The sequence below is a fragment of the Tetrao urogallus genome, assembly GCF_951394365.1.
Source record: "Tetrao urogallus genome assembly, chromosome: 8".
Lineage (NCBI taxonomy): Eukaryota > Metazoa > Chordata > Aves > Galliformes > Phasianidae > Tetrao > Tetrao urogallus.
This window is the reverse complement of record NC_136821.1, coordinates 14,866,153-15,138,109: the sequence shown is the minus strand read 5'-3', so window position 1 is coordinate 15,138,109 and position 271,957 is coordinate 14,866,153. Positions and strand designations below refer to the sequence as shown.

The 271,957-nt window shown below is 58.7% G+C and overlaps 24 protein-coding genes across 29 annotated transcripts; 13 read left to right on the top strand and 11 right to left on the bottom strand.

Moving 5' to 3' along the window:
• Positions 1-3,199: 3,199 nt before the first annotated feature.
• STK11IP (serine/threonine kinase 11 interacting protein) lies at positions 3,200-20,581 on the top strand (the record flags this gene model as incomplete). Its single annotated transcript, XM_079539168.1, has 24 exons — positions 3,200-3,263; positions 3,346-3,548; positions 4,935-5,009; positions 5,326-5,421; positions 6,324-6,431; positions 6,635-6,706; positions 7,578-7,707; positions 7,889-7,992; positions 8,612-8,701; positions 10,372-10,413; positions 10,913-11,080; positions 11,379-11,460; positions 11,570-11,932; positions 12,117-12,307; positions 12,693-12,803; positions 13,569-13,764; positions 15,033-15,524; positions 17,046-17,161; positions 17,363-17,460; positions 17,639-17,817; positions 18,059-18,143; positions 18,390-18,472; positions 19,895-20,121; positions 20,441-20,581. The coding sequence occupies 24 exons, from the start codon at positions 3,200-3,202 to the stop codon at positions 20,579-20,581; spliced, it is 3,516 nt and encodes a 1,171-aa protein (XP_079395294.1).
• Positions 20,582-24,867: 4,286 nt separating this feature from the next.
• Positions 24,868-26,130, top strand: LOC306949368 (gap junction gamma-1 protein-like; the record flags this gene model as incomplete). Its single annotated transcript, XM_079539232.1, has 2 exons — positions 24,868-26,035; positions 26,123-26,130. The coding sequence occupies 2 exons, from the start codon at positions 24,868-24,870 to the stop codon at positions 26,128-26,130; spliced, it is 1,176 nt and encodes a 391-aa protein (XP_079395358.1).
• A 1,910-nt stretch (positions 26,131-28,040) lies between these two features.
• INHA (inhibin subunit alpha) lies at positions 28,041-29,763 on the bottom strand (the record flags this gene model as incomplete). The annotated part of the gene is made up of 2 exons (XM_079539415.1): positions 28,041-28,774; positions 29,508-29,763. The coding sequence occupies 2 exons, from the start codon at positions 29,761-29,763 to the stop codon at positions 28,041-28,043; spliced, it is 990 nt and encodes a 329-aa protein (XP_079395541.1).
• A 1,836-nt stretch (positions 29,764-31,599) lies between these two features.
• Positions 31,600-42,920, top strand: OBSL1 (obscurin like cytoskeletal adaptor 1; the record flags this gene model as incomplete). The annotated part of the gene is made up of 26 exons (XM_079539231.1): positions 31,600-32,584; positions 32,841-33,110; positions 33,187-33,447; positions 33,570-33,875; positions 33,973-34,245; positions 34,323-34,598; positions 34,678-34,950; positions 36,026-36,298; positions 36,478-36,753; positions 36,833-37,105; positions 37,376-37,651; positions 37,736-38,011; positions 38,157-38,432; positions 38,508-38,789; positions 39,308-39,583; positions 39,660-39,935; positions 40,008-40,274; positions 40,348-40,617; positions 40,686-40,976; positions 41,102-41,368; positions 41,600-41,712; positions 41,841-41,994; positions 42,077-42,238; positions 42,338-42,442; positions 42,514-42,780; positions 42,913-42,920. The coding sequence occupies 26 exons, from the start codon at positions 31,600-31,602 to the stop codon at positions 42,918-42,920; spliced, it is 7,032 nt and encodes a 2,343-aa protein (XP_079395357.1).
• Positions 42,921-44,134: 1,214 nt separating this feature from the next.
• TMEM198 (transmembrane protein 198) lies at positions 44,135-45,715 on the bottom strand (the record flags this gene model as incomplete). The annotated part of the gene is made up of 4 exons (XM_079539452.1): positions 44,135-44,281; positions 44,537-44,727; positions 44,848-45,423; positions 45,526-45,715. 4 exons carry the CDS (start codon positions 45,713-45,715, stop codon positions 44,135-44,137), a joined length of 1,104 nt encoding a protein of 367 aa, XP_079395578.1.
• Positions 45,716-49,501: 3,786 nt separating this feature from the next.
• CHPF (chondroitin polymerizing factor) lies at positions 49,502-52,740 on the top strand (the record flags this gene model as incomplete). Its single annotated transcript, XM_079539103.1, has 4 exons — positions 49,502-49,815; positions 50,362-50,926; positions 51,104-51,286; positions 51,478-52,740. 4 exons carry the CDS (start codon positions 49,502-49,504, stop codon positions 52,738-52,740), a joined length of 2,325 nt encoding a protein of 774 aa, XP_079395229.1.
• Positions 52,741-59,118: 6,378 nt separating this feature from the next.
• On the bottom strand, positions 59,119-77,347 carry ASIC4 (acid sensing ion channel subunit family member 4; the record flags this gene model as incomplete). Its single annotated transcript, XM_079539436.1, has 10 exons — positions 59,119-59,238; positions 59,385-59,489; positions 59,797-59,876; positions 60,125-60,216; positions 60,613-60,766; positions 60,850-60,906; positions 61,156-61,315; positions 61,516-61,643; positions 61,800-61,944; positions 76,772-77,347. The coding sequence occupies 10 exons, from the start codon at positions 77,345-77,347 to the stop codon at positions 59,119-59,121; spliced, it is 1,617 nt and encodes a 538-aa protein (XP_079395562.1).
• A 23,813-nt stretch (positions 77,348-101,160) lies between these two features.
• On the top strand, positions 101,161-104,739 carry LOC306949241 (rac GTPase-activating protein 1-like; the record flags this gene model as incomplete). The annotated part of the gene is made up of 16 exons (XM_079539036.1): positions 101,161-101,254; positions 101,346-101,548; positions 101,625-101,749; positions 101,824-101,902; positions 102,012-102,065; positions 102,442-102,519; positions 102,609-102,729; positions 102,976-103,136; positions 103,237-103,398; positions 103,487-103,582; positions 103,649-103,841; positions 103,913-104,018; positions 104,105-104,237; positions 104,317-104,419; positions 104,498-104,615; positions 104,688-104,739. 16 exons carry the CDS (start codon positions 101,161-101,163, stop codon positions 104,737-104,739), a joined length of 1,878 nt encoding a protein of 625 aa, XP_079395162.1.
• Positions 104,740-106,761: 2,022 nt separating this feature from the next.
• Positions 106,762-109,688, bottom strand: GMPPA (GDP-mannose pyrophosphorylase A; the record flags this gene model as incomplete). Its single annotated transcript, XM_079539445.1, is given in 14 exon segments — positions 106,762-106,862; positions 106,950-107,118; positions 107,203-107,295; positions 107,368-107,414; positions 107,554-107,651; positions 107,827-107,961; positions 108,455-108,469; positions 108,605-108,722; positions 108,725-108,734; positions 108,812-108,871; positions 109,004-109,196; positions 109,303-109,406; positions 109,481-109,578; positions 109,646-109,688. Coding segments are annotated over 14 exon segments (1,284 nt in total).
• Positions 109,689-111,093: 1,405 nt separating this feature from the next.
• SPEG (striated muscle enriched protein kinase) lies at positions 111,094-140,788 on the bottom strand (the record flags this gene model as incomplete). Its single annotated transcript, XM_079539332.1, has 43 exons — positions 111,094-111,301; positions 111,445-111,594; positions 111,783-111,858; positions 112,182-112,405; positions 112,477-112,716; positions 112,828-113,440; positions 113,618-113,782; positions 113,934-114,056; positions 114,392-114,559; positions 114,647-114,763; positions 114,839-115,012; positions 115,108-117,286; positions 117,400-117,468; positions 117,563-117,605; positions 117,722-117,874; positions 118,042-118,068; positions 118,151-118,323; positions 118,433-118,510; positions 118,652-118,712; positions 118,834-119,034; positions 119,184-119,277; positions 119,366-119,534; positions 119,741-119,853; positions 120,484-120,656; positions 120,733-120,856; positions 120,959-121,165; positions 121,250-121,354; positions 121,526-121,645; positions 121,759-121,988; positions 122,102-122,291; positions 122,452-122,610; positions 123,511-123,771; positions 125,676-125,857; positions 126,053-126,141; positions 126,301-126,512; positions 127,968-128,150; positions 128,607-128,750; positions 128,861-130,275; positions 131,260-131,638; positions 131,744-131,833; positions 132,236-132,270; positions 133,477-133,516; positions 140,368-140,788. The coding sequence occupies 43 exons, from the start codon at positions 140,786-140,788 to the stop codon at positions 111,094-111,096; spliced, it is 10,377 nt and encodes a 3,458-aa protein (XP_079395458.1).
• A 1,936-nt stretch (positions 140,789-142,724) lies between these two features.
• DES (desmin) lies at positions 142,725-147,074 on the bottom strand (the record flags this gene model as incomplete). Of its 6 annotated transcripts, none has more annotated exons than XM_079538975.1 (9): positions 142,725-143,467; positions 143,541-143,623; positions 143,814-143,863; positions 143,948-144,168; positions 144,283-144,408; positions 144,486-144,647; positions 144,734-144,829; positions 145,018-145,078; positions 146,521-147,074. In XM_079538975.1, the coding sequence occupies 9 exons, from the start codon at positions 147,072-147,074 to the stop codon at positions 143,426-143,428; spliced, it is 1,395 nt and encodes a 464-aa protein (XP_079395101.1). In that variant the 3' UTR covers positions 142,725-143,425. The 6 variants fall into 6 exon arrangements, with proteins under 6 accessions (XP_079395101.1, XP_079395103.1, XP_079395104.1 ...); XM_079538977.1 differs by having other exon boundaries at positions 143,948-144,147; XM_079538978.1 differs by having other exon boundaries at positions 143,948-144,099.
• A 3,245-nt stretch (positions 147,075-150,319) lies between these two features.
• DNPEP (aspartyl aminopeptidase) lies at positions 150,320-156,234 on the top strand (the record flags this gene model as incomplete). Its single annotated transcript, XM_079539276.1, is given in 18 exon segments — positions 150,320-150,445; positions 150,447-150,464; positions 150,468-150,644; positions 150,647-150,781; positions 151,617-151,698; positions 151,763-151,851; positions 151,930-152,043; positions 152,257-152,382; positions 152,509-152,639; positions 152,886-152,970; positions 153,418-153,525; positions 153,752-153,829; positions 154,152-154,232; positions 154,514-154,674; positions 154,806-154,845; positions 155,207-155,308; positions 155,666-155,833; positions 156,184-156,234. Coding segments are annotated over 18 exon segments (1,872 nt in total).
• An 838-nt stretch (positions 156,235-157,072) lies between these two features.
• On the top strand, positions 157,073-165,574 carry PTPRN (protein tyrosine phosphatase receptor type N; the record flags this gene model as incomplete). The annotated part of the gene is made up of 23 exons (XM_079538823.1): positions 157,073-157,163; positions 158,719-158,769; positions 158,909-159,022; positions 159,224-159,329; positions 159,408-159,606; positions 159,699-160,011; positions 160,128-160,244; positions 160,325-160,392; positions 160,480-160,754; positions 160,839-160,925; positions 161,003-161,082; positions 161,299-161,363; positions 162,908-163,120; positions 163,209-163,418; positions 163,493-163,640; positions 163,744-163,817; positions 163,966-164,043; positions 164,213-164,332; positions 164,478-164,644; positions 165,067-165,120; positions 165,203-165,267; positions 165,342-165,415; positions 165,503-165,574. 23 exons carry the CDS (start codon positions 157,073-157,075, stop codon positions 165,572-165,574), a joined length of 2,841 nt encoding a protein of 946 aa, XP_079394949.1.
• Positions 165,575-166,556: 982 nt separating this feature from the next.
• On the bottom strand, positions 166,557-169,841 carry DNAJB2 (DnaJ heat shock protein family (Hsp40) member B2; the record flags this gene model as incomplete). Its single annotated transcript, XM_079538910.1, has 9 exons — positions 166,557-166,693; positions 167,611-167,832; positions 168,073-168,143; positions 168,244-168,349; positions 168,467-168,556; positions 168,650-168,766; positions 168,904-168,957; positions 169,038-169,147; positions 169,777-169,841. 9 exons carry the CDS (start codon positions 169,839-169,841, stop codon positions 166,683-166,685), a joined length of 846 nt encoding a protein of 281 aa, XP_079395036.1. The 3' UTR covers positions 166,557-166,682.
• A 4,823-nt stretch (positions 169,842-174,664) lies between these two features.
• Positions 174,665-176,390, top strand: LOC306949458 (tubulin alpha-4A chain-like; the record flags this gene model as incomplete). Its single annotated transcript, XM_079539354.1, has 3 exons — positions 174,665-174,845; positions 175,004-175,152; positions 175,347-176,390. The coding sequence occupies 3 exons, from the start codon at positions 174,665-174,667 to the stop codon at positions 176,316-176,318; spliced, it is 1,302 nt and encodes a 433-aa protein (XP_079395480.1). The 3' UTR covers positions 176,319-176,390.
• A 2,497-nt stretch (positions 176,391-178,887) lies between these two features.
• LOC306949295 (tubulin alpha-5 chain) lies at positions 178,888-180,901 on the top strand (the record flags this gene model as incomplete). The annotated part of the gene is made up of 3 exons (XM_079539150.1): positions 178,888-179,068; positions 179,511-179,659; positions 179,858-180,901. 3 exons carry the CDS (start codon positions 178,888-178,890, stop codon positions 180,827-180,829), a joined length of 1,302 nt encoding a protein of 433 aa, XP_079395276.1. The 3' UTR covers positions 180,830-180,901.
• Positions 180,902-182,319: 1,418 nt separating this feature from the next.
• Positions 182,320-183,789, bottom strand: STK16 (serine/threonine kinase 16; the record flags this gene model as incomplete). Its single annotated transcript, XM_079539179.1, has 7 exons — positions 182,320-182,458; positions 182,528-182,649; positions 182,718-182,813; positions 182,899-183,019; positions 183,093-183,226; positions 183,296-183,515; positions 183,704-183,789. 7 exons carry the CDS (start codon positions 183,787-183,789, stop codon positions 182,320-182,322), a joined length of 918 nt encoding a protein of 305 aa, XP_079395305.1.
• A 252-nt stretch (positions 183,790-184,041) lies between these two features.
• GLB1L (galactosidase beta 1 like) lies at positions 184,042-188,023 on the top strand (the record flags this gene model as incomplete). Its single annotated transcript, XM_079539240.1, has 16 exons — positions 184,042-184,095; positions 184,216-184,388; positions 184,472-184,622; positions 184,705-184,765; positions 184,962-185,056; positions 185,130-185,310; positions 185,398-185,456; positions 185,533-185,658; positions 185,786-185,822; positions 186,064-186,182; positions 186,331-186,405; positions 186,483-186,572; positions 186,666-186,779; positions 187,021-187,152; positions 187,519-187,734; positions 187,805-188,023. 16 exons carry the CDS (start codon positions 184,042-184,044, stop codon positions 188,021-188,023), a joined length of 1,902 nt encoding a protein of 633 aa, XP_079395366.1.
• Positions 188,024-188,731: 708 nt separating this feature from the next.
• On the bottom strand, positions 188,732-195,381 carry ANKZF1 (ankyrin repeat and zinc finger peptidyl tRNA hydrolase 1; the record flags this gene model as incomplete). Its single annotated transcript, XM_079539290.1, has 15 exons — positions 188,732-188,852; positions 189,510-189,580; positions 189,688-189,855; positions 190,003-190,114; positions 190,467-190,740; positions 191,672-191,788; positions 191,869-192,051; positions 192,243-192,341; positions 192,486-192,708; positions 192,942-193,095; positions 193,184-193,299; positions 193,542-193,726; positions 193,948-194,050; positions 194,912-195,021; positions 195,255-195,381. The coding sequence occupies 15 exons, from the start codon at positions 195,379-195,381 to the stop codon at positions 188,732-188,734; spliced, it is 2,163 nt and encodes a 720-aa protein (XP_079395416.1).
• A 337-nt stretch (positions 195,382-195,718) lies between these two features.
• Positions 195,719-201,958, top strand: ATG9A (autophagy related 9A; the record flags this gene model as incomplete). The annotated part of the gene is made up of 14 exons (XM_079539230.1): positions 195,719-195,821; positions 195,985-196,045; positions 196,178-196,249; positions 196,556-196,717; positions 196,815-196,956; positions 197,933-198,681; positions 199,072-199,225; positions 199,412-199,591; positions 200,209-200,454; positions 200,749-200,969; positions 201,061-201,178; positions 201,342-201,561; positions 201,703-201,845; positions 201,953-201,958. The coding sequence occupies 14 exons, from the start codon at positions 195,719-195,721 to the stop codon at positions 201,956-201,958; spliced, it is 2,577 nt and encodes an 858-aa protein (XP_079395356.1).
• A 3,397-nt stretch (positions 201,959-205,355) lies between these two features.
• Positions 205,356-209,855, top strand: ABCB6 (ATP binding cassette subfamily B member 6 (LAN blood group); the record flags this gene model as incomplete). Its single annotated transcript, XM_079539435.1, has 19 exons — positions 205,356-205,871; positions 206,009-206,146; positions 206,250-206,439; positions 206,645-206,737; positions 206,837-207,029; positions 207,109-207,230; positions 207,295-207,404; positions 207,477-207,542; positions 207,640-207,765; positions 207,851-207,927; positions 208,012-208,075; positions 208,145-208,230; positions 208,346-208,403; positions 208,547-208,651; positions 208,732-208,906; positions 209,121-209,233; positions 209,306-209,400; positions 209,586-209,654; positions 209,729-209,855. The coding sequence occupies 19 exons, from the start codon at positions 205,356-205,358 to the stop codon at positions 209,853-209,855; spliced, it is 2,523 nt and encodes an 840-aa protein (XP_079395561.1).
• Positions 209,856-210,537: 682 nt separating this feature from the next.
• ZFAND2B (zinc finger AN1-type containing 2B) lies at positions 210,538-212,482 on the bottom strand (the record flags this gene model as incomplete). Its single annotated transcript, XM_079539453.1, has 9 exons — positions 210,538-210,576; positions 210,698-210,776; positions 211,163-211,239; positions 211,388-211,457; positions 211,536-211,640; positions 211,728-211,879; positions 211,988-212,119; positions 212,202-212,296; positions 212,428-212,482. The coding sequence occupies 9 exons, from the start codon at positions 212,480-212,482 to the stop codon at positions 210,538-210,540; spliced, it is 804 nt and encodes a 267-aa protein (XP_079395579.1).
• A 1,382-nt stretch (positions 212,483-213,864) lies between these two features.
• RETREG2 (reticulophagy regulator family member 2) lies at positions 213,865-226,738 on the bottom strand (the record flags this gene model as incomplete). The annotated part of the gene is made up of 9 exons (XM_079539024.1): positions 226,499-226,738; positions 225,899-226,005; positions 220,429-220,459; positions 219,553-219,688; positions 218,121-218,205; positions 217,186-217,323; positions 216,731-216,825; positions 215,687-215,822; positions 213,865-214,601 (listed from the first exon to the last, which is right to left on the bottom strand). The coding sequence occupies exons 1-9, from the start codon at positions 226,708-226,710 to the stop codon at positions 213,865-213,867; spliced, it is 1,677 nt and encodes a 558-aa protein (XP_079395150.1). The 5' UTR covers positions 226,711-226,738.
• A 336-nt stretch (positions 226,739-227,074) lies between these two features.
• On the top strand, positions 227,075-231,852 carry CNPPD1 (cyclin Pas1/PHO80 domain containing 1; the record flags this gene model as incomplete). Its single annotated transcript, XM_079539117.1, has 8 exons — positions 227,075-227,143; positions 227,337-227,439; positions 229,216-229,297; positions 229,854-229,974; positions 230,057-230,185; positions 230,314-230,375; positions 230,590-230,707; positions 231,220-231,852. The coding sequence occupies 8 exons, from the start codon at positions 227,075-227,077 to the stop codon at positions 231,850-231,852; spliced, it is 1,317 nt and encodes a 438-aa protein (XP_079395243.1).
• Between the last annotated feature and the right edge of the window lie 40,105 nt (positions 231,853-271,957).

The following is a 271,957-nucleotide window of genomic DNA, read 5'->3' as shown; positions in this document are numbered from 1 at the left end:
ATGCTGCAATGTGATATGGCTGCAAGCAGCAGAGCACAATAGTGAGACTGCACGCCCAGGCCTTGCAGGCATGGATGCTGTTCCTTCTGCAGTTCCAGGAGCACTCCACATGCAGTATTTGCTCAGTGCTGGGCAGAGCAGTAGTGGAAAGACTCAAATGATGAGTATATGTTAATGACAGGGAGTAAATGTGAAAGGATAGAGCACTACGGACATGGTTTAGAAGGCATGGTGGTGATGGGCTGACAACTGAACTAGATGATCTTAAGAGGTCTTTTCCAACCTTAATGATTCTATGAGGAAAACCAGGGGAACTAACACAGCTACGTGGACAGAAAGAGAATCAAAATGTAAGGTAAAGCCTGCTAGCTAAACAACCTGAAATTTTCACTGTTCATTTCCTCCCTTTGAATTTCACCCTCCTCATTATCATGAGCAAGGCAAAACTTAATGGAAGAAATTCCTCAAGCACACCTCATGGGACTCCACAGTGACCAAACCCCACTATGAGACCTGAACAGCTAGAGAGAAATATTGTGCCAAGACAGAAGTCTGAAAAGCAAATGCAGAATCCAAACCAAAAGGAACAGGATGAAAATACCCAGCTCATTCTGCAGGTCTGCAAGAGCTCCTCCTTAAGCTGTAATATTCAGGTTTGCACCCTGTTTTCCAAGAGAGATGGAAGAAAAAGGAGAGAAAGCATAAAAAAGAAAGGTCTGGAAATGAGCTGTAAGAGGAGACTATTTTTTTTTTGACAGGAGACCTGATGGAGAAAAGAGTAATACGTGTCTTTTATTTCCTTTTGCTTTTAACTCAAGAAGAGGATATCATTGCATGAAATTTAACAGCAGCAAATTTGAAACTGTAGGCTGGAAGAGCTCCAGGCACATCACTCCCATTGGATGCATTCATTGCTGGCCGCTAGAGGCCACCTGCCCCTTGTTCTGCAGCCTGCTGCAACCTGTCAGTGATGCTCCTCGTATCCTGCCTGGCATTTCTATCACCTGCAACCAAAGGAGTTCAGAGAAGAGCAACAAAATCTGCCAGCAGGCCAGAGGGATTGGTTATAGGAAAGGTTAGGAGCTAAATTTGTCTGGCTCAGTATGGGATGACTAAGATGGGGAGGGGACGTGCCAGCACTCTGGAAACATCTCAAGGGTGTGAAACATGAATAAAGGTTTTTGGTGTTTGGTTTTTGTTTTTTTTTTCATATGATCCCACACAAAGAGACTCTGAAATGAATTAATGTAAAAGAGAAGTTTGAAATGAATATCAAGGAGGGTTCTGCTAATGAGCATCATGCTGACGCCCAACCTGCTGCGAGCCTAGCCCAGGCTGCTGTCAGAGGAATATAAGACAAAGGGGCACTAACAGCAAAAAAAGCTGAAAGGAGGATATCTCCATCCTGCTCCGTCTCCTGCTTGTGGGGAGGACGTGATTCAGCATTCCTGCTACAAGTGATTTTCAGTAATAGAAGCGTGATGCCAGCAGGCCAGATTGGAAGGGAAGAAAGCAAAATGCACCGGCTGCTGGCTGGCACGCTCTCACACCTTCTCTCTCCACCAGGGCATTAACCCTGCTTACGGCAGTTCCTGCAGGGACTCTCCCCTCAGAACGCAGCCGTCAGCATCAGCAACAGCACAGGCTCACCCACACTGCTGTGCTGTGCACCGATGGTCTCAGCTGGAGGCAAACAGGCAGGAACATCCCCATAGCACTGACAGCTCCCAGGGGCCACATGCTGCTGACAGCTTCCAGAGTGGCTCCCTGGTCCCCAAAGGCCAATTCACTGTGCCAGGGCAGGGACTGCCCTGCTTTGCCAAGGAAGCACACGGGGGCTTGCTGCCTTAGCTGCCCCTCAACAGAAGGTTTGGCTGCTGCCGGATCCCAGCCACACAGGCAAGAGGAGAAGCAGCCCCCAGGTCCCCTCAGCTCTTCCCTAATCCGCTGGCAATCTGGCTGGGAGCCATGGGGTGTCTAGACAAAGGGGTTGCTGTGGGGAGAGGAATAAAGCCCCACAGGCACAGCAAGCATTGGGATGCGGGAGGCAGGAGATGCTAAGAAGGGGCAGGATGGGGGGGCTGGAAAGGCTTCCCCGTGCAGGCTGAGATCTGCCAGGGCTGAGCAGGAGGTGCAGCCACAGCCTGAGAGCCGAATCAGATGCAACCACTGAGGCCAGCTCTCCTGCACCCCGGGGGAGGGACGGGGCCAGGCACAACACAAGGAAAAGCTGCAGCACTTAAAGCAGTGAGCACAGGAAGTTTTTAAGCATCAGTGGTTTAATCAGAGGCTTTCTCTTCTATACGGATACACTGTAACTAAAATAAAGTATTTTATAAGGTTCAAGTATTTCAGTGACTTCAATATTCTGCCAAACAGACAAACGGACACAGGACTATAATGCGTGGGGTACAGCACGTTCCCCTGGCTCTCTGCACACAGAGGCAGTGGGCAGGACGGGGCTGGCACGGACACGGACACGGACACGGACACAGGCAGAGCCCCTCCGAAAGGACGCAGCCGCACCGGATAAGCAGCCAACCCTGCGCCTGAACAGCTCCGACGGACACACGGACAGCCGGCAGGACGGGACGGGGGCGGCAGGTGCCGCCCCGCACGGCGCTCTGTGCCCCTGCTCACGCCCTCCGCGAGGCACCGGCGCCCCCACGCGTGTCCGCGGCCCCCCCGGCCCGGCCCGGCCCCAGCCCGGCCCCTACCTCGCACCGCCGGGTTAGGAGAGCCGCTCGCCGCCGCGCTCCGCCCGACCCGTGCCGCGCCGCACCGCTCCGTGCCGTGCCGGTGGCGGGCGGGCGGCGCTGCGGCCCCGGCCTCCCGCGGGCCCTGCGCACGGCGCGCCGCGGCCCGCCGCCCCTTTGTGCCGCCCCCGCTTGCAAGTAGGGCCGCGGGGAGGCGTCGCGGCCCCCCCCTCCCAGCGGCGGTGCGGCCGGGCCCCCCCGGGCGGCGGGGACGGCGGCGGGGCGGGGGGCGCGGGCCCCGCCGGGCGGGAGGGGGACGCTGGGGCGGGCTCCATGGCAACCGGATGTAAGCGGCGGCGCTCTAGCCGCGGTGGCGCGGCGCGTCTCTGTGGTAACGCGGAAGTGCGCCGGGCCGTGGAGCGACGGCGAGCGCGGGGCGAGGCGAGCCGGGCAGGGCTGCGCTCCCCTCCGCTCGGCCTCCCGCGTTGGCCTCCCCTGCGCGGATGGCGGCGGCGGCGGCGGCGGAGCCGCTGGTGAGCGGCCTGGCGCGGCTGCTGCAGGACACAGGTGAGCGGCGGCCGCTCGGAGAGTGGGGAGGCCCGGCCGGCGACGGCGCTCACGGGCCCGCCCTGCTCTCCGTTCCCCGTAGGAGACCTGGTCCTGGACGGCTCCAGCACGCTGACGCTGCTCACCCCCACGCTGCAGCACCTGACGCGGGTCTTCGAGCAGCACTTGGGCTCCCGCAACCAGCACCGCGGCTTCGTGGCGCTTCCCTCCCACCCGGCCGAGACCGCCGCCATCCTCCAGGCGCAGTTCCTTTTCGACGTGCTGCAGAAAACGCACTCTCTCAAGGTCCGTCCTGCCCGGGCTGGGAGCAGCAGTAGGGGTGAAATGGGTTCGGAAGGAGAAGGGGATTGCATGTATAGGCTGCTCCTAGGTTCCACGGCTGCGCTAAGAGGTGCTGTGGCTGAGCCTGTGGGTCTGTGTGTTTCCCTGTGAGGGAGATGGGAGACAACGGTTTGAAGGTTGCTGGGAGTTTTACAGCGACAGTGCTGAGCTGGAGATAAGAGTGGGGACCCAGAGCCCGTGCAGAAATACAGCTCCTCCAACATGGCGAGGAAGGGAAGGACGCTCAGTCAGGAGGGTGTTGTGGTCAGTACTTGTATTAACCAAATAACAGGCCCGGTCAGAGGGCAAGCTGCACACTGTAGCACTGCTCACAGCTCGTTCAGATTCCTAAGTCTGTGGAAAGACAGAGAAGGATATGGTTAAGTTCTCTGGACACAAAACAGAGATGGTATCTGACGTGAACTTTGTTGAAATTGACTGTGGTTGCTTCCCAGAATGAGCATCCCCTGCAAACGATCCTGCTCAGCATGCTGCATGAGTGCTGGCAGAAGCGGGTGGTGATTCATTGCTGCCGTGGTGGCTGTAGCTGTGAAAGCCGTAGTGCTGAGGAGGCCCTGAGAGTCTGTTCTTCTGCACCTGATGAGTCACTTCTGCGTGCATGTAGCTGGCAGAGATGGTCTCTCCATTTGTACCCTGGTGTCTGCAGTGGGAGCATTAACTGCCTCATTGCTTCCTTTGTCTGAAAGATTGTGCTGTCCACTGAAAGAAAAGGAAAGGAGCTCAGTTTAATAAGCTCCTTTGTGGTATGTGAGCATGGTCTTAACTGTCTTGTCACGAAAGAGCCTATGGCTGCACTACAGAATGCAAAGGAGATGTTTGCAGTCACCTCAAACTGATGTTAACAATGTTTTGAAGAACATTATTTTCCACATACCTGCTTGTGATTTGCCTTAATTGGCCTGGTCTTGTGAAATGTAGGTGCACACCTCCCACCAGTGCTCTAGTTCCACTCAGCTGATTGATAACCATAGCTCCAGCAGCTAGATTTGTTTTTATTCAGTTAATGCTGTTTGATGAGGATCCTATCTGTCAGACCTTCCTGCACCTCTGAAAGAGGTGAAGCCATGTGAGCAAGGGAGAAACAGAGCTATATGGTCAGGCAGCCTTGTGCTGCCCACATTTCTGTTGGGTCTTTATTGATCTGTGGAACCATGAGATAGTGTAGATACCACCATGAAGGGCACTAAATAATGCTAAATAACAGAGCATGTTATTTAACATCTGAGCTGGAGAAGACGCCCATTCATGGTACATCAATAGTATTGCTTCACGAGTATTACTTAATAAACTGAGGTTTATGTGAGGCTTCTTTCCTGATTTTTTTTCTAGCTCATTCATGTTCCAAACTGTGCTTTACAATCTACTGTGAAGATATTCCCTTTCAAGTCCCTCCGGCATTTGGAAGTAAGTACAGGAGGCAGAACTGGCTTTCAGTTCTGCGGTGTGGCTGCTCTTTACTCAGTTTTGTGGTTGGAGAATGCCTCTACTCCTAAAAACTGGGTTGGCTTTTGTGGCCTGCCTACAAGGCTACATCTGAACTGCAACGCTTGCTTAGGGTGCAGCCTGGGTGTGAACGATGGTTAGAGAATTAGAGTACTGGGAAGGGAGGCTCCAGCAGGAAAATGGGAGACTCCTTGTGCAGATAGGCCTGGAACAGCAGCTGCTCTTGCACTGTAATATTTTGATGTATGTTGTCCTTACTTTCTCATCACTGCTGCAGTTGAGATCTGTCCCTCCACATTGCCTCCGGGGTCTGCGATTTCTCTATTCTCAGCTGGAATCTTTAACCTGCTCCAAATGTATCAGTACACTGGAGGTGAGTGTCTCTGTGCAGCTCACGGGGAGCTACGCAGGAGATCAAATAGGGAAATGTGGGGGTAATCTTATCAATCCATATCAATCCATCTCATGTACAGCTTTTTCTCCCTTACCCATTCTGATGTCTTACCTCACAAATAACGATGAAGTATTCCTTGGTTGATTATGTCTGTGCTTTGCAGTCTCCTTTATAGTTGCTTGAGAATTTTGGTTCCAGCCAATATTTGTACTGGCTAAGTCTGTCTCTGCCCAATTCTCTATTCAAAGTTCTGTAGCTGGTCAGGGATTATTTGGTTGTACCTCAGCAATCTTAAGTTAGAGCTGATTGTCAGAAGGAAGCACTGTGCCTTTATCTGCACTCTTGTGCTGCAGATTTCTGAGACATGAAGGCAAGCTCCAACCATGGAGAATTGAGTAGTGTGGGTCATATTAACAGTGGGGCTGTGAGGTTCTACGTGGCTTGGAAGCAGCTGCCTGCTGGGGAGCAGTGGTTGTTGGCAGAGAGCACTTTGAGGGACTCTTTTGCCTGTCAGAGCATGAGTTATTCAACCAGAGCATGTGTGTCTTATTGCTGGGTCCGTTCTTGATGGAGGTTTGAAAAAGTGTTTTTGTTAGGATGAGTCTGTGGTTAAGTTTTCAGAGTCTCTGAATTGTAACAGGTTAACTATTGCTCCCTGTGTGTAAAAGCAAAGGCATCTCCCCTTCTTTCTGAATATCTAACTATGCAATTACCACCAAATACTTGGCAATGACTTATAAGTCACTAATCCATTCTGGGCAGGCACAATCTGTAAGGCACAATTTGTCACCCTTGTTCTAGACTTGCTGTTCTTGTATGTTCATCTGCTGTTACAGTAACAGCTAGTGCTGACCAAGGAATGGCTCCTCTCTTCCTCCTAGGAAATAATTTCAGCATGTGGTGGAGATCTGAGCTGTGCTCTCCCCTGGTTGGAGTTGCAGATGGTCAACTTCAGCTATAACTCCATCACTGCCTTGGATGACTCACTGGTGAGTTGGGCATCTTTCCTGCATGCGTGACTGTAAGTGTGCAGGTGATCATGGCCAGAAATTGACTACTCATTTCTGTTGCTTTCTCTGGGTGGGAGGGAGTGAGTGGTGTTAATTTTGCTGGCCTCTCCCAGCAGGACAGCCTTCTCATGCTGCACTGGAGACATTTATAAGATCTGATCTAGTATCTTTTCATCCTTCAGCAATTACTGAATGCACTTAGAGTCTTGGATTTGAGTCACAACAAGGTCCAAGATTGTGAGCACTATTTAACGGTGAGTATCTTGGGCTGAGCAGCAGAGTTCTCTTGTACAAAGAGGACACTGCTGCTTACTAAGTGAGGTGTAAGACAGGAGGTGGAGACATGGTCCAACAGGCATGTGATGTAGAGGCAAGTGCTTGCAGCCTTTAAACTGTTCCCCTGTATGTACAGCCCTTGCTGAGGGCCGCTGAGGCAGAGCTGGCAGCGTTCCTCATGTGCTCTGATAGAAGCCTTTGCTGTATGCGTTGCCACGTTTATCACTTGGCCACAAGTCAGTGTGGCTGAAGCTTTGCTGTTATCTGTGCGGTGAGGCATGGGGCTATTGAGATTTGCTGTTTGGTTTGTCCAGGCAGCCAGAAGCATTTCTTTCTTGCCGTACAAAATCTTCTGTCAGTTACTTTAGAAGGATGGAAGTTTGTCACAACAGCATTTGTGTCCCTGGAAGAAGGCATTGGAATCCAGGCTCTGCTGAGCTGGGTGTGCTGCTTTTCATAGAAACTGTGAAACCTCTTTTCATTGAGTTTGTAAGGCTCACAGTATGTCATTTACCACCGTCTTTCCAAAGGTGGGAAGGGGCTTCTTTTGGTAGCAAGTTCAGCCCTTTGGCTGGGGCAGGATGTCCAGATCTCCTTCCTGTGCTCCACTGAAGTTGGTGAACAAGAGGAAAAATCCTCCTAGCAAATTTTGTAAACCAGTTAGATTGTGCTCAGCACCCCTAGACAAACTACTCCGAATATGAACTCTGAAGTCTTGCTGTAGTTTGAGAAACTCGCTTTTTGAGTGGTTTTGGTGGGATGGAGAGAGTGACAGAGACTAGTACCCTGTCTTGCATTCAGGACTGGACTTTGAGCTAAGATGTCAGTGCTGCTTTTCTCTCTTAATAGACCCTTTCAGAACTTGAGTACCTCAACCTGGCTTATAACTTCCTGTCCAAAGTGCCAAACTTTGGCATCTTCAGCCGATCCAAGCTGGTGACTCTGATCTTGCGCAACAATGAACTTGACAGCATTAATGGTGAGCCTGCAGCTGAGAGGATTGTTTGGGTCTGAGATTTTCTCTTTTTCGCAAGGAGGAACAGAATTTCAAATCTTGGGCACAGCTATTATTGCATGTGTTCAATTTTGGGGAAGGGGGCAGGGAAAAGCTTTTAAAGTTGTATGTTCTAGTATGCCGATGGCTCCTCACTTTGTTGTAGGGGTTGAACAGCTGGTGAATCTTCAGCACCTGGATGTAGCCTATAACCTGCTGCTGCAACATGCCCAGTTGGCACCACTGTCCACTCTACACTATTTAAAAAAAGTAAGTGTGAAGCCTGGTGGGTTGATAGATTGAGGATGTAGTGGTCAAGAGGGTGCAAGGTTAAAAAGAAAGTTGAGGAAAGTAAATTCAGCTCCTGAGCATTTGATTTTAATGAGGGAAGCTGATGAGGGAGCCTTAGAGAGACAACTGTGTTTGTTTTCTGTGACCCTGTTCAAGCTAGCCTTTTCCTGTATATTCATCCCCATTTCTTTTTTCTCTCTTTCCATTTTTAATGCCATCAAGTTCAGTAGGAGTTCTCTTATAGTGCTTTTGCAGATTTGTAGTGTTTGAAGAAGTCTGAAGGTAGATAACTGCACACACTATAGCATCTGTGTAGGAAAATTTACCTGCAAAGGACTTCTCTCAGCATTTCTCAGAGTCAGTATAGAAGAGGCCTCTGACGATTTAGGGGCTCAATAGGAAATACTGGAACTTAATTTTCTATTTTTTGAACAGCTTTCAGGAAGCATTGTAAAAGCTTAGATGTCTCCTGAATTGATCCCTACTCCTCTACAAAGATGCTTCCTGAGGCAGAAAGAAATCTTGGAGTCTCTAGGTACATTAAATTGAGGCACAGAATGTTGTTTCTAGTAACTTTTTCTCTAATTCCTTCTCCTAGCTGCATCTAGAGGGAAACCCATTATGGTTCCATCAAAACCACCGATCTGCAACCCTGGTACATGTATCTCCCAGGGCAGCCTTCTCCAATGTGAGTATTGCTGTGTGACTCCTGCCCCAGTGCTGAAGGTATCCTGGGTATTCTGGTGCTCAGGGGCAAATGAGAAGAAATCTTGTAAACCTGGAAATTGAATCCAGCACTTCTCGGGTGGGGAGGTTCAGGCAGAGTAACTTATCTGTAATTTTTCATGAAGTTTGCTGGCTGATCTCAGGTTTGTAAGACCTCAAATCTTAACACTTCTTCCCCTTCTGCCTCTTCAGTTTTGAGACAAGTTGAGTGTGCTTAAAGGAATCTCCTCATCTGTAACTTCCCTGTGTTCTGTTGTACCATATCACGAATTGAAGGGAGCTTAAAGAAAAATCACAAATCGCAGAATTGTAGGGGCTGGAAGGGACCTCTAGAGGTCACTAAGTCCACCTCCCTGCAAAGCAGGCTCCCTGCAGCAGGCAAAAAAAAGATGTAGACATTTTTTACACAGTCTCCATAGTGATAGGACAAGGATAAATGGTTTTAAACTAAAGGAGGGGAAACTTAGGTTAGATGTTACTCAGAGGATAGTAAGGCACTGAACAGGCTGCATAAGGAAGCTGTGGGTGCCCCATCTCTGGAGGTGCTCAAGGCCAGGTTGGATGGAGCCCTAGGCAGCCTGAGCTGGTGAGAGGCAGCTCTGCCCAAGGCAGAGAAGTTAGAATTGGATGATCTTTAAGGTCCCTTTCAACCCAGTGTATCCTATGATATCACTCTATATAATATCACACTATAAATTCCGGAATTCTTTTATCTGCTGTCTTCCAAAAGTCCAGTCATTTGTTTGAGCCCTCTTCTCAAACTAGTGAGTAACAGCAAGCACTGATGATGCTCAATGGCTTCTAGAACAAAAAAACGGTGTCCTAACCAAGAATCTCCCAAATGCAACTTATTCATGTGAAACTCAGTTGTATAACAGGCATTCAATGTCAGTTTCTACCTCAGTGAAAATACTGCAGTGCACTTGCATCAGTCTAATACATTTTCCAGTAACAGCGTAAACTGAAATCTTATCGTGCTGGATGTGCAGTAGGCTCTTGACTACTACTGCAGAAAGTAGAAATTGAGGCTAAGGACTCAGTGTGCTGCCACTCCTGGCAGGATCCTGCTTCACGCGGCCATGGTCCCTGCTGCCACATCAGAAAACTCGTGTGCTGCCTCTGTACCCATGTTCTTGTCCATAAGGGCAGTTTTCTTACTCTAATCCTTAATCTGAAGCACTGCCAGCCAATTAAGGGAAGGGGTTGTTCAGCTCTGCCCTGTGCTGGTGCGGCCTCACCACAATCTAAGACATAAAACTATCAGCATTCAGAGGAGGGTGGTGAAGGATCTAGGGGGGAAGATGTATGAGGAGTGGTTGAGGTCACTTGGTCTGTTCAGCCCAGAGAAAATGAGACTGCTCTCTTGTGGCAGCAACAGAACCCAAAGGAACAGCATGGAACTGCATCAGGGGAGGGTCAGGTCCCTTCTGGCCATACATACTGTTGAGTCAAGTAGCTGCAACTAAAGGCATAATGGATAGGCAGGAACGGGGCTGTTTCTGGTAGTCTTTGCAGTGTTGTGCCAAGGATCCCAACTCTGGATGGCCTGAAGGGAAATAGGAGTCAGTAAATGTTGTCCTGAGTATATACCAGCCAAGTGGAACCTGACTGCACATGGGTCTCTAATTACAGTTCCTCTTGGATGGAGAGCCACTCTCTTCCTCGGACCTAATGGTAAGAACAATTGCCGTAAACTAATCTTGCTGGCTTTGGGAATGGGAGGTATGACAGACTTTTGCATTCTCATTGCATCCTGTAAAATTTGTGTTAATTGTCCTGATTGTTTTAAGCATGTTCATTTTGGCTCAGTCCATGATGATTTTAAGTAATTGTTGGGACTGGCCAGCATAGCTTATTCTGTCCTACGTGCCCTTGCAGACCTTGGAGCCTTGCCTGTTTCCCTTTCAGGCACTGTCTGGCACTTGACACTTGAATTACATTTCAGCAAAACAAATGTTTCCCAGCATCTCATCTGCTGTGTTTAAGAGACACAGAGATTGAGTAAAATTGATAAACAATCCAGTCAGTCGAGCAGGAGCTGTTGCCACCGTTTCTACTGAGATGGTAGAGATCCAGGCTGAGGGGCAGGGAAGTTGCTAACTTAAGTTGTGGCCTGGTTCCCTTGTCCTCCCCTTCACACTCAGCAGATAGCTTTCTCTTCTTCTGCGTGCAGCACCTTCCAAAATTAGTGCCGAGTGTGTCACAGTCCATCCACACTTCTACCTCAGAGAAGACCATGTTGGACCGCAATGCGTTGGACAGTTCCTGTGCTGCAGACTTCAGTGACAGCCAGTCCCCAGCTGAGAATGTGGCTGTCAGGCTTCCTCGAAAGAAAGGCAAGGTCTGGAACAGAGACAGCTTCTTAACTATGCAGCTGGTGTGTTGGGTGAGGGGGCTGTTGCTCCATGAAAGCCTAATGCTATGGGATGTGGTCTTGTATTGGCTGAGTGCGACTGGGCCTCTGCATTGTTCTACATTAGGAAGGGACTTGTCTTAAATTCAATCTTGATGTACTGTAACAAATGCTTCACAGTGTGCTGTTACTGTGCTGTAACAGCAGTGAGCCTTTTGGCTTGGCAGAGCCTGTGATCAGACACTGTTCTGGTGCCTCCCAACTATTCTTATCCTGTTTGTTCCAGGGAAAAGTCAAAGTGCGCAGAGCAAGCATTTCAGAGCCCAGTGACACAGAACATGAGTCCCAAGCTTTACCTTTGTCTGCTGGTAAGGCTTGTTCTTCTTCCTTAGTAATACAGAAGCTGAGCTGCCTGCAGTCAGATGAGTGTTTTGGCATGGTGACTACTGTCATACTTCCTAAATTTTCTCTCTACAGGTCTGGTTCTACAGCATCAGAAGGAGATGGAGCGCATGGACAGCTTCAGAGATCGCTTTGGTGTAGACTGGCTGCAGTACAAGAGACTGGAGGAGCATGACCAAATACCTGTCATCTGCCGTAGCCGTTCTGCTGATGAGATCACAGCCAGGCCTGCAGCATTGGATTTGCAGAGTGAGAGTGAGAGGTCTGACCCAAAACAAGTAAAACCTCATGTATCTCCAAAAGAATCCTCTCCTGTTTTCCACAATGCTGGGGAAGAGGAACCTGAAGTACAGCCAGGTGAGCCTCTGGGAGGAGAACAGAGAGAAGAGGAGGCAGATGAGCTAATGCTGGGAGAGGAAGACGATGAGAAGCCAGAAGGTAAATGTGTTTTTTTTCACTGCTGTATTTGAGGGCTTGGATGATGGTAGAATAGTTGGATCAAATGTGATATTTGTAATCCTTCATCATACTACTCAGCATTGTAGGACTTCTAGGGACTTTGGACAATCAGGCCTAAAGGCCTGCTATGTGCACTGACTTGTGCTGTTGTCTTATTTGGCAGTGGACCTTTGCCAGCCAGTGCTCGTGAGCCAAATAGAAGGTGAAGGGGACCCAGAGTCAGACTGGATCTTCCTGCGGGTCACAGCTAGGCATGTGATTGAGGTGGAACTGAAAGCTGCCAGAGTCCTCCACAAGCTGGAGCTGAAATGCCTGCAGAAGATAGAGACCTCTAAGATGACCTGGAAGAGGATGGTGAGCTTTTCCTCTGTCTGAGCCTTTGGCATCTTACTCCCTGTATGGGTCAGCATTCTGTATGGGTCAGGATTTTGACTTCTGTCAGAGCGCCCTACAGGTGTTTTCCTAATGCCTGCAAAGCCTGACTCCGAGTCTCTTCTACTCTATGCTTATGTATCTAACAGCACTGAAATTGCTTGAGTACCTACGATAAAGCAGCAGAAGCCAGCACCAGCTCTATTCAGAAGCTGGACTTGGTCCAGCTCTCACATGCTATCAGGATCTTTCTGGGAGAATCAAGTCCGTGTATGGCATTGTTTGTGACATTTGTTACAAACAAATGTAGTCTGAATGCTGGATGCTGTGTCATTTTCTTGGAATTTGGGTTTTCTGTCTTCTGCAGGATCTGGAGCGAGTTTTCCCTGTCCTTACATTGCACTTTACCTACATTCGCAAGGACCGGCAGAAGCGCAAATACGTGGTGCTGGATGACTGTCCGGAGCAGTGTCTGCAGGTGGGGGAAGTTGGGGGGAAGAATGGGGAAGGGGGCAGTTTTTCTGGAAGATGCTGGATTCTGCAAGATCAGAGACTGTGTTCTCTGAGCACACACACACCTGCAGTCCTGTGACTATCCAGGTAGACAGTGTCTCATTTGTAAGCTCAGGATTGATGCTGTTGCATAGATGACCTGTGGAGGGCCCTTTAAGCATGGCCATGAACAGCAGAGCTTCAGGAGCATAAATGTGTTCTCAAGGAAAAAGTCTTGTAGTTTTTTCACATTGGTGTGCTGGTTTCTAGTAGTCAAGTTAGTGACCCCTGCTTGTTGTGAACATGCAGCATTGTGTTTTCTGGGTGCTGCCTGTGCTCAGCTGTCTGTATGGTGAGAGTATTGGTGTTACAGCAGCTCTGGTCTATACCATAGCTATAGTGACCCTGAACTCAAATCCAAGTATTTTTCTCCAAGCACTGTTGTTTAAGTACAGTTATGCAAGCTGCCACAGAGAAGACACAAATAGGTAGGACCTTTAAGAATAGAGCTCCAAGAGGAGCCTGTAAATATGTAGATATGAGGCAAAGACATGCAAACAGGTTCTCTTGGTATTCAGCAGTGGAGCTCCATGCCCTTAGCAAAGCTTACACAGATTGGCTGTTGTGCCTTATGTAGCTGGGATGTGGTCCTGCTCTCTTTGCTCTCTGAAGTGATGTGATGAGGCCTGCTTTTATTAGGACAATTATAGCTGCCTGCTAACACTTTCTTTCCCTTTGCTGCTACTTGTAGTGCGTGCTTGAAGTGTTGTCCCCAGCTGTGGAAGAGAATCAGCGAAATCAGGACCAGGAGAAGGAATCCCTGAGGCTCCAGTGTCTGAAATGCAAACATGAGTTTTTGCAGTCCCTGGCTTCCGGGCAGCAAAGTCCTTATCCTGCAGAGACTGGAAACACCAAAAATTTGGAGACACTAGTTGCCTTAAATCAAGGTAGGATGTAATCTCCAGGAAAAAAAAAAAGGATGCTTTCTATTACATAGGCAGACTATCAAAATGGCAGCCGTGATGCAGGGCATAGAATGTGTAGGAGGAGGTGATGCCTTGGCTGTTCTAAAAGGCCTTTGATAACAGAGGCTTTCAGGGAGTCTGCTTCAGTATTTTTGATAAAGCTTTGGCTGTTGAACGTCAGAAAAACAACTACAACCCTAACCTAAGTCTTCCAGGCTGTGATCTTAAGCCCACTCTTGCTTCCTCTATGGAGAGTGATTTATTTCTTTCTTTGTGCTGGAGAGCTGTTACCCAGCTAGAGAGCTAGTCCTGTTTTCTGTCCACTAGACTAAATAAGCTCAAATCCCTAGATAATTTACTTGTCAGTCATATCTTGTACAATCCAGTTATTCTTGCTGATCTCCTCTGTGCTCTTCTTGACTTGTCCACATTTTTCTCTGGGTGTCTGAAGCTAAATGTGGTATTTTAGCTGAGGCGTTACTAGTGCTGAATAAGCGTCTTCTAATTGCTGAGTTTTCAAAGCTCAGCTTGTACTTGAAATGTCAGAGTTGTGTCTAGCCTTAGCTCAGAAGATGCTGCTGGTATGAGGAAGTATCCTGGGATCAGAGAACTCTACACTGGAGGCAGAAGTGCCGTCATGGCTGCAGTGCTTTCTTCCAACCCAGGAAGCTTTCCTCTTCACCCTAGGCTAGTCTTTCCCCATAAGGAATTCCAGGATATAGCTGGGGGTGTGGTGTGGGTGAAGGTTAGCATCAGGAAGTAAGGTCAGAAGGGATGACAGCTGGAGAATGGACACAGCAGGCTTGTAGGTTGGCTGGCTGAAGATAAGGAAGTGACTAAGGAAAGTTGGATTGACTAATGGTAAGCTTGGGCTTCAAAGGCACTGTAAGCACTTGTGGATGTTAAGTGGAGGAAAGGCAAAATCAGCCAAAATCCTGATATGGTTTCAGTTGCAGCTACAGGGCACACTGGTCACCCTGGTTCTGAGCATGGCTATTTCAGGTGGCAGTTGGCAATCATCCGGAATTTCTCGTTGATTTGCAGTGGGGAATTGTGTAGGATCTGATTCAGAACAGAACTGCTCAACAAACTGCTCAAGTCGGAGTTTATCTATCATCTGCTTTGAAAGGGATGGTTTGAGGTTTGCAGGGGGAGGGGAAAAAAGTGAAACCTTGTTGTAGCAGAGCTGTTCCATTTTTTTTTTTTTTTCTTTATCCCTACTGAAATCTCCCTACTGAAATCTTCCATAGATGCTTCAGCAGCTGGTGAACCCGTAGCCTGTCCCAGTTGTTCCAGTGACCATGTGGTAATCCTGCCTTCAGAAGTAAGCTCCAGCACGCCTGTGCCACCCAGCCATGATGGCACAAGTGAGGACCTGTCAGACTCTGTCCTGGAGGGAGGCAGCCAGCAGGAGGGCCCAGAGGAAGTGCCTGCTCTGGCCAGGGAGAGTGGGAAGTTCTACATCGGGGAGGACAGCTCAGAGATGGATACCAGTAACAGCACCAGGACCCCAGAGCTGAGTGGCGAGCATGAGAGCACTGTCCATTCCAGCCCCTGCAGTACAGATGGAGGCTATGGGAAGAAGGAGCTGGGCATGAAGAGCCAGTACTTGTCCCTCAGCCACACAGACATCAATGCGGGCAGCTTGATGGGGAGTTACCGTTACAGTGCTTCTCGTGGACCCACTTCTTCACAACTCTCTATGAACTTTGACTCAGAGGAAACATGGAACCTCCGTTCCTGTGAGTATGTCAGAGCTGCAGAGGGTTTAGGGGTGTTGTGAACTGTTTCTAGTGCTTGCAGGCTGTGCTGCTTCCAGTTTAATGTGGAAAGAGATTATCAACCACAAGCTTCAGTGACTGGTTCTTGTGGGCAGAGTGTTTCACATCCCTCTCTGTTCAGTCCTCATGCCTGAAGGAAGGGAAAACTGAGTCAGCACCTAATTGGTCCCTGATATTGCTCAGACTTTGAGTAATGGGATCTTTTTCTGGGAGCTGCACTGCTCAGTTACCAATACCAAGGGTTCTTTTGGCACTAGTGAGCTGCCTGCTGGAATGTTGTTTTTGGAGAAGTATACACACAAAATTCCTCTGCTTCTAGTTTCTGGCCCAAGCATAGGGTAAGGCTAGTGTGTTTACAGCAGGCTCTGTTTAGAGCTTTTACAGCCACTTGTGTTTTCCTCAGTGGTTTTGGTGAGCTCAGATGACAAAGCCTGTCCAAAAAAAAAAAAAAAAAAAAAAAAAAAAAAAAAAAAAAAAAAAAAAAAAAAAAAAAAAAAAAAAAAAAAAGAGGAGACTGTGTGAGGGATACCATACAGAGCAGCAGCTACTGGGATGTCCACATGTGCTTTATTTGAAAGGCCTTGGATTTCTGTTGTGACAGACTGATTCTGCTTGGGCATCAATATGTAGCTTACAGAATGACTGAAGTTGGAGAGGACCTGTGGACAGTCAACTGGTCCAGTCCACCAATTAACTCTACTGAAAGTGCACTCTAGTCAAGACCTAGAAACCCATCAGCTTCTCCATCTAGAGATCTTTACTGACCTTTCAGGTCTGCTTTGCTTCAGAAGAGGACTCGGTACAGAACTAGTCTTTAGGACCACTATGTTCAGTCTTGTGCACTCAAAATAAGCATGAGAGGTAAAGCAGTCTCGTAGGTCAAATCACAAGATTCTTATTCAAAACTGAGGCCATGAAAACGTATACTTCGAAAAGTTGATTAGTGTAGTATTTCTGGTGGAGAACAGGCCCTAGTGGGATGTTTGTTCTCTTGGACAGTATCACAGCTACTTGTATGTATAACTTGGTCATACAATTGCATGGCAGACCCAAGTAAGGTTTTTGAGCAACTTTATTCATGTCTTCTGCAGTCCCTTTCAGCCTTACTGTAGTCTGAGTCAGAATTAAAGAAGCTGACCATCTGAAATGAGAAATGTCTTCTTGGCTTTGTGGGCAAGCTGTGGAATTGTGCCAAATCTGTCAGCAAAGCAGTGTTCCCCTCTGATTAAACAATTGAGTGTAGGTTGAAGATGAACTAGGCCAAAGAACATCTGAAGGGGTGACTGTCAGAGTGATGGAATCCTCTCATATTTGATGTTCCAGGCCACAGTGCGGAAAGCCTTAGCTCTGACCTTGTTTAGAGAAGAGATACCTAAGGGAATATCTTGAGAGGAGAATGCTGCTCTGCTAGTGCCAGGTCTGCATGCTTTTCAGCTTCTGGTCAGTGGGAAGAGTTTTGATCTCACCCTTTGCTCTCCTCAGCTGCAAACAGCATGCTGAACACAAGGGACTTCCGTTCTGTGGATCATCGCCTGAAGCTGTACCTGGATATGGAGGTTTTTGAGGAGAATGATGAGGAGTTCCAGTGCTTCCTCAAGGTGAGCTCTGGTAGCTCCTCTCCTGCAGCCTCTGGGCAGCCCTGCTGCTAGGCTATGCTAGGTGCGCTGCAAGTTCTGCTCAGAGGTGGTCTGGAGACTGAGGGGTGCAAAGGAATCTGAAGCATGTCTGGGTCAGCTCTTTCCATGGATGGACTGGCAAGAGGCAGGCCAGTACTATCACTTGTCCTCCCTGTGCTCTAGGTGACCATTGTGAAATTTGGTCGACAAGGAGAGTTCCTCTCAATTCTGGTTGCCTCTAACCTCAGGATCTATGTGCTGGAAGTTACGGGGGTTATCAGGTAAGGAGAATGGTGGTGAGCAAAGCTGTGAGTGCTGGGTAGTGCCTCCTCTGCCAGCCTTACCTGAGAAGTGTGGTGACATGCAGAGGCTCTTCTGGTAAAGCCCCCTGCTGCAATCTGTTGTGGGAAAGGAGGTGGGGGCACCCTGCTGCTGCTGAGGGCTGTGCTCTGTGATTAGGGGACAACCTGCAGACTGGCTGAAGAAGGATGACTCTCACTACCTGTCTGATATTTCCCATCTGGAAGTGGGACTTTGCCACCAGAGCTTGCGAATGGAGTTTGAGAACCCAAAAGCCTCCTACAATCTGCTGATCCGGAGCCAAAGTTGCTGTGACCAGTTCCTGCAGACCCTGACATGTAAGAGTGGATTCGTAGCAGGGGGGTGGGAGAGGATTTTCTCCAGGAGAGCTATAAGGAGATTTGAAGTTGGATGTATGTTGGAAATTCACATCTTGGTAGCTCAGAAAAAAGTCTGGGGGAGAACCCCACTGGTGTCATGAATTCCAGTGTCTCTCTATGGACTGGAGAACTCTCCTGAGTTGTTACATACTGCCCGTGGGCTTGCAATGAAAGATGTCTACCTTCTACCCATCTTTAGATCTTATGCAAGAGCTGCCTGCAAAGAAAAGGAGTAAGGTGAAGGAAATCCCCACTGTGGAAATGAATTCTCAACATTGGCTGTGGTAAGAGCAGTCTCTGAGAGATTGGGGGTTTGGGTAGAAAAGGACATCTGCTTGTCCAGCAGTGCCTGGGAAGCTCAAAGCAGGGCAGCAGGGGCACAGCAGGAGTGGCTGCCAGATATGTGCAATAGGCTTATGGCAACTGGCTCAGGTCTCTGCTGCACAGGGGTGAGTAGGCAAAGGGGTTTCACTGGAGTTGCTGAGCAAGGCAGTGCCTCTTTGAGAGTTCTACTGTTGTATCTCCTCCAGGCCTCTGCTGGACTCCAGGAACACAGATTCTGCAGCTGCAGGTGGCACTTGTTTCTTCTACCTGCTGGCCTACCTGATTCAAGGTACAGAAGATCTCAGTGGCTAGATCTACCACGCCTCGTGTTTTCTTCTTAGGTGCTTGTCTTTTTGGTTTTCAGCATGTGGAAATGCAGCTGGGCCGTGGCTTCACCAGCAAGATGTGGCAGGGGCATGGCTGAAAGCCTTTTAGTGCTGAGATATAGGACAGTAGTATGCTTCTTCCTATACATCCACTGAATCTCCTAGTCCTTTTCTACTCAAAGTCCAGACTCTAGGGAGCATTTTGTCCTGTACACCAGATTTGGTGAAAACTTAGAATGGCTTCTTAGAAGCTGGTGGTGATCCAAAGGTTGTATTACTGCCATGAGCTCAGGGGTCACACACAGCTGGTAGGGTGTCAGGAGCTTGAAAGGCTCTTCAATTTGTGAGGAAAAAGCAGATGTCTAATCTCTTTCACAACAGAATAAGAGGAGCCTGCTGGAGTCCAACGGTTCTATGCCAGATCTTGCTGATGTCCACATGAGCTATACTTGGCATTTGAGTATTCCTTGAACAATTCCAGTGTTCTTTTATCTTGGGACCCTGTTTTTGTCACTGCCCTTGCAGCTTCTTTTGCCATTGGCCACCAGGAAAGTATAAGAGAATTAGAAGGAGTCAGTGGAAAGTATGCTTCTTAGTCTCAATCTAAGCTGAATAAATAGCCTGTGGGAAGAAGAATTTAAAACTATGCTTTTGTTACTCAGCAGGTTTTTTTTCCTTTTTTAGAGTACAGTGCTCCAAACTGGAGACAGTTCAAGCTGAGGCCTTGTGCCAAGTAGACAGGACTAATTGAACATCCCATCTCTGATATTCCTACTAATTCCCAAGAGTGAAATGTGACAAGAAAAGCAACATGTTGCCGTAGCAGTTTGTGATTCCCTGTTACCTCGGACAGTTCTGTGCATCTGACTTACTCCCAAATTCTAGTGATTTTCATTTGCATCCACTAGAAGCAAATGCGTGATACTTATACTCCCTCCAAAACTGTCCTGCTTTCTGCTATATTTATGACATGTCCCATCTTGGTATTTAATTTTATTTACGCCGTGTTCCACCCATCAGATCTACTGGCAGGCAAATTGAGTCCAAAAAAGGTGGCCTTTTAGCTAGAGCTCCTGACTTTTAAATAAGGAATAGCAGGTTATTGAAGAGGTCAAAGTACTGAAGTTCCTTTTCCTGCCTCACATGAGGATATTGGCTGGACAAGGCTAGCTGGGTGGCAGTCTTTTGTGTGTGTGCTCTAACAATGAGCTTGGTTGAGCCCAGGTATATTTATATACCCTTCTTTAGTCTGGAAGCTGGATACTGCTGTTCACCCAGTTACTGTTGCTGGAAAGGATTTCCCCAGGGAAAGAGTGGAAAGCAAAGCTGGTTCTGTGGTGACTCAGGCTCTCAGCAAAGCCTCTCATTCCCTCATATCCTTTTAGGGGCATCTGCTTCCCCTGTGACCCTGCTGAGCACACGAAGCATGCTGTTTCTGCTGGAAGAAAATCACCAGTGGCAGGTGCAACCCCCCTTGGATGCAGATCATGAGGCAGAAATGCCTTCTAGGAGCAACATCCAGTTGAAGGAGAAGCAGCCAATCAGCAGTATTAGCAATGTCATAACCTATCGCCTCTGTCCTTGTGACATCAAGCTGATGCTTTATGATGAGGTAACCAAGGGAAGGTCATGGGGCACACAAGATGCTAGGGGCTGGATTGTGCTCAAATCCTGTTCCTGCCAAGAGCGTTTTTGTCATCTCCCATCCTAACCCAGGGCTCTGCACCACAGAGCAGAGGGGGTGCAGCAATATGCTGCTATACAAAAGTCATGCAGGGACACTTTCATGGCTGGTAGCAGAGCAGGAGAAGGATATCGCTTAGAAAGTGGGAGGAGCTGGCAGCTGTGCTGCAGAGTAGCAGCTCAGGGCTGATAAGTGCCTTTGAGGTGGGGCCCTGCTCACCCACCTCTCTCTCTTTCCTCCCTTACAGGTGCTGAAGGTGGAGAGCGCTTGGCACATCCGCACAGAGTGCCCTGAGCTCCTGGTAGAGCTGGTGGAGTGGATCCGCAGGCCCTGGGAAGAGATGTTCTCTATTGAGCTACGGAGAGCTGTGTACGAGGGACTGGAGTGAGCTTGCCAGCTGTAGGCAGGAAAGACCTGGAGTCACGAGTGCTGCTGTGCTGGCAGCAGTGCACAGATATGTCCCCTCCCATCTGATCTTGCTGTCCCATGGCCTTTGCTTTCTACTCTAGTCTTGCCCCTGACCCTTTCTGGTGAGGAGGAGGGGAGCACACAGTGGTCTAGACTTTGCACAGTCACTCACCTGCACTGGGCTGACCACGAAAGGAGGTGGTTGGAGATGTCCCTTGTGATACTGTGTAAGCTACAGAGTTTTAACTTGGTGGTATTTGCTAGTCTCCTTCAGGATAATACGAAGTATTATTGAAGAGAGAAGCTGAACCAGAGAGTGTTCAACGGGCTGTGGTGTGACTCAGGCAAATCAGCAGGCCAGAGGCAGTTGGATGCTGTGGTTTTCCTAGCAGATGTATTTGCTGCCTTCCTAGCTGTCTCAGAACAGCTGCCAGTGTCTGCTGATGATTCTTTTCTTTTTCTTTCTCCCTCTTCTTTTATCCACAGCTTCCCAAAAGCTCCTACTTCAAACAGGAGCCTGACTGCACAAAGGGATAAGGCATATGTTGTACTTCTAACCCCACAGAGAGCCCTTACCTGCCTGCCTGGCAGGCCATGGCTCAGTCTGCTGCTGTAGTCCTTCACTGTCACTGGGGAGGGAAGGGAGCTGGGAGGCTCTGACCACAGAAGTGTGTTGCTCATTGCTTAGGAGGTCAGGACCCTCATGGACACTGGCAGGTAAAAGTGAGGCTTAGGCTTTTCTGAGCGGTCCAAAAGCAAGAATCTATTTTAACATGAGTTTTACTATTTTCTATTGCAATAAAAAGGTTATATTTATTGAATTGCCAGTTTCCTCGCCTCATCCTCTTGCATTGCTATGATGTCCTAGTAAGGTCTTGCATACTAGCTTCATCAGTTTCCAGGAGCCAGTTCTGGGGCTGGCAAGGGAACAAGGCCACAACCAACCCAGCTATACCATCCTCAGAGCCTTAGGAGAGTAGGAAGTTCAACTTCGTAGTAGTGTAAAGGCCACCCCACAGCACGCCGCTGGGTGCTTTCTTGGAATGTTTATTTTTAGACTTTCTCTTGTCACTTTGAGTAGCAGTTTCAGTTGCTGAAGGCCCACAGTGGCCAATATTTTTATCTAGCCTTCTATAGACTGGATTGACAAGATCTATAGTGTCTTGAGGCAGATGTCACAATGCATTCCACTTTGTCCCCTCTTCCTAAATGGGCATATGGCTGCTGCTCTCCGTTCCTTTGCAGTGATCTCAGACTGCGAATGGCAATGAGCTCAGTGGAAGCACTGCCAGCACACAGCACTTTGTCTGGGGGAAGGAGTCTCAGAGAGCAGCACCAAGTAATGACCAGTAAGGTTTTTCTGTCTTCGTCTTGCCGTTTAAGGTGCCTGTGCTAAGTATTATCTTCCCCTTCCATAACTGTGTTTTACATAAAGTACAAGAGTCAAAACTGGAGTTACCAGACCAGTCTTAGTCTCCTCTGTACACACCGATCCCTTGACACAGCTCCATCCCAGCTGGTGTTTTCCACCCTAATCAAGCTGCACCCCTGCTCTGCTGCACCTGGGTATGCGGTGAGGTACCTGACAAAGTCTGGATTGCCAGAACTAAAGGTTTCAGCTGTTTGCCTGCCCATGCCTGTTCTCAGGCTATTTTACTTACACTCTCCTGCTCCTAGCCCTTTCTCTGCAGGTCCATCTCCTTGGCTCAGCACCAGCACGTTGCTTTTCACCCACTCCCTGGCTACTGCCAAAGAAAGCTCACAGGTACTGCTGTAACCCCTCTGCTGCCTCTTCATCAAGCACTTGCTTTGTTTTCCCTTAATCTGATAACAAGCAGGGCATACCCCCACTCCCTCTGTAGTTGGTCTCTGACCTTGAACGTTCCTGTGGAGCTGGAACTAGTGATGGGGTAACTGGTCTCATTGTGCCAATGCAGTGTGTGCAGAAGCACACCTCAGTCATCAGTCTGGCTCTTTCACCACTTTCCTCTGTTTCTCCTTTCCAGCACCTGGGCTGTGAGAAGACAGAGCCTAGGGGCTGGTTGTCAGCTCTCTTAACTGGGAGAGCCCTATTTCTAGTGGATGTTTACCTCCAGCAGAACTTTCCTGCAGCAGCCACTTGCTGCCCTTTGCAGTCCTCTGCTGGAGCGTGCCTCTGGCTGTTATCAGGTCATTAAAGTGGCCGTGGAGCTGTCCTGTATCAGGACAAACAGTCCCTAATGGAGCCGTCTGCTCCCTGTCCCAGTGCCAGAAGTGCTGATTAGTAGGGGAAGAGAGGCAACAGGCTACACGTGGCACAGCTCTGAGCCAGGTGAGACGATGGCTCAGGCTGTGCCCAGGCTAGGCAATCAGGCTCTTCTCCCAGCTGAGCAAACAGCTCGGTGGCTGCCCTGGGAGCAGCGGTTGTCCCACCAGAGCCTACCAGCTCAGGAAGGAGCCCACCACCACCACTGGATGCCCTGAGACCTGCTGGGGGCAGAAGGTGGGCTTCCCCCTGGCCTGGCAGCTCTGCTTATCCCCACTCTCACCACGTTCCCCCTTTCTTCTGTCTCCCCCAACTGCGTGTTGTGTGCCTGTTCCAATGCCAGGCTTTGTCCCGTGGCCTGCTCCCGGTCCTGCGGTGGTGACGGCACTCCCGCTTCCCCTCGGCCGGTCCTTACGCAGCAGCAGCTTCCCAGGGTTGCACAAGGCGGCTCTCCCGTCAGAGCCGGGGGCGGGAGGACGCGGTGCTCTGCCCGGGGTGCTACGGGGATCCCCAGGGAGGACGGACCCTCAGTCCCCGGGGATCCCCTGACCGGCCAGTCCTCCGGAGCCAATTTTAACAGCGCGGAAAGCCAGCGGCCGGCTCGGCGCCCCAAAGCTACAGCCACGCCGGCGGGGCCGGAGCGCACGGACACCGCGCCCGCTTCCCCAACCCGGCGGCACCGCGCCCCGCCCGCCACTCCGGCCGTTGCTCGCACCGAGCAGAGAGGCCCCGCTCGGTGAGTCACCGGGGGCGAGCGAGAGCAACGTGAACTCGGCGGGAAGCGGCGCGGCTCGCGGCGGGCCCGTAGGTGCGTACCGGCGGGCGGCGCGGGGCGGGGCGGCCCCGGGCCCCTTTGTTCGGCGGGAGGCGACGGCGTAACGCCCCGCCGCTTTGTCCGCCGCGCCGCCGGCGGGAGCCGCTCGTCCCGGCGTGGGGTGAGTGGGGCGGGGGGAGCGCTGGGGCTGAGAGCCGCCGGGTGCGGTGGGGTGCGGGGCCCCGGGGTTGGGCTTGGGGGCGGGGAGGGCTCGGGGCGCGGTTGGGTCAGGCTGGGGCGCGCGGTGCCGCTCGGCGCGTGGCGGCTCGGCCACCTGCCCCGAGCGGGAGCCTGTGTCATCTGCGTGCCCCGCGTCCCTCCCTGGGCAGCCTGGGTATCCCGGCCCGGCCCCGGGGCGCTGCGCCGCCGAGCGAGGAGCCGCTGCTGATACAAAGCGTCGTCCCTGCGGCGGGGCCCGGCGGCGGAGCAGGTGGCAGCGGCACCCCGCAGGGTGCTCGGCCGGGGGAGCGGGTTGGCCGAGGAGCGGGTTCGGGCGCCCGTTGCTCGGGGCTGGCGGAGTCCCGGTGCCGGCGCGTGCCCATCGCTGGTGCGAGGCTCGGAGCAGAACAATAGCGGCAGGAGAGATCTCTCGGGGCGGCCTGCGAAGCCGCCACCTGCCGCCCTCGCGTCGGCCCCATGCGCCGTCTCCCCGCGGATCTGGCCAGAAGCTGCTGTGCTTTCCCCGCAATTTCCTCCCCGACATCTGGCGTCAGCTGTAACTTTGTGCAATTCCCTGCCTGCCTCGTGCTGCCCCTTGCCGTCACCCTGGTCCCTCGTGCTCCACGTCCCTCGCCGTGCCCGAGCCACGGGGTGCGGCATGGCCCTGGGACCAGGTGGCAGACGAGTGCCTGGCTCCACCGGGCTGTCCCCTCGCCCGCCGGAGCCGGCACTGCCCTGCTCCTGTGTTTACCCTTGCCGTGGTGACTCTTCCCCCAGATACATCCTGTCCGGGACGGGTGAGTGTCCCGGCTTTTCCCCTACTCCCCGCATCCTGGCTGGTGGCAGTAGGGGAGGAGGTGCTGAGGGCTGCTGGTGCCCTCGTCTTTATGCTATACAGAGCCTGGGAGTCACCGGTGGGTAAGGGATGGGATGGAGGCACTGCATGGGGGCTTCTGCTGCCTTTGGGGGGCCGGGTGAGATGCACTGCTGCTCGCCCCGTGGCTCATCGCCTGCCTTCCCACAGAGCTGAGCCGACTGCCTGGCCAGGATGAGCTGGAGCTTCCTGACGCGGCTCCTGGAGGAGATCAACAACCACTCGACCTTCGTGGGCAAGATCTGGCTCAGCGTCCTCATCATCTTCAGGATTGTGCTGACGGCTGTGGGGGGTGAGTCTATCTACTACGATGAGCAGAGCAAGTTCGTCTGCAACACGCAGCAGCCAGGCTGCGAGAACGTCTGCTACAACGCCTTCGCCCCACTCTCCCATGTCCGCTTCTGGATCTTCCACATCATTATGGTGGCAACCCCCTCGGTGCTCTACCTGGGATTTGCCATGCACCGCATTGCCCGCATGCCTGAGTCCTCACGGCGCCGGGTGCCGGCAACTCAGCGTGGCCGCATGCCAGTGGTGCGGCGTGGAGCCGGGCGGGACTACGAGGAGGCAGAGGATGATAATGAAGAGGATCCCATGATCTTCGAGGAGATTGAGGTGGAGAAGGAGAAGGGCACCGAGGGTGGCGAGAAGCACGATGGCCGGCGCCGCATCAAGCAGGATGGGCTGATGCGTGCCTATGTGCTACAGCTGCTGTGCCGCATGCTGCTGGAGTCGGCCTTCCTTTTCGGGCAGTACCTGCTGTTCCGCTTTAAGGTCAGCCCCTCCTACGTGTGCAGCCACAGCCCCTGCCCGCACATGGTCGACTGCTTCGTCTCACGCCCTACCGAGAAGACCATCTTCCTGCTCATCATGTATGCCGTCAGTGGGCTCTGCCTCTTCCTCAACATCTGCGAGCTCTTGCACCTGGGTGTGGGGCGCATCCGTGATGCACTGAGCCAGCCCAACAGCCCACCCTCCAGCAGCCCCGCACCACACTACGCCAAGAAGCCCCCCAGTGCACCGCCTACCTACCACTCCCTGAAGAAGGAGCCACTGAAAGCCCCTCTGCCTGATGGCAAGCTGGACTACCGGGAGAACCTGGCCAACTCGGCCGCCGAGCGCTTCGCCCTGGCTGGCGCTCCCCGCGAGCACGAGCTGGAGCGGCTGCGTGAGCACCTGCGCTTGGCCCAGGAGCATCTGGAGATGGCCTTCCACCTGCAGCCGCCCCCCCGGGCTCCCAGCCCCACACGCAGCAGCAGCCCTGAGGGCAATGGCATGGCTGCCGAGCAGAACCGCCTCAACCTGGCACACGAGAAGGGTGGTGGCTGCGAGCGCAGCACAGGTGAGCCTGGGGGACCAAGTTCTGGTGGGTGGGGCAGGGTAGTGGGGCACCCCAGGATGGCCGCTGATCTGCATCTTGTTCCCACAGGGCTGTGAGTGACGAGGACGGACGGTGCGGGACAGTGGTGTGACACAGCATGAGACGACGACATGTATCTGCCCGGTGGGGCTGCCCGGGGCGTCTCCATCCCGGTGGGCAGCGATGGGGACAGGGGCTTGGGGAACCTTCCTTCACTGTTCTTAATTTTTTTTTTTTAAAAAAAGGAATATCTTATTTTTGTACATTTTTATAAACTTAGCAGCGTGCACCCTGGCATTTTTATACCGCTCCTGATTCCCACTCTGAGCCCACACCTCCCCTCCCTGTCTCCTGTTGTATCCCCACGTCCCTCCCCACACCCTGTGCCCGCAGCACCTCCAATTCATGCCTCCCCTGCACTCTCTGTGCACGTGCAGGTCACGACAGCAGTAAGGATGCTCACACCAGGTCTGGCTGGTGAGGCTGCACCATGGGCTGGCACTGAGCCTGAAGTAGAGGTGACAGCAGGGACCTGTGAGAGACGTATCCCAGTGGCACCACTGCTGGGGGGTGCCCATACAGTGAGCACATGTGGGCTGCACAGGGCCCCTCTTGGCTCCTCTTTGGCTTCCCCCTCTCCAGGCTGCTCTTTTTAGGGAGCGCAGGGGTTTGTGTTTACCCTTCTGATCTCCTCCATTTCCCTGCCAGCAGCTCTATTTGGGCTTTGGACCAAAGCCGATCCTCTTCAGCCTGGTGTGGGGCTGGGAGCCCTGTGTGCAGTGCCCAGAGTGGGTTGGTGGGAGACACTCGGGCATTCTGATCATCTCATGGGTCACGCGATGAATTTTGTAGCATTGTTTTGTACTTGGGTAATTGTGACTTTTTTTTTCCCTTTTTTTTTAATTTTTTTTTTTTTAATTATCTATATTCAGTAAAGCCTGGAGACGTTTTGTACTGAACTTCTGCATCCGGTTCTCTGGGAGGAAGGGGTGGGGAAGGGGATCCTGCGCAGATGGGCTGGGGCGGGCCAGCTGCTTGCGTGGGGCTGGCGGTGGTGGGATGGGGACGCCCTGCTTGGCCCGGGGTGACTCAGTCATTCCAACTGTGCGGAGGCGGCTTCGGCCAAAGGCAGCCTCTGCTGGCGTGGCGGGAGTAGGATTGCTCCGATTGCCACATTCCTGCGCAGCTGTGGATTCAGCAGGGCTTCCCTGTGCTCCCCATCCCGATGCAGCTGGAGGGACAGATGCTGCCCTCTGTCTCTCCCCTTGCTCAGGGATGGATCAGCCTTGGCGCTTCCACAAGTCCCCTCCCTGGGATGCTGGAGCAGAGCTGGGCCCCTTGCAGAGCACCGTGCTATGCTGCTGAATGCCCGCAGCTCGCCCTTCCCCTCCCTCCTCCAGCCCAAAGCCTCTGGGTTTGCACCCCGCTCTGTAACCACACTGCCTCTGAGGCTGTTCCTGATGGAAACTGGTGTTCTAAGATTGCTTTTGTAAAGAAAGAAGGTTTATTTATCTTGCCTTACTGATCTTGCAAACAGGTTCTGCTGTCGTTTGCGTGCCACCAGCCTCACCACCTGTGTGAGCCTGAGTGGACGTGCCCTGGCACATCCATCTGTCCCTGTCCTGTCCCTAGGAGCAGGGGGAGGTGGCCGTGCGCTGCAGCTTGTCTTTCTTGTGGGAGGAGATATGTAGGTGAGCTGGCTCCAGGCACTGGGCTGCCATTGCAGGGCACAGCTAGTGTGCTGTGGGCTGGGCACAGCCCTGGGGCAGGGCTGCAGCGCCCACAAAGCCTGGAACCATGAAACCCTGGCTGTCAGAGGGAGGGTGGCACCACCAAAACTTCCACCTGGGTCCCTCTCCCTGCCCTGGGCTGCGCAGTGCCCATGTGAGTGACTCCTCCATCTGTGGGATGGGCTCATCATCTGGCACTGGGGCAGTCCAGAGGCAGCAGGGAGACCCAGGCGGGTTCAGCCATGCTGTGCCAGCTGCTAGACACAGGTGCAGTCCTGTGCCAGGATGTTGGGCACCGTCTCGTACTTGAAGGAGTAGCCACCATCAGAGGTGGTGCGGACGCGCAGCGAGCGCATGGTGCCAGGCAGAGCGGCGCAGCACAGCTGCACACCCAGACGGTGGCTCAGCCCATGGCCTTCTGCACAGCTCCCGTGGCAGTAGTGGAAAACGAAGCTGCTGGGGTGCACAATCCAATTGTCCCAGCCCAGCTCCTCGAAGGAGATGTTGAGGGATGCCCGGCGGCAGTTGGTGTGGGCGGCCACATCCTCTGATGGGCGCTGCAGCAGGCTGAGTGCAGCCGGTGACCAGGGCACAGCGGAGCGGCGAGCCCGTCCAGCTGCCTTGGCACGGGTGGTGGCCACCAGGAAAGGCATCTTGTCCCCGTCAGCCAGGCAGGGGCAGCTGGGGCAGCGCACCAGGAGCACGAAGAGCGGCTGTGCCAGCTGGGGCAGTGCGTCAGGGCCAAAGTCAAACACCGTCCAGTGCTCTGGTGTCTGCGATGCTGTGGCCACCACCGGCACCCTGCCCTGCAGTGAGAGGGTCAGCACAGCGGGAGCCGAGTGGTTGGAAGCAGCTGAGGGGCCGCTGTAGAACCAGAGCTGGGCGGATGTCAGCGTGCGGCTCAGGACGTGCTCTGAGGGCTGGAAGAGGTAAGTGAAGATGCCTTCTTCCTCCAGCAGCTTATCTGGCTGTGTGGGCTCACACGGCACATCTGTGGGGAAAAGAGTGGCTCAGGGTGCCGTGCCCCAGCGTGGGGATAGGGTATGGGGGTGCACCCGCGGGTGCCGTGGAGGACATCTGTGGGCACAGGCAGGTTGTTCTGCTGCAGACACAGGGGAGTTGATGACATCCAGAGCCACATGGCATGTGCTGCTCTGTGTCCTGCAGCCGAACCCTGCAGCAGATCCAGCCCTGTGCAAGGCTCTGCCTGGCTCATGCTGCCAGCCAGGCACAGCTGCGGCACCTGGCACCCCATGGCCTTGGGAAGAGGGGATTCAGCCACCTGCTTCGTATGGCCAGGGTGGGCTGAGCTGCCTAGTGAGGTCACCAAGCCCCTCCATGCCCTGGGATGGTCTGGTGATGGTGTACCCATTCCACTGTGCCCTGCTCTGTCCTCCTGCACTCTGCTGCAACCCTGAGTATCCTGTTGCAACCTTAAGCATCCTACTGCGGCCCCATCCCTAGGCATCCCACTCCATCCTTCATCATCATACTCCTTCACTTAGCATCCCACTCCCAGCACCCTGCCCCATTCTCTACCATCCCACTCCAGTGTCCAGCTCTGCCCGCTCCTAAGCCCTCCCCATCTCCCTGTGTCCCCCTGTTCCACCTCTGGGCACTCTTCTATGTCACCTCCCTGCCACCTGGCCCTGCCACATCCCCATTGCCCTAAAGCAGCACCCAACTCACCCCCTGCATGCTCTCCATCCCATCAGGGCTCTCACCTGTGGAAGGGAAGAGAATCACCTGGGATGTGTCTTCCTGCTCTTCGGGTAGCACCTCCACCTCTTCAAGGACATCTCTGCGATGCACCCTCCTCATGTCCTTTTGGGGCTCCTGCACGGCTGGGGGGCTCAGATGCTCCAGCACCCGTGCCCGCACCTTGGCCAGGACAAGCTGCCGGTCGGCACCAGCCCCGGTGCAGCTGCCCAGGGCACTGGCAGGCAGCACGGCAGGCAGCAGGTGCAGGAGGAGCAGCATGGCCGTGGGGCAGCTTGAGAGGCTCTGCCGTGGGCTCCTACTTGCCAGCCCAGCCTGTCTGCCCACTGCACTGCCCCTGGGGCAGGGTGGCATTGAGACGTATCTGACACTGACGCAAATGTCTGCTCGCCGTGAATATTATCTCTGGGCAGTGAAAGCACTGAGACGTCTGGAATGTGAGGACTGCAAGGACAGTGTGGTCTGGGGGGGGACGGCACCCGGGCAGGGGGGTGGGTGGGGTGCGTGCTGCTGGAGTAGTGAGTGCATGGGGCTGGGGGCAGGCAGGGATGGAAGGGGCGTGGGGGCCTCCGGCTGGGTGCCTCCGTGCTGGAGTCTGGGGGCCAGCAGGAGGCTGAGGGTGCACTTTGGGCAGAGCAATAGTGTGGGAGGCACATGGCGGTGGCAGGCTGGGTGCCCTCATAGTGGGTAGGGATGGGACGCCCCAAGGATGCAAGGTTCAGAGCAGTGGCATTGCCACAGCAACTGGGCTGCTGGGAACACGAGGAAGGGTGGGAATAGGGAGCCTCTGCCTGGGGACAGGCCATGGCTAGGGATAGCATCAGACAGAGGTTGGGACTCTGTGGCAGTTATGGGAGAAGGGTGTCACGCTGTCGCTTGGGCTGGCTGGCTGCAGCGTATCCCATCTCTATGCTGCGTGCCGTGCACAGCACGTTGCCATGGGCTGAACCCACACCCATCAGGAACAGGTCTGCTGCACCCCACTGCTGCTGTGCTGCCTGCCTGCTGGTGCTATACATAGGGCAGCCCTGCCCCGTCGAGGCACTGCATGGAGCAGGCTCAGTCTTATCACCCTGACGTGTCATCGAAGGGTATTTTTGGGGACAGCAGCTGCAGGCATTCCTACCGGTCAGTCCCTGCATGCTGACGCTGGAGAGCAGAGCTGGGCGAGCAGCTGGAGAGCAGAGCTGGGCGAGCAGCAGAGTGGGGTGCTGGCACCAGGATCTGCAGGACAGAGGTATTGGTGTGAGGTGGGTGCCTGAGGCAGGAGATGGTGCTGGGCAGGGTGATCGGCGGAGGGGGAGGCCAAGGAGGGGGCTGAGCCGTAGAGCTGTGTGTGCTGGTGAGGCTTGGGGGAGAACCTGACCCTGGCCCCCGGGGATGAGTTCTGTCCCACATTCCCCTTCAGCCCAGCCAGGGAATGTCTAGGTTTCTCTTTGTCCCTGCTCTCCCCGAGGGAGGCAGAGAAGTCTCTGTGCAACCCTGGCCACAGCACAGGCAGGGGCTGAGGCTTGCCCAAGAAAGGCTCTAAGCACAGAGCCCTACTGCTGCCCATAGTGCATGGGCATGGTGCATGGGTACCTGCAGCACTGGGCATGGAGGTGGGACCCTCTGAAAGCAGGACTTGTTCTCCATTTGTCCCTCTGCACCCTGTGGTGATGTCCTGGCCTTGGACATGCAGGGGCTGGAGTTGGGACCTCACTCGGGCAGGACCCTTCTTCCCATGTACCCTGCTGAGCTGGGCAGGAAGCACCCGGATGCGTCCAGATGCCTTCAGCCCCATGACAGCCCCTTATCAGCACCTGTGCACTGAGCCAGCCCAGATGCAGCAGGAATGCGGCTCTGCCACCACCTGATACTGCAGGAATGCCCCAGCGGGTGGGGAAGGGCCATGCTGGAACCCGTTCTTCCTCAGCCAACCCCATCCCCAGCACTGCAGGGACGCAGCGAGCCCCGTGCCCCATGGGAAGGTCCCACCTCCCAGCCCAGGCTTAATGCAGCATTGCTCTGGGTGGGATGCCTTGCACCACAGCCTTATCCCGCTCTCTGTCCTTAGGCCGAAGCTCCTGACTCTCCTCCTGCCCCAATCCCAGGGTGATGGAGAGCCATGGGGCAGCTCCCCGGTTCCTGGCCTACCCACGTGCCTTCACGGCACAAAGCGGCTCCGACGCCATGCTGAGGTGCCAGATTGCAGGTGACCCCCGGCCCAGCGTGCTCTGGGAGAAGGACACAGCCCCGATCCAGCCTTCAGGCCGCTTCTGCATGGAGGCCAAGGGGGATGTGTACAGCCTACGGGTGTCCTGCGTCACCCCACAGGATGGCGGCCTCTATGTTTGCAAGGCCAAGAACTGCATTGGTGAGACTTATGCTGCTGCCACGTTGCGAGTGGAGGCTGGTGAGCATCAGCAGGAAGAGGAGGAGGAAGGCCATGCTGGCAGCCGAGCTCCCACCTTCCTGGTGGGGCCCTCATCGGTGCGGGTGCGCCGTGGGGAGGACGTGACCTTCTCATGCCGAGTCTTGGGGCAACCCTGCCCGCTGCTGGAGTGGGAGAAGGACGGCTGCAAGCTGTGTGACCTCTTCGAGAGCAGCCACTTTGCAGTGGGCCGGCAGCCTGAGGACTGGCACTACCTCAAGCTGTTTGGAGTCCGACCCCCGGACGCGGGGGTCTACGTGTGCCGGGCACGCAGCGGCTCCAAGGAGGCCCTGGCTGCAGCTGTGCTCCTGGTGGAGCCCTGGTACTCCCCTTCTGACAGCACCCAACCATGGCAACAGCGACACGGGAGCACTGACACCTGGGCACCAGCACCCAATGGCACACCAAGAGCCAAGGCATTCGCTGTCAGCGCGGGGAAGCATGCCAAGTTCCGCTGCTATGTCACCGGCAAGCCCAAGCCGGAGATCATCTGGCAAAAGGACGGCAAAGTCGTGGCCCCCGGCCGCCGGCACCTGGTCTACGAGGACCGCGAGGGCTACTTCATCCTGAAGGTGCTGTACTGCCGACCCCGTGACCAGGGGCTGTATGTTTGCACTGCCTCCAACACGGCTGGGCAGACATTGAGTGCCGTGCAGCTGCAGGTGAAGGGTAGGTGTGCACCCTGGGGCCGTGCTGGATACCCTGCATGGGGGCTGTACCCCCTGAGGCCCCATACCGAATGCCTCCCGCCCAGCTGCCACATCCCAAAATAGCTGTGGGAACAGGGGGCTGCCATCTCCCTTCCTCACGGCTGTGCTGCCGACATGGGAGGAATGCGGGGGTACCGCATGCATTGGTGTTCAGGGGGCTGGGAGGGTGCTGAGCAGGAGGATGCATTCTCAGCACCCATTTCTCCCGGCAACAGAGCACCGGCTGCGGTTCCAGGTGCCATTGGAGGACGTGGAGGTGGCAGAGCGGGAGGATGCAGTCCTGGAGTGCCAGGTGCCACTGGGGAGCATCCCCACCTCCTGGTTCCTGGAGGACCGGGAGCTGCAGCCCAGCCACAAGTACGTGATGGAGGAGTGCGGCGTGGTGCGGCGTCTGACCATCCGCGATGCCCGCACCGACGACGACGGCATCTACCTCTGCCAGATGAAAGACCGGGGCCGCAGCGTTGCTGAGGTCTCCGTCCGAGGTGGGAGCGGGCCCAGCTCTGCCTTCCAATAACGCAGCCCCAGCATCCCCCTGCCCTCACATGTCTCCTCTCCTAGGGCTGATCGTGAAGAGGCTGCCACGGAAGCTGGATGTGATGGAAGGAGAGAATGCGGCTTTCTGTGTGGAGACGCGGGAGGCCATGGAGGGGATCTGCTGGAGCCGCAATGGGCTGCAGCTGCACGAGTCACCACGCGCTGTGCTGAAGAGCTTCGGCAGGACACACCTCCTGGTGCTGGTGCACGTCACCCGTGAGGATGCGGGCATCATCTGCTTCTCTGTCGGGGAGTCACTGACATCCTCCCAGCTCCGTGTCAAGTGTAAGCCTGGGCTGGGTTTCATGGGGCCTCCCCGCACCCTCCATTCTCCCCATTCACCAAGGTCTGAAATGACAGAGGGATGGGATGGCACCTTCCAATCTCCACTGCGCCGTGTGTTCCAGGTGTGAAGCATGACCCTCCCAGTGCACCTATGGCAGCCCAGATGAGCACGGAGCAGAGCAACGCAGCCCTCCTGACGTGGTGCCCTGCACCTGATGTGCTCCATCGCCCTCCCAGCACCTACATTCTGGAGCGGCGTGAGGCGGCAGGCAGCAGCTGGGTGCAGTGCCTGAGCACTGAGCTGCCCGGCCGTGTGCAGGTGCTGGGTGACAGCGTGCCCCGCGAGGCTGACTACTGCTTCCGAGTCTGTGCTGTCAACAAGCACGGCCGCAGTGACCCTGTGGAATTCCCTGGCTGCGTGCATCTCGGTGAGGGGACACGGGATCTTCAAGCGGGTGGGAGCGTGGGAGCTGCGTGGTGTCAGGTGCTCACACACTGTGGGGCTGAGCTCATGCTGTGCTGCAGTGCCAGCTGTGCGCCTGGAGAGGGGCCTGCAGGATGCACGGGTGCGGGATGGTGAGGATGCACGCTTCTCTGTGGAGCTGTCGGCCTCGGTGCAGGGTGAGTGGTTCCTGAATTGCACAAGGCTGCAAAGCGAGGAGAGCGGGCACTTCAGTGTGCAGCACTGTGGGACAGAACACTCGCTGATCATCCGTTCAGCAAGGCTGAGAGAGAGTGGTGCACATGTCACCTTTGTGGCCAGCGGTGTGCGGGACTCGGCCAGGCTGCATGTGCAAGGTGAGCATCCCAGAAGTCAAAGAACAGCAGGTGGGAAACACATCCCACATTTCTTACCCCTCTACGTGGGTTCCCAGCCCCACAGGCCCACATCGCCCCAGTGCCTGAGGCACGGCGGCTCCGGGAGCTGCTGGCAGGGCAGCCGCTGCTGCTGGAGTGTGAGGTGAGCCCGGCGGGTGCCCCTGTGCACTGGCTGAAGGATGGCGAGGCTGTGGTGCCCAGCGAGACTCTGGGCATCCAGTCAGAGGGATGCTGGCGGAGGCTGCACATCCCCACGGCTGTGCCATCGGACTCGGGGACGTACACATGCGATGCTGGGGACGACACCGTGAGCTTTGTGGTGACCGTGAGCGGTGAGCTGCTGGGGTTGCCCATCCTTGCATGAGGCTCACCCACTCCACGTCACCACACTGAGCCTTTTATCCTGTGCAGAGGCACCAGTAAGGATTGTCGGCTCCAACGAGGAGACCCCGCACACCTATGTGGCCGGGCAGCGTGTGGAGCTGTGGTGCCAGCTGTCCCGTGCCGAGGCCCCAGTGCACTGGTACAAGGATGGGGAGGAGGTGGAGGAGGGTGAGAGCCTGGTGCTGGAGCGCGAGGGGCCGCGGTGCTGCCTGGTGCTGCCCTGCGCCCACCCGCAGGACACAGGGGAATTTGTCTGCGATGTGGGTGGTGACTCTGTCTTCTACACCATTACGGTGGCAGGTGAGTGCATGCTGAGGGGGGTGCATAGCACCAGGCACTTTGAATCCCTGCAAAAATGGTATTTGCTGCCTGGTAAACATGACCCCAGTGCCTAAAAATAGAGGTGGGGCACCCAGCACCTGGCACAGGGCAACTCACAACCGGACGCCACTCTGATGGACAGTGGTAATTGCTGCCCTGAAAGTTAGCAGTTGCCTGGCTACCAGTGACCAGCTCTTGGCAGCGGCACCACAAAGCAGCTGCCCTGGCTGTTGGTGGCTCAGGTGGGAAAAGATAATGAGACCTGAAAAAGAGTGAAAGACTTCCTGCTGCTGGCCCCAAATCCACAGCCCCACAAACAAGAAGGCCATGGGGGCTGAGCTTAGTGAAAGGCAGCGGGGCTGCAGGCATACAGCCTCCACCAAACAACTGATGGTGCCCAGCACAGAAGTTAAGGGCAGGGATGGACATGCTGAAACTCCCAGCCCATCTCACTCTAGCTGACCATACCGCAGGCTCACTGCCCACTTCCTGATGGATTAAAGCCTCTTGCTGCTCTGAGGGGCTTCCAGGGCATGGGGAAATTGTAGACCCCAACAGGAGGTAGTGGGTTTCAGGTTCAGCGTCCAGAGCGATGTGATTGCTTCTAGCAGCCCCCACGGGCACAGCGTTTGATCAGGGAGCGGGGTGGATGCAGGCTCGGCGTGGGGCAGGTCAGGCCCTGCAGGCTGGCTGTATGCCACAATGCACTGCTATGTGCTGGCACCGAGCACTGGAGGTGACCAAAACATCTCAGCATGGTCACAGCGTGGATACCCGGCACAGGGCAGGGACAAGGGCAGGTCAGTGCATCAGGCTGAGCACCCATGGCACAGTGCTGGAAGCAGAGATGGGGACACTATGGTGTCCCTTGCCAGGCAGCACCGCATGAGCCAGCAGGGCAGCCCCAGCACCTGTGCCATGCAGAATGTGGGAAAGGTGGTGGCTTGCAGCCTGAAAAGAAGGAGCAAGTGAAGGCATTGTGCAATGCAAGGCTTTGCATGCTCATGGTCAGTACTCCTCCATGCAACACGCTGAGCCCCACATCCCTGCCCAGAGCCACCGGTGAGGATCGTCAGCTCCAATGAAGCAGCCCCACACACCTACGTAGCCGGGCAGCGTGTGGAGCTGTGGTGCCAGCTGTCCTGTGCCGAGGCCTCAGTGCGCTGGTACAAGGATGGGGAGGAGGTGGAGGAAGGCGAGAGCCTGGTGCTGGAGCGCGAGGGGCCACGGTGCTGCCTGGTGCTGCCCTGCGCCCGCCCGCAGGATGCAGGGGAGTTTGTCTGCGACGTGGGTGGTGACTCTGTCTTCTACACCATCGTGGTGGCTGGTGGGTGCCCATTTCTTCCCCTTTTCCCTTTGCCCTGACTGCATGCCTGCATCATCACAGGATGCAGCTTCTCAGCTGGGTGGTCCGCTCCATGCTTCCTGGGACAGAGCCATGCCTCTGCAGCCTCCCTGTGTGTGGGTCTGGCAGTCAGTTGTATCCTGTTCCCTTGGTTCTCCTAGCTCCACAGGCCCACATCACCCCAGTACCTGAAGCTCAGCAGCTCCGGGAGCTGCTGGCAGGGCAGCCGCTGCTGCTGGAGTGTGAGGTGAGCCCGGCGGGTGCCCCTGTGCACTGGCTGAAGGATGGCAAGGCTGTGGTGCCCAGCGAGACCCTGAGCATCCAGTCAGAGGGATGCTGGCGGAGGCTGCACATCCCCACGGCTGTGCCATCGGACTCGGGGACGTACACATGCGATGCTGGGGACGACACCGTGAGCTTTGTGGTGACCGTGAGCGGTGAGCTGCTGGGGTTGCCCATCCTTGCATGAGGCTCACCCACTCCACGTCACCACACTGAGCCTTTTGTCCTGTGCAGAGGCACCAGTAAGGATTGTCAGCTCCAACGAAGAGACCCCGCACACCTATGTGGCCGGGCAGCGTGTGGAGCTGTGGTGCCAGCTGTCCCGTGCCGAGGCCCCAGTGCACTGGTACAAGGATGGGGAGGAGGTGGAGGAGGGTGAGAGCCTGGTGCTGGAGCGCGAGGGGCCGCGGTGCTGCCTGGTGCTGCCCTGCGCCCGCCTGCAGGATGCAGGGGAGTTTGTCTGTGACACTGGAGACACTGCTGCCTCCTATCACGTCATGGTGGCAGGTGGGTGACACAGCTGGGACAGCATTTGGGAAGTGTGCTGTTGCTGATCTATGGGCTCCTGGAAGGGGCTCTTGGCTGTGGCACTTGTGCACAATAAGCACATGTGCACCTCTGCTGACATGGGGCATTTTCCCTCTGCTCCTGCCCTCCAGCTGTTGCGTCACTGCGCTGGGGCAGTGCCCCGGCACCTGCACAGCCCTGTGGTTAGTGTTGCAGTGGGGGTAAGCAGGGATATGTGCATCCTTACCTCCTTCCTTTGTGCACTGGCAGAGCCACGAGTGAGGATTTTGCACCCTGTGCAGCGCTCGCTGGAGCTGCCAGTGCTGGCGCCGGGGCACGTGGAGCTGCGCTGTGAGCTGTCTGTGCCTGATGCTGCCGTGCGCTGGTTCAAGGATGGGTTGGAGGTGGATGAGACCAACAACCTGCGACTGCTGGCTGATGGTGCCTGGCGCTGCCTGCTCATCCCCAGGAGCAGTGCTGAGGACACAGGGGAGTACATCTGTGAGAGCAAGGATGAAGCTGTCTCATTCGATGTCAAGGTGACAGGTTAGTGAGGAAGCACCGGTGCACCCCCTCTCCCCCCACTCATCTCCTGTGCCGTGTTGCACCAGTGCCATGCTGTTCTTGTAGAGCCCCCAGTGAAGATCCTGCAGCCACAGAGACCTCCACCTCTTGTAAAGGTGTCCCCAGGGGAGACGGTGATGCTGTCCTGTGAGTTGTCCCGTGCTGATGCACCCGTGTGCTGGGCCAGGGAGGGTGTCCGGCTGGAGGCGGGGGGCAGCTGGGTGCTGGAGGAGGATGGTGCCCACCGTCGCTTGCTCATCCCTGCTGCTCAAGCTGAGCATGCTGGAAAATACTTCTGCGATGCGGCTGATGATGCAGTGACATTCACTGTCCAGGTGTCAGGTGAGCGAGAACCTGGGGCACGGGGTGCATAGATAGGGCAGGGTGGCAGCAGCCCCCTCCCCTTAGGATCCCACTCTGGGTCTGCTCTCACGTGGGGGCTCCTGGCCAATGCTAACGGTGGCTCTGTTGGCGAGCGGTGCCACAGACCCTCCAATCAGGATCCTGGAGAAAGATGCACTGCCAACCTGCCGACGCTGCCGGGCCATGGAGGATCTGGTGCTGGAGGTGCAGCTGTCACACGCCCATGGGGAGGTGAAGTGGTACAAGGATGGGGAGAAGCTGCAGGACACGGAGCATGTGCAGCTGGAGGAGGATGGGCAGCGCCGGGCACTTGTCATCCTGGGTGCCACAGATGGGGATGCGGGGGAGTACCTCTGTGACACCCAAGATGACAGTGTCATCTTCTGCGTCACCGTGGAAGGTAACAGGGAGCATATAGAGTGGAGATGGGCTGAATGGGCAGGCAAGCACCCAGTGTCACGGTGTGTCTCTCCAGCCCCAGAGCCACCAGTGAGCATCGTGGGGAACCTGGGCACCACAGAGCATCACTGCCTGGTGGCTGGGCAGGACCTGGTGCTGGCCTGTGAGCTGTCCCAGCCCGATGCTGCCGTGCGCTGGCTGCGGGATGGCCAGGAGCTGCAGGCAGGGGAGCGGGTGTGCATTGTGGCCCGTGGGGCACTGCGGGAGCTCACTGTGCGTGGAGCACAGCCCGGGGACTCAGGGTGCTACGTCTGTGATGCTGCCAGCGACCGCATGGTGACGAGTGTGGAGGTGACAGGTGAGCGAGGGTGGCAGGACCATGGTTGGCAGCACCAGGTGAGGGCGAGAGCCCTGTCTCCAAAAAGCTGTCAGCCTGGAAGGGGCAGGTCAGGGCCATCAGACCCATGCCTCCCAACTCCCCCAGGCGGAGACTGGTTAAATTTATCCTTGGCAGGCTCCCAGGCGCCTCTCCTCCTGCTTTGGCTGCCAAGGGCTGAGCTCAGCAAGGCCTTTATCAGCGCAGCAGGCTGTGCGGGTATCCCAGCTCCCAAAAAGGTCTGGGGCTGGTGAGGGGCAAAAATCCATGACCTTAATTCAGCAGCTGTGAAGGATGGAGGAGTGGGCTCTGCCAGCATCCCTGCTGGGATCCCTTCCTCAGAGGGACCTTAGCTGCCAGCCTCAGTCAGCCAGTCCCACAGACACCCAGCCAGCTAGTGCCACCATGATCACCACAGCAACTCAAGCCCCTAAGTCACACCAATGGGCACTGCAGCCATCCCTGCCATCAGCAGTGCCACCCCTGCCCATGTCTCCCAGCCCAGGCTGTGCGAATTGTGAACAAGGAGGAAGCACAGAACCCACTGGAGGTGCAGGAGGGAGACAGTGTGACGCTGGTGGCCCAGCTGTCCCCAGAGACAGCGGTAACACAGTGGCAGAAGGATGGGCAGATGCTGCTCTCAGGTGGGCGGCTGCTTGTGTGCAGTGAGGGTCCTGCACGCAGCCTTACCATCAAGCAGGTGGAACTGGGGGATGCTGGCACCTTTCTTTGCGATGCTGGGGACGACGAGGTGTACTTCACACTGCATGTGAAAGGTGAGCCTATGGAGATGCCCCCTGCAGAGCAGGACCTATGTCCCCAACCCTGGGCTGAGCTCTGCTCCTGGTGCAGAGGCACCGGTGCTGTTTGTGAACAAGCAGGAGGAGCGGGAGAAGCTGCTGGTGCTGGAGGGTGGTAGTGCCGTGCTCTCAGCTGTCGTGTCCAAGGAGCGAGCTGACATCACCTGGCTGTGCCCCCAGCAGCTCATGGTACCCAGTGAGCGCTGCCAGTTGCGGTGTGATGGCCGTGTGCACAGCCTGGTCCTCAGCAATGTGGCCAAGGAGGATGCTGGAGTCTACACCTGCCTGTCTCCTGATGACCAGATGCAGTTCGACATCAGCGTGCGGGGTGAGCGCTGGTGGCAGGGAGATGCACAGCACTGTGCTGGGGGTATGTGCACACTGATGGCTGTCTGTGCAGAGCTGCAGGTGAAGTTCCTGCGTGGGCTCTCGGATGTGCGGGCACAGCAGGGTGAGACAGTGGTGTTGTGGTGCGAGTTGTGCAAGGCCCGTGGTGATGTGGTGTGGCTGAAGGATGGGCGGGTGCTGGAGCCTGATGCACGCCGCGAGGTCCGGGTGCAGGGCCGGGAGCGCTCGCTGGTGCTGAGCTGTGTGAGGCCTGAGGACGCTGGGGAGTACTGCTGTGAGTCCAACAATGACCGCACGCTGGCCACGCTGACGGTGCAGGGTAAGCATTACCCCGTGGGCTGGGTACCCCAAAACCCTGTGCTGTGGGCATGTGCCCTGATGGCCACACTCAGTGCGCAGAGTGGTGGAGATCATTGTGGAGCTGCAGAGCCTGATGGTGCTGGAGGGGGATGATGCCACTTTCAAGTGCATGGTGTCCCCCGAGGATGTGGCGGTGACATGGCAGCTGGATGGGCAGCCAGTTGTGCCCAGTGAGCGGCTGCAGGTGGCCAGGAGTGGGCTGTGCCATAGCCTCACCATGCGGGGCTGCCAGCCAGGCGACGCAGCCACTGTGACAGCCAATGCCGAGGGGCTGCTGAGCACAGCCCGGCTCAGTGTGCAAGGTGAGCAGGATAGGAACAGGGCAATGGGGCATCTGGAGGGCTGTCCACTGATCCCCTCATCCATGCAGAGGCACAGGTGCTGTTTGTGCAGAAGCTGCGGGACTTGGTGGCCGAGGAGCAGCAGGATGTGTGCCTGGAGGTGGAGGTGAGCCATGAAGCAGCTGAGGTGCAGTGGCTGAAGCAAGGTGTGCTCCTGCAGCCCAGTGACAAGTACCTGATGTGTGAGTCGGGGTGCCGGCGCACCCTCACCATCTGCTGTGTCAGCCCCTCTGACCGTGGCACCTACCGCTGCGAGAGCCTGCACGACCGCACACAGGCCAAGCTCAGCGTGGAACGTGAGTACCCTGCAGGATCATCCTGCTGACAGGATGCTACGGGGCGCCCAGGAACAAGGACTGTATTTGGGGATTGCTCCAGCAAAGACTGGGGATTAGGGGCTCTGTGCTAGGGCACCACTCGTCAGCACTGTCCCCATCCCTTGCAGCCCAGAAAGTGTCAATCCGGAGGCCACTGGCTGACGTGGAGACCTTCGAGAAGCAGACAGCCACCTTCCTGCTGGAGCTGTCTCACGCCGGTGTGCCTGGGGTCTGGACACGTGGTGGTGTGCGGGTGAAGCCCAGTGCCACGTGTCGGGTCAGTGCCACGGGCTGTACACACAGCCTGACACTGGAGGGGCTGGCACTGGAGGACTCAGGCACCATCACCTTCACTGCTGACACTCTGCGCTGCAGCGCCCGCCTGCTCGTGCGGGGTATGGCACTGGGGTAATGGGGTATGGCACTAGGGGTGTGATGCCAAGGCTGAACAGGGCACACAACCTTCCCATTGAGGAGATGGGTGCTTAGCAGTGGGGAGCTCGCCTATAGAAGTGCCCAGGGAAGCGTCACCCCTACCCAGTACTGATACCCCAGGCACTGCCCCTGTGCCCTGGTACCAATGCCTTTCCCTCACTGACCCTTCCCACCACACTCTCTCCCCTCAGAGCCTCCCATCAGCATGGTGAAGCTCCTGCAGGACCTGGAGGTTCCAGAGGCAGGGACTGCCACCTTCGAATGTGAGCTGTCCCGTTCCAGCACTGAGGTGAAGTGGCTCAAGGTGAGAGCTCATGTCCTCCCCATCCAGGTGCCACCTTCCCTTATCCCCCAGGTGCCACCTTCTCTGCAAGGCTGTGCGCAGGGTGGGGGGAACCAACCAAGCCAACCTTGACCACACTGCCTACACAGGATGGAATGGAGCTGCGGCCAGGCCCCCACTGCCGCATATACTCTGCGGGTCGGCGCCGCCTCCTGCAGCTCAACCGGTGTGCACTGCCTGATGCCGGCATCTACACCTGTGAGGCAGGTGACTGCCAGGCCTCCGCCACGCTGCGTGTCCATGGTATGGTTGCTGGCTGCCCAGCTTCATGCCACAGAAGGGACTGGCACCCAGCTGGCCCCAGCACTGTGTCCCTGTCCTGCAGAGCACCAGGTCCACATAATGCAGGAGCTGCAAGATGCTTGTGTGCAGGAAGGTGACAATGCCGTGTTCATGTGTGAGGTGTCCCATGGTGATGTTCTGGGTGAGTGGTTCCGTGATGGGGAGAAGATCAAGGTGTCCAGCACGGTGAAGATACGGCAAGAAGGTACTGTGCCTCCCACACTGGGCAGCATGCCCATACCCCATTTTGGGGCTGGGAATGTGGGAATTCAGTGTGCCCAACCATCTCCACCCCCCTCTCCAGGCACACGGCACTTCCTGCTGCTCTGCACCGTGCGCCCTGAAGATGCGGGTGCTATCCGTTTTGCGGCCAGGATGGCTAGTTCAGAGGCCAGCCTGAAGGTGGAAGGTAGCAGGCGTGCATGGTGGCATCATGGGGCCATGGGGGGCAGATGCTGATTTCCCCTCCCTGTGCCCCAGTGCTGCCCATCCGCATTGTGAAGCCGCTGCGGGACAAGACGGTGCTGGCGCGGCACAAGGCGACGCTGGAGTGCATGGTGTCACACGCCCGGGGCCGCGTGCGCTGGCTGCGTGGAGACACCGAGATCTTTGCCAGTGATAAGTATGAGATCTGCAATCTGGACTGCTATCGCACACTCATCATCCACTGTGTGGGACGTGAGGACGAGGACTCGTACACCTGCGATGCCTTCGATGACCGCTCCACTGCACGGCTCCTGGTGGAAGGTGAGCACATAGAGGGATGCAGTGGAACTGGCACCCATGTCCATCTGTCCCACCCACTCCTTCTTTGGGGATCTGATCCCTGGATGGGGGTCTGTGCTCCCCCTGCTCCCCAACACACTTTTGTTCCTGCAGGGAGTTAGAAGCTGGGGTGCACACGGAGTGCACGGACCTCAGGTCCCCCAGCCCCCCGGTGCAGCCCTCACCTCGGCACAGCATTCTGAAAGGCTCTTTACTGTGTGGCCGTGGCCTCAGCAGCGTTTGGCACATTTACAAAAGAGGCTGAAAAGGGGGACAGCGGCGGCGCGGCGCTGCAGAGACGGCGTGGCAGAAACATGCAGTTCCTGGGGTGGCAGCCAGGGACGGGACAGCACCCAGGGGCACCCCACTCTGGTCCCCCCACATCCCGCCTGCGGGGAGGTCCTGGCTCACTCCGTAATAAATTAATACAAATCACAGCAAGAGAAGTATATACAAGGTGGGAGCCTCTGTCTGCAGCGATGCTCTGAGCAGGGGCTCCTGCCCTGCCCCGCAGAGGTGCTGCCCCCAGGGCCCCCCAGCCGCTATAAAATCCAGTCGCCAGCAAAACAGCGATGGCCTCTGATGCCGGGGGGACCCTGGAGCAGCCCAGCCTCTGCCTGAAGGCTGCGTCCTTGCTCCCGTCAAAACATTCAGGGGAGTGCGCACAGTGCCCAGGTGGGGCAGAGCCCCAGTGCTGTTACCCCACAGCAGCAGCCCCATGCCCTGGCAGCCTCTGCCCAAGTCTGCCCCACTTCAGCCCAGGAAAATAGGGACGCAGGCAAGCTGCTCCAGAGGCAAGGAAGGTGTGTAGGGCAGGAACCTCTAACGGCAGAGTTTTGGGAGTGCTGCCTGGGGTGGGATGGGGCACACATGCTCAGGGTAGTCACGGTGGGAGCAGGGGTTTGGGGAGCTGCTCTCTGAAGAAGGGACATGGGGACAGGCACTTGGGGAGTCGCTGTGGGGTGTGATGGGGAGGGAGCAGGCACAGGGAGCTGCTCTGGGAGGGCTTGAACATGGAAAGGAGGGTGTCAGGGTACAGAAGGAGTGTGCCCAGGTCATGGGGAAACGTGCAGCAGAGCTGCTCACACCACATTCTGTGAGTCCACGGGAGCTTGAAGCCCCAGTCCGTGGGCTGAGTTTCTGCCTGGGGGTGTCCCCAGCATGGCTGAGTCCTGCGGGCATCCTGGGCTCACCAAGATGAGTCCCGTGCTGCCCCAGGAAGGTTCTCCATCCATAGCCTCCACAGTCCTGAGGCTGAAGAAACAGCCCCATGTGTCCAAAGAGGTCTGTGGGAGCAGGCTGGGGTGCTGGTGTCACTCGAGGTCACTGGGTTGGCTTATACCCGCATGGCAGGGCCGGAGCCTGTGGTGAGGGGCACAGTGGAGCTGCAGTCATAGTCCAGGTCCACCACGGCATGGGAGCTGGCAATGAGGCTGTTGAGGGATGGCCCCGTCTGCCGCTCTCGGAAACTCTGGATATAGCTCTGCATGAGAAAGGGGCAAAGGGTGAGCAGGCTCTGCTCCCAGCCCGCTCAGTCCCATCCCCATCCCCATCCCCATCCCCATCCCCATCCCCATCCCCATCCCCATCCCCATCCCCATCCCCATCCCCATCCCCATCCCCATCCCCATCCCATCCCATCCCCTCCCCTCCCCTCCCATCCCATCCCATCCCATCCCTGCAGAAGGAAGAGCCAGCCAAGGCCTGGGGAGATCTCTACCCTGGGCGTGGGACTCACTGGGGAGAGCACGTCCCCATCGAAGCGGCGCACAGGGTTGGGCTTGCGGCGGTAAGCAGGCTCAGGCGGGTGGGCCTTGTGCTGGTGGGGCGGTGGGTGGTGGGGCCTCCGCTTCTTCTTCTTCTCTTTGCGGTCCTCCCGCTGCTTGATGCGCATCAGCTGCACACGGCGCTGCTGCCGGCTGATGATCACTGTGGGGTGGGGGGGTGGTCAGCACCTCAAAACATTGTCGCACCCGAACCGCCCGCTGGTGGCACCCCAATATCGTGTCCAACCTCACCCTCTCCCTTTTTCCCCCAACCTCTGCTCACCTTCAGTGTGAGAGTAGCCCTCGGCCGTGACCTTCCACTGGACCAGGACACCCAGCACAGTGAGCAGAGGCCAGATGCCCAGGATGACCCAGCTGTACCAGCACACAGGGCGAGCGGGGGCCACCTTGATGCGCTCGTAGATGTACTGCACCAGCAGGAAGAGCTCAATGAAGTAATCGACGGTGACGGTCATAATGGCGCTGCCGAAGACGGCGGTGGAGAGGGTGGTGAAGAAACGCTGCCACTGCAGGGTGAGCACGGCAAAGAGCATCCCCACACCCAGCAGCAGCGCAATGGGGATCCACACCGTAGGTGGGTGGTAGAACTGCTCCATCACCACCAGCGTGGCCACCGCCAGCAACAGCCCCAGCAGCAGCCCTACCATGAAGAGGCCGACGCTGCGCACCAGCATGGTGACCAGCCCACACAGCACTCCAATGCCCAGCCCGATGCCCACTGATGCCTCCACGCTCAGCTGCGTGTCCAGCACCCGCTCCTTGTAGCACAGCATGAAGATGATGATGGAGCCAAACATCAGTCCCGTCAGGAACATGACAGCCTTGAAGCAGCGGTAACCTGCAGAGAGACCACCACTGTCAGCGGCAGACATGGCCATCAGGCGTCCCTATTTCCCCCTCCCTGCTCACTCTCCAGCTACTATGCCCCAGCCTGGCTCACCAAAGAAGCAGTAGATAATCCCAAAGAGGCAGCACATGGCACACACCACAGAGGGCACCACCTGGTAGCGGCGCTCAATCTCCTGCTGGCAGCTGTGCACCCACTCCTGGCCTGTGTCGTGCGGCAGCAGCTTGAAGCGCAGCGTCTGCACAGTTGCAGTCATGGCTCTGGGGAGTCCTGGGAGACGCATCAAAAGCTTCGCTCCTGTCCCATCGCTTGTGGGCAAATCTGTGCCCTGGCACCGGATCCGGCTGCAGAGAGAGGGGAGAAGAGAGGGAATGCAGGTGGTGCCCACCTGGCTGGTGCCCACTCCATCCTCCATCCCCCTGCAAAGCAGGCTGCAGACCCACATCCCATCCCTGGGATGCTCCTGGCCCAGACGCCAGCCAGGCTCCATGCCAAGCTCAGACAATCGCCCCAAATCCCAGTACCCATCCGTGGGAAAATGGCTCCATCACGGCTGGGCTGGAGACAAAAGGTGCAGGGGGACAGCATCCATCTCCTGCTGCTGACCCTCCTGCTGCCTTTCCCTTCTGGATGGGAGAGCCTGCCACTACCTGGCATTTTCTGCCTGGGAAGTAATTATGCTCAGTAATTAAGTCACCCCTCAATCTTCTATTTTTATAGGCTAAACAGATTGAGCTCTTAACGCTTGTACTCTAAGGCATTTTCACCAATCCTCTAATCATATTTCTGGCTATTTTTCATCCCTGTTCCAGCGTGCAGTGTCCTTATGGAAAGCAGGTCCGTGTGCCTGACCCGGCCCCACACCAACCCACAAGGCTGACGGGAGCTGCTGCCCCTACCCTGTGCTCTGCTCACACTGACCCAGGGGTCAGGACGGGGCTGGGGGCTGCCCTGCTCCTGCGGTGCCTGCACAGACGGAGGGATAATAATCCCTTGCAAAGACGGATCCAGCTCCGGCTTAAGCCCAATTAAGCCCTCTGTCTGCTCGCTCCCACCTGCGGACTGGTCCCACACCTCTTTGTTCCTGGGACACGCTTCTAGGCTCAGTTTGTTTGGGACCTGTATAATGTCACCGATTATCCTTCTGAGTGCCACGTTACAGCAGCCTCAAAGCAACCACCCCCCGAGCGTTACCGGTCTGTAATTATGCCACCGCAGCATGCCCCATCCCGGGGCATGCAAATGCACCCCGGGGACGGCCTCAGCGCTCCCCACCGCCCCGCCGGCTGCAAACCGCCCGCCGCCGGCTGCGGGGCGGGCTGAGCGCAGCCCCTAATCTCGGGGGGCGCGTGCCTGCCTAAACCCCTACGCCCTCGCGAGGAGGCTAAACGGGATTGGACTTTACCCGCCGGGAGGCGATGCCGCGCGGGGTGCGGGCGGGCACGGCGCGGGGAAGGCACGGAGCGGCGCTGTCCCCAGCCCTTCCCCGGACCGGGGAAGGGCTGCGGGGCGCGGGCAGCGCTGCGGGCGGCCGCGGGCGCCCATTGGCGCGGCCCTGTTGCTAGGGGAGCGCCGCGCCGCTCATTGGCGCTCCGCCATCCGCCGCCACCGCGCCGCCGGGCCCGGTCGCGGGACTCCGGCACCGCTCCTACAGCCGAACCCCGCCGCCGTATTCCCGCAATCGGGCGGCCCCGCGGCCCCGCCGCCGCGTTCCGCCCCGGATTACCCCACGCTCCGCACAAAGCCGCTCACGCGCCGATCCTATTAGCGGTAGCAGGGGTCACCCTGCCCGGCGCCGCCCGCGCCCCGCACCCACCGGCCCGGCTCCGCCGGCTCCCTCCCCCCCACCTCCCGCCCCGTCCCGCTCCCCGGCCCCCGGCGGGGCGGGCTCGGCGCGGCGTTGCTACGCGACGGCCGCAAGGGCTGCCGGGCCGCTCCGCCTCGCTCTTTGTTCGAGGCGGGGGCGGCGGGGCTCCCCCGGCCCGCAGCGAGAGCGGGGCCCTCGCTCGCCCGAACCCCGTCCGCGCCCGCAGCCCCGCCCGCCCGCCGCCGGCGGTACTCCCAGGCCCCGCCCGCCGCCGGAGCTCCGTGCGTTCCGCACTGCTTCGCCCCGGTCCCCCCCGCGCGGCACCCGCCCCACACCTGCGCTCCCGGCCACGCAGCGGCGGCGGCCCCGCGGCGCCCGGCGCTCCCGGCCCCGGCCCCGGCCCCCGCGCATGGTGGCGGCGCGGTGCTGAGCGGACAGCTCCGCTTGACGTCACCGCGCCGCCGGGGCGGGGCCTCGCCGGAAGGGGGCGGGGCCTCTGGGAGGGGGCGGGGCTTCAGCGACGGGGCTGGGGTGGCGTGGGGCAGTGCGCTGGGGCGCGCTGAGGACGTGCAGTGGGGCTGAATTTTGGGGCATTAGGGCTTGCATTGCAGACTGTATAGGGAGCCAGAGTGTGCCAGAGCGTGCATTCAGACTTCAGGCTGTGCATTGGGGTTGTGAATTGCAGCATGTGTTGGGCTGTGCACCAAGGTGTTGGACTGTGTGCTACAGAGAGCCCTGGGGCATGCATCAGGCTCCGTTCTGTGGTGTTCTGTGCCTTGCTTTGAATCATGCACGTGGGGAAATTAGCAAAAAGGAAAGGTGCTTGTGTCTGTGGAACCTACAGCTGCTGCTCACCCAGGCAGGAGGTTGGGTAAATGGAACGACCAGCTGCTCTGCAGAGGCAGAATTCCCCTGGCTTCCATCTCCCAGCTGCAGCTCTCAGAGCCCCCAGGCACGGCCCCTCCTGGCAGGCAGCAGGCTCTTGGCAGAGGCACCGTTCCTCTGGCAGCCCCCAACAGCCCCACGCCAGCCTGAGACAAAGCCCAGAGCTGCAGCTGCCAGGGCTGCCCAGGCAGCAGTGCCGTGACTGGGGGACTGCTTTGCCTCAGAGCTTGTGGGGACCATGCTCAGGGCCCTGGGCTTGGCTGCTGCCTCAATGGGCTGCAAGGGGGGGGGAGGCTGCTGCAGGGCTTTGCTGTCTTGGTTCGGCTTTCAGAGCTCTGTGTCGTGGCTCTGAAGTATTGGTGCTGTTTCCGGTCCCTTCCTGTGTTTGAATTCAAGCCCAGGCCAATGAGAGCACTTTCAGAGCCAAGTGTCTCTTTCTATCACAAGCGTAGAATTATTTGGGTTCGTGTTAGGTGATCAACATTAAATATTTGCATTTGGGAAGGAAATCAAACGTATCTATTTCTGTCATGTTTTTGTGCATACAGAAAACAAAGACAACTTTGGCTGTTTATGATCCCATTTGCTTTCTGGCCATTTTCCATGGAAAATCTCCGCTCATTTCTTTCTTTTGCATGTTTCCCCTTCTGGCACCTCTATAAAACTGCTCTCCATGTGACCGCCTCTGCCTATTCCACTTCCTCGCCTATTCAGAAGAAAGCCTCTGAATGGGCTGCATTTGGACAACTGTCCCACATTCTGCATGACGCTGCCAGCTGCTCCCTCACACAGCAGGGCCTGAGAAGGACCCTGCAGCCTCAGCTCCTTGCTGTGCCTCAGCGTGCAGAGGGGATGCGACAGGCTCTGCTGGCTGAGCGGCCCTTCCCTTGTTCCTAAGCAGCTCCCCGTTGCTCATGTGGGGCCTCGGGCACTGGGGCTGATGGCTGCAGAGCGCTTGGCCAGGCCTTGAGTGAAGCTCAGCCTCGCGGGGCTCCTAAAGGCTCGAGGCCTTAATTGCTCCTTAATTGGGAACGCTTTTCCGGCCCAGGCGTGCTGGGCGCACAGTCCCGCGGCGCCCCGAGCTGCTGGCTGCCCGCCCGCCTCCCGCAGGGCCTCCCCGCAGCGCGGCGGGGCCGGGCCTGGCGCTAGGCCGCGCGGTCTCCTAGCAACCAGGCCCCGCCCCCACGCCGCCCCTTTCCCTCTCTCTGCCGCTCCGCGCCGTGACGTCACCGACGCGGGGGCCTCCCATTGGCTCCCCTCCGTGACGTAGGGGGCGGAGCCCGGGGGTGACACGTCGGACGGCGGCGCCGCGAGCGGGTAGCGGGAGCCGCCCCCGCCGCTCCCGTCCGTCCCGTCCACTCCCGGAGCCGCGCGGCCATGCGGCTGTCGTTGGTGCTGTCGGTGCTGCGGCCCGCCGGCCCGGTGGCCATCGGCGTGTCCCTGGGCTTTACGCTCAGCCTGCTCAGCGTTACCTGGGTGGAGGAGCCCTGCGGGCCGCCGCCGCGCCCCGCCGCCCGCCCGCCGCCCTCCGACGGCTCTCCGGGAGGCCCCCCGGCTGGAGAGCTGCACAACGGCAACGCGGCGCGCAGGCCCAACGCCGTGCCCGGCGGGCTGGGGGCCGACAGCTGGGAGCCGCGCGTCGTGCCCTACCGGCCGCCTAGCCCCGGCAGGGCCGCCAAGAAGGCCGTCAGGTGCGGGGCGGGGGCGGCGGGTGTGGGGCGAGGCTCGACGGGTGCGAGCGGAGGAGCTGGGTGGGGCGGCCGGCTCCCGCCTGCCTTCCCCGGGCTATGCTGCCCTTTGCCCACTGCTCCGTGGGCTGCTGCAGGGCGTCTTCCTGCTCTTTCTCCTCCTCCTGACCTCCTGTCCCTGTTGCTCCGTCCCAGCCCTGCCTGCCCTGCCGCGCCCCCCCTCCCTCCCGTCACCCTGTGTCCCCAGCCCTCGCCCCACCGATGGCACAGAGCGAGTTCTAAAAGGCCCTCCTTGTCCCTGACCGGAGGTGGGCGGGGGGAGCCGTGGGGCTGAATGGGGCCACTGTGTGAGCGTGGGAGCCACGGGGGGGTCGCTTCCTGCCTGGGGGCCGGCTGGAAGTATTCAACCTGGAAAGCATTGTGTGAGTGGCAGCTGGGGGCGGCTGTGGGATGGGGATTTTTCCCCCTGGTTCCAGCAGCTGGGTTCTGGCTGCACTCACTTGCGGCCCAGCGCTGGCACTGTGGGCTCAGGTTCTGTCCCTTCTGCAGGACTCGCTACATCAGCACGGAGCTGGGGATGCGGCAGCGGCTCTTCGTGGGTGTGCTGACTTCCAAGAGCACGCTGGGCACGTTGGCGGTGGCGGTGAACCGCACGTTGGCTCACCGTCTGGAGCGCCTGGTGTACTTCACGGGCACACGGGGCCGCAAGGTGCCCCACGGCATGATGGTGGTGACCCATGGCGATGAGCGGCCCATCTGGAACATGTACCAGACCATCCGCTACCTGCTGGAGCACTGCGTCAATGACTTCGACTGGTTCTTCCTGGTGCAGGATAACACCTATACTGAGGCGCACCGCATCAACCGCCTGGTGGCCCACCTCAGCATCGATACCCATCTCTACTTGGGCCGCGCCGAGGAGTTCATTGGTGGAGACACCGAGGGACGCTACTGCTCTGGAGGCTTTGGGTACCTGCTGTCCCGCAGCCTCCTCCTGCGCCTGCAGCAGCACCTGGAGTCCTGCCGCAATGACATCCTCAGCTCCCGGCCTGATGAGTGGCTGGGACGCTGCATCATTGATCACACGGCAGTAAGCTGCACTGAGGAGCATGAGGTAGGTCCTGCAGCAGAGCTGGCCCAGAGCAGAGCCCCTGGCAGTGTTTCCCCATGGACTGCCAGAGCTACAGGGCTGGCTCTTGTGCACTGTTTTCCTTGAAGCCTCCTGTGCTTTTATGCAGTGGGGTGGAGTTGTGGGTCTGGGCCACCTCTAACCCATCTCTTACTCATTCAGGGCCTACATTACCAGTATTTTGAGCTGGGGAAGAATGTAGATCCTGAGCAGGAGACTGACCTCCATTTCCAGAGTGCATTCACTGTCCACCCTGTGCTGGATCCTGTTCAGATGTACCGGTTGCATAAGTACTTTGCACAGGTGGAGCTGGAGCGGACATACCAGGAGATTCAGCAGCTTCAGGTGAGAGCTGACTTGGCTGGGTGGGATCTGGGCAATTCTGCTGTCACTTTCCAGTCAGGGTCACCTTTCTGCCCTCATGTGGGGGCCTTCAGACCTGCAGTTGTTCTGGGGTGGGATCAGATGTTTGTAGTGCGACCTAGCAGGTGTACCTGCACCCACCTGGTCTGACTCCTCTGCTTCTCCCCTTGCAGCTCGAGATTCAGAATGCCAGCAGCCTGTCTGCAGACGGGGACCACAGTGCCATGTGGCCTGTAGGCATCCCTCCTCCATTCCAGCCCAAAACGCGCTTCGAGGTGCTGCGCTGGGACTACTTCACAGAGGATCAGGTCTATGCCTGTGTGGATGGCTCCCCCAAGTGTGAACTGCAGGGTGCGGACCTAGCTGATGTGGCTGATGTGGTGGCCACAGCCATGGAGGAGCTGAATCGCAAGTACCAGCCGGTGCTGCACGTCCGCAAGCAGCAGCTGGTGAATGGCTACCGGCGCTTTGACCCCACGCGTGGCATGGAGTACACGCTGGACCTGCAGGTGGAGGTGGTCACACAGAAGGGTCACAGCCGCTCTGTCACCAAGCGCGTGCACCTGGTGCGACCCCTCAGTGAGGTGGAGATCATCCCCATGCCCTATGTGACGGAGGCCAGCCGCATCAATGTCATCTTGCCGCTCACTGCCCATGAGCGGGACCATGCGGCACACTTCCTGGAGACCTACGCAGCAGCTGCCTTTGAGAGCAGTGAGAACGCAGTGCTCACCTTCCTATTCATCTATGATCCATTCGAGGCCCAGCAGGTGACCCAGAACGACATCTTTGCCCCTGTGAAGGCCCAGATCACAGAGTATGAACGCAAGTATGCTGAGGTGAAGATCCCGTGGATCAGCGTGAAGACAGATGCCCCCTCCCAAATCAAGGTCATGGACATCATCTCCAAGAAGCATCCCGTGGACACGTTGTTCTTTGTGGCCGGTGTGGGCACAGAGGTCACCATTGACTTCCTGAACCGCTGCCGGATGAATACCATCAACAACTGGCAGGTCTTCTTCCCCATCCACTTTCAGGGCTACAACCCTGCTGTCGCCTACCACAACCAGGCACCGCCTGCCATGCTGGACCTCCTGCGGGATGCAGGACGCTTTGACCGTGATGTCTTCCACGAGGCCTGCTTCTACAATGCTGACTACATGGCAGCACGCACCCGCATGGCAGGTGACGTGCAGGAGAATGAGGACATCCTGGAGACCCTGGACATCTACGATATGTTCATCAGGTACTCCAACCTTCATGTCTTCCGGGCTGTGGAGCCCGCCCTGCTGCAGCACTACCGGCACCAGGCCTGCAACCCACGGCTTAGTGAGGAGATCTACCACCGCTGCGTGCAGAGCAGTCTGGAGGGTGTTGGGTCCCGCTCCCAGCTGGCCATGGTACTCTTTGAGCAGGAGCAGGGGAACAGCACCTGAACCTGGGGCGCAGAGGTGCTGGCCCTGCCTGACTCACCATCCACCCTACCTGATCTGCTGCCCCAAATCTGTCTTCCTCCTTCCAGTGTGGCGGTCACTGTTGCTGCCAATGCTGCCTAAGCAGAGCTGCCTGCCAGCCTGGGCTGGTCCCAGGGCGGCTGCAGTGCTGCAGAGTGTGGGGTGAAGCTGGGCTGTAGCTGCCAAGCTGCATGCTGGGACCTCCAGCTCCTCACCCCAGCACTGCCTGCTGCCACCTTGCTCGCTGCTGGCCCAGTGGAGAGGAGGCCCTCGCTTTGTCCCGTGAACCGCTCCACACTGAGTCCCTGTGGCAGAGTTGTGACTGCCATGAGGGACCAGCTGGGACTGGGGCAGATCCCACTCTTCCTTCTTTCCCCCCCCATGATGCAGGGCTGTGCCTGGTGCTCATTCAACTCCCTTGGCCAGGCCCTCAAGGCACGCTGTGGCAAAAGGGAGCATCAGCCCTGTGCCGTGGGCAGGGCTATGTCCTTGTGCCGCTGCAGCCTGGAGCAGCGGGGTGGGCCCCTAACAAAGCAATAATGAGGTTGGATTTAGCATATGTCACGTGGCAAGGAGATAGAAGCTTGAGCCTTCCGGGCTGCCAGCAGGTGAGCTGCAGCTCTGGGGCTTAGGGAAGTGCTGGAGGGCTCCTGCCATGTTTCCATACTGTGAGCTGCTCCCCATGGGAACCCTGACCCAGGCCGCCTTGGCCTTCGCAGTATCGATAGGACGCCGGAGGTCTCAGCCCTCCGACAAGAGCCGTCCCTGCCTCAGGGATGTGGCCTATAGGCCATGCTGACCCCCTGAGTTCCTCCTGGCTCTGCTTGCCTGGGTTGGGGGGAAATGTGGTATCCAACATTCCCATCCCTCCCTAGACTGCTGGGCTCCAGGGGAGGTTCGGCTACGCGTCTCCTAAGGAGAAAGCGACTGAGGGAGCTGCTCCGTGCTCCTGGTTTGTATTTAATAGTGGGGAGAGGAGGGGGGGATGTTTACACTAATAAAAGAGAGATGAATGAGTGCCTCTGCCTGGTTCTTGCCTGGGCGTATTGCTTGTGTGAGGAGTGTGAGTACTGTGTCCCCTCCACTGTAGGATGAGGGCTGACTTACTTCAGCACTGGGTGTCCTGCTGCTCCCTGTATCTGGGCTGGGAGCTGCAAGGTGACAGCCATGACTTTGCTTTCCGCCCAGGGCAGTGCCATGGTGTCCCTGGTGCTTGAAATTCCTGCTCCTCCTGCCTGCATCAGCTCTGCTGGTGCTGCAGCAGGGTGCTGATGAAGTTGTGATGTCAGCATCAGGCCTGCTGTCTCTGAGCTGCTTCTACCCTTTACTGCTACCTGAAGTGCTTCAATAGCTTGTGGAGCAGGGTGCAGTACTGCCTGAGGCCCCTGGCCACACTTAGTGCAGCAATAGCACTTTCTGGGGCTGCTTCTTTCAGCAATTGGTCACGAAATTCCTGCATCAAAGAAGAAATCCCCAAGGAAATCAGCTAAACCTACTTGCTTTTAGTGAATGAGTGCTCTGCACACCCCTGGAGCCACCAGGGCTTTATGGCAATTCTTTCCCAAAGAAACCTATCTCAGCCATACAGGTGTTCCTGCTCTGCTCCTTGGATTCACACTGCAGGGACACGTATGTGTAAATGCAGGGCTGTTACAGTTTGGATGCTAGCAACCAGCAGGCTCTGAATATTGCTATTTTTGATCTTCCCTGAGCACAGCCTTAATTCCCCTTAAATTTGAATCTGGGACAGAAGGGAGCGAGGCCAGCGCAAGTGCGTTACAGATACATTCATTCTGAGAGGAGCCCAGTTTGATCAGCCAACAGAACATCCCATGTTAATGCGGCAAGCCGGCATCAGGTGAAGCTGGCTGCAAAAACAAACCCTGAGCTGTCACCGAGCTGTGACGATCGAGCAAACAGAGACTTTTGCAATTGCCCATTCATGTGTGAGTGGCACATTTGTGTACTGTATTTTTGCATGCAATTGCAGAGAGAGCAACACTTAGGGCAGGACAACACACTTCTCTGTTGCTCACAGCTTTCCTCCAGGGGATTTTCTGAAGGCGTTGCTGCCTCACCGCAGCCTTCCAAAAAGGCACTACGTGCTCTTGGCAGGTGGCTGCTGGGCACTATATTAGTACAGGGTGTGGAGAGCTGGGAGCATGTGGCAGAGTGCAGACAAGGAGCAGCTGCAGGGGTCAGCAATGCCTGTGGGAGAGGCAGTGCGGGGTGTCTAGCTGGTGAGTTCTGGGCCTGCCCTGTGCCCTTTAGGGTGCAACAGAATTAAAAGAGCAGAGCGCTAATGGCAGCAAGCACAATAGCTTTACTGGAAATCTGTGCACACTCAAAGCTGCTGGAGGGCTCCCATCGTCTCCAGCAGCTGGGTAGGAGCACCAGGTGTGCGATTCAGCCCTGTGCCAGCCTTCACTCCTACTCCTCCAGGATCAGCCTGATTTTCTCGCAGAACTCATCAATGGCACCAAACTCCCTTTCCAGCATGGCTGTGGCTGCATGGATTCTCCCCTCCAGCTCCAAGCATGTGCCACGGTGCAGGTGTGCTGAGTCCTTGGTGATGAAGAATATGTCCAGGGCCAGGCAGAGGCTGAGCAGAACATAGGAGGCTGTCCCGGCAAGGATGGTGGCATTGCCAGTCCCTGCCAGCACTGTGCTGACTCTGAGAGCTCTACTGCCATTGAAGATGCTGCGCCCAAGCCCCACTACCACCCGGAACACCCCCAGGATGACATCCAGGTTCTCCTCCTGCCCCAGAGCCTCCAGCAGCGTCCGTGCCCTCTCCACAGCCTCCTGGCAGCCCGTGAACACCTGTGCCTGCGCCGCAAACTTCTCCAGCAGCATCTCAGCCTTGCCCTTCCTCACCAGGCAGCCCACGCTGCTGCTAATGGTGGCGGCAGTGCTGGCGATGCTCCCAGCCATGGTGACGCCAAAACCCACAGCCGCCAACAGCAGCGCATTACCCAACGCAGCAGGGGCCAGCAGCAGCCCGGCCATGGCTGCCACCCCCCCTGCCACACTCACCACCCCGCCGGTGATGTTGGCCACCAGCACAGCCCGCTGGCACTGCCTCAGGGCTTCTGCCACTCTTCGCATGTCCCACAGGCATCTCCGCATGGCATCCCGGGTGGGCAGCACAGCCAGCTGCACCATGTCCCCAATAGTGCTGGCAGCCATGCTGAACAGGACAGGGGGCTGTCAGCTCTGGGGATGTGGCCGTGAAGCCTTCCCACCCACAGCCTCAATCCTGGGCCACACTCACCTCTGGGGCCCACAGGCCGGCCCACCCCAGGGCAGTGCATTCTCGCAGACAGAGTTACGTGCCGTCTCCCCGCAGCAGGCGTAGCGGCCACCCTGATAGGGCTGCCGGTGCCTCAGCACGATTTCGAACTCATACTCGATGCTGTTGGCATTGAGCAGCGCCTTCCGCAGGGTCTCGGAGAGGGGCATGTGCCCGTCTGTGCAGATGGCTGTGCCACCGCCGCCCGCCCTGAAGCTGGCTGTGGCATAAGTGATGTCATGCAGGCCCAGGAAGTGCGAAGCCTCATGGATCAGTGTGCCGGGCTGCGAGTCCTTCTGCAGCTCACTGGGTGCCTGCCAGAAGAGCGGGCACAGGTAGATGGTGCGGTCCCATGCATTCTTCTTGACGTAGGCATAGGAGCCGGCCTTGCACGGGTTCTTGAGGAAGGCTGCCTGCTGGAGCTGTGCAACGAGGCTCCGCAGCAGCCGCTCAGTCAGCATGGCGTAACGCTCCACCCAGCCTTCTCCTCCCTCCCCAGTCAGCACTACCACATCCTTCAGGTTCCTCATCAGCACACGGTCCTTGCGTAGTGCATCCTCCAGCACCTCCAGTGCCACGCGCTGTGCCCTCCGGGCAATGCTGCACTCCTCCTCGCTCAGCTCCTCCGACACATCCTCACAGCGGGGCAGCACACAGCACCAGCTGCCCGTCACCACCTTGGTGTGGATCAGGGTGGCTTTGTGCTGAGACATCCTGTGGGGCAGCGGGTCAGGGCACCTCCCTGTGCTGCAGATGGCCTGGAGCACCTGGCCTCCCCCTTTACCTTCACCCTCCAGCCCAGCTCTCACCTTCCACCTCCCATCCTCCTCCTCCCACCTCCAGGTTCCATCAGTGCCCAGGGGTCCCACCAACCTGACCCGTGCAGTGCCCCAGCTGGGGGATGGCTGGTGGAGAAGCAGCGGCCAGCAGCACAGTGTGAGGGCAATGGCACAGCAGGCAGCAGTGACACGCTGATAGGAACCGTGTCTGGTGCTGATAAGACGCCTAGGATCCAGTGGTCATCAGCACTGCTGCAGGGGCACCCCAACGCCGAGTGATTATTGGGGAGCCCTGGCCATGCGTTGGGGTAGAGGGTGCAGTGATAGCATGGGGAGCACTTGCTGCAGTCCCCAACCCTCAGATCTGCCCTTTCTGGTTCCCCTATGAGTTCTTCGCAGCTCCTGGGGTAGGGAGAGCACAGCCCTCCCCCCAGCATCGCCTGCATGAGGCTGATAGAGCCCAACTGAGTGCTGCCCTGCCCACTGTGCTCCAGCCCAGCCCAGACAATTTGGGTGCTGGCATACACAACTCCTCATTTTGGGGATGCACAGGGCAGCAACATTGACGTCCCCCCACCTCTGTGCCCCCCAGTCATGCAGACAGCTCTAGACCTACTTGTGCCTCTTTATTAGGGAGCTTTTGTACATTTATAAAACAATGACGCACACCTCCAATGGTCCCCTCCCACCGTAGTGCCCATGCCCGCCCCTTCCAGGTCTTGCTCCTATTGGAAGGGAAGGGGCCACAGCCTGCACACAGCACTGGGCACCCTCTTGCCCATGTAGCACCGTGGAGATGCTGCTGCTTGTGCCCAGATGATGGTGCAGGAGGAGGTGGTAGGCATGGGAGATGGGGGCATTCCCTGGGGCTGGGGACCCACAGCATACATGCCACAGCTCCACACGCACCAGGACCCCCCAGGTGCACACTGCGCATGCCCTACTTAGGGGTTGTTTTTGTGTGCCCCTGTGCAGGAATGTTGGGTACCCACAATGTTTGCACCATTGGAGAAAACAATTCCAAGTGTGGGTGTATCTGCAGGGACACTGGGCCATGCAGATGCCCTGGTTCCTGTACCCTATGTCCCATGCCCCACACATACGACTCCTCTGCAACTATGGCTTTGGCCAGGGCACGGCTGTGCCCACTCAGGTCTCTGGGTACTGGGGACAAGGACCGGTCCCAGCCAGCCTCCCCCTGAGGTCACCAATTTCTGCCATGGGGATTCCTCTCTGCCACATGTGCGTCTTGAGGGGGGCTTTGTTAGCCCGCCCCCCCCCTCCTGAGATATTTTGGGGCTGTTTGCCCTGCGCTGGTGTCTGCTACAGTGGAGGGGGAGGCAATGTCCTACGGGAATTGGGGTGCCTGGAGTCCTGCTGAGGCCCTGCCACCCCCCAGCAGCAGGAGGACTGGGTGCAGGGCACCCTCCTATCTGAATACAGTCTCGGGGAGGCACAGTGGGTGCTCAGCACCTGGGGGGAGGAAGGTGGCAGGGGTACGTGCATGGTGCAGAAGAGCTGTAACAGTTGGGTAGCAAGGACAGGTGCCTCAACACTGCCCGGGCATGCCGGGGAACTGCACCTGGGGCAATCCGCTTTGGGCAATGCATGGGATGTGGGACACTGAGAGGAGAGGATTTGGGGCAGACAGTCATTTTGCAGGGCTAACACAGGAGTGTGGGAAATCACAGTGCAGGGGTCTAGCTGGGAGTAGCAGTGGGGAGGGAACCTCAGCCCTGGCAGGCTATGTGGGACTGGGGCAAGATGGGGAGATGTCTGGGGGGTGTCACAGTGGTGGTGGTGCCAGGGGCCAGATGGGTGGCAGGGTGGTGCCATGCAGGTGAAGCTGCAGGTGGGTGTCCTCTGGCCCTGCCTGACCTGCAGCAGGATGGCGACATTCTCTGGGAGGGGAAGAGTGGTCCTGGGGGGACAGTGCAGGGCAGAGACTGCCCTCAGGAGAGGTCAGTGGGGAGGGGTTTGGAGGGATTTGCTCACCCCTTGCACGCGCTGCCTTGCGGGGGGGCCCTGCTCCCCCAGTCCCCCCCTAGTGTGCCTGTCCTTGCCCCTTGCTGGTCTGCTCCCTCAGGCAGGCAAGGGTGTGAGGCCACTTCTGCTGCTGGCTGGCAGGGCAGCCCCGACTCTGTGTGCTTGAGACAGGGCAAGCAGAGGGGCTGGACGAAGGGGCTGGGGGCAGCGACAGTGCCGGTCCCAGGGCCACAATCCCGCTCCATGAGGATGGGGCTGCAAGGAGTGGGGAACCCCAGCTGAAACCCCCTGACCCCAGCTGGCTTAGCAGGCGAAGTCCTCGAAGACGCCCTGATGAGGGTAGTGGTGACGGTGGTGGTGGTTGGGCAGGATGCCTGCATTGTAGGTGCCCTCCACATGCCGGCCCAGTGTCTCACAGGGGCTCTGCAGGGATGGCAGCGTCAGTGGTGATCCTGCCTGTCCCCATTAATTCCCCCATTCCAGCCTGGCTCAGCAACCTGAGGCCATCAAGCTCCCTGGCTCCTGGGAGTGATGTCCCTTTCCCATGAAGCTGCTCATGTCCCCAGTACCTGGTCCTTGAGCTCCTCCAGCCCCAGCGTAGCAATGCTCCCCGAGGGCTTCTTCAAGGGTGGCTTGGAGCGCCGCAGGACACGACTCACCCTGTCACGGATCACCTGGGGGCAGAAGGGGATCAGCCTTGTGGCACCCACAGACAGATAGGACCCTGTGGGAGCAACCCAGTCTGCATGGGCCTGCCTCATGGTCACTGCTGGCCCAGGGACATGGGGTGATGCTGGGTACAGCATTTCTGCCTGCATCCCTTTGAGGGATGCTGGGAGACCCATCCTCCTCCCACCGCCTCCTGCTGGGAGTTCCCCAGTTTGGGAGCTGTAGGTAGATGGCCCTCTTGGATAGCATGGCACTTCTCCCCAGAGAGTCTTGCCCCTGTTGGCACCACGCTCCTTAGAGGACTCAGAGCACCTCATAAATGTAGTCCAGGATCTCCAGGATGGTAAGGATGCTAGCGCCGATGAACAGGCCCATCTGCCCCCCGATGTCCCCTGGGGAGGAAGAGAGAGAACTGGTCACTAGCAGGTGGTGCACAGCCTGAGCAAAGCCATTGGGTCTGAGGCCAGACAGCAGTGCCAGGGCAGCAGGATGGAGGGGGACAGTGTGGTGACTGGGCTGCATGATGGCACGGGACAGCATGGTGATGGGATCAGGGGCTGCAGGATGGAGGGAGCAGGTGTTTGCAGGATGAGGGATGGCCAGCCATGAAGAGGGTCCTGAGGAAAGGCTGGGGAGTCACCGAGAAGCCCAGCAAGGTCGTAGGCTTTCTTCTGCTCAATGGCCTCATAGTTGAGTGCCTCGAAGAAGATGTCCAGCACCAGGAAGTTCTCCCTGTGGGGACACCATGGCTGTCACCAGCCCACCTTCCACCACTGAGCCCAGACTCCTGTAAGCCCCTCTCCCCTCTCCCCTAGTCCCCTAGGCCCCTTAGAGCTCCCTGGTGTGTTATTTAGGCTGAATTTACAGGACGCTGGTTATGGTAGGACAGGGAAGGGACATGTCCTGGACTTGGTGGGATTGTGGGGTGGGGACATGCAAGCAGGGAGGATACCAGGGAGGACACCACAACCACCCTGGGGAGAGGATGCTGGAGGGACTGTGTGTACCAAGACCTGGTATACACAAACTGCCAGGAGCAGGGTGGGGGCATCCCAGATTCCTAGAATCCCTTGTCCCTACATGCCTCTGAGAGCCATCCCAGCCCCCTTCCTGCCCCCAGCAGCTCACCGAATGTAGGTCTCATTCTTGTTGTACTTTCGGGCTAGGTAGCGTGCTGAGCCCTTGTTGGGGATGCGCACCATGGAGATCTCCTTGCCGTAGCGGGTAAGGTTGCATGGTGTGGGGCAGCTGCAGCGCTCCTGGCTGTCCTCCACTGCTGCATCTGGAGGCATGCAATGCTGGGCACAGCTGCACCCCCTGATCTCCCCCGGCTCACCCAATCTCCTGCCCATCCCCCAAACCTACCCAGCGTGTGGTCAGCGCACTCGATGTACACATTGGGAGAGCAGATGGACTCATTGCCTGTGGAGAAGCACCGGGTCAGGGGTTGGGAATCTGATCCCCCTCTCCTATGCTCACTCCCCAAAAGCTGTGGGGGAGACTGGGAAGGGGCTAAGGGTTGCAGAGTGATGGGGGTGAGCGTTGGGTGCAGAAGGATGGGAAAGCAGTGACCCTTGGCTGCAGTGGCCATTGGGTGCAGGCTGGAAGAGGCAGCCCTGGGAAGGAGGAGGGGAGTGTTGGGGAGGCCCCCACAGCAGGCACACCCCTCACCTGGCATGTGGACCATGCGGCAGTGGCAGCTCCGCACCACGGCCTCCTTCTCGCACTGCAGGCGGCAGGCAGCAATGCTGTAGGTATCGTAGCCAGGCAGGGTCTGCTCTCCCTGCACACTGGCCCGGCAGTTCCCCCATGGCTGCGGCAGGTAGGTGAGCTGCCAGGGTGAAAGGGTACCATTGCAGCGACACATGGTGCTGGGGGTGCTTCCCTGGGGCTGCACCACCCAGCACCACCCAGCAGAAGTTGGAGTTTCATGGGGAAAAGTGGTATCTCCATGAATGGCACTGCCCAGCTGCCCTCCCACTTGGCTCCACACCACCTCAGCCTCATACCAGCCCTCTGAGCCATACTTACCCGCTGTTCCTGGCAGGACACGAATGTCTGGAAGCCGGGCGAGACACCGAAGCCCAGCTGATGGATGTAGGGCGGCTCATCCTGGCTGTGGATCTGGACACGGATGCCAGCTTCGAAAGATGTCTCATCTGTGGGAGATGGAAAGGGAGAGTGGGCAGCCAGCACTGTCCCAGGGCTGCATGCCTGCCCACGGCACAATCCCTCAGCCACACCCCTGTACACCCCAGCACCCACATCTCAGCCCCAGCACCCCCAGTGTCCGGCTCACCCGCAGCCCCACTCACTGGTCTCCCTCCAGATAGGCAGGTATTCCTCTTGCTGGATGTCCAGCATGATCTCCAGCCCGTTGCCCATGCCACCCTGGCGGGTCACTCGAGGGTTCCTCCGGTCCCCATTGAAGGTGTAGCACTTGCCATAACGTGTATAGACCTGAAGATGGAGATGGAGAGGGATGGTGAAGAGCCCTCTGCAAGCAGGTAACATCCATTGCCCTCTTTACAGGATGCATCAGTCCCTGGGATGCAGGCTAGTGTGAGGCAGGGACTCACAGGGGTGAAGTGCTGCGGGCCACAGCGCTCGCCCTGGAAGCGACACTCCACCAGCATGTCCTCTATCTGATGGCTCAGGCGGTGGAAAAAGCTCTGCATGGTGCGCTCGGAACGACGGGGTGGCAGGAAGCGTGAGTAGTTGGCAAGGCGCGTGAGCCAGCGGCGCTTCTCCTCCCCCAGCATGGCCAGCAGCTCAGGCACCAACGAGCGGTCCTCTCGAGACAGCCCCAACCACTGCCCCACTGAGTACAGGTCAGGCTTGGTGAGCTGCAGGAAGCGTGCCCGGTTCGGGTTGCAGAGAGTGACAGCCGGGAAGCGGAGCTGGGGCACTCTGGCCAGGCGTGCCCGTGTGTGCACGGGGCGTGAGAGCAAGTGGTGCAGGCGGTCGGTGGCCCCAGTGGCCAGCAGCCCTGCAGAGGCCAAGAAGGCCAGGCCCCAGAGCAGGCGGCGCAGGCGGGACTGTGGCCGTGTGCCCATGTAGTGCAGCCCTGGAATGCGGGTAGCACGCAGAAAGCCACCCTGTGCTGGTGCCAAGGCTTCTTCATCCGGGCAGCAGGATTGGGGCAGCGGCATGGCTGTGATCAGGACAGATTCTGTGTGCTCACGCTACAGCCCTGCTCACCGTCTCTCTCCTGGGAGCCTTTTGCTCGGCACCTTCCCAGAGCCGAATGTGGCAGGCGCTTTCCTGAGCTGTGACGGGCGAGGGGAGGGAGAGGAGGGGGCTGGTGCCGACGCACGCCTTCCCCAACCTCGATTTGGGAATGGAAAATTCCTCCCCAAGCCGGGCTGGGGGTTGGGGTAATGTGGTGCTACCCCAGGCTTGGTGTCCCGGCTGCCCCCCACGCCCCAGGGCAGGGGCACGGGGATGCCACGTCCAGCTCCTCACCCAGAGAAGCTGCACCCCAGCGCACCCCTCCCTGCTCTCTGGCCCAGGGTCCTGCACGCAGCCCCAAGGGCGCCCAGCGATGTGGGGCAAAGCGGCTGTGGAGCTGGGAGCCCTTTCCCTGAGCTGGCAGCACGGTGCCAGGCCTGAGGGGACCATCACCGTGTGTGGCCCCACTCGCCACCGCGGTCCCCGGCTCCCCCGGCGCCCCATCGCCCTCCATCCCCGCGGGGCTGCGTCGTGGGCCCGGTGCTGCGTGGGAGCCCGAGCCCGGCGAGCGCTTTGAAGTGACGGCTGCGGCTGTGATCAGAGCGCGGTGGCGGCGGGGGGAGGCACGCCGGCTGTCGGCAGGGCCCCGACAGCTCGTCAGGCCGCTTCAAAGCGCTCCCCGCAGCCTCCACTCTCCCGGCAGCCCGCACCGGGGCCCGCGGGGCCGGGATCCGCCAGGGGGCAGCAGGGCGCCGCGCTAGGCCAGGCCCCGCCGGCTCAAGGCTGGGCGCTGCCCGGCCTCGCGGCCCGGCCCGGAGTAGGGTGGGGGTAGGCCAGCAGTAGGGCAGGAGTAGGCCCGGGACAAGCCTCGGGCAGGCCTTGGGTAAGCTCCGGCTGGGCCTCGGGCCGCGCCGGGCTGGAGTAAGGGCCTTGTCCCAGCCCCTCAGACTGCAATGGAGAGCAGTCTGCCCCGTGGCACGTGAGGCCTCTCCCACAGCACAGTGCTGCCTTGGGTCCTCTGTGCTATAGGCTCCCTGCCCTCGGCACCTCCGGGACAGCCTGGAGCCTCACCCCGGCACAGGGAGCAGCCCACTTGTGCCCCCACTCCTGGGACTCGTGCCAGTGCCTCTGTGTGGGGCTGCCAGAGCTTGACTCCTCGCTGAGATTGATTGCGGCTCTGAGAGCTGGAGGCTGCAGGCCTGATAGCATCAGCCCTGCACACACCAGGGCAGCTTTTATATTAGTTTTCGTTAAACGGAGGATGAGCTTCCCCAGCTAGAGGAAATGTCATTTCTCTGAGTGCTTCCATCTCGTGTCAGCTCAGACATCTGCGAGCAGCATCACTATTACCCTGCAGCAGGGTGAGGGATGCGGCAGGACGCAGAGGCAGGGCACGTGGGGACAGGTGACCCCAGGGACATGGATGGGGCTGGGCAGAGCAGAAAAGATCTGGAGGTTTCAGTGGCTTCATCCCCCATCCACTGCAGCCACAGGCAGACAGGCACAGCCACTGGTGCAGAGGGCGGGCAGGGGTGCCCACAGCTCACAGCTGAGTTACTCACTTGTCGGCTGCTAGGGTGCTGAGGACAGCTGTGAAATCTCGCTGGCGAGAGCACAGCACAGTCCTGAAGGGCTTTGGCTTTCCAGCATGACAAACCCAATTAGATAACAGGGAGTGCGAGAGGAGGAGAAGGAGGAGGAGAAGAAGAAGGACAGAGGAGAAGGGAAGATGATTTTCTCCCCACAGCTGACCCAGAAAAATGCCTTGCGGGGTGGAACGCATGTGTTCTGCTGGGACGTGGGCCCCTGGCCTCTCTGTTCCTCTCAGAGGACACCCATGGGTGCTGCAGGCCTCAGGGTTGGGAGCAGGGCTCCCGCATCACCTCATGGTCTGCCTGCTCAGCTGCCACACACCGGCATCCCCACGTAGGGGAGACCCCATTAGGGAGGTAATTTCTCAACACGATTCCTCATTTCCCTGCTCTCTGCTGTGGAGACACTTTGACCTTGACAGAAATAGCTGCTGGCGCCGCAGCAGGCAGATCCCAGCCAGAGATCGCTGCCACTCAGGGGCTGAAGTTTCCTTCTCCCACCCCAAGTATGCTGGGACCCCTGCATCCTCATCCCACCCCGCAGAGTTCCCTGTCCTGCTCTCCTGGTGCTGGGCATCCTGTGGATGCTGGCCCTCAACATCCTCACCCCAGCCCACTTGCTAGCACTGAAGTTTCCTCTGACAGGGGAGCACAAGGGTTGGCCCCACACATCCCCAAACCCCCCTATCCCCACCATGACAAGACCATTGTGTCTGCCTCTGGCTGATCCCAGCTCACACAGGTATTTCTGCGGCTTACACGGCTCCCCACGGTATTTAGCCTCTGGAAGACGACATTAAACATTGCAAGCAGCAACAAATCCTGATTGCTCTGCAGAGACAAGAGGCCGCACTAAGCTTCCAGCCAAATGTTTGCATGTGAGGGAAACGAGCTGCAGCATGTGTGGTGCAGGCAGGTCCTGCTCCTGCATCCCAGGACACACAGCCCTGTCTTGTGTCCCTGCAGGAACATGCAGCTGTAGGACACGGGCACCCGCTGGACCCAGACATCACCAGCAGGTTGGGGATGGAAGACCAGAGTGCTGCTGCCCTAGGAATGGAGGGGTTGGTGATCAGGGTTGGCCATCCAGGGGTGTCCTCTAGATGATGTGCGCAGAGCTGGGGTGATGCCATCTCCTTAGATGCTGCCTCCCACTCTGCTATTGTCCCCTTGAAACACTGCAGCACTGGCTCTGCTGGAGATCCCCCCCCCCCCCACTGCCCAGAGCCCTCAGTTGTGTCCCCAGCATCCCACCCCTTGCACAGAGCTGACAGTTCCCGCCTGGGTGCCCAGAGAGGGAAGCCGTAGCGCTGACGCCAGCATTGCAACTGCCCAGGATATGAGATCCGCTTGGATTCAGCAATTTCAACTCATTTCAAGCCCGATTCTGCAGCAATTTTCTGAGCCAGTGGGATGTTTTTGCCTTTGCAAGCGTCCCCTCTCATGCATGGTCACACCATTTCCCTTCCCCGCTCTCTGGAGGGATGGGGACCAGTGCCAGCTTGGCTTTATTCCAGCTTCAGCACAGTGCAATTGTCCCCTACGCTTGCAGCCCTCTGCAATGTGCCTGTTCCCCATGCAGGGCTGATGCTGGCAGCAGGGATGGCTCCTGCTGGATTCAGCCCTACTTGGGCACAGGACTGACACCTCCATTGGGCTCTGCAGCCACAGTGCTGGGACAGCAGAGTAGCACTGGCCCCAAGCAGGGTACACCAGCACCAAGCTGGGCTCTGCAAACGGGTGCTCTGGAGCATCCTCCACAGCATTCCAAATTGCATCAGATGTCCCTGAAACAAGGGCACATCCTGGAGGGTCCGGGACCCCTCCTGCTACCTCCTCACACAGATGTGCTGCTCTGCGCAGGGCCAGCTGAGCCAAAGCAAAGACGTGGGAGTTGGGGCTGGTGCAGCCCCACTGGTGCCAAGTGGGCTCGTGGCCGGAATACCAAGTGCTCAGCTGTGCTGTCAGCTGGCAGAGCTGCTGGGGCACCCGCACTTGTGTGGAGCCCTTCCCACAAACCACCACCCCAAGGGCCACACCACCAGTGCCAGGGTGGATGCAACACCAAGGCTAGGGGCTGGGACCCGTGGTCCTCAGTGCCAGCACACAGCCTCCTTCATCAGTGCAACGAGTGCCATCTCAGTGTTGTTCTTTCCCTCTTTCCCCTCCTAGAGGGGCGGGGGCAGTCCCAGCTCCTTACTGATCTCCTCATTTCCAACCTAAATTTATTCATGGCCAGTTTGTACCATTTGTTCTCACGCCAGCATTGTCCCTCAGCTCAAATAGCTCTCTTCCCTCCCTTGTGTTTACTCCCTTGATGTATTTATAAACAGCAATCCCATCCCCTCACAGCCTTTCTCCTGCCAGCCCACACGTGCCAATTGCTCCCATTTCCTCTCCTAATTCAGGTTGTGCTTGCCTGCACAGCCCGCTGCCCCGCGCAGCATCTGCTCCAGCTCCCACAGCTCTCTGCCCAGCAGCCACGCTTCTGCAAGGCTATGCAGAACCGTGAACATGCCCTCTGCATCCCACAGCAGCTGTGGGGCAGCATCCCACCGGGGCTGGACCACTGCCCTGACCACAGGGCAGGCAATAGCTGGTGGGGCTAAGCTGCTCCCTGCAGTTCTCCCAGCTGCTCTGCAGCTGCTTGTGCATTCGTGCCATTTGCTTGCACTGAGCACTTTAAAGCCGACACGGAGAGGGTCACCTGGGTGGTTTGAAGGATCCAATGCAAAGGGAATTGCTGAAAATGAAGAGCTGGGGCTGCTGACAGATGATGGGGGATGGTGTCCAGTGCAGAACAGGGATGCAGAGGGGCAAGGACATGAGCTGGGGGGCTCAGCTCATCCTGGTGGCAGCCAGTAAACCTCTCTAAGATGCTGAGCACATGGTTGGGTGCTGAGCTGAGGGTTCTGCCCCATGGCACTGCCCCATGGCTCTGTAAGAAGGTTGGTGTGGACTGAGCCAGAGGCACCAGGGAGCCAGAGGGACTGGGAAAGGTGAACAGCAGGAGGGAGTGCTTCCTGGCAAGGGTTTGGCCCATACCAAGCAGTACTTCTGCCATCTCTGTACACTCCCCCTGCACTCCCCTGCCAACTCTGCATCCTCAGACCCCCCCGCACACTGGGCATGTAGCCCCCAGGCACGCAATGCACATCATGCTCCAGAAAATCGCTGTGATGGGCTGCAGCCCAGCCTCGCTCTGCTGCAGACTGAACAAAACACACGCACAGAGCAATAATTGTGGTTTTGGGTACTGGGCTCCAAATGGCGGAGATGCGGTGCCATGTGCTGTGCCGTGCAGGCGCGGCACGGCTGTGCCACTTGGCTGCAGGACCGGAGGATGGTCCCCACCTTGTGGTCTCGTGTCCAGATGCAAGGCTGAGCCCATCCATCCCGCACACTGTAGGAAGCAGGGACATCAGGAATGCCCCAAGGTGGGGCACGCAGGGTCCCCGGGGCCAGACAGAGATCGAGCTCTGCTCTCTGCGTGCTGTCACTCCGCAGTACATCAGTGTCCAGCATGGTGCTGGCAGCAGCAGCCCCAGGGACTGCATCCCTTTAGAGGCAGATGTGCAGCAGCACTGTGCCCATCCCCAAAGGGTTAACAAGCAATTTCCTTTGCTGACAGCTCGGAGACTGTTCACTATCGACTGCGGGAGAATAAGAGGGGAGAAGCAGCGAGATAAAAAGGCAGCAGAGCTGGCACCGCCTGCTTAATCCCAGCGTTTAATCTGCTGGGGCAGCGCAGGCAGCCTTATCTCGCCGTCCTTCTGCTGCTCCATCTCATTACCGTTCCCACGGCTGCGCGGCCGCACCGCCAGTAAATGCGGGCGCTGAGCCGGCTTGCACAGCCCGGGGCAGCAGCTTCTGCCAGCGAGCCTCGCCGTCCCCGCACTGCCTGGCACCGCGGATGGCACCGCAGCTGTAATTGTCCCCTGCCCGGCCGGAGCAGGGCACGGGCAGGGGGTGCTCTGCCTCTGCCACACATTCCTTGCTCTTTGTCACTGTGCGTGGCACAGCCTCAGCTATGTGCGTGCTGCCCTGATTCCATGCTACCTGCCCAATCCACTGGGCACACCGTGGCTGGCATCATGGGGCCGCCCCACTGCTGCTCCACTGCATCCCTGCAGGTGTTTGCAAAAGCACGGTCCCTCCAGCCGTGGCAGCTATCTGTGAATCTGCAGCACTGCCGCCGCGCAGATGAAGCCTCCGTGCTCGCCCGGTTGTCACAGGGGTTATCCTGTTGCCTGCGGATGGGCTTACACTGATAAGATTTATTGTCAACCCAGCTGGGATGCTGCCAGAGCCTCACTGCCTGCTCCTCTTGCTGAGTGATGGCATGGCTATACCACCAGCCTGAGGACAACAAGCCCAGCCCAAAGCGAGCACCCCAGAGGGTGAGGCAGGATGCTGCTCCCCAAACTGGGCCAAGCGCATCGGGCTGTCAGCCCACCAGGCTGGAAGTGCTGTGCTGGCTTCTGGGCAGTGGCGCGTGCTGCTCCAGCAGGGTCCCAGTGAGCCGTGCCCCAACACTGGCAGCCCATCTGTGCTGCTGGAGATATGCTGATGGGGCTGGCAGCTCAGCTCCTGTCACAGCCTGGTGGCTTCAAAGCTCTCTGGTGTGCTAGGACTATATGCAGGAGGAAAGTGGGGCAAAGCCCCCATCCTGCAGCTGGCCCTCAGCACTGTGTCAGAGCTGATGCCTCATGCACGGGCAGAATATCCAAAAAAAGGGAACGCAGCCCCAGAGTGCCTCCCTCGAGTCCCATCACCAGCCCCCACACCATACTCCCCAGCGCTGATTTCCCTGGGGCTGGCAGGGATTGACCTGAGCCACCTGGTGAGGCTGTACTGAGGCTGAACTGAAATAAATCCATGAACAGAAGGAGGGAAGCAAACTGCAACCATCTCCCTGTCCCCAGAGTCACCGCATGAGTCCTGCATAGCTCTGATTACACCACTCCACGCCAGCCCCTGTCACCCCACTGACTCCCTGCTCCTGGGGCTTTGCTCACTGCACCAACACAGTCAGACAGGGCTGGAAGAAGCAAGGCATAAACAAACAGTCCAAGCCTCTGCTGCACCCTCATCCCCAGAGCCAGCACGTGGGTCAGAGGGGTGGCAGGGGCCAGTGCCAACTGCCAGCACATCGGGACGGGAGTGAAGTGGGGTGATCACAGCCCAGCGGTAAAGGGCTCGTTAATAGCTGAGCCCTTTTAGTAGAGATTAGGGAGCTGCACGGCTTTGATCTTTGATTGCCAATTTGCATCTTGAAGGCGCTGGGACCTCATCCAGTCTCAGCGCAACCCTTTGTGGTTATCTCGTGGCTAATGGATTTGTTCTTAATGCTGGAGCGTGCAGGCTAAAGGCTGATTAAACCCTCTCCGCGGCGCTAAATCAATGGAACAAACATGATAGGGGATGGCTCTCCCCAGCCTGTGTGCTCCTGGGGGTGGGGACGGTTGGTTGGGGCACCCCTCCTTGGGGCCAGGAGCTCAGGTGACAACAAAGCTCCCCCCGAGAAGCTGCATGGGGAGGGAACCTGGCTTCAGGCTCCAGCATTGCAAGAGATGTTCCAAGCGATGCCCACACCTGGGGAAGCTCAGCTGCTGGAAGCCCTGGGATGGAAGCTGAGTACCTGGGACGGGCAGGACCAGGATTTTGGGAATTGGGGAGGGGGCTGCAAGTGGGGTCCGACCCCTCAGAGTGCAGGCTTCTGCTGGACTGTGGCACACTGTGATTCCCATCTACAAACTTTGCTATTGAATAATCTGCCCCCTGCTAATATTTGCTAGTGCAGGAGATAACATGGTCACAGAAGTTAGTAGTGCAGGCATTTCCATCCATGCAGGCTGGTGGCAGCAGGGCAGCTGGGCAGGATGCAGTGCCATGCAGCACCAGTGTGCCCTACCCATGCTGCCCTGTCCCATTCGTGTCAACTCGGTGTCCCTTCCCTGCCTGCCCCAGTGTGTGCACAGCCATGCCCTGATGGGTGAGGCACAGAGCTATGCTTAGATCCAGCTCCAGGAGAAGCCCAGAGTGTTATCAGCCTGGGGAGTTAATTAAGGTCATGTCAGGCGATAAGGAAACAAGATGTCAGAGCGGCAGCAGTGCAGGGGGTCAGAGCCTGAAAAAACTCCTGAAAAGCAACTGCACTGAGATCTGCCAGGCACCATGGATGGAGCAGCCATCACTGCCATGAGCAGTGGGGCTCCAAGGATGCCATCATTCACTGCCAGCTTGGACAAGCTCACCTGGCATGGGGCAGAATGAGGTGGGGCTGAATGGAATGGCATGGGATGGGGTGGCATGGGATGGGATCGCAAGACATGGCATGGGGTGGGGCTGCAAGGAGCTTGCTGGGCTGGTGTAGAAGGGAGAGATGCTGAGCAGCCCTGGTTTTCCTGTCATATCCTTGCACAGCAGCATGGTGCTGGCAGGGCAGGAACTGCCTGCGAACCTCTGCCCGTAATTAGCACATGTAATTGCAGAGCTCTGTGATGAGCAGGACCTCAGCACTGGGCACGCTGGTTGTACCACTCCTGCCTCCTCTATCCACCTCCTGTGGGCTAGGCAAAGAGAGCTGGGCAGCACGGGGCAGTGGGGGCATAGCAGGGCCACAGCTGCCCGGGGACATGGGGACAGGCACAGAGGACACACTGCTGGCTCAGCCCCCTTCCTCTGTAGCCTCAGTGGTGGCTGAGCAGCCAGGACATAATTACTACTTGCATCAATCTCAGCTTTGCATAGTCCTCGCTCCCTGTGCTGACCTGGAGACGGCTGCTCCCTGCCCTGCCAGGGGCTGCAGCAGATGCCTCCTGCACAGAGATGGCCTGGGGACAGCCTCATGCCTGGGGTCACCCCTGGCACTGAGGCATAGCAGGCAGATGGAGATGCTTCCCCACTCCTCTGGGGCTGTGGCTCTGTGTGCTCCCCTCCCTCCTCAGGCTGTGATGAAATAGCACAGATTGCAGCCCTGGAGTGCCCAACTCTGTGCACCCAGGACAGCTTTTTGCATGTCCCCCCACTCGGTGCCCATTACCCAGCTCAGGAAGGGTCCCAGAGGACCCTGCAGGTGGAAGGGATGGGATGGTAACATGCAGGAGGCGAGGGGCACTGCATGGGGATTTGTGGGGTGCAAAGCTACCACCCTGTGGGAGTGTCAGGAGGAATAAGTGCAGCAGAGCACAGCACCTGACAGCATGACAGCTGCTCCTGGCCCAGCGTCACCATGGGGCTGGCTTGGCCATGGGGTCTGGCTGGACATGGGAGGGGACACGGGTACATCCTGGCCCTGGGGACAGCTGCCAGCCCTCTGCAGTGGCTGTCACCAATGTACAGCACCCATGTCTGACCACAGCACACATAGCACCCACACTGTCCTATCCCAGGGGGCATGGCAGACCTCAGCACCACACGTGCCTGCAAGTGGAGCAGAGGGACACAGTCTGATTGCAGCAGGCAGCAATCAGAGCCATGCAGCCCTCCAGTGCAATGGGCACCGGGAATTAAACTGCTAATGAGCTGCAGGCTGGAGGGCCAGCAGCGTGTGATTAATCAGGGGCTCTGGCTGATGAGTTTGGTGCTGACTCTCCCCTCCCACCCCATGGCCCTGGTCCCATATATCCCCTGTGCTCACATCCTCTCGCTTTGCTGCCCTCCCCTTTCCAACTGTGCTTGTGTTCCTGGCTTTGCAATCAAGAAGGCAACCTTTTGTTCTGCTGGAGTAAAACCTGTTGATTCTATCCAAGCTGAACCAGCACTTAATGGCCCTTCAGCACCCAGCACGCATCTGCTCCCAGACAGGGCAGCAGCAAGCTAAAGGTACCCGTGCGAGAACCTTCCCCACCCATGCCCAGAGCCCGAGGACTGGCCGCATGGGCAGCAACGTCTCTCAGGGCGCAGACCCCAGATGCATCTGATCAGCCTCTTGCTCCTTTCCTTGCTGCCGCTGACACGAGGCAGCAGCACGTGGAGGGCTGGCAGTGCTCTGCCTGCAGCCACTGCTGGTGCAGCACACCGGGGGCATGGATCAGCGCGCACAGGGAAGGTTTTGCAGTGTAAGCAGGGGATGGCCTCGGACATCAGCCCTCAGCAATGCGCAGGGAGCTGCGTGAAAGCAGCTTGAACCCTGGTCGGTTTTCTTCCCGTTCGCAGCCCTTGTGGGATTTCACACCCTCTTGCCCTGGCTGAGAATGGCTGGGTGGTGCCAGGGGGGAGAGCCGCCCCTTCTCCCTGGCTGCACTTCCACCGAGGGAAAAAAGGGCAGTGATCAACACGGAGCAGGTTCGAGAGCTGCATGTTCTCCCCTATTGCACAATTAATCATGAGAAGTTTTCCCTCCTTTCGTGCATGAAACGAAATTTGGCAGGGCGCTCTGACCACAGGGACGTGCTGCTCGCTCGCCGGTGAAAAACCCGGCCACATCTGGCACAGAGATAACCCCACACCATCCTCTTGTGTGCAGCTGCCATGCACGGAGCATCCTCAGCCCCACAGTGCGCACAGGGAGGAAATGCAGTGCCTTGGGGAGCCCCGTGCTCCTTCTGTGCGGCCCCTTTTCGTGCAGCAGTGACAATGCTGTCGCCTCCACCTCCTCCTGCTACCAGGTCCCTCGCGGTGCCCATCTCCTGTTCCCACCCAGCTGTGTCGCAGCCTCAGCACACTCTTTGCAGGCTCCGAGTGAGCCCAAGCCTCCTCAGCAGCGCTCCAGCTATTTGTTATTGGAAAAAGGGGGAAATACGGTTTTCGACAATTATTGTTTTTTCCACCTGACTGGCTGCAAACTTGTTAATTTTTTTTCTTTAATGTGTGAACAGTGTCGACGGCAGCTGCATGTGAAATGACTCGACGCCCTATCTGCGGGTCCCTGGCTGGCTTTCAGCACTCACACCGCAAACATTGCCTTCTATAAATAAAGGCCTATATCTCATCAATGGCAGAACAGCGGCGCTTTATATAGTCGTCTTACATAAAACCGTCTCTCTTTATGGGCTCCAAACCATTGGCATCACTTAGCGCATCTCTGTAAACCTTCTGTTCCCTCCTCCGAGGGAGCCCCAGCACAGCCACACGGGACGCCATGCGTGCCCCAGCCCCAGGGGACAGCAGTGTTCCCAACCCTGCACACGGGACAGGACACGTGGCACATCCCTGGGGAGCCACACTAGGCGCGGGCGTCGTGGCCGCTGGCTCCCCCCGTATCGGAGACAGGCTTATTAAGTGTGCGATATTAAATTAGCCAGATAAGAGTGTAAGAGCTTTTAAAGTCAATTCATTAAATATAATTATGAAGAGAGCTTTTTTATGCTCCCGGTGATCCGATCTCAATCAGGGAGACGGTGGGAAAGCCGCCGGCTCCTCCAGCATCTCCGCTCCCCCGCTGTGTTGCCCCCACGCCCCACTCCCCCCCATCCCATGGGCACCCACAGTCCTCGCTGCCATCCCACCGCCCCAGCACCCCATCCCCACGCTGCCACCAGGCCTGGAGCCACCCTGCTCATGTCCCTTGCAGGGACACCCAACATCCCACGGTGCCCCAAGAGCTGCTGTGATGAGGGCTGCAGTGACGCCCCCATGTTCTGTGAGCTCCCAGCTGTCATGCCACAGTACCCCACATCCCCACTACCCCACATCTGCCAGCCTCATTGCTGCACTCCGAGACCTGGGCACATGGACACATGGGTATCTGGGCACATGGCTGCCTTGTGCCTGGGTACATGGGGGCCAGGAGTTTTCCCTAGGCTGGGGTCTCTCACACAATGCCATGGCAGGGGTTTGGGGAGCAGCTACCCACTGCTGGGAGCTGCTGGACTGACATTTATTTTTAGACGTGAATTGTATAAATTAGCATTTCTCAGTGGATTAAGCAGCAGGAATTGTGTAAAATTAAATGGCAACGAATTGCATTCAAGTCCCCTGGTTTCTGGCACAAGCGGCGCCTCGAGCTGTGCCTGGGTGGCTCATGTGTAACAGCAGCAGGGCTGCTCTGGACAGCAGCACGGGGAGCCACAGAGATGTGGGAATGGGGATGCACCAGCACAGCACGGCACAGCCTGCTGGGGCAAAATGGGATGGGCAAGTGCCCCGGTGGATGAGCAGCACATCAGGCAGAGGACTGAGACCATTGCAAAAACTGTCGGAAGATGTGACATTTAAGGAGTGTGGTTCTGGCTTTGCCCGCTGTGCAGCACGGGGAACGGGGCACATCCAAGCGAGGGATGCGCAGGAAAAGGCTTCTCCCAGGGCTGCCGACAGCCTGTGCATGGGGCCCAGCTGGCAGCAGGCTGCAGGGGAGCTCGCTGCGGCTCAGTGCTGTCCCCGCCGCCCGAGGAGATTTACAGCCCAGCCCGGCTTTATTGCATGGAAGATGCTTACGCTGGGGATTTTTCTCCCCATAGTTTCTTAATTTGCTATCCCATAAAGAACGAGGATTTGTGACGTTAAATAGGGGAAGATCATTTACCACTCACGGCTCTTACTTAAAGGATCCGCACGAGTTATTTATCGTGCAAGCGGCAGCGCCGGGGGGCACCTCCAGCCGCAGCGGGTGGGCTGCCCAGTGCCACCACGGCTGTCATGCGTGTGGCCATTGTGTGCAGAAGGGAGGATGGCCACCAGCACCCTGTGAATGCAGCTCTGGGGGCTGCAAGGAGAACTTCCCTTCCTTGCGTTCCCTGGGGCCACAGCTGCTGTTTTGGGCACTGGATGCCCTGCAGTGGGGACATGGAGATCGGTGACCTCTGAAAGGGATGTGGTGACCCAGGGCTGGGCTGAGAGTGCTCTATTCCAGGGCACAGTTGGTGGGCATAGCAGCTCCTAACCCACACGCAGCAGCCTGGACCCACCGGTGCCTGGTATGCTGCTGGTGCTGTGCTTCGGTCACCCCCAGGATGAAGCACAAGGGATGGGTTTGGCTCAGGGAGCTGGAGCAACAGCTCCCACTGCAAATGGTGTGCTGCCAGGTCCCCCCGGCAAGGCTTTGGGATGTGGCATGTAGCAGAGGGACCACCCAAGCCCATGCCCTGCACCTTCTGCCCCAAGATTTCCCCTTTGCTCCAGATGCATCAGGAAAGCAGCCAGTGAGAGGTGATGGGGATGCCCCCTTTCTGCTGGCAGCCCCCAGTGCCTTGAGCTCAGGGTTCCTGTGCTGGCGCTCACCAGCACCCACCACCCTCCTGCCTGAAGCCTACTCTGGTGCACAGAGATGGCACACGGGGCAGTCCAGGTGATTGTCCTAATGGTCACTCTGCACACTGCCAAGCTTATACTCAGCCCAAACCCCCGTGCCACACCATGCTGCCACCCAACACAATGTAGCCTTACTGCCTTCCCACAGGTCAAACCCCAAATGCCACATGTCCCACACCAGGGCTCCCTGTGCTCACCCCACTGAACCCCACTCCTCTCCAGCAGCCAAACCCAGGCTGCTCAGCTACAGCAGGCAGGGAGCTCTGCAGAGCCCCAGCACCTGTGGGGTGCCCCTGCTGCCCCCGCTCCCCCTCCCCCCCCCCTTTCCCCAGTATTCCACCCCGCACTGCCCCCCCCCCCCAAAGCACCTCTGAGATGCTGCTTTGCTTAAGACAGCATCACAGAGCGGGCTTTGTGGTGAAGCAGGACGTGCTGCATCAGCCATTTCCAGCCCCACAGAGCCTCCTCTCCCCCCACAGCCCCCGGCATCTCATCCCGCTTCCCGGTACTGAGAGGCTCCGGCTGGCAGCACTGCTCCGGGAGCGCAACGAGCCGAGCAGCCCCTGGCAGCCGTGGGAGAGAGCCGGCTCATTTCCAGAGTCATTATGGTCTGAAAAGGGTCCCATCAGGTATTCAGCCCGTTCAGCACATTTATTTTCCCAAACCACAGCAGGGATTTGCAATTCCAGGCTCAATATTAGCAGAGTTTGCAGTGTCTGGTGATGTGTTCGCAGGTGGCAGCAGGGTGCTGGGCTGGCTGGGGACCCGTGGATACAAAGGGCAATCCAGGGGTTCATGGACGTGGCCGTGCCCGGAGCAGAACCCGCTCAGGGCACTGGGCACGTGTGTTTGCACACACACACGTGCATGTGCCTGCCCAGTCTGCACATATTGCTGTGCATGCCCCACAGGCAGGGGGGATCTGCTAGGTGCCACGGGGTCTCTACCTCTCCATTCCCCTCTCACTCTGCAGAACACCCTGCAATGGAGCAGCTCGACTTGTGGCGAGTTGAGGATGGAGAGGGGCTCCACATCGTTGTGTTCCCCCTTCCCACTGCTCACCCACTTGGGGACCACTCCCCAGCCACCCCCGATCCCCCTCTGCAGCCCTGGGACTGGCGGCAGTGCCGTGCTGCAGCAGAGTGCTTCCACAGAAAGAGCAAGCATCCTCTCTCTCTCTCCGTATGAAACTTGGAGGGAAACTCAAACACGGAGAGATGCAAACTTCAGCAGCCGGAGCGAGCCAGGGAGCCCTGCTCCGACATGGCACAACAGGGTCAGACCCCTTGCACCGATAGGGTCCCCAGGGGGGCACCCAGCTGCGCACTCACCACCGTGAAATCCTGGGAAGAGCAGTTCTCGCCACTGAAGTTGCAGCTCTTGAGCATGTCGTCGAGCTGGTGGCCGGTGCGGTTGACGATGTCGGCCATGTCGGGGTCGGGGTAGAGCAGGTCGGTGGCCTTGTGGCCGTCACGGTCCTTGGGGGGCAGTCCGGTCATGTTGGCCAAGTGGAAGATGTCGGCATCGGTGAGTGCGGAGTGGCGGTAGCGGTTGATGTTGCAGATGGTGATGGCGGGGAAGACCATCTCACGGATGGCTTCTTCGTCCAGGGCCATGACGTGGGGGTGCTCCAGGTAGAGCAGTGCCGACTTGGCCGCCTGGTAGAGGAAGAAGGCGAGAGAGGCCAGAAAGGCGAACGCCCAAAGGGTCTGCCGCACGCCCGGCCGCCCCGTGCCGCAGATGTGCCCCAGGCCGTGCAGCGTGCTGGCGCTGGCGAACGCGGCCAGGTCCCGGGAGCGCGGCCGAGCCGGCTCCTCGATCAGGCTCTCCTTGTCCCCTTCTTCTTTCTCCTTCTGCTTCTCATCCTCTTCGGCAAATTTGATTTTACACACGATCTCAATCGGCATCTGCCCCGCCAGCGAGCTGCCCCCCGGCACGGGCAGCGGCCGAGAGCCCGGCCAGGCGCTGGGAGGGGGCTCGGGTCCCCCCCACGGCCCAGCACGGCGCCGGGAGGGCCGAGCCGTGTCGGGAGGGAGCGCGGCCCCGCTCCGCCGCTCCGAGCCGCCGCTCCCCTCTTGTCTCACTCGTCGATCGTCTCCTTGTGCCTTCGCTTATCAGCACGAATACAGCTGTCAAAAACCCCTCTCTCTCCTCTCCCTCGCTCGGTGTCTCTGCCTCTCTCCTTCGCTCCTCTCTGGTTAAGACCCCGGCAGATACACGCAGCATTTAGGCATCATGTGCTAATAAAATCCAGGGAATACTTAATAATTCAAGACATGTCAACATTATTTCATCGTCAAATAAAGAGCGAGCGCCGGAGAAAGAGGCAGTGTGAAGGGCCCTGCGCCTCCGGGGCAGGGAACGCGCTGCTCCCGCTCTCCAGCCCCGGCTCCAAAGTGCCGCCGGAGCCACTTGTTTGAATGGCCAGGACCCGCCGGAGCCGCGCCGAGCCGAGCCGAGCGGAACCGTGCGGTGCCGAGCCGAGCCGCACCACGCCGTGCCGCGCCGCGCCGAGCCGTGCCGAGCAGTGCCGAGCCGTGCCGTGCCGAGGCGGGCGGGGCACGCAGCCTGCCCCCCGCCGCCGCCGCCGCTCTCCCCGCCTCGCCCCGCCGTGGCCCGGCCCGTGCGCCCCGGGGCAGCGCGGCACGGCGCGGCTCGGCTCAGCGCGGCGCGTGGGGGCGGGCAGCCTGCGGGCAGCTCGCCCGGCGGCTCCCTCCTGCTCGCCCGCCCGCGGACTCCTCCTGCCTCGGCGGCTCCCTGTCCGTTAACCGCCTCCCTGCCGCGGCCCGACGCGCCCCGGCTCGGGTGGCACAGAGACCGTCCGGGAAACCCCGGCCGGTGCGGTCCCGGGAGCTCGTCACCGCGGGCGGGCAGCGCTGCGGGCAGTGCCTCCCCCGAGCCCCCGGCTCTGCTCGCTCCGCGCCTTCCCTGCGCGGGACGTAGCTCCCGTGGCAGCTCGGAAGCCCCGGCCCCCAGCCCCATCCCGCGCCCTGCTCCTGGCTCTGCCCTCGGCCCCCGCTGCTGCCCGGATCCTGCCGCTCCCCGTGTGCGGCTCCGCCGCGATGCGCCCCGACTCCCCGCCTCAGTTTCCCCAGCTGGAAGCGGAGGGTTCGCTCCATTCAGACCCGAGCCGCGCAACCCTCGGGCGGAACCGCAGGGGGAACACCGGCACAAGCTCGGCACCGGGCAGCCCCCGGGAGACGCGGGAGGCAAGTGCCTGACAGGGTACAGGCGGCGAGACCTCGCATCCCCCTGGGGCGCCCGCCGCAGGTCAACGTGACCTTCACTGTGCTGCCGATGCCAACAGCAAAGCTTTCCCCGGCCGTCCAGCGAGCACACACGTATCTTCAATCTTTCCATCGATCCGTGCATGGCACACATGTTCCTGCCTCCGTGCAGGTCAATACGGCATGATGGGCTGCCTCCGGCAGGCAGCACGCACAGCCCAGCCGCCCGCATCACCCTGCTTGGGGTGTGCAGGGCACACGTGCCTGCCCTGGCCCGCAGCAGGGATCGCAGACACCTGAATGCCCGCGGGGTGGGGGTTGTGCCCCATATCCTTCGGGCAAACCCTGCTGTGCGGCTGGCAGACTTCCCCATGGCGTTCTGTGGCCAAAGAGGTGCACCTTCTCCTCCCTCCACTCCTTCTCTGCTGTGACCACTGGCTGTGAGGGTTGGCTGGGATCGGGGTCAAGCTGTGCCCAAATAGGTGGCACTGGGACACAAGCCCCATGCTAGCTGTGGCAGGGTTAGGTCAGGGCATGGCAACGAGCAGGGCCATGGGCGATGTGATGTGGATGGATCTGGCAGGGGGGTGCAGAGGCTGGCAGAGATGCCCACTGCCCAAATGCGATGGGTCCAGCTGGGAACTCAGCTCCTGGGGAAGCACAGGCAGCTATTGCTCCGAGGACTGGCAGCTGGGAGGGCTCAGGGAGATCAGTGCTTGGAAGCTGCTTTCTTCTGGGACACAGTAAGGCACCAGTTGGGATCAGCCCCAGCTGGGGCTTGGCAGCGTGTCCGGTTTCTCGCTGTTCTGCACTGGAGCCTCCCACCTGCAACTGGCTGAGTGTGGCACATGCACACAGAGCTGGCGGGAGGAGGTGAGGAGCAGGCAGGACAGGGGAGCCAGACGGGGACTCACTGGTGGGTCAGGAAATTGGAGTCCTCCTGGCTCACCCTGCACTCTCATGCTGCGCTGGGCTGGGTGATCAGCAGGGTCCTGGCACAGAGCCCACACACTGCGCTCTGATGGCAGGGGGAGGTTGCGAGGGCTGGAGAAGCCAGGACTGGAATTCGAAATGATGTTGACAAATCGGAGAAATGGCCTGAAAACAATCCGATCCGATTCAAAAGGACAAGCAAGAAGAGCTGGGCTGGCTCGGGGAGCAGAAGCGCCCAGTGAGCAGCCAGAGGGCAGGGCTAGTGGATGGGCAGTGGGCAGTGTGACCACGCTCATTGCCCAGGGCAGCCCTGGCTGGGCACACAGCGTGATAGCTGGGTCTACACAGGACACGCAGGGGGCTGTGCACATAGAAGCCAGGATTCCAAATGCCCAGCAGGCAAGCAGCTGTTGGGAAAAGCATCCAGGAGGTAGGGAAGGGGAGGAGAAGCCTCATTGGTTCGGATGTGGAAAGTAGGAGTAGCGCTGCTTGCAGGGCAGCTGAAGCTCTCACTGCTGGCCACAGCTGCCCCATGCCCGGTCCGGGATCAGCCGTCAGGAAAAATCCCCGCTAATTGGAAAGAGCACAGAGGATGGCAATAGTAGAGCAGTGACAGAGGCTGTAGGCAGCGGGGTCTGGGCGAGAGTGGAGGCAGGGACACTGCAGCCTCAGACCATACGAATGCTGTGAGCGCAGCAGGAGGAGCTTTGCAGGGTATTGGGCAGTTGGAGCTGAGCAGGGTGCCCCTCGGCTGGCCCCGACCCACAGCAGTGTGTGCGTGGGACCGATCCTGCCTGCTGCCCTCCAGCACCGTGGTGATGATTCATCCCCTCTGAGACACAGCCGCTGTCCTTTTCTATTCTCAGGCCAATCTGGGAGAGATTTGTTTGTGATTTTCCTGCCTTGCTGCCCAGCCGACAGATTGATTATTGGCTGTGCCCCGTCCATCCGGACAGACTGTGATGCAAAGGCACCAGTGAGGGTCCCCCTGCCCTCTCCCCAGCTGCCAGCACCAGTCCTGGCCATAAGAGGCAGTGGGACTGGAGCCGGAGCTGGATGCGGCCCTGCGCTCACAGGGAGCGACTGTAGGATAATCATTAATTTTGATCTAATTGAAAGAAACGTGGCTGCAAAGCTGCAGTGCCAGTTGGATCCTTCCTGTGCTCCCGTGCCCGCCTGATGGGTCGGAGTGAGCAGCGAGTGCCTCAGCTGTGGGGAGATGTGGGATGACAGGGTGTCTGGTCCCATTATAGGAGTGGGACTGGGCATGGTCAACGCCCCCCACATGTTGGGTGTCAGTCCCCTGTTCCCAGCCATGGGTGGCATCTGCCAGGGACAGCACTTGCATCCATAATGCAACACCCCATCACTGCACTGACCCCGTCTGCATAAAAAACCCTATTAAACACAATACCTTATTAAACGCTTTACCCCAACAAAGTGCAATACCTTAATTAATGCAACACCCCAATTAAGGACAGCACTCCCATTCAATTTATTCCTTCATTAAGCGCAAAACCTCAATTACAACATCTCTTTTGTAAGCTGAGTGCACGAATTCTTGCAAGGTGCCCTGGACACCTTTTGCTGCCTCCTGCAAAACAGCACCGGGATGCCACAGCTTTTGGGTCCTGGCTGTGGGGACGCACCGAAGGGCTTCTGTAGGAACTGAGGGCCTGATTTGGGTGGACAGGGAGGAAAATGTCTGCCCGTGGCTCTGCAGCCATGCATGTGCCCGGTGCAGGGTGCCACAGGCTTGCTGGAGAAAGCTCCGTCGCGGTGAGAATGCTGGGGCCAGCACTGAGCCGGGACTGCCCCATTGCCGTCCCCACACAGCCCCTCTGTCCCCTCCAGCCACTTGTCACCTGCCTTGTGGTTTATAAAACTTTAAAGCTAATGGTGTAATAAACGCCAATAATGATATTGCAGCTGCACCGGGGCACCCTGGGATGAATACATTACGGGAGCTGCGGCAGTTGCGCACGGAGGGCAGCAGCGGGGCTGGGAGGTGGTCCAGCAGTGCCGCTCAGCGCCGGGATGCTGTCCTGGGACGAGCCGCTGGGCAGCCTCCGGTGCCGGGCGTACGTCCTCGTCCTCCAGCCGCGGGACACGGCTGCCGCTCCGTCAGAGCTGCGTGGGCACAGCTGGCACAGCTGGCACAGCTGTGAGGCACCTTGTAGCCACGGGCCGTCCCCGGAGCCGTATGACGGCAAAGGGGCACAGCACAGCTGTGCGCAGGGAGGGCGAGAGCCCTGTGCCACCCTGAGCGTCCCTGTTCAGCACGACCGTCCCTACAGGGGGAGCAGGAGGATGGTGGGCACGGCGGGGCTGGAGCCGCACGGAGCCCATTGCTCTGGTCCCTGGGCATGTCTGCGAAGCGGTGCATCCCAGCACGGCTGGTACCCGCAGGACACACTCCTCCTGCTCACCCCCACCTCGGGGCCGTGGGGAGCTGGGGGAGCATGCCCAGCCAGCAGAGCGTGAGGAGTGGCTCTTCATGCTCTGTGAGACATTGCTCAGCTGCTCCTTCGCGCATGGCTGCGCCGGCAGGCCCTGCCCTGTGTGCCCTACAGCCACCAGGACCGTGACATTGTCATCGGGATAGTGGGCAGCGCCCCTGGACAGTGGGCAGGAGGAGCACTGGAGTGCTGCCCACTGCCATAACAGCAGCTCCTGCCTCCTGCTCATCTGTCCTAAAACAACAGAGCTATAAACTGCCTTGACGCGGCATTACGGCTGAGATTTTAAATGCACCCAAGTCAGGAATTCAAAGTTATGGGTCCCCGAGCAGCCATAGCTCAGCCACATGGTGCCCATTATGGCCCTGCGCGTGCACAGCCACCGCGCCACGGGCAAGGGGCAGAGTTACCATGGGAACCATTGCTTCTGATTCCCTGACATCTGTGTGATTAAAGCCTCAACCTCCGTGCCATGGCCCAACCAATGCAGTGAGGGCACCCCCATGTCCTACGGGCCATCAGGAGCCGTGTGTCCTTATCTCTTCTTGCCCAGAGGGATGGCTGTGAGCTCAGCACCCCACAGCACACAGCCCTCTCCAGCTCTCTTTGTGGTTATGGGCACCCACATCCTCCTCTGCGCTATAACCTGGGCACCAAACATGGGGTGCACTGCAGGCACCAAGTGCCATGCTGCACTGTGTCCTCAGCATGGGGTGCAAACAGAAGCATCAGCATACTGCAGACAGCAGCAGCACGAGCATCGGTCATGCTGAAATGCCAAATGGAACAGGCACTGGGCACACCTGGAACACAGCGCTGCCTGCGGAGATGGCTGAGTGCTCGGCAAACAGGAAAACCACAGCTGGCAATGCTGCTGAAGGCATTTCAGCAGCTGCCACCCAGCACTTTAGACACAGGGTTAACGCTGTGCAAATAACAAACATGCCACAGGTAGTAAGTGCTGAGCACTCTGCAATTACCAGCCATCCCTGGGTATCGTGCGCCGCACACACCGTGACCACAAACGCGCTGAAGGCACCAATTTGATGCAGAGGAGCCTGATAACCTACATGCAGCCAAGGCAGGGCACTGAGTGCTGCAAACAGCCATACGGTGTGCCGGCTTGGGGTGCTGGCCCCATAGGTGTGTGTCCCTGCCTGTCCCCATGGGAGTGACAGCCATGCAGCAGGGCTGCCGGTGCGACGCGTGCTGGTGCGCTCAGGGCCTGTTATTTCATTTTCACTTGTCCCATCCCATTAGCACAGCTGTCTGCCACCAGAGAAGGGAAAATTGATGCTAAACGGGATATCAATTTATCATGGAGTGTGTCACCCTCCGCACGGCTCTGCCAGCCGAGCTGCGGAGACGCGCTGCAGCAGCCAAGCAGCACCTGTAATTAACAGCTCGTCAGTCTCACCGGCACAACGCAGCACAGCCCGGGCACACTCCGGTGGGTGCAATACAGGGAATCCCATCAGGTGCCCCTCCCAGATGGGCACCAGGCGGCAGCGTCATCCCCATGCCCACCCCAGTGCCAGGAGGTTGGTACATGGGCACAGCAGGGTCACAGGATGGGAATGTCCCCATCTCCATACCATCTCCCCTGGCACCTTGCTGCTGCCCCTGTGAGGCAGAGCTGTAACTCACGGCATGTCGGTGCCCAGTGAGTAACGAGCCGGGAGCCCAGCTCCTGGACGTGAGTTACGGCCGCTGCCTGCGCACAGTGAGACATCAATCCCAGCAGGCGGCTCGGGTGGGAACAGAGCATCCATCGTGCCGGGGAGTTGGGATGGCCCATCAGTCCTGGGCAGCAGGGAGCGGGCACAGCTGGTGGGCAGCAGCTGAGGACAGCCCCATCCACATGCCATGGCCCCAGTGCACCCCAAAACAGCAGAATCGGCACCAGCCATCCTGCAGAGCACTGGCTGTGCACTGCTTTGATGTTAAACACTCGGAGATGAAATGTGTGCCCTGGGGCTGGGCACCTCACAGCGGCCGGCCAGCCAGCCTCTGGCTGCGGAGCCGTGCCAGCACCAGGGCCGATAATTGGATGCATGTTTCTTCCAATGAGTTTGTATCATTTTTATGTAAATTTGACATTTTCCTGATGTTCTGTAATGTGCACAAAGCAAGTGCCGCTCCTGCCGTCGGCAAAGCCTATTTCCTTCCTGTCTGAAGTGCTGTGTTGATTTAAGGGCCTGCTAATACACGCAGCCACTCCCCCCCCCCCCGCACACATGCACGTGGGTGCACGTGTCCTTTCTGCACTGATCCGTCTCCATCAGCATGATGGGCAGCACCCAGCACTCAGCCCCGTGCCCACCAACCTGACCGATAGCCCCTTCTGCAGGGGCAGTGCCCTGCACCACAGGACACCAGGTTGGCAGTGGAATGGCCCCGTGGGCTCTGTGCATCCCATCTACTGCCTGCATGCCCCATGTCACCACGGTCCCATCCTTGGGGACACTTTCTGGGGTGCACCATTCCCAGCCTTCTTGCACCATGGAATTTTCCCCAGCTCCATCTCTGGAGCAGGCGAGCGGGTTTCAAAGGCAGCGCTGCTATTTAAAGCCCTTATTGTTCACGTCCTTGACACCGGCAGCTACATCCTGCTGTCGCTCGATGCGAGCGCATCCCGGCCCGGCCAGCCAGAGGAAGGCAGCTAATGAAGAGCCAGCGCAAAGCCGCCTCTCTTTGTCCTGATCACAAAGCAGCTCTCCCAAACAGTCCCCGCCAGTTATTTATAGCTCCCTTCCCCGGGGCACGCCGGGAGTTTCCTGCAGACAGACACAATCCTGGCATTGCTGTGCTGTCCCGGGTGCCCGGGAAGTGCTTGCAGCTGCCCCATGCCCATGTGATCCCATTCAGGGCTGCTCTCTGGGCTGCAGCCAGATGGGTGCTTTGCTCCGGCTGAGGCATGGAGAGGGGCATCCCCAGCCCCGGGAGCACATCTGGAGCACATCTGGTGCATCATCTCCTGTACCCCTTGAGGCATGGTGATATGCAGTGGAGGTCTGGGTCTCTCCATGCAGCACCAAATCACAGCCACGCAATGAAAGATGGGTGCTCTACTGTGCCATGGCATCATTTACAGCCCTGTGGTACCTGATGTGCCTGGCATGGTGATTTATCTGGAAGCCATTGCGGAGCACGTGGTACAGGGAGGAGGATGTGATGGGGATGCGCCTGGGGGCAGCGCCCCTGTGCCATTCATCCCCAAATCCACCAAGAAGTGGTGCTCATTCCTCTGCTGTTCTGGCCACCAGTCTCTCCTCGGCTCCTCGGGATCACCCCTCGGTGAGCAGGGCTGTGGTTTTGTGAAATATGGCCCCTATAAATCCCACTGGGTGCGAGCCATAACTCTCAATATATTTTCAAATATAGTTCAATTATTTTTCCCATATATCATGGGGAAATTGCATCGGCGAGTGGCGGCGCTAAGCAGGGAGCGCGTGGCGGGGCGGTGTTAATAGGATTGTGCATGGTATTATGCATGAGGTCGTTCAGGACACAGTGGGGAACCTCGCGTGCTCCAGAGAGACGGGAAGGAATAAATCAGGCTATTAGCCCAGCACCTTGGTCAGGTCTGCGGGGGATTAATCTCTGCAGCGTGCAGGGATCCAAATGGAAACACTGATGGGCATACTGAGGACTCGATGCACACCTCCACTGAAGCACCAGGAGCAGCATCATGGACCCCAAAGTGGGTCCCCAGAGGACACCCCAGGTTGGCACTGAGTGTCTTGGGGCCTCTCCTGGAGAAGCCTCAACCTTGTGCTTGTGGAAGGGCCTCCTTATTCCCCCTGTGCTGCACTGGGATGGGTGCTGTGGCTGTTCCTGCCGTGCTTTGCCCTACAGCAAGTGCTTGGCCAGCAGGACCCAGGGAGCAGCCACAGCCTTCAGGATGGGCGCATGTAATCAGCCAGGACAGGCACATTTCTGTGTGTTTGCCATGAATATTTATGCAATTTGTGCAGAGCCATTGTGCCTGGTGCAGTGATGTAGCCCAGCCTGCAAGGAGCAGGAGGACCTGGTGGCATCTGTCCATGGCACTGGTATTTTGGGATGCATGGAATCACCCCAGGAGCCACCAGCACCTATTTGGAGCAATAAACTGGTTTTCTGGTGCTTGGCAGGGTGGGATAAAGCCATGATTTGGTGACAAACCGCTGTGTGCCCAGTGAGCAGCAAGCATCCACGATTCACATCTCCCTGCCCATCCTTCTTCTCCTCATTCCTAGTCATACATTCACCCCCCATGTATGATGGCGGGGGTTCCCAAGCTGGAGGCTGCTGTTCTGGACCCCTGCCAGGGGGTGTCCAGGCTGGGATGGAGCTGCTGGCCCTGCTGTGAGGACATGGGTGCCCCCATGGTGCTGGCAGACCTGGATCAAGCAGTGAGTGCAGGTGAGGTTTACAGTAACGGGAAAAACAAATTATTAATCATGAGAGCAGCCCCAGCCGGGCTGTCAGGGCCGCATGGGCTCATGAATATTCAGCATCGGGCTGAGCACTAAATCTCATTTAAATGTCAGGGACCATTAGGCAGACAGGGAGGGGGCTGGGATGGCAGCTCCCCACTCAGTGCCCAGCCCCGCACAGCTGGCAGGACAGTTCCAATGGGACACAGCCACCAGGACTGGGGACCTGGCACTTCATGGCTTCATGGCTGGCAGATAGGTGCCCTGAGCCCAGTGCCCAGGCTCACCTTGGGGTGCCTGAGACCCCTGGGCACACTGAGCACCCAAAGCATCTTCTGGGTGCTGATGGCTGCTGGAAACTTGCACCGAGGACCCAGCAAGCCCGGTGCCTATGGTGGCAGTAGGGGGAGCATGCCTGGGCGCTGCCTCCCTCTGCGCTGGCACTCACGCGCTCTCCAGCTCAGCAGGGGCCTGGCAATTACATGGATACGTTTAAGCTCTTAATCCTACTGAAGATTATTCCAAGGTCGGGGCGCCAGGCAGGTCCCCACGCTGTCAGGCTGTGGTGCATCCCTGCTGCCATCTGCCGGGGTGGGACACCGGCACCATGGTGCCTAGCAGCTCCCCCTACACCCGGGCCATGAGCCCATGGGCATCCCCAAAGGACCTTCTGGCATGGGAACCCAGTATGGGTAAGACCTGGCTCTGCCGCAATGGGGCATCCCGTGGCCTGTGCTGAGGGTGTGGGCAGCAAGGGGCTGTTCCATGCATGCCAAATAGAGAATACACATCCAAGAGGCGGAGGAGGCACCCAGGTTGTCTGGGATTCCCCTCCCTGAAATGGATCTGCTGTTTTCCCCACACAACACGTGTCCCCTTGTTTCCATGCTGCCCAGCCACCCTTCAGCAGGGCCATCATGCACAAAGGCACAATGCCAATGCAGCCCCGTTCCTGCTCTGCACACACCCTGCGGCACTGCCTGCTCCCCAAACCGCCGCATCTCCTCCTGCTGCCAGTTGGGGAGGGTAAAAAAAAATATATATTAATGATTATTACAAAGAGCTAAAGCGGAATTGCAAATGTTATTTCTCCGGTAGATGGATGATAGCGGGGTGGATGATAGATAGCTGGATGGATGGATCGCTCTCCCTCCAAGCTGTAACCCCCTTCCAATCGCTCCCTCCGGAGTGCTGCTGTCACCTTGTCTCTGCTCAGAAGGGCTTTTACTGGCTCACTGGGGGATGCACGAGAACAGGTTATTAATACACGGAGAGGGGGATGGAATCCATTTGACTTGAAAATAGCTGAGAAACTGAGCTGCACTTTTAAAATCTGCTTTTAATCAGAAGGAAAAGAAGAGAAGTTTGAACAATTAGGGAGTAATGAAGAGCTTTGGAAAAAAAAAAAGAAAACGCTCTCTGAAGATGAGCTAAGATTTTTACAGCACTTTGAGAATTTAAAGAGCTATGCTGGTATTGAGCAAAATGATACAAACACTCCATGTGATAATTGCACATGATGGTACCAGCAGTGAGAGTTGCAGCCTGGGTGTCCAGGTGACGAGCAGGGCAGGAACCCCAGTGTGTGTCTGGGGGGGAAGTGGAGTGGTGAGGAGCCGTGCTGCCGGCTCACGCCAGGCACGGGGAGAGCTGAGAGCCGCTGGCACATTCAGGAGGCCATGCTGGCAAATTTGGAGCTGGGAAGCCAGGGATGCTGGGGGTGGAGCAGGGACTGCTGATGGCACATCCCTGGAAAATCATCAATGTCACTCAGCCCACACTCAGCCCAATGCCAGGTCCTGGGGAAGCCCTGGGCTGCCCCATGCGCCCGCGGCTGTGCCCTGCCGGTGGATGCCAAGGGCCCGTGACGGGAGCCGAGCGCGGGGGCTGCACAGCCGCTCGCAGCAGCAGCTGGGTAATTTTCATGCTAAGTGAAAAGTAAAGTGCACAGACTCTTTATTAGAGCGAGCACGGTGCGGGGAACAATGAAGGCAGTGATGATCGTTAACTTTCTAATCGGAGGAGAAAAGTCCTCAATGCAATTTTTATGGTAATAACATCGACACTAAAGATAATTGCTCCCCGCGTCGCGCTTAGCGCTGGGAAACTGTTTGGGAAAAAAACATTAATTTGCAGGAACTGAGCCAAAGTTTCCTTAAGGCAGCTGTTCCTGGTGCCACCCTACCCCCAGCCTTGCCCAATGGCCAACCTTGTGTCCCACAGTGCCGCAGGGCTGTACTGGAGCCCAAGCATCCCGCCGCACCGCAGTGGTGATGGAAGATGGTGATGGAGAATCGTTGGGGTGACAATGCACTGGCGCTGCGGTATGGGGGTGTGGGGCTGCCCCATAGGTGGAGAGGGATGGGAGCCAGCTCTCCCTGGGGAATAATAAGCGCAGGAGGAATTACAGCCAGGTGACATTTTAACGAGCCGGCGTCCTGCGCAGCATTAATATTCCATGGGCTGCAATTCCCCAGCGGGCGTTTGAGAGATGAAAAAAAAAATATTAAAAAAAAAAAAAAAGTCCCTGAGCCCGGTGAAATCAAATAAATAAATCTCTGCCGGAGTGCGGCGTCTCCCCCGCCCCTGCGCTGTGATTTCCCCTGTGATCCCATAACGCACAGCAAGCAATCGGCATGGCTCCCAGCGCGGCAGCGCGGTGATTTATCCCGGGCGAGAGCGGGGGCCCGGGGATGATGCATGGGGCAGGGGCAGAGGTGGCAGCAGGGGGAGGCGGGAGAGCATGGAACGCACACGGGGCTACCACTCAATCCTAAATTAATTGTAATATTTGACAAATCAGATGTACTTAGGTGATCCGTGGGCCATGCGAAGGAGATTGATGAGGGGTTTGGGCTGTCAGATGCCGCTGGTGTTCACCGCTGACCAACAACTGTGGCTCCAGCACCGATCGCCCTCCACGAGGTGGAAGCAGCCCCTGTGTCCAAGTGCTGGTTGGGGTGATCGCAGCAAGAAAAGCAGCCCATCCTCTGTATCTTGGCTCCTTGGGATGATTTTGTGATAGACGCTTGGTCTGCCCTTGCTCTGCACCAGGGTTCTCCCTCCCCATGTTCATGCAATGCCACCCCGAGGTGGCACACAGCTCTCTGGAGTGTCCTCCCCACATAGTGCTGGAGCTGCTCGCCACGGTTTCAAGGTGGTGAGAAATCCATAGACTGACAGCCTGTGAGATGGAGGTGCTCCCTGGTCGGGGTGTGCACAGCCATTCCCCGTAGGGTCATTTCGGTAACAGCTCCGCCAGCCAGCACTGAGATTCACGGGCCCCGCGAGGTGACAGCAAACCTGATAGGTTTTAAGACAGCAACATGCCCTGAATCTGCAAAGTGGCAGAGCAGGGAATCCGCCATGTGCACAGCCTTCAGGGACGTGGTGACCACAGTGCTAGGCCACCGGGGGTGGATGGGAAGGCACTGGCATCCCAGCATGCCTTTGGGGCCACAGTGTGCCATGTGCCCCCACCCGGAGTGGTGCCAGCCCCGGAGACAAATGGCACGTGGGAAGGCGGGGGAACCGGATGGTGGGTGCCGTGCCACTGCTCTAGCTTTCATCAGAAGCGTATGCTGTAGTAAAATATCTACATTTGGAAGCAGAGATTTCCAGGGATCTGAGAACACTGGGCTGATAATTAAACATCTGTTCTGCATTTGTCTGCCCGCCTCGCTCCATCCTGGCTACGGGTGTGTGGCATCGCACCCTTCCCTGTCCCCTGCTCACCACTCGCAGGGCCACGGGTGCTGCAGGCCATCCTGCACCTTGCTCCCTGGGCTCAGCAGCTTTGCCCCCACCTTGCAGTGCTGCAGAGCCTGTGGCTCGCCCTGGGGCTCACACCTCAGGCAGTTCCTCCAGTCCTCTCCGTGCATCACCAGCCACTGTTTGTCCATGTGCAGCCCCCTGGGCTGAGCGAGCAGCTGCCATCACCAACCTGCATCCAGGAGAGCATCAAAACAACCTCCGAATTGATCCCTGAGACTCTTCCGCAAGCCCCAGTCACGTCCTATGAGGAGCAAGCGTCCGCTCTAGTTACTGTCTCCTAGGAGAGCTCTGGGGACTTCAGGCTGTCACAGGAGGAGCAGCCCCAAACATGACATCTCCATGGAGCCCAGGGTACGGCAGGCAGGGACACGGTGCCACTGAGCAGATGGCACCCAGCCAGATCGATGGGAGCCGTGCTGGGCTCCAAAGCACTGCAGGTGCTGGGGTGGGAGCAGCTACGTGCCCACAGCCCGAGGTGCTCTGTTGTCCCCCATCTGCCCCCTGCCCTGGTGTCCCGGTGTTTGTCACACCTGTCACCGTGACAAGGGAGAGATTAGAGCCGCCCTGAGCCGCTGCTTCATATTCATGAGACTTCAAAGCATCTGCACCAAACCTAATCCTCCACACAGCACCCTGCCAGCAGCCCTTGCTGGGCTGGGAGGGCTGCCGGCGGCCACACAGCTCTGCTCTGGACACGAGATGACACCCGGGTGCTGTGCCGTGCCCCATGCTTGGCCACAGCACGGGGTGATGGGCTGTGTGCCCGGTGCCAGGCTGCCAGGCAGGGAGTGCAGGGCCTGGCGGAGGGCGGGAAGCGCGGCCCCCACGGAGCCGTCTCCTCCAGATGGCGAAGGCCATTAGAGCCGCTCTCGTGCGCACGAAGCCATAAAGTTTATGGGCCTCATCATTTAGCTGTAATGGAAATAGTTAAATCTGTCTCTGTTTAAGCAAACTGTGCCCTCGCGGGAGCGCTTGATGCCATATGCCGGTGGCTGGGGGGCTCCGGGCTCTCCTTCCTGCTGCCCACATCTTCCTCCTACCCTGACGTGTAGCTGCTGACCCCAATGCATAGGGTACCCCACAGGCAGGGGCTCAGCTCCACACTGGATTCAGCCCCCCCCCCCCCCAGCCCCACATCCCACCTGCATTATGGAGAGCCCCCCCATCCCAGCAGTCCCCCAACCCATTGTACTCAGCTGTGATATCGGTGGGAGCTACCCCCTCCCCAGCAAGCAAAGCGTGATTAATTACAGAGTAAGTCATTAATATTCACAGCTAATTAAAGATCCTTATCGTGAATAATGGAGCTCTGACTCCAAATTATGGGACACGGATGGAGGAAATTGGGAGGGGAGAATGAACTGGGGCTGCAGAGGGATACAGCTGTGGTGTAGGGGCACATGGGGAGCTGAGGTACCATCATGGGGGCCTGGGCAGTGGTGGTGGCCAGGGGTACCTGGGCATGTAGAGCTCTGGTAGGGGATGCAGGGCTTGGATGCAGGGCAGTGTGAATGAGGCAGGCACAGAGTCCAAGTTGGGGCCGCGTGGTCCCTGCAGAGCATCCAGAGGGGAGGGCAGCAGCACTTTGCCTCAGCTCCTGTTATACAAATGAAAGGTTTTTAGTGGGAAAGACTCTGGGAGAGTAATACATCTCCCATATTGATCGCAGGCCAGGGACCAAGGCACGGCTTAAACAGTAATTGATTTCTAGCCGCCGAGATGTGTTGGGGAGCATTGATTTAACAGCACTGCAGACACACTGCTACTAATCTGATTAAAGTATTTAGCAGAAATGTTATTCTTTAAAAAAAAACAGAGGGAGGTGATAGTGCTGCCTGGGGCCAGGGGGCCAAGCTGGGGTGGCAAAGCCAGGGTGCAGGGTCCTGCTGCAGCCCAGCACTGTTACAGGGTGGATGGTGTCCCTTCCATTCCCATGGCAGTGGCACACATCTGCAGCCAGCTGTGTCAAGGGCACATGCAGAAGGAGTGGGCAGCACATGCGTGAGCAATGAGCTCCAGAGAGAGCGTGGGCCCACAACCAGGGCCACAGTGTGGCTGGTGCTCCCAGCATCCATTCCAGTTCCATGAGGGGCATCAGCTGTAAGGGGGGTAGGCAGCACCCCTCAGTGCCATTCCTGTCACACCCATCAGCCCAGTTAATTAACACGCGGTATCAAACAAATAAATTATTCCTGCTTCCTATTGATTCTAATTTACTGGCCCCTGGAGAGCCCAGGCTCGTTTATCCCACCTGTCACCCCTGCTTAGCAGCTGTGCTAACACCTGCCTGGCTCCCAGCACCTCTCCCACTCCCCTGCCTAGGGCTGTGCCTCCTGGACACCCAGCCTGGAGCTTAGTCTCTGTCCCTGGGCATCCCCTGCCTCCCAGCAGCACAGCAGTCGGGTTCCCCTGCATCCCAGGGAGTCCCAGCACTGCCCGTGCACCGCCTCTGCTGTCTGCCCGTCGATGCCAGCCTGATCAAAGCAGCGCTCCTCCCTGCTCCCGCCCTGTATTGATGCTGGATTGATCCATCGACCTGCCCAGCTGCTGACTGCACAGCTCCGTGATCCTGGACTGCTTGTTTGGGAGATCTGAGGGAGGAATAGCACCCAGCTCCTGCATATGCTCAATGCTGGACTGCTTTAGTGCTGTCCCACAGCAGCCCAGGGTGCTCTGGACAGCAGCTTGCAAGCAGGGCTTGGGTGCTTGCAGCACAGCACTGGCCTCACCTCAACTCAGCAGAACAACAAGGCATGCTTTACCAGGGAGAGCTGGAGGCTGGCCAGGGACACGGCACAGGGTCGCTGACCCAGCATGCGTGCCTGCTGCTGCTCCACGCACCAGTGCTCTCCAGCACTGGAGAGCTGACACCCACCCAGGCCAGCAGCCAGCAGCGGGCTGTCTGAATCTGCCTTCATCCTTCATCCCAGGCAGCCAACAGCGCAGCAGAGAGCCAGGCATCTTGCTTGGAGATACCCACTTACCCAGCCAAGCCACATGTGCTGAGTCCTACTCTCCAAAACCTGCTCCTTACACCGGGCAGCACCCAGATTCCAGGAGCTTTCCACCTTGCTCTGCAGTTGGACACCATCGTGGGATGCTCATCATGGGGTACCCTTAATGGAGTGCCCATTGCAGAGTGCCCATCATGGGGTGTTCATCATGAAGTGCTCATCATGGGGTATCCATAATGGAGTGCTCACTGCAGGGTGTCCAACGTGGGGTGCCCATTGTGGGGTGCTCACCATGGGGTGCCCATCGCAGGGTGCAGCTTGGCACGGCCCCACTGGCAGCACAGCAGGCACGCGTAGGAGGAGCGCTGGCAGAGCGGCAGTCAGGAGATAAGCTCCCCTCTCATCCTCATTGTGTGTGACGGGAGGGAGATTTATGGCTCCAAGCTGCGATTTGTGCGCGGCTCAAGCACACGGTATTGATCACTCCTGGTTGCTCCCGCTGCTCCCTCACCTCGCAGCCCCTCCTACCTCAGCCCTGCCATTAACTCTTCCTATCCTGGGGGCGGGGGCCACCCTGGGCTCCGGACAGGGGCAAGTTGTGGGGCTGGGGGTGAAGACATCGCTTGGCAAGGAGCGAGGCACAGGGGCAGGGCTGTGGGCATGGAGTGGCCTGTGGTGCCAAGGAGATGGGGATGGCGGGCAGTAATAAGGGGACAGATCAGAGGGGATGGGGCACAGTGCCTTGTTGTAGCACCCTGAGCAGTGCTGAGCACACAGAGATGGCAGGTGGTGAAAAAGGGATGAAATCAGGGGAAGGAGTGTGATGGTCTTGGGCACCCAAGGGCACAGGGATAGCAGGGAGGAGTCCCTGGGCCAGTGGATAGGCTGGTGCTATGGGGCTGGGGATGGGGGCAGCTCTGTGGGCTGGGGAGGGGATGGGGACTGCGGGTGCCTCTGCAGCAGCGGCAGGAAATGATGTGTGAAATGAAGAGTTCCTGCCCAGTGCCCAGAGGGAGCGAGCAGCATACTGAGCAGGAGCTGGGGCTGGGGAGGGGGGAGGCACAGCGGGGTGCACGGTGAGAGGGTCCCCTCTGCACTGCACAGGAACCCTAAAGGGGGAAGGACAGCTCTGCAGCATGGGGCTGAGCCCCTCCTGGGGGGGAGGTGGGAGAGGGACTCTTAGCATTGGTGTCTGCTGTGAGAACCCCCAGGGTGGAGGTTTGGGGGGCACACCCCTGCTACATAAAGCCCTTGCCCCCCTTTCCCTTCACCACCTCCCCGCATGCTGGTTTCCTGCTGCTCCACGGAGATAATTAAATCTGCTATTTCGGCAGGTTCCGCATCCCCTGCCAGGCGGATCCGTAATCAGTGCCAGAGTGCCCGGAGCTCCCCCACCTGCACCCCCTCTCTGCCTCCCCACCGCCCACATCAGCCCTGCTCCGGGCACCTTGTCCAGCCTCCTCCAGCCCGCTCCTTCCCTGGCAGCACCCTTGGGGATGGACACCCACGAGTGCCCATGAGAGGACAACACGCTTCTCTCTGGTGCTTGTCTCATTCCCTCATCTCCAAGTGTCCCACACTGTCTCCTGTGCAGGTCTTGGCACCAGGGCAGGGGGGGATCAGCCCCAGCTCCCCATCCATCCCTGTGTCTGGCTTTATCACGGCACCCGGGGACGTTTTAAATAATTCACCAGCATGAGCTCCGGCGCAGCTGCTGCCGCAGGCACCGGGTGTGTGGATCCAGGCAGCGCCTGGGTGGCAGAGATAGCGGTGCGTCCCTGCCAGCACCCTCCGTCATGCCTGGGCTGCCCACTGCCTGACGGCACCTATGGCTGCAGGAGAGGCACTGGCAGAGGTGGGACTTGGTGCAGGGATGCCCACGCCCAGCCCTGTGCCATGTTCCCAGCCCAGCTGGCTCTCACCATCACCTGCGTTCTTTCCCCAGCCTCCTGTGTAGGACCTAGGATTGATTGCTGAGGGATCCTGTTATTAAGCAGGCAGCACCGGCTGTAAATTTGAATCAATAATTTAAGAGGGTAAAACTATTAATAGGACATTAAAATATCTGCCATTGGCTGAGGCAGGAAGGTGGGAGTGAAGGTCAGGTGACCAGGTGACATAGGACATGGCCTGCAGAGGGACAGTGTGTGGCATGCAGTAGTGTGTGTGGCGAGGTGATGCCCTGTGCTGGCATCCCACATGGCAAAGCATCCCCCACGCATGCTCGAAGCTCAGTGCCACACTCAGTGTCGCACTGCCAAGCAGCCTGGCCTCACCACCAAAATGCCAGGTCATGACCACAAGCGGGAAGGGTTAATGGCTCTGAAAGCAGAGCCTCCCCCTGCTCCCTGACCGCTGTGTTTTACAGGCCAGAGCTATTAATGGGAAATGTTCCCATCAGCACCATTGATCCCCTTGTTTACAGCCCCGTAATCCTTACTCTGTTGACTCAGGAGCAAGGAGGAGAAAGGGAGGAGATGGCATCACCACTGCCCTGCCTGCACCCCACCTCACCCCAGGCTTTGCAGCACCCCCTGGACCCACTGGGGCACTGGAGATGGAGCAGGGTGAATGGACGGGGGCACTGCAGCACAAGTGCATGTGGACATACAGTCTTCCTGGTGCCCGCCAGCTGCCTGGCACCTGGTGGTGGGCCCTGCACGGCAGCACCACTTTGTTCTCATTAGCGCGACGAGCAGAGCCGTCACGGCGAATTAGGGACCCACCCGCCACACAGTGATGCATCTGCTGTGCAGCAGAGAGTGTGGAGTAGTGGCTGTGGTAGGCACTGTGGCCAAGGGACAGCTGCAAGTCTCATCCCATCCCTGCCGGGCTTTGATCCACACAGGGTGACCCCAAGCCATGCTCCCCGGTCCGTCCGTCCCTCCACCCTGACTCTGGCTCACCAAGGGTCCTTCATCACCCAGAGGTGCCCCATGCCTGTGCCAATCTGCCCCCCACAGTGGCACTCACGGTCTGGAAATCACTGCTGGAGCAGTCCCTGCCTCCAAATGTGCAGCGCACCAGCATCTCGCCCAGCTCCAGCCGGTGGCTCACGCGCTCCACGAATTCCACAAAGTCGAAGGGGTGGCTCTTCTCCTCCTCGCTCAGGTCCAGCTTGCCCCGCAGGGCTGCCAGCACATCCCGCTCCATGCCCTCATGCATCAGGGGCCGGCCCGCCCCATCCAGCAGCCCCAACATCTCCCCTGCCCAGTACAGGTCGTGGCTGGAGAGCTGCGAGAAGCGCGCAGGGTTGAGGTTGCAGAGCGTGACGGCAGGGAAGGTCTTGTTGCGTGCCGTCTCCTCCTCCAGCTGGGTGCTGTGAGGGTACTGGAAGTACAAGCCCACGCACTTAGTGTAGACGTGAATGAGGAGGGCGAGTGAGCCGAGGAAGGCCAGCAGCCACAGCAGGTTGCGGGTGGTGTAGCGGCGATGCTGGAAGATATGCTGGATGCCGTGAAGTGTGGAGCGCCGAGAAAACTCCTCCAGGCTCCACGGGCGCTGCTGTGGGACCACAGCATCATCCTTCGGCTGGGCACAATGCACCGGGAGCCCGGTGGGGCAGCCCTCCAGGTGAAGGGGTGCTGAGGACCAGGGATGTGCCCAGGGGTGCAGAGGAGGCCCCTGAGTCTCTTCCAGCCACATGCTGAGCTGTGAGTGCAATGGAGGAGTTGGAGCGCTGGGCAGCGTAATGCGCTCTGACAAAGTGGGGAGAGCAGGAAGCTTTCTAAGTGCTGAGACCACAGACGTACTTAATGATGGAGCCAGAGACTAAAGCAGCCCTGGAAACCATGGGCACTCTCATCCGTCCCCTGAGAGCCCAGCAATTAGCCCTGCTTCCTTCCTCCATCTCCGGGTACTTAGCACAGGCTCTGCAGGGATGCACAGAGGTACCTGGGCATCAGCTCTGGCGTGGGGTGAGATGCATGGGAGTGCAGTGTCCCCTACGGAGGTGGCCCTCAGGAGCCTCAGCTCTGCCCCAGCCTCACAGAGCAGAGATCCAAGACATCAGGCTTCATCACTCAGTGCCACCCTTGTCATATCTTCTGCACCTTCAGGCTCGGCCACAGTCTGGCAGAGGCCATGGGGGTGAGGATGCCCAGGCACGAGGCTGGGCTCTCTCCTGCAGCAGCTCAGCCCTGGCCTGGCACCCAGCAGCAGAACAGCCCTGTGAGTGTTGGGTTTGGTGGTGGCTCAGCCACGGCTCTGTGGTGCCGGCCCTGCCCGGCTGCGCTCCCATGGCCCGTGCTCCCCTGCATAGCTCTAAATCCATTAGCTTTGCATAATTAGATTTTTCTCAATTACCAGATTATGATAATTAACAGCTCATTTGGAGGAGGCAGTGCCTAATCCCGGCATCACGCCTGGCTCAAATCCAGCCCAGCTCATGAGGGCGCAGGGATAGCAGTGACACAGGCATGCGGCAGCCTGGGAGCTGTGCCGGGGCGGGCAGCCTGAGGGATGCTCCGGCATCCTGTGTGCCAAAACCCAAAGTCTGCCCATCTACATGGACCAGCCGGCCTGGCCAGAGAGGTCAATGTTGGAGGCAAAACTGTGAGCCCACATGGAGACAGCAGATATCAATGATGGTTCTAGAAGAGGCTGTGCACCTAGGTAGCTTCAGAGATGCAGAAAGCATCTTGCACCACATCCTGCAGCCAGCTGCCAAGGGAAACCACAGGAGAGGTTTGCCTCATGGGCTGGGCTGCAGTCATTAAGGGGGGTTGTTAATGAACTATCCAAGTCAATAACGTTGTCGAGGAAGGATGGGAGAGCAGGTTAGGGGGAGGTGGTAGCCAGGGAGGTACCAATCTTTATCATGGGAAGGCAGGGCAGTCAAGGCAATTACTGCCCATCAACAGAGCTTCATCCCTACTAAAAGAGTAGAACAAATATTGAGAGAAAAATGCTTCTGAGGTCCTCGAGGGCAGGGGAATGGGGAGCAATAAAGATGTTCTCAGAGCTCACATAGAATAAATCTGCCCGGTCTGACTTGATTGCCTTTTTTGGGTAAAATTGCTAAGTGAATCGATGGAGAGGAGACAAGAGGTGTGATATATCTGGTTTTTATTAATGCTTTTGATGTAGCATCTCAGGGAATCAGTTCCAGTTGGCGGGGACGGCCAACCCTCGTTCACAGGAGCAGGGGGACGGGGCAACCCCATGATGTGGGTGCATAGAGATCGTGATGGCACTGACTTCTGAATGTGCCACAGCCTCTGCTGTCACCTGGGATGCTTGGGGCAGGTTTCTCTCCTGGTGCTGGAGCAGCCCTCAGTTTTGGGGGAGCAGAAGAAGCTGTTCAATGAGGCACATCCACAGCAGTGCCAGGAGCAGCATCTGCCCCTCCTGCTATCTCCTCTCTCCTCGCAGTCTGGTTTCTCCCAGCGCCAGGCTCTTCCCCCTCCTCCCACTGGTGCTAATCCCCTAATCTGTGCAAAGCAACAATTTCCTGCATGGCACGGTGTCTGCCTTTCGCAGGCCCAGACAGCTGAGATCTGCATTCCTCCCTTTCTGAACGCCAGCTCCCTTATCAGCATCAGGTATCGGGTGAGCCAGGCACCACCTACCTCCGATAAACCCATGTTTTATTGTGTCCCATTTCCATTTTATCTCCAAGCCAGCAATTATCGCCCATCTCACAACACGCTGTGCTGTGCGCAGGGCGCAGTGGGGCGAGCTCCTGTTTTGCAGGCAGCTCTGGACCACAGTGTCACATTGGAGGGGTCAGGGGCAGCGGTGGCGCCATGGAGTGAAGCTCACTGCTCACTGCCACCCCATCCATCTAACTTTGTGCCACAGGGGCGGTGATGGGTTTTCTCCCCATGAGCCAGATGTGTTGCATATAGCATAAACACCCGCACCAGTTGTTGTGCTCCTCGGTGTGAAGGCATCAGATGTCTGCGTTAAAACAAAGCTCTCCACTTAATTACTCAGGCTGATAATTCAGCACGTGGAGGCGGCTCTGGCTGAGAGCAGAGGGCTGGATCACAGCTGGGACTGGAGAGGCTTGGAGTGCGCATTAATCCTGGCTCTCACAGCCCTGATTAACGGTGCTGGAAACCTGCCCACCCCGCTCAGCCATGGGGGAAGACTCCATCCACCGCACCCCACTGCTGCCCCAGCAGGGGGGCTCTTTCACCCCTTGTGTCGGTGGCTGCCAAGCCAAAGGACCTCAGTATCTTCAGAGGGACCACAGTGGTGCTGCACTGCCCAGGTGCACCCGCACCAGCAGACACCTCCTGCAAACTCACCGTGTGCCAGGCTGGTGGCTGGGCTGGAGGCTGCAGGCAGGCTGTGCTATCCCTGTGGGGCCCCAAGGGTTAAGCTGTCATGTATTCAGGGCCACACGCTGGCCAGGAATTACACTTTTATCGGCACGCGGTGCTGCCGCTGCTTGAATTGGGACTGGGAACTCTATTTCCGAGCTCACCCAAATTATTCTCCAAGAGATAAAGCGCGGTGCAGAGCAGCGCCGGCACTTCATTAACATTCCCCAGCCCATTCAGCTTTAAACGAAGATTGCCTGCCTCGGAAAATGATAAAATTGAACATGTGAAGCAGGGCATTATGTTCCATCAGCCGATATTATTTTCCACGCAGGGGCCGAGCGGAGGCACAAACAGCTATTTATGCAGCGCCTGGCCAAACCGCAGAGCCGGTAGGGGTGGGTGGTGGGTGCACCCTGCCCAGCCATGAGCATCAGAAGGTCTCACTGCTGTGTCCCTTGTAATTGGGCTTGGGTGTCCTCGGGGCTGTTCCTGCTGTTCCATGCATTAGGCCGTGGCACGTGGGTGAGGAACAGGCTTAGCAGTGGAGGTCCCAGCTCCCCAGTGTGTTAAACTGGAGGCTTCCCAGCCTGCCGCCTAGCCCCAGGGGATGTGTTGGCTGAGACAAAGCTACCCCAAGGGGACAAACACCCCTCTGTCCCCTGCTAGGGCTGAGCAGAGAGGCTCCTGGGGCCGCAATTGGATTTTGCTCGGCCACGCTGAGCCTATCGATCTGGCAGTAATTAAAGTCGCTCCAAACCCTGACTCATATTCAACCTTGGGAGGAAGGAGATCCTTGGAGAAGCACTCTCTGCTCCCCACCTGCCAGCTCAGCACCCACTGTGGCCGTGCTGGTGCTGCCCTGGCACAGCTCTGTGCCCATGGGGGGACCCCACCCCACGCCACCTGCTCCCGAGGCTCTGCTCTAAGCCCTGCACATTTGGACCCTACATAATGAGCCCATGCTGGTGCCTCTTTGTGTTTCTAAGTCATCCTGCGATGTGGGGTGCTACCTGCTCAGTCCCCCCCCCCCTCCCTTTTCAGTGCCTGGAGGCATTGGGGTGCTAGGGTTGCAAAGAGGTAGCCGGGGAGGTGTGAGGGCAGGCGAGACCCAGCCAGTGTGTATGTGTGTGTGCGTTTGCACGGGGCCCCCTGCACGCCCAGCCCTGCCGCCAACCCCACTGCTATTCCCGGCATCTGCAGCAGGTCGGGACAGGCATCAAGGAGGGGTGGCTGCCATTCAGCAAAGGCCCCATCAACCCGCTCAGAGCCCCTGCGGGAGCTCAGAGACAGAGGGACTGGGAACTTTGACAGAGAGGGTGTGCAGGGCGGGGGTCTTGTGGGGTACAGCATCCCTGCGGGCCCGGGCAGCAGCCGAGCTTTGCGGCAGGGAGGTGGCTCCATCTGCAGGACACAGCCCCGCCGGGAGCCCCGCCGGGAGCCCCGAAGCCGTGGGAGCCGCGGGCCCCGCGCCGGGAGCCGTCGGGGCTGCGGGAGGCGGGGCCGGGCCGGGCTCCACCCCGGCCCCCGGCCCACATAGGCCGGCAGAGAGGGCCCCTTGCCCCTCGGAGCCTGCGCTGTCCCGGGGCCGTGGGGCGGAGCACGATTGCTGCGGCGGAGGAGGGTAGGGGGTGTGCGGTGCGTCCCGTCTATCCGAACCGTCCATCCGCCCATCGGGGCAGGATGCTGCGGCGGCGCTGCGGTCGCCTGCTGGCCCAGCTGGCCCAGCTGGAGCGGGCACGGCAGCTGCTGGAGCTGGACGGCCGCCTGGAGGAAGGTCGGTGTGTGAGGCATCTCTGTGTGGAGCTCGTGGGGGGCTCTGAGGGTGGCCTCCAGCTCGGTTTGCCACCCACTGCTGTTACCTGCAGACTTCATCCGCGTTGTACGCAGCTTTGAGGCGACACGCCAGCGGTGCTGCTGGCTGGAGAAGGACAGGCAGCGTGCCCACGAGCAGCTGGCCCGTGCTGAGGCTGAGCGGATGGCACTGGAGGTGAAGCTGAAGCATGCCCGCAACCAGGTGGAGGTGGAGATGAAGAAGCGGCACCGTGCAGAGGCTGAGCTGGAGAAACAGGTCTGCTGGGCTGACAGCTGGCACACAGCAGGGGTGCTGAGAGTGCTTACCTCATGCCACCCCATTTGGGTCACAGGAGCGCAGGCTGCAGCTGGTCCTTGAACTGCTGATGCAGGAGCCGTGGGGTAGTGAAGAGCAGTTCTCTGTTCTCAGCGCCCTATCTGGATGGCGTCTGGGGACAGCCCTGGCAGCAGGCAGGAGGTGAGCAGGGCTGTGGGGGCACTGGGCAGGGTTGGGGGTACCACCGTTGTGCTGACACCAAACTCTTTCCACAGGTCATCTGCTGTGGATGAGTCGTGCCAGTCCCTCCTGTCCCACTCAGACATCAGCTATGACTGCACTGAGGATGATGTGGTGAGGAGTGACCTGGGGGAACTTCAGGAACTGCCCATGGTGATGGGCAGAGCTCAGGTGCTGGGGTGCTGTTGGCCTGGCAAATGCCAGCACCTCTGCTGTCTTTCAGGATGTTGATGTGATGGTGGTGCGGGCTCTGAAGCGCAAGGCCCAGGAGAGACAGGTATGTAGGAGGGATGCTGGGGCATGATATCCTTCCATCCCTGCACAGAGGGCTGTGAGGAACCTGGCAGGGGGTTAATGTATTGCTGCTGAGCTGGGAGCGCCGTCTCTCAGCAAACCTCTGCAATCAATAGAAACTCCATTACCCTGTGCTGTGGCCCAGCTGGGCTCCTTAATAATTCATCCCCACGTGTGGGCATCCTGCGTGCTGCTCTGCATTGCAGCCCTGGCCTGGGCTCCTGTTCCCTAGGTCTGGGTTCCTATGTGGGGCCTGGATGCAGCCACATTTTTGGGGGCTGAAACCATTGCATCTGGGTGCTTGGTGGGCAGTCAGGGAGAGGTTCTCCTCTTCATCAATCCTTCTGTTCTGTCTCTAGCGCCTGTCCCTGGCCCCTCAGGTTGGCCCTGTGGTTGTGGCGAAGCGGCACCGTTCTTCTGTGGCACCCTCTAGCACTGTGAGTGGAGATCCCCTAGGCTGGGCAGCTGGCTGAGCACAGTCTGTGGGGCTGCAGCCAGACACCACCTCCCTGTCTCTGCTTCACAGGAGAGCATCCCCCCTGCACCCCGTCCTGCTGAAGTCCTGGAGTCTGCCCGCAGCCCCCCGCCTCCTGTGCTAGTGCCACGCCGCTTCTCGCGCCAGGGTCACCGCATCTCCACCCATGCAGGTCACGGGGGGGGGGGAAGCGAGGGCTTGGGTGCAAACAGTATGCTTATGTGGGGGAAGTGAGACTGGAACTGGAGTACTTCCATTGCAGGGGAGATCAGCTGGGGGATGGTTGTGTGGCACTAAGGTCCTCTGGATGTGCTATGTGCCTCCATCCCCACTGGGGGGCTGATGGATTCCCAGGAAGCGGGGAGCCTCCCACATCCCTTGGCTTTGGGGAACCCTGCACTGCTCCTTCTCTCTGCAGAGCTGACCACAGTGTGGGGCACCAGCGAGGATCGGGGCGGCCGTGCATTGGTGCAGGAGAGCCAGGCTGAGGGCGGCTCTGTGGGGCAGCTGGCGCCGGGCCCCCCTCACTCCCCTCCACCTGACTTCCCGTCTCCCCAGCACCACTTCTCCTCCAAAATGGTGCGGGCCGAGCACCCTCTCCTTTCATTGGACCCTATGGTGAGGGGAGCCAGCAACGGCCAGAGCAGTGCTGGGCCCTCACCCCGTCTCCCCACCCCAGGTCATCCGCCCGGAGCCCTGCGGTGCCTGTAGCTCCCGCCTGCGCTTCGGGAGGGCTGCGCTCAAATGCCGCCAGTGCCAGCTGCTCCTGCATCCCAAGTGCCGGGAGCGCTGCCCCGGGCCGTGCACCGCCCAGCCTCGCCCACAGCCCCGGCCCCGCGAGGTGAGCGGGTGGCCGCATCCCCGGGCACCAGGGCTGGGTGCTGAGCGGGCCAAGCGCTGCCCTCCCTTCTCGTTGCCCCCCTCTCCAGGGTGTGCTGGCCGACTTCGCCCCCCGGACCGCCCCGCTGGTCCCAGCGCTGGTGGTGCAGTGCGTGACCGAGGTGGAGACGCGGGGCCTGGCTGAGGTAGGGGACGTGGTGGTGTGGGGTGAGGCCGTGCTCCCCGCAGGCTGAGCCGCTCGGACCCCGCAGGCTGGGCTGTACCGGGTGCCGGGCGCGGAGCCGCTGGTGCGAGAGTGGAAGCGGCGGCTGCTGCACGGCGGGGAGACACCAAGCGGCGTGGCCGACATCCACGTGGTGTGCGGCGTGCTCAAGGACTTCCTGCGGAGCCTCAAGGAGCCGCTGGTCACTTTCGGTCTGCACCCGGCCTTCCTGCGGGCTGCCGGTGAGCGGGGCTGTGGGGATTCGGATGGGGCGGGGGCCGCTCCGCTCCCGTAATACCCAGTGCCTCCGCAGACATCCCCGACGAGGCTGCCTGCGGCACGGCCCTGCGGCACGTGGTGGGCAAGCTGCCTGCCGCCAACAGGGACACGCTGGCCTTCCTCATGCTGCACCTGCTCAGGTGAGGGCTGCAGGACTCCAGCCCTCCCCATATGTAGAGGTGGGCACCCTACAGCCAAGCCATGTGCCCACCCTGTCCCCTCGCAGGGTGTCACGCAGCCCCGAGTGCAAGATGGATGTCCTCAACCTGTCCCGTGTCTTCGGCCCCACGCTGGTGGGGCATGGCTCTGCCAACCCCACACCACTTGCAATCATGGAAGACACACCACGGCAGTGCAAGGTGAGCGGAGCACAGGCTGCTGGTGCTGCCACAGGTGCTGCCTGCCCCTCCTCCAGCATCTATTCCTCCCTCTGTGCAGGTGGTGGCTCGGCTCCTGGCACTGCCATCTGACTTCTGGAGGGGCTTTGTGGGGACAGAACAAGAGAACCCAGTGCCAACACCAGATCCAAGCAGCAAACATGGTGAGTGTGTGAGACACCCGTAGCTGCAGCAGAGCCAGGGTGTGACTCCTTGCCCCTAAACCACCCTGTGTCCTCCAGAGCTGCTGTTCTGCCCCATCACTGCCCCAGAGCCACATATGGGGCAGCTGAGCCCCACCAGGATGTGCTGCCTGCCTGGTGCCCTGCGGAGCTGCGTGGGCACAGCCACCCAGGCACCGTAAGTGCTGCTGGAGGGGGGTTGGGGGGTGCCCGCCTCGCATCCTGACTCATCTCCTGTGTTCCCCCGCAGGCAGAGGGCAGCCCCTGGGAAGGTGGGGCGGTTCTTCCCCTCTCCAGTGTAGCTGTGGCTCCCTAGGGATGGAACTGGTGCCGGAGTAGCAAGGAGGAAAAGAAAGAGGAGGGAGCAGCGTGAGCCTGTGGTGCTCAGCTTCCCTGTAGCTTTGGGTGGTACAGGGATGATGCCCCGCATGGGGCTTGGTGGTTGGTTTGTATTAAATGTTTGCAGCAAAACTGGCCTGAGTGTGAATGGCATCTGCAGCAGGAGAGCTCCAGGGTATATGGACAGGACTGGGCTGGGCTGAGGGCTCAGTGGGCAAGAGCTGTGCTGAAAGCACTGTGCACAGCAGTCCCTGGCATCTTGTTTCTACAGGGGCAAGACAGCTGCCATCACTCATGGGCAGGGAGGGAAAGGCAGGGCCCCCTGCAGCCCCTCTACTGTGGGCCCCTTGTCAGCCCAGATGCTGATGGCCTCCAGTAATCAGAGCTGCTGCTAAGGGCAGAACAGCCCCAAGACTTCCCTTCCTTTTAACTCAGGGCCCCTTTTAACTCCTTCCTCACCTTCAGCAGAGCTGCAACATGCAGCAGAGGTGTGCAAGGCTCTGCTTGCAGCAGAGTGGGTGGATGTGCAATGGCCCAGGCAGGGCTCGTTTCCCCCCTACCTGACACCTATTATGTAGCACAAGGAACAGGCAGTAAGGGGGTTACTGAGGGAAAAGGGGCCTTGCACAACAGGGGGAAAAATTGCCAGAGCCATGTCCAGCAGCTGAGAAACCTTTGTCCATACTAAAACCCAGGGCAGGTATGGGACACAGGAAAAATATTCAGAAGTGAGCAAGTACTTTGGCTCAGCTCCCCTCAATGCAGGGGTGTTCACCAGAGGGCAAGAAAATTAGCACATCCAAGGCAGAGGCAAAACTGAAAGAGTTTAATGTGCTTAAAGTCAGAGGGAACAGCTAATCTTCACCAAGGACCACAGCAGAACTGGCAAAGGAATGCACAAGGCTGGGAGCAAGGATTTGCTGCAAATCCATCCAGCTGGGGTGGTATGGGATGGATGGAGAATCCCTAATGCAGTGCCTGGTGGGAAGTGAGGCGTGATGCGCCCTCGGCAGCACACAGGGCTTTAGCGCAGAGCTGCATGACATGGAGGGAAGGCAGGGAGATAAGTGGATAAAGGGCAGCACTGGTTTCTACTGTGCCAGGATCAGCAGTGAGCTGCCTTCAGTAAAAACAGGTTTTACAAGCCGCAGCAAGGCGGTAAATCTCTCTGCCCCTGCACACAAGTGAGATGATTGCTCCTGTGCCCTGTGGCCATCACTGGTGCGAGGGCAGGCATGCAGTGAGGCCCCTGTGTTGGCCCTCAGGAAGGCAGGGAGCCATTGCCCTATTGTAACCTGTGCAAGTTACAGCCTGATGAGAGCACAGGCTGCCAGCTCTGCCTCACACCGAGCCTTTGTATGAAGGTGCTTCTATGGGAGTGGGTACTTTCACAGCTACCTCCAGGGCCAGCAGTGATGTGACAGAGCTCGCTGTCCCATCCAGTGCTGTTAGACCAGCCCAATGCTGCTGGCATTGCCCCACGGTAGGCAGAAGTCCAGCTCAGGCTCTTGCAATCACGCTGCTGAATCCTCCCACCAGGCTCATGCTGGGTGGGGTGTCTAGGCAGAACAGGCAATTCAAAGCTCCCCTGAGATGGGCCAACACCTTATGAGGAGTTGGAAAGAGCAGCTGTTGAAGAGCTGGGGCAGGAGTACTAAGTTTTCCAGGGCAAGGCCATGCTGGTAGTGCCATTCCTATGGCAGTACCCAGAGTTCAGGACCTAAGATGCCGCAGGGAGCAGGTGACCTGCTCAGCCAGCAGCTGGCCTGGAGCCAAGGGCCCTGTGTAGGCCAAAGCCTCACCATGGGCTGCAAGAGAAGCAGCATGCGAGACTGATGGCTCACCAGCTTTAATGTCTATCTGGAGCTGGCTTCAGGCACTTGCAAGGCTCCCACACCTGGCTCTCTGGAGTGCTGGGAGTCCCCAGGAGGTGAAGCCCTATCTGGGGGCTGGCAGAGGCCATCCCACCCCAGCAAGCAGCTGACTCACAGGATGATCTGGTTCTTGTAGCTGCGGCTCAGCTCCTTGTGAGGAAGGACGATGGAATTGAGAATAACAACCTCAGCAGGGATGGTGACACTGCAGCCTACAGGGAGAGCGTGAGGGGTTTAAAAAGAGGAAGAGGACCCTGACTCACACTGTAGGACCTGGTGTAGGGCTGGGATGTACTTACCCAGGATTGTGATGGAAGGCGTGAGGCGGCCGTCACGGAAGAGTGTCTCGCTGTCAATTTTGGCATAGGGATCGTTGGGGTTGGGGTCACTGGGTGTCCCTTCAACCCGGGCCCAGCGCCCAATGGTGCTGTCCCAGCCCACGATGGTATTGAGGACACAGGTGTGGTCCTGGAGTACAGTGGTGGATGAGTGGATAAGTCAGCAGGGGGCTGAAGAGGAGACTACCCCTGCCCAAGAGCAAACCCTGCTTACGTGCAGTGAGGCCCCATGCAGGATGATGGACTCGCGTATGCGCACACCAGCTCCCACCGTCACTCCTTCCCCAATGGAGACATTGGGGCCTAACTGTGAAGACAGAGGATTGGGGTAAGGTCATGGACAGTGGTGTCCTCAACCCCGCAGTCTTCCTGCACTCACCACTGCTGTGCTGTCAACAGAAGCTGTAGGGTGGATGTACACATTCCCTGCAACACAAGGCAGCTATGTGAAGGGAAGCAGATCAGAGCCCAAGCAGCACCTGGCTCTGAGAGCATGGGAAAAGCTGTCTGTGGACCCTGGCTACCCAAGGCAGCTCCCAGGCTCTGGGAGATGTCAGTGAAGTACCTCGGATGATGGGGCCTCCAGGTTTGTTTTGGGCCAGCCTCTCTGGGTGGCTTTGGCTGTACTGGTTCAGGTAGAGGCGACTGGCATAGATTGCAGAGCTGGGGAGGAAAAATAGAAGATTGTTATTGTCTCTCTGTTGCCTTCAGGACAGAGGAGAGTCTGAATTCAGTACCTGCCATCCTATCCACCCACCAGGCTCTGTCTGGGCATCTGCCTCTCCCACATCTGGCATAACTTACTCAGAGCTCCTGCTGCACCAGCCAAAGCCCTTACCCAGCTGATTTGATCTGGCTCCAGAAGCCATCAGTTTTGTAGACGTAGAGTTTACCGCTCCCAGCCAGGGCTGTGAACACATCCTGCTCCAGCCGGATCACTTCGGCACGCTGCCAGCCATTGGAGTTCTCCTCTCTGCAAGCAAAAGGTCTCTTAGATCCCTGCCCCAGCAGGGGACCCTGGCAGACCCTCTCAAAACCGGGGGGGCTCCTTCCTAGATGTGCACTTCTCCCCATAGACAGGGCCATCTCTGCCAAGCCTGCAGTTACTCTGCCAGCTTGAATAAGTTCTGTGCCAGAAGTGGATGGTGCAAGAGCTCCACCCAACCCAGGTTGTGGCAGATCCTGTCCCCTAGCCCAGAGCCCTGCACAGCGGATTGATGCTGGGTGGTGGCAAAGGTGACAGACTGCTGTGCAGAGAGCTGAAAGGGGAAGCAGAGCGCTCCCAGTTGAAAAGCCCCTTGTCCAGAGCTGTATGAGAATGGGATGGGAGGAGAGGAACAGAAAGGGCATCGGGAAGAGATGCACAGGACAGCCTTGCAGGGCTGTAGCAGGGAGGAAAGCATGCATTACCACCAGGCACAATCCAGCACAGAGCAGCCATAACAGACACAGAAGGACTGACTTACCCAAGGTAAGGACAGCTGGTGCAGGACAGGAAACAAGTGAGTGATGGCAAAGGAGGAAAGAAGATAGAGAAAGAATGGAGGATGAGTGTGCTGCTGCAGGCCTGGGGAGCAGTGGGGTAGGAGAGACACGGGGCAGAAAGGGGCTCTCACAGTGCTAGCTCCTGCTGGTTCCTTTGGAAGACCTCGCCAATGTGCTGGAAGATGGCTGGTGTGAAAAGGTAGATGCCACAGTTGATGATCTCACTGACAAACGTGCTGGGCTTCTCACGTAGTGCTGGACCTGAGTGAAGGAGAGATGTGAGGGCCACAGCAGAGCCTCAGTGCCACGTCTACTGTTCACTCTTTGTCTTCCTCTACCTCCTGCGTGTTCGCGTTGGCCACGATGCAGCCATAATTCAGAGCCTGCGTCCTGTTGGCCTGCAGAGCGGGGTGTGTCAGTGCCAGGGGAGCAGCAGGTGGGTGAAAGCAGAGCTCACAGCCTCGGCTCATCCAACAGCTTCCAGCCAAGCCCATGCCACAGCTGCACCGCTCCCTGTCCCTGCCACGCACCGTGGTGCCCAGGATGACAAAGCTGTCTGTGTCCCCGTGCTGTTGTCGGAAGTCCAGCATCTCCTGCAAGGGGAACTCGGAGCACACGTCCGCATTGAGGACAAAGAATGCATCAGCACCACCTGCCAGGATCTGGTCACGGAAGTGGTAGATGCCCCCAGCCGTGCCCAGAGCCGCATACTCCTGCAGGTACCTGTGAGGGAGGGAGGGCTCAGGGATAGACGTGCTTTGCGACAAGCGCTCTGGGGTGGGTGAGAAGGGAAGGCAGGGCCAAGGGGGGCACCCGGCAGAGCACCCACCTGATGGGAATCTTGAATTCCTGCTGGGCCGCCGCCAGGAAGCGGCTGAGGGCTTCGTGGGGCTGGTAGAAGCCCATCAACAGTATCTCCTTCAGGCCGGGCACCTGCGGGGGCACAGTGGGAGGGCAGCTCCTGCACGGCGCCCGGCCCGTCCCGGCTCAGCCCGGCCCCCGCGTACCTTGGCGCACGCTTCGATGTGGTGCTGCACCATGGGCACGCCGGCCACGGGGAACAGCGGCTTGGGCACCTCGAAGGAGAGCGGCCGGAAGCGGGTGCCTGCGGTGCACAGCGGGTCGGCGGGGCCGGGCGCGGTTCGGCCGCCCCGCGGAGCCCGGCCACTTACCCTTCTGCGGGCCCCCGATGAGGATCACGGCCTTCAGCGGCATGACGGCACGGCTGCCCCGGCCTGGCGCGACACTTCCGGGACACATCAGCGCGCTCCGCCGACGCCGTCGCGTCACCGCCGGCACCGCCCCGCACCCCGGCGCCGCGCCCGCCGCCCGCCAGGGGGCGCCGTAGCGCTGCTAGAGCAGCCGCGCACGCGTTTAGGGCGTGGCCGTGCGCATGCGCGTGGGGCCGTTGCGGTGCGGGGCGTGTGCGAGGCCTGGTGGTGCGGGCTGAGGGAACGTGCTGAGTGCGTGCACGGCCCGCCCCGAGCCGCTGCTCCTCCCAGCCTTCAGTCGACCCCCGAGCTGAGGCCCCTCCAGGCTCTCCCTCAGGCTGTCGCCACCCCGTAGCCACGCTACCCCTCCCACAGAGGCACGCGGACAGACTCGGGCTGCTCAGGGCCTTTATTGCTGCTCTGGCACGGCACTCGCTTCAGCCCGCAGGGACAGCAGCGCCTCCGGGGCCTGGCAGAGAGGTGGGGGCACAGAGCAGGGGCAGAACTTCTCCCCGCTGTCCATAAATAAAGTCCAGTCGCTGCAGTGCAGTTGCCCCGTGCTGCCCCAGCCGGGGGCACCCAGGGGAGGCGATGGGGTCCGCGCAGCGTGGGGCACCCCGCAGGGCAGCGTGTGTGTGCGAGGGCGTGCGTGTGCGTGGGGCGTGTGGTTCAGCAAGGCACATGTGGGGTTGCACGTGGGGCAGGAGGGGCTGCATGGAGCGTTTTGGATACAGGCGGCTGCAAGCATCTCTTCCTGCTCCCAGTGCCCCCAGAAGCAAGAGCAGTGTGGGCCTGAGCAGGTGCAGAACATGTGTAGCCCAGGGAAGGCACCGGTGTGGGGCCTGGGCTGCAGCCCTCTGGAGCAGAAGCAGGCCTGTGCTGCCGGCTGGCCCCTCTGCGCAGCCCAGCGGAGCAGCCTCTGTCTTCGGCACTCCCATGCAAAGCACGCTGACCGTGGGCATCCCCAGTCTGTGTTAGGGGATGAGGCCGCCCCTTGTCCCCCCGTGTCATGACAGTGGGAGCCACGGGCTGCGGGTAAGGCACGTGGCTGGGCTGGATGCTGCAGGGGCAGCCACATCTTTGGGCCAGTCCCCCACTGACCACGTGGCCTAGGCTGGCCGGCATGCTGGCAGATCTTCCAGACCTCCATCTCCATTCTGTCCCCATCACATTCTTCCCCCAACCCTCTGCCACATTCTCCATCCATTCCAGCATTGCCATCTGACCCCAGCTGGGGTACCATTTTCTGGAAACTCTTCTTCGACTCCACTGAAAGACGCCACTCATCTCTGTCCCTGTCCTGCCCTGCCGGCATCCCTGGCAGGTGGGGTCCGTGGGCTCATCCTGGCTCCTCGGCCGCCCTGTCCCACGGCCCCTGGAATGTTCCTCTGGCTCCTCACCCCTCACGGCTACTGCGGCCCTGGTGGCTGGCCACCCTGGTAGGAGCGGAGTAAGACCTTGTGCTTGGTGACAGCCTCACCACGGCGCCGCTGGTGCTCCACCAGGAACTCCTTGAGGCGATTGGTGGTGAAGGTGAGAGTCTGGCGGCGCAGCTTCATCAGGTAGGCATCCTGGAGCCAGGTGTTGGCGAAGCAGTCCTTCACCGTGGGGCGGCTCCTGTGGCAGTTCAGTGTCAGAGACCACAGGGTGCCCACCACCTCCACACCGTCCCCAAGCCAAACACCAGCACCTCCCTCCAAGATCCCCTGAGTGTCCCCCTGGGTCTTCCTAAGCAGGGATGGGGCTCAGGAGGCACTCACCAGGGGTGGACGGTGAGGACCTTGCGGATGAAGAGGGCAGCGCTCTGTGAGACATTGGGGTACAGCTTGAAGGCATCAAAGCGCCCTGCCAGGATGCGGTTCTCTGTCTCAATGGGGTCCAGTTCAAAGAATGGCGACCGCCCACTCAGCCTGGGAGGGAAGAAGTGGCACGGGCTGGGCACAGTGGTGAGAGGACACCGAGCACCCACCCAATCCCCATGTGGGACAGACATCCAGTTGAGAACAGTCTGTAGGGCTACAGCATCCCCCCCTAGCTTGGTGGCCCTTGGTGGGGGGCCTACATCTCAGATGCTCACCCCCAAGTCCCCTTCTCTTACATGATGTAGGTGAGGACGCCAACACCCCAAACATCTGCAGCGGAGCCCACCGGGTCGCCTTTCACCACTTCTGGCGCTGCAGACAGAGTGAGCAGCCCTGTCATATGCACAGCAGCCAAACCCAGCACCCCTAGTAAATACAGCACCCCCAACACCCACAGCCAACACAGCACCACCAACACCCCACCTTTTTTCCCTCCCAGCACCCCTTGCTGACACCCCAACGCAACCCAGCATCAGGTACCCCAACTGCCCCACAGACACCCAAATGCTTCCACTGAGCCCAACAGCTCTAACAGTCCCCTCTAGATGCCCCCAGCATCCCAACCACTACTCAGCTTCGCCAGGCACCTCTTAGCTCCCCAGGCTCCATGCATGGGCACAGCATGCCCCACTCACACATGTACTCCAGTGTGCCCACACGTCGCCCCAGCTGCCGCAACACCAGGGGGTTGTAGGTCTGGGCGCTGCCAAAATCAATGATCTTGAGAGCGTTTGTGCCCGAGACCACAACGTTGTCAGGCTTGATGTCAAGGTGCACAATGCGGCGGCCATGCAGGTACTCAAGGCCCTGCAGCAGCTGCAGGACATAGCTCACCACATCGTCCTCTGAGTAGCGAAACCTGGGGATAGGGGACATGAGCAGGGTTCCCACACTGGACCCCCAAAACCCTGCCACCCTCACCCCCTGGACCTGTCCACAATGCTGTAGAGGATCTCCTTGCCAGCACAGTTCTCACAGATGAGCACCAGGTAGCGAGGGGTGATGTACGCCTCGTGTAGGGCCATGATCCGCTCGTGGTGCAGTGCCTTCAGGATCTCGTACTCCTGCAGCACGCTCTGCTTCCTCTCTGCCTCATAGGGCACAATCTTGGCCATGAAGAGCTTTCCTGTGGCATTCTCTTTGCAGAGCCGAATTACCCCAAAGCGACCCCTGAGGCACAGCATCATGTTCAGCCCCCTGTGCAGGATGCTCCAGGAGAACCCTGGCACAGCACCCCCCCCCCCCCCCCCCCCCCCCACACACACACACTCACTTCCTCACCTTGCTTTCTCATCCAGGAAAGTGTATGGCTTCTGGGGGACACCCTGCCGCAGTGCCGTGCCGTCCAGGGCCCTGCTGTCACCTGAGGGTTCCTTGGAGGATAGAGTAGAGGCAGGCACCTCCCGGGCAGGGGGTGAGGCAGGGGGCATAGACACGAAGGACGTGACCATGTAGGGGGGCATTTTCCTGGTGGGTGCAGTGTTGGGGGTGGTGGACGCCGAGGGAGCAGGGGAGGGTTTGGATGGAGAGGGTGCTCTGGGTTGGTGGGACACCCGCGTGGGCAAGGTGGGAGCAGATGTGTCCATGGGAGCAGCAGTGGTGCCTGTGTGGGGCATGGCAGTAGTCTGAGGGGCAGTGAACACCAACTCTGGGGGCTCGCAGACAGTGATGTTGGGTGGGAGCTTGGGGTCTGGCTGTTCCCCCTCAGGGACACCTGGCTGCAGTGGCTGCTCAGGCTTCTGCAGCACTGCCTTGTGCTTGCGAGGTGGAGTGGTTGGGGGCAGCCCTGAGGCCGGGGGCTCCAACTGTGCCTGCGGTGTTTGGGTCGACCGGCTGGAAGCTGCCTTGTCAGGCACGGGGATGGCAGTGTTCTTGGCTGGAGCAGCATGGGAGTCTGCAGGGAGGAAGGAGAGCCATGAGCAGAGTTGTGGTATGTGTATCCAGGAACAGGGTGCAAACAGCATCCCACTGTCTAAATTCCTGGGCAAAGAGCCCCCAGAGCACCGTGCTGCTGCAGCCCCATGCCGCGGGGCTCACAGTGGGCACTGCCCTACGAGAACAGCTGGCTTACCCGTTGCCTCCAGGTGCACTTTGCCTGATGGGGTGCTGTAAGGCCCCTGCCCAGCTTTATTGACGCAGGCGACCCGGAACTTGGCTGCGCTGCCAGGGGGCAGCTCTGTCACGTTGAAGTAGCAGTCAGTGATGCCAGTGCTGACCAACTTCCACTCGTGCTCCCCTGCCGGCACGGAGGCATGATGAGGTTCTGGCTGCACCCTGTCCCACTTTCCCAGGCCTCCAGCACCCATCCATGCAAGGGTGAGCGTTGTAGCCCAGCCAAAGGTGCCCCCAAGCAGAGTGGGGTCGGCCATGTTTCACTGGCCACGTACCCTCCAGCCTGTGCTCCAGCGTGTAGGTGCAGGGGGCTTTGCTCTCTGCGGGCTTCCATAGCACCAGCACCGTGTTCTTGTACTTCTGGGCGATCTCCGGGGTGCCTGGCCGCCCGGGAAGCCCTGCCAGGGGACACAGAGTAGGCAGGCTGGGTGCCTGGCCAGCAGAAAGGTGTGTGGGCTCGGACACACAGGGAGATGCCTGTGCAGCAGCAGCCTGAAAAGCCTTGGAAGCCCCAAGTAAGGATGTGCAGAGCAGGGATCCAGTGCTCTGCCCTAGAGAGTCCCCAGCCCCATGGCTGTTTCACCGTGTTAGCAGCAGTGCCTAAGCATGCATCCCTCCTGCCAGAGCCAGCCCCGAGCAGCCCGAGCAAACAATCCCCAGCACCTGGTATGTGTTCTGTCCCTGTGGTGCAGCACCTCTGTCCCCTGAGATCCCTCCACCCATGTGTCCTTACGTGCCACAGCCAGTGTGCAGGAGCTGATGGCTGTGCCCAGGGTGTTGGCGGCTGCACACTCATATAGCCCCGCATCCTTCCTGGAGACCTTGGAGATGGTGAGCATCTGTCGGCCGTCCTTGCAGGAGATGATGTTCAGCACATTGTCTGCCTGCAGTGACCGCTTATCTGCAAAGGGGAGCAGAGGAAATCAGTGCTTCTGCTGCTCCCTGGGCACCCACTCACTCAGGCAGCCCTGGCAGCAGCAGCCCCCACCTTTCATCCAGACAATTCTGGGGGTCGGGCAGCCAGCAGGCAGGCAGCAAAGAGTCAGGGCATCGCCCTCCAGGAGCACCTGGTCCTTCAGCTTGATGTGAAAAATGGGGGGGAAATCTGGAGAGCAGAGGGCATGGTGAGGACAGGGTGTCAGGGGATGACCCATGTGCTTCATATCCCCGTCATGCCTACCTGACTCGCTGAGTGCATACTGCCGCCCAGCTGCAGAGCCATCCTCCCGCAGCACACTGGAGGGGATGCTGGGTTGTGAGGCCACCTTCTCCTTCTTCGTCCGGGAGAGCCCCCAACGCTCCCAGCGTGACCGCTTCTGCCCCTCACCTGCGGGGACACGGGGGGAGAGGGTGGCTAAGACTGATTCCTGGGGGAGGATCCTTACCAGGATACCTGCGTGGCAGTGCTGAGGCAGCTCGGCCCCAGGGTGCTCCCAGCTCCCAGCTCACCTTTGGCAGAGGCGGAGGAGCGGGTGCTGCCCTCCGAGCGCAGGGATTCGGAAGATGGTGCGGGTGCCGGGGGTGGTCCCACCTGGTCCTGCGCCACGACGCCCACCCGTCGCAGGCTGTCCCCCTCCGAGATGGAGCGGCGCAGCAGGGAGGGCCGCCGCTGACCCAGCTCCCCCGACCCCTCGTCCTCGGGCCGCTCGTCTGACAGGCTGCGCAGCCGCGAGGACACCCGCTCCATAGTGGCACTGATCTTCCGCCGCACTGCTACCACCGGCGACTCCCCGCCAGCCCCCGGCTCCGACTTGAGGCTCTCCGAGTCCCTGCGCTCCTTGGAGCTGCCCAAGCCCAGGCTCCAGGAGAAGCGGCGCCCGCGGGTCGGAGTGTCACCGCCTCCTTCCTCCCCTTTGCTCTTCCTCCTCTCTGGGGGTGGCGTGCGCTTGAGGAGCACAGACATCCTGCGGAGGAAGCTGCTGTCCTTCTCCACCTCGTGCAGGTCCTGCACCGACTTGGACTTCTCCAAGCCGGCGGGCTGGCTCCGGCGCAGCTCCAGGGGCACTCCGGCTGGTGTGGGCCGGTAAATGCCGTCGTCGCGGGCCGAAGGGCTGGCCAAGTGCCGGTCCTCAGAGCGGGAGCGGGTGAGGAGCTTCAGCCCACGGCTGAGGGATGACTCACGGCTCCGCTTGAATTTGGCCTCGAAGACCTCCTCAGAGTCAATGTCTTGGATGAGCAGGGAGGAGGAGGAGCCGGTAGGCTGCACCTCCTTCTTCTCCTCTGGTGCTGGTGCCGGTGCAGGGTGCTCAGCAGGGGCAGCAGGCTGGGGGGCTTCCTTGGTGGCCAGCTCCCCCTCCCACGTGGCTCCCATCGCCTGCATCACCTCCGCGTAGGAGGACATCTTAGGGGTGCGAGCACCAGGAGCCGAAGGCTGCTGTGGGGTGGCTGCTCTGGGCCTGGCAGCCCCCACCCCAGGGGTCCCTGTGGCTCTGGTGGCTTCAGCCTTGGTGGGCACCTTTTCCTCCGTCGGCTTCTTCCCCATGGTTGTGGTGGCAGCTCTGGCCTGGGACTGGGCCCGCTCCTCGGTGCTGGATCTCCTCTCCTGGGCAGTCTTGGCCGCAGGGGGCTGTGGTACAGTGGTCTCTGGCATCTGGGGCCGTGCCTCGGAGAGCGCCGAGAGCGATGGGGACTCCTTGAGCCGCTGGACCTCAGTGTGGGCCATCGGGATCTCCAGGGGTGCTCCGGAGCGGCGGTGCCGGACAACGGGCTCGGCATCGCCGTGGCTGAAGGAGCTGCTCTTCTGCAGGACGCGCTCCGGGGGCAGCAGGTGCGGCGTGGCTGCCTCACTGGATGCTGCCCGCACCAACCGCGGCACTGAGGGTGCCAGTTGCTCCATGCGGGGTGGCCACTGCCCCTTCTTGTTGGGGCTGACCCCAAGTGTTTCCAGGAGCGGACCCCGCAAGCCGCTGACCTTGCCATCGGCGGTGCCGCCCCGCAGCAGGCGCTGCCGCATCAGCTCCAGGCGCTGGGCGTGCTCGTCCTCGGCCCCCCGCCGCCGTGGCAGCTCCATGGAGGCCGCCTTGGCCAGGGCACGTCGAGGCTCCCGGCCCACCTCAGCCCCCTCCTCAAGGCCTGGGGGCCGGCTCAGCAGGGCACTGTCAGCCGAGCTGCCCCGCTTCAGCTCACCCCGGCGGGCGCTCTCTGGGGACTCCAGGCTGGAGCCCTTCCTCATGGCTTTGCGGGGATACTCAAGCCGCTTCTGGGCCTCGGGGTCCTCCTCATCAGAGGAGCTGGGTGCCTCCACCTCTGCACACTGCCGCCGTGGCCCTGGGGCCCTCGGCCTCTTCCCCAGGGCCACCACAGCCTTTCCCTTGGCCTCACTCTGCCACTCCATGGCAGAGCCGTCCCCTGGCATGGCCACCTCCTGCCGCAGACCCTCAGCTGGCCCCGGCATCTCATCATCCGTGGGGATCTCGTTGAGGGACATGCGGGAGCCAGAGAACTCCACCTGGTGTGGCATGGGGATGAAGGGCAGCTCGTCCAGGTCATCCGAATCTGAGGAGGACGAGAGGGCTGGAGACTCCTTGAGGTGGCGAGGCACGGCGATGGAGAGGTGGTTGGAGGTGTCCTCCAGCAGCTCCGGGATTGGCCGTAGCACCATGTTGCACTTGTAGCTGATCTGTGAGCGCTGCAGTCCACGGACAGGGCTGGGTCAGGCCCAGGCAGGCACCACAGCACCATGCATGGCATCAGCCAGACCGGTACACACTGCCCTCCTCCCACCCCAGCTCCTAACCCCACCTGCCATTTCCGACGGGAGAGGAAGAGCTTCAAGTGGTCAGTGCTGATGACCTTCCCCTTGGCCAGTGTCTGCAGGGAGAGGGGACAGCAAAGTCATTTAGACCCTACAGCAAGCCCTGAGCAACACTGCTGCCCCTGGGTGCTGCTCTGTGCTGGGACTCACCTTGAACCAGGGGTGCTCCAGAGTCTGTTCTGCATTGGGTCTCCTGTGAAGTAGCAGAGCCAGGTGAGGCCTGCATCCTGCCAGCCCCTCACCCAGCTCCTCCATCCCAACAGGGCATTTGGCCATGCCTCAGAAGGGGATGAGCTCCGCAGCACTCACAGCTTGTCATTGACCAGCACTTTGATGACGAAGCCCTTGGCCTCCCGAGTGAGCCCCTGGAACATCCTTTCCTCAAAAGCCACGTTGTAGTTGCGGATGTTCATCAGCGTCGTTTTGTCATTCTCACCCACGAAGGGGGAGATCCCGGTGAGGCTGTGAGGAGGGGACACTGTCACTGGGATGCAGGAAACAGTTTGACATGTCATGGGGACTGAGGCTTGCCCCAGTGCTATGGGCAGGAGCAGCCAGAGAGGAGGTGAAGAGCACGGAAAGGGAACAGAATAGGGGTCTCTTCTTTGGGGATGCAGTGAGGCACTTACCACAAGTAGGCAATGACCCCCACCGGCCTGTGGAGAGAAGAGCAGGGTCACCACACAGTGCCAGACCCTCAGCACAGTGGGGATGCCAGGTCTACCCAGCTGCTCTTACCAAACATCAGTGACAATGGAGACGGGGCTCTGGTTGACAATCTCGGGCCCCACGAACTCAGGTGTGCCATACTTGCAGTACTGCGGCTCATCGGGTGTCAGCTCCTGCGCGTTGCCAAAGTCGCAGATCCGGACCTGCTCACTGCTTGAATCTGCCATCAGGAGGTTTTCTGGCTACAGGAGAGTGCAGGGCAGGCTGGAGCTTGGCAGGAGGCTCCCACTGGGGAGAGGCACAGCGGGGCACAGGGGATGCCCCCTCTGCAGGGACCCAGGGTGCACTCACTTTGATGTCCAGGTGCAGGACTTGGTGCTGGTGAAGATAGCAGATCCCCTCAAGGATCTGCCGCATGTAGGAGCGGACCTGCGAGGGAGCAGAGGTGGGGTGGCACCAGGCAGCAGGGAGCCCGATGAGGTTGGCAGACGCCACCTCCTTTTGGCGCCATGGGAGGGAGCGGACACTGGTATCCCAGCCACCAATTGTCTCCCTGCCTACTTCACCCACCTCAGACTCACACACTGAGGGCTTCCTTGCCATCCTGTCCAGCAGCTCATCCTCAGCACAGCTGGGAACGGTCAAGGAGCACAGAGAACGTTGTGCCCGTGCCCTCCTCCCACCTTGCTCCCATGCACTCACTTTGCCCCTCAGCCCTCCCCTGGTCCCCACACCATGCTCCTGGAGGATACAGCTCCATCACCATGATGACTGCGTTCTTCTTCTCAAAGGCATCGTGAAAGAAGACAATGCGCTCATGATCGAGCTGTGAGAGGATGTGCAGCTCCCGGCGCGCTGACTGCTTGGCCTTTGTCCTGCCAGGAACGAACTTCGCAGCAAAGTCCAGGTGGCTGCTCTTCTCTGTCACTCTCCGCAGGTAGGAGAAAGCCCCCCTGCAACATGCCAGTGGGATGAGGAGGTTGGGAGGGAAGACCTCCCCATCGCTGAGAAGCTGGGGTAGGCACTTATACCCGCAGGGAAATGCCCCAGGACCATTGCTGGAGGATGACGACTCTCCTCAGAGGATCTCCTGGCCCCATACCTCCCGATCTCCTCGTGCACATCATAGTAGTCAGTCAGGCGTCGTGCCTTGTGCAGCGCATCTTCCTCCATGGTGGCATCGGCTGCAGGCTGGGCTGGAGGAAGGAGAGGTGCTGTCAGGGTTGAGCAAGGGGCTGGGGGCAGACCCACAGTGCAGGGCCAAGGGGATCTGGTTGGCTGTACCTGTGCGCACCACCAGCTCAGCCTTGCAGGAGACCTCTCCCGCCAGGTTCCTGGCCGTGCAGGTGTATACCCCACTGTCAGGCTCAGCAGCACCCAGCACCACTAGGGAGCACTCATTGTCCTCGTAAACAAAGCTCAGATGGCTGCTCTCCTCCAGCAGCTCCCCATCCTGAGGGTATAGCAGGTGTCAGGGGACGGACCTATGCCATCCCCCCACCAGCTCCCAATGCCAGCACCTGCAGCACACTGTGTCATCTGGGGAGAGCACAAACCCAAAGCCCCAGTACAAGGAGCCCAAACCAGAGAGAGAGGGGAGCAGCAGCTGTGTGTCTGGTGGGCTGTGTGTCAGGACAAGATGCTGGTGTCCCATCCCACCTTGTACCACATGATGTCCGGCAGCGGTTTGCCCTCTACCACCACGGCAAAGCGGGGTGTCTCCCCTTCCTGGGCATCGATGTCCTCCATGATGGACTCAAAACGCGGTGCCTCTGCCAAGAGATGGGGCATGGGACACCATAGGGCAGTGTCACACCAACACACTGAGAATGGGGCATCATGGGCAGTGCTACTCAATGGACGTGGACATGGGGCAGAGTGGGGCTGCATCTCCCCTTTATAGATGGATGTGAGGTGCTGTGGGGCAGTGCCAGCCACGACATGGATGTGGGGTATTGTGGAGCTTTCCTCATGGCTCTTGGCTATGGAGCAATGCATGTCATACACGGGTAAGGGGCACCATGCAGCAGTGATATTCATAGCACATGGCCAAGGGGCACCATGGGTCATGGCACAGTGCCACCCACGGGGGTAGCATCACCCATGGCACAGTGCCAGCCCGTGCACATGTTCATGGGGCATGTGGGATGCCTCCACTCAAATCAGATAAGACACCAGACATGCATGTAGCTCACAGGCTTTCAGCCCCATGGGGCACTACCAGCCAATAGGACAGAATTCCCATGGCGTATGAGTACGGATCACGGATGAGCAATGCCATGCAATGGGGCAGTGCCCCCTATGGCACACAGCCATGGCGCACCACGAAGGCAATGCTACCCTATGGGAGGATACCAACCCCACAGCAGAGGGGCACAGCCCCCCGGCACGGGGGCACCTACCTGCGAGGTGGAGGTGGAGGGTGCAGCGGGCAGTGCCGTGGTGGTTGCTCACCTCGCAGGCCAGCAGCCCTGCAGCCCCCCGACCCACGTGCAGCAGCCGCAGGCAGTGCTGGTCATCATCCGGCATCGTCATCTCGCACGTGCCCTCCTGCTCCCCCAGCACCTGCCCGCCCCTGTGGGCACACACCATCAGCTCTGCACATCACCCTTGGGTGCGTGCCCCCAAGGAACGCCTAGGGTGCGTCCTACCTCTTCCAGGTGACAGTGGCCTCCACGTGGTTGATGGTGATGGTGATGGAGGCTGGTTGGCCCTCCACCACGTATACTACATCAGGCTTATCCAGGATGACTGGAGCCTCATCCAGGTAGGGACCTGCCACACATTTTGTCACCACTCCTCCAGATCCCACACCCAGCCCTGGGCTTGCAGCCGCCCATTCTGCCTCTCTACCCCAGCACCCTGCTGTGCACTCACCTCGATCTAAGAGCTTCACAGGCCCCACCAGTGGGGAGGGCTTGCTGTTGGTCTTGGGGGTGGCAGTAATGACACGAAAGAGGTACTGGGCCCCCTTGGTGAGCCCATGCACCGTGTAGGTAGTGTCCCGCACGCCAGCCACCAGCACCATCCACTGTGTCATGCCCAGCACTTGCATTTGCACCACATATGTCACTGAGCTGGGGTCTGTATGGGGACAGGTTCAGTGTGTATGGGGTCAGAGCCCGCATTACTGTGTCACAGCAATGCCCACCCCCTATAGCCCCTCACCTATGGCTGTGTCCAGCCACTTGGGCTTGTTCCATGTCAGTGTGATGGCTCTGCCGGTCACCGAGGCCACTGTGGGAGGCCCATCCGGGGGGGTTGGCACCACATCTGCATGAGAGAGGTGGGGAGTGGGGTGAGCCTCCGGGAGACCCCATCAGCACCAACTCCCTCACAAGCTGCACTACCCTGTGGTCCCATCTGCTGTCACCTTGTTACAGGGACACTGAGTTCCAGATCTGGGGCACAGGGGTAGCGGCCCCCGGTGGTGACCCCACTTACCTGTGACATAGAGGTGTGCATAGCATGTGGCCTTCCCTACTTTGTTGGCAATGACGCTTTTATAGACGCCAGCATGAGTGTGGCTGACAGCTCTGAACACCAAGCGATGCACATCCTTATCTGCAGGAATGGATGCAAGAGCCCATCAGTGTGGTGCAGAGCTCCCTTCCTGGGCAGTGTTGTGCCCAGGAGAAGGTGGCTCTAGCCAAGGGGAGAGCAGTGGGTAACCCTACATTGCATCATCTTGCGATCATCAGTGCTGTCGATGCGCGAGCCGTTGTGAAACCAGGTGATGGATGGATAGGGCATCCCAGCCACCTGGCATTCCAGCACTGCCTCCTTGGACTCCACCACCTCCAGATTGTGCAGTGGCTTCAGGAAGTCGGGCATGGTGAAGCACTCCGCCTCGGTCTCCGCCTGCTCTGGTTCCTCTGGGATGGATGGCATCTTCTCCAGTTTGGAGCTGTGGGCACCTGTGATGAGCACAGTGCGCCCAGCCCAGCCCCAGCAGCACAAAGCTGCCTGGCAAAGCTGGGGCACGTCCCATGGGCACCACGCAGGGGGACACCATCTTACATCTGGGAGGCAGCAGATGGCCGTGGCTCCTCCACATAGAGCTCGGCAGAGCACTCCACGTGGCCATGGATGTTCCTAGCAGTCACCATGTAGTGCCCCTCATCCTCACTGCTCACATGCACAATGACCAACGAGTGCAGCCCCCCATCCCGCTGGATACGCACGTTCTCCCCTTCCTGCACCATCTGGCCTGTGTGGAGACATGCATATGGCATAAGCAGCCCCAGAACAGCCCTTGGTGTCTCTGGCCCACTGCCTTGGATGCTCCAAGACCAAGGCTGGGTTTCCCCTAGGAGTGCAGACCCCATGGGACGAGGGACATAAGATAGAGGCCATGGAACAGGGGTTACCAAAGTGGCTCCAGGTGACTGTCGGCGCAGGGGTCCCGCTGACCATGCAGTCAAAGCGTGCTGTCCGTCCTTCCACCACATCCACATCCTCCAGTTTGCGGGTGAAGAGTGGCTGCACGGAGGGCTTCACCGTCAGCCGGGCACTGCAGGTCAACTCATCTGCAAGGAGAGCACGGGGGGGTGAAACCCTCATGGCCAGAGGCAGAGCTGAACACATGGCGCAGGGCACAGCGTGTCACCCCATGGGGGCTGTGGGGCTCAGAGTGCATGTGCAAGGCATCCAGGCACAGTGCTTGGGCTCTGCTGGCTGAGTGCCACCTCCTTCCCTTCAAATAATAGAGATGCCATCTGGTGGGTGTAGTGGGAGGGTGCCTTGTCCTTCTGGGGCAGGGGGTCACAGTTGGGGGTGCAAATGCAATGCAATGGGGATGGTTGTAGCAGGGACTCACTGATGGGGTCTCTGCCCACTTTAGGAGGGGAATGGGACAGAGACACTTGTCCCTGGGTGGTGAAGGAGAGACATAGGTTGTGCGTAGGGGAAAGTGCAGAGGGCACAGGACAGGGCAGCTAGCAGTGTGCAGTGGTTCCTGCTACCAGCGGCATCTTTGGAGAAGAGGGTAGGCCCCCTGCCAAATGGCCACATCCCTGTGCTGGGCTAGCAGGGGCATGTCAGTAACAGGAGCCCAGAGGATCTGGAGCCTGGGGATGGGTACAGCTGTGCTGCAAGCAGCTCCGGGGAAGGCATGCAGTTCTTGATGCATGGTACGGTCATGACACAAACATCTCCCAGTGCCTGGGTGCTGCACGGCTGCTGGAGGGGAGTTGAGTAGGGTGGGCTGCAGGCTTAGGCTCAGGCTCACTGACTGGTGCCCTTCCATGGGGCACTAGAGCCCATGAAGTTGTGCAGCACCAGCTGCTGGGGGCACAAATAGCTCTCTAACCCCCCACCCTCTCCAGCACTCAGCTATGCTTTGGGATGGAAGTGTGCCAGTCCCCTCAGCATCACACCAAGGCTGGATCCCGAGAGATACCCCTGAGGGCTGCGTGCCCACAGCTTACCTTTGGCCGTGCTGAGCTTGCAGGTGTAGATGCCGCTATCGTCCTCGTGCACGGAGGTGAGCAGCAGCTTGCACTTGCGCCCGTCAAAATGCATCTTGCATTTGAGCAGGGCGGGCTGGAGCAGCCGGCCCCGTGACAGCCAGTCCACATCCATGTCTGGTGGGCCAGCTACCAGGCACTCAAAGAGTGCCAGCTCCCCCGCCCCGACCACCACGTCCTGCAGGGGAGCCACCACGGCCAGGGACTGGCACTCGGGCCGAGCTGCCCGGGAAGTGGGGAGAAAGAGAGAGAAAGAGAGATGCATCTCAGCAACTGAAAAGCAACCATGGGGGGATGGCAAGGAGGGGGCCATGCAGGGCAGGGGCATGCGGGGAAGAGGCCCGGTGCAACGGGCAGGGAGCGGGATGCAGGCAAAGGGGTGCAGCGGGGAGGAGGTTGGGGCAAGATGTGGAAAGCGGAGCTGAGCCGGGGTGGGGGGCAGAGGGAAGGCGATGGGGAGGGTGAGGGGAAGTGTCCGTGCCAGGAACACACCACACAGCGCTTTACCAAACAGATTTTATTAGAGCTACAAAAAGGGTCACGGCCTCGCAGCCCACATCCCACCAAGCCCACCCACCCTGGGGAGAAGAAACCCAGAGCCGGCGCTGCTTCTGCGGCTGGAACTAGGCAGACCCTATGGTCATGGCCCCAGCACGGGGGTCCCCGAGTCCCTTGTCCCCCACACTCTGAGGTGGGAGCCATTGCATCACGTTCCCTTTCCTACAGCCCTGGCTGGCACAGAGCAGCCATGGGGCCAAGCTCCCTGCTCCCTTCCCCTGAGCAGTGAGGAGAGGAGCAGCAGGACACGCAGACATAGACACACAGATGGAGCAAGACACCAGACAGCATTGGGCAGCCGCCCTAGTCCGGCTGAGGGGATGCCTGGCGCTACCGACCACCCCCCACCCACTGCTCGGCCCTGGTGACACAGTGCCCGGCCACCCCACATGCCCCACACCCGCCGTCGAGGGCCCGCGTGTCCCCGCAGTGCGTCCAGGACGAGGCGGCGAATGGAGCAGAAGGTAATAATGCAAGGTGAGGTCCACTGCCTAAGAGGTGTCCAACTAAGAGCCCCCGTGGCTCTGAGAGATGAACCCCCTTATCGTACTCCCCCTGCGTACAGACAAAAACCGCAGTCAGCAAGCAGAAGGGTTAGTGCAGCGGAGACGGGGCCGGCACACACACACATGCCAACACGCAACGCTGTGTGCCACAGACATGGAGCATGGCAAGGGGACTGGTGCCTCAGCCATCACCCATCCATTCACTAGCTCCCATGGCCACTCCTGTGCCACCACGCTTCGCCGGGAGCGGGGGCCTGGCAGGACAGAAGCAGTGCAGCGAAGGCTGGGGTGGGATTGGGACAGCTCAGGGACTCAGGCAGCCGTCAGCAGGGAAGGCTGGGGGAAGCAGGGCACACAAAGCAAAGGGCAAGAGAAAGGCAGCATCACTCATCCCCTTCCTGCAAGTCCCTTGGTCCACGCCACTCCCCACGCATATAAGGGGCCTTAGGAGGATGCTGGAGCCCACGGCAGAGCTGGGGAGGGGTAGTCCAGCCCCAGGTACTATGGGACCTGCTCTGAGCTGGGAGCAAGCAGGTGGGAGAGCTCTCTCTGAGCTGTCCCCTGGGCACAGCTTGCAGGTAGGGAAGGAAGGAGCTGTGTGCATGGTGGAGGGACATGTCCCCTGCAGGGCCACTAAGGGCAAGAGCCCCCTCTGCACAGCCAGGGCCAGCACCCAGCCCCAGCATGGCGACAAGGGGACTTAATGTAAAGCTATGCTGGTGGAGCAGCAGCCTCTGGGTCAGGCTGGGGACATTGACACAGCTGGGCAGTGGGGCCCACTATTGTGGAGCTGCACATTTGGATTGGGCAGCGGGCAGCCTGCCTTCTTCTGTGGAGCCAGCTTCTGCAGCAGTATGACCACTCCGTGTCCCCTTCTTGCCACCCCGCCACACACTGCCTTTCCCACACTGGGCTCACGCCCACCTGCTCTGCAGCAGGGAAGGGCAAGAAGCAGCACCACCGAGAAGGGGTCTGCAGCAGCCCCTTCCCCACACAGCTCATGCAGGGTGCTGGAACTGGCCAGCCCCATGGGGAAATGGGGACGCCCTCGCAGAGCTTTACCTCTAACCTCCAGCTTGGCCTCGCACTGCTTGGTGCCATACTCGTTGACAGCCTTGCAGGTGTAGAAGCCGGTGTCAGTGCGCTCAGCTGCCAGGATGTGCAGTGTGTACAGACCCCGAGCCCCCTCCGCCTCCTCTGCATGGTGACGACGGCCGTACTTCACAGGCTGCCGGTTCCGCAGCCTGCTCAGGGACATGGGCAGAGAGGCACTGTCACAGCTGGCTCCATAGAAAGCCCCATTCTCCTCAATTTCAACAAGACCAAGACCAGAGCTCCTCTCCTTGGTGCTGCTCTGAGCTGGCAGACCCCAAATGGGGACATCCCCATGCCTGCCCCCTTCCCTGCCCTACTGTGACCCAGTGAGCATCACGACTCACCAGTAAATGATGGGCTTGGGCTCTCCACGGACACGGACACTCATGCTGACATCCTGCCCCTCCAGCACCGACTGGTCCGACAGAGCCACCTGACGAAGACGAGGTCAGGAAGCAGCCAGTACCCACCATCCTGGGGCCATGTGGCCCTGCCACCACCCCAGGGACCACCTGTCCCCCATCATAGAGCCCTAGAGCACCGCAGGGCACAGCTCCTTCTCTGTCAGGTCCCAGGGGGGCTCTCAGCTCACCTCAAAGGTGGGTGCAGCCTTGAAACTGCTCTCCGAAGAGCTGTGGGCAGCCCCATGCTCCGCTCTGGGCTGCAGCTTCATGGCTGGTCGGTGCTGCGGGGTCCCAGACTCAGGGAACTCTTCTAGTGGGCTCAGGTACTCTTCATCTGAGGTGATGGGGCTGACTTGGCCCAGGGGGGGGGCCAGGTTCCCATGCCGCTCCACGGCGGGGGCTAGCAGGAGAGGGTAGGTAAGGAGCTGGCAGCAAGCAGAGCCAGGCAGGGGGCTTGGGGACCCTTCCCCACCATTCTGTGCCTGGAGGTGCCCGGGAATGCCCACCCCATGCTGCATCCCGCCGGGAACAGCACGGTAGCCGGCAGCGAAGGGGTGCTGGGCTGCGCGGGGGGTGGGTGCGAAACACGCCCCGGGGCTGATAAGTGGACGCGATATCCCGCAAGGCGACAGCGGGGCTCAAGTGGCTCTTACGCAGCAGGCCGTGCTCCCATCCTTAAGCCGCCCGGATTCCGGGAATGGCTGCCCCTGCCGCGAGCCGGCAGAAGGCTGAAGGTGACATTGGCAGCTGCGCTTCCCTCGCAGCCCGGACGGCCGCTCCCGGGGTCCGAGCTCGGCATAGAGGGGAGCACGCGTGGGCAGAGGAGCCGGCGTGGGGGGAGCGTGGGGCCGGGACGGGGGTGAGATGTGTGCGGGGCCGGGGGCGAGCGTGCTGCCGGCAGAGCGCTGCCCGAGGTGGGGGGGCTGGCCCCGCTCCAGCCCGGCCGTGGCCGCCGCCGTTCCCCCTCCCGCCGCCCCCCCCCACCAGCGGATCCCCTTACGGAGCTGCCGAAGCGGGGAAGCGGGCGGGCTGCCCGGTGACGGCTCGGCCCGGTGACGGCTCGGCCCCTCACCCCCCTCGTTGCCCCCGTGCAGCAGCAGCAGAGCGATCCCCCAGGGTCCCGCTGGTCCCCCAGGGCTCCCCGCAGCCCCTCCGCCCGCAGCCCTCCGGTGCCCCCCGCACTCACCGGAGGGGCCGCGGCCCCCTCCCCGAGCAGGACCGAACCGCGGGAGCGCCGCTGTCGTTGCCGGGGCCGGGGCCGATGCGGCGGCGCCGGGCGCACATCCAGCCCGGAGCGCTGAGCCCTCCCCGGCCGAGCGCCGCCCCGGCCCCGCGCCGCCGCCCGGCCCCCGGGGCTGGGCCTGAATCGGGGGAGGGCCCAGCGGCGGTCTGGGGGCTGCCGACCCCTTCCCTTCCCTTCCGGCCGCGGGGGAGAGCGGCCCCGAGGGGCGGCAGCTGCCTGGCAGTGCGCTCAGCGCCCCGGGTCGCCGCGGGGCAGCGGGGATCGGGGATCCTGCAGCTCCCCGGGGCTCTGCGCTCCCCAGGGGAAGTGCTGGGATGGGGATCCCCGGATGGCGGAGGGCATGCTGGGCATCAGCGCAGGCTGCGTGTCGGTGGGTAGCTGGGGTGCCCCGCGAGGCACGGAACTTGCCAACTCGTTGGGGATGCTCGGAGCCTGACCCCGCTCCCCCCACGGCAGAACCCGGCAGCGAGTCAGCTGCTTCGGTTCAGACAGAGCCTTGTAGGGTAAGGAAGCCGCTTTCCTAGCAGTGACAGCAGAGCTGGCAGGCAGCCCGTCGCCTCGCCGGCCCTCTCGCCGCCCCCCGCTGCCTGCATCCCGGCCGCCGGCACTCACCGGGCCGCACGCTGAGGATGGCGCTGCAGCAGGTGGCTCCCACCTCGTTGGCCGCCGTCACCGTGTAGAGACCGGCGTCGGCCACCCGGGCGCTCCTGACCAGCAAGGTGTGCCGCTCACCCTCCGCCTTGATGGGCCGTGCCGTGCTGCTCCTCAGCGGCACCCCGTCCTTCCTCCAGGACACTGCGGGCAGAAGCAGGGTCACTTCAGGACCATCCCGGGATAGGAGAGTCCTCACTCCCCCGGTTGTCAGCACAGGTCTCTGCTCGACTTGGCGACCGTTTTGCCATCGGGAGCAGCCCCAGGTCCCCAAGGACCCTGATGGAGAGAGGCCCCTCTAAGGTTACTGGCATCCTCCTGCCCTCCAGTGGAGGATGGAGGAGGGAACCAGAGCTTCTTTGCTCGTTGCCAGCCTTTGCCAGCTGCTCCGTGCCTGGTGCCTCCTCCTGCTATCCCAGCACAGGAAGATCACAGAGGTTCTGCCTGCACCCTGCCCTTAGCACCGCACCCTGGCACTTTGCTTCCTGAGGAGCGCAGAGCCACAGCTCCGCCACACAGCTCAGGTGGCCCCAAGGGACCGGGACAGGCAGGGGGATCATGCCAGAGCCCATTGCACTCTCATGCCCCGTGACCACTCACCTTCTGGCTGTGGGTTGGCTGTGACAATGCACTTGAGCAGCACCTCTGTCCCCACAGCCACCGCTGTGTCCTGGATGGGGATCTCAAAGATGGGCGCTTCCAGGGGATCTTCACCCGCTGAGACGTAGGAGTCATCGGAGGACTCTGCACAGGGAGAGATGGCCCCACGGCCATGAGCAGGGTGAGTAGAGGATCCAGTGAGGTGTGGCAGCACTACAGTACTGCCTGTGTGTGGGACAAGAGCCATGCCCTACCTAGCTCTGGAGAGGTGGGCCGGGCCCGGCGCCCCTTCGCCTTGCTCCGCGTGCCTCTGCCTTCCTGAGCCGTCCGGACGCTCTCTTTCTTCTCCGCCACTTTTGCCTGCCTTCTCTCCACCTCCTTCCCTGTGCCGTGCTGCCCTGCCCAGCTCCTCTCCAGACGGGCCTCCTGCTCCAAGCCCGGCTTTGCCCACGGCAGGAACCGTACCTCAGCAGACACCTCCGGCCTCCGGTACAGCCCATGGGGCACGGCCAGCCTGGCAGCCAGCCCTTCACTCACCACCCCAGGGGCCCTGGTTGCAGCCACGGGACCTCCGTCCGGGCACGGGGTCCCTTCAGCAGCACGGCCCCGCGGGGTGGCCTGCGCCAACAACCACTGCTCCTTCTTCCTCACTTCCCCACCACCATCTTGTTGCACAGCTTTCCTCACCTCCTCTGCTGCGCTGCCCCGTGCTGGGCCTCTCCGTGCCCGCTGTCCCCCCGGCTCCGGCTCCCCGTTGGGCCCCACCAGTGCCACGCTGGAGAGAGCCAGGTGCTGGATGACATGCGTGCCCTCAGCTGGAGCTGAGGCCTTGGCTGGTGGCACCTTGCGTGGCAAGGCTGAGCCGCGTGGAGTGCGGGCGGCGGGAGGCTCGGCAGATGGCTGTGGCTCAGCCTTGCCCAGCTCCTGCGAGCGCCGCAGCTGCTGCTTGGACACGGTCCTCTTGATGCGGCTCAGCTCCTCCGAGAACTTGTGCTCGATGTCCTGCACGCGCCCGGCAAACTTGCCCCGCTCGTCGAAGGAGGCGGCCTTCTGGCGGAAGGCCTGGCGGCGGCTGGCCACACTGCCCTCCCCGTCCCGCCAGCCCCCCGGCGTGCCCGGCCGCCGCTCCCAGCCTGGCTGGTCGAAGGAGCGCGTCTTGCGCAGAGGCAGCCACGGCCGTGTGGGGAAGGGACTGTCCGCCTGCTCCAGGCTCCTGCGGCGCTCCTCGAAATACTGCAGCCGCTCGAAGATCCTGGAGCCGGCGCGCACCAGCTTGGGCGATGCCCGCACCGAGATGCGGCCCGACGCATCGCTCATGGGGGTGGCGGGTCGGGAGTCCTGTGTGCTGCCCTGCGACTGCGACTTGGGCTTCTTGATCTTCTCCTCATACTCCTCAGGGACGGTGTCCTGATAGTCGGCCGGCACTGAAGACGTCCTGCGGGGGGTCACGGGCGTGCAGGAGGAGGAGGGGAGGCGAGCAGAGGGCTGTGGGGTGGCTCCAGAGGGTGTGGGAGGGCACAGGCCGGTTCTTGGGGACGGCGAGCGGATGATGGGCGGCTTGGAGGTCAGCGGCAGGGCAGCTGGCGAGTGTGGAGGCTCAGCACCGGGCTTTGGGGAGACGGGACCGCTGTGGGGGTCATCTCGCCTGTATCCCCCCTGGGGGATGCTGCTGCAAGGGGAGAACAAGGGAGACCAAGTCAGAGCCCACCCTCACCTATGGCTGCATCATGAGTCCCAACCCAACCACCCAGTAGGGCACAGCAGGGGACAGTCCCTGGACCCTCAGTGGCCCACAGTGAGGAGATCCAGCCACAGTTAGGCCACTGGGAGCTGGCTTGCTGGTATGACCCAGCGGTGCCTTATTGCTGGTGTCTCATCTCCCAGGGACACCCATGTAGGACAGCAGTGTGGTGATGCTGGGACACTCAACAAGTGCCCTTCCCAGAGCTGCCATTCAGTCAAGATGAGAGCACAGGAACAGAGGGGTGCCCCCATCCCCCGAGGTATTCCAGCATGCCAGAGCAGTGCAGAGAGCTCTTCTGCAAGGCCACAAGTCATCGCCCAGTGCATGTGCTGCTGCCAACATGTCCCCCTGCCCTGCCACCCGCAAAATCCCTGCCCACCCCCACAGCCCCACAGCCCAGGGCTTGGCATGTGCAGTGCAGAAATCAAAAAGTGGAAATGAGGTTGTGGTGGAACAAGCAGCCTCAAACACAAAGGGAGGATGGAGGTCAAAGGAGAAGGCCTGCGGGGCTGGGGAGGGACGGGGGCTCTGAGCATGTCAGCAGGCCCTCGGGAGGAAGAATGTCCCTTGTCCACACTGCCACCCCTGGGTGGTGGGGACAGCTTGTCCGTGGGTGCCACACCTTTGCGCCCCATGTCCCTGGCCATGCAGAGCCCTCATAGCTGGCCAGGAAAAGGTTCAGTTCGGATGGGGTTACCCCCAAACTTTAACTGGCCATAGCAGATAGGGACCCCACTCCAGGCAGGGCAATTCCCTCCTCACCGGTGCCAGGCGCCTACTGCTCAGAGCCTCCGTTCCTTGTCCGGGCATGGAGAAGGCAAAGAAAGCCCAGGAGGAGGAGAGAAGATGGCTGCAGGGAGGAGATGGCCCCAGCGATGTCCCCTCCGTGCACTTCCCTCTGCTACTTACACGTGGAGCGAGAGCGCCCGTCCTCGGTACAGGCTGAAGGCGCTGCCGTACGGGTCGCTGGCCACAGAAAGGCTATCCTCCGACCCCCAGCTTGTGCCCACCAGATTAGCCCGTGATGCCCGCACCAGCGGCTCCACACCCAGGTGCCGGACCTCAGTGCCACGTGGTGACGGCGCATTTGCTTGCCTTGGAGTTCCCTGCGGCTGCCAGGCACTAGGGCGGAGGTAGGGTCCCCGCATGGGGAGGCTGGCATCTGGCTCCTTCTCCACCACAGTCTGCTGGCTGCCCGACCAGCTGGAGCGCTCCTCCGCCTGAGACAGGGCCAGCACTGAGGTTGGCGTCGTGTTCATGGAGGTGTCCACCAGGGTGTCGGAGCCACCTGGAAGGAGAGTGGTGGGCAACTCCACGTGGTATCCCACCCAGCTCATCCCATGGGTGGGCTGCCCCAAGGGGACCCCTAAAGCTCTGTGTCCCTGCAGCTCACCCGTGGGGGTGCTGAAGGCTGTCTCATCCTGCAGTTCGCTGCGCTGCGTCACCTGGGGGTCACTGGGCTCATCCTCGCCAGTCTCCGAGTCTGTGGGGGAAAAGCAGAGGGTGAGGGGACATGAGAACCAGGCTGACACTGCTCCACACAGACCCACCAGCTCCAGTGGCAGATGAGCAGTGCACAGGCAGTTCCGGGCAGCAGAAGAGCAAGGGTGAGAGAGGGATGACTGTAACATGGGGGACACAGAAGGCTGCCAGCAGGAAAGGCAAGACCAAGGCTGGAAAGACCATGGGACAGGAGTGGCATCAGATGATGCTATGTAGGATGGAGGCGGGAGAAGGGATGGTGGTGGTGGTGGAAATGCAGGGGAAGGAGGATGTAACTGGGTGATGGAGATGGGGACAGTGGTGGCATTGCAACAGGGAGGCACGCTGGGGGCACAGAGCCCCATCTGGGAGCAGGGCTGGCATGAGGCAGGCATCTTCCTACCGTAGCTTTGCTTCCTGCAGGAGCGGAAAACTTCGCTTCCATAGGGGCAGCAAGAGAGAGAGAGACATCAACACCCGGTTATCGGCCCAGCCTGCAGAGACGCGTAGGGCACTGGGGGAGGACTTTGTCCCCAGCTTGTCCCCGTGCTACCATTAGGCATTGACCTGCCAGGGTAGCAGCTGGGCAGGCTGTGCCAGTTCAGAGAGCCTAGCACCATGTGCTGGCCTTGGAGGCCAAAGATGGGGCTAGGGCTGGCCAATCATCTGGTTCAGGGCCCGATGCCTTACCCTTCTGTATGGCAGGAGCCATGGGTCTGGCACCAGCCTTCCCTACACACATTCACTACACACACACAGTCAATACATCATCAGCACCACATTCAACCTCCCCTTCCCTGCATTGCTCCAGTAAAGCACATGGCATCGTCCCCTCCCCACACCATGGTCACTTTCTGCCTTCACAGCAGCCAGCACCTGTACCTGCTTCTGCTCCAGCTGTCCCCTGGGCTCCATGCCCTCACCTCCTGCGCCCCAGGTGTGCACTCCTAAAGGTGCTGGCACGCTTGGATATGTGTGCCTGGGGGCACACATGCTGCATCAGGCCTGGTGTGCACTCTGCATCCCCAATCCCTCCTGCAGCAAGTATTCAGAGGTTCTGCTGTGCCCCACAATGTGGTTCTGGCTGGGAGAGCATCAGTGCTGTTCTCAGGGAAGCTGTGGGCACTGTGGGCACTGTGTGCCCAGGCATGTTGTGGCCAAGTCAGTGCAGAGCCAGAGCGCTGCTCCTTCCCAGGAAAGTAAACCGGCATAGACAACAAGGATCACCATTTCCACCACTATGCAAGCCATCACAAGCTGATACTGCAGAGCTCTTTGTCAAAGGAAATATCCCCTGCCCTCCAGCCCTGTCATCACACACCACAGCCCAGTGGGGGTCCACACTGTCCACACTGCTATTCCCTCCCCGGGCTGGTCTGGTGCAGCCCAGCACACCGCCAACTATCTCATCACTGCCATTGCAGCAGGATGCCTGCCACCATGTACTCAGCTCCCCAGCAGCACCGCTGCCCCTGGAGCTGCGAGGACAAAGGCACGCTCACAGGACACACCAGGAGCCTCTAAACCCATTTTTAGGGCTGTGCGCAGCCCTGTGCAGCCTCTGCTCACTGTCCCCTCCCTGGTACTGCGGGGAGGCCAGACCCCATCCCAGCAGGGGGGGCAAATCCTGGTAACTCAACGCACCATGCGTGAAGCGACCAAAGCGCCGCGAGTGGCCGGTTTTCTGCAAAGAAAAAGAGAAGAAAGCGTTATCCACAGCACAGCCTCACGCACACCCCCAGCTGCACGCCCCCAAGGTATCTACAGGCGCACACCCCACGCACACAGCCGTGCACGGGTGTAGGTGGACACGTGCAGCGCATGCCCACCAGCACACACACACGCACACCTCTTGGTGCTGCTCTCCTCCTGCTCCCAGGGGTGACATGGTACAACGCCAGTCCCGCTGTCTGCAGTCAGCAGCTTCGCCCAGGCGGGTGCCCAAATGTTCCACAGCACCTTCGAAGCCACTGCCCGTGCCAGCAAAGGGAATGAGCCAGCCAAGCATCTTCCAGGCACTGGCCCAGACTCAGCCATGGGCACGGGCCCAGCATGGGGACAGCAACACCCAGCCTAGTGGTGGCCGTGCCAGCTGTGAGAGAGGCTATTTGGCATAAGTGCCATGAGATGACCAGCCCGCAGGGCGGGAGGCGTGGGAGCCTCGCCGTCTGGGCAGGCAGGATGGCAGCGTGGGGCAGAGGTGCCAGCAGCTCCCTGCCAGCTCCCTACCCTCCTCCACACCGTAGCTCAGGGCTGGGCATCTGCTTGCCAAGGGCCACCTGGTAGCCATGCTGATGCAGGCAGGCAGGTTGGTCAGGAGATGCGGTGTGCAGGTAGCAAGGCTGGGCTGCCAGCACCCAGAGTTGCTCTCAGCCCAGCCTAGTAGCAGAGTCTCTCTGGGACAACAACAGCCTGTGCCCTTGCTGCTCATTGTGGAGCCTTAGTGGGGCTCTCCCAGAGCCTCCCACCCATCCTGCAGCTTCTAGGCAAGCTCATGAACAAACAGCCATCAGGAATGGACGACAGACAGTCCCCAGGGACAGACAGCCCCAGGGGCAGACAGATAGACAAGCACAGCCAGCAGTCAGATGTCTTTACAAGAGCAGCAGGCTCATTTTGCAGCCCCCCACAGTGCCAGTGGGCAGCACAAAGGGGCTCCCACTGCCCCCTCCCAGAATGCGGTGCTGGCCGGAGGGCAGTGACTGCACGAGACACATTTGTATTCGGGCTGAGCCAGTTTGAGCCAGGCTTCACCTCCCCTCCCCGACTGCCTGTGCTGGTTCTGGCTTGCAGCCCGCCTTTCAGGCCAGGGAAAGATAGATGAGTGATTAACTGCACCATCGGCGGATAATTCCCCCATTAAAAAATGAAAATGCAATTGAGTGCCATTATCGGGTGTGCTCACGGCTTCCCCGGGGACTGGCGCCATCAGCTCCCACCAGATCTGGTGACTGCACCCAGCAGTGTAGGGCCCACAGCTACAGAGGGGGGTGAGCCCCAGCCCTCTGCTCTACAACAGGACCCCCGGCCTAGACCCCTGGGGCATGGCACCCACCCACGGCTCAGAAAGCAGCATCCCACAGATGCTGTGATGCAGGGTCACCTCCAAGCAGCAGCCCTCTGCTTTCAAAGAGGAGGACAGAAAGGGGGCAGAAGGTTACAGGAGCAGCCTGGGACAAACCCCATTGGGCTGAGATCTGGGCAGTTCAGCCACCAGCGATGCACCCTGCTTGGGGGGTTCATTTTCAGCATAGGAAACAGCACAGGGGAGCCCCAGGAGCCCACCCTGCATCCACAGAAAAGGGGAGATGAGCATTCAGCCTCAGCCCTGCCCCACAGTGAGGTGCGGTGGGTCCTGGCCCTGCCTCACTGCCCCAGTGCCTGCATAGACCCACCCTCCTCATGGAGGGTCCTGCCAGGGGGCCGTCCACCCCTATACCTGTGGCTATGGGGCAAGTGGGACTCCTGGGGCCATGGAGCAGAGCCCCCTCCTGGGACATGGAGCCAAGCAACATGGCACTGGTGTTACCGACTGTGAAGCCAACAGGGAGCAGGGCCAAGGGGAAGTAGGGAGGCAGCCTGTGTGGTGTGCCCAGAGCATGGCCAGCATAGCTGGACCATGCCCTGGCACGCAGACTGTTCCCAAGGGCAGATGGGGCAGCCAGCTGCTGCCTCCAGAGGAGATGAATGCCCCCACACCTGGGCAGGGCTGTCACCTCCACACAGCATTCCGGGGGGGAACCATGTCCCCATCCTGCACCCCTGGGTGGGGACTGTGGGGACACCCAGCAGGGTAACAGCAGGGTGGCCAAGCACCCACGTAGGGTGTAGCAGTGGGGTGCTGCTGTGAGCCCCACGAGGGGGTTCCTGGCAGGATGCCCCCATCCTCCCCTCACTGCTGAGGCCCGGTGACGTCCTTGCTCCTCGCTCGGCGGAGCGTGCAGAGAGGCCCGCGGAGGATCTCTGCTGTGCCAGGCATGCTCCTGACGCGGAGGGGATGACGCATGCAAAGCCTCGTCTCCAGCTCCGTGACCACCGGCGGCGGGGCCGGGGGGAGCCATGCAGCCGCCTCCACTGGCTCCGGAGGGCTGGCAGGGGACAAGACCCCCACCATGGGCTCGCAGCAGTGCTGGCTAAGGCGATGCTGAACACCTGCCCGGCACTGCTGCGTGGAACCGGCGGCTCTGCGGGCGGGGCTGGCGGTGGGATAAGCCCGGGGGGGGAGAAGCGCAGGGCCGGACTCGCCCCCTCCCCACCCAGGAGGGACATGCGCCCGCTTCCCGCTACTTCCCCCCCTCCTCCCCACATCACCGCCGTTTCTCCGTGCGCTCACCAGCTCGCAGCCCTTACCTGGAAGCGTTTCTTCACCCAGATCTTCTTCATGCTTCTGCAGAGCCCCGGCGGCGCGGCGACCGCCGCTCAGGCCCGGCAGCGCGGCAGCCCGCAACTGGGGGGGTCCCCGCTGTCAGCGCCCCGGTGGAGCCCCCAGCATCCTCCCGGGGAGGGCGGAGGGAGAGGCTGGGACTCGCCAGGTTGGGCTCTCGGGAAGGCTGGGGCTGTGATCATGAAGCATCACTGGAGTGCTCCTCCCTCCATCCTTCCCCCGCCTGCCTCCGCCTCCGCCTCCCGCCAGCCCTGGCACGCAGTAACAGCGGCGGGGGACGGTCAGGGCACAGGTGGCGGAGGCACCGCGGGATGGGAGACGCACACAACCCGCACTCCTCTGCCTTCCTGATGGCTTTGGCTGTGCGGGATGCTGGGCTGCCGAGCCCCCTGCCCAGAGTCACGGAGCTGCTCCCCGCTCCTGCACTCAGCACCGCTCAGTGCCGGGGGTCCTCAGCGCTCCCCAACGCAGATGACAGCAGCACAACGCTCAGCACCGGCGCTGCGTGGCACTGCCACAAGCACACCACCATGCCTGGCAGCTCCGGCTGCTTTTCCACACTCCCCCTCCCGGCCCACGGCTCCCAGCGTGGAGCTTGTCACGGCTTCATAATAACTTGCAAATTAGCAGGTACAAAGGGAGCTGCTCGTACCACGGCTTGCTGACAGCCCCACCATCCGAGGGATGCTGTGGGGTTTCCGTGGAGACCCCGTGCGTCAGGCGAAGCACACAAGTGGCAGAGCTGGCACAAAAGGGATTTCCTACTGGAGCGTGGGGACACCAATGTCCCTCTCAGCCTGGTGCCACCCTGCCACCCCTAAAGAAAAGTGTCTTGCTGGGTGTCCCCCATGCACCCTGGCACAGATCCTGTCCCTGCTATGTGCCACATACCACAATGACACTTGCTCATGGCACAGCCTGTGTGCAGGGACAGCCACCCTCGCTCCCCAGCATCCCCGTGCTGCTGATAGAAAGATGCTTGAGCACATGGTGCCCACTGCAGCCTGAGGACACAGGGACACAGTGTGACCTTGGCTGGGGTGCTTGAGCACAGAGTGGGATGGGAGGGGATGTTTCCTACCCACTGTGCCAGCCCTGCTGCTAAGGCACTGGGCACAGAGGGTATGGAGAGAGGGATAGAGCCCTCCCAGTGCCACCAGGGCATGGCACACACCAACAGGAGAGGAGCAGGCAGTAGTGGGAGCTGGGGGGCAGCACCAGGAGGAGGAAGGGGCCACGGACCTGCACACAGCCCCCAGAAGCTGTACTATATTTACCCATACTCGGGCCTGGGTCTCGGCTTCTCATATGTAACACAAACCCTACAGCCTGTGAGAATCCGAGGGGATGGCACATTCCTCAGCAAAAATAACCCCCCGACAGCAGGAGAGAGGGCAGGGGTGGAGGTGACTGACTGGACAGCTGCATGCTGCTCCCCTGCCCGCTCCCAGTGCCCCAAAGGGGGCCAGCAGCACAGCTTCAGAGTAAGCCCTGCACCCAGGTGTCATGAGACAGAGCCAGGAGATCCCAAAGGGCTTTGTTCCCTATGTTCCAGCTGTGCCAGGCTCTGGTGAGACATAGCCAGGCACACTGCCCACCCCATAGCATGCCAGGGGCTAGGGTGGGCACAGCAGTACAGGGAAACTGAGGCAGCCCCAGAGAGTGCCCAGAGAAGGTGACAGCAAGGGGAGGCTGCAGGCTGTGTCTGGCTTTGAGCGAGCAGAGCGTTCAGGAGAGCTGGCAGGGGCTCTGGAGAAAGGGGCAGCTGGCACTGGGCACAGGCACAGCTCTGCAGAGTAAGGGCCTAAAATTAGGCACCGAGATAAATGGTGCGAGGTGCTGAGCCACCAGGGACACTGTCAAGTGGGGTGCATTCAGTACCACCAGCCACAGCCTTGTACACCATAGCTGTGGGGAAAATGGGAATCAGGGAGGGCACGGAAGGTGCTGGGATCACTGCCATGGAGCTGCACAGCTGTGCCAAAATGTGTTAAGTCCCCAGGAGACATCCCATGCCCTGCACTCTGCTTCAGGCAGGCTTCATCTCACTACACCAAGGGGCAGGGGCTGCACAGAGCAGGTATCACCATGCAGGGTCATCGTGCAGAGAGCACCATGCAGGGAGCATTACATATGGACTGCTTCATCCGCCTCCCTGCTCCTGCACCCAGACCGTTCTGCAGAGGCAAGGTTACACAGAACTTTGATTGCTGAGTGCAGGTGGAGGCAAGGAGCAGGACCCTCTGTTGGGCACTGAAGACACACAGATCCAACCCTGAAATAAGATGCAGCCTCGGCATCGCTCATTGCTGGCGCAGCTAAGGAGGCTGGGCTCTCTAGCAGGAGATTAGTGGGGTTTGGAAGAGGTGATTTAAGCTAGCTCATGGTGAAAAAGGCAGGAGGTAGAGCTGGGAAGTGACATGGCATTAGTGGGCAAGGAGCCGATGGTGGGGAACCCTGGAGCCCCTCCTGGACTCATGCACACTCCCTGCTCCCCATGCCAGGCACTGACACACTCACGGGACCTGGGAGAAGAGCAGGAGAAAATCATTAGTGGGGTGGAGCGACAGATTCAGGGCAAGGGATTAGAGGAGCTAAATCGGGCTCGTGCGAGCAGGGGGGAATGCGGAGCCAGTGCAGGAGGTCCTGAGCACAGAGCTGGGCAGTACAGAGCCCCCCCAGCAGTGACCTGAGCCACCTTGAGAGAGCTGTCAGCCCCATGAAGAGCTGCAGCTCAGTTCACACATCAGGGAGAAAAGGCAGAGGACAGGAACATGGCACTATACAGAGATCGGTGTGCCCCAAAGCGGGGCAGAGCCACAACCCTGCCCCAGGGCTGGCTTTGGGTGGCTGTTTGCTGAACACAGCACATGGGAGCGCCTGGGGCAGGGTGACATTCACTCCACAGCCCTGGCTGCTCTGTGCCTCCTGTGGCTGCTCCAGAAATGTGGCCATGAGCGCTAGGAATCGGGAGAAGGGAGGCATGCGTCAGCACAATGAGAACAGGAACCTGGGGAAATCAGGCAGCTCTGAGCAGAGACACACTGCAGGTCAGAGTGAAAGAGGGATGAAGCGCCACTCTGTGCTCCCATCACAATCCACAGTGCCATTGACCCCAAAGGTGCAATGCATAGTGACCACATATCCCCACTGCAGGGCAGGACAGCTCCTGCACACTTTTGTGCTACACCCCTAGGCTCACAACCAGCAGGAATGCGTAATCTCCAGTGGTGCTTCCCCAGCAACCCAGCCCCACACAGAGCAATGCTTTTTCCTCACAGCTTCCCCATGCAGCACAACCCTGGTGCTTTCCTCACCCATGACCCCAGTGTTTGCATAGCCACCCTCACACGTTGGCACTGCTGCCCAGCACCTCCATCCAGGCAGCCCTGGTAGCACCTCAGTGCTCCAGGGAGGTGGCACTGCCCTGGGGTGATGAACCCCCTTCTGTTAAGGCCCCCACTGATAAGGCCCCCACTGCAGCCAGGTGCCCCACACACACCCCACATAATGCTGAGCATAGGGCAGCCATGGGGCTTTGGAGATCAAGCTGATGCTGTCCCTTCTCTCTTGCTAATTAACCACCAAGCCCTGCCTACTTACATGCATAAGCTCCTCCTTCATCCCTCAGGCTCCTCCCCCTGCTTCCCCACACCTGGGGGGTCTCAGTTCCCCCAGTGCAGCACTGGTGCCCCCAGTGCAGCCCCAGTGCCCGCTACAGCTGCAGCGGTGGCATTACAGCCACTTGTGCTCAAGGGGACTGGTGCACGGGGGTGGCTGATGCAGGGGAACCGGGGTGCCGTACACTTAAACAACATGACCAATCTCTCTCTCCTGCTGCCCCATGCAGGCTCTCAACATCACATGCTCCAACCCCTCCACGCCCTGGCATCCTGCCCCGTCTGGCAGAGGCTACTGCAGCCACATTTTCGCTTCCCAGCTGCACAGCTGCCCTGGTGCTGCCAGTACAGGTGATCCCAGCCCGTAGCAGTCAGACATGGCACAGCTCAAGCTCAGCCAGCCCTTGAGCACAACGTGTGGGGAAAGCCTGTGAAGTACCGCCACTGCCTTCAGCATGGGGAAGCAGTTCTGGTGGGGATGCTGGAACCATGGTGGTGGAGCAGCGGTGTCGGTGGCCTTGTGGCCCTTACCTTCCATGTCGATGATGGCCAGCACAGCGCTAGTCATGGCCTCTCCTCGCTCATTCTCAGCGATGCATGTGTATACACCGGCGTCCTCCTTCGTGCTGTCCCGGATCCACAGCGTGCCGTACTCCTCCCCACGTGGGGCCAGCTGCTCCTCGTTGTGGTACCAGCGCAGGTTGGGCTGGGGGTTCCCCACCACCACCACCCGCAGTCGGATGTCACAGCCAGTGCCAATGGCCGCGTTCTTCAGCTTCCGCACAAAGGCCGGTGCCGCCAGGCGAGTGGGGCCCTCCTCAGCCGTCCCCTGCTCCGCCGTGACCTTGGCACGCTTCGGGGGGATGCCGGGGCTTGGAGGGGCTCTCCCCATCACCCTCCCGGACTCCCCACTGGCCCCGCTGGTGCCGCCACGTGTCTGTGCCCGGTGCATGCTGCTTGCTTTCCTTTCCTCACCTCCCCAGTTCCACTGTCCCACGCCCCAGTTTCCTTCCTGGCGCACACCAGGGGGTTCCGGCAGCGAGGTGGCCCCCCTCTCCAGGTGCCGTTTGGTTCACAGCCTCCCCCAGGCCGGCTACAGCCCCGAAGGTCGTGGTGCCGTGGGCAAGCTGGGTACTATTTTTAGGCTGGGGGCTCAGATTCCTGCTCACCGCATCGCTTCTCACCCAGCACAGCACCCGTGCACCAAGCTCCACCACAACCCCTGCCCACCCTACACCTTGGCACCTGCTCCGCCGCTGCCCTGTGTGGGTCCCACGGTGCCGGCGCTGCCCTGCCGCTGGGCCCTCACGTCCCCCCCTCACCCGTCCCGTGCGGCCCCCACAGAGCTGCGCTCCCTCTGCCCCCTCTCCTGAAGTGGCAGCTGCCTCTGATATGTCACATTCCTTGGCCAGGCTCCCCCTCTCCGCGCCCGCCACGCAGCTCTGCAGCCCAGCTCTTCTTGCAAAGATAGAAAGGGGCCAGCACCTTTCCATATTAGCAGTGAGGCCGGAGGGGAACCAGCCTTCCCCCCCACCTTCCCCATTCCCAGCCGTGTCACCGGATCGGGACATAGAGACCCTGGTGGCATGCGGAGAGAAAGGACACCGTCATGCTTCCTGCAACGCGAGACCCTGTGGTGAACTGGGACAGGATCCGGGCTCTGCACTCCATCCCCAAGGAGGGCTGTGGGTTTTGGGGTGCATCTCTTTAGCCAGCAGCCAGAGCTACCCGTGCCACACAGTGTCTCACCACCCCCAGGCAAGGCAGGGCTTCCCCAGCTCTGAATTTATGGCACACATCTCTTCACCTGGCCCCAGCCACCCTCTCCAAGGGTTGTAAATCTGGGTGAGCGGGACGTTAACGATATGGCACGCTGCTCGCCTGCTGTGAATGAGACTGGCTGGCTTTGGCAGAGCCAGCGGCCACCAGCACAAGGGCAGCTGATTAGTGGCACAGCACCAGCACCGATGTTCTGCATGTAGGGGAGCAGCTGCGATGCCCTGGGACATGCCAGGGTTGGGGAACCCGCTACCCACACCCAGGGTTGCAAAGCAGATGGGCAGACCCCAGCAGAACCAGAGAAAAAGTCTGTGATAGCCCTGGGGCCTCTTCTGCTGCAACTCAGTGCTAAGAACTGCTCCTTCCCCACTTTTTCCCCAGTCCCAGGGGTGACAGGGAACAACTGCCACAGGGCAGCCCCTGGGGTAGCTGCGGTGCGGGGGGTCTTCAAGAGGGTGGCAGCGATGGGTAAGGTGGGGTCAGGGCAGAAGGCAGAGACTTTGCTCCACCAGCTAGGTAGGGAGGTAAGTGGCTGGTGGTGTCGTCTGTCCCCAGGGCAGTCCTCGATGCCACAGGGCCACCTGCTGGACATAGCTCTTGAGGTCTGAATGCCCTACAGCCTTCTCTTTGGTCCTGCAGCCAAAAGAGGGGGGTCCTCACAAAGACAGGAAGCTGTGCTGCCTCTCTGGCGGCAGCCCTATCCGCGTCGCTGGCAGCAGCTTGAGGACACCTGTTTTTTGTCGCTGAAACATCCCACTGGGCTCGGTGAAGGCAGAGAGGGGCAGCACTGGCTGGGAGCCATCTCAACACCTTGTGACCCTGACGGGGGAGCACAGAATGTCCCTCCGTGTGCTGGGGGCCAGCCCAGCAGGGCTGTTTTGGGAATGGTGGACACCTCTCAGCAGGCAGAGAGTCCCAACAGAACATGGGGATCCCAGAGCCACTCTGAGCCTGCTCAAGGCTCAGCTCCCCTCGGGGACAGGCTCTGCTGCGGTCCTGGTATCGGCAGGGTTGCTCGCTCCCCAGCAGTGGAACTGAGTACCCCCGATGCTCCTCTGTGCGCCACCCCCTGCCCCTCCCACGCCCCATAGATGCATTGGAGGCAGGGCGATGCTCCTCTGTTTATTTCAGCCGCCGGCAGTCACGTACACGCGGTGGGGTGGGGGTGCGGTGGGGCGAGGGGTGGGGGCGCCGGCCCTGGCCCCCGGGCCTCTCTCCGGCTCCTCTCTCTCTTTGCCCCCTCTCTCCCACTCACTCACTCCTGCTCTTTCCTGTGTCCACCTACGGGTTTCCTCTCGGCTCAGCCAGCCCCGTCCCCGCGCAGCCTCTCCCCCCCACCCGGCCCCGGACGGGGCTGCCTCTAGGGCACGTGGGGGGGAGCGCAGAGCCCCGGCCCCCGGAGCACCCCAACCTCTCCCCGTCCCCGGCATCGCTGCAGCCCCACCCAGGAGAAACGCCAGCTCCGGGCCGGGCTGCGGTGCCGTGCGGGGAGACGGGCTCCTGCTCCTGCGGGACCGCCCCCGAGCGGGGGGGGAGCGGCTGCGGGGCGCGGGGGGGGATGCAGAACCCGCTGCTGGGACCCGAGGCCACCACCTGCTCCCCCCACCCCTTCCTGCCTGTTCCCTCCGTCCCTCTCTGCCGCCCCCCGGCCCGGCCCTGATCCTGGCGCTAGCTGCGAAGCCTTGCGAAGCCGAAGGAGAGAGCCCGGGGGTGCGGGGGGAACCCGGGCCGTGCCCGGAGGCGGCCGTGTCGGGGGGAACTACGGGCTTGGGGGGGGCGAAAGGGCGGCTGGGCACAGGGATAGAGTCTTCTACAGCACCTCGTGCTGCTGCTGGGTCGCCTCGCTCACCACCTGAGGGAAAGGAACGTGAGATGATGCCATGTCCCCGATCCCCACTTCCCATCTGTCTCCCCACAGTGCTCACCTCTCCATCACGAGTTTCGATGGTTTTGATCATCACTGTCTTCTTGGTGTGCACCTCGGAGCCACGCTGGTCTGGGCTGGTTTCTGTAGGGAGGGGGACACAGGGATGACAACGACCATGAAGACAGGTGGCATGGGAAGATGGCACTGGGGCTGGGGCAGAGGGTTTCCAGAAGCCCTAGGTCACCCCACCTCACCCAAACACCTCATGTGCCCCTCTCCCTTCCCAAGCTCAGCTTGGCATCAGAACCCCCGAGGGCTCAGCCCAACTCACCTCGGAAATTGAGAGCAGAGGCAAAGGTCTGGTGCATGGGGATGCTGATCCTGCACGGACACAGAGGGAAGAACTCAGCGCCAACCACCCCAAAACCACGCCCCCACCTTGTCCTGCTTCCCCCTGCCGCTCACCGGTTCTCCTCGCCCTCCAGCAGCTTGCGGTAGGTGGCGATCTCCACATCCAGGGCCATCTTGACATTGAGCAGGTCCTGGTACTCGCGCAGGTGCCGGGCCATCTCATCCTTCAGGTGCCGGATCTCCTCCTCCAGCCGCGCAATAGTGTCCTGGTACCCGCCAGCTTCCCCTGCAAAGCGCTCCTCCATTTCCCGCATCTGGCGCATCAGCGAGTCATTCTGGGGAGACAGTGGTGTGCGTCAGCAGGGGGGTGGCACATGGAGTGTTTTCTGGGGCACCCCAAAGTCCTTCTTGGAGAGCCCGGGGTTTGTTCTATGCTGCCTATGGCTCACCGTGCCCTTGAGGGCATCGATCTCACAGGTGTAGGACTGGATCTGGTGGCGGTACTCCAGCATCTCCTGCTTGGCCTGCCGCAGGGCATCGTTGTTCTTGTTGGCTGCTTGAGTCAGGTCAGACACCTGTGGAGAAGATGTGGTTAGCAGATGTTGTCATGGGGATGGACCCACCGACCCCCAGCCCGTCCCCAGCCCCACACCTTGGATTTGTACCACTCCTCAGCCTCGGCAATGTTCTTGGCGGCGATGCTCTCGTACTGCGCGCGGATGTCCCGCAGCGCGGCTGTCAGGTCGGGCTTGGAGATGTCCATCTCCACCTGGATATGCTGCTCCTGTAGCTGAGCCTGCAGCTCGCGGATTTCCTGGGGACACAAAGGGGTGTGTCAGGGCCCCGCTCCCTGCTCCATTCCCCAGCCCCAGCCATGCCCATGGGACTCCCCGCACCTACCTCTTCGTGCACCTTCTTGAGGAAGGCAATCTCCTCCTGCAGGGACTCGATGCGTCTCTCCAAGTCAATGCGTGCCAGCGTAGCCGCGTCCACGTCCTGGGAGGACACAGAGAGTGGAGTTAGGGGCGGTGATAGGCACCCTCGGGTTGCACAGGGACCACCAGCCAAGGCTGGAAATGGCAAAGCTGTGCCCACAGCCATGCTTCAGTGATGGGCACTGGTTGCTTGAGGAGGGGGCAAGGAGGACAGAGATGTCCAGGCAGCATGGGGACTTGTCTACTTACAGCTCTGAAAGCAGCCAGGTTGTTCTCAGCTTCCTCCTTCAGCTGGATCTCCTCTTGAAGCCTGGAGACAGAGAAGGAGGCATTTGGGGACACCCGGACAGACCTCTGTCCCCCAGCATTGGTGTTTCCTCTTGCTGTCCCCAAGCACAGCGTGGCTGGTGGGAACACAGCAGATTGTCCTGTACTCCCAGCAGGCGGAGAGAAGGCTGGCTGGGGTCCAGGGGTTCTTCCTCCCATTCCCTATTATAGTCAATGGCAACGGGAGCACAAAGGCATGAGGTCAGCTCCGTGTCATGCTCACTGCCCCGGCCCTTATAGGGACGAGTGGCCGGCAGCTGGGGGACAGGGTCCTGAGAGGCAGCCACTGGCTGAGTCACTCATGGGGACAGCAGGAAGGGCTGGGCACTTGGCTCAGAATGTGGGGAGCCAGAGTGAGACGATGGGTTTTGGAGACTGTGAGTATGGAGTGCACCCCAGGAGCTGTGACAAGGGAGGGGGCTGCCATGTGCCCTAGGCTGCAGCTCACAGAGTCTCAAGGGGACAGAGGTGCCTGTTTGTGTTGGCACAGTAATGCAGGAACCCGACACCCGTTTGTCCTGTGCCCTGCTCCTCCCCTGACATTTGGGGTCGTCCTACAGAAGCAGCGCAGGTGGGTGGCAGGACAGCCGACTGCAATCAGCCTCACAGCATCAGTTGCTCCAGCCTGAGCTGCTGCTCCTGCTGGGTCATCCCTCAGTGGTGGGGTCTCCAACCTTCCCTGTCCACATCCCCATGATGGCACAGCAGCCAACACCTGGACTTCAGGACCAGAGGTTCTGCCTGGTGGCCCCGTGCTGGTTGCACCGCAGTGTCCCTCATCCCAGTGGCCATTCCCCCAGGCCCCAGCCTCATCCCCACCCTAAGGCATCACTACAGAGCTTGGAAGCCCCTTCAGTTCCTGGTGCACCATAGCACCCACAGCAGGCCGGGAGCACTGCTGGCCTGCGGAAGTGCAGCCGCTTCCTCCCCTCCCTCCCCCGCATCCGGAGCCAGCAGAATCCCCCCCCACACCCCACAGCCCTCCCTGCTTCTGTACATCTGTCTATCTGTCCATCAGGTTTAAGATCAGCCATGAGTTCTTCTTGCTGTGAAGAGCAGGGCTCCCTCATCCCTGGCTCCAGGGATCCTGTGCCATCACTACACAAGAGTGCAAGGGACACCTACTGCTGCTGGGGACCTCCTCCCACTAGGTGCTCCCTGAGCACCTCCAAAGGGCTGGTGTGCACCTTCCCTGTGCCACGGCTTAGGTAACCCCATGCCCTCCCAAGACCTGCAGACATAGTGCCAAGGCTTTGGCCCTGCCGCGTGCCCTGTGGATGGGTGCCCAGCAGGAGACACACACAGGGAGAAGTGAAGGGGTGAGGGGATGGAGCGGCGGGGCCATGGTGGTGAACACCCAGGGGGATGCCAGAAAGGTCTACCCAGGGCTGGAGCCATTCCCAAGGAGGGAAAGGGCCCCCTCACCTCTGCTTGAGCTTCTGCAGGTCATCTAGCAGGTTGTCACGCTCCACCTCCACGCGCGCCCGCTGCCCAGTGAGCGCATCCACCTGGCGCCGCAGCTCCCGCAGCTCCTCCTCATACATCTCAGCCACGCGCGTGGGCTCCTTGCCCCGCAGGCGGTTCACCTCGGCCACCATCAGCGCATTCTGCTGCTCCAGGAAGCGCACCTTCTCAATGTAGTTGGCAAAGCGGTCGTTGAGCTCCTGCAGCTCCACTTTCTCATTAGTGCGGGTCTGGAGGAACTCCTGGTTCATGGCATCGGCCAGGCTGAAGTCCAGCAGCTCACCAGCCCCCTGGTAGGCGCTCTGGTAGGTGCGCAGCGGTGTCACGCGAGTGGTGCGGAAGGTGGACAGGGTGGGCACGGCCGAGGTGCGCGACACCTGGTAGACACGGGAGGTGACAGAGCTGCCGCTGCCCCTGCTCCCAAAAGAGGCACGGGGGAAGACCGGCGAGGTGCCGCCGCCAAAGGTGCGGCGGTAGGAAGAGACCCGCTGGCTGGAGGAGTACGACTGGCTCATGGTGGCGGTGAGGCGGCGGCAGGGAGCAGGGAGCAGGCAGCAGGGCTGGCGAGCGGCTGGAGCTCGGCGAGGCGTCGGGAGTCGTCCTGCGCCGCTGCTATTTGTATCCTGCTGACATCACCGGCCCCTCCTGCTGCGGGACAGCTGGGGGATGCTGCTGGAGGGGACGGCTGCCAGCCCCCGCCCTCAGCACTCACCTGTGGGCACCGCTGGGCCGTGGCCCCCCAACAGTCCCCCGACAGCTCACAGCCCCCCTAGGGTTCCCCTTGTTGCCACAGTCCTCTCAGCACATTCCCCCTTCCTGAGCAACATTGCTGTGGGACTAAGGAAAAGGATGGGGGCAGGTGGATGGCGATCCCCCCAGCACTGCCCTGACCCCAGCTGGGGCACAGTGCTCCCATTGAAGCGGACACTGGGCTGATGCCAGAGAGTAAGAAGTGAACTCAGCACTTTTCCACTCCTGGAGCCCAAACTCTATGGTCTAGCGGGGCACACTGACTAAACTGGCCTTATGCACCCCAGCAGCATCCCAACTTGCCCCATGGCGAGAGTACCAGGCTCAGCTCTCTGCGTGGGGCCAGATACCATCCCCACTATGGGACATGCCCTCAGAGGGGGGGGGACACGGGAAGGGAGCAGTGTGGGTCCCCCTGACTTGAGCGTGCTTGGAATTACCACCACCCCGAGCCCACTTTCTGGCACACAAGGGTCTGAGGTGGGGCTGGGCACCCTCGAGGTGGTGCTGAGTGACCCAGAGCAGGTGCTGGGGTGCAGAGCAGCCCAGTGACAGTGACGTCACCCTGAGTCTTGGCTCTGGCACATTCCCGAAGCAGCAGGCACCCAACCAAAATAGCCTCATACTCATCCGCGTGGGACATCAGTGGTATTTATAGCTGGGGAGGCACCCTCTTAACCCTGTCTGTACCAGCTACATGGCTGGGGACCCTGCCCTCCCCCTTGTCACTGTCACCCCCCATGCAGGGATTAGCATGCCTGGGCCCTGGGGACATCTCTCTCCAAGGAAAAGACAGTTGCTGCTGCTTGCACTTCTGGGGTGGCCATGCTGGGAGGCTCCCTGCTCCCCAGGCCCTACTGCCCACAGAGTGCTCCCTACCATACCCAAACCAGGCTGCTCCGGGAGACGGCACGGTCCTTGCACCACTGTCCCCAGGACGCTTTGGCACAGGGGACTGTTGTGCCACTGAGCATAGGGTGACTCAGCAGCAGGAGCAGCGCTCAGCCCTGCACCTCCCAGCCCCATGCATGCAGAGAGTGGTGCCTGGGCTCAGCACTACAGCCTGAGGACAGTGAGGGGCTGGGGGCAGTGAACATGGGCAGATGGTCAGGATCCCACATCTGGGCTGTGCCCCTCAGACCCTCCCTCTGTTTGGAGTCTCTCCAGGCTGCCCAGACGCAGAATAACACCGTGGCTTCCCGGACGGTGCTTACTGCCCAGCGGAGCCTGACTTTAAAAGGGAAGGTATTTCCAGATGGGGCTGTTTCATCCCGGCGGGGGGGACATTGTGTAAGGGGGGGCTTGAGGGACGAGAAGGAGAAGATGGAAAAACATACAGCATCCTTCCTCCCTCTGCCCCCCTTCCCTGCTCTGACCATGCCCAGCTCGTCTCTGACCCCATGCATCAGCCCGTGGCTAAGATGTGAAGGGACACACGGGTCCCCACACCAGCACAGCCCCACTGCTCAGTTGTCCCTTCCAGTGACTCCATCCCACTGCTCTGGGTCAGGGTTGGGGTCAACACACTGCATGGGGAGTGGCTCCCAGCACAGTGCTGACCCCACTCTGGAATGCACTTTCTGAAGTGGCCTTTCCTTGGCCGCCCTACAGCCTTCCGGGACACCATCACAGGACAGAGGCCCTGCATTTGGCATGGGGCCAACAGAGGGACAGACGCCTCTTAGGAAATTCCCTTCTCCATGGTGCGGGAAGGAGGCAGGAGAAGCGGGAAGTGGAGATGTGGGCAGATGGGTCCTCAGCCATGTGCTGGGTTTGTCCCACTCCACAGCACTGGAGACAAACTTAGCATGGTCCCTCCAGTTGTGGACCGGGGCAGAGGCAATGCCCCAAACGATATCCCCCACCACGCTCAGCATCATTCGGCTTCAGCCCAGGCCATGCTGACCCAGATGGAGCCTGGGAATGGGGCCCCAATCCCCAGCGCTGGCTTGGCCCCAGCTCCCGCAGGGCCCCGGGATGAAGGCGTCGGGAGCCAGAATGTCAAACAACACCGTGAGCCAAGCCAGCTGCATCCCACAGCCAGCCCTCCTCTCTGGACCTCCCTCCCCGCTGCTCCCCTGGGATTTAAGGCACGCGGGGATCCGGGCACAGCCTCTCTGGGGCTGCGGGCACTGGGGGCTGCAGCCGGGCGGGATGCAGGGATGGGGTACCGGCTGCCACTCAGTCTCATACCACGGTGCTGCTGGGCAGGTCTGGGCCCTGTCTGGCCTTCTGCTAATGAGGATGAGAAAGGAGCAGCCAGGGTGTCCCCCCCACTTCGCTGGCCCCTGGCCGTCTCCCTCCATCCCGCTCCTTTTACAGACACGAGTCTCTGAGGCGCCTTTACCCTAACAGGGAAGGAGCGGACGCCTGTTCTCTTAGGCGCGTGCTATTGTCTAAATAGGAGATCACTCTTCCTCCGTGCCTGGAGTGCAGCCCAGCCAGCGTGCCGGGGTCCCATGGAGCCCTGGGTGCCTCCAAAAGCCACAGATCACTGTTTGCTGCTCCCTTCAGGCTGCTAGTATGGGCACAAAGCAGCCCCAGTCCACATTCCTCCCTTCCCAGGTTTAGCGATGCTGGGGGTGGCTGCTTGTCCCTGAGTGCCATGGGGATGCTGGGTGTAACACAATTGCCATGGGGATGCTTGGAGTGGCTGGCTGACCCCATAATCCATACAAATACAGGGCATGGCCCCCTCGATCCATGTGAGTGTGTGGGACATGTTTTCACCTTTGTCCAGGGCGACATTATGGGGGCATTTGTTAGGGCCTATGTGGATGCTCGGGGACAACCACCTCCATGCTCTGTGAGGCTGCCTGTACTGATCAGCCACAACTAGCTGTGGCCCATGGGGATGCTGGTGATGTTCACCTGTCCCACAGGCCATGGGGATGCCCACAGCTGACCTGGCTGCCCACATAGATGTGGGATAACTTGCCACCCTCGCAGCCCAGGAGAATGCTGGGTCGTCCATCTCCGTGGCCTTGATGACATCACCCATACCAATAAGATGAGGCAGCACTCACTCCATCCCACTGCATGGCTGGTGGCTGGTGTAAGGGCAGCCATGTGCTCAGCCTCCAGCAATGCCCGGGCACTGACTTCACTTTCCCATGCAGGGACACGTGGCCTGGGCTGGGGGCTCGGCAGCAGCATAGTTGCCATCCCTGCACTCATCCTGGCAGGGCGGGTGCTGGGGGGCTGGCAGGCTGCAGGAGAAGGAGGCGGCCCTTCCCGGAGCTTTGCACATCCATCCTGGCTGCCTGGCCCTTAACCCCTTCGAGTGGGGCTCAGCTCCAGCTGCACGGCCCCATAACCACGGGAAACCGCAACCCCTGGTCCCCTCTGCACTGCACACCCAAGGGTGCATGCAGGAACCCTGCGGTGGGTCACGAGCTCTGCAGCGAGGGTCCCAGCCACATTGAGTGCTGCAGGGTGGGGCAGCTACGGGGCGCAGGGCAGCAGGTGCAGAGTGAGTCAGGGAGCACCCAGGAATAGCCACTGGCAGCTTTTCCAGGAAGACCCTGTGGCTCTGGGAATCAGCAGCAGCGTGCCAAGGTGCTGCCCTTTGCCCACTGCAGCGCGGCCACACCCGGCCCCGCCACTCTTCCACACCCCTGGCACCCTGATCCCATATCCATCTACTGGGTGCAGCGAGCAGCCCCTGACCTGAGGGCCCGCAGCTGACCCACACACTTCGAGCCCCCGGCAGGAGGCTGCACGCGGTGGATCCGGCACGACGTGTTTGGCTGCGGTGGCCGCTGTTGGCATGGAGACCCCCAGCTGTCCGCTGGCGGGGTGGACATGGGAGCATGGGAGGCATGGGAGCCCCGTTCCTCTTGTTTTTTTTTTTCGGGGGAGGGGGATGTAAGGCAGGTGCTGGGCTGGGAGCACAGATTCGGGGCTGCCGGGGTCACGGCAACGGGACCACCAGTTTCCCGTCTCTCAATGCGCCCCGAGGCCTCGCGTTGGCGGGGGGGGGGCGGGGGGGATGCACGGGGACACGGAGCGCCGCGCTGCGTTACGCCGCGACCTTCCCCGGCGCGGAGGTGTCGGTCCTCCCCGCCAGCAAGGGGCGCGCGCGGCGCGGCGCAGCGCGGCGCGGGGAGGGGAGGGGAGGGGCGGCGGCCATGCAGGTACCGGGCGGGAGGCAGCGGCGGGGCCGGGAGGCCGTACGGAGCCGGGGGGGTTCGGCGCCGCCGTGCGCCGCCCCCGGCACCGGGAGGGATGGGGGAACCCGCGGCCCGGCCCTGGCGGTTCGGGGAGCGGGGCTGCTTCCGACGTGACCCCGGTGGTGGTGCCCGCAGGCGGTGGGCCCGAAGCAGGCCGTGCAGGCGGCGGCGCAGGAGCTGGTGAGGTTCATCAACCGCGGCCCCTCGCCCTACCATGGTAAGAGCCGCCCCGCCGCCCCGCAGCCGGCACCGACCGCCGGCTGACCGTGCCTTCCCCGCAGTGGTGGCCGAGTGCCGCAGCCGCCTGCTGCAGGCCGGCTTCCAGGAGCTGAAGGAGACGGAGCACTGGGACATCCGCCCCTCCTGCAAGGTGGGCCCGGGCCAAGGGCTGGGGGCCGAAGAGGGAGCGCGGCCCTGACGGCCTGCTCCGCACCCCCCCTCCCCGCAGTACTTTGTCACCAGGAACTTCTCCACGCTCATCGCCTTCGCCGTCGGGGGCCGCTTCCAGCCGGGGAATGGGTTCAGCCTGCTCGGGGCACACACCGACAGCCCCTGCCTCAGGGTGAGACCTTCCCGACACGCCTAATTGCTCTGAGCCCCTGTGCCCTCTGACATCTCCCTGCCACCCCCCGCAGGGTGCTGAGTGCCCGCACTGCTCCGCTTTTGCATTTCCTTCCCTACAAAGGGCCTCATGGCACACTGGTAGGCTCTGGGCATGCTCTGCCCAGTCCCCACCGGTGTCCCAGTCCGTGGTGTTATCTCTGCACTCATCCAGGTGAAGCGACGCTCGAAGCGGGGGCAGGTGGGCACATTGCAGGTCGGTGTGGAGACCTATGGAGGCGGCATCTGGAATACCTGGTTTGACCGTGACCTCACCGTGGCAGGAAGGGTGATCATAAAGGTGAGCCCAGCTTGGGGTAGGGACGGTGGCTTGGCTGTGGAGTAGGACATGCTGCTACTCCTGTGACCTCCCAGTCCTGCAGACCAGGCCCAGCAAGGCAGCTTAGCAGTCTTGCTGGTATTTCAGGAGCTGAACACAGGGCGCCTGGAGCAGAGACTGGTGTGCGTGGAACGGCCCATTCTCCGCATCCCCCATCTGGCCATCCATCTGCAGCGCAGCATCAATGAGAACTTCGGACCCAATACTGAACATCACCTGTAAGGCCTGGCTCAGCTCTCCCAGCTGGAGCAGTGCCCAGCCTGAGTTCTCAACCTGTGGCAGCTGCTGATTACAATGGCTTAACTCATAGTGGAGGGCTTGGGGAAGAGCACTGGGGTGTCCTAGGGTGGCACAATAGGTCTGTGCTTAAAGTTTAGTGTGTCCTTCCTTACTCCATTCAGCATGGCAGTCAGTCCCCAAGGGGTGAGCAATGCCCTGGATCTGCTGCCACTGTCTCCCCACAGGGTTCCCATTCTGGCTACTGCTGTGCAGGAGGAGCTGGAAAAAGAGCCAGCCACAGAGCACACAGCTGGTGTTGCCACAGCCCAGGTGAGTAGGTTGCCAAGAACAGTGGGGGGCTGACTACGGTCTCCCATGTGCCATCTTTTGATCTCTTGTCCTCATGGCTCCCTGCCAGCAAGTTCTTCTCCTTCCCATTCACAGCTATGCACTCTCAGTTCCACCCCAGAACCACTTACTCAGCACATGTGCTCCACTGTTCTCTGTTCCCACCCCAACCTGCAGCCATCCTAAAGGAAAGGGAAAGTCCCTCATCAAACTGTCACATATAGACTCCCTTTTCTCTTAGAGGAGGGAGGGGAGGTTGCGCAATGGGCAGAGAGCCCCTCACTATGCCCTGTGAGCACAGCTCAGTGAGGGCTCAGATGCAGAGTGTGTTAATAGGCAGGAAGCCTAGGACTGCAGTGTGAGAAGGGAATGCGAAAGTTTCTCTACTCTCCATCATTTGCACTGCCCACAGTTCTCCTTTTTTCCCAGACAGAGCGGCACAGCCCTGTTCTGCTTTCCCTGCTCTGCTCACAGCTGGGAGTGAAACCAGAGCAGATTGTGGAGCTGGAACTATGCCTGGCAGATACGCAGCCAGCGGTGAGTACAGCAGAGCCTCCTTTTACCTGTATGCAACATGCCTGCAGGCTGGCACTGCCCAGTCCCATGCACAGGACGCTTCCTCTGCCTGGGGGACACAAGGCTGAGAGCAGACTGAGAGGAAATGGCTCCTAGGGGGCAAAGGTGTGGACTGGGCTGGGGACACATCCCACCCGCTCTTTGGTGTCTTAAAATCTGTGCCTTACTCCTTGTTCTCTGACTGCAGACTCTTGGTGGTGCCTTTGATGAGTTCATCTTCTCCCCACGCCTGGACAACTTGCACAGCTGCTACTGTGCTCTGCAGGTGAGAGGAGGAGGGAAGGAGCCTTGGGGTTTTGTCATGGCCCTCTTGTGCCTTGACTTAACTTTGCTGGTCTGTTAGCTGGTTCCTATGGCAAGGGTATTGGGCCTGGGGTTGGATAGTTGCTGCCCCCTTGTGCCAAGTGTGTGGCATTCCCAGCATCTCTCGAGGGTGATGAATTCTGCTCTCATTGGGCACTGTACCCACAGCTCCTTTTCTTGGTGCCTTGGACTTTCCTGGGGATGTTCCTGCCAGCTTAATGCTGAACTTCCTTGGATGGGGTGGCACTCAGGCTGGTGCTCTTTATCTTCCTCTGTCTCTCCAGGCGCTGATAGACTCATGCACAGTTCCTTCCCTCTCCCAGGAGCCTAATGTGCGCCTCATTGCACTCTATGACAACGAGGAGGTGAGGAGCATAGCCGTGGGGTGGCTGGCACACAGAGGGGCTCTGTGTTCTGTGCTCCTTCCAGCAATGAATGCAAGGAGTTGCATCCCAACCCCCCATGGAGCACCGTAGGGTTTGCTCACCCCACCACATAGCCTGGGCCTGGCAGGGAGTGGGAACTTCTGATGCAGTTGGAAGCCTCTCTGCTGGGTGTGGGGAGCTTGCTGTCACTCAGCTGGCCTGGAGTGCTGGAGGTGGCTGGGTTGGTACTGGGTGGGTTGTGCTGATGGTCCTCCTGGCAGGTAGGGTCAGAGAGTGCGCAGGGTGCCGAGTCCCTTCTGACAGAGCTGGTGCTGCGTCGAATCTCAGCATCACCGCAAAACCTGACAGCCTTTGAGGAGGCGGTGGCCAAGTCCTACATGATCAGTGCTGACATGGCCCATGCAGTGCACCCTAACTATGTGTGAGTATTCTGAACCCTGCCACGTTGTATGTGGGGACACATCTTTTGCACTCCTGTTGGCATAGTAGCGGGACAGTTCTTGTAACGGTGAGGCAGGATTGCAGCATGAAACTCTGACATCTCTTTTGCAGGGACAAGCACGAAGAGAATCATCGTCCAGCCTTCCACAAGGTGAGCACAGCCCTCTGCTTTGCGCCAGACCTGGTGCCATCTGTCTGCTCAGCAGCAGCATGAAACACACAGCCACTGTCCAGAGTGCAACTCAGCAGCAGTTTTACAGGAGACCTTTGTCCTGCCACACAGTGCAGTTGTGCACATTGCTGGAGTTAATTACATGGAACCACAGTCCTATCTGTGGAGATGTTCCCTAGCTTAGAGCTGGTGCTGTTCCCATGGCAAGCATGCCACTCATAGGATCCAGGGGGTGGGACAGCATTTCTGACTGCGGGTCTCTCCTGGGCACTGAGCACTTAGAATTCTGTAAGTAATACAGTATATCCCTGTGCTGAACCCCTTGTCTTCCCTTTCACAGGGCCCTGTCATCAAAGTGAACAGCAATCAGCGCTACGCCTCCACAGCTGTCACTGAGGCAGTCATCCGGGACATCGCGGCCCGAGTGGGAGTTCCTCTGCAGGTGAGCACAGCTGGGTGAGCACAGCTCCCTGGTGAGTATTACCAGTTCCTGCTGAGGGCGTGTGCTGGAGGGCAGGACCAGTATCAGGAACTTACCTCTCCACTACTGTACCTATGCTTGCTGGTGTCTGTACTGCCCTGCTGTGCCGGGTGTCCTGGCAAGCAAGCTCAAGGGATAGAAGGGAGTGCAGGTCTGGCCTGACCTCACTGAAGCTCTCTGGGGGCTTTGGCATCTTGGCTTACAGACTGTGCAGCTTCCCTGTCCTAGCATGTCTCCCATTAGGACTAAGCCTGGTGGAAGCCACAAGGGAGGCTGTGTGGCACTGGGAGCAGCTGCCAACCCCGTGTGTCCATGCAGGAGTTCATGGTACGCAATGACACGCCATGCGGCACCACCATCGGCCCCATTCTGGCCTCCCGCCTGGGGCTGCGTGTGCTGGACATCGGCTGCCCGCAGCTGGCCATGCACTCCATCCGAGAGATGTGCTGCACCTCGGGGGTGCTGCAGAGCATCACTCTCTTCAAGGTGAGCCGGGTCTCTGCCTGCTGCCCCAAATCCCCACTGCTCTGTGCTCTGCGTCCCCTTCAGCCCTACCTTTTGGGCGGGCTCCGTGCTGCATGGGGGCAGCGCAGCAATACCAGGAGCTTCCGGAGGTGCTTCTTGCCTCTCCGCCATCCATCCCCGCCTTCCCTGGTGACTGCCATCCCCAAATGGTTCCTATGGCAACCAGCGCTAGCCTTGAGTCAGTGATGGGTTACTATGGTGACGCGGTCCTGCTCTGTGCAGCAGCTGGCTGCGCTGAGGCTGCACATAACCCACCGGGAAGCTGCTGCCTGTGCCCCTGCCCCGCACCCTGATGGACCTTCTCCTTTCAGGGCTTCTTCGAGCTCCTGCCAGTGGTCAGCAGCAGCCTGATGGTCGACTGAGTGCGGTGGGAGAACAATTGTGGGATTCATCCCTGATTAAAGCATCTCTGTCTCACCGGGGAGTGGTCTGTGTGTCTGGCTGAGGAGGGGAAGGGACAGCTGTGGATCCTGAAGCTGCTGAGAAGGTTGTCCAGCGGAGGAGTTGGGGTGAAGGATGGCCCTCGGAGCTGTTGCTGTCCCCAAGGCCCTGACGGGGTTGTAGGTGGGCTGGGGCCAGCCCTGAGTTCCTGCCTTGCACATCTGCTAGCCTCAGCTGCAACAAAGCTCCAGCTTTGTCCAGTCCTTCTGTGCCCCTACCCCAGGAAGGGCCCTGAGGAGTCACTTTGGAATGCTGGACCCACAGCTGGGGATGCCTCTCCTGGTTTCCCGAAAGCCGGCTCTGGCGGGCAGGGTGTGAGGGTGTGCTCTGGTGCTCGCTGCCCATTGACTAGGACGTAGAGGCGAGGCCCAGGCAGGAGCCAGTAGGGCTGCAGGGCGGGCAAGAGACGGCCGTTGATTGGCGGCTGCATGCTTGCGCGATGACACACCCCCTAGGGGCGGGGTTTGTCTCGAGGGAGGTCGTGATTGGCGCCCTGCTCTGCCGTCTCTCCCCGGAACGCGGCGTCATTGGCCTCGCTCTACCGGAGGGGGGCGTCAGCATAAAACGGTGGGGGGGGGGGGAAGAGAAATAAGTCGCGGCCTCCGATTGGCTGCTGTGCGAGGGGGGTGTGGCGCGGCGGCGGCGGGGCGGGCGCCATTGGAGGGGCGGCGGCGGTGGGCGGGGCGCGCGGCGGGGCGCGGGTTGGCGGCAGCGGGGGCGCGGCCGGTGGGTGCGCCATGGTGCGGCCGTGAGCGGAGCATGGGGCGGCGGCTGCTCCGGGCTCTTCTCTGCCTCCTCCTCGTGGCCGGCCGCGGGCTGCTGCGAGTCGGAGGGGCCACCGCCGCGCACGGTGAGAGAGTGGGGCTCCGGGAGGGGCGGCGGCACCGCCCGGCCGGCGTTCCCGAGGCTATCGGGTGGGGCGGCGGGATGCCGTAGGGCGGGAGATGAGTGCTATGGTGCCGTCACGACGCGGCGGGTCCGGCCCCGGTAACGGGAGAGCGGCGTCGTGCGTCACCCGCCCCTGGGGCGCCTCCGCCTGGGCTGCTGGCTGGTGAAGGGGATGCCCCTGGGCTTTCCGCTAGCTGCGGAGTTGCAGCGCCTGGCAGGACTGAACGGGAGCAGGGCAATGCTCTTCCGGACACCTAGCCTGGCGGGTGCTGCGGGGCCCTGCTCCGAGGTACAGCCGCGAGAATGGGGACCGGGGCAGCGTCACCGCGCGGTGGCTTCCTGCGGGACCCCGGTACCCTTTAGCTGCCCTCCGCCGGCAGGTGCGGCCCGGGACCCGGAGCGAGCCGGTATGCTCTCTGAACGCTCCAGCTCTGCCCGCATCTCCATTCCCGGAGCTCTGGGGGTACCGGGGGCCCTTACCGGCAGCAGGGCTGCAGCCCCCCCGCACGGGCCTGGCGGCCGCTGACTCACTGCCGGTGGGCAGGTGCCGCTCCGTCCATCCGCTCCCGGGCAGCGGATCCCTGCAGTCACCCAGCTGAGGAGGGGAATACCGTCACCCGCTCCCCGGGGCCGCGCCGCGCAGTCCTGCCATCCCCGGGAGCGGTTGCGGCCGAGCCCTGCCCGGCCCAGGCTTCCTCTCCGGTGCGGAGTGGGACTGCCCGGCGGGACGCGGCTCCGTCTCTTTAGCACCACGGACAGCGCCAGGCCCGCCGCCCGGTCCCGGCGCCCGCGGCCCGGAGCCCCCCAGCGCCACCCGCGCTTCCCTACGCCCCGCGCCTCCTTCCGCACCCACCCTGGGGAGCTGGCGGGGGGCAGCCCGCGGGTACCCGCGTTCTGGGGACCCCTCCCCACTTGCCCCGGCGCGGGCTCAGCGGGCCCCTCCCTCCCCTCCCCCCCGGTTGTTTTCTCGTTCCTTCCTCGCCATCCGGGGCTGAGTCATCGCTTGCTGCCGTCTCGCTGCTGACGGTCTTGGACCGAGATGTGGGGGGGGAGGAAGGGGGATGCTGCCCCCCAAAAGGGGTGGGGACCTCATCACACTGCTGCGTGTGCGCCTTGGGGCCCCCCGTGCTGTGAAAGCGGGTCCCCCCATGTTGCAAGGTGCAGGGCCGTGCCCTCATCTGGTAGTGTCACATGTGGGAGGGTGAGAGACGATCCTGCAGCTCGCTGTCCCCCTGGCTTTCCCTTCCCCACTGCCAGCACCCCGCAAAGCTCCAGACTCCCCCTTTCCAGAGCCAGGAACAGGCTGTGCTCAAGGCCCACTGCTCAGCTTTGGGGATAAGGAAGGCTGCACTGAGGCCCTGCCCTGGGCTCCCCCACAGCCACCACACTGCACCCCCTGGCACTTCCATGCAGAGTAGAGTCCCCAACCAGGTGGCTGCCTTACCAGTGATGAGCAAACCCCATTCAGCCCCCCTTGCTGACTGTGCTGGGTCTGTCTGTCTGTCTGTCTGCCTCAGGCTGCCTGTTTGACCGGAGGCTGTGCTCCCCGCAGGAGGTGTGTGTGCAGGGTGAGTGCCTACAGAAGAGCTCCTGGTCCTGCTCTATCTGAGGTGGTGCCTTATGGCGAGCAGGAGGGAAGGATGCAGGTGGGGCTGTTCCACCCCAGCTGTGTTCATTACTCCTCCCTACCGCCCCCCTCTCTTGCAGATGGGCTGTTCGGGCAGTGCCAGGTGGGCTCGGTGCAGGACAGGCCTCACTTTCAGGTCACCTCCCCCGTGCTGCAGCGCTTACAGGATGTCCTGCGGCACCTCATGGCACAAGGTGAGGGCTGGGGAGGAATAACCATGGGCTGGGCAGCATCACACAGAGGCACCACGGGTAGCAGGGATATTTGAGATCCCACTGGTTGGGAACTGCGCTGGGGTGAGGAGGGACTCATCTGGCTCTGGGAGGAACAGGGATGACCTCAAGCAAAGGGTAGCTCCCCACCCCCAACATCTCATGGCCCCCCCTCCACCACAGGGCTCTCATGGCAGGATGGCATCACGCAGTACGTAATCTCACAGGAGATGGAGCGCATCCCCCGGCTCCACCCACCATCCTCACTGGAGTCCTCACCCAGGGACAGGTAGGGCAGGGTGGAGTGGGGGGCACAGCAGGGCTGGAAAGCTGTGCCCGGGTGCCATCCCTCACTGCTTGTCCCAAGGTCCCTGTCTGCACGCAGCTCCCCCCGGCGCACCCCACTGCCTATGGCCCCCAGCCTGCCTGCAGCCCAGCACCCAGGGCAGCCCCCACATCTGCTGCCCTCAGGCCTGGCTCAGCGCTACCTGGAGCACCTGCTGCTGCCCCCACCACCCCAGCTGGGCTACGAGGAGGCTCTGCTGCATCCCTACTCCTACCACAAGGTACGTGGGAGGGCGAGGATCCTCTCACAACCTCTTCTCCCTGTGCTGGGATGTACAGTGGGTGCTGATCTGAGGCTGTGGTTTGGTTGCAGTTTGGCTACCAGGATACCACACACCAGCTCCCAGGCAGTGCGGCCAGGCAGGGCCCCGATGCTGCCTCGCTGCTGGTCCGCGGCCTGTATGGGGCTGGCCCCATGCCCTCCTACAGCGGGCAGCCAGGGGCAGAAGGTGGGCACCTCTTCCAGGATCTGGGCCTGCTTGCATTGCCCAGGGAAAAAGCTGCTCGCATGGACCCGGCCAGCACCAGACCCTTGCACAGTGCGCGCCTCCCAGGTGACTACAGGGATGTGGGGCAGCAGGATCAGGCAGCAGCCGTGGCTGCCCGGCCATCCCCTGCACAGACAGGTACGCATTCCCTGAGCTTGGGGCTCTCCATCTCATTTGCCGTCCATCCCCGAAATCCCCAACCCACAGCCCCACCTGGGTGCAGAGCTCTCACCAAATGCCACATTCCCTTGCAGATGCCTCCTTGAAGAGACTGGCCTCCCTGCTGGCTAGCTACGGGCTGGGGCTGCCCGAGCTCAGTCCCCAGCAGCTCAGCAGTCTCTCTGCCCTTCTGCAGCTGCTGCAGAGCTCCAGTGAGCAGGATGCAGGGTCCCACAGTGCTGGGTGTGGGGTGCTTGCCTTCCTTTGGAATCCCCATCCTTCTCTTTCCCAGGTGCTGCCAGCCCTGAAGCACCCACAGCAAAGCGACTCAGTGCTCAGCAGGGAGCTGCTGGGCCACAGGTGGGCTGTGTGTGTGTGGGAAGGGAGTGTAGCCTCCCTGGGGGGACTCATCGGGGATCCCAGAACCTCCCTGTCTCCCATCTATAGGTGTCAGAGGGGGACATGCAGCATGGAGAAGAACCAGTGCCGCCCTCCTCCACAGTGCCACCTCCCAGGGTCACAGCCAGCAGTGCCCCAGCACAGGGGCTGGGGGGCCGGGCAGCCACCTCGCCAGCCCCCCAAGCCCAGCCACAGATGGGGCATGGAGGGGACAAGATGATGGCGGTGGAGAAGAAGAGCTACACAGAAGTGAAGGACAGCGGTGGGGTGCAGCGGGGCACACGGCCACCCGATGAGTATGGCTACATCATCACGGACCAGAAGTGAGAGTGGGGCCAGGGCACTGCACAGACCTGATCCCCAGCACTGGAGCTACGTGCCCACCTCACCCCACCTTGTTCCTGCAGGCCGCTGGGGCTGGCTGCTGGCGTGCGGCTGCTGGAGCTCCTGGCCAAGCGCGTACATCTCTCCACCACCAGCTTCATCAACATCAGGTGAGGGCAACACGGTGCTGCCTGGGGATGGGATAGGATGGGCTCTGTGCCCTGCTCTCACCCTGTGTCCCCCCCAGTGTCGTGGGGCCTGCGCTCACCTTCCGCGTGCGGCACAACGCCCAGAACCTCTCGCTGGCAGATGTGGCCAGCCGGGCTGGTGAGTGCTCAGGTTGGGATCCTCCTACACACCTGTTTTCCCCTCTTCTTCAGGGACTGAGAGGGGGAGTGGGTGTCAGCAAGAGAGGGCTCCTACCATACATCCCTGTGCTGCTGGCTGAGCTGGGGACCTGGGGCACGGTGGGGTGTGCTTGGACTCCTGGAGTTTCCTTGGCCAAGGGAAAGCACCCCACTGACTGTCTGTCCTTGTCTGCAGAGCAAATGAAAGCAGAGCTGGAGGCTGAGCTGGGCCTGAAGATTGTGCAGACGGGAGTGGGAGAGGTAAGACCATAGCATGGGGATTTAAGGCTGGGATGGGGCTGCAGGGAACTGGGAGCTGTGGGATCTGCACGTGCTGCTGGGGCCACTGATGGCCCCACATGAGGCTCTGAGAACAGGGATAGGAACGGAGCCTATGTTAACAGCTGGGGAATGGCACATGAGGCTTTATGTTGGGAGCATTCTGTTCACACCCCGCAGCATGATGCTACCTGTAGGTTTGGGGCACTTAGCTCTTAGTAAAACACAAGCCCATGGGGTCTGAAGGCATTTTGGGAGGATGTCCCCCTGCATCCAGGACTTGGCTCATGCCCAGCCTCACTTCCCTTCAGTCTCTATTCATGGCCTGTGCACGCCAGCCCTGTGCTAAGTACCCTGGGGACCAGACAGGGAAAATGCCATCATCCCTGCAGGGAGCAGTGTGGCAGCTGGAGGCAGGGATGGAGCAGCAGCCATCTGCTGGGAGAGAGCCTCCCTCCCCTGCTCCTGTGGGCCACGGGAGCCATCCCATGGGGGACAGGGATAGGAACGGAGCCTATGTTAACAGCTGGGGAATGGCACAGCAAACCCCTGGGCCAGGGTCCCTATTCCCCCCCTCTTGCCCTGGGGACACCGGAAGGGGGAAGGCCACTAAGGCAACTCCATCAGCCCCATGCACAGTGTCACGATGGCAGTGCCTTTTGATGTGACAAGTGGCAGGAGCCAGGAGGGAGGGGATCTGCAGCCCTAATGAGTGCTTCTCTAATGAGCAGGACCCCCCAAAGGGAGTTGTTTGCACTGAGGGGTGAGCTCCTTGTGCTGAACACCCCCAGGACAGGGGACAGCAAGGGCTGGGCCTGGCACTGCCCCAGCAATGGGGACAGACGGCAGGGACATCCCCAGGCAGCGTAGGCAATGATGATGATGATGATAATGATGATGCAGCATCCCCTTGGTAACCTCATCAGGCCCATGGCCAATGGGAAGCCGAGGCAGTGAGGTAATGTAGGGCTTTAGCATCTCATTGGGTGCAGAGTATTTGGTGGTGGGGCTGCCCTAGCATCCTTCCCACCCCTGGCTCTGGGGAAGGACCCTGGCAGGCTTGGCCTTGGGGATCTCGGTCTCATCCAGTGAGGGCTCAGCACCCTCCTGTCCCAGCATGGGGGCTGAAAGGCTGAGGAGGATCTGGGGTTCAAGTTCTTGGGTTGGGTCAGGCAGGAGCTCACTGAGCCGAGGCTCTGAGGGCCCCCACCTGCCCTGCAGCCTAGCAGGGCTGGGAGGCAGTCCCTGGTACTGGGAGCAGCAGGTGGCTGCTGCTTGGGCTTCTCCAAGCTGTGCACTTCCTGCATCCCAGAGGGCAGGGCTGTGAGCTGTGCTAAGTGCAGGCACAAGTGCCCCTCGCACGGACACCAGCTCTGCTCCCAATGAGCTGAGGAGCGGCACAGCTCCAAGCATCCTCCCTGTGCTTTAGCCCCCACATCTTCAAAAGCAGTGTGGGATGGGTTCTTTCCCTGCACCCCTCCCTGTGCAGATGCCTCACTCTAACCCTTGCTTGGTTCTGCCTGCAGCGGAACGAGGCGGCTGTGTACCCACGCCCCTCTCACTTTGGGGACGGCTTCCACTCAGTGCTGCTCACCTTCATCGCTCTGGCCTGCGTGGCTGGTGTCTCCATCGCAGCTGCTGCAGCCTTCTGCCTCCGGCAGCACGCCAAGCAGCGGGAGAAGGAGCGCCTGGCTGCCCTGGGGCCCGAGGGGGCCGCTGATACCACCTTGGAGTACCAGGTAGGGATGTGGGATGCTGCATCCGCATGGCTGCAGGTACAGGTGGGGCCCTGTGGCCGAGTACTGGGGCTCTGCTTGCTGTCCCCAGGAGCTGTGCCGTCAGCACATGGCCACCAAGTCACTCTTTGGCCGTGCTGAGGCCCCTGCAGCAGCAGCAGAGACGTCGCGAGTGAGCAGTGTCTCGTCGCAGTTCAGCGATGCCCCGCAGCCCAGTCCCAGCTCACACAGCAGCACGCCATCCTGGTGTGAGGAGCCTGTCCAGTCCAACATGGACATCTCCACTGGGCACATGATCTTGGTGAGCCCCCCTGGTGGGCTGTGGCCCCCAAGGCTCCTCCCAGTGCCAGGCTGACCCCTCTCTCTGCATTCCAGGCATACATGGAGGACCACCTCCGCAACAGGGACCGGCTGGCCAAGGAGTGGCAGGCGCTCTGTGCCTACCAGGCTGAGCCCAGCATCTGCTCTGTCGCCCAAAGTGAAGCCAATCTGAAGAAGAATCGCAACCCAGACTACGTGCCCTGTGAGCATCCCAGGACTGTGGTGCGGGGCACAGGGATGTTGGAGGTGCTATATGGAGTGCTGCCCCCAGTGCTCACTGCCTCCCCTGTGCTCCTCTTCCCCAGATGATCACGTGAGGATCAAGCTGAAAGCCGAGAGCAACCCATCCCGCAGCGACTTCATCAATGCCAGCCCGATCGTGAGTGATAGCTGGGGTCCCCTCTGGCTCCAGGGGCAGCAGGAGCTCACTTTCAGCTTCACTGCCCCTAGGGCATCCCCTATTCCTCCTGCTGTCACACACCTCCCGGCCCACTGACATGCAGCGTGACACCCCTTTCCCCCTCCAGATCGAGCATGACCCACGGATGCCGGCTTACATCGCCACGCAGGGGCCATTGTCCCACACCATCGCTGACTTCTGGCAGGTGAGTGTCACCCAGCTGTGCCAGCATCTGGTGACAGGGACATGCCCTGTGCAGCCCTGGAGCTCCTGCATCCCGGTGACACTCGCTGTGGTCCAGATGGGTCACGGCAGCTCGGCCACCGCACCTGGGCTGTCACCCAGCAGTGACAGCAGTGGTGTTTGGCGTGCAGATGGTGTGGGAGCACGGCTGCACCGTCATCGTCATGCTGAGCCCGCTGGCTGAGGACAGCGTCAAGCAGTGCGACCGCTACTGGCCAGACGAAGGCTCCTCGCTGTATCACATCTACGAGGCGAGTGCGGGCTGGCAGCAGGGAGCACCCTGCAGTCCCTGTGCCGGGGGCACCGCGAGCATCGCCCCGCTTCAGCGTGTGGAGCGGAGCCGCGCAGGGTCCGCTGCTCGGTGCTGACACCGCGGGCCGACCCTTCTCCGGGCAGGTGAACCTGGTGTCGGAGCACATCTGGTGCGAGGACTTCCTGGTGCGCAGCTTCTACCTAAAGAACGTGCAGTCTCAGGAGACCCGCACCCTGACGCAGTTCCACTTCCTCAGCTGGCCGGCCGAGGGCATCCCCGCCACCACCCGGCCCCTCCTCGACTTCCGCAGGTGGGTGCCAGCGTCGGGAGGGGGCACAGCGGGCTCTGAGCGGGGCCGGGCACGGCTCGACTTGGGGGGTGGGAGCCGGCGGTGGCCCTGCTGGCGGGACTCCTATCCGCCCCGCTCCTGCGCTCTGTCTCTGTCCCTGTCTCGCAGCTGCCGGCGTCATTTTTGTGATTTGCAGCTAGTAATCTGGCTCCAGTTGCATAGTCACAAAAGTGATCGTTGGCAGCCGTGCCTGCCGCACGGAGCGTGCCGGGAGCCCAGCCGGGGCCGGACCGCAGCCATCCCCGCCAGCGCCGCTCCCCCGGGGACTCCCGCTCTCGGCCCACGCTGGGAGGCGGCAGGAGCCCCGCACCGGACCCCGGTGCCCCCTCCCAGCGCAGCCCGACCCAAGCAGGCGCTGACCCGGTGCCTCTTTGTCCTTGCAGGAAGGTGAACAAGTGCTACCGGGGCCGCTCCTGCCCTATCATTGTGCACTGCAGGTACCGCAGCGGGGGGAACGTGGCTGGGGGCTGTGAGGCGAGGGCCGGGCCGGCACCCCCGACACTTCTCCGCGTCTTCCAGTGACGGCGCAGGCAGGACCGGGACCTACATCCTCGTCGACATGGTCCTGAACCGCATGGCCAAAGGTACGGCGTGCACCACGCGCGCTGGGAATGCGGCGGTGGGCTCGGCCCTCAGCTTCCTCGTGTCCCCGCCCTAGGTGTGAAGGAGATCGACATCGCTGCGACGCTGGAGCACATCCGCGACCAGCGGCCCGGAATGGTGCAGACTAAGGTATCCCTAGCCCCGCCGTGCCGCAGGCCCTGCTGCCCCCACCCCGAGCAGGGGCTGCTCCAACCTCACCTCGTTCCGCCCCCCCAGGACCAGTTTGAGTTCGCTCTGACCGCCGTGGCTGAGGAGGTGAACGCCATCCTGAAGGCTCTGCCGCAGTGATGTTGAGGATCCCCCGCCCTTCCCTCTCGTTTCCCTGCCGCCCCCTGCCCTCTGGCTTCGAGCGCGCTCCTGGCCCTGTAAATGCTGTCTGTGCTGCTGGCTCTGTTTTTTTTCCCACCCCTCTCCTTGGGCTGCAGGGCTCAGCCCTCTACATGCCCCGTGGCATGCAGCCCCTTTGCTCCTGCTGCTGCAGTGAAGAGCGGGCTCCTGTCCCCTGCGGCGGAGGGGAAGGGCAGTGATGCTGGGAGAGTGGCCGTGGGGATCCCCTGGCTGCTCTCCCACCCCTGTCCCTGTGCCCAAGAGGGGATAGGAGTGGGCACGGGTCGTGGCCCTGCCCTGTCTCCTCTGTGTCACCCCCACCTTGTCACTCAAGCAGAAGAGAAATTTCTAGAGAAATATAATTTTGTATCTTGATGTGAATAAAGTTCTTGTGTCATGTTTGTGCAGCTGCAGCTGGGCTTGGCCTCTCTCTGTGTCCAGGGGAAGGGAGACGTGGTGGTGGCAGCATCCCGTGGAGCCTTGGGGGAAGCAGGAGCACAGCAGAGCCCAGGCCTGACCCCAGGCAGGGGGATCCTGCACCTCTTTTTGGGGCTGCCCCAATCCCAGAGACACACCACATGCTGCAGCTCCTGCAAACAGGTTTATTGACTGCTGTAGGCAGATGGGGTTTGGGGGGGCTGCAGGTGAGGGGATGGAGGCAGAAGCAGGCACCATTACCTTTGCCCTGGCTGACTGCTCCTCACTGCCTGCCACAGTCCCCTGTGCCCCTGAACCTCACCTCAGGGGAGCAAGATCTGTACCCCCCCAGCAGCCAGCTCGGACTAAGCTACAGCAATCCCTGCTCCAGCCCCCTCTCACCACCTCCTCCCCAGCACCCAGCATGTGGTGCATGGGGCATGCTCAGGGTCCACCTTTCTAATCCTATGGGTCTTGCTTGGTCACACGCACTAACCATCCCCCCCACTTTTCCCCCCACCCCCACTATATCCCATGGAGCTGCAGGGTGCTAAGGGAAGGAGGTGGCAGGGGGTGGCCGTGCAGGGACAAAGCGGAGTCCTCTGTGCCTCCATGGGCGAGCAGGCGTGCACGGTCCCTGGGCGCAGCAGCCTCAGAACACACCTGGGGAGACAAGCGGAGGGGGGGACACAACATGACTGGTGAAACCTGGTGCTGGGAGAGCGTGGCAGCCAGCTGGGATGGAGGGAAGAGGAAGGTCCTGGGAGGAAAGCCAAGGCACTGTACAGCAGAGCTACACCCATCTTCTGCACGGGAAGAGGGTGACAGCTAAGGGAAACAAGAGGGATCGTGCCCCTAGCCAAGGCAAGTACTCCTGTGGGGTGTGCAAGGAGTGGGAGAGAGCAGGCAAGGTTCTGCAGCAGGAGGGATGGAGAAGGTTAAGGCAGGAGCAAAGGCATCCACTAGACACAAGGCACCAAGCAATGTCCGCGCACCTCTCCTTGCAAGAAGGAGCACCCCACACCCTCCAAGTCTGAGAGGCCAAAACCTCTGCGTGGATGCAGAGAAGGCAGAGAGAGGGGAACTCCCCTGCCCACATTCCACAAATCCTGGGCACAGAGCTGCCCATCCTACAGAGCCCCACCAAGGGCCTTTCTTTCAGCAACCAGGCTAATCTTGGCCGCCTCCCCCTCCCCCAGCACCAGGGCTCCCCCCAGCCACCCTTCACCTTTGGAGGAGCAGGGAGGCAGGACTGACCCCCCTTCCATTGCTGCGGGAGACAGCCAAGCCATGGGCAGCCACCGCATCATGGGTCCTCGCTGCAGCCCTGGCACATCATTCTCTTCGCAATGCCCTACAGAGGGCCCTTTCCCGGGGGGGCACAGCCCCTTAACCCCACGTTCACAGCAGGTGGCAGTGCCACTGCTTCACCTTAGAGGCAGGTTTACGCCCTGGTGTTGTGGGGCTGCCAGCCCTGGGGGGCTCCCGCTCTGGCCCCTCCCGAGGCCCGTGGGCTGCACTGGTGGCACAGGGGCCAGGGCTGCCCCCTGGAGCCGGGTGGGTGCTGGGGCCGTGCCCACCTGCTTGGTGGTGCCCCGCGGCCTCCATCTCAGAGAGGCTGTAGGCCATGGCCAGCTGCAAGTCCTCATCCTCATCCTCGCTGTCTGTGTAGAGGCAGATGGGCGAGGAGCTCGGAGGCCGCTGTGGGGTAGGTGGTGGGGACGAGGGGGGGCGTGGGCTGGGGAAGGCTTGCTGCTCCCGCCGGCTCAACTCCAGCCCCAGCGCCATGTCATCAGGGACACCTGCAGGGAGAGTGAAGTTAATGGCAAGGAATCCCAGTCCCCCCAGCCTCGGTGCCCCCTTCTGCTCAGTGCAGCATAGTGCAGAGCTGGGTGCCCAGCTGAGTCTATGTGTCTGTTCCACAAAGCTTGCACAGGGCCCCAGGTGTCCAAGCCCTAAGGTAGCCCACAGGGCTCCCACCAAGGAGGTTTCCAAAGGAGAGGGTGCTGAAGGTGGCAAGGCTTGGTGGCACCGCTTCTCACCATCGATGTGGATCGACTTCAGCTCCCCATCCTCCTCCACTTCCACCCGCTCCCGCCCATTCTCAATAATCCTGTAGGCAAACAGATGGGTGGGCAGAAAGACAGGCAGACGGTTAGCCTACAGCCAGGCTCTGTGGCAGAAGCAGCCCATGCTGATGAGGAGGTCCTCACCGCTTTGTGGTGATACGTCGACCATTAACAAAGGTGGTGGAGGTGGAGACGGAACGGAATCCCAGCCCTGCATCAGCCCCCGAGCTGAAGGATGAGGTGAAGAAATCTGGAGGAGGGAACAATAAAGGAGCACCTGGGAGGCACGGGCATGTGGGATGGGAGGGTGGCAGGGATGAGCCCATCGGGCCATGGATGCTAAGCTCAGGCACTCCGTATTCCCTACCTGAGGATCCAGGGAAGGTGGAGAAGAAGTGTCCCCCTCCATGGTGCCGGGGGCCAGCTCCCCGCAGCTCAGAGAAGGGCAGCATCTCATCTGGAAAGCAGGCAGCCCCCATCAGCATCAACCCCAGGGTAGGCTAATGATGCCCCATAACTGGCCCCTGGTCCCCTCCCACACCACACGCACCAAAGAATTCAGCAAAGGGATCTCGTCCGCCAAAGAAGTCCCGGAAAACATCGTGAGCGCTGCGGAAGGTGAAGGTGAATTCAGGAGCCCCAGCATCGGCTCTGGAGCCCCCTGGCCCTGCTGGAGGAAAGAGACACTGGGTTGAGAGGGGGCAGGAGCTCCAGTGTGTGCAGCTCCACAGCTGGGTCTCCATACAAGGCTGTACCCAGAGCCGCACTGACCCTTCACCCCATAGCCCTGGTCTGCCCACTCACCTGCCCCCATGAGGCCCTCTTTGCCATAGCGGTCGTAGACATCGCGCTTCTGCTCTGGAAGAAGAAGAGAGGGTGTCAGGGTCAGCTGCCCTAAGGGTGGGGGGTGCCCGTGACACAGCACCGTGGCCTCTTACTGTCTGACAGCACTTCATAGGCCTCAGCGATTTCCTTGAACTTCTGCTCGGCGTATTCCTTGTTGTCCGGGTTTTTGTCCGGGTGCCATTTCAGTGCTGCCTTCCTGTACCTGCGCAGAGGGACACTCAATGATGGGCACACGGCGTCCAGCCAAGCCTCGCTGAGCACTCACAGCTCCGGCCATGGCGGCAGCAGCTCTGAGCTCACTTCTCCCAGTCCCGAAATACAAGCCAGCCAGCACTGCCACAGCACCAATGCCCACACGCATAGCAGCACCTCACATGAAGTCTGGCAGCTCTGGCCACCAAATGGGCAAAAGACTTCCTTTCCCTGCCTCTGCAGCTTATTTCTACTCCTGCCCGCCTGCTTACAGACCCTCCCTTAGATGCACCGCAGCCCTGCTCCCCCCTCGGGGCAGGACAAGTAGATTCATGGCGCGCACTCGCCCGGGCAGCGCTCCCGCCACCAGAGTCTAACAGATCCCGGGGCCGTGCCGGGCTGTGCTGGCCACAGGACACCTGGCACCCAGCCACGGCTGTGTTGGGGTCACGCCCGGGCTCTGCGCGCCGTGCCACCGCCCAGCGCGCAGCCACACGGCCGCACAGCCGCTTCCCTCCCGCTCCCTGCTTGACCCGGGTCAGGGCTCCGGGTCGTGGCGCAGCTCCCTAAGCCAGTTCCGCTCTCCATCCTCGGCCACCCCCGCGCCCTCCGAGGCACGGCCGGCGGGCACCGACTTACGCCTTCTTGATGTCGTCGGCGGTGGCGTTGCGGCTCACACCCAGCGCTTCGTAGTAGTCCACCATGACGCGCGGCCGTCCCGCGGGGTCGCTGGGGGAGGAATGGCGGTGTCAGGCGGCACGGGGTGCGAAGCAGCGCCGCGCTGAGCCCATCACTCCCCCCGCGGCCGCTCAGACCTCCCCGGCACCCGCAGACCGGTGGGCAGCATCCCGCTGCCGGCTCCGCGGGCGCTCCGCGTTACCTCTGTGCTCGGCCGTGCCCCGCCGGGTGCCGCCCGTCCCGCAGCGCAGCCCTCCCGAGCCGCAGCCGCCCCGCGAGTGCCGCGGCCCGCGATAAGGCGCTTAGCGCCCGCTCGGCCTTAGCGGATTAGCGGCTCGGGGCCGGCGCTGCCGTCACGCACCGCGGCCCCGACCCGCGGCCCGGGCCGCATCCGGTGACGGCACCGGAGGCCGCGACTCGCCCTGCCCCGCGCCGGGACGTCGACACGGCGCTCCGGCGCCCGCGCGGCTGCTGGAAGTTTCCGCGGCTCCCCCCGCCGCCGGGACCGGGCCGCCGGGAGGGGACGCGGCGGGACGCCGCTTCGCGGAAAGGGCCCGGCCCCGCGATCGCCCCGCACGCCCCGGTCTGCCCGACGCGCCCCGCGCCCACCTGGCAGCCGCAGCCGCAGCCGAGCGCACCCCGCCCGCACCGGGCCGGCGAGCCGCGTCCCCCAGCCCGGGCCGCCGCGGGGCCTGGAGGCGGGTTCCGCGGGGTGACGAGCGCCGGCCGCGGCCAATCGCGGCGCCGCTACGATGTGACGTCACGAGCCGGGCCGTGTCGGGGCCGGGTGGCGGCGAGCGCAGCGGGGCCGGGGCCGAGCTGCGGTGCGCGGTGCGCGGAGGGCCGGCCCGTGGCTCCGCGCCCAGTCAGCTGCGCTGCCCGGCCCTGCTGGAAAGGCCGCGATGCGGAGCGGCGACGGCAGCGGGGACAGCTGGGGTGACTCAGCGCTTTGCTGTCCCCGCAGGGGGAGGGGGGGGGGGGACGCGGGCGCCGGGTGCCGCTCCTCCTGCGGCCGGGGGACGGCCCGTGCGCCGCGCTGCCGCGGGCACCAGGGGGAGCCGCGGGACGGGGCAGAGAAGCCCTCTGCACGGTGACGGGTGTTGTCAACCCGGCCGCCCCGCGCCTCGGGAGGTCCGCGTCAATCCGTGCTGCGGCGCACCGCGGCCTCTGCAGAGCGGTGCCCGACGCCGGGCCGGTCCCTGCCCCGCGCAGACTCAGCAGCGGGGGCCGGACGGGACTGTTAACGAGAGGGGATGTTTTAGAATCGCCCGACGAAAAGGGCATTTTGTAGCAACAAATCGGTACAAGCTCATTCGGGAATGTGGAGGAAGGGGCGGCCCCGTAAGTCGCTGAGTCCACGTGCCTTAGGAGTCCGGGGCCCCGGTACCCCGGTGGGTGACGGGCATCTCTGCATCTCCCTCCTCGGTAACTTTTCTCTCTGAAATCCACCGGCGCTTGGCCAGCCGCCAGCACCGCCTTTCCGCCTTTAACAATGCTGCAGCAGTGCCCCGTGACTCCAGGCTGGTTCCTCCGTCCGACAGGCTGCTGGCACTACGCACAGCCCCCTTACGTCTCTGCAAATCCCCCTCCACGCGCACATCGCCCTCGCACACATCTGCCGAGTCATCGAGGACTCTGGTTCTCCCCAAAATCGGGGGAGTAGATGAACGTGCAGGGCTGCGCTACTGGGGAGGGGAAGTCGGCTCTGACTCTTGCCCCACGGCTGCTGCCCCACGCCGGCACACTCCTCAGCATTGCATCAGAACTGACCGCAGCGCTGTTGCAACCCCCGACCACTTGTGACACAGGAAGGCCTGCAGGTCTGGGGACGGGCAATCAGCCGCTGGGCCCAAAGCCCCTCCAGAGCCCCCCCAGGAGCTCTAGCGTCAGCTGCCCAGAATTCAGTGCCACCAGTACCAGGAGTACGGGCGCAGCTCATCTGCCGACTGCCTGGTGGCACCTGCCTCACCCCAGAGCTCCGACGTGAAGTCATCGCCATCAGCCAGAAGCGGTCTGTTCACTGCTGTGGGTGTGCAGCCGCTTTTCACAGGGTGTGAATGAAGAAGGGAGGTGACACCCGTCCGGCCTCTGAGCCAGGGCGGCTGCTCACCGAGGGCCGGTCCCGACTCGCCCCTGGTAGCCCGGCACGTCGCGGATGAGCACAGCTTCGTCCCTGGGAGCGCCTCCCTGCCCCGTGAGTCAGGGCTTAGGGCTGCAGCGAGGTCTGGAATTACCCTCATTGTTCCGCACGCAGCAGGCATTTCACAATTCTCTTCATTTCATCTGAACCAGCAATTACACGTCTTCAGCTCGGTTCCAGCGCAGAGAGCCCACGGAGCCGGGGCAGAGCCGGCGCCAGGATACTGCTACAGGAGGAGGGTGGGGAGCAGGCAGAGCAGCATTTTGCTCCTTGCATCCCCACAGTACACAGGGCTCTGTCATCTGTGCTATCTCCAACCTGTTGTACTCTTCCTTCCATCAACAGTTCGTTTTTTCACTGCAGCTGTACAGCAGAATGGTATACAAACAGACACAGGAGCCTCCTGGGGAAGCTGCACATCCTTTCACACCCCAAGGTGCCAGCAGCTTGTTGTACAAATCCTGCAAAGTCGGGGGCACTGCTCGCTGCCTGTCTCTGTCGCTAGTGCTCCAACCTGCACTGCAGACTGCTCGTGCTATAAATGCCCAGAATTGATTGGCACAAGGCAGCACGGAGACAGGAGACACCTAGCACCAACCCCTTGGCATCTGGGAGGTATTTCAGCCAGCACCTCTGCAAAGATTTTCATGGGGAAAGTGGACCCCACCGCTCTGTTTCACACAAGTTAGCTTACTGGGCTCAATTTTTGATGCCTCAGTGCTCCCAGCCTGCCTCCCACTCACGGACTGTGTGCATCAGCACAGGCTGTGCTATCTGCAGATCTCTGAGGTCACCCAAACGACATTTATAGCACGGGACATGTAGGCATTTCTGGAGTCATACAGCCACCACGGCACCCTGTGGTCCAGCAGCACACCCAACCTGGGGATGTGCTGCACTGTAGAACCAGCAGCTTTTCCCACTGGCTCGGTGAGCCCCACCTTGCTCATTTAGCCCAGGCAACTCAGCTCTGGGTATGCTGATAGGCTCTGGCACAGCCTTCACAGCAGCACCACTGCCTTTAATGAAGGTGACACTGGCCAGGTGACTTAGGGACAAAGAGGGGCCATTGTGAGAAGGTCATTTATGTTCAGCTTTCAGAGCAAGCTGAGGGATGACAGCACCTTTCAATGAAAACTCATTAGGTCAGAGGCTGGGGCAGAGGCAGGGCTGGCTCCACATCACAGTGGGTGCCGCAGGGTGTTTTAGGATGGACCAAGCATCGGTGAAGTCACAGCAAAGAGCCAATGAGCCCCCTTCGAGGCAAAATTTCATCTGAACAAACGCACGCAAAATATATGCTGGTCTATGCAAATTTATGCAAATTAAATAGGCGGGGCCTCCCGCCCCGGAGCGGGGGTGCCTCCCCCGGTATAAGGCAGCAGCGGGGCCGGGCCGGCCGAGCGGAGCTACGGCGGTTCGGGCAGAGGAGGTGTGCGACAGCGGCAGCATGGTGAGTGCCCGGCGGACCCTCCCTCCGGGCCCTCGGACAACACGGGAGGGGCCTCCCGGGGCGGGTGCGGCTACCGCGGTGTCCGTGCAGCCGGGGTCCTGCACGCCGTGTGCTCCCTGTCCATGCCGGACTGCAGCCTTTCCCAGGCTTCTGTGTTCGCTCTGACCTAAGCAGGGGGGCATCGGCGCGGGGAGGGCTGCGTTAAGGCTGAACTCGTCCCTGCTCCTCCTTCTGCACCCTTTTACGGCCACAGCGCCCGCAGAAGCATCGTACTTCTCGTGGCCGTCCCGAGGCGCTGACAGCAGCAGAGGTGCTGGCTGCGTGCTTCGGCTACGGAGTTTCCTAGGACTCACCGCTGTCTTTCGTGTTACGAAAGCTGATGGAGCTGCTGGGGGTGGGGGGGGGAGGGGAGGGAAGACAACGACGAGAGAGTGTCACTTCGCTCCTTGCACCTCAGCTTCGGGAAGGATGGTGAGAGCCAGAAGTCCGTCTCTCTAAGGCTGCCAAAGGCTTGTTTCTCTATCCCTGTCCCCTCTGCCTGTGAGTGGCGCTGAAAGCACCCTGGGTGCTCCCTTCTTGTGGCTATCGGTGCTGCACCCAGCGCACAAAATGGCCCCACCGCCTTCCTGCCCGCTGACTCACAGCGGGGCACAGAGCGCTGGAAATCCGGTTGGGTTTGGATGCTCTGCCCGATGACACATCCCAGTCTTGGCAACAGCAGGACCAAGGCAGAGTTATTTTGGTGCTTGTCAGAAAGGCTGCAGCTGTGGGGTGTCTCACCTGGAGGGAGGGAGGCTGCAGGACGGATCTCAGCCCGTTGCTGGGGGACTCTCTTGCATCATCAGCTTTTGGTTCAGCTGCAGCGTGCAATGAATGCCTCCCACTCCAGAGCTAATTTAGGGAAGTGGAGCCTCCGAGCATGGCAACCATTCAGTGCTGCAAACTAGTACCCACTCAGGCTCTTGTTCTCAGTGCCATCACAACCACAGCTCCCAGGGCATGGGCACTGCTCTGCCATCACAGCCCTGCTCTGAAAGTAGCAGATGGGCAGGGGCCATGCCAGCTGCTGTGGGGCTCAGCCTTCCAACTGTGTGTGTTCGTGAAATGAAGGAGATGCTCCCTGGGTGCTCCCAGGGTTGTTGGCTGTGGCAAAGCAGGGAATGTGCTACACCTGTGGCCCCCACCAAACTCTGATCCTGCTTCCCCCTCCCCAGCGCGAGTGCATCTCTGTCCACGTCGGCCAGGCCGGCGTCCAGATGGGCAACACCTGCTGGGAGCTGTACTGCCTGGAGCACGGCATCCAGCCCGACGGGCAGATGCCCAGTGACAAGACCATCGGTGGAGGGGACGACTCCTTCACCACCTTCTTCTGCGAGACTGGTGCTGGGAAGCACGTCCCACGGGCCATCTTTGTGGACCTGGAGCCCACTGTGATCGGTGAGTGCAGAGCTTGGGATGTGAGGCACAGGGTGCAGCATGGCTGTGCTGATTGCAGGCACATTCTGCGCACTCACTCTAATTGCAGAATAACCCAGGGCCTCCTACAACCTCTCCCCATGGCCAGTCATGGCTGACATTGTGCTCATCTCTCCTAGATGAGATTCGAGGAGGGGTCTACAGGCAGCTCTTCCACCCTGAGCAGATGATCACTGGAAAGGAGGATGCTGCCAACAACTATGCCCGTGGGCACTACACCATCGGCAAGGAGATCATCGACCAAGTGCTGGACAGGATCCGGAAGCTGGTGGGTAACCACAATGGGGGATGATGTGTGCCTCTGCACTGAGCTGCGTCATGGTGCATGGGTGGGGGGAGACAAGAAAAGAGCCTGCTGTGCACAGGGAGGTGTCTGCAGCTGCTTCAGGAAAGCTCTAAAACTTTCCTCCAGCGAATGTCAAAGTGCAGAGGACTCTCATGTACCTCTCTCTCTCTCTGCAGGCTGACCAGTGCACTGGCCTCCAAGGCTTCCTTGTGTTCCGCAGTTTTGGAGGTGGCACTGGCTCAGGATTCACCTCCCTGCTGATGGAACGACTCTCCGTTGACTATGGCAAGAAGTCCAAGCTTGAGTTCTCCATCTACCCAGCACCACAGGTCTCCACTGCCGTGGTGGAGCCCTACAACTCCATCCTCACCACACATAGCACCTTGGAGCACTCGGACTGTGCCTTCATGGTGGACAACGAGGCCATCTATGACATCTGCCGCAGGAACCTGGACATCGAGCGCCCAACTTACACCAACCTCAACCGCCTCATCAGTCAGGTCGTCTCCTCCATCACTGCCTCTCTGAGGTTCGATGGAGCACTCAATGTCGACCTCACTGAGTTCCAGACCAACCTGGTGCCCTACCCTCGCATCCACTTCCCCCTGGCTACCTACGCCCCGGTTGTTTCAGCCGAGAGGGCTTATCATGAGCAGCTGTCGGTGGCTGAGATCACCAACTCGTGCTTCGAGCCAGCCAACCAGATGGTGAAGTGCGACCCTCGGCACGGCAAGTACATGGCGTGCTGCCTGCTGTACCGCGGGGACGTGGTGCCCAAGGACGTCAACGCCGCCATCGCCACCATCAAGACCAAGCGCAGCATCCAGTTTGTGGACTGGTGCCCAACCGGTTTCAAGGTGGGCATCAACTACCAGCCGCCCACGGTGGTGCCGGGGGGAGACCTGGCCAAGGTGCAGCGCGCCGTCTGCATGCTGAGCAACACCACGGCCATCGCCGAGGCCTGGGCGCGCCTGGACCACAAGTTCGACCTGATGTACGCCAAGCGCGCCTTCGTGCACTGGTACGTGGGCGAGGGCATGGAGGAGGGGGAGTTCTCCGAGGCGCGGGAGGACATGGCCGCCCTGGAGAAGGATTACGAGGAGGTGGGCCTGGACTCCTACGAGGATGAAGAGGAGGGCGAGGAGTAGAGCGGTCGCCTGGCAGAGGACCTTGCTGCTTTTCCCGTGTCACCTGCGGAAACCCTTTGCAATAAATCATTTGAGAACCTCTGTGTCTCCCAGTGACCCCCCAGCTGTGCTGGTTTCTTGCCAGGTCAGGTGTGTGGTGCATGCTTCAGTGCTGCTGCTGCTGCTGCTATGCTTCCTCCCTGCGTGCTCTGCTCCTGCTGCCCCTGCAGCTAAAAGCCCCGCACTTGTGGCTGAGGACGGGATGCACACCACACTCTGGGCACATCCCCAGCCCAAGGAATCAGGAGGAATTCTTATGATGTGATGGGAGAAGCACCAGGCTCAGGACCTGAAACCAAAGGGTCTGGCAGAAGAGAGGAATGGTTTCCCTTGGGGAAGCCTGCAGTAGTTTTCCATCTTTTCAGTGAGTTTTTGTTTTGTGTGAGCAGGGATTTGGGAAGGCATCCCAGTAGGCTGAACTCAAAAGGAAAAAATGAAGGAAGTAGGAACAGCCTGTCCATTGCTTTTTCTCATGCTGGAGCTGATGTCAGTGGACTTCAAATGATCCCCAGTGGCTTTGGTACCATTTTGTATCTTTCCCATGGTAGCTTCTAGGGATGCCATGGGCACATCCCAATGGAACAGCTCCCTTCTTCCCTGCTAAGGAGGGGGTGGTTTATTCCTGGTCTCAAAGCCTGATGCTGTCTTCTAGGTGGGGAAGTGCTCATGCCAGCACTGGGGCTCCATCACATTCCCACTCACTTCCATCCTGGGGGGCACATAGCAAGAACTGCCTGCCCTGGGCTGGCCCCGTGCTGCCCAGCATTCACGGGTCTGAGCATCAGCTCCTTCCTCCAGCTGCAAACAGGAGATTTGTGTTACCCATTATCCAGCATGCGGGGACCAGAGATTAATTTTCCCTGCTTAACACTAATGCTCCAGCTACACTGACCCGCAGGGACTGTCCTCTGCTGCCCTCCTCCTCCCAGCATGCACCCGTGTGTCCGTTGGAGGGGAAAGTTTGAGCCAGCAGTGGGCTGCACCGAGTGCTGGAGCACGGCCAGACACAGCCTCACTGCGCAGAGCAGCTCCTGGCACTGTTCTCGTGTCTGTGACCAGCGTCCTCTGCACAGGACTGAACCATGCCAGCTGCTCAGGGTGAAATTGCTGTCCCTCATGCTAGGCACTACTTCCAACAGCTCCTGAGATCTGAGCACTGGGCAAGGAAGGACCCTACTCCTCCAAGAGTAATTCTATTGCTTTGATACCATCAAAGCCCTCGGAGTGACCTGACTGCTGCCAGAAGCACACAGTGTTTGCATTTGTGTCCTGTTCCTTTTTTTTCTGAAGGTTATCCTGCACTTCTGAACTACACATCCCTGTAGGGAGGACCCAGCAGTTACCCCTTACCATGCACAGCAGAACCCAGAGCTCACAGGGAGCTCTAGATCCCAACAGAGCCTGCAGTGAGGGGAGGCTGGTGAGGGGACAGTTGAAACGGCGTGTGCTCCATCTGTGGCTGATCCCCACAGGCCTGCACCCCCCTCCTGATACCGCGGTTTCCCTACTGGAAGCAGAGGGAGAGCTACTCCAGTCCCGGCACTTCAGTGTTTCTCATCCCCTTTGCCAACTGCGTAGAGACTCAGACTCCAGCTACTTTCCTAGGAAGCCCTCCCTCTCCGCATGCAAATACCCTCCCCAAATAAAGGGGCGTGGCGCCAGCAGGCCCCTCCCCCCTATATGAGGTTCGCTGCGGCGGGGATTGCCGCAGCAGCTTCGCACCGAGCTCCGCCGTACCGAGCAACCGGGACAGTCCGGGCCGGCAGCCGCAGCATGGTGAGTGTAGGCCGGGCACCGCGCACCGCTCGCTGGGCCCGGACAGCCGCCCCGGTACCGGAGGGGGGAGGCACGGCAGAGCTGCTGCGACGCAGCCCTTCCTTCCCCGCCGTGACCTTGGGCAGCCCCACCGGCCCCTGCCCGGGGGCTACGTGCCCCTGCCGGCCCCTTCCACCCGACAGCCCGGGGAGCTCTGGTGTCCCCCAGGCTCCGCAGCGGGTTGCGGAGGGGGGTGACCCCTCCGGTGGCGTCCGGTGCCCGACGGCCGCGGACGGGCGGGGACAGCTGCCGGGGAGGGGGGAAGCACGGGTCGGGCACCGGGGGCGCGGGCGGAGTGCGCGGCGGAGTTCCCCCTCGCTGCAACGGGCCGCCCCGCCGGGGTTGCCGGAGTAGGGCGGGGGGTTCGCTCCGGTCCGACGGATCCCGGCTGCTCCTGCAGGGTGCGGGCCGGAGCGGTCCGGGCCGGGGCCGATGACCAAAGCGGGTGATGGGCTCAGCCGTCGGGCTCGGGGCTATATTTAGCGGCACGGTGTCCTTCGTCTCGCCGGGATGAGCCTGTCGCTGTCCCTCCCGGCAGCTGCAATCCTGGCGCACCCCCAGCCCTGCCCGCAGCGATGCTGTGCGGGGGCACCGTCCCCGGGAGGTTTTGCAGCGCGGGGCTGGCCCCTAGTCCTGAGCGATGCCCGATCTGATCCTGCCTCCCCCTCCCCAGCGCGAGTGCATCTCCGTCCACGTCGGCCAGGCCGGCGTCCAGATGGGCAACACCTGCTGGGAGCTGTACTGCCTGGAGCACGGCATCCAGCCCGATGGGCAGATGCCCAGTGACAAGACCATCGGTGGAGGGGACGACTCCTTCACCACCTTCTTCTGCGAGACCGGTGCTGGGAAGCACGTCCCACGGGCCATCTTTGTGGACCTGGAGCCCACTGTGATCGGTGAGTGCGGAGCTTGGGATGTGAGGCACAGGGTGCAGCATGGGTGTGCAGCAAGCAACCGGTGCATGCATTCCTGCATCCTGCACCAGGTGTAACCCCGAGAGAAGCCACAAGCCTCCACACCAGCTGTTGTTACTGGAATGTCGTAGAGGCAGCAATGGTGGTAGTCTCTGTATGTGCACGGAGAGAAACCAGCCTGACCGGCACTGCGGCTCTGGCTGTATCACAGTGGCCAGGCAGCTCCCAGTGAGTGGGAGAATCTGAACTCCCGTGCAGGGAGGTGGCAGCAGACACCGCTGGCAGAGAAACCTGGCACCTGCATGGCCCCACTGACGTACAGTCCTGGCAGGTGGAATGGGTGGAGGAAAAGGGATGGGCGCTTGGCTGCTTGGCAGCCAGTTCAAAGGTTTCACTGGCCTCAGCCTCCTTTGCTCTCTCTTAGATGAGGTGCGGGCTGGGATCTACCGGCAGCTCTTCCACCCCGAGCAACTCATCACTGGCAAGGAGGATGCTGCCAACAACTATGCCCGTGGGCACTACACCATCGGCAAGGAGATCATCGACCAAGTGCTGGACAGGATCCGGAAGCTGGTGGGTAACCGCAAAATGGGATCATATATCTCTGCCTGGGCTCGGTCATAGTGCTGGGCTCAGAGCCTGACTGTGCCAAGAGAGGGATTTGCAGCTGTCCGCGGAAGGGATGGAACAAGTCCTGAAGGACTTCCAGAGTCAAATGTTGACAAGAATATCTGTTGCAGAGCAATCTCACATGTCTTTCTCTCTCTGCAGGCTGACCAGTGCACTGGCCTCCAAGGCTTCCTTGTGTTCCACAGTTTTGGAGGTGGCACTGGCTCAGGATTCACCTCCCTGCTGATGGAACGACTCTCCGTTGACTATGGCAAGAAGTCCAAGCTTGAGTTCTCCATCTACCCAGCACCACAGGTCTCTACTGCCGTGGTGGAGCCCTACAATTCCATCCTCACCACTCACACCACCCTGGAGCACTCGGACTGTGCCTTCATGGTGGACAACGAGGCCATCTATGACATCTGCCGCAGGAACCTGGACATCGAGCGCCCAACTTACACCAACCTCAACCGCCTCATCAGCCAGATTGTCTCCTCCATCACTGCCTCTCTGAGGTTCGATGGAGCACTCAATGTCGACCTCACTGAGTTCCAGACCAACCTGGTGCCCTACCCTCGCATCCACTTCCCCCTGGCTACCTACGCCCCTGTCATCTCTGCAGAAAAAGCCTATCATGAGCAGCTGTCGGTGGCTGAGATCACCAACTCGTGCTTCGAGCCAGCCAACCAGATGGTGAAGTGCGACCCTCGGCACGGCAAGTACATGGCGTGCTGCCTGCTGTACCGCGGGGACGTGGTGCCCAAGGACGTCAACGCCGCCATCGCCACCATCAAGACCAAGCGCAGCATCCAGTTTGTGGACTGGTGCCCAACCGGTTTCAAGGTGGGCATCAACTACCAGCCGCCCACGGTGGTGCCGGGGGGAGACCTGGCCAAGGTGCAGCGCGCCGTCTGCATGCTGAGCAACACCACGGCCATCGCCGAGGCCTGGGCGCGCCTGGACCACAAGTTCGACCTGATGTACGCCAAGCGCGCCTTCGTGCACTGGTACGTGGGCGAGGGCATGGAGGAGGGGGAGTTCTCCGAGGCGCGGGAGGACATGGCCGCCCTGGAGAAGGATTACGAGGAGGTGGGCCTGGACTCCTACGAGGATGAAGAGGAGGGCGAGGAGTAGAGCGGTCGCCTGGCAGAGGACCTTGCTGCTTTTCCCGTGTCACCTGCGGAAACCCTTTGCAATAAATCATTTGAGAACCTCTGTGTCTCCCAGTGACCCCCCAGCTGTGCTGGTTTCTTGCCAGGTCAGGTGTGTGGTGCATGCTTCAGTGCTGCTGCTGCTGCTGCTATGCTTCCTCCCTGCGTGCTCTGCTCCTGCTCCAGCTCCAGCTTGCTCCTCGCACAGGTAAGAGACCCTGGGACTGCAGTGCTCATCCCACACTGCTCACCATCCAGGCAGGGTGGGTACTGCTTCCTCATGTGGATAACCCTGCATCCTTCTTGGAGTCCTGAGGAGCAGATTCAGCCTGAGCAGGGAAAACTGTGTCTGCTGAAACATCTTCATGTGTACAGCCAGTTGGGTAGGTGGGCTTATCAGAAAGATGAGTGCTTGGAGCATTGGGAAAAGCCCAGGGCATGTCCCAGCTCTGCAGTGCAGTGGATGCACATTGTGAGGGTATCTGGCATGGCATGGATCCCTGTGGCTGTTTTACTACTGTGTTGTGGTGAGAGGATTAAAGGAGGGAAATGCTCCCTTTGAAACCACTTGGCTACCTCTCTTTCTTTCCCTGCTGCGGGCAGCCCAACTGCTGTGTGTCTGCTACACCCCTCCAGCTGCTGATGCTCATAGTGCCATCCCAAGGCTGTCTTTGTCCCCCTGCAGCAGAGCTGCTGCCCTTTGCACCCAGGTGCTGGGCTCTGCCTGTGCCTTGCGCAGTGCGTGCTGCGTGAGCCCCTTTCCTGCACTGCACTGCCCCCGAGAGCCTGCACAGCGGTGCTGCACAGCAGGGCTTAGCTGTAACCACAGACAGATTTGTCACAGTGGGGCCAGAGATTAACTTTCTCTGCTTAACACTAATGCTGCAGCTGCATGGAGCTGTGGAGCTGTCCTCCCCCACCATTCCCTTTCAGCAATGCCTGGCTGTGCCTGGCTGCTTGGTCCTGGCTGTGTGCCCCGCTCACCCCATGTCCAGCAGGACAGAGGACACCGTGCACATCTCCGCAAGAACACCTTTATTCAAAACACAAGGCAATGTGGGTGCCAGGGCAGCGGGCGCTGAGCCCAGCCTGCCCCTGCCTTGCTCCACAGCACAAGGCCGGGCCCGGCTGCAGCCATACCCCAGGGCAGGAGATACCTGCTGCCCTGTGGGCTCAGAGAGGGCAGCGAGGCCTTGCCCTCAGCAGCAGGGCACATGTGCCAGTCCTGCAACCTAGTGCTGGGCTGTGCTGGCCACAGCAGCCACACAGACACCAGCAGCCGTGCAGGCCCCAGCGGCAGCATTCAGGGTACAAACCACTGCATCGCACACCCCCAAATGACAACGTCTGACTCCAAAACACCTCCAGCACAGAGCAGCTCTTCCTGGGGTGCAGAAATCCCCTCAGGAGCAGCCGTAGGGGAAAGCAGGTCCAGGGCAGCCCAATACAGCCTAGGCCAGCGATGGGCCACACTCAGATACTTGTGGTGACCTGGCCGGCAGGCATAGCCTGCAGTCCCTCCAGCTGCTGTAGGATGTCCTCAATGTTGGGCCGCTCCTGGGGGTTCACTGTCATCATGGAGGAGAGCAGGCGGTGCAAGGCAGCTGAGTACCTGTAGGGAGTGAGGGGTCAGCATGGCCCTGCCATGGGGAGCAGGGCCCACCCATCTCCAGAACCTCACCTGGAAGTTGTGGGGATGGTGATGGGGTTCTGCACCGCCAGTGCCACGCTGTCACCCTTCTGAAAGATGGCATCGTAGGGGCCCTCCCCGAACATCATGCAGTACAGCACACAGCCTAGAGACTGCAGTGCAGCCATTAGAGTGGCCCCTTACCCCACAGCATTGGGGGGCGGAGGGGCTGCGTCCTCACCCAAATATCCGTTCGCTCATCGATGACACACTGGCTAGGCACTGTGAAGAGTTCAGGGGCACGGTAGGAGATGGTGCAGCGCTGGGCAGCCCAGTCCTGCAGAGAGGCAGAGGGGATGCAGGGCTGGTGGCAGTGGGACGATTCCCTCCCACCCCTCCCCCCCCCCAGCACGGGCACCCACCTGCACAGCCATGGCCTCCCGAGAGTTGGTGACTTCCATGCGGGCCCGGTTCATGGAGCCCAGGTCCATTAGAATAGGCTGGTCATCCTCATCCAGCAGCACATTGGTGGGCTTGAGGTCCCTGCAGTGGGAAGGGGACATCACCAAGCGCCCACTAGAAGCCTGCTGCCCCCACCCCTGGCCAAGGACCCCACCTGTGTGCGTAGCCCTTGCTGTGAATGGCCTGCAGCCCACTGCAGATGCCATGGAGGATGAGAAGGATGCGCTGCTCTGGCATGAAGGTTCCTTTCTCCCGCAGCGCTTCCACCTCGCTCCATAGGGTCCCCCCCTGGCAAAGATACACAACGGGTGATCACCACAGCCCTGCGTGACATAAGGCCGGAGGCCACTCCCTCACCTTCACATAGGGCAGGAGCAGCCAGGCCTCGTGCTTGGCACCCTTTTCCACCAGGCAGTGGGCCTCCAGGCGCAGAATGTTGGGGTGTTGGAAGAGGTTGTGCATCTCCACTTCGCGCAGGGCAGCCTGCCGGTCCTCCTTGTCGTGGCACAGGATGCGCTTCAGCGCATAGAAGCGCCCGTCCCGCAGCCCCTCCACCAGGTCCACGTAGCTGAAGCCCCTGCGGGGAGCAGAGCGCCGTGTGGGGATGGCAGCCGTGCCCAAACATCCCCTCCATACACGAGCATCTCTCCCAAAGTCCTGACTATCCATCCCCTCCGTGCCCCGACCACCCCTTATGCCCGACGTCCCCCGTGCCCCTGGCATCCCACCCGTGCCCAATATCCCCAGCCCCCCGTCCCGCCGCACCCCTCGGCCAGGCGCTGCAGCAGGAGGTACCGCGCACCCCCCAGGCTGACGGTGCCACGGGAACAGACGCACAGCGCCTGCCCCATCGTCCGCGCGCGTCATCGCCCGCCGCCGCGCGTCACCGCCGCGTCACCCGCGGCACCGAGGGGGCGGAGATTCGCCGAAGTGGGCGTGGTCTGAGATGAAGTGGGCGTGGCCTGCCGCGAGGGGCGGAAGGCGGTGCCGCGGGGCGGTGCCGTTCCGACCCGTGCCGTCATTATGAGCGCCGCGGAGCTTCGGGCGGGATGAGAGTTTCTTCGGTCGTTCTGCGCCGTCTCCCCAGCCTCTGAGCCGCGGTCATGGGGCTGCCGGCCCTCGTGCTGCTGCTGGCGGCTGCGCTGCTGCGTACGGAGGTGGGTGCGGGAGGGCGGCGGGCTGGGGTCATCCCGTTCTTCTCGGCCCCCCCCCCCCCCGTGGACCTGCGCTGGGGCCGGGGAGGGGCTGCCTCCTCCAGCTCTGCCCCCGTCCCGCAGGCCGCCCTCCCGGCGCGCTCCTTCCAGATCGATTTCGAGCGGGACTGCTTCCGCAAGGACGGGGCCCCGTTCCGCTACGTGTCGGGCAGCGTGCACTACGCTCGCGTCCCGCGGCCCGCCTGGCGAGACCGGCTGCTGCGGCTCTACATGGCCGGGCTGAATGCCGTGCAGGTGTAAGTGAGCCTGAGGCTGTGTGCGGAGCTCTGACACCCCGCAGCTTGGGCTGTCTCTGGTTGCCATCCCCTTCTCCCCCCAGCTACGTCCCTTGGAACTACCACGAGCCGCATCCGGGAGTGTATGACTTCACGGGGGAACGGGACGTGGAAGCCTTCCTGGACCTGGCTGCGGAGCTGGGGCTGCTGGTGATCCTGCGCCCGGGGCCCTACATCTGTGCCGAGTGGGAGATGGTGAGCCCCGGCTCTGCCCCAGGGCTGCCAGGTGGCTCAGCTGGCCCCGTGCTCACTGATGATGCTCTCCACGTTCCTGTAGGGCGGGCTGCCTGCCTGGCTGCTGTGGAAAGCAGACATCATCCTGCGCTCCTCTGACCCTGGTGAGCTCAGCATGTGGCCACAGCCGTGGTGTCCCTTCAGACAGTCCCCGCATGCTGCTCAGCCCGGCCCCAAGCATGACTTTTTCCATTTGCTTCTCCCTCTTCTGGGAGCCTGTAGTTCCTCCTCTGCACCCTCAGTCCCTCTCATTGCAGGGCCAGTGGCTGAGGGTTGGGGCTAAGCTGCCCCTGTCCCCAGCCTACATGGCAGCCGTGGACGCCTGGCTCCATGTCCTCCTGCCCAAGATTAAGCCACGGCTCTACCAGCATGGGGGGAACATCATCAGTGTGCAGGTGGGTGCTGTGGGACCTGTCACCAGGTGCCTGTCAGGACATGGCTGTATCCCACCTGGTGCCTGATTTGCAGGTGGAGAATGAATATGGGAGCTACTATGCCTGTGACCTCAGCTACCTGCAGCACCTGCTGGGCACCTTCCGGGCACTGCTGGGCCCTGAGGTGCTGCTCTTCACCACTGATGGTGCACAGATGGAGGAGCTGCGCTGTGGCACCCTGCAGGGGCTCTATGCCACTGTTGACTTTGGGCCAGGTGCTGCCAAGGGGAAGGAGCAGATGAGATGGGGGCAGATGTCCTCTCCCCCTTTCTGCTCCAGCCTCACTTCTTTTCCCCTTGTAGACTCCAATGTGACGGAAGCATTTGGTGCCCAGCGCCACATTGAGCCAAGGGGACCGCTGGTGAGGCACCATGTGAGAGGGTGGTGTGGGGTGTGTCACCCCATCTCCAGCAGGTGACAGCCCTTGGCTTCCCCAGGTGAACTCTGAATACTACGTGGGCTGGCTGGACTACTGGGGGGGCCCGCATGCCAGCACCAGTGCCACACTGGTGGCTCAGGGACTCACCGATATGCTGCAGCTGGGAGCCAACGTCAACATGCAAGTAGCCAACTTAGGGCATGGCCTGGCTACCAGACCCCTCCTCTATTGGTTTTAGAGATGGCTGGGGGGCAGCAGGGTGGTCCAGGCCATGTGGGTGCTGACTGCTCTCTGGGCTGTTACACAGGTACATGTTCCACGGAGGCACCAACTTTGCCTACTGGAGCGGTGAGTGGGAGACTGAAGGAGGCCATGCAGCAGGACTCTTTGCATCTGGGAGCCTTTTCCAGGCTGCTTCTCTGTCCTAGGGGGGAGGTTTTCGATGCTGCACCCCAGCTTGTACTCCAGAGGGCTCCTTTAATCCCTGAGTAGTTCTGGGTCATGCTCACTACAGTTGTATTGCCTCCAGCGTAGAGCTGGTATCCAGGTGCTAGGCTCTCCCTGCAGCTCCCATCACTTCCTTGGCCAGGAGCTGACTTCAAGGGCCAGTACAAACCAGTGACCACCAGTTATGACTATGATGCGCCACTCTCAGAGGCTGGAGACCCCACGGAGAAGCTGTTTGCCATCCGCACAGTCATCAGCAAGGTACTGAGCCTGACAGGAGGAGGGGCAGTGCTGGGTTCTGCTGCTTGTCCTAAGAAGAGGGAGCAGAGAGGGGCTGGGCAGGGCCATGTCTGCACTTATTCTAGGGGAAGCCTTAGCCCTGTGGGGCACCTGACAGTCTGCTGTTCAGTTTCAGCCCCTGCCAGTGGGCCCGATGCCACCCCCCACCCCCAAGTATGCCTACGGTTGGGTGACTCTGCACAAGGTGAATGCCCGCCTCGAGGTTTGTGCTGTCCTGCCTGGCCTTGCCTGGCTGCCCAGCTCCCATCCCTGTCTTTGCAGTATGCTGATCTCCTGGATGTCTTGGATGTACTGTCCCCCTCTGGGCCCATCCAGAGTGAGTTCCCACTCATCTTTGAGGCAGTAAAGCAGGTGGGTGCCCTGAAGGTTACTGGAGGAGATGTTCTAGGGTAGAAGAATGGGACTCGTTACCAGCCCTACTTCTCTTTCTGTGCTGCCTGACAGGCCCATGGCTTCATGCTGTACCGCACACAGCTGCCCCGTGACATCCTGGCCCCAGCCATGCTGAGCGCTCCTCCCCATAGCATCTGTGATCGTGGCTACGTGATGCTGCAGAAGGTGAGAGAGCAAGGGTGCCTGCTTCTTGGGAGAGATGTGCTGTGATGGGGATTGGGGCAGCACACTGACTGAGAGCCTCATTGAAGCCCTGAGGTCTCTCCGCTGGCCCATTTGTGTCTGCTCTGGTGTAGAGAAGGCAGTGGAATGCTACACTAGCAGGCTGCTGCTAGCAGTGCTTATGGTGGTGAGACAGAGTGTGGGACTGGGATGTAGTGGGGCAACGCTGACCCTATGGCTGCAGGAGTACCAGGGAACGCTGGAGCGGGACGGTCAGACAGAACTGCATGTGAAAGGCAAGGCAGGGGACACGTTGGATGTACTCCTGGAGAACATGGGCAGGATCAGCTTCGGGGCAAACTTCAGTGACTTCAAGGTGAGGAAAGAGGGCCTCAGGGCTGCTCCATGCAAATGGCGTGGGCACGTGTGGCCAAACACCCTCCCTTGCCCTCAGCCATGGTGAGAACACCTCAAACCCTGCTACCTGGTTAATCCCGCACCATGCCCTTCTTCTTATCCACACACCCACTGGCTTAGCCCTGGGCAGGTGGCAAACACTTTGGGATAAAGCAGTGAGATTGGCATCCCCCTTTCCTGCTGCTGTGGCAGCCAAGGCCATGCAGCCTGTCTGAGGGGATCCCATCTCCACTGCTAAGGGGGAGATGCATGCTTGGGCCGCATGCGACATCTTTCTGCCTAGGGCAAACCCTGCTTCCCCATTTTTCCTTCTGCTCCACTTCAGGGCTTGCTGGGGAACCTCTCCTTGGACTCCAGACCACTCAGCAAGTGGCTCATCTACCCCTTGGCCATAGATGCTGCCATCCAGCAGGGCTGGCCCCATGCTGCTCTGCCTAAATCAAGCTGCAGGGGCAGAGCAGGGCCAGCCTTCTACACAGGGACCTTTGAGACCCCTGGCATTGCCTGGGACACCTTTGTGAAATTCCCAGGTTGGAGCAAGGTAAGCCTGTGCAGAGTTAGGAGGGGGATGAGGGTGGAGAGCATGGCTCAGTCTTATCTCCATCTCCCAGGGCCAGCTGTGGATAAATGGCTTCAATCTGGGCCGGTACTGGCCCCATCAAGGACCCCAGCAAACCCTCTTTGTGCCTGGCTCGATACTGTGTGTTGGCTGCTCCAACAACATCACAGTGCTGGAGCTAGAGGGGGCACCCCTCAACCCCTTTCTGCTCTTCCTTGACCAACCCCTTTTCAACAGGACCCTCAGCCATAGCCCTCTGGACAAAGAATAAACACAGGACTGCCAGGCACTGTCACTGCATCTCACTATGCCTGCAGGGATTGCAGGGGGCTGGTGAAGCACTATGGGTCTGGTTGGTGCTTAGGAAAAAGGCACAGCCCAGCAGGGACAGCCAAAGTTGGCTGCTTTGGAGCCAGGCAGGCTCTTTACTAGGAAAGGAGCCCAGAATCAGCTTGTTTTCCATCAATACTTGAACTTATCTCAAATAGTTAATGCTTAAATGCTTAAACACCTAGAGGGGGTTGAAGGCACCTCTTTATTGACTATGCAGGCAGAGGAGGTAGTTGTTAACATGATGTGGCTGAGACTCAGTGGCTTCCAGGAGAGGAAAGGGCAAGATTCAGATGAGAAGGTACCTCCAGGCGTGTGGGCTCAAGGCTACAGGGTTTGTGCAGATCAGGATCAGCAGCCTACAAGGCACCCATCAGAAAAGCAGGCAGTAGGACTTCCTAGCTGGAACCAGACTACAGAGCAGTCTTGGTCTTTTGCAGTAACATGTGCAGGCCTTGTGTAACATACCTTGAGTTACACTTATGCTGCAGCTGCCCAGTTTTGTGAAAACTGCTGCAGAGAGTGATATGACCAGCTCAGTCCCCCTTACGTTCCAGCACTGCTCTACAGACTCTCTGTAGCTGCACAGCCAGTGCTTAGCCATGTCTCCACCACATGGGTCCCTGGCTGATGATGGCATCCCCCAGCCTTATGTGTGCTTGGCCTGGGCCCGGCGGTGGGTTTGCAGACAGGCCGTGGAGCAGAAGGAGAAATCAAGGTAATGGAATGGGATCCGGCCCAGCAGGGACTCTCCACAGTACCAGCAACGGCTGCAGGGAAAGAACAGAAGTGGCCTTGAGTGAAGGGGACACTTGGAGAAGGGAGAACAGGTTCATACAGTGGCTGAGTAGCAGCTGTGACGTGAGGGAGCAGGTGCTCACACTAGTACAGGGCTAACCTAGCAGCCTCACCAGGGCACACCCCTCTGGAGCTGATGCAGCATGGGAGTACATGAGGTACCTCAAGGCAGGCTGAACATGGGACTTTGGCCCCATCTGTTGTTTTTTTTAGCATATCCCAGACTACCATGTGTAGATCTGACCGCCCACAAGCTTGTGGGGTGGCATAGGGAAGGATACTGCAGCTGGGGTCAGAAAGTCACAGGAGAGGCTGAAGGCTTGGCTTGCCACAGATCTGGCTGCAAGTGGACAAAGCTGTCTTGACAAAATGTTTGAAGGGGATGGATAAACTGCTGGAGGGACATGGGAGGAATAGGAGGGACAGGAATAGCTTTAGACTGGAAACGAGGACTGGAACAAGAACGGCAGGGAACAGCTGTGCTGATGCAAGGAGTTCATCTGCAATGATGAGCGCCATATTATGCTAATAGTGAGGGACAGTCTCTGATTGAAGGGAACACTTCTGGCCAGCATTGGCAGCATTCTCCCTCTGTCACCTCACAACAGCCATGTTATGTGGGCTGTTACCTGATGTTGGAAAGAGCTGTGCTGCCATTCTTCATCTGTTCAGCCAATCTCCGCTCTGCAGCTAGGGCCCTCTGGGGAGCAGAGAGTTAAGTCAGCCCCCAAGGTGTGCTGAGCCAGAGCTCACTGCATCAGTACTGGCCCAGCCAGGCTGGTTCCTCTCCCATGTGCGAGGCCTTACCTTCTCTCTATCAGACAAGGCTGCAAACTGCTGCTTCTCCTCTTCCTCCTGCTCCAAGCGCTGCTGCTCCTCCCGCTGTGCCTGCTCCCGCTGCTTCCGCTGGGCTTTCTGTGCCCGCTTTTTCTCCAGCTTTTTGGCTTCCATCTCCTGAGTTAGAGGGCCAGGTACCTGGGGTAGTACGGGCAGGGGGCAGTCAGCATCTCCCTCAGAGTAAGGGATAAAGGCATGAGGAGGCAAGAGCAGGATGCTGGAGTGTGGCTGAGGGCCACTTTGCTTGGGGTTCCCAGAAGGCAAGGGCAGAGGGCAGGCACCCACCTTGGCACGGCTGTAGTCGTACTTGTCTGGGTGGTCTACCATGAATTTGCGGAAGGCATTGCGTGTTGGTTTGTCAGCAGAGATGCAGTAAGGGGTTCTCTCCTGTCTGTCTCTGCAAGGTGAAAAGAGCAGCTCAACGTTATGGTATCACAGCTTCTCCTTGGGCTGTGAGCCCAGTGACTCCTTGAAGGTGTGTCTAATGGAAGTATATCAGACCAGAGTATTAGAGCCAAGGAGGGGAAGGTTGCATGCTCCGACACCACAATCCCCCAAATCCTCTCCTTGCATTTCAAAGGGTAATCTCGCCCCAAACCTCTGAATTAACTAGAAATAAACCCAGCGGTCCTGACCAACCTCAGCTGCCCCAGGACAAGGCTGGTATCAGCCTCACATAACTGCAACAGGAGGGAGTTGCTGGACTCCCGTAACAGTGGCTGTCAACTGCTGGATGCCCGTGGCCATACCTGAGTGCAGGGTCAGCCCCTGCTTCCAGCAGCAGACGCACAGCCTCAGCCCTCCCTGCACGTGCAGCCACATGAAGCAGGGTGAAGCCATGCTCATCCACAGGCTTATTGAGCAGGGAGTGGGGCAGATGCAGGGGTTGTTCATCATCCCCATCCTTGCTGTCCCCCAGTGGGCCCCTGCTCTCTGGATCACCCAGGAGGTGCTGCAGTGTCCCCACATCCCCAGTCTTGCAGGCTGTGAACAGGGCATCGCGGAGCTGGATCTGAGGGTCTCCTGTGAGAGAAGAACAAGAGGGGAAGTCTGATAGTACAGGACCATTTGGCTGACTGGGAAACCAACATATCGCTGTTAAAGCACTATCCTGATAGTTGGATGTGGGTATGTAGCAGAAATGCTAAGTCATGGCCTCGAACCCGTGATGGAGCACCTGGTGGGAAGGCAGGGCCAACCCAAGAAAGCTCAGCTGCATGCAGTGCATTGAGTGACTGGAAGGAGGGGAGCCAGGATCCATCCCTTCCCAGACCTCTTTTAAGGGTGGGCAGTGGAGGTGAGGGGAATATCTTGCAGGAGGTCTCTACATCCCTGAGGCCTTCCAAAGGTAAGCAGCTCTTTTCCTTCATTTCTGCACCCATGGCTGCTGCATTTGGGCTCATTCTCATTTGCTGCAGCCAAAGACTTTGCCACCCCACTATTACTGCAGTACTTTCCATCCTATTATAGCATTACATGGGTACCAGCACTTCAGCATCTGTGACAGTGTACCGTGACTCTGTTGACAGCAGGCATGTCCTCTACTGACATGACACCTATCCCAACCTCATGCAGCAGCCTGGCTTAACCAGGTGCTGTCTGCCTTACAAAACAGGATCTAGGGTAATGGAACTGGTGTCCCTGGATACCTTCCCCTCTCCCATCAGCTTGTATTCTCCAATGAGCAGGCCAGTTGCTTGCCTGCAGCATCCCAGGCCTGCTGTCACAGCAAAAATCTCTGCTGCTCTCTAGTCTTATCTATCCAGGTAGAAACACTATGGTTCAGTTACTGTTCTGCACACACCCCATGCCTGAAGGCATGTGGCTACATTACAGCCACCCTGACACTTAACTGTTCAATGTACCTGCACAACAATTTGCTCTTCACCCCAACTGCAAAGTACCCAGCACACAGGGCAGGTGCTCATCTGGCCAGGCTCTCAGCTCTGCTCACCTGCAGTCTCCCAAGGAAAGGGTTCATCCCCAGACTTCCCCTGAAGCTCTGTAACCAGCTCCAGGCTGGGCTGCCCACCCTGGGTTCCACAGCATCCTGTCTCGTCAGCATGGAGCCCTGCAGTGGGACCAGGGGGTGAGGAAGCCTAGCCAGCACCTCAGGCGTGGCAGTCCCTTCCCCAGTACCTTCCCCCTCACCGTTCTCCATCTTTTTATTTCTCTTCTTCCACCTTTTGCGGTTTCTCTTGGGCATCACTTCAAACTCCCGGAGGTCCAAGGTCCCCAGTGTCACTTCCACAGTTTCCAGTTCCCCTGCTGGAGTCTCTTCCTCCTCTTCTACCTCCTCCTCCTCTGGGGCTGATGAGGGAGAAAGGACAGGGGCTGAAACCCTACACAGAGCATGAATTATGTGGGGCTTTCAGATAAGCACACCTTCCCCTTCTACTCAGCAGGAAGCCACTCTCTGCAGAGTCCCCGCTACAGCATTCTGCCCTGTTACAGGGCTGTAAATCTCATCCCCAGGTAACACCTGACCACCCCCCCACGTCTCCCTCCATGTTTGAATTCACCACCTGTGTCCATCTGCAAGGAATCCATCTCAGCTGCCCGCTGCTTCTTCTGCCAGACTTTTCGTGGGGACCCAGTGATGTCCTCCAGTGGGGTGTCCTTCCCTAGACATCAAGGGTGTCATTGCCCAGGGATGGAGAACAGGAGAACCACTAGATGTGCCCAGCACTCCAGAGTTACATGAGGGACCACGCCACCTCACCTGCACTGACCACAGGTGTTGGGGCACCAGGGCCAGGCCAACTCACCAAACACCTGCAGACTGGACAGCACAGCGTGGACTCGCAGCACCTCCCTCAGGGTGGCCCTGCGTGTGCTGAGGGGGATGTGGCAGACACGGGGATCTCCGGGGCTGAGGTGGGGGTTCCTGCTATCAAAGAGCAGCGCCCGGTTGTGACGAGGGGCTCGGAGAAAGATGCGCTGAGCTTCCTTGAGGTGCTGTGCCCAAGCTGCCAACAGGTCCTGAATATCCTGGGGAAGAAAGGAAGGTTCCATGGAGTCCTGGACGCACAGCGTGGGTACCAGCAGCCCTGGAACAGGCAGATTCAAGACACGGCAGCCTAAATTCGGTCCTGATTCTGTTCTGGAACTCACAGCCTGCATATGAACTCCAACAGTGGCATGGCATCATCACACAGAGCTGGTTATATCCAGCTGAAAACTGGTTTCCCTACTGAGAACCCAAGCCTGTGGTCTGTTCTCACCTTAAGCAGTGCAGCTTCGTTGTAACGCCGCAGAGAGGCTCCTGCTGATCTGGGTGCTGATCCTGGAGTCTGGGCATCCCGTAGGCTCTGGGCTGTGCCCCGCCGGGCTCGCACAGTGTAGCGGTGGAAGGTCTTGTGTTCCTGTACCTGGGAGCTACAGAGAAGGGAAGGGCCCATCCAACAGCTAGCCATGCTTGTCCCTACCCACAGAAACAACTTCAGCCTTGTGCCCTTGTACTCACCCACGGAACACTGCTCCTGCAAAGTGCCCACCGCCCATCATCAGTACAACCCAGCATGTGCTTGCACTGAGGCTCTGCAGTGAGGTTATCAACTCCATGGGCTCCTTGCTGCCACCCTGAGACACAAACACTCCTGCTAGCATCTATGGGATCACCCACTGCTCCTTGCTGTCCCCAAGACAAAGGACACTTTCCCTGCTGGCATATATACAGTCCTAGTCACACTGCTGGGGGCATCTCAGCTGCAGCTTCTTCATTCCCCTCAAGAGGCCCCAGAGACTTTCAGACAGATGTCTGCACACCAGTGCCACCCCTCTTCTCTGGGTCCCCGTTCCCAACAAACTGGACTGTGACTTGCCTTCCCAGTGCTCAGTATGCAGCGATAGGCAGAAATGAACTGTCCCCTTGCATTGCGGAGCAGCACCTTGTGGGAGCGGGGACGCTGGGCGGTGGAAGGGCTGTTGCTGGCAGGGGAAGGCGATTCTGACTCACTGCTTGCATCAGAGCTCTCTGAATCAGACCCTGAGATGCTGGAAATATCACCTGCAGGGAAGAGAAAATGGGGCAATGGAGCAAAACAAAGATCAACAAACAGCCTACCCGAAACTTTGCAGGTGGCTCCAGGGATCAGCCCATAGCCCTGACGTATCAGACAGATGAAAAAGACTGTGAACATCTACAGGCACCTGGAAGCTTCACTCCTAGACAGAATAACAAAGTCACTAGAAGTCTCTGGGTCCTGCTGAGGCAGCCCCATTCCTCACCTGCTGTGCTCTTCTCCTCAAATTCTTCCACCGTCAGCGCCCGGCGGCCTTGGAGTCGCTGCTTCAGGTTGAAGCGATGCCAGTCAAGTCGGTAGTGCTCAGTCTGTGAAGGGAAAAAGAGTGAGCTAGCAGGGTCCCAGTGTTCCACCCCTACCAAAGACTCCATGCTGACAGACTCCAGCAGCCACACCAATTCTGGGGCTGCAGTGATCCTGAGAAGAAAATCACAGTACATCAGGCAGAGCCAGTTAGCCATTAACCTAAACAGGCCCAGGCCTGCACTGCGCTGTGCTGCATGTGCAGCTCGGCCTTCAGGCCTTTGCTGCGCCGCACAAATCCCATGGCTGCAGGACAAACTCAGCCGAGTCACCAGAAGAGAGCAGTCCACAGACAGCTCTCACTCAGTAGCAGCACCTCCTGGACGGCCTTGCGTTTGTCCAGATCTGCATTAAGAAGTTCTCATATGAAGATCCTTTCAATTTTACAATAGGAAAGATGGATGGAGTTGCTCTCTTTAAAGAAAACACTGTAAGAACTTGAAGGACTACAATGGGAAAAACTTTGCAAGGACTGGATCTGTGCAGCCTGCTGCACCCTGATGGAGATCCATCACACCTTGTGACTCTCAGGACTACTAGCATTTAAAGAGATGAATGAATATCTGCACTATCCTCTTTTTCTTGTAGTGTTGCTTCAAGTGAAAGATATATCAAGTGATACTGTACAGAGTCTGAATGACTTTACCACGATCACGAGGAAACAGCACCTCCTGGTGCCAACAAAGCGTCACCAAACGTACTGGGCTATCCTCAAATGGCACAGTCCTGTCTGATCTGCCTGGATCAGACATGCAGAACTCCAGGAGAAGGCCCTAACGAAGCTGCCAGCAGCAGCTGTCACTGAGCAGCCTGGTGTGGGGCTGAAACCCCCAGCAGCACCCAGCAAGCCACGACAGCCTGCTCACCTGCTCCTCCCGGCTGCAAAACTCCCGGCCGCAGGTTAAGCAGCACATCCGCTCCGGCACCTCGGGGACTGTGCCGGCCTTCTCCCCTCCGTGGGTGGCTGCAGGTTTCTCTGAAAGAAGACAGGACCGTGCAGCACCACAAACAGCGGGTCCCCCTGGGTCTCCTCTCAACCCCACGCTGCCTGGCTGCACAAGGGGCACAAGGCAGGAGAGGGAGCCTTGGGGATCCTGTGGTGATGGCTGTAGGCCGAGGGGTGCCTACTCAGCAGGGCAGCTCTGCTGCTCAGCACTCCCCGATGCCAGCCCGGCATGCAGCCCCCTCGCACCGCAGAGAACAACGCACCGTGCCCCGAAGGCGCTGGCTCGGCAGCAGACGGATTCGCAGCGAACCCGCTGACGAGGGAAAGCCCATGCAGGAGAACGGGGTCCAGGGCAGCCTGGAAAACCGACCTGCTCTCGGGGGCCGGCATCGTCCCAGCTCCCCCCCCCGCCTCCAGCCCGGGCCGCAGCCCCTACGCGGATCCCCCAGTGCCCCCTTGCGGCACCGGAAGTGCAGGCCGCAGCCGGGGTACTCTCAGCCAAGGCCGCTTCCGGCTTCCCCCTACGGGTCGCCGCGAGGCTCATCCCGCCGCCCGCCCTCCCGCCCTCCGATCGGCCCAGCGCGGACCCGCCCCGCGATCGCCATTGGGCGGTGCGGCCGCCGGTCGCGCGGGGGGCGGGGCCGGGCCCGGGGCTGGGGCGGGGCCGGGCCCGGGGCTGGGGCGGGGCCGGGCCCGGGGCTGGGGCCGGCGGCGGCGCGGCCCGGCCATGGCCCACCTGGAGACGCAGTACCAGCGGCTGGAGAGCTCCTCTACCGAGTCCCCGCCCGGCGGCGGTGATCTCCTTGTGCACGTCCCGGAGGGCGCTAAGTGTGAGCCCGGGGCCTGGGCAGCGGCGGGCCGGGAGGGGGCGGCAGGCCGGGGTGAGGCCCGCAGGCAGCGGCGGAGCGGGCTGGGGGCTGCGGGCAGTGTGGAGCCGGGAGGGCCCCGGGCTCGGGTTATACCTGGTTCTCACGCTGCCTCTCCTCCCTGCAGCTCCCTGGCACCACATAGAGAACCTGGACCTCTTCTTCTCTCGGATATCCTTTCACAGCCTGTGTGGGGGTCGGGGGGGAGCTGTGTAGGTGGTGGAGAGGTTTGGCTTAGGGCTGAGGGTGTCAGTGGGACAGCAGCCTCGCTGTCCTGTGTCAGAGGGAAGGAGTGTCTCAGCTGTTCTCCTTAACTGTAGCTTTCACGTCTATAATTTGCATCAGAAGAATGGCTTCACCTGCATGCTCATCGGAGAGATCTTTGAGCTCATGTAAGTGCGGAGTGCCCCTGTGTTGGGGCTGCAAAAGCCCATGGGGAACATCTATGAGAGGCTGTCGAGCTTCTGCAGTTGAGTGGGCAGGAGGGTTCCTGTTACAGTCCTCCTGTCAACCCTTCATTAGAGTTTTCTGTGCCCCAGTCCTTTGGTTCATTCTGTGGAACTGGTGCCCTCGAGCTTTCCCGCTGTCTGCGGAATGTGTGACCCTGCATCTTCAAGATATGTGACCCTGTGCTCCCGCTTGCTTCACGTTTGGAGGAGGCAGAAGGCTTCCCTCATTATTTCTCTCTTTCTTCACAGGCAGTTCATCTTCGTGGTGGCGTTTACCACCTTTCTTATTAGCTGCGTGGATTATGATATCCTTTTTGCCAACAAAGCGGTAAATCACAGCCAGCATCCCAGTGAGCCCATAAAAGTGACTCTACCAGATGCTTTCCTGCCTCCTAATGTCTGCAGTGCAAGGTAGGGGCAGCCAAGGCACTTATCGCGCTTTCTCAGGTGCTGGTAGCTCTTGCCCAGGGCTCATCTCCCACTGCTACTGCCATCTTCTTTTTTTCAGAATCCAGGCAAACAGCTTCCTCATCTGCATCCTGGTGATAGCTGGGGTTTTCTGGATTCACAGACTTGTCAAATTTATCTACAACATTTGTTGCTATTGGGAGATTCACTCTTTCTACATCAATGCCCTCCGAATCCCCATGGTAAGTAGGTGGGACAAGGGCTACACGTGGTACATGAAGTGGGAGGTGTTTTGTTGTGCAGTGAGAAGCAGCTCATCTTCACTCCTCTCTGGAGCCAGCTTCTCTGAGAGACTTGCACTGATTGCTCAGTCCTCTGCTTCAGCTTTTCCCAGGCTATGTGACTGCATGGTTTTCTTTCCAGCTTCTTCTCCAGCAGCCAGCTTGCTGCTTGTTACCCACTTTGCCCAGCCTGTCTCTCTCTGTGCTGGCGCATGCATCTGCCATCTGCTGCTCCATATGTTTAGTCTTCTGTGGTGGCCTTTTCTGTGACGCTTTTCAACAGAGAAGGCATAAGTGAAGGTATTCTTGGACCCCTGGGAAGCAGACAGTATCAACTTCTTTGTTTACTTCTTTGATTGGAAAAATGAAGAGTAGAGCTACTTAGTTGTTGAAGATCACGTTGGTGATGAGTGTGGCAAAGCTGGGCTCTGAGGCTTGCGCATGCATCCTAGTCCAGAGTCCTTGCTCTGATGGACAGCACCAAAGGGTGTTTGTGTGTGTTTTGAGTAGAGACTGTATCTTGAGAAAGATGGGATGAGCCAAAAGGTTTGGTTTATCCCCTGCTTTTCTGTAGGCTGCCTCTGGGACTTTGGTTATGTTCCCATCCCCTACTCCTGCCTCCAAACAGCAGGACTGTGAGCTCTGGGAGGGAGGACCCATGCGAGACAGCACCTGTATTTGTGCCTCTAATACAACTGGCATGTGAGTGGGTGGGAAACAGCCACCTATGCTATTCGAGGGGCAAAGGGCACTGGGGCATGGTTTGGGGCTTGCTGGGATGACTCAGGTTGAAGCAGTGCAGGAAGAGGTGCCTGGTGCCGTGGTTGCTCGTGGCTCGTACACACCCCAAGGTGTGTGCTGGGTTCTGCTGTTGGAACAAGCTCAGGCCAGCCTCCATCCTTGGAACCTGCCCCAACCTCACTGCTTTCCCTTCCAGTCCAACCTGCCCTACTACACCTGGCAGGAGGTACAGGCCCGCATCGTGCAGATCCAGAAAGAGCACCAGATCTGTATCCACAAGAAGGAACTGACAGAGCTGGACATCTACCACCGCATCCTCCGCTTCAAGAACTACATGGTGGCCATGGTGAACAAGTCACTGCTGCCCATCCGCTTCCGCCTGCCCCTGCTGGGAGACACCGTTTTCTACACGCGTGGGCTTAAGTATAACTTTGAGCTCATCTTCTTCTGGGGGCCTGGCTCACTCTTTGAGAACGAGTGGAGCCTGAAGGCTGAATATAAGCGGGCTGGGAATCGCCTGGAGCTGGCTGAGAAGCTCAGCACTCGCATCCTTTGGATTGGCATCGCCAACTTCCTCCTCTGCCCCCTCATCCTCATCTGGCAGATCCTCTACGCCTTCTTCAGCTACACGGAGATCCTGAAGCGGGAACCAGGCAGCCTGGGTGCCCGCTGCTGGTCTCTGTATGGCCGCTGTTACCTCCGTCACTTCAACGAGCTAGACCATGAACTGCAGTCACGTCTCAGCAAAGGTTACAAGCCAGCTTCCAAATATATGAACTGTTTCATCTCTCCTCTCCTCACTATTGTGGCCAAAAACGTGGCCTTCTTTGCTGGCTCCATCCTGGCAGTGCTCATTGCTCTCACCATCTATGATGAAGACGTGCTGGCGGTTGAACACGTCCTGACCACAGTCACCCTTCTCGGGGTGGGCATCACAGTGTGCAGGTGAGGGAGGTCGATGCTGAACAGGCCTGGACGCTGCTGGCAGTATGGTGGGGGAGCAGTGAGGTTGATAGCCTTCATTTGAATGCATTTTTAGTGTTACAAGTGGACATGAATCTGTGTGAGTGAAGGGCACGGCTGGGGCGAGTCAGGGCAGGGCAGGCAGGAGAGGGGGCCAGTGGTGAACTTGGACACAGTGGCTATGGTGATGGCTTCAGTGTTGATATAAGAGAAGTTGCTGGAGCCATACATTAACATCCCTGGGCTGGGCTGGCAGGAGGGTTTGGGTTGGAGTGAAGGCCACAGGTGAAACTGTAATGTGTGTCAGTCTTCCATCATCCCTGCACGAAATCTTCCAGGAATACTATGACGTTTCCCTGTCTTGCCCTGCAGGTCTTTCATCCCCGACCAGCACCTGGTGTTTTGCCCTGAGCAGCTGCTGCGAGTCATCCTGGCACACATCCACTACATGCCTGACCACTGGCAGGGCAATGCCCACCGCTATGAGACGAGGGATGAGTTTGCCCAGCTCTTCCAGTACAAAGCGGTGAGCCTGGCTTGCAAGGGGCTGGGATGGAAATCCTCTCCCATCCCTGGACTGGCACAGGAACAAGGTGGTTTTCTCAGAAGCACCCTGCCATAGAAGGTGGCCTAAAGCTATGGGTTGGCTTTGGGGCTGGCAAGTTTCTTGACATCCTCACCTTTGCGCTGAGCTCATCGTCTTTGTCCTCAGGTTTTCATCCTGGAGGAGCTTCTGAGTCCCATCATTACCCCCCTGATCCTCATCATCTGCCTGCGTCCCAAATCCTTGGACATCGTTGATTTTTTCCGCAACTTCACCGTGGAGGTGGTAGGGGTGGGTGACACCTGCTCCTTTGCCCAGATGGACGTGCGCCAGCATGGCCACCCAGCGGTATGTCCCGTGGGGCCTGTTTTCATACCAGGACTCTCTCAGGAGAGAAGAATTGGGATATTTGGAAATCTAGAAAGTCTGACTGATGATAACTGATTTAAAAGCTGGGCTACTTTAGCCCAGGAGGGAGGCAGCCTACTGGGGATGGGGTGTGTATATTCCCTTTTACAAAGTCTACTCTGGAGAGAAAGAAAATTAGCCTGTTTCCTGGGCCTTTCCTGAAATTTATGTTACTCGCCAGGAAAGAATTTCTAGTGACAGGACCATGAACGAGTAGGGGATGGACTCACTGTGGCAGGCAACTTACAAAAACAGCCATTTGTTGGCTATAGTTGCTCCCGTTGTGGGTTGGACAATACAAAACAAACCTTTCAGCTCTGTGACTGGCCTTCACCTCTCTAGTTCCCTTCCAGCAATGCATATTTAGGGACGGAGAAGGAAGGCAGGCTGCAAAGGCTGAACTAGTTATGGAGCTTTTGGTACAGTGCGTGCCAACTGCCTGGGGATATGGTTCATCATGCAGGTTGTTGTGTACTATGACCAGTCTAGCTGGTGTGCAGGATTCCTAGGCTTGGCACGGGTGTAAAGCAGATCCTGGTCTTCTCTGTGCTTTACAGTGGATGTCAGCAGGGAAGACGGAGGCCTCCATTTACCAGCAGGCTGAGGACGGCAAGACGGAGTTGTCCCTCATGCACTTTGCCATCACCAACCCCAAGTGGCAGCCACCCCGTGAGAGCACGGCCTTCATCGGCTTCCTGAAGGAACGGGTGCAACGGGACAGCAGCATGGCACTGGCCCAGCAGGCTGTGCTCCCTGAAAATGCCCTCTTCAGTTCCATCCAGTCCCTGCAGTCAGAGTCAGAGGTGCGCAAGATGGGGGAAAATGTGCTGTGGTTCTGGAGTGTTTGCTGGGTGCTGGCAAAGTGTGATAATCCGGCCTTCAGGACAGACTTTGCCCTTACCTGGGCTGTGTCCAGGGGTGCAAATATGATGAATCAGCACTCACTGGGACTAATTCTGTTTTTTTAGAGAAGGGCAGCAAGGGTTTCTTGCCTCCTCTGAGGTGGGAATGGGACTAAAGAGAGCTGGGGTCTCGGTGGGGATCAGGCCTCCACGTCTGAGCAGGACAGTGATTCTCTCTCCCTTTTGTCTCTGCAGCCTCACAGCCTGATTGCCAATGTGATAGCGGGCTCCTCAGTGCTGGGATTCCACATGGGCCGTGATGGACAGGCCTCTCGTCATCTGTCTGAAGTGGCTTCAGCCCTGCGTTCCTTCTCCCCACTCCAGTCTGCCCAGCAGACCTCTGGTGGCTTTCAGACAGCAGGAAGAGATGGAGAGGGAACCCAGCCTCGTGGTTCCAGTGCCATGACAGCCTCTGGGTAAGGCAGCCTTCACTGCCTGACCCTAGAGCAGAAAGAGGCTTGGTGGTATTTGTGGCCACATAAACATCACTCTTGTTTCCCATGGCAGTGCTGATGCGAGGACCGTGAGCTCAGGGAGCAGCGCCTGGGAGGGTCAGCTGCAGAGCATGATCCTGTCAGAGTATGCCTCCACTGAGATGAGTCTTCATGCACTCTACATGCATGAGGTGAGTTGATCTAACCAGAGGGGATATGGGCCCAGCGCAGACAGGACTGCGGTGCCCTGCTTTTGTTAGCTTGGATTGACTGGAAGTGCCTTGCTGGGGAGAGGATGCACTGGGGATGCAGTGGGGCATCTGTAGCTGACCCACCTGTGTCTTGGCTCTGCAGTTGCACAAGCAGCATGCCCAGCTGGAGCCTGAGAGGCACACCTGGCACCGGCGAGAGAGTGATGAGAGTGGTGAGAGCACCCATGAGGAGCTGGATGGTCAGCGAGGTGCCCCTGTCCCCCTGCCTCGCTCTGCCAGCTACCCCTTCTCGTCACGGCAGCCTGCTGAGGAGACAGCCACGCTGCAGACGGGCTTCCAGCGACGGTATGGTGGCATCACAGGTATGGGAGCCAGGGCAGAGGTTGGAGCCTTCTGGTCACAGTGCTGTAACCCATGTCCCATAATAACGGCACAAACAACGTGCTTATCTCTGAAGACTGACAGCCCCCCCAGGTAGCTAATCCTCCTCGCCTCTCCTGCAGACCCAGGCACAGTGCACAGAGCCCCATCACACTTCTCTCGCCTCCCACTGGGAGGCTGGGCTGAGGACGGGCAGTCAGCAAGACACCCAGAGCCTGTGCCAGAGGAGAGCTCAGAGGATGAGCTTCCACCGCAGATCCACAAGGTAGGGGAGGAGGCTGTGGCTGACAGGGGCAACATGTGCTCTGGATGCCAGGCTGCGGGCCAGCTGCCAGCACCCCTTAGGTGTCACATTCCCTCTCTGTCTTGCAGGTATAGCCTTGCATACTGGGGATCTCGTGGGGGTTGCAGGCTGGGAGCCGCCTGGGCAGCAGGATGCAGTGTCAGCCCGATTCCTCTCCTATCCCAAGGGGATAGGGTGGCCATGGGCTCCATTTTGTTGCCATCAATTGCTGATGAGACAAAACTGCCAGGCCAGCAGCTGTCCAGCCGTGTGTCAAGTCAACGCCACTCTGACTGTTGTGGGGTGAATGCGTGTGTGAGTACATACATGTGTCTGTGTTCACATCTGTGTCGTCCGTGTCGGAGGATCGCTGCAGAGCTGGTGACAGCTGACGGGACTGGCAGCAGGGAGCTGTGGATGGGCTCGGAGGCTGCAGCGGCAGCTGCTGTTTGAAGGGATGTGACAAGGCATGAGCTCCAGATGTCCGCCCAAGAGCTGGGACCCGCCTCCAAAATGAAAGAAGGGAGCTGGTGTCCTCTGGGGATGGCTGACAGCAGCGGGAGCTGTCGGAGCTGCCTTGCTCAGCGTGTAGCAGTGCTGGAACCACACCTGCAGCCCTGGGGAAGTGCCGTGCGCCGCATTCCACCTCACAGGACCAATGTTGCACACCTCAGTCTGGAACGGAACAGCAGTGGGGCAGTCAGCCACCCCTCTCTGTGCACATGCGTTTACTGCCCCGGCATCCTGCAGCAGGATGGTCCTCAGCCGCTACTGTGTGCTTTGAGTTGGGAACAGCTCTGCTGCAGCTCCTCCCCAGCTCCCGTGACATCTGCCCTGTCCCAGGCATGCGGGAAAGGGTCCATGGAGTGGCAGACCTGGGTCTCTGTCCCTCCCCGCTGCCAGCCTCCATGCTCGCCCTCTGGCTTGGGCTAGAGCAGCACTTCCTGCCCTGCACGGTGCTCAGGGGTTATGAGCTGCTCCCAGGCCCTCTTGCAGTGCCAAAGAGCTGGTGCAGCCTGATGTCCCCTGGGAGTGCACGCAGCCCGCTTGGAGCCCACAGTGAAGGTCTTGTGCTCTGTGTGCTGATTCCCTTCCCCCAGGCATCATAAAGGCCTTTTTCCTATGCCCAGTCCGTGATGCATCAGGCCTGTTCTTTCATATCAGCCCTTTACTCCTGCCTTAACAATGGCTTCAGTGTGTCCTGCATCTCACCCAGGGGCTCCTGGCTCCTTTCCTTCCTTCCTGAAGCAATCTTTTTGCAAGGATTGCTGTGGAGACCATAAGCTGAGCAGCTGCCCCATGTCAGGAGGGGGAGGGAGGAGGCCAGGAGGGAAAGAAGGGGTATCTTGAACCCAGAAGTGAGAGGCAAGCCCCAGCCCAACCCTAGCATGATGGAAGAGGGAATCAGGATCCTGGCTTTGCAGCATGGTCTTGGCCAGCCCTTCCTAGGATTGTTCTGTTTTCCCTCACCTCTCTTCCAGTGGCAGCTTGCGAGGACCTGCATCTCAGCTACCCTTGCCCAGCTTTGTTCCACCCCCCTTGATCCTGTTGCCTGGAAGAGGGACTCCTTGCTTTTTCTATGCCCTGACCTGTCCTCCCCTTCCTGGAACACAGGTGACCTTTCTCTCCCTGCCAGGCTATTGCCCCATGCCCTTTGAGCCTGGGCCAGGCTCACTGAGCCACCTGCTGCTACACTGCACTGCAGCAGCAGGGATAGGAGTGAGGAGGTGGCAAGCAGGACTGGCTCTGCACCTCACACCTGTGGGCTGCCCAGCTGGGCATAACTGCAGCCCTTCTAGCAGCCTTTGTTTCCCTGCCTCCATGGGAACTCCGAGCAACGTTGATGTCCTTCCCCAAACTGGGGAGCAAATAGGGGCAGACCCATAGGCCCAACCCTGTGCCACCTGGGCTCCCTCCAGGCACAGAGTGCAAGTTCCCTGTCCACGGGCAGTGCTTGGAGCCTGCAGCACGCGGTGAGGGGATTTCGGAGGCTGCACTCTGGAGGAAAAAGAAGGCCCTTTCCCTGGGCTAGTGAGAAAGAGAGGCTGGGCAGGAGTCCTCGCCGCATGTTGTGCTTGTGTCGTCGGTGTCCCCTGTGCATGACGAGCCGCAATTCTTCATCTCCTTCCTGGGTGTGTGGGCATGGGGCGCCCAGGGAGGGTCGTGCTGCAGCCCTGTGCCCTCACTGTACAGCTGTCTTGCCATCCAATAAAGATGGGATGTGTTACCCGCCTCCCGTCCGAGTGTCACTGCAGCGCGGGGGGCAGCAGTGGGGCAGCGAGCGTGCGGGGCGCACCGGTGCCTCCGACATGAGGGTGGGAGGCGGCGAGGCGCCAAGCCGGCCGCGTTTATGGCTCCATTCCGCCGCCGGCTGCTCCTGGTGCCACGCGGGGTGGGGCAGAGCCACTGTGCCGCAGCGGCGAGGCCGCCTCGAAGTTCCTCGGATCCGTGCGGCTGAAGCAGGAGCAGATGAGCGTCCGTCGGGCCGGGGGCCAAAGGGAGCTATAAATACCGGCGGCGCTCCGTCCTGCCTGACCTCTACAGGGCGGCCGGGCTATCGCCGTGCTGCAGTCGCCCGGCTGCTCGCCGAGATAAGCTGCGCTGGGTCCGCTCCCCTTCGGCATCGCCCCACCTGGGGGCACCTCGGGGCCGGCAGCCGCGGGGCCGGGAGCTGCGCGGCCGGGGGGAGCTGCGCCGCCGGAGGACGGAGGGAGGGCCGGGCCGCGGGGCGGGGAGCGGGGCGGGGAGCGGCACGGGGCGGTGCCAGGGCCTGCGGGCGGCCCGGGGAGCGGTGCGCGGAGCGGCGCGGGGCAGGTGAGCGGGCAAGGGGCTCGGGGAGCGGTGGGCGGCGGTCACGGGAACGGGAACGGGAACGCCGGCGCGGTCGGGACCGCGATGTGTTCAGGGAGAGGCCCCCGCACGTCGCTCCGCCGGTGCCGGCCCGGCGTGTCTCTGCGCTGAACTGCCCTGCCCTGAGCCTTGCGTTTCCCCGTGTATTGCCGGCGCTACCCGGTGTGTTTCCTCGTGCGTTGCTCCATGCTTTATTCTGCGTTTTCTCCACGCGTTGCCCTGTATTGCCCCTTGATTTTCCCCACGCAGTGTTCTGCCATTCCCCACGTGTCACCCCTACGTTCCCCGTCACCCTCCTTCACACTCCCCGGGAACATCCCCTTCCCAGAACATTGCCTCTGTATCCCTGCAGCGGTGGCAGCGTTGAGCACTCGCTGACCCCACGTCCAAGTGCACGGGCTGGCCCGCTGCAGCTTCCGCACTCCCCACGCCCCCTAAAGCGATACCAGACCGCAGAGCTGACCCCAGCTGCTGCTCATGCCCTACTGCACACAGGGGTCTGAGTGTGCCCCACACAGCCATGTCCTGCGGTGTTCACCCCCACCACTGCCCTCTGCCTGGCCATGCTGTCCAGCCCCGCATCCCCCCTAGCGGCCCTCTGAGACCCCATCCTCTTCTCTCTGCAGCTACAGATCAGCCAGGATGGCATTGCTGAGGGGATACTGCGAGGCCAACAGCTCCATGGCACATGCCTGGGTGCAGCAGGGCTTCCAGCCCTGTTTCTTCTTCACGCTGGTGCCGGCCGTGCTGCTGAGCGTCTGCCTGCTGCTGGGTGCCCTGCAGTATGCCTGCTACGTCCGTTTTGGCCGTGCCATGGAGCCCAAATACATCCCTCGCTCGCATCTTTACCACACCCAGGTCCTGCTGTCACTGCTGCTGGCCCTGCTGCCCCTCGGTGGGCTTCTCTGGCAGCTGGCCGGCCCAGGGAGGCTCTATGGGTACATGGTGCTGTATACCTGCCTCTGGGCTGCTGCCTGGGGCTGCGCCATTGCCCTCCTGCAGCTGGAGCACACACGGGTGCTGGCACACGACCGCACACGGGGCCACGGCACTGTCCTCCTCCTCTTCTGGGCGCTGGCCTTTGCTGCTGAGAACCTGACGCTGGTGTGCTGGAGGAGCCCGTTGTGGTGGTGGGCACTGCAGGACACCGACCAGAAGGTTAGTGGGCTGTGGGGGTGGTGAATTTTGGTGCTGACCTCCTCCTGGCACCCAGCATGTGCAGGTTGCACTGCGTGCCCATCACAGCTGAGCTGTGCTAGGATAACTGGTGGTGCTGACCCCCTCTCCCTGTCCAGGTGCAGTTCAGCCTCTGGCTGCTGCGCTATGTCTGCACCTTCACACTCTTCATCCTGGGCATGAAGGCGCCTGGGCTGCCCCACAAACCCTACATGCTGCTGGTCAACGAGGAGGAGCGGGATGTGGAGAACAGCCAGGTGAGTCCCGGGGCTGTCTGGGGAGGAGTGTACCTGGGGGCTGGGATGAGTTTCTCCAGGAGGTGGGTTCCCAGGGGTGACTGCTTACCCTGCACTCCCCCAGCCACTGCTGCAGGATGCAGGCAGGACCAGCTCTACCTGGAAGGATTTCCGGAGGAAGTTGCGCCTGCTGGTGCCGTACATGTGGCCGAAGGGCAACCGCCTGCTGCAGGGGCTGGTGCTGTTCTGCATGGCGCTCATGGGGCTGGAGCGAGCTATCAACGTCTTTGTCCCCATCTACTACAAGAATATTGGTGAGGGGCCTGGGGCTGGTCAGGGGATGCTGTGCTGAAGGACCACAGCCCACTGCTTCACCATGTGTCCAGTGACCCCAGTGATGTGGGAGAGCACAGGAACCTGGCGGCAACAGGGTGCTGGGGCAGTGCCGGGTACAGAGGCTGGTCCTTAGAGGGCACCCGGCGGTGTTCTCTGCCCCAAACAATGCCATTCTTTTCTCAGTGAATGAGCTGACCGAGGGTGCTCCCTGGCACACCCTGGCCTGGACCGTTTGCATCTATGTGGGGCTGAAGCTCCTGCAGGGCGGAGGTGCTGGTAAGGATCACAGGGCATGTAGAGCCTCCTGCAGCGTCCCTCGGCTGGGATATTAAGGGAGGACCCAGTCCCTGCTGACCATCCTGTGGCACTCCGCAGGCTCCACGGGCTTCATCAGCAACCTGCGCACCTTCCTGTGGGTGTGGGTGCAACAGTTCACCAACCGGCAGGTGCAGGTGCAGCTCTTTGCCCACCTGCATGGCCTGTCCCTGCGCTGGCATCTGGGCCGCCGCACCGGTGAGGTGCTGCGCAGCGTGGACCGGGGCACCAGCAGCATCAACAGCCTGCTCAGGTCAGGGCACGTCTGCAGAGGGTCACCGTGCTCACCCTGGTGGGTTGACCTAATGCCACGTCCCCATCCTTCCTTCCAGTTACATCGTCTTCAGCATCGTCCCCACCATCGCGGACATCATCATCGGCATCGTGTACTTCACCTCCGTGTTCAGCGCGTGGTTTGGACTCATCATCTTTGTGTGCATGAGCCTCTACCTGAGTGAGTGAGGTCCTTGGGGTCCTGCAGGGCTGCCAGCATCCAATGACACACTGCTCCTCCTCAGCTCTCACCATCTTCATCACTGAGTGGAGGACCAAGTACCGGCGAGACATGAACACGCGAGACAACGAGGCCAAGTCCCGTGCTGTGGATTCGCTGCTCAACTTTGAGACAGTAATGATGGAGGGGTAGGGCTGGGTGCTGTGGGAGCAAGGTGGATGCTGAGCCTGGCTCCGTGTCCCACAGGTGAAGTACTACAATGCAGAGAGCTACGAGGTGAACCGCTTCAACGATGCCATTGTCAAGTACCAGGTATGGGGGCTCAGTGCCTTCCTGGGGGAAGGAGCCTGGTAAGCACCGGTGGGGTGGATGGGGATGGAGGTGTCATGGAGGACCTCTCCCCTCCCAGCTTTCCGAGTGGAAGGTCAGCGCCTCGCTGGGTCTTCTCAACCAGACCCAGAACCTGGTCATCGGGCTGGGGCTTCTGGCGGGGTCTCTGCTCTGTGCCTTCTTTGTCACTGAGGGGAAGCTGCAGGTAAGGCTGTGCCAGCTGGGCAGTCCCTGCCTGGGGACAGCCTCAGTGCTGAATGTGATGGGCAAGTGTCCCCCGGCCCTTCTAGGTGGGGGATTTTGTCCTTTTTGGCACCTACATCATCCAGCTCTACACACCGCTCAACTGGTTTGGCACCTACTACAGGTAACATGTGGCTGTGGGGTGCCCTGTGCATGTGGGGCAGGGTGTGCTCCCCAAACCCTTCTTCTGGTCTCTGTCCCCTTCCAGGATGATCCAGAACTCCTTTGTGGACATGGAGAACATGTTTGAGCTCTTCCACGAGGAGCAAGAGGTGGGTGCCCTCCTCCTGACCCCACTGCCTGGCATGGCCTGGCACTGAGGCCACATCTCCATCCATCAGGTGAAGGATGCAGTGAATGCCAGGGAGCTGCACTTGGAGGCTGGGCGCATCGAGTTTGAGAATGTGCACTTCAGTTATATTGATGGGTATGGGATGGCAGAAGGGGAAGGGCCTGGCTATGGGGGTTGGTACCAGGATGTGGGGCAGGGGAAATGGCCCCAAACCCTTCTCCATCTCCGTCATCTCCATCTCACTCCCTAGGAAGGAAATCCTGCAGGACATCTCCTTCTCTGTGATGCCTGGGCAGACCCTGGCCCTGGTGAGAGCTGTGGGATGGAATGGGGGCAGAGGGGCTGGCAAGGATGGGCTGTGACAATCTTCTTCGTCCAGTGCAGTTTGTCCTTGCCCAGCAGCCAGGGGCACTTTGGCATCTCCTAATAAATCCTTTTACCTTTGGTGCAGGTTGGGCCTTCAGGCTCGGGTAAGAGCACCATTATCCGCCTGCTCTTCCGCTTCTACGACGTGCGGGGTGGCTGCATCCGCATCGACAGGCAGGACATCTCCCAGGTATGGGCACTGTGGGGCTGGGAGGGCACGGGGGGGTGGGGGATGGCTGAGCCTCACCCCCCTGAACCCCCACCCACCAGGTGAAGCAGGCATCATTGCGTGCCCACATCGGGGTGGTGCCCCAGGACACTGTGCTCTTCAATGACACCATTGCCAACAACATCCGCTACGGGCGGGTGCAGGCCACTGACGAGGAGGTGCAGGAGGCGGCGCGGGCCGCCGACATCCATGACCGCATCCTTTCCTTCCCTGATGGTGAGACCCTGCAGCCCCTTCCTGGCTCCGTGGCAGCCCACTGGGGGCCACGAGGTGACATCCCGCCTGGAGACACCCATGCAACCCCATGCCCTTGCCATCTCCAGGGCAGAATGAGCCCCTGGGCAGGGGAAGTCCCACGCAGCGCAGCCCCGGTCCCCATCCCTGTCCTGGATGGGACCGGCACAGCGTGTGCCTGTCCTTGTGCCTGCAGGGTACAGCACCCAGGTGGGGGAGCGGGGGCTGAAGCTGAGCGGGGGGGAGAAGCAGCGTGTGGCCATTGCCCGCACCATCCTGAAGGGCCCCCGCATCATTCTTCTGGACGAGGTAATGGCACTAACCCCCCCTAGCAGCATCCCCCTCCCACATCTGCTCGCTGCCCATGTCCTTCTCTCGCAGGCCACCTCTGCACTGGACACGGAGACTGAGAGGAACATCCAGGCCTCCTTGGCCAAGGTCTGCGCCCAGCGCACCAGCATCGTTGTGGCACACAGGTAGGGATGGATGGGGCTGGTCCAGCTCCCACAACCCTCCTGCAAGGGTTGGCAAGAGAGGGGCAAGCCCTGCAGCCATGCTGCAGCATCCTCTGATGCAGTGTCAAGAGCTGGCTGCTATCTGCAGGGACTCTCCTTGCATCCAGCACACTCCTCACGCTGTGCAAACCCCTTTTTGCATGCAGACTCTCTACCATTGTGGGTGCAGACCAGATTCTGGTGCTCAAAGATGGGCGCATCGCTGAACGCGGGAGGTGAGTAGAGGGGCTTGGTGCCGCCCATCCATGGAGTCTTCCAGGGCAGCCCACAGCCCCCTCTGCCCCCACAGGCATGAGGAGCTGCTGCAGAAGGGAGGTATCTATGCCAGCATGTGGCTGCAGCAGCAGGTGGGGGAAGAGGGCGAGAGCAAGGAGCAGCACACTGAGAAGCCCCCCAGCAGCAAGAAGGAGCCATGAGTGCAGCTGGGTGTGACCAAGGGATGGGGCACCCATGGTTGGTGCTGAGACCCCACTGCTGGCTGCGGCTACCTGTGTGTGTTGGGAGCTGCAGGGCCCAACCTGGACACTCCGTTTGTACCTGTTTGTTCTGCTGTGGAGTAGTTTCTTAAACCAGGTCCTTCTCAGCTCTGTGCTGTGTGCTCTGGACAGGGGGTGCGCCTGTGGGATGGCTCTGGGGAGGGAGCTGTGGGCCTCAGGGACCCCAGCAGAAGGGTACAGCTCCAATACACCATTCCTCAAAGCCGCCATGTACCTTGGCCATGCCTTTATTTTCTCCCAAGCAGCACTTTGACACAAAAGCACTCCCTCACCCCAACCTGAGCGCACCACCATCCCCTGGTGGGCACTGCCTGCAGATGCCCCTTTGGGCTCCTCCTGAGGAGATGGCCCAACCTGCAGTCGCTGTGCTCAGCTTGTGCTCAGTCACTCTGCAGCTCCCACCTCTCCAGGAGCATGCTGCACCGCCTGCATGCGGGATGAGACGTTGGCGTGTGCTCTGTGGCTTGCTTAGAGCCCTGGGGAGATCAGGTGGCTCCTGGTGGCACTCAGGCCAGGACCCCACAGCATCCACATGCGGTGCCACGGCTGCTCCTTGTGCCACGAGCAGGATGCCACGTCTACTGGCACAGCCCCTACGTGCCTATGACATGCTGCAGTTGGATGGCTTTGAGCCTTGTCCCTGGCAGGGGAGAGAGCATGCAGTGAGCAAGGTAAGGTGACATCTTCCTCAGCCCTGCGTGGTCCCTGGGAAGCAGAAATGGGGGAGTAGAAATGGGGGTAGCCAGACTCAGCCTGCTTACCTGCTTCTGCAGCTGCTGGTACTCAGCCTCACTCGCTGACAGTGCCTGCGCCAGTGCCAGGTCCTCCTCCTCCTGTGTGCTGCAGGGACAGTGGTGCACTGTGTGCCTGGCACCCCATGTGCCCTCCCCCCTATGTCCCCGAGGCAGCAGAGGGCAGGGGGGCTGCTTGCATGCCCGCGCTCCATTTAGCAGCACTGAGCAGTGTGCCCATGAGCTGCTGGCTGCCACCTGCAGATATGGCTGTGCCTGTCAGTGCCAAGCAGTCAGGAAGCAGCATGTCCCCCCTGCACTGCCTGGCACTGTCCCCAACCAGAAGTGGGCTCAGCTGCAGCTTTGGGCTCTTCCCTTTTTCCCAGCACCTTGCAGAGCAGGGCCACCATGTGCAGCCCTGTGCTGTGGGTAGCATCACCCCAAGCCACACAAGCCAGGCGTGCACGAGGGTGGCACCATGTGCCCCAGTTGTACCTGGGTGGCTGCGCCGAGCCATGTGCCGACTCTGCCAGGGACATCTCCAGTGCCCGCTGCAGTGCCTCCTCCTCACTCTGCAACAAAGCCCCTTGTCAGCAGCCATGGCTGCCTCTGCCCAGGCTGGGAGCTAAGGCAGCAAGAGGCAGCCCCTGTCCTCCTCCATCCTCAGCTCAGCCCCTCTGGTGCTGACAGCCCCCAAAGCACAGGGCCCCCCACACTCACCAGCCTGTTCTGTAGTATGGCAGCTGGCGGGGAGGTGCTGCGGACCTGGGGCACAGCTGCTCCTACGCCTCTGCAGACAACAGAGAGAAGCCGGGTGATGCCACAGAGCTGTTGCCCATCAGGTATGAGCAGCAGGGCTGGCACCTACCTGGCAGGGGGAAGATAGGGGGGGGTCCCTGCGGGCCGGGCAGCGCTACTCGATGTGTTGCTGGCTTGTGGGGGGGATGCCTGGGCCCTGGCAAGCGCAGCATGCCTGGGGAAGGGAGTGTGTGCTGGGGGTGAGCAGGTGGCATCCCATGCACAGGGCCGGGGGCAGTGGGAGCTCCATTCTGATGCTCACCCCGCTTTAGAGAGAGGCCTCCCAGCCCCAGTGCAGTCGTGGTCCAGTGGGTGCCGATGCTTCAGGCAGTAGTTCTTGTGGCACTGCTCGCAGATCACCTTCATCATCTCCTTCTGCTTGCAGCCGGGCTTCAAGCACTTGTTGGTGAAGATCTACAAGCGGTGGTGGCACTGAGTGGGGACCCGCATGCCCCGGCAGAGCCTTCCCCAACTGCCTCCCCAGAGCTCGGATCTCCCAGCCGCGGGTCCCGGGGTTCCCACCTTGCGCTGGCGCTGCGCGGGGTCGGATCTGCAGTCGCGATCGATGTGCTCTCCCACCACCACGTCGGGCATCTCGCCCCGCCGCACGGGCACCGGCGTGTTGCACAGCGGGCACACGGGCACCTGTACGTCCTGCGGGCACGGGAGAGCGGCAGGAGCACCGGGCTTCGGGATGCGGGACTTCGGGATGCGGGGCTTCGGGGGGGCAGCTCACCTTCTTGTAGGCGGAGGTGCACTCGTGCTGGGCGTACGCGACGTGGTCGGTGCAGAAGATCCGCTCGCAGGCGTCGCATTTGAGGGGCAGGAAATCTGCGGGAAGCAAGGTCGGCGCTCAGCCCCGCACCTCCCGCACGGCCCTCACCCCGCCGCGCCCCGGCCGGCGCTCACGGCCGCGGCTCCGCCCCGCGCTACAGCCGAGCCCCGCGGCCCCCGGCCCTCACCCAGGCGCTGGCAGGCGGCCCACGAGCAGTGAGCCCCCAGGTCCGGGAACTCCATGGCGGCCCGTCTCCCGGCCGCCCGCGCCGCGCCCGTTTCCGTCCCGGCGTCACGCGGGGCGGGGACGCGGCCGGCACCTCCCCCGCGGCGGTCACGGGGCGGCCCGCGGAGCCGACGGCGCCCGGAGGACGACGCCTCTTTTCCGCCTTCTCTTCTCCTCCCGTTCTTCTTCGGCCCGCCGCCGGCAGTGCGCCGGGTTCCCCGCATTCCTCCCGCTCCGGATCCCCCATCCGGACCGCTCCGCCCGCTGAGGGCGAGCTGGCGGAGCCCCGCGCGGCCCAAACCCAGAGGCAGCCCCCCACTGTTCACGGCTGCGAACCCGGAGAGCCGGGCGGGAGGGGAACGCTACGTCCTGCCCGGCCGTGCTGCGTGCTGATCTCGGATCTTCTCGTGCTAAGAGACGTGTCCCCCCCACACCCGTCACCTTCCCCTGTCCCAGCAGTGAGGGACGGACTCCTGCCTCCCTCCCCAGCCGTTGAGCGCATACGAAGCGCTGACCCGCCGCTGTGTAACAGAGCTCCCAGCTCTCTTCGAGGTGCTTCGAAGTCTTCCGATGCCTCGCCGCCATTCCCAATAGGGGCAGAGCCCGAGGGCTGTTCGGCCCCCTGGCAGCCTGCAATTCAAGGGACGTGCGGCACGGCCCCGGCAGGAAGACACGCAGAACAGGGCCAGGAGTGAAATTCATTGATTGCAAAAACTCCACAGCCACTCAGTAGCACAACTCCAACCAGACAGGGGAAAACGGGTATCGCCCAATACCGTGTTCCAGCAGCCACGTGAAAGATGCCGACGGGTTGCAGAAAGGGGCTCTTTGTTGCTCAGGACCCATCTGCTCGTGTCCCCTCAATCCCTCCCTCCCCCTCAAGACCCCCAGCCTACCCTCTGCCCCAGAGCTGTGTCTGACTGCGCTCCCCTCCCCACCCCGCCCCCAAACGAGACCGATGAAAGTTAAAATTATTTACACTTTTAGCCATTTAAAAACCCAATAAAATAAGATTGCATATGTCCTACTGGGGATTTGGGTATTAGCAGCAGCTACAGCTAGCTCGGTACTCGGCGTGCAAAACGAAAGACAAACAGAAGACAGACCAAAATACCGCACCATTACTAGGAAGCGTTTGCAGGGGTTGGTGCTCCATTGTGGCGTAAGGCTTCCAGGAGCCGGCTCCTCCCCAGCGGCGGGGCAGGGCCGTCCCCCGCTCAGCCAGCAGAGGCCGGGCTCTAGAAGGATGGAAAGGATTTGTTATTCCAAACACAGCACATTAACACTGACGCGTTTCCATCCCAGTCAACAGACATCTAAAACCCGCTGCGCGTTCTCCACGTGAGTTCTTTCCTTCTTTCCAGTGACGACGGAGATCGAAGGGGTGCACGAAGAAGACCTAAGACATAGATGCTGCTGTCATCGCTGCCTCCTCCTCAACTCCTTGCTTTGGCAGCTCAGCAAGTGCGGGAGAGGGGGAAGGCGGAGCCGGAGTGGCAGGAGACTCTTGCCCTTCCTGCTCTTCCCCAAGGCCCAGCTCTACATCCATTTGCTCCAGCTCCCTCTGATCCAGTAGCTCAAAGTCATCGGCTTCCTCCTCGTCCTCTGGTGAAGCTGCTGCCTCTGCCTCCACCACTTCGCTCCCTGACAGCTGTGCTTGGAAGCTCAGTTTCTCTTCGGGCTCGGTGGGGAGGAACTCAGAGAGGGAGGGTCCCTCGCTGGCCTCTGAGGACCGCAGAAGGGCGGAGAGGGTGTTCTGCACCGCTGTGGTAATGGCAGTGGTGACGATCTCTTCGCTCAGCGTGTCGATGCAGATGCCCATGCCCGGTGCAGGGACAGCCTCTGGCTCCATGCTGCCTCCTGCCACCTGCCCACTCCCGTTGAAGTGCGTATTTACAAAATGGAGAGGAGACGCTAAGCGAAGGATGGAGAGGTCAGAGTCCGCAGCCTCCTTCTCTGCTGAGTCCAGCTCACGGGCAGCATGGGCTAGCTCAGGACCCAGAGGCACACCAAATGCATCTTCATCACTCTGTGGTCCCAGATCTCTGGAATGATATTCTTCCACGGAGGGAAACTCTGCCAGGTCTTTGGAAAATGACTCCTCCGGCTCACTGTGCAGGCTCTGCTGATCCAGGTCTGGAAGGCACCAGCATTAACATCAACATTAAGGCACGGGTTACCTCGCCTCGGCCCAGAGTGCTGACATTTCCCATCCAGTTTCTCCCAGCTGACACACCATTGATCTCTTCTAGGTCTTCTCCCAGTTTTGGGAGCACAGGCATTTGTAGTTATTCCCTTCTCCCAGTGGCACTACTCACCTAGTGTTCTCTTTCCTATTCTGCCTTATACACTCTGTGCTCTGAGAAAACCAACCCTCCTTTGTTCTCACTGCTCGCAGCACTCCCTCTCTGCCTGTTCCTCCCCAAATACTCAAGCGACCACATCGGAGCAATTATCTTTACACTCCACACAACTGACTGAGCTTGTCAGTTGAAGTGGAAATGCTAAGTCACGGCTTGGAACAGTGATTCCCCTGGTGGGAAGGCAGGACCAACCCAGGGCAGCTCAGGTGCATGCAATGCATTGAGTGACTGGAAGGGGAGGAGCCAGGATCCACCTCTTCCCAGACCTCATTTAAGGGTGGGCAGTGGAGGTGAGGGTATCTCTTGCTGGAGGTCTCTGTTGACCTGAGGCCTTTGAAAGGTAAGTAGACTTTCTTTATTTCTGTGCCCATGGCTGCTGTGCTGGGGCTTGTTCTCATTTGTTATAGCCTAGGATTGTGCCACCACAGTGTTATTGCTGTACTTTCCATCGCATTATAGCATTACATGAGTCTGGCAGGGTGAGCTGTCTGACCTGTTCAAACCAGCATCGTGCACTGGTGTATGACCATACTATGCTGTTATTTTTGTGGGTCTTCTCTACTCTCGTATCCTCTGCCATTTTGCAGGGATTTTGTGGATGGCCTTCCTTCCTTTCTGGAGTGATGAGGAAGCACTGGCTTATAGGACAGTTATATCAGAAGCCTATCTCCAGTCCTGACCAACTCTGTACCACCCATAAAGCCAGGGCATACTGTGTTGCCACTACTGCTTCCCTCTTTTAATGTTCTTCCCCCTGCAAATAGTTGAGTTCTCTCTGTGTCGTCCCACTTAGAAGAGCAGTTACTCTGGGTCAAAACATCCCAGGTAAGGGAGGCAGCAAAATGTTGCATTATGTACCTTCAGAAACATCTGTCAGCTGTGGGGTGGTAGCCCTTGAGACAGAAAAGCCCCCGCTCTCCAGGATGGAAGCCTCTTCATCAGAGAGCTCAGAATCTGTGATCGACAGTGCCAGGGCAGTTTTCTTCACATCCACCTGAACAGGATGAAAGCAGAGCAACAAGTTCCTGTATGTCTGACTACCAGTGAAGCATCTCCACACAAGCCAGAGTGTCCAGGCAGAAGTCCTTCTCTGGAGAGAGTGTGCAGAGACATTATGAAGCAGAAGGGATGTGACAAAGTGCTTACTGCACTGCCAGTGAAGGACAGTCACAACTCACTGGCTTTCCTGACTGCTGGAACTTTGCCTGCTCTCAGTGAAGGACCTGAAAGAGCCAGTACAAGGTGAGATCAGCCTGCAGGAGTCTCACAAGACTTCAATCCTTCTTTTGGGAACATCAAGGAACAAAACACCCCTTCCCTCTTGCTTTCGCGCTAGGTACAAAGAAGCCTTCTACATGTAACAGTAGCTCAAGCATCTGCATTGCTTTGGAAGTTAAAGCTTCCTACTTCACCCCATGAGCCTAGCTCCGTGCTCAGGGCTCCTTTAAAGGCAAACACTTGCACCATCTCTGTGGTGCATGCACAGAAGTCTCACCCTGTCTGAAGGCAGGAGGTCAAGGTAAGGGAACTAGTACTACTCATCTTCCTTTCCTAGCTGTGAGCAGAATGGGAGCCTCCTGCACGTTGTACCAGCAAAGCTAAGGACACTTTTGTGTCCTCTGAGCACACAGCACAAGCATCAAAGCAATTCTGCAGGTCAGCCGGTGGCTGGGGCTTGACTCCTACCATTCTGCCTCACCAACTCTGAATTCTTAATAACCAGACTGGTTATTAAGCAGTCTTCAAACAGATATTCATCAAACAGGTATGCTTCCTCCCTGGGATTCTGTGGTGACTTGCTGGTGTACTGTTTACAGTGTGGCTGTACTCATACCACCTGTGGTTCTCAAGATGCCACTGAAAGGAAGGACTGGCTCCTGTATAGGTTTGCTGTGCTCTTACCACTGGGGAGAAGCCTGACAGTTCTGCCTCACTCTCACTCTCCGTCTCTGCTGTTGGCTCATCACCTGCTGCAGGCTCACTCTTCACTTGTCGCTCTATGAGTAAAAAAAGATGGGTTTAGAATCACAGAATCATAGAATCACCAAGGTTGGAAAAGACCTAAAAGATCATCCAATCCATCCATGTCTACTTGAGACTGAATGAACTTCTCTTTTATGCATCACTCATCCAACCCTTTTATCCTGTAAAACCACATAGGTTTACCAGAATGGATGAGTTTCCAGAGACAACTACAACCTGCTGCTTTTGTTTGCTATATTGAGGACAAGCCCAGTTTTTCTCTCCCAAACCCTCAAGTTTCAGTCTTTCTCCCTGCTCCGTCACAGCAGCATACTGTTTTCACATACTCTTCCCTTGTGCTTCACCCTGGAGTCAGGAAGAAGGTGAGTGCTTACTCTTCTTCTCGTGCTTGTGGTGCAATGTCTCTGCCTTCATACTGTAGTCCAGTTTCATCAGAACAGGCTCCAATCGTGTGTACATCCTCTGGATCAGCTCATGGTAGACCACCAGAGGCCAGAGAAGAATGCTGAGCACTGCAATGAACACAGGGTGAAAGGAGTGTAAGAGGAAGAACAGGCACCATCGTTCTGTGTTAAGGGAAGTGCAGCTGAACTGAATGTGCTTTCCATTTGACAGCTTAAAGTCCTAACCCTTGGTTATTCTTACTCGTTCCAAAGCTGCTAAATTAGTCAGGTTTTTCTAACCAATGTCTGTCCACGTTCATGTTTCAATACAGGTTTATGTTAAAATGAAACAGAAGCTCCCTGTTTCAGCTACTGTGTCCCAGCCTCAGCATGCAACAAAAGCCCTAAAATGGGGCATTCAAATAACAACATAAACCAAAAATAACTGAAACTTTTAGAAAGGTAGCAGCACAGAGACATGCCAGCAGCAAAGCACCTGAACTACCTCTGGAACCAGCAGGGACTCAGGATGCAGTTAGAAAGCCTTATTTGCTAAACACGTGCTTTCTTTAATAACTCTCTCAAATAGATTGTAGGAACTGAGAAACTGCAGCTCTCTGCTTCTCTGAGACCTCACCAGCACAGCTGCAAGGATAAAAGAGGAAAGCAATGTTTTAGTGATGGCTCCCTCTCCTGACTCTGCAGTTGCACTGCATACACACACTTAAAGCAAGAATTCCCAGAGTGCACTGCTTGTATTGATTGATTACCTAGCAGATAACCCTGCAAAAAACAAAAACAAAAACAAAAAAAAACACAAAAACAAACAACAACAAATCACCAAAACCACACATGCTTCTACCAGTCTATCAACAGCACAGCTAGGCTGTGCTTCAGTGTACGTCACGAGAGCTGCTTATACTCACAAATGATGTAGGAGATCATTATGCCTGGAACATAGTGTCCAACTACAGCCAGAATCAGGCAGCCTGAACAGACACTCATGCAGAACTGAAGGAAGAGAGGAACAAACAGAAGTGACAAGAGGCAGAGATATATTTATGCAACCAGTGCAGGCAACCCAGTTAGAACAAAGAGAGGGATATTCCTACAAAGTTCAGTACACAAACCCTCCCCTCCTGCCCTCTCCAAAAGCAGTGTGTTTATTTTCTAGCTCAGCTTTGCACTGAGGACATTGAGATGCTGATGGTCACAACTCAGACAGGTTGGTTGGGTTAAGCTGTAAAGCATTAGAGGTTCAAGCACAGGAAGACCAAGGTAACTGAAGACCCCATTCACAAAAATGAATCAAAACTTCAGTGGATGTTTTTTTTGGAACAAAATGATGTTCCTTAAGGATGGGATACTGCACACTGCCATTTTAGAGTACATCTCTGAAAAGTTCAGCATTTTAAGAAAACCTCATACTGTCCTGTCAGAGGCTGAAAGCTGTTTGAGTCACTAGATGATGTGCCACTGCTCTGCAATAAGCCAACTGGCAACAGCAGTAGAACCCATGCTCCCACTAGGCCAGGTGATTCCTCCTCTGGAGAAAGTGAAAGGACAATGGTGTAGCCCTGATGGTTTGTCCTGAATTCTCCTGGGGATGAGGAAAGGTGAGAACAAGCACCCTGTAAACCAGGGGGTGGGTTAAGAAACTGACTACATCCAGCAATGAAGAGATTTATTTGTAACATAGGGGTTCTACAAAAGCTAGAGTCCTCTAAGGGTTTTGTTTCCAGTGGTTCTAGTCCCTACAGCCTACTGCTGGGACAGTGTTTTAACAGAAGAGTAATCAGCAGTGACAAAAACCCACTCCTTTTGGCATGCTGGACCCAGCAAGCCTGATGTGACCTTAGCAGCCAGTCTGTCCTATCTTTGTGGTGCTGAGGTAACTCCTGCCTACAAACCTTTCCTAAACAATGTCATAGCCATTAGAACATGGCTTTTGACATACACTCAGGAACACTGCTGCATTTAGACTTTGCTTGCTACAAACTGCAAGATAGATAGAATCACCCTGAAGGGCTGAACAGAGCCTATGAACGGGGCAGAGCCCGTAGGCTCCCTTTTTCACTCCCACTACCAATCTAAGAGCTTCCTTTGCACAACAAGCAATAAAACTAAGTACAGCTAGCTATTCACAGAGGACAGTAAGTTCAGGACCTGTTTACAAACTCTAGAAGCCAATCACTAATGAATTAAGCTTCCTGGGGCAGAGTCTGAAAGGAAGAAACAGCAAGCGTTAAGCAGGAACAGCAATTGTAAAAACAATGATTTGACATTCCTTCATCTCCTAAGGCCATTAGCAATGGAAAGAAAAGCCCCTGCAGGGAAGAGTAGGTATCTCCAGCTTACCTTGGCAGGATTTTGCCTCTTGTACTGTAGCAGTTCCTGCAGGTACAGCCTGAAGGTGACCCAGCTCTCTGCCAGACAGTGGCACAGCTCAGGGACACTGAGCAGGTGAGGCTGTGCCCCTGAAGTCACCCCCTCACTAGAGACAGACAAGAGTGAGAAGACAACCTTTGAACACGATCTGCTTGGTTTTGGGGTACAGCTGCACGGGAACATGTAGGTCCCTACCAAAGGCTTGACAATTCTGACTGCATCTGCAACCAAACTCCGGAAGACACTTGATTTGTAGACATTTTTTTCTTTTAAGCAGGAAGAGAGCCAAGAGACAGCTGAGCCAAGCAGAGCAGCAGCAAACACATGTCACAGCATTCCCATGCCACAGGCCCGAGATGCAAAGCAGTTTGCCCAAAGCCACGCAGACAGAAGTGCTGGAGGTGGAACCAGTTAGGTGGCCCTCTCTGGCAACAAGTCCCAGGTCAGCAGAGCGCAGTGCTCAGACCTGTAACCACAGCGGAGCATGGAATGCCAGCCACACTGCCACAGGCAGCACGTATGGCCTGCAAAAGTCAGTCTCAGGGATTTCTTGCTCTCTTATTCTTAAAGTAGTCCAGGACGTGTCCAGGGAAGAAACCTGAAAGTTCCTAACATCAGAAGCACCCGAGCGTTATTGCTGCTCCAAGAACATTAACTTTCCCCAGTCTCAAACTGTGGCTCCCAAGCTGATAAACAGCTGCCAGTGCATGAGAAACTGCTACTGAGGTTTCACAGCAGGAACCATGCAGTCTACTGACAACAACAAAGATGGGAGGTAAAATCAGCACATTAAATGAAGGCATCCCCACTCTCCTCTTGCACCAAGGAGCATGTTACTGAGCTTACCTGTCCCCTCCTGGCTCCTCTGATGGCTGAGCTGTAGAATAGAGAACAGAACAATCAGCCAAGTGAAAAATAAAACTTGACATTTTTGCCACTGAAATAGAGCACAGCTGGAAACATATCATCTTCAGCTAGGGATGCACCCCGGGGACTTATCTGTGCTCTCAAGCAAGCAGGAATCACTGGCTTGGAGTCTGTATTGTGCAAGCTCCAGTGAAGGCTGAAGTCCCATGTGCCTGGACAGCACCATCCCCACGGGTCGTGGAAGCAGCCCAAAGACAATCACAGCTGCCCAGCCCTTGTCACTCACCCAGGACTGCCAACACAGTCCCTGAGCTAGGCAAAGCTTCAGCTGCTCTCTTGGAACTCAACACAGCACTAGCAGGTCTGAGCTGCATCTCCCTGAGACCAGACCACAGCTCCTGGCAGGATGCTGTGTACAAATGCCAGAGATCTTACTGCTGTCTCTGCCCTTTCCCATGGAATTAAGTAATAAATAGCAGTCTCATGCATAATTATCTAATTTTAGGGCTCTTTCATGCCTCCTGACAGCCCTTTGTGCCAGCAAGGCACATATATAACTACTGCTAAGCCTGGATAAAAACAAGGCAAAGCTTCTGCCATTCCACTCTGCACCCAACCCAGTGACAATCAAACAGGGACTCCACACAGTGTTGAAGGCAGGAGCTGTGCTTCAGTGGCAGAGGTCACACAGGTCAATGCTCCAGCCAACAACGAACTTTGTTCAGGCTGTCCAAAAGGTTCTGAAGATTGGTGAGACGCTGTCTCGCACACCACATGTCACCCCAAAAGCAGGACTAAAATAACAGAACAGTTTATGTTCAGAGGTCAAGTCACTTGCTAGAAATGCACTTAAATGAACAAAAAGGGTTTTGAAGCCTCCCCGGCGTCATCAGCCAGATGCAAGGCCCAAGAGTGGCAGTGACTTCCCCATGGAAAGCAGCCTCGTCACCGTTCTCCCAAGGCAGGGAACGCTGGGCCAAGTATGTCAGACTCCTCCTACCACCGCAGGCACCACAGCAGTGCAGTGGAGCGGGAGGCCATCCGCAGAGGGGAGGAGGCAGTTCTTTGAGAGCGTGACCCAGATTTCCAGTAATAGGGCCTGACGAGAGGAGTCAACTGCTCTCGGCCTGGGCTGCCCACAACCGATTGGTGTGGCTGCTGGGGCAGCAGGAACTCAGGCTGACCGCCTCAACGTGAGAAAGGAGTGTTATGGACGCAGTTGTACCCCTGGGGAGCAGCTGCTTCTCTTTCACAACTGCTGCTGTTGTATTTTGTTATTGTGTGCAGACATCTAAAGCTGCTTAACCACAGCTTGCGGAAATCCGGCTGTCTCTCAAAGCATCATCTTTTATCTGCAATGAAGCACCAAAAAAAATGTATTTGGCATCAGCCCCTCTGTGATTGCTGGCTGTGCCAGCTACCAAATGAGGCACTGGGACAACTGCCACACTCCATTGGACAGATGCACCAGCGACACAGTGAGCAGGGTGGCACGGGAGCTCCTGTCCTCGCAGATCGGCTGTCCATGTCCGAGCCATCAAGAACACGCCAGCAGAGGGAGTGAAACAGTTCTCCTCAGCTGCTTCTGAAGGCTTCAGAGACTTTTGGGAGCTGCAGAACACTTCAGCAGGCTGCAGTGTGTCCACGTGACTTAAGCTCTCTGGCAAAACAAGGGCTGTCAACAGTAGCTTGCTTCCTATGGTAATGCAGTCTGCCAGCTGTCCATCCCAATGCACCAGAGCCTTACACCAGCTGCAGGAACACTGCAACCGCACTAAATCCAGAGAGCATTGCTGACAGCACATGCTGCCTTAGGTGAGGCTTAACTCTAACCTGTGCTGCAATACTGCCTAGCCCCAGTACAATTAAGCCAGCAAGAACACCCAGCTGGCCTCACATCATCAATAATCTTGCTGCCAGCATTACGCACCTGACGGTGGATTAATGCAAACTGCTTGACATACAGCAGACTCTTCTGACAGAGCAGGCAGCCATGCAACAGTTTAGGTTATACGCTGGTACTGACAAATTATCGCTGATGGATTCCTTGGCTCTTACAGGTTTTCAACACTTCCCCAAGAGGCATTGTTCATCTGTGTATAAACTTCAGCTGGAAAGCATGGGCCCTTTTTAAGGAATACCAGCATTCAATTGCAACCATCCCAGAATGTATTTAAAATCCATTTGGATGTGATGCTCAGGGACATGATGTTGCAGTGGGTTGTTAGAGTTAAGGTAGTATGGTTAGGCTGTGGTTGGACTTGATGATCTTGAAGGTCTTTTCCAACCTGAGCAATTCTGTAATTCTATGACTCTAATACAGCTATTGCTAGAGGAATTCTACACTAAACTGTGACCAAAACACACTGCTAAACAACAATGCCACTAAAACACATTGCTACTCAACAGCTATTTCAGGAGAAAATTGAATCACAGAATTGTAGGGGTTGGAAGGGACCTCTAGAGATCATCGAGACCAACCCTCCTGCCAAAGCAGGTTCTTGAGGTGCTTCCCAAGTCCATACACAACATTTAAATGGAATCCATACAGTGGCAGTTACATACGAAGAAAATCCCCGCACTCATGATAAAAATATGTTGTCCCATCTGACAGGGCCTGAACCAGTGATTGAGCACCTGGTGGGAAGGCAGGGCCAATCAAGGGAGCCAGGTGCATGCAATGCACTGAGGGACCAGAATGGGTGGAGCCAGGATCCACCCCTTCCCAGACCTCATTTAAAGAGAATTTAAGGCTGGGGATGAGCTGCTGGAGAGGAGCTCTGTGGAGAAGGATCTGGGTGTCCTGGTGGAGGACAAGTTGGCTATGAGCCAGCTGTGTGCCCTCGTGGCCAAGAGGGCCAATGGCATTCTGGGGTGCATTAAAAAGAATGTGGCTAGCAGGTCAAGAGAAGTGATCCTCTTCCTCTACTCTGCCCTGGTAAGGCCTCATCTGGAGTACTGTGTCCAGTTCTGGGCTCCACAGTACAAAAAAGACAAGGATCTCTTGGAAAGAGTCCAGCGGAGGGCCACGAAGATGGTGAAGGGCCTGGAGCATCTCTCCTATGAGGAAAGGCTGAGCGAACTGGGTCTGTTCAGCCTTGAGAAAAGAAGACTGAGAGGGGACCTGATCCAGGTCTATAAGTATCTAAACTGTGGGGGGGGCAGAATGGCGAGGCCAAACTTTTCAGCAGTGTGTGGAGGCAGGACAAGGGGAAACGGCCAGAAACTGCAGCATAGGAAGTTCTGCACAAATGTGTGCAAGAACTTCTTTACAGTGAGGGTGACGGAGCACTGGAACAGGCTGCCCAGGGAGGTGGTGGAGTCTCCTTCTCTGGAGATGTTCAAGACCTGCCTGGATGCCTACCTGTGTGACCTGGTGTAGGGAACCTGCTTTGGCAGGGGGGTTGGACTCGATGATCTCTGGAGGTCCCTTCCAACCCCTACAACTCTGTGGTTGGCAGGAGGGAGGTGAGGGGATCTTATTGGAGATCCCTGCCTACTGGAGGACTTCTAGAGGTAAGCAGTTTTTCTTCCTCTGTTTCTGCGTTCATGGCTGCTGCACTGGGGCTTGTTCTCATTCACTGCAGCCTAGGATTGTGCTACTCTGCTATTATTGCTGTTCATTTCATCACGTTACAGCATTACAGGACCTACAAAGGTTGTGCATCTCTGTGCTATTAGTGTGTCCCTGATCACAGTGTGTGAGTAACTGCAAAATACATGCTGAGGCTTTAAGCATTCCTTCAGAAATGACGCTATAAGCAGTCACCTCAGACAGGGAGAACTGCCAGAAGCTGAGGTTCGTGCATATACTTGCTGATTCGTAAAGGGGTGGTACTGACCTACTTCCAAAAGCTCCTAGAAAGGCTTACAGCACTGAGGAGGAAAGCCACAAAGCTATAGCTCTGCTCCAGCAGGAAGTGAGAGCCACACAAGAATCCGTAAGTATTCAGCAGTGTGAAGTCAACAGGAGGCCCCTAAGGAACATCTTCTTTGTAGAGGCTGAGGAAATGTGGTCCAGTGGACTGTGTCAAAATCAGAGCTGTGACCTAACCAGGAATACCAGAAAGGTGGCACTGTTCCTGGTTTTCAGCAGCTGAGAAGCATTGGAGAGCCAGAGGGGAGTGGAATGCAAGGAGGAACAGCACTGAGGAGGAGCTCAGTGGGACGAGAGCTGACTCTATACAGAATGGGTGACAGAGGATTAGCTAAACTCCTGGGCTGTGAGTGGTTTTTCTTTCCCATGCCTTGCTGTTCTGTATCACTCAAATTGATTTCAGTATGGATTTCCCACTTCCTCTGCAACAGCACAACTTTTACAAGCCTGTACTTTCTAAAGAGATTTCACCTTCCCTGCCCCCCTCACCTGCCTCAATAACACCATTCTGCATTGGACACCAAGCCTTGGTGCTTCTGGACGTGTTTCAAGTGAGATGTTTTGGGTTGGTTTTAAACTATTCCCTAAAAAAACCAATGCAAATAAGCAGGAAATTAAATTGGCCAGTCCAGTTTGGCTGCCTAGCTACCTGAACCACACAAAGCAAACAGTTTTGAGACTACAGCTGAAACATCTAATCTTATCAGGACTTCTGTGAAAGCACCCTTTAAGCCAGCACCCTTACAGGTCAAATAAAGGGCACCTTACAAACACATATATAGAGGGGCTTTCATTCAGAAACCTTCCTTAGAGCAGGAGGGCCCCAAGATGCCTTTGAACAGTAGCAGTGAACACAGAAGACAGGTCTGGGTGCAGTCATCTAAAAATAAATTTTGGTGAAGGAGCCTCTCAAAGCAGACAGCAGCCTTCCATCCTGTCATGGTTATGAGATTTTTCTCCTTGTTGCTTTTCTGTCTGATGTTGGCAAAGACCCTTCAATAAATGGGATAGCTCAGCCAAGTGATGGGGCTTGCTGATTAGCTGCAGCCCAGCTGCTGCTCTGAACACAATACGTGAACTGTCAGGCACAGGGAAGCCACAGCTTCCCACCCTCTACCTGCTGCACAGAGAGGTGGCTTTTGTCTGCTCTGCCTCTTCTAGGGTGTAAGCCTATGCTATGTTTAACTGAAACCAATTCAATTCAAACTTCCATTTCTTTTAGATCTGAAATGATTCTTCTCAGTAAGACCCGAAGGAAAGAAATGATGCAGCACAAACACTGCATCATCCCTCTCCCCAGCTTCCCTGCTGACCTGGCTTGGATACCCTTAGTCACTCTCCCCGTGAACTCCTCACAGCATCCCTCAGCGCTGGAAGCAACTGTGTCAGTCCTCAAGGATGCTGCAAAGGCCTGCTCGGGGTACCTCCTAGTACCTGGACACAAGCAGGCAGGAGGCAGCAGTGCCAAAGCCTGCAGTTACAGTTGGAACAGGGCTGACACAACCTCTGGCAAAGCCAGAGCTGTGGCCACTGGAACTGTGCCACTAGCTCCAGCACCACCCAATCACGTACCTGGGAAGTCAAACAGGAACCTGGGCTTCCATCTCTCCAGCAAGAGGATGCCAAGGAGAGACATGCTGAGGAGAAAGAGGGGTCTCAGGGAAGTGGAGGAAAACAACCTAGAAATCAAACGAGAAATCGTTAGCCGGGGGCCGAGGCGCTGAGCTACCGCCCCGGTGAGCAGAGGCGACTCAGCACAGGGCAGCGCAGACACATCCGACCGCTACAGTAGAACGCGGCGCGCTGCGGGCGCCCGCCCCGGGCACGCTGTCAAATGGCGCCGGCGCCCGCGGGCGGACAGCCGCCTGCCACCGCCCGAGCTCCTCCTCCGGTTGTAAAACGGGGCCGGCGCTCCGTGCGCCAGCGCGAATCCCTGACATCCCTCAGGTGGAGAACTGAAATACCAGCCGCGCTTCCCCGCGGCTCGGAGGGATCGCACCGTAAAACGGCGTCGGGGAAACGCGCTCCCCGCTCCGTCTCCGCTACGGAGAGCCGCTCTCCGCCGCGCCGCGCGCCGACCGCGCCACATCCCACGGCCTTCATCCCCCGTCACGGGACGGCAGCTCCGCGCGTCGCTCCCCGCCCTCCCCCCGCCGACGCCCCCTCGCTCACCAGAGCGCCCCGCCGAGCGCGGCGGCGGTCACCAGGCTGTGCAGCGGCCTCTCCCACACCAGCAGCCGCTGCGCCGCCGCCAGCGCCGCCTCCCAGCCCCGCAGCCGCTGCCGCAGCGCCAACGCCAACCGCTCCGCCGCCGCGGCCGCCGCTTCCTCCTCCTCCTCTTCGGCCGCCGCCGCCGCCTCCTCGGCGCGGGCGGTCGCGGCCATGGCTGCGCGCGGGCGGGGCGGGAGGGGGCGCCGTCGTCGCCGCCGGTAGCGTTAGCGGCGCTGCAGCGGGCCGGGCCGGGCGGCACCGCCTGACGGGGACCGGCGGCCGCTGGCGCCGTGCGCGTGCGCGGCCCGCCCCTCGGCGGCGATGGGGCGGCCGCGCGTGCGCGGTGAGCTCGGAGGCGGTGACCCGCCGCGCGCACGCGCGGCCGCTGTGCCGGAAGCGGAAGAAGGCGGCGGGCGGAGCGGGGCGCGGCTCTTCCTTTCGCGGTCTCCGCCGAGACTCGGCCTCGCGGTGCTTCGAGGCCGCTTGGCCAGTCGCTTCGCCGGCCCCTCCTCTCTGCTTTTGGGGCGGCCGCTCGGCATGGACCTGAACGGGTTCCTGCTGGATGAGGAGGGCGCCTTCTCCCTCGGCGGCTTCCAGGAGTTCACGGTGAGGCCCTGCCGGGGCGCCCCGGCTCCGATCCCCTCCTCTCCCGGGGTGTTTCCCGTTCCCTCCCGGCCCTCGGGAGCTCCCTCGACTGCCCTCCTGGCGCCCGTAAGCTGGCCGGGACGCGGCCCACCGCCTGCGGGCCCGGCATTGCCACTGTCAGGGCTTTTCTGAACTCCTTCCTCTCTGCTCGCAGTTCCTACCCCGGCACCAGCAGCTGAGCGAGCGGGTGCGGAAGCGGCTCTACTATGGCTGGGACAAGGAGTGCACCCTGGATAACCTCTCCAGCCCCGTGGCAGGTGAGTGACCGACATGCCCAGCCGGGACTGCTGAGTCAGGGCGTTTGGAAGCGACCCAAGGGCCGGTAGCAGCACGGCAGCTGCTTCCCCCAGCGCCAAATCCCTCCCTGCGTGGCCTTCTGTGTGTGTGCTGTGCTGCGGGCAGGCTGCCATGGCCTCGCATCTCTGCTCTGCGTTTTATTGCTCTGTCTGGCCTGCTGTTGTGTTTTTGGCACCTTGCTGCTGTGCGGAGTCCTTTGGGTCGTTTGTAAATTGCAGTGAGAGCTGTATCCTTTCCCCTTACAGGAGGTGTCTTGGACAAGTTCTCATGCTCACTTAACTTAGTTGTGAACACCAAGGGGATAAGTGCTTTCTGTATATGTGGTTTTTTTCCTATAAGTTCAGCAGTGCTTGGGGGAGCAAAAGGGTTGAGGCACAGGAAGAGGAGCTGGCAAGGGCTAGTAGTGGTTAGTTAGTGTGCCTTCATAGCAGAGCTGTGTCGTTGTCTCTATTAGCTATATGCTCACGTAGTTTGCAGGAGGCATGGAGCGGGTGGGGAGGTGTGCTCGTGTTCTATGCTTTTGTGATGGTTTTGAGGGGAGCAGTCTGAAGTCCCACAGAGGCTGTGTGAAATTCATAGCTGCTCACCTACTTTCTGTGATTTTTGTTGGAAGCTTTCTGACCTAGCTGCTCATGGGGAGCTGGCAGCGAGCTCCCGTTGGAGCATGTTGGCTGTTGCGGGCTTCAGTTTTGATAATTGGTATCTTTGAAGCCAGGAAAATGAGATGTACCTAAACTATGCTCTCCTGACCGGAGTGAGCTGTGACACAGTTGACCAGAGGCAGCTGGGTGTGTCTGTGGTTACACCATAGTGCTACTTCCATGCTGTGCTCATCCCTGTACACTGAAATGAACACACTGTCCATTATCATCCTGGGTGCACTGGAGCTGACGTGTGGAGGAAGCTGGGTTGGCACTGATCCGCTTTCGAGGAGTAGGGCATTGTTTGGAAGGGAGCACAGAACAGGGTATGCCTGGTGTCAACATCAGGCCCCCAAAACCTTATAAAGCACAATCAGAAGGGGCCGTCTGGGGTCCTGTGGGTGAGGCTGGGTGTTAGCCTCTCTGTGCAGCTGGCTGCAGGTAACTCCCCGTGATGCAGACGTGCTAATCTGGATCTGGCACTGCTGCTGTGCGTTGGTTACACATGTGCTCTTCCTGCTTTGGTCTGGTGCTCTTCTGCGTGCTCGTTTGCATGCCTCCTATCAGCTTGTTGGATAGGTTGCTGAGTGCTTGCTGTGATCAGTCAAATCTTGAGTCATTTTATAAAAGTATGCGTGGTATATTTCGAGAAGAACAAATGTAGCTTAGGTTAACGTAACACATTAAAACTTTTTGAAAGGACAGATAACAGCAGGACAAGGAGAAAGGGAAGATTTAGGTTGGATGTCAGGGGGAAGCTCTTTACAGAGAGAGTGGTGAGGTGCTGGAGCAGCTTGCCCAGAGAGGTTGTGGATGCCCCGTCCCTAGAGGTTGGATAGGGCCCTGGGCAGCATGGTCTAGTATTAAATGGGGAGGTTGGTGGCCCTGCCTGTGGCAGGGGGGGGGGTTGGAGATTCATGGTCCTTGAGGTCCCTTCCAACCCTGGCCATTCTGTGACGTCTGAAAAGTCTGACTTAGTTTGAGTGAAATGAGGGGCTGTGAGCAAACACTGAGACTCAGTGATCTTGTAGGTGAAAAGGTGGGGATGGACTGTGCCACATAGGACTCATCCTTTTTGTTATTTTTCTGTCCTAGATATTGCTGTGGAACTGCTGCAGAAAGTGGCTCCCAGCCCTATCCGCAGACTGCAGAAGAAGTACGTGTCTCATGTGTCTCGGTAAGAAACAAAACCTGTCCTTCACGTCCCACGTCAAAACTGCGAGCTCTGGTCTCACCTGTGACTCTGTTCTGTCACCCGGGCTGGCACTGATTAGTCACTGGTTAGTGTCAAAAAGGAACTGGGGGCAAGTGGCAAGGCCAAGCAGGCACGGTGTCAGGTTGGTCCTGCTCTGTGGGATGCAGAGATACTCTTGTTAATGGGACTCTACCGGCTTGGATCAGCAGCTGAGCGATGCTCATTGTGCAGCCGGGTCTGAACCTTGGCTGAAGCCTTTGTAGCATGGCTTACTACAGGCAGAGGTGTTCTTTGAAGAACTGGCTGTGCCCAGAAATAGGAGCTAGGGCTTTCTGCTCTCCACCGTGTATCTCCTGTGCTTTCTCGTGCTGCAGCTCAGCACAGTGGCACAGAGCAGGTAAGACTGGGTTGTGTTGCAGCCAAGTGCTTAACTGTTTGCTGAGCCCCCAGCACTTAACTACAAGGGGAGAGAGCAGTCAAGTTGTGCTATGATGGCATGCACATAACTTTTGGGATAGCTCCTATGTCATTCCTACAGGGAAGCCTGTATCTCACCCTGCTCCATGATGCTGGCACTAGTTTATATTGAGAGACTCCGGCACCGGAACCCTGAATACCTCCAGCAAATCTCATCTTCAGACCTCTTCTTGATCTCCATGGTGAGCATTGTGCGCTAGAGGGTTACTGGTTTGGAGGAATGTCTGGAGGAGGTTGAAGTTCTGTCCTTCATGCTGTTTTTAGATGGTTGCAAGTAAGTACCTGTATGATGAGGGTGAGGAGGAAGAGGTATTCAATGACGAATGGGGAGCAGCAGGGAAAGTGGATGTCCAGACCATGAACACGCTGGAGATGAACTTCCTGAGTGCCATTGTAAGTGAAGCCTGGATTTCTGTTTTTTCCTTCATGTGCCCCCATGAGGGAATAGAGAAGGATGTGTGCAGATGTTGGTTGGTCTGTTTGGTCTGGACTGTGTTGACCTGTCACTGCTGTCACTGCAGGACTGGAGTCTTTACACAGACCCCCGGGAGCTGTTTGAAGTGCTGAGCTGGCTGGAAGGACGGTAAGTGTGTGGTGGGGGGCTTTTCATCCCTCCTGCAGCCTTGTCTCTCCCACTGCTTGGAGGTATCTCTGCTGCATTGAAATAAGAGCTTGGGTGCCCATGGGCCCTTCTTAGGCTTTGCAGCTCCCTTCCACAGCCATGGTGTTTTGAGTGGAGTCTTTTGTAGAAGTGAGAAAGGTCCATGCCACAGCCACCCTTCTTGTTTTTCCTGCAGTGTGGCAGAGAAGCAGGGCATGTGGCGCGGCTGGTTCACCTACACGGATCTGTGTGTCCTCATGGAGCAGTCCATGTGGCAGCAAGCACTGGGCCACTTCTACCAGCAAGTAGTGAAGGTATGGGCACGGGAGAGCAGCTGCTTGCAAGAACATAGAGCCCAGCAGGCCATGAGTTTAGAGTAGGGCTTTCTTTTCCACTCTAAACTTCTGCTAGATTTATTCTCTGCTGAAAAGGGAAGCTCTCAGAAGCTAAACCATGCAGATTTGCAGCTGTCCTGCTTGAGACACTGCAGCCTAGTGTTGAGCTAATCTGTGCACTGTGTTGAACCACTATCCCACAGGTGGATGGGTACAAGAGCATGCTGGTGGCATGGAGGGAGGTGGGTGCTAGGTGGGCATTTAAACAGGAACTGTTAGGTTTTAGCCAGGGTGTTCAGTCCCTGCTTTGCACGGACTGTTTTGCTACTTGCTGTCAGGAATGTGGCTGCCTGCTCCTTGGCCTCCAGCTCTGTGCTGCTGGAGCCCTTTGCCGTCATGGCTCTTGGATTGACTTGTTGGGGAGAGTGTGGGACGTGGTCAGCCGCAGGGAGTGTGCCAGTGGTCTGAGCTAACTGTCAGCTTCTCTGCAGCTGGCCTGCCTCCTGGGTGTGGTGTACCTGACCGGCTTTGCAGCTGTCTTCACTTCCATCGCTGTGGTGCACCGGGCTGTGTGCGCGAGGAGCACCAGCAGTACAGCCATCCGTCCTGCTCTAATCCCTGTGGAGAGCGGCTGCCAGCTGGGTGCTCAGCCAGCCCTGGCTCCTGAGCAGCCCCAGCCTAAACTGCCTGATGTCTCCTCACCCAGCAGCACTCATTGCTTAGGGGAGAACGAGACTGCTGAGGAGCCACGTCGTGGGGGAGTCACGGCGACTGCGCTCTACCTGTGGGGCAGTGTGATGACAGCTCTGTCCTATGTAAAGGCACCTGATGTAACCCTGCACAAGAGCCCCCTGCAAGCTCCCCTTCGGAAAGTACCCACTGCCTGTGAGAGATTGAACCGAACTGCTCCTGTCACAGCCTCCAACCAGCCTGGCCCCTTTGGACTTTCTGTGCTCCTGGCCCCTCCGACGCTCCACTGCCATGCCTGCTCAGCTGCTGCCAGGTCCACGTGGGATGCCTCCCCCAACCACAAGGACTGGCTAGACCCCCTGGGGCTGAGGCAGTGCTTTTTGCACACAGCCTTGGATTTTGGCAGAATCAAGAACTTTATTTTTCCCAGCTAGGAGCAGAGGACAGCGCCTTTCCCCCTCCCTCCTAGTGTGGCACAACTCACTTCCTTGCACTTCTGGGACCTCTGATCCCTGGGGCAGCGCAGGGCTTATGACCTTGTATTACTTCCAAACCAGCATTTGTGTCCCCCACCCACTGAGGGCAGGGGTGTTCTTCACTTTGGGTGCTCTAAAGCATTGGGGCTGCTGGGACAGGATAGGGCAAGTTTGGCTAGCTGAAGAGTAGAAGTGGGATGTTGTTTGGTTGGGATAATAGGCTAAAGGGGAGTGTTGTACCACTTCCAGCAGCAGGTGAGTGGCCTTTGGTGATGATGGGCAGAGGTGGTATGTGGCATGTAGTATGCAGGGGCAGGGATTGCAGGGGTTGGGGCAGTGAGGGTGCAGAGTACTTTTGTAGGAGATGGGGTGCCTGCGAGAGGAGGTAGAAGAAGTGGGCAGGGAGCAGCCTGAGCTGGCTGGCCTTAGCAACTATTCCAGACCACTTCTCAGGAAGTACTGCAGTCGCACCAAGAGGGGACCCTTATGTGGCTATGCCCCGGGGAGAGGATATACCCTACTGGATTGTAGGTGAAGTGGTGAGCATTTATCTTCCTTATCCTGCCTGAGTTGGGCACTTGGGAAGTGGGCTATTCTTGAACTTCAGCTTGAATGCCACTGCCTGCAGTTGTGAGCAGCGGTGCCTAACTGCTCCAAGGGGTGGGGAGATGACACCCTGTCTTGCTGACCAGCTCTGCTCAGTGTGCCCCTTCTTTTTACCATGAATTTTACACCTGTTTTTTCACTCTTTTGTAGATGCAACTCTCTTCCAATAAAAGTAGTTCTTGCTGTGCACCTGCTTTCGTCTGCTGAGCCACTCCATCCTGACAGCAAGCATACCCACATGCAGCTGTATTGATGTGTGTTTGCAGTTATAGCAGGCAGAGCTTGATCTCTGTTTCAGGATGTAAGGCAGATTCTAGGTGCCAGCAACGAGCCTAGGAGCACTAAGCCCTGTCCTGTAGGGCTTGAGAGAGACCAGGCTCTCTGGTGGTGGGGGACAGGAATGATCTTGGGGCTGGTGCCAGGCGAAGGTGGGGCAGTGGAGGTTCTGCATACATGGGAATGCAGGGAATGCATGACCTCCCTGTAGGCTGTTCAGTTAATGAGTGAGCTCTGAACAGGAAGGGCTTTGCGCAGTCACAGTTGTGGTCACTGCCCTGTGAAAAAAAACATGGGCATTTCCTGCCTGTGGTGCCTGGGGAAGCTTCCCACCCACAGCAGCAGCTCTCATCCCTGCCATCCTTGTCCAGGTTGCAGGATTCAGCACCAAGACTCCTACCAGCGTTGGGTATGTGGTAGTCCTACATCAGAGACATCCGTGGTGTGGGCACACTGCCTAAGGGTGGGAATGTCAGGACCTGGGGGCACCTGTACAAGTGTTAATGGGGCCCTCATTCTGACCACTCACATCACAGTATGGGTCTGTTGGCTGAGTATCAGCAGCTGCAAGGAACGCGGATGATGAACTTTCACTCTGCCAACAAATGTCAAATCCCTAAACATTTAACTCAGTTAATATCTATTTGCCAGCTAGCAAACACTGTGAGCAGCAGAGCATAGATTCGAGCTCACTTGCTTTCCTTCCTCGAGTAATGCATGTGTAGCAAGATAGGATTGACTGTTTCCATTGCATGTCTTTCAGTTTGCATTTCAACCTCACAATATCATAAATCAGTTTTACTGTCCTAATTTGAAATGAGAACTAGCCCTTCTTAAGGGAACTCTTCCCACTGTTAATTATCTTAGCTGGATTTTGCCTGGGTTCTCACAAAATATTCTCTTGTCTGCATTCTTCCATCTACTCTCTCATGTTGGCTTGCACACCCATGTCACGGGTTAAAGGGACACATCTTTGTAAGCACAACCTTTGGGTGGCTTGTTGCAGAGAAGAGGATGCTGTGGGACTAACTCATTTATTTAGAGCGTTCAGTTTGTCTCACTAAACACCATTTGGCCCCCACTGGTCCTAAATAAATTTTTGTAATGGAATTTTATAGGAGGTTTCTTTGGCAGATGTTTTCACTTGTGTTTTTACCTCCTGGGTGTAGCAGAAATGCTGAGTCACAGCTTGAAGCAGTGATTGAGCACCTGCCCAACCCAGAGGAGCTCAGTTGCTTACAAAAGGGCTGGAGCCAGGATCCACCCCTTTCCAGACCTCATTTAGGGGTTGGCAGTGGAGGTGAGGATTTCTTTCTGTAGCTGAGGTCTTCTAAGGGTGAGTAGGCTCTCTTCTTTGTTTCTGTGGTTGTCACGTTTGGGTAAATCCTTGCATGTTGTACCTGGTGCCTTGCTGCTCTGCTGTCATTGCTGTACTTGCTCTGTACTGCAATGCTTTTGGATCTTTAAACTTGTTTTAAAGCATTGTAATCAGAGATTTTGAATTATCCTTGAAGATTCTGGGAATTAATAAGCATGTATCAGTTTCACTGAAATGAGAGCTGAGGTGTTTTTTGTTGTTGTTTTTTTTCTTAAAGCAAGTACTGTAATATTTCACATCTGTTTTTAACTAGAGTTCCCCAAGTGGTCTATAATGGTGAGTGCTAGAGGACAAATGCCTGCTGCTTGGAGAAAGTAATCCTGCTTCCGCAGAAGAATGCAGTCATGGGAATCTGTCACACGTGGGTGAAGCACTTTACAAAGATTTTATCTTCCTATATTCACAGCTCTAGCTCTAAGAGAAAGGATAAGGACTCCTCATGGATGGAGAGGATTAAAAGGGCTTGGGTTGTTGACCAAGGCAGTAATGTTTTGTAAATGAAAATGTAAGAACCATCTCTAGGCTGGGAATTCTTTTCTTGCTGTTTATCTTTTCCTCCTGACTTACAGGTGGTCCTTTCTACACAGACTTGTTTATTTCTTTGTATTAGGCATCAAAGCCCTATTTCAAGTCAGGATGGTGTGAAGCTACCTGCTGCAGAGAGAAGTCTTGCTTGAAAGGGCTGACAGGTGACTTGTGTGAATCTTAGCCTCCAGTTCAATTGTTTTACAGTGTCTGTGGGGATAATTTCTCACTTATATGGACAGAATTGAGGTGCTAAGCAGACTAAAATTTGCTCTTTGAAAACATAAGGTTTGTTCCCATGATGTGGCATACATCTAGCTACTCAGAAAAGCCTTAATGGTACAATTAAATGTAATTGGGGTGGGTTTCCACAAGGTGGGAACCGTACCTGCTAAACCATGATAATTTTTGACACATAACATACTAAAGAAAACAGAGTGCGATCGTGATGGGGTTTGGAGGCTACATATGTGCTATGAGAAGTTAGACTGTTGGGTTTATTTTTTCCACTTGGTTTAACCTGCTGCCCTATGGGCCTCTTGTCTGTAGAGGCTGAGGCAAGCTAGACTTTCTCCCTGAGCAGACAGCTTGTTTCACCTGAGTGTGTGCACACCAATAACTCAGTTCTACCTGCTGCCCTTCAGTAATGGTAAGCAAACCAAGCACTACATAATCATAAAGGCTGAGGAGACCCCTGGCAACGGGATGCTGCATGTGTTTGAGAGTTCCTTGCTGGAGGTAATCTTGTTAAAACTTTTTCAGATGTGTTTGAGAATGTAAATGGCTGTCAAAGGCAGAACCTGCAACAGTGGAAGTCTTAGATGAGGCTGAAGCTGTGGAACAGCTAAAAAGCTGTGCTCTGCCTTTTGGTTGTGGTGCTCTCTGCGTGTGAGACAACCTCAGCAGTTCTTTTTCGTCTTCTGAACTTCTGCCAATCAGTACCACCCAGATCTTAGCAGAGAAAGAAGGGAACTTGGACAGTTTCTGGACTGCGTTAGGAATCATCTCTTCTGTGGAATCTTGCATAACTATTTCCCCCTCTTCAATTGTAATGTTAATGGTTATGTATCTGTTCTTCCTGCCTCTCTAGATAAAATAGTGAAGCATGGATGAATGTTGGGACTCTACAGTTTCAGATGGTAAATGTCAAATTCTCCTCTTCTGTTCGTTGTCACCTTAATGTAGCTGCCTTTACTTGAGCTGTATGAACTCAGTGCAGCCTCTTTCTACTGTATCCATTCTGTGTCTACAAATCAGATCAGGATCATTAGCTAGCATACTAATGATGATGTTGTGTGACTTAAAATAACAAAAAAAAACCCTCACTGTAAAACATTTGGTTCCATACGCATTTGATTTGGCTAGAATGAGTACAGAAAGAATCAAATAAAACAGTGTAAATTGGCAATTCTTGGGATTGGGAACTTTTATCTGGTCCAGTGATAGAAGAGAAAATTGGGCAGTCTTTAAAGTATTCTGGATTGAAAATGGGAATATTATCCTGCAGCCTAAAGCTCTGCATCCATCCCGTGTGAAACAAGGAAAACCATCAGGTTGCAAGTGGACAGTACAACTGGGAGGCTGTTTTAGGTCCAAGGCAAGACAACCTTGCACCAAGAACAAAGAAATCAGGGAAACCTAATTATTGACATTCTGATATAATATAATACTACTTGATCCAGGAAAGGAGAGGAGACTGACTTCAAATATTTATTGGGGGGAAAAAAATCTCAAATCATGAGAATGATGGACTTTGCACTGGGGAAGAAAGCAAAATATCTTAAGTTCAGAGCCCATGTGTATTAATGCATACTGTGCTAATGTAAGTTGTGAGATCTGCAGGTCTGGAGAGAGTGACCCACTGAGTCAGAACACAGATACCTCAAAGGTAGAGCTGTACCCATTTCCTGTCTTTGTTTCAACCGGGATGGAATTGTTTTCTTCAGAATATCTGGTGTATTGGTATGTTTTGGCTCCAGAAGAAAAACAACGTTGATAACACACCGATATTTATAGTTGCTGCAAAGCAGCATTGTGCAGAAGCCAAGGCCATTCTCATCAAAGTGCTCAAGCAGCTGGGAGGGAATAGAGTTAGGAGAGCTGAGTGAAACTGGCCGAAGGGATATTCCATATCGTATGGCATGTGGAAGGACTTTTGAAGTGGGGAGTTCATTGGGCTCTTCTGCTGCTTGAGGGGCTGGCTGGGTATAGACCAGGGGGTGGTAAGCAATTGCTTTGTGCATCACTTGTTATATTCATTCATATGTATATATGAATTCATAATTGTTATCCTTTTACTATTCTCTAAGTAAACGGGTCTATCTCAACCCATGAGTCCCACTTCTTTTTTTTTTTTCCTCCTGATTCTCTCACCCAACCCCCCAGGATGCAAAGGGAGTGAGCCAGAAACCGTGTGGTGCTGAGCCACCTGCCGGGTTAAACCACAGCACTTGCCCAGCAGTATTTTTCAAACTGAAGTGACTGATCTTTGTGTGAACAGGTAGCTCTGATTTCTTTACCATCTGACTTGTGATGTCTCTTGCCAGTGAAGAGGCTCTCTGCAGGTGTGGCTGGCAAGGAGGCATAGTCCCTTCCTGCTTCACAGGACTCACTAACCATCTGTTACATGACCAGCACGTCATGTCGTTCCCAGCCATGCATGTCTTCAGCTGCTGACTCAGAAGGCAAAGCCCTTCTCAGGCTGCACAGCCCCAGTACCAGGGACCTCATCTTCCTGTCTCCCAGATGGAATCATTGAATGGCCTGGGTTGAAAAGGACCATAAAGATAATCTGGTTTCCATTTCCAGCCCCCTGCTACATGCAGGGTTGCCAACCACCAGACTAGGCTGCTGCCCAGGGCCATGTCCAGCCTGGCCTTGAATGCATCCAGGAATGGGGCGTCCACAGCCTCCTTGGGCAACCTGTTTCAGTGCTTCACCACCCTCTGAGTGAAAAACTTCCTTGTAATGTCTAACCTAGACCTCCCCTGTCTTAGTTTGAAACCATTTCCCCTTGTCCTATTGCTATCCACCCTTGTAAAAGATAGGATCTGATAGATCTGCTCTCCCTGCAGTTGTTGTGGATAGGTTTGTGTTTTCTGAGCTGAGAGGAAAGCCATATAGGCAGCAATTTGCCTTTTAAGGTTTTGCTTCACTGCACACCATGCCTCACTGACTCGCACAGCTCCTTTCAGGCACTTCCTCAATTTCAATGTGGTGCCGTTTCCATAATGTGTAATAAACACCACTGAGGCTGATAGTTCAGTTTTGAACAGGGTGAATGTAGTGAGATCCCTGATGCTGGAAGAATAACAAGGCTGAAAAGTCCTCTGCACTTCAATATGCACTACTGCTTGCCGCACTGTGCCATAATGAAAGCTGAATGCCTGCCTTCCTCCTCACTTCTCACACAGTAACACTTTATCTGAGGGGGAAACCGACTGTCTGTAGTTACTGCAGAAACCACTCCCAGCTGAGACAGGGTAAGTGAAGGGAATAGAAATGAGAGAGAGAGAGAGAGGTGTGCATGGTTGTCATATGATCTCTGCAGCATCCCCGCACTGTTGCAAATTCAGCCATACATTTCTGGGTTTATGCTGAGTTTGTGGACTTGGACTGTCCGACTGGCACCTTCTCTTGGCATGTTAGCTCTGTCTGCCCCTCCCTTCTGCAGAGCTGAGTGTGTGGATGGAGGTATGGAAATGCTCTGTGTAGGCAGTGAAGCGACCACATCTGATAAGGAAGTCCTGAGCTCTAGGAACTGCTGTACATGGGAGGATTTAAATGGTAAGTGAGAATTTTCCCCTTTTATTAAATCTGCTTTTCTGAAAGAAGTCAGCAGAGACAGGTGTGGAAATAATTCCTTCTGGAGAGGAGTGTTATCGACTGATTTGTCAGCTAATGATTCTGTTCTTCTGGGGTACAAGCACGTGTTGCTTGGCAAAATACATAATTAAAGGTCAGGATGTTTTGAGAAGTAATTAACTGAAGCCCTAGGATTTGTTAGCTGACAATAAAAAAAAGCCATTTCTATAATGTACTTTAATGTCACTGAAGGCAAGTATGGATTCATGTTTCTGAAATCCTTTTGTATGTTTTTCTGCAGGTGGTGTTGACTGATTTTATTTTTTTCTTCAAGAGCAGTAAAATGATGTTCATTCGGGGCTTAATGAGCCATCGCTACAGATTAACACGCTGGGAGCATCTTCATCCTGCCGTCTCTCTGCTGCTCTATGGGGAAAGCACGCTGACGTGGTTATTAAATCTGGCAGCTGTGTTGTGTGCACACGGGAAGCAAGCAGAGTACTACACATAGAACATGAGTAGCTTTCAGAAAGAAGCCTTCCATTCACTGCTACAAGGCTTGAAAGGCAGACTAAAAAGCTTTCTCCTTTTGGAATCACCAGTTGCTGGGACAGTGTGCAAATACTACAAATGCAGTGGCAAATGTAAGTATTCTTTGCCTGTTGCAGTGCTTTCAGATTGCTAATGGGGGATTTCTACCTTGGTGTGCTGCTTGAAAAAGCAGAGGGTTGAAAGCTGAAGCCATCCTGAGAGTGAATGGTTCTCTGCAGTTTTGTTTTGGCCTTCGGTGGAGGAGCTGCTGAGAGGAAGGGATGTGTGTAAGTTGTTCAAAACAAATAGTTTGCAGTTGTGTTTGTTGATTTTTGGGGACATCTGATTGCCACTTTGTGAAGGGAGAAGCCAAGCAAATGCAGGGGATGTTAAATGGTTTTCTTCTTATGTTATATGCAGTGAGAAAGGTGTTGTACATAACTATAGAAAAGCTAAAATTGGACTGTCTGCACAAAATACTGAGTATGCAGTTTTAGAGGAATGTAATACTGTGTCTAGATGCATCAATTTATACAAAAACAAAGGCACAATGTATGGTGCACTGGGAGAAAGCCTTGAGCCAAATGTGAAATTGACAACTGTCTGTATGAAGTTCCAAAGTTCAGCTAGCCCAGTATCCTATGTCTGGCAGCAGCCTACAGCAAATGCTCGTCAAACAGGACAAAGTTCCTATGACATTACTGGAAATACAGTAAATGGATTGATGACTTGTTCTTAAATCTTCCACATAGATACATACATCTGCAAATTGAAGATATCTCTCTCAATTTTTTTCAGTTGCAAATTTACATTCCTGCTAATCTGTACATGAACTGTGACAACACGAGGGCTACCCTAAAAGTGATGGCCAGGTAATGGCTGTTTTCAGCGAGGACGGATGGATCAGCTGCAACAAGGGATCCTGGAGAGAGGTAAACAGAACCAACCCCCAAAACTGCAGCGCTTGGTCAGCATGGCAGCCCCCAGATCCCTTCCCACCCCGTCCCAGTTATGCAGGAGCCGTGCTTGTGCTGCTTTGGTGTGAGTGGAGCTGGGAGTGATGGCAGCCAGTGCCCTGTCTGTATAAAAGCAGCTCCCCTTATGGAGCACAGCAACACAGGAGCATTGTGAGCAGGCTGTGCAAACAGGGTGTGCTTGGCAGCACAGGCAGTTCTCATGGGGCAGGGAGGGTGAGCAGGGAGGATCCTCTCCTCTCTTCCCCTCTTCTTCTTCCCTCCCCTCCTCTCTACTCCTTTGAGAACTCTATGGTGCTGCTGCCTCTTAAAATTACCACGGTGGGCTCCTGTCACCGGAGCTGCAGCCGGGCTGAGACAGCAAGCCAGACCAAGGGGACACAGCCTCTCTGGTCTCGTGTGGGCACCTGGGTGGACATCCTGAGGGGGGAAGGGCAGTCCAGACCATTGGCTGTGGGGAGCTTCGGTATCTGGAGTTCCCTCTGAGGCCTGAGAGAGCAGAAGGCTGTCATGGGTGCAGCTATGTGCATGTATGCTGAGGGAGCTGACAGGTGGTTGCTGAACTGCTCTCTGTCATCTTTGACAGGTCTTGGAGAACAGAAGAGGTGTCTGAAGAGTGGAGGATAGCCAGTGTCACTGCGGAAAGGGAAAGAAGGAGGATCTGGGAGACTACAGGCCAGTCAGTCTCCCCTCTGTCCCTGGGAAAGTGACAGAACAGCTTGTTCTGGATGTACCTCTGAGCAATCGGAAGACAAGTTGTCAGGTGTAGTCAGCATGGATTCTCCGAGGGGAAATCATGCTCAACCAACCTCGTAGCCTTCTATGATGGATGGGTAGATGAGGGGAGAGCTGTGGATGTTGTCTATGTTGACTTCAGCAAGGCTTCTGATGCTGTCTCCCATGTCATCTTGATAACGAAGCTGAGAAAGTGTGGGATAGATGAGTGGACAGTGAGGTGTGTTGAGAACTGGTTGAGCTGAAAGGGCGGTGATCAGTGACGCAGAGTCCAGTTGCAGACCTGTGACTAGCAGTGCTCCCCCGGGGGTCAGTGATGGATCTGGTCTTGTTCAGCGTCTCCATGAATTACCTTGATGAGGAGATAGTGTCCGCTCTCAGCAGGTATGCTGATGCTACAAAGCTGGGAGGAGTGACTGACATGTGATGGCTGTGCTGCCATTCAGCAAGAGCTGGACAGGCTGGAGAGCTGGGCAGTAAGAAACCAGGTGAGGTTTAACAAAAGCAGGTGTAGAGTCCTGCATCTGGGAGGAAATAACTGCAAGTATCACTATAGGTGGTTGCATGACCTTCTGGAGAGGAGCTCTGTGAAGGACCTGGGGGTCCTGGTGGACAAAAGTTTGGCCATGAGCCCTTGTGCATGCCCTTGTGGCCAAGAGTGCCAATGGAATCCTGGGGTGCATTAAAAGGAGCACGGCCAGCAGGGCAAGAGAGATCTTCCCCCTCTCCTCTGCCCTGGTGAGGCCTCACCTGGAGTCCTGCATCCAGTTCTGGGCTCCCCAGTATAAAAAAGACAGGGATCTCCTGGAAAGAGCCCAGCAGAGGAGCGCACAGATGATAAAAGTGCCTGGAGCACTTTTTTTTTTTTTTTCCCTATAAGGGAGGTTGGGTGACCTGGGTCTGTTCAGCCTTGAGAAAAGAAGACTGAGAGGGGATCTGATTAATGTTTATAAATATCTTAAGTGTGGGAGACAAAGGGACATGGCCAACCTCTTTTCAGTGGTCCGTGGAAATGGGACAAGGGAAATGGCCGTTAACTGGAGCGTGGGAAGTTCTGTGTCAGTATGTGAAAGATGGAGGGTGATGGAGCACTGGAATGGGCTAAGGTGAGAGGCGGTGGAGTCTCCTCTGGAGGTGTAGCTGTGCAGCCTGCTGTAGGAAGCCTGCTTTGGCAGGGGGTTTGGAAGCAATCTCTAGAGCTCCCTTCCAACCCCTCCAGTTCTGTGATTCTGTGATTATAGACATCAGGTGAGACAGTGATGGGTGAATTACGGAAGGTGTGAGGCTTCTTTCCCAGGTATGTTTGAAGTTTCTGAGACCAAATTGAGATCATTTTGGATTTTGCAGTAGAACCTATGTATCCATTATTTTGCATCATGTTTCTGTATGCCTCTATTAATAAAGTCCTCATGAGTTTGAGCAATCTTCAGCAGACTCCTACACTCGTAATCAACCACTGTCAGCCTGAAGAAAATCTTTCTGTATTAATTCTGACATAGGGCTGTTTCACAATATCCACTTCCTGCTGTGTTATTGCTGAAGCTTAGAAGACTCTTCTGCATTGCAGTCCACTTCAGTCAATTTATGTAATTAAAATTAGTAAATTGGTTGAGAACTGGCGTGTTGTGGATACACATCAGTGGCACACACCACCACTTGCTGAGGGAGTGCAGAAATCGCCTCTACTCAGATGTGTAAGATTGAGATGTGCTGGACCATGTAGCATTTGTCTTGACCAATATGACTCTGAATGCTAAGCAGAGGACCACGTAGCAGTGCAGACAATGTTGGTGTGGTGATGTTTTGATAGGGCTGTACGCTGGCTGGGACCTGCTGGACTCGGTGTTTCCTCCATATTGCCTTTATGTGTGCAGTGATAGTTATGGACCTGCTAGGTTGTCAAACAAGTGGGATTTTTATTTGAAAACTTGGGCCTAATTTTCATTATAGATTATTTGCTCATTCTATGCATTATGCAGCTTTATTTTATTTTATTTTATTTTTTGCAAATTAGCCTTGAAATGAAGTAATTTACCTCAGTATGCTTTCAGGTCAGTGCACAAGTGACATTAAAGGCACAGTGTCTGCGTTCTGAGTACATGCAGTATGCTGAATATATCCTTACAGCACCTTTTGTCCTAGGAATCGTTCAGATCATCTGAGAGAGAAATGCCCTTAAAGCAGTGGTGTTGAGAGAGTATATTGGTTTTGTACAGGTTGTTTACAATTTCGTGGTCTGCCAAAGAAGTCCCAGGAAGTTTTCATTTTTGACATGCAGCTCGGTGCCCTGCTGTGCTCTTGAAACGCAACCGATGAGTTACTGCTGTGGTGATGCATAGAGATACTTTATTCAATGCTATGATTACTTTACGAAGTCCTTTAGACTTGTCTGATAAATAACAGCAATCAATGAGATTTTTTATTACATTGTTTGCAGGTGCTGGAATAGTATCTTATATATATATGGTAATACAATATATACAATAAGTTGCATGAACGTTAACAGCCATACGTGACAGAATTAACATCTGTAGAAATTGCTTACAGTTGCCTTGCGTAGTTAAACCTAAAGATAACTTTATTGCTGGAGAGAAAAAAAGCAGGCAGAATACTGCTTAATTTATCCTAGTTATTGTGCTTTGGTCAGTATGGCTGGAACTGGATCCGTTTGGGGTGAAGTTAAACTAGGAGACAAACTCTCAGGGTCTCATCAGAGCATGAATGAGTTTACTTTGGAGTAAAACAATAATAATAAATGTTGCATTTTTAGTTTCTGACTCTAATGAACTGAAAAACAAACAAAAAAAACTAACAGCAGCAGCAAGACAGCTGTACAATTGAAAATAGACATCGTCCAGAAGACATTGCTGGAGCTCTGAAATGAATCATCAGTGCAATAATCATTAGGATGTTATTCTTTCTTATGAATATCAAAGATAGAACTGTCTGCCAGGTCTTGGGAACTATCAGGTGAAAGTGATCTCCTGCCTCAATCTGTGATCATCTTATCAGGAATAATAACAAAGCAGTTTGTCACTTACTTTCTATTATTCATTTAGCTGTAAGAACAAAAAAACTGCAACTCTGATGTGACTTTTGACTCTGGGTGTTGGAAAAACCAGCAAATTATTCCTACCAAAGATGCGGAGTCTTTGCAGCCGGAAGCTCTGACTTGTCTTCAGACAGACTCTTTAAACTCTATTGATTCCAATGGGAAATCTCACTGCAAACTAAAGAAGCCTGATTGCATCGCCCTCGTTACTTGTTGAGTCTTGCAAGCCAGACAGTTCACAGGAAAGGGACAAAGAAGAGATGTAAAAGGATTTTATCGTGTTTCTAAATCGCTCTTAGGTATGCCTAAGGCAATACATCCTATCTTTAGCAACTGACTTTATCATTCCCTGAAGATTCATCTGAAGATGTTCTTGTGTTGCACAACAGATAATAGCACCATGGTTTTGAAATGCCTGTTCTTCTTGCCCATAATTTAAGCGGCCTTAGGAGGAGCACAAATGTCTTGTGATGTTCTGTTTACCGAAAACCTCCTTAAAGGTGAGTGACCCAGCTACTCTATTTTCAGGGCGCAAACAGCTTGAGCAAAGGACTGGGTGAACCTCGTCAGGTTCAACCAAGTTAAGTGCAAGGTTTTGCACCACAATCGCGCTGACTCTTGCTATCATTAAATGCCAGGGAACAAAAGGATTGTGGACAGCCCAGTGGAAAAGGATTTGGGGGTACTGCTGCACAGCAAGCTGAACGTGAGCCCGCAATGTGCCCTCACAGCCCAGAAGGCCGACTGTATCCTGGGCCACATCCAAAGAAGCGTGACCAGCAGAGTAAGGGAGGTGGTCCTGCCCCTCTGCTCTGTGCTGGTGAGACCTCACGGGGAGTTCTGCATCCAGATGTGGAATCCTCAGTAAAGGAGAGAAACGAACCTGTTGAAGCACATCCAGAGGCCACAGAAATGACCCAAGGGACGGAACGCCTCTGCTACAAGGACAGGCTGAGAGAGCTGGGGCTGTTAAGCCTGGAGAAGAGAAAGCTCCAAGGTGACCTGATAGCAGCCCTTCAGTCTCTAAACTGGGGCAATGAGAAATAAGGGGACTGCTCTTCAGTATCAAATGAGGATGGAAAGGGGTTAGTACGGTCTTTTCTTGTGACCTTCCTTTTACTTGAGCTCAGGTAAGGGTCATTTGAGTGAACTGCTGGTACTACAGCTCTGAGAATGATTTCCCTGCTTTGAAGTGGAAATGAGGCTGGGGATGCCCTTCACAGAGAGCATCTCTGTGGTAAGCAGGCAATGAGTGCTGCTGGAATGTGTCCAAACAGAGCTTTAAGAGCTAGGTTACTGGTTAAAGCAGCAACATGTTCTGAAAGTTTTCTGAGCAGAAGTTGAGCTAATCTACGTGGCAGTTAAAGACTTGAATAGTCCTGAGTATTGTGTATTCGTGCAGAGTGGAAACAGACCTTGCTGGGTTACCTGCTGGTACCAACAGGGTTCGTTTTAAGATCAGAACAATCCATGTTTCAGTGCAGCATCTCTCCTGCAACACATAATAAGCGTGGAATAGAATATGAATGGAAATGAGATGACTTTTGTACAGCTCACCTGCACTAAGTGGTGCCCCCGTGGAAATTAATTTGAATCTTAAAAGCACGTATAAACACCGTCTGAAGTTCCTCTCAGTGCCTAGTCCAAGCCCAGCTGTGCCGGCCTGGCTCTGGTAGTTCTGAGTGGTTACAGACTTTCTCCTATTCAGCTAGCTGGCTGTCACTTTGTATCTTGAAAGTGGTTAACAGCAAATTCTGTGGACCATAAGAGTTACATTTTAGTATCTTTACAAACAGGTGCCAGCCTGCCTGCAATGTTCCAGCCTGACAAAAGGCTTCTGAATTTCATGCTACTCCAGTGCATTCTGCTATTTTTTCATTAAATCAAGACTGTGGAGTGCCATGATTTTGCTGGCCCCTTGTTTTACTTTGGTGTGTAATTGCCCTGAGCAGTGAAGGTCAGCATATACGTTCTAACAAGTCTTATTCTTCTTAAATCCTTTTTTTTTTCTTTAATGTGGATTTCACATGGTAGTGGCATTGACAGCTGATGAATTTGTGATCTTTATACCCTCTTGGGAGAATTGATATTGTCGGTGAAAACCTGCTCAATGTTGCAGTCTGCGGGAAAAACGACAGGAGGGTGATGCTGATTATTGGAAAATAAGGTAAGAATTGCCATATGCTAAGCTTTACGAATGCACAGCGCCCTTTACCTGAAGTTGGATAACATCGCTTAACAAAATCTGTTTGCAGTTTTGTAGGTGTCAAATCTAGAGGTGTTTCTGTGTGTTTTTCTCTCTCTTAGGGGGGATAATTGTGCTGTGCCATTTAGGAAACACCTACAACTTTCCAACTCTGATCTGTTTGTACACATTTTGTACATAGCTTTTGCACCACAGATCCCAGTTTTGGTTTTTGTAGTAATTATTGCTTCAGAAACCGTGCTCTGTGCTATGGAGGCACGCTCTGCTTCAAGGAAGAAAAACAGTTTGCGTAGGGCCAGGAGCCTTATGTACAGCTTGTCCTTTTAAGTGGCACTTACAAAACATACGGCTTTTTTCTGTAAGCAGGTAAGCCATAGAATAAATTGTCAAGGGAGTTTCTGTAATTTTTGGTCTTAATGCTAGATCAGATCAATGCAAGGGGGAGCCAAAAGGCTTTGGGCCGAAGGAATCTCTGGGAGCTTCTGTCAGTTTGGTTAGCTGCCACTGACCCCAGGGTGCTTGCAGCCATCAGTGCAGCTTGGCCCTTATTCAGGAGGGTCGAGCAGCCTTTCATTTGGTGCTAGAGAGAGGCCTGTATGTAAAGGGTGTGCAGTGCAGCTCCTAGAGGGTTTGTGCTGCAGCTCATGGTCGTTGTTTAGCAGGTGTCCCTGTCAGGGGAGAAGCTGTGACCCGAAAAGGGACCCCCAAAGGGACCCCAGAGTAAAATGTGGCTCTGTTACTAATTGAGGTGGGGCCCTTGTGTCACAGAACATGAGAGAGAAGACTGAGGTACTGAATGCTTTCTTCACTCAGCTTTTTACTTTGTAAGACTGGCCTCTAGAGATGATCTCAACAGCAGTAAACAGGGAAGAGAAAAAGTGAGCTTCAGTTTTAAGCTTGGCTTCCATGTTTCTTTATACACGGTGATCTTTCTCCAGTAAAATGCTCCCAGTTGCAAGCCCTCCTCTACAGTATCCCGCAAACACAAAACAACATTTAGTTGCTGTGTGTATACACTCTTGCCTCAAGCTATGCAGAATTTCTGTGAATATTCCCAGTTGGACATTTCTTACACAATCTTCAGTCATCAAGCCTTTAAGTAGGTGAGGAAAGACGCAGCAAGTCATGTATGAGTGCATGCTGTGAGGAGTGCAGGGAAAATAATTGGAGTTTTGCAACCTCAAAACTAGTTCTCAGGACAAGGATGATGACAAACTTCTCTTTAATGCACAGATTTCTAGCAACAGTACTGTTCCTTTCAGGTATTCAGTACTGGGAATATAATAGAATCTCTCAGGCACAGCTTTGTCCAGCTGCTTTATACTACTGAATGCGTGCAACCCTACTTTGCTCAAACCCTGCTCCTGGAGGTGGTGTGTGTGTGTGTTGCTGGTGGTGTTTGTGGCTTTGCTCATTTGTTGGTTTTAGATTGTTGTGAGTGCACTTAATTCAGCGGAGACCTCTGTATGATACAATTGCAAGGATCATTGACTGTTGCTAACTGCATTAAGTGAGACAGTAGGAAGAACAGAGTAACAGAACAGCGACTGCAAAGCTTGACAGGAATAGCTGTTACTAGCTGATGCAACTTACAGTAGGTCGCCACTGCAGCCTGCAGTTGGCTGCGATTTGAACTCTTTGAACACCTCCAAATTGTTCACACTGATCAAATGGATTTAATGCCACCAGCAAGAGTCTGTCTGAGTACTGTCTATTCCCAGTTGTTGATTCAAATTTCAGTGAATGTTGATAGCCCTAATTGTTGTTGTTTTCTTTTTAGTTGACTCTACTTCTTTAGACCAATACTGTGGATCACAGAAGGGAGCTGGTTGAATGTAAGGAGCGTAGGATTTTGAAAATTTCAAAGCCGTGGCAAGGCTGCAGTATTCTGAACTCCAAAAACACAACCAGAATACTTTAACTTGACACTAGAGTGCGAGAATGGCTCTATTAATGTCTGGTTCCTTTCATTTCTTCCATTTGCTGCTAATACAAATAAATTCAGTTTGGGTTACAGTATTATTTCTAGTTGCGTATTATCTCATCCTAGTCTTACGAGGATTCCAGTCTTTCAGAATATTGCCCTGTGCGCTGTGATTCAGGCTGTAAAATTTCCTGTTAATCATGCACAAGTATGAGGAGGAGTGTGTAAGGGAATATTCAGTGCTTTTCTATTTAAGAATTGAGCCACAGCCCTGATGTTCTGAACTGTAGGGAAGGCGAGCAGCTTGAAGAATGAGTGTCTGATAGTTCGCTGAAGAAATGTTTGGCTTCTCTGCTTAATTTTCTTAATCTGCTTAATTTTATCTGCTTGCTTTGTAGAGTAGAGCAACGTGAGAAACTTCAAGTAGATGCATTGGGTATTGGCTGCCAGAGAGTTTAGCAAATGCCTTTTTTTCTAACGTGTTCCATAATTATTGTGACTTTATAGTAGAAACTGAGGTAAACGTCCCGTAGAGCAAGGTAAAGAGCACCAGATAAAAACTTTGTTTCAGGTTTTTACATCTCATTTAAAGTTGCCAGTGCTGCCAGGGTTCTTTGTCAAATAATTCTTGAATCCTGAGAAGTGTTAGGCTGACAGTTGTGATGGAATTACAAGACGGGGATGTTTCACCTCCTCAGCAAGACATCTGTATTGCTGATGATCCGTGAATTAGTATAGAGCTCACAGAGAAGTCTGGAAACATTTTCTCTGGTTCTGATTTTTGTTTGTTTTAATGGTGAGATTAAGAAATAAATTGTGCACTCATGTCCTTGCTCTGTAGGTTTGGGATGCATCAGTTTTGTTGGTTGTTTTTTGTTTTTTTGTTTTGTATTTTTTTCTTTGGAAGCAGCACAGGATGGGGTGTTGGCAATAAGGACAAGTGGATTTATGGCTGAGCAAGTCGCACAGTTTGACAGAAAATTCCTGTGCTGATGGGTGCTGATGGCAGGGTGCTGCCTCTGGTGCTTTCTGTCTCTTCCATTTGTGGGTTTAAACAGTTTAAGCTTTTATAATATTTTATAAGGGCATCCCATGAGTAGTGATAGATTATTGCAAGAAAAGACGACAGATGTTTTATTTTACTGTATATCCTGGGAAAAGTTATCCTTTTTTCAGACTACAACCCTGCTTTTTTTTTTAGTGCAGCCTATTTACAGGAGCAGACTTTTAAAAACTGGTTTATTTATTTACTGTAAGAAAAGCCAATATAGACAATACTTCTTCAGTCATCTGCATTTACTGACTGTCTTCCCAATAGTGCTGGTTTGCTTTTCTGAACAAAAACCAATCGGAAGGAAATCTGTCCCTTTAAATTGAGTTAACATCAGGAGTTCTGAGTGCCTCTGTGCTTATTTCCATCCATCTAGTTATCGTTCTAATGCGTGCACCTGGAAGTCCCTGAAGAACAAGCTGTATCCACGAAAGGCAGCAGATGGCCTCCAAAGCTAGTCTATCTGATTTCTTTTTTTCCTTTCTGAATGTAACATAAAATGTAGATTTAAGAATGTAAAAAGAAATTCTCCAGCTGTTCTTCAGCCTCATCTCATAGCTTTGTAACTCAGTTTGTGATAGATAATGATCACGGGCAGTAAGAAGAGTGGTGGAACTGAAGGAATACAATCCCTAATACATACTGTGATATAATTACTGTCTTATGACATGATGAGGAGAACTTTTGTGATGTCATGTTAGCTTGAGAAATCCCTTTGGTGGCTCATAAGTATTATTATTTAGTGTTACGTAACCAGTCCCATTGGGGCATGCAGGAAGCGTATGAGCTTCAAAATAAATGTACATACTATCAATGACTTCTTAATCTCAACTATCTTATGTGGTATTTCTCAAAATACTTCAAACTAAAAGCAAAATTAAGCTTCAAACTAGAAAATGAATGCCCTGAATCAGGTCTTCCAAGGCATAAATATTATTGTTCTCCACCTTTCCAGACATAGCTTCAGCACAACCAAAACCTGTAGCAGATCTTAGATAAACTTCCATTTCATGAATAAATAGCTTAAACGTATATACTTACTATAATATACACACATATATAAACAGAAGTAATGGCCTGAAAAATGGTAAAAGTCCTGCTAATGTTCTTAGTATGTTCTGCTCTCCTTTGTGTTGGAATGCATTTTCTGGGCAGTGGTGCTGTACCTGTTCTTTCTCTGTATAAAAGCTGAGTTTGTTTACAAGTGCCTAAAAAGAACTTAGGCTTTTAAGTTGCTTAGGTACTTCTGAAAATCTTGACCTTCGGATATTGAATTTTGAAACTTTTTCCTGTAACACTGAACAGGAAACATGCATTTTGACAGCAGAGAACCACACATTCTATCAAAGCTCTCAGTCGGCTTGTTCTATCAGCTGTTACCAAATCCAATCTAGAATGGAGCTATTAGGAAGGTCAGTAAAACTTACACCCTCCTAGAGGTGACCAAGCATAACGATCCTTGGGTGACTACAAACTGGTGGTTCTGCTGTGGTTTGGGTTTCTGGGATGGTGGTTCTACCTCAGTCACCTTACTATTCTGATCCTGAAAAATGCTCTGGCTAGTCCACGGCAAAACCATACCTCAAACCAGGTGAAAGCGACAAGATCTTGAGCAATGCCTCAGTGTGAATCTATGATTGCTGTTCTCATGTGCTCTTTCAGGTCAATCCCTTGCTGTAGTTTTACGATAGTTTGTTGTTGCTCCTTCACATCATGTAGTGCACTGAGTGTTAAGGAGTTAATGTTGGCCCACGACATCAAAAGTGAATTTGGGTGGTGTGGCAGCAGGGGTCGAACCTCCAACCAATGTTCCATCACGTGTTGTTGTCCAGGGCATGTGACAAAATGGCACCTGACACCCAGGCAGTGTGCATGAAGCAAAGATGTGTCACCGAATTCCTCTCTGTGGAGAAAATGGCAGCTCTCTGTGCTTGCTGAGCGCTTGTGTGTGTGCTCACAGAGGGGCAGCATGCAGTGCCCTTCAGCAGTGCTGACGGTGGCTGTGGCTCATGTGTGCTGGCACAGATTTTGACGAGCACAGCTCGCAGCCTCCTGTGTATTGCTGGCAAAAATGCGAAGCTAATGGTGGTGGCTATGCTGGAAAAGAGCATTTTGTGGGTGAGGATTTGCTGTAGCAACCAGAGTTACTGCTTTCCCTGTTGCGTTTTCTGTGGAAATAAATAGGAGGCATTACTTTTGGAGCAAATGCACGTGGCCCAGGAGAATTTGCCTTCGCTCAGCGCAGCCTAGGCCAACCAGCAGGTTGCACTGGTGCCATACACCATGTGTACGCAGCCGGTTCCCTCGGGTCCTGCTGCCTTCCTCCTCCAGGGTGCTCAGTTTGCCTGGGTTACAGGCCGGGCAAAAGATTCCCTGCAGGGAACCTCTTCCTCACAGCTGAGTTGTTCTTGCTCTTGCTACACACTATTTTGTCCTTGATGGGAGCAACAGTTATTCTGTATCCACCGCTTGGTCTCTTCCCTACTCCTCTTTTGTACCATTGCTACAATGAGGAAGAACGTAGCCAAGGACAGAAGGAAAGGAATGGAGCAAAAGTGGGCATTTCCAGCCGTGCTGTGGGAAGAAGCTGTAAAACACAAGCAGCTCTACAGAACACGAACAGCCTGAGATGACAAATAAATGGTGTCCTCCATACAGCAGCCCTCAGCTCCTGTCACAATTTTCCCTTACTCGCAGTTTCTCTGAGGGATTTTTGCTGCAGGGGCAGAGACGGGAGGCGTCGCAGAGAAGAATTCCTTAAAAGTACGTATTTCTATTTTAATGATGTCTGTAGACAGGCACCGCTAAGGCAGGAACACCTGTGTGTGTTGCTGTTCCCGATGCACGGTAGCGGTAGGTAACACTAGTTAAAAGCAGTACTGAAATGGAAGGACTGAGTTCCCGCGGGCAGCGCTGCCAAGTGCTCCGAGCGAGGTGCCATCAGCTGGGGGGCGGCTCTGCCCCCAGGGCCGGGGGGCAACGGCTGCGAGGGGGGCTGTGACCTTTGAGTGACCCCGGGCGTGACCTTCAGATGACCCCGGCCGGCTGCCCTCGGCTAGAAAGGGCGGGAACGCTGAGGGGGACTGGAGAGCGAGCGGCGGGAAGCAAAGCGCGCGAAGCGACGGCGGCGTTCGGGGCTCCTATTGGCTGGCGGGCTGAAGGGATGCCTATATAAGGTGCGCGCGCGGGCAGGTGAGAGACGTTTTCCACAGCGCGTGAGGAGAAGCGGGGTGCTGTGAGGGAAAGGCGGCGGTGGAGGCGGCGTCGATGGCGGCCACGGTAAGCGGACTCCGGAGCAGAGGAGCGACGGGGCAGGGGTGTGGCGGAGCCAGGACGAAGCGCGGCGGGGCGGGCGCAGGGACGCGGCGGGGCCGGGGCGAAGCGGGTCGGGGCCGGAGCCACTGCCGCGCGGGTTCCAACGGGAGCAGCCGGAGCCGGGGCTGAAGCCGCCAGTGGGGCTCCGATGGCGGGCGGACGGAGCCGGGGCTGAAGCCGCCTGTGGGGCTCCGATAGCGGGCGGACGGAGCCGGGGCTGGAGCCGCCTGTGGAAGTTCGATGGCGGGAGGGAGCCGGGGCTGGAGCCGCCTCTTCTGCTCCGCTGGCGGGCGGACGGAGCTGGGGTCTCCGAGCCGGCACCGAGCGCAGGAAGCTCTGAGCGCGCTCCCAGAGGAGAGGCGCACGCGCGACGAGCGGGGCGAGTTGCCACGTGGAAGAAGACGCACCGAGGCAGCGGCGAGCAGCAATAATAAAACATAATAAATGTTGTCGCAGTGTTGAAGCGCGCGGCTTTTCCTCTCTGCTTTCCAATGGCGTGGTGGAAATGGGGGAGGACACGAGAATTGCATTGCTGCTGAAAAGGGGGAAAAAGTAAAGCGGTGTTGTTTTTAATAATATAAGTGTGTTAAAGAAGCTCTATAGCAGAGAAAGAGTAGATGCTAAGAGAAACATTTAGCCTTCAGTGCCAAATTTTGTATTCTACTTTAAGATAATCCATACCAGTAGATGCTATAAGCTGAAAATTCCCTTGTAACTTCACACCACTTATGTCTATGAACTGATGAATGAAAAATGAGGTGAATTAATAGCAGCTGGAATCTCAAATCAACCAGAAGAGGACAGAAACAAAAGGCAAAAGAACCTCCTGAACAGATGGGAAAGATTGACAATACAGAAGTGCCAAGATGGCACAGTGGTTGACTTTACGCAGAGCAGTTAATATAATAAAAGCTGTTATATTTCCAAAGAAGTTGCAGATGGGGGGTCCCCTGTATGCAGGGCAGCTGACACTTTGGCTGCTGCTATTTGTATTGCCAGATAAACTTGACCACTCTGCCCAAATCTGTGATCCCCTGCAGCTCCAACTGGAAGTACACCATGCACCAGTGAGGTGAGAAAAGCTGCTCTGAGCAGTTTTTTTGTAATGAATGGCTGGTGTGGGGGGGAGAGGGAGGGAAGGGAGGAAACGCCTTCTTTGGCTGGGTGGTGGCGTGCCGAGTTCCTCTGCCATGTTGGGTTGGTTTCCCTTTTCCTTCCGGTGGGGGGCTTGCCGCTCTGGAGGTCTAACGGTGTCCCTGCTGATGTTTCAGGAGCGGCTGCCAGAGGCAGGAATAAGCAAGAGGATGCAGAAGCGTGCAGACGCGGGGGGGAAGGAGAGAGGCTCCCTGGGCAAAGCACCCGTCCCGTTAGCGGGGCCGCAGTCACATTTAGTCCCATTTGAGTTTGAGCGTTGCCGGCGCCTTGGCCGGCTTTGTGCTGGGCGACCTCCCTGTAAGCAGGGCTCGGGTCTTTGCTTTTGCTGTAGTTGGCCTTTTGCCTTGCTGCTCCTTTGGCTGCCTGGGGAGCGTGGGCCCCTGTAACGCAGGGCGAGAGCCAGCTCTCCGCACCTGAGTGGGAAATGGAGCTCGCCGGACCCCGAGGCCACCCTGTAAGCAGGGTAGTGCCGTTTCCCCGCCCCTCTTCCTCCTCCGGCCCCTCGGCATCGTTGCCTGGAGGTGGCCTGTCAATGCGACGGCCCCGTACTCGGGGTGTGCGTCACGGCATCTGGCCTTTGGCTGTAGCTGGGAAGCCCCTTGGCACGTTGAGGTCTGTGGCCTCCGTGCAGGCTAGGGACAGGTCACAGGCTCTCGTCTGTTGCCCGCGGTTGTGGGTTTATTCCCAGGGCTTGGCTGCGCTGGGTTGTCCTTCCCTTCGGGAAAGTCGCCTCTGTGTGTGCGCGTTGCCCTTCCTTTCCTTGTTTGTGTTTGTGGAGTGAGAGAGCGACTGAGCTTTCCCTTTAGGCCCCCACAAAGATGGCTGCAGCTTAGCTTCGACTTCCCTGGGGGGAACGGAGGACTGTGGTGCACGCCGCAAAAGGGGTGTTCCCTCTCAGTCCCGCGAGCGCAGCGAGTGTCCTGTCTTCCTCCTTTGTACTTGGTGTAGATCAGGGCCACGTGGTAGTTGTGTGGCCGAGGCCGCTCTGTAGCCAGGGCTTGGGCCTGTTCTTGCGTGGGCGCCTGTTCCGCTGGCGGCGCCGTGACAGCCCCGTACCCGGGGCGTGTGTCCCAAGCTGCGGAGCCCTCTGTCCCCCGAGCGGCCCGCCCGCCCTGTAATCAGGCGCGGGGAGGCTGCGGCGTTGCAGCCGGCTGCTCTAGCCGTCCAGCTGGTGGGAATGACCCCTCCCTGTCCCGTCAGAGGGTGCAGGTTGAGGCGCTGCTTTTGCGTGTGGGGCGACCTCCCCGCTCGGTGGGTCGAGGTTGCTCCCTGGGTTCCCAAAGACGAGACGTTGGTGCTGTTGTGGTGCTGCCGGGCGGGCCAGCCTGTAGCTCAGGCGTTGGCGGGAGCCTCGTGCTCCGCGGGGCTTCTTGGTGAGGGTGGGCAGCGGGGGCACCGTCCTGTAGGCAGGGCTGCGCGTGCCCCCCGCGTGTGCTTGCTTGGTGAGCTGCGTTGTGAGAGACCCCCTGTACTCAGGCGGGAATGTGGCCCCGGCCTTTCAGAGGCACGGGGCCGCGAGACGTGGGCTTGGGCTTGCGCCCTCCCCGGAATCAGGGCTGGGGTCCCGACCGCGGCATTTGGCCGTGCCGCCCCGCTGCCTGGCAGCTGAGAGTCGCTCCCGCCGCTGGGGGGGAAACCGAGCTCTGTGGCTCCAGGGGTGTCGTCCACCCGCCTGTAATCAGGGTCTGGGTGCGCGAGCGCTTGTGCTCAGCTGGCAGCCTGTGTGGGGTGACCGCCCCGCTAGCGGGGTGCGGGTCCAGGTGCCCCCGGACTGGGAGAGAAGGAGCCTCCCGCGGCCGCTAGGGATGGGGGCTGCCCTGTAAGCCAGGGAGCAACAGTGCCCCGCAGTCCCCGGCCCTTTGCAATGGAGGCAGTGGCCGGGGGTCCCCTGTAAGCAGGGAAGCTGACTCTTTGGCCGCTGCTGTGTGTGTGTGTGCCCAGCTGCATTTGCCCAGTCTGCCCGCCTCTGTGATCCCCCGCAGCACCGGCTGGAAGCGCGCCGTGCGTCAGTGAGGTGAGAAAAGCTGCTGCAAGTGTTTCTTGCTGGCGTGAACTGGCGAGGGGGGATGCAAGGCCTTCCTTGGCTGGGTGGTGGCGTGCCGAGTTCCTCTGCCATGTTGGGTTGGTTTCCCTTTTCCTTCCGGTGGGGGGCTTGCCGCTGCGCAGCTCTAACGGTGTCCCCGCTGACGTTTCAGGAGCCGCTGCGGAAGAGAGAAGGAGAAGCGGCGTGGGAACGCGGGAGGCAGGAGCGAGCGCGCAAGCAAGCAAGCAAGCAAGAAGAGGATGCGGAAGCGTGCAGACGCGGGGGGGAAGGAGAGAGGCTCCCTGGGCAAAGCACCCGTCCCGTTAGCGGGGCCGCAGTCACATTTAGTCCCATTTGAGTTTGAGCGTTGCCGGCGCCTTGGCCGGCTTTGTGCTGGGCGACCTCCCTGTAAGCAGGGCTCGGGTCTTTGCTTTTGCTGTAGTTGGCCTTTTGCCTTGCTGCTCCTTTGGCTGCCTGGGGAGCGTGGGCCCCTGTAACGCAGGGCGAGAGCCAGCTCTCCGCACCTGAGTGGGAAATGGAGCTCGCCGGACCCCGAGGCCACCCTGTAAGCAGGGTAGTGCCGTTTCCCCGCCCCTCTTCCTCCTCCGGCCCCTCGGCATCGTTGCCTGGAGGTGGCCTGTCAATGCGACGGCCCCGTACTCGGGGTGTGCGTCACGGCATCTGGCCTTTGGCTGTAGCTGGGAAGCCCCTTGGCACGTTGAGGTCTGTGGCCTCCGTGCAGGCTAGGGACAGGTCACAGGCTCTCGTCTGTTGCCCGCGGTTGTGGGTTTATTCCCAGGGCTTGGCTGCGCTGGGTTGTCCTTCCCTTCGGGAAAGTCGCCTCTGTGTGTGCGCGTTGCCCTTCCTTTCCTTGTTTGTGTTTGTGGAGTGAGAGAGCGACTGAGCTTTCCCTTTAGGCCCCCACAAAGATGGCTGCAGCTTAGCTTCGACTTCCCTGGGGGGAACGGAGGACTGTGGTGCACGCCGCAAAAGGGGTGTTCCCTCTCAGTCCCGCGAGCGCAGCGAGTGTCCTGTCTTCCTCCTTTGTACTTGGTGTAGATCAGGGCCACGTGGTAGTTGTGTGGCCGAGGCCGCTCTGTAGCCAGGGCTTGGGCCTGTTCTTGCGTGGGCGCCTGTTCCGCTGGCGGCGCCGTGACAGCCCCGTACCCGGGGCGTGTGTCCCAAGCTGCGGAGCCCTCTGTCCCCCGAGCGGCCCGCCCGCCCTGTAATCAGGCGCGGGGAGGCTGCGGCGTTGCAGCCGGCTGCTCTAGCCGTCCAGCTGGTGGGAATGACCCCTCCCTGTCCCGTCAGAGGGTGCAGGTTGAGGCGCTGCTTTTGCGTGTGGGGCGACCTCCCCGCTCGGTGGGTCGAGGTTGCTCCCTGGGTTCCCAAAGACGAGACGTTGGTGCTGTTGTGGTGCTGCCGGGCGGGCCAGCCTGTAGCTCAGGCGTTGGCGGGAGCCTCGTGCTCCGCGGGGCTTCTTGGTGAGGGTGGGCAGCGGGGGCACCGTCCTGTAGGCAGGGCTGCGCGTGCCCCCCGCGTGTGCTTGCTTGGTGAGCTGCGTTGTGAGAGACCCCCTGTACTCAGGCGGGAATGTGGCCCCGGCCTTTCAGAGGCACGGGGCCGCGAGACGTGGGCTTGGGCTTGCGCCCTCCCCGGAATCAGGGCTGGGGTCCCGACCGCGGCATTTGGCCGTGCCGCCCCGCTGCCTGGCAGCTGAGAGTCGCTCCCGCCGCTGGGGGGGAAACCGAGCTCTGTGGCTCCAGGGGTGTCGTCCACCCGCCTGTAATCAGGGTCTGGGTGCGCAAGCGCTTGTGCTCAGCTGGCAGCCTGTGTGGGGTGACCGCCCCGCTAGCGGGGTGCGGGTCCAGGTGCCCCCGGACTGGGAGAGAAGGAGCCTCCCGCGGCCGCTAGGGATGGGGGCTGCCCTGTAAGCCAGGGAGCAACAGTGCCCCGCAGTCCCCGGCCCTTTGCAATGGAGGCAGTGGCCGGGGGTCCCCTGTAAGCAGGGAAGCTGACTCTTTGGCCGCTGCTGTGTGTGTGTGTGCCCAGCTGCATTTGCCCAGTCTGCCCGCCTCTGTGATCCCCCGCAGCACCGGCTGGAAGCGCGCCGTGCGTCAGTGAGGTGAGAAAAGCTGCTGCAAGTGTTTCTTGCTGGCGTGAACTGGCGAGGGGGGATGCAAGGCCTTCCTTGGCTGGGTGGTGGCGTGCCGAGTTCCTCTGCCATGTTGGGTTGGTTTCCCTTTTCCTTCCGGTGGGGGGCTTGCCGCTGCGCAGCTCTAACGGTGTCCCCGCTGACGTTTCAGGAGCCGCTGCGGAAGAGAGAAGGAGAAGCGGCGTGGGAACGCGGGAGGCAGGAGCGAGCGCGCAAGCAAGCAAGCAAGCAAGCAAGAAGAGGATGCGGAAGCGTGCAGACGCGGGGGGGAAGGAGAGAGGCTCCCTGGGCAAAGCACCCGTCCCGTTAGCGGGGCCGCAGTCACATTTAGTCCCATTTGAGTTTGAGCGTTGCCGGCGCCTTGGCCGGCTTTGTGCTGGGCGACCTCCCTGTAAGCAGGGCTCGGGTCTTTGCTTTTGCTGTAGTTGGCCTTTTGCCTTGCTGCTCCTTTGGCTGCCTGGGGAGCGTGGGCCCCTGTAACGCAGGGCGAGAGCCAGCTCTCCGCACCTGAGTGGGAAATGGAGCTCGCCGGACCCCGAGGCCACCCTGTAAGCAGGGTAGTGCCGTTTCCCCGCCCCTCTTCCTCCTCCGGCCCCTCGGCATCGTTGCCTGGAGGTGGCCTGTCAATGCGACGGCCCCGTACTCGGGGTGTGCGTCACGGCATCTGGCCTTTGGCTGTAGCTGGGAAGCCCCTTGGCACGTTGAGGTCTGTGGCCTCCGTGCAGGCTAGGGACAGGTCACAGGCTCTCGTCTGTTGCCCGCGGTTGTGGGTTTATTCCCAGGGCTTGGCTGCGCTGGGTTGTCCTTCCCTTCGGGAAAGTCGCCTCTGTGTGTGCGCGTTGCCCTTCCTTTCCTTGTTTGTGTTTGTGGAGTGAGAGAGCGACTGAGCTTTCCCTTTAGGCCCCCACAAAGATGGCTGCAGCTTAGCTTCGACTTCCCTGGGGGGAACGGAGGACTGTGGTGCACGCCGCAAAAGGGGTGTTCCCTCTCAGTCCCGCGAGCGCAGCGAGTGTCCTGTCTTCCTCCTTTGTACTTGGTGTAGATCAGGGCCACGTGGTAGTTGTGTGGCCGAGGCCGCTCTGTAGCCAGGGCTTGGGCCTGTTCTTGCGTGGGCGCCTGTTCCGCTGGCGGCGCCGTGACAGCCCCGTACCCGGGGCGTGTGTCCCAAGCTGCGGAGCCCTCTGTCCCCCGAGCGGCCCGCCCGCCCTGTAATCAGGCGCGGGGAGGCTGCGGCGTTGCAGCCGGCTGCTCTAGCCGTCCAGCTGGTGGGAATGACCCCTCCCTGTCCCGTCAGAGGGTGCAGGTTGAGGCGCTGCTTTTGCGTGTGGGGCGACCTCCCCGCTCGGTGGGTCGAGGTTGCTCCCTGGGTTCCCAAAGACGAGACGTTGGTGCTGTTGTGGTGCTGCCGGGCGGGCCAGCCTGTAGCTCAGGCGTTGGCGGGAGCCTCGTGCTCCGCGGGGCTTCTTGGTGAGGGTGGGCAGCGGGGGCACCGTCCTGTAGGCAGGGCTGCGCGTGCCCCCCGCGTGTGCTTGCTTGGTGAGCTGCGTTGTGAGAGACCCCCTGTACTCAGGCGGGAATGTGGCCCCGGCCTTTCAGAGGCACGGGGCCGCGAGACGTGGGCTTGGGCTTGCGCCCTCCCCGGAATCAGGGCTGGGGTCCCGACCGCGGCATTTGGCCGTGCCGCCCCGCTGCCTGGCAGCTGAGAGTCGCTCCCGCCGCTGGGGGGGAAACCGAGCTCTGTGGCTCCAGGGGTGTCGTCCACCCGCCTGTAATCAGGGTCTGGGTGCGCGAGCGCTTGTGCTCAGCTGGCAGCCTGTGTGGGGTGACCGCCCCGCTAGCGGGGTGCGGGTCCAGGTGCCCCCGGACTGGGAGAGAAGGAGCCTCCCGCGGCCGCTAGGGATGGGGGCTGCCCTGTAAGCCAGGGAGCAACAGTGCCCCGCAGTCCCCGGCCCTTTGCAATGGAGGCAGTGGCCGGGGGTCCCCTGTAAGCAGGGAAGCTGACTCTTTGGCCGCTGCTGTGTGTGTGTGTGCCCAGCTGCATTTGCCCAGTCTGCCCGCCTCTGTGATCCCCCGCAGCACCGGCTGGAAGCGCGCCGTGCGTCAGTGAGGTGAGAAAAGCTGCTGCAAGTGTTTCTTGCTGGCGTGAACTGGCGAGGGGGGATGCAAGGCCTTCCTTGGCTGGGTGGTGGCGTGCCGAGTTCCTCTGCCATGTTGGGTTGGTTTCCCTTTTCCTTCCGGTGGGGGGCTTGCCGCTGCGCAGCTCTAACGGTGTCCCCGCTGACGTTTCAGGAGCCGCTGCGGAAGAGAGAAGGAGAAGCGGCGTGGGAACGCGGGAGGCAGGAGCGAGCGCGCAAGCAAGCAAGCAAGCAAGCAAGAAGAGGATGCGGAAGCGTGCAGACGCGGGGGGGAAGGAGAGAGGCTCCCTGGGCAAAGCACCCGTCCCGTTAGCGGGGCCGCAGTCACATTTAGTCCCATTTGAGTTTGAGCGTTGCCGGCGCCTTGGCCGGCTTTGTGCTGGGCGACCTCCCTGTAAGCAGGGCTCGGGTCTTTGCTTTTGCTGTAGTTGGCCTTTTGCCTTGCTGCTCCTTTGGCTGCCTGGGGAGCGTGGGCCCCTGTAACGCAGGGCGAGAGCCAGCTCTCCGCACCTGAGTGGGAAATGGAGCTCGCCGGACCCCGAGGCCACCCTGTAAGCAGGGTAGTGCCGTTTCCCCGCCCCTCTTCCTCCTCCGGCCCCTCGGCATCGTTGCCTGGAGGTGGCCTGTCAATGCGACGGCCCCGTACTCGGGGTGTGCGTCACGGCATCTGGCCTTTGGCTGTAGCTGGGAAGCCCCTTGGCACGTTGAGGTCTGTGGCCTCCGTGCAGGCTAGGGACAGGTCACAGGCTCTCGTCTGTTGCCCGCGGTTGTGGGTTTATTCCCAGGGCTTGGCTGCGCTGGGTTGTCCTTCCCTTCGGGAAAGTCGCCTCTGTGTGTGCGCGTTGCCCTTCCTTTCCTTGTTTGTGTTTGTGGAGTGAGAGAGCGACTGAGCTTTCCCTTTAGGCCCCCACAAAGATGGCTGCAGCTTAGCTTCGACTTCCCTGGGGGGAACGGAGGACTGTGGTGCACGCCGCAAAAGGGGTGTTCCCTCTCAGTCCCGCGAGCGCAGCGAGTGTCCTGTCTTCCTCCTTTGTACTTGGTGTAGATCAGGGCCACGTGGTAGTTGTGTGGCCGAGGCCGCTCTGTAGCCAGGGCTTGGGCCTGTTCTTGCGTGGGCACCTGTTCCGCTGGCGGCGCCGTGACAGCCCCGTACCCGGGGCGTGTGTCCCAAGCTGCGGAGCCCTCTGTCCCCCGAGCGGCCCGCCCGCCCTGTAATCAGGCGCGGGGAGGCTGCGGCGTTGCAGCCGGCTGCTCTAGCCGTCCAGCTGGTGGGAATGACCCCTCCCTGTCCCGTCAGAGGGTGCAGGTTGAGGCGCTGCTTTTGCGTGTGGGGCGACCTCCCCGCTCGGTGGGTCGAGGTTGCTCCCTGGGTTCCCAAAGACGAGACGTTGGTGCTGTTGTGGTGCTGCCGGGCGGGCCAGCCTGTAGCTCAGGCGTTGGCGGGAGCCTCGTGCTCCGCGGGGCTTCTTGGTGAGGGTGGGCAGCGGGGGCACCGTCCTGTAGGCAGGGCTGCGCGTGCCCCCCGCGTGTGCTTGCTTGGTGAGCTGCGTTGTGAGAGACCCCCTGTACTCAGGCGGGAATGTGGCCCCGGCCTTTCAGAGGCACGGGGCCGCGAGACGTGGGCTTGGGCTTGCGCCCTCCCCGGAATCAGGGCTGGGGTCCCGACCGCGGCATTTGGCCGTGCCGCCCCACTGCCTGGCAGCTGAGAGTCGCTCCCGCCGCTGGGGGGGAAACCGAGCTCTGTGGCTCCAGGGGTGTCGTCCACCCGCCTGTAATCAGGGTCTGGGTGCGCGAGCGCTTGTGCTCAGCTGGCAGCCTGTGTGGGGTGACCGCCCCGCTAGCGGGGTGCGGGTCCAGGTGCCCCCGGACTGGGAGAGAAGGAGCCTCCCGCGGCCGCTAGGGATGGGGGCTGCCCTGTAAGCCAGGGAGCAACAGTGCCCCGCAGTCCCCGGCCCTTTGCAATGGAGGCAGTGGCCGGGGGTCCCCTGTAAGCAGGGAAGCTGACTCTTTGGCCGCTGCTGTGTGTGTGTGTGCCCAGCTGCATTTGCCCAGTCTGCCCGCCTCTGTGATCCCCCGCAGCACCGGCTGGAAGCGCGCCGTGCGTCAGTGAGGTGAGAAAAGCTGCTGCAAGTGTTTCTTGCTGGCGTGAACTGGCGAGGGGGGATGCAAGGCCTTCCTTGGCTGGGTGGTGGCGTGCCGAGTTCCTCTGCCATGTTGGGTTGGTTTCCCTTTTCCTTCCGGTGGGGGGCTTGCCGCTGCGCAGCTCTAACGGTGTCCCCGCTGACGTTTCAGGAGCCGCTGCGGAAGAGAGAAGGAGAAGCGGCGTGGGAACGCGGGAGGCAGGAGCGAGCGCGCAAGCAAGCAAGCAAGCAAGCAAGAAGAGGATGCGGAAGCGTGCAGACGCGGGGGGGAAGGAGAGAGGCTCCCTGGGCAAAGCACCCGTCCCGTTAGCGGGGCCGCAGTCACATTTAGTCCCATTTGAGTTTGAGCGTTGCCGGCGCCTTGGCCGGCTTTGTGCTGGGCGACCTCCCTGTAAGCAGGGCTCGGGTCTTTGCTTTTGCTGTAGTTGGCCTTTTGCCTTGCTGCTCCTTTGGCTGCCTGGGGAGCGTGGGCCCCTGTAACGCAGGGCGAGAGCCAGCTCTCCGCACCTGAGTGGGAAATGGAGCTCGCCGGACCCCGAGGCCACCCTGTAAGCAGGGTAGTGCCGTTTCCCCGCCCCTCTTCCTCCTCCGGCCCCTCGGCATCGTTGCCTGGAGGTGGCCTGTCAATGCGACGGCCCCGTACTCGGGGTGTGCGTCACGGCATCTGGCCTTTGGCTGTAGCTGGGAAGCCCCTTGGCACGTTGAGGTCTGTGGCCTCCGTGCAGGCTAGGGACAGGTCACAGGCTCTCGTCTGTTGCCCGCGGTTGTGGGTTTATTCCCAGGGCTTGGCTGCGCTGGGTTGTCCTTCCCTTCGGGAAAGTCGCCTCTGTGTGTGCGCGTTGCCCTTCCTTTCCTTGTTTGTGTTTGTGGAGTGAGAGAGCGACTGAGCTTTCCCTTTAGGCCCCCACAAAGATGGCTGCAGCTTAGCTTCGACTTCCCTGGGGGGAACGGAGGACTGTGGTGCACGCCGCAAAAGGGGTGTTCCCTCTCAGTCCCGCGAGCGCAGCGAGTGTCCTGTCTTCCTCCTTTGTACTTGGTGTAGATCAGGGCCACGTGGTAGTTGTGTGGCCGAGGCCGCTCTGTAGCCAGGGCTTGGGCCTGTTCTTGCGTGGGCGCCTGTTCCGCTGGCGGCGCCGTGACAGCCCCGTACCCGGGGCGTGTGTCCCAAGCTGCGGAGCCCTCTGTCCCCCGAGCGGCCCGCCCGCCCTGTAATCAGGCGCGGGGAGGCTGCGGCGTTGCAGCCGGCTGCTCTAGCCGTCCAGCTGGTGGGAATGACCCCTCCCTGTCCCGTCAGAGGGTGCAGGTTGAGGCGCTGCTTTTGCGTGTGGGGCGACCTCCCCGCTCGGTGGGTCGAGGTTGCTCCCTGGGTTCCCAAAGACGAGACGTTGGTGCTGTTGTGGTGCTGCCGGGCGGGCCAGCCTGTAGCTCAGGCGTTGGCGGGAGCCTCGTGCTCCGCGGGGCTTCTTGGTGAGGGTGGGCAGCGGGGGCACCGTCCTGTAGGCAGGGCTGCGCGTGCCCCCCGCGTGTGCTTGCTTGGTGAGCTGCGTTGTGAGAGACCCCCTGTACTCAGGCGGGAATGTGGCCCCGGCCTTTCAGAGGCACGGGGCCGCGAGACGTGGGCTTGGGCTTGCGCCCTCCCCGGAATCAGGGCTGGGGTCCCGACCGCGGCATTTGGCCGTGCCGCCCCGCTGCCTGGCAGCTGAGAGTCGCTCCCGCCGCTGGGGGGGAAACCGAGCTCTGTGGCTCCAGGGGTGTCGTCCACCCGCCTGTAATCAGGGTCTGGGTGCGCGAGCGCTTGTGCTCAGCTGGCAGCCTGTGTGGGGTGACCGCCCCGCTAGCGGGGTGCGGGTCCAGGTGCCCCCGGACTGGGAGAGAAGGAGCCTCCCGCGGCCGCTAGGGATGGGGGCTGCCCTGTAAGCCAGGGAGCAACAGTGCCCCGCAGTCCCCGGCCCTTTGCAATGGAGGCAGTGGCCGGGGGTCCCCTGTAAGCAGGGAAGCTGACTCTTTGGCCGCTGCTGTGTGTGTGTGTGCCCAGCTGCATTTGCCCAGTCTGCCCGCCTCTGTGATCCCCCGCAGCACCGGCTGGAAGCGCGCCGTGCGTCAGTGAGGTGAGAAAAGCTGCTGCAAGTGTTTCTTGCTGGCGTGAACTGGCGAGGGGGGATGCAAGGCCTTCCTTGGCTGGGTGGTGGCGTGCCGAGTTCCTCTGCCATGTTGGGTTGGTTTCCCTTTTCCTTCCGGTGGGGGGCTTGCCGCTGCGCAGCTCTAACGGTGTCCCCGCTGACGTTTCAGGAGCCGCTGCGGAAGAGAGAAGGAGAAGCGGCGTGGGAACGCGGGAGGCAGGAGCGAGCGCGCAAGCAAGCAAGCAAGCAAGCAAGAAGAGGATGCGGAAGCGTGCAGACGCGGGGGGGAAGGAGAGAGGCTCCCTGGGCAAAGCACCCGTCCCGTTAGCGGGGCCGCAGTCACATTTAGTCCCATTTGAGTTTGAGCGTTGCCGGCGCCTTGGCCGGCTTTGTGCTGGGCGACCTCCCTGTAAGCAGGGCTCGGGTCTTTGCTTTTGCTGTAGTTGGCCTTTTGCCTTGCTGCTCCTTTGGCTGCCTGGGGAGCGTGGGCCCCTGTAACGCAGGGCGAGAGCCAGCTCTCCGCACCTGAGTGGGAAATGGAGCTCGCCGGACCCCGAGGCCACCCTGTAAGCAGGGTAGTGCCGTTTCCCCGCCCCTCTTCCTCCTCCGGCCCCTCGGCATCGTTGCCTGGAGGTGGCCTGTCAATGCGACGGCCCCGTACTCGGGGTGTGCGTCACGGCATCTGGCCTTTGGCTGTAGCTGGGAAGCCCCTTGGCACGTTGAGGTCTGTGGCCTCCGTGCAGGCTAGGGACAGGTCACAGGCTCTCGTCTGTTGCCCGCGGTTGTGGGTTTATTCCCAGGGCTTGGCTGCGCTGGGTTGTCCTTCCCTTCGGGAAAGTCGCCTCTGTGTGTGCGCGTTGCCCTTCCTTTCCTTGTTTGTGTTTGTGGAGTGAGAGAGCGACTGAGCTTTCCCTTTAGGCCCCCACAAAGATGGCTGCAGCTTAGCTTCGACTTCCCTGGGGGGAACGGAGGACTGTGGTGCACGCCGCAAAAGGGGTGTTCCCTCTCAGTCCCGCGAGCGCAGCGAGTGTCCTGTCTTCCTCCTTTGTACTTGGTGTAGATCAGGGCCACGTGGTAGTTGTGTGGCCGAGGCCGCTCTGTAGCCAGGGCTTGGGCCTGTTCTTGCGTGGGCGCCTGTTCCGCTGGCGGCGCCGTGACAGCCCCGTACCCGGGGCGTGTGTCCCAAGCTGCGGAGCCCTCTGTCCCCCGAGCGGCCCGCCCGCCCTGTAATCAGGCGCGGGGAGGCTGCGGCGTTGCAGCCGGCTGCTCTAGCCGTCCAGCTGGTGGGAATGACCCCTCCCTGTCCCGTCAGAGGGTGCAGGTTGAGGCGCTGCTTTTGCGTGTGGGGCGACCTCCCCGCTCGGTGGGTCGAGGTTGCTCCCTGGGTTCCCAAAGACGAGACGTTGGTGCTGTTGTGGTGCTGCCGGGCGGGCCAGCCTGTAGCTCAGGCGTTGGCGGGAGCCTCGTGCTCCGCGGGGCTTCTTGGTGAGGGTGGGCAGCGGGGGCACCGTCCTGTAGGCAGGGCTGCGCGTGCCCCCCGCGTGTGCTTGCTTGGTGAGCTGCGTTGTGAGAGACCCCCTGTACTCAGGCGGGAATGTGGCCCCGGCCTTTCAGAGGCACGGGGCCGCGAGACGTGGGCTTGGGCTTGCGCCCTCCCCGGAATCAGGGCTGGGGTCCCGACCGCGGCATTTGGCCGTGCCGCCCCGCTGCCTGGCAGCTGAGAGTCGCTCCCGCCGCTGGGGGGGAAACCGAGCTCTGTGGCTCCAGGGGTGTCGTCCACCCGCCTGTAATCAGGGTCTGGGTGCGCGAGCGCTTGTGCTCAGCTGGCAGCCTGTGTGGGGTGACCGCCCCGCTAGCGGGGTGCGGGTCCAGGTGCCCCCGGACTGGGAGAGAAGGAGCCTCCCGCGGCCGCTAGGGATGGGGGCTGCCCTGTAAGCCAGGGAGCAACAGTGCCCCGCAGTCCCCGGCCCTTTGCAATGGAGGCAGTGGCCGGGGGTCCCCTGTAAGCAGGGAAGCTGACTCTTTGGCCGCTGCTGTGTGTGTGTGTGCCCAGCTGCATTTGCCCAGTCTGCCCGCCTCTGTGATCCCCCGCAGCACCGGCTGGAAGCGCGCCGTGCGTCAGTGAGGTGAGAAAAGCTGCTGCAAGTGTTTCTTGCTGGCGTGAACTGGCGAGGGGGGATGCAAGGCCTTCCTTGGCTGGGTGGTGGCGTGCCGAGTTCCTCTGCCATGTTGGGTTGGTTTCCCTTTTCCTTCCGGTGGGGGGCTTGCCGCTGCGCAGCTCTAACGGTGTCCCCGCTGACGTTTCAGGAGCCGCTGCGGAAGAGAGAAGGAGAAGCGGCGTGGGAACGCGGGAGGCAGGAGCGAGCGCGCAAGCAAGCAAGCAAGAAGAGGATGCGGAAGCGTGCAGACGCGGGGGGGAAGGAGAGAGGCTCCCTGGGCAAAGCACCCGTCCCGTTAGCGGGGCCGCAGTCACATTTAGTCCCATTTGAGTTTGAGCGTTGCCGGCGCCTTGGCCGGCTTTGTGCTGGGCGACCTCCCTGTAAGCAGGGCTCGGGTCTTTGCTTTTGCTGTAGTTGGCCTTTTGCCTTGCTGCTCCTTTGGCTGCCTGGGGAGCGTGGGCCCCTGTAACGCAGGGCGAGAGCCAGCTCTCCGCACCTGAGTGGGAAATGGAGCTCGCCGGACCCCGAGGCCACCCTGTAAGCAGGGTAGTGCCGTTTCCCCGCCCCTCTTCCTCCTCCGGCCCCTCGGCATCGTTGCCTGGAGGTGGCCTGTCAATGCGACGGCCCCGTACTCGGGGTGTGCGTCACGGCATCTGGCCTTTGGCTGTAGCTGGGAAGCCCCTTGGCACGTTGAGGTCTGTGGCCTCCGTGCAGGCTAGGGACAGGTCACAGGCTCTCGTCTGTTGCCCGCGGTTGTGGGTTTATTCCCAGGGCTTGGCTGCGCTGGGTTGTCCTTCCCTTCGGGAAAGTCGCCTCTGTGTGTGCGCGTTGCCCTTCCTTTCCTTGTTTGTGTTTGTGGAGTGAGAGAGCGACTGAGCTTTCCCTTTAGGCCCCCACAAAGATGGCTGCAGCTTAGCTTCGACTTCCCTGGGGGGAACGGAGGACTGTGGTGCACGCCGCAAAAGGGGTGTTCCCTCTCAGTCCCGCGAGCGCAGCGAGTGTCCTGTCTTCCTCCTTTGTACTTGGTGTAGATCAGGGCCACGTGGTAGTTGTGTGGCCGAGGCCGCTCTGTAGCCAGGGCTTGGGCCTGTTCTTGCGTGGGCGCCTGTTCCGCTGGCGGCGCCGTGACAGCCCCGTACCCGGGGCGTGTGTCCCAAGCTGCGGAGCCCTCTGTCCCCCGAGCGGCCCGCCCGCCCTGTAATCAGGCGCGGGGAGGCTGCGGCGTTGCAGCCGGCTGCTCTAGCCGTCCAGCTGGTGGGAATGACCCCTCCCTGTCCCGTCAGAGGGTGCAGGTTGAGGCGCTGCTTTTGCGTGTGGGGCGACCTCCCCGCTCGGTGGGTCGAGGTTGCTCCCTGGGTTCCCAAAGACGAGACGTTGGTGCTGTTGTGGTGCTGCCGGGCGGGCCAGCCTGTAGCTCAGGCGTTGGCGGGAGCCTCGTGCTCCGCGGGGCTTCTTGGTGAGGGTGGGCAGCGGGGGCACCGTCCTGTAGGCAGGGCTGCGCGTGCCCCCCGCGTGTGCTTGCTTGGTGAGCTGCGTTGTGAGAGACCCCCTGTACTCAGGCGGGAATGTGGCCCCGGCCTTTCAGAGGCACGGGGCCGCGAGACGTGGGCTTGGGCTTGCGCCCTCCCCGGAATCAGGGCTGGGGTCCCGACCGCGGCATTTGGCCGTGCCGCCCCGCTGCCTGGCAGCTGAGAGTCGCTCCCGCCGCTGGGGGGGAAACCGAGCTCTGTGGCTCCAGGGGTGTCGTCCACCCGCCTGTAATCAGGGTCTGGGTGCGCGAGCGCTTGTGCTCAGCTGGCAGCCTGTGTGGGGTGACCGCCCCGCTAGCGGGGTGCGGGTCCAGGTGCCCCCGGACTGGGAGAGAAGGAGCCTCCCGCGGCCGCTAGGGATGGGGGCTGCCCTGTAAGCCAGGGAGCAACAGTGCCCCGCAGTCCCCGGCCCTTTGCAATGGAGGCAGTGGCCGGGGGTCCCCTGTAAGCAGGGAAGCTGACTCTTTGGCCGCTGCTGTGTGTGTGTGTGCCCAGCTGCATTTGCCCAGTCTGCCCGCCTCTGTGATCCCCCGCAGCACCGGCTGGAAGCGCGCCGTGCGTCAGTGAGGTGAGAAAAGCTGCTGCAAGTGTTTCTTGCTGGCGTGAACTGGCGAGGGGGGATGCAAGGCCTTCCTTGGCTGGGTGGTGGCGTGCCGAGTTCCTCTGCCATGTTGGGTTGGTTTCCCTTTTCCTTCCGGTGGGGGGCTTGCCGCTGCGCAGCTCTAACGGTGTCCCCGCTGACGTTTCAGGAGCCGCTGCGGAAGAGAGAAGGAGAAGCGGCGTGGGAACGCGGGAGGCAGGAGCGAGCGCGCAAGCAAGCAAGCAAGCAAGAAGAGGATGCGGAAGCGTGCAGACGCGGGGGGGAAGGAGAGAGGCTCCCTGGGCAAAGCACCCGTCCCGTTAGCGGGGCCGCAGTCACATTTAGTCCCATTTGAGTTTGAGCGTTGCCGGCGCCTTGGCCGGCTTTGTGCTGGGCGACCTCCCTGTAAGCAGGGCTCGGGTCTTTGCTTTTGCTGTAGTTGGCCTTTTGCCTTGCTGCTCCTTTGGCTGCCTGGGGAGCGTGGGCCCCTGTAACGCAGGGCGAGAGCCAGCTCTCCGCACCTGAGTGGGAAATGGAGCTCGCCGGACCCCGAGGCCACCCTGTAAGCAGGGTAGTGCCGTTTCCCCGCCCCTCTTCCTCCTCCGGCCCCTCGGCATCGTTGCCTGGAGGTGGCCTGTCAATGCGACGGCCCCGTACTCGGGGTGTGCGTCACGGCATCTGGCCTTTGGCTGTAGCTGGGAAGCCCCTTGGCACGTTGAGGTCTGTGGCCTCCGTGCAGGCTAGGGACAGGTCACAGGCTCTCGTCTGTTGCCCGCGGTTGTGGGTTTATTCCCAGGGCTTGGCTGCGCTGGGTTGTCCTTCCCTTCGGGAAAGTCGCCTCTGTGTGTGCGCGTTGCCCTTCCTTTCCTTGTTTGTGTTTGTGGAGTGAGAGAGCGACTGAGCTTTCCCTTTAGGCCCCCACAAAGATGGCTGCAGCTTAGCTTCGACTTCCCTGGGGGGAACGGAGGACTGTGGTGCACGCCGCAAAAGGGGTGTTCCCTCTCAGTCCCGCGAGCGCAGCGAGTGTCCTGTCTTCCTCCTTTGTACTTGGTGTAGATCAGGGCCACGTGGTAGTTGTGTGGCCGAGGCCGCTCTGTAGCCAGGGCTTGGGCCTGTTCTTGCGTGGGCGCCTGTTCCGCTGGCGGCGCCGTGACAGCCCCGTACCCGGGGCGTGTGTCCCAAGCTGCGGAGCCCTCTGTCCCCCGAGCGGCCCGCCCGCCCTGTAATCAGGCGCGGGGAGGCTGCGGCGTTGCAGCCGGCTGCTCTAGCCGTCCAGCTGGTGGGAATGACCCCTCCCTGTCCCGTCAGAGGGTGCAGGTTGAGGCGCTGCTTTTGCGTGTGGGGCGACCTCCCCGCTCGGTGGGTCGAGGTTGCTCCCTGGGTTCCCAAAGACGAGACGTTGGTGCTGTTGTGGTGCTGCCGGGCGGGCCAGCCTGTAGCTCAGGCGTTGGCGGGAGCCTCGTGCTCCGCGGGGCTTCTTGGTGAGGGTGGGCAGCGGGGGCACCGTCCTGTAGGCAGGGCTGCGCGTGCCCCCCGCGTGTGCTTGCTTGGTGAGCTGCGTTGTGAGAGACCCCCTGTACTCAGGCGGGAATGTGGCCCCGGCCTTTCAGAGGCACGGGGCCGCGAGACGTGGGCTTGGGCTTGCGCCCTCCCCGGAATCAGGGCTGGGGTCCCGACCGCGGCATTTGGCCGTGCCGCCCCGCTGCCTGGCAGCTGAGAGTCGCTCCCGCCGCTGGGGGGGAAACCGAGCTCTGTGGCTCCAGGGGTGTCGTCCACCCGCCTGTAATCAGGGTCTGGGTGCGCGAGCGCTTGTGCTCAGCTGGCAGCCTGTGTGGGGTGACCGCCCCGCTAGCGGGGTGCGGGTCCAGGTGCCCCCGGACTGGGAGAGAAGGAGCCTCCCGCGGCCGCTAGGGATGGGGGCTGCCCTGTAAGCCAGGGAGCAACAGTGCCCCGCAGTCCCCGGCCCTTTGCAATGGAGGCAGTGGCCGGGGGTCCCCTGTAAGCAGGGAAGCTGACTCTTTGGCCGCTGCTGTGTGTGTGTGTGCCCAGCTGCATTTGCCCAGTCTGCCCGCCTCTGTGATCCCCCGCAGCACCGGCTGGAAGCGCGCCGTGCGTCAGTGAGGTGAGAAAAGCTGCTGCAAGTGTTTCTTGCTGGCGTGAACTGGCGAGGGGGGATGCAAGGCCTTCCTTGGCTGGGTGGTGGCGTGCCGAGTTCCTCTGCCATGTTGGGTTGGTTTCCCTTTTCCTTCCGGTGGGGGGCTTGCCGCTGCGCAGCTCTAACGGTGTCCCCGCTGATGTTTCAGGAGCCGCTGCGGAAGAGAGAAGGAGAAGCGGCGTGGGAACGCGGGAGGCAGGAGCGAGCAAGAACGAAGTTGTTTTTATTGTCATTCTCAATCAATTAATCTGTCGAAGCCACAGTTGAAACGCGTGTATTGATCTTTTGTTGTATCCTTTTCCCTACTTTGACGTTTTGGAATAAATGTTGCTTGTTTTTGTTTCAGTGATGTCTGCTTTTTGTCTCCAGAGTGAGTTGCATTTTTGTATTCAGTTGTACTGCTGTTACCGCTTGAAGCTTATTCATTCTGGTTGAATTGCCAGCCAGCCGTTAGTTTCTTTTCTCCACCCATGAGGAAAATCCTTTTGTCTGAGCTGAGGTTTTTGTGGTGTTGTGTTTGGGGTGTGGTGGTGACTGATATGGCAGAGCTCTTCTCTTGATCTCGCCCATGTCCTATTGCACGCGGTCTCAGGGTTACGTTTTCAGCCAAGCAAGCTGCCTCAGTTCCAGGGACACTTGTGCTGAGCTCCTTTCCTTTGCATGTTTTCATTGTTGTCTGGCAACGGCTAGGATTTATGGAATGAATGGGATGTGCTTGTGGCTGGTACCTGTGACTGGTTTCCCACCAACTCTTAGTGTGTTTGTCTCTGCTGGTGCTTTACCCCTTCTCTTTCTTTGAAAGTGATCTTATTGCACATTCTGCTCTGCTCAGTGGTCATTTTGGTAATTTTGCTTCTCTGAAGAGTTGTTTAATTTGGCAGGAACTTTATCCCTAGGCAGTTTCTAGCTATCTCCCCTGCTCACCATGGCGTAGGAGTAGAGTCTGGGGTGGGAGGGGGATCCAGTAGAAGTAGTGGACTGAGGTTAAAAACAATTTTCTAATGTAGCAAAAAGAAAGGGAAAAGTGGAGAATGGCTATGATACATACAGTCGTGTATTTATGAAAAGCAACTGATGCCCACACAATTGCTCAGCCCCACTCATGCCCAGCCAGTCCCCACGCACCAGTTGCCCTCTGGAACTTTTTCAAACTTTCCTTATGTATCATGGCATAGGGTGGCATGGCATGGAATGTTGCCTTGGCCAGATTTAGGTCAGCTGTCCCGCTTCTGTCCCAGCTCTCTGTGCTGCTCCTAGCCCTCTTCCTGTACAGTAGGAGAAGCTGAGAAAAGGAGCACTGTTCACTCTGTTCAGAACTACTCCGTAACAGCTGAAAACGTTGGTGTGTTATCAGCATTGTACTTCTCCAAACCATGTCATCGTACCAGCCACTTTGAAGAAAAAGTGCTCTGTCCCTGATGAAACCAAGGCGATATCCACCCCTTGTCCTGTCCCATTTATGTTATACTGGGGTAATAATCTTATATGTCCTAACTATATACTATCTCCCTTCTTACTTTTGATGTGTGCACCC